General features: G+C 40.5%; 1 protein-coding gene across 1 annotated transcript; it reads left to right on the forward strand.

The window, feature by feature from the left end:
* The first annotated feature begins 81,557 nt into the window (after positions 1–81,557).
* Positions 81,558–234,132, forward strand: hs3st4 (heparan sulfate (glucosamine) 3-O-sulfotransferase 4). Its single transcript, XM_066675191.1, has 2 exons — positions 81,558–82,331; positions 227,904–234,132. The coding sequence occupies exons 1-2, from the start codon at positions 81,652–81,654 to the stop codon at positions 228,556–228,558; spliced, it is 1,335 nt and encodes a 444-aa protein (XP_066531288.1). The 5' UTR covers positions 81,558–81,651; the 3' UTR covers positions 228,559–234,132.
* The last annotated feature ends 11,499 nt before the right edge of the window (positions 234,133–245,631 follow it).

The following is a 245,631-nucleotide window of genomic DNA, read 5'->3' on the forward strand; positions in this document are numbered from 1 at the left end:
TGGCTAACAGGTCGATCCGAGCTGCCCAGGTTTAGTGAGAACAACACGAACGCAGCATGTTGCCTCGGCAGGACAGAGCTCTCTGCTGTGTCTAAAACCTGAGGGGAGACGGTGGGGAGGAGGGGGTCTGTATTGATGACAGCAGAATTCAGACAGTGGATGGAATTGGAGCTACACGGTGATCCTGTGCTTGGTCACGTAATGCATTTGTTGCAATAAGAACATCATCTACAAGAGGGTGTAACTTGTAGTTGAGTGTTTGGCTGAGCTGTGATAATGGCCCAAGCAGGTTGTTACAATTCTCCTCCAAGCATGTTGAGCTGTCCAGATTAAAAAGGCAGCTTGTGTTATTGGGGAGTTAGAATTAGCAAGGATGATATTGGGTAGAAAGTTTAAAGGTAAAACTAAGACGTATAGGCTCCAGTTTCCTCCAATGGTCCAAAAAAAAACCCAAACCACACATTAGTAGGTGGATTCGTGACTCAAAATTGTCCATAGGTGTGAGTGAATGTGTAAGTGTGTGTTTCCCTGCGAAGGACTGGCGCCTCTTCCAGGTTGTGCTCCCACCTTGCACCCAGTAATTCCGGGTAGGCTTCAGACCCACCGCAACATTGAACTGGATAAGCAGTTACAGACAATGAATGAATAAGACATATAATATGTAGAATTGTAAAGCATTATTTTAATTATCACCCTGGGATATTACACCTATGCACCTACACATGCTGTCAGCTGCATTTTCGGTGGCTTTCCCCAGTGGGAAGAGGCTGAATATTGTTTTTCTTGTTGCTGAGTGGGAACGACTGACAGGAACAGGGTCACGCTTGAGGAACTCCATCTGTATAAACCCACTTGAGTGCGTGTTCAGGTCCCCTTGCTTTTAAACACTGCATTTCAGCTCGGATTGCACTTGCACACTCCGGTGCATCCGCAGGACACTGTGGAGTCCATAAAATAGTGGTTTGTAAATTTCAGGAGAGGGGAGAAAGGGGAGGGAAAGATCTCCCCGGGCTACAATAGGCCGGGAGATTACATGAGCAGATTGATGATGAGCCCCCTCCTGTTCATTTTTTTCACAAAGTTCATCCCACATTTATTGTTACTTTGAGTCTAAGGTTGCAGCTGGAGATGTTTAGACTACCAATGGATCCTCAGAGCTGCCTGCCGCTTTTGACAAAAAGAATTATTAATGAGATATTGAAGTCTGGAGTGTGGATAAAGACATAGGGCCCTGGATTTTTTTTTTTTTCTTTCCTTTTTCCGCCTCAGACTCTTAGAGCTCTGATTGCATTTAGATTGGATTGAGTTTCGGCCACAAATCACAGTGGAATCTTCCCAGTTCCCTTCTCCGCAGGATGATCTATTAAACAAAAGCAAAAGGCGATGATAATAATAATAATAATAGAGGTTACAGCATCCTTAGCACCATTACAATCTTCAATGGAATTCGCTTTATGGGATTTACATGAGCAAACTAGAATGGCTATGGTATTTACGAGATGAAACTAGCATGCTACCATTATTTATGTCCTCGCACACTTAAACCCCAGCGGTGGGGCTGTGTAATAAGCACAATGACAGAATATGAAACAAACAGCATGCATTAATGAGCTTGGAACTGTGATCTAACACACACACACACACACACACACACACACCAAGTGAGAGCGAGAGAACTCGTGATAATATTGAAAAGGGAGACACTCTGTGGTGGAGTCTCACATTTCCACAGGTAGATTCTGTTGTAGTTCGGGGAGCTCAGGCAATCTGCTTTCTGCATGAAGTCTAATGCAAAACACACTCCTACAATCACTATTCTTTATCTATTTTTTATAAAGTGCACATTAACTAATGACACAGAATTCCTTTTCATAATTATATAATGTACTTCTGACACTCACTCGCTTATAACTTCAGAAATATCTGTAACTTTTCACAGAAATCACACTCATGACTATAGTAAGTCAACATTTACATTCCCTTTATCCTCCTCATTAAGGATGGATAGTCAGTTCTGTCTTTGCTGCAGATTCAGCCTCTTCTATGAAGGCTTTACACTAGAATTTGGAAAAATGCTGTGAGGATTTGATCATATTCTCCAACACAAACCCTAGTCAGACCAGATAATGTTGGATGATTAGTTCTTGAACAAAAAGCCCACTTTGTATCATTACAAACATATTAGATGGAGCTCAACCCCTTCTTACAATGCAGTTCCACTGCTCTATACCCCACTTCCGGGAGGATTCATACCTCTGTAGTCCACATGTGGCATTGAGTGTGGTGATCCTAGGCTCATGTGCAGCTGTTCCAACATCCCAGGTCATTTCATGCTTTTATGTGGAGATTATACAAGCTGTGTTGATCACCTCTGTCTAACTGAGAGAGTGTCTAAAATCCCTTTGACATACTGTAGTTATATTATGGATGGACTACAGTGCATAGAAATGGTCGCAATAAAGGAGATAAAAATAAATAAATAAATAAATGCATTAATCTTCCAAGCTGCTAGGTGGCAGCAGTGTACCATTGTGGCTTTGACCACATCCTTGGTCTACTGTTAAAGAAGAAATCTGTTGTTGAAGAACATCACAGAGGTACAGAGACTCAGTAACTGGTTTTAGCTGTCAGAATAGTCATAGTCATGTGTCATTAACTTTTATCTGTGTAAAGAATGACACTTAATGCATACTTAAAAATCAATGAGTCATATAGTTTCTGTTGTCCATTTTGGGTCACTAATTATACTTATGCCATAAGATCAGTGGAAAACTTTAGTTCAGAAAAAAACACAATGATTTCAATGACATGGAATATTAATAACATGTCTGCAACTATATGGTGCATAACACAGCTTTGTCAAGTTTTCCCCTTGCCTCTATATTTAATAGTTTTCTGTTGAGGTAACCTCAAAAATACATAAACTCTGTATTTTATTTGTTATAATTAGACTTTATTACTGGTGTAAACTCATTCATGTTTTATGTTAGATTAATTATGTTAGTTAATAATATATGTTCCGATGTATATATTGTGTATTTGAGAATAGAATCTTAAACAGCGCTGCATTTAAAATTCCCAAGAAATTACATTTTAATGCATAAAATAAATTTCCTCTTTTGAAGGAATGCTTTTATGGATTTTTAAGTGGAATTATTTGAGGATCTGTACCTAACATTTTGGTTCCTAAGGCTTAATTCCATTATTACTACAATAGCCATGGAGGTCTTACTGGCTGTTTGAAATCTTTTATACAACAGGGGAGAATAATTGTTAAAAAATGTGCCAATATCAGTCCTGAACAACTGTACATTTGATATCAATATCATTTCAAAAGATGACCATGTATCTCCATTTTTTGTGGATTTTTAGTTTAATACATCAGCAGAACACAGCAGCTGTCCTTCACATAGTGTGAAAATTCCATAATGAATGGACCTATAGAAATGCTTCACCATTAATTCGAAAATAAAATGTAAATAATTAAAGGAGAAACACATTATTATTGTTACATGGCAGAAGGTTTAAACATTCAAAATGTTGCTCCAGTGATTTAATGTGGATGCTGATGATGGAGAGCCGGTAGATGGCAGAGAACCTACAATTATAGATTAGAGAGGGCTGGTCTGCTTCCTTCATTACAAGAGGTTCATTGAGGTATCAAATCTGTTTCTTCTATGGCATTCTTTTTTTGGCTTCTTTATTTTTAAGAGTATGTCTTGCTGATTTTTCAGTCTTCTGACTCACCATTATTACCTGCATTAACCCACCCCCCCTGCTGAAAAGAAAGGTCCACTGGTAATGGGTTTCAAACACAGTCGGTACATTCATTCCTTCACCTTCTATAACAACTTTATCCTGATTAGGGTTGCTGTGGGTCATTGGGCACAAGGCTGGAATGCAGCCTAGACATCATTCACCCAGACACACTAACAATTTCACTGAACCAATCCATCTACCAACATGAGCTTTTGGATTCAAATGTGTATAGTGTATCCTAAGGCCACACTCCAGTAAATGCATTGTTGCTTGCATATAACAATGAGTCAAAAGTAGCAGCACAAAATGTTTACAGAGTACCCTGTAACTTACTTCAAAGGTCAGAAATGACCAGTCACAAAACAGCAGACAGTGGTAACCAATATAACCTGAAAATCAAAGGACGGAATCAGAATCCAAAATGTACTTAAGCACATGTACTTGAGTAAATGCAGCTTAACTGTTGTTGCTGCTCAACTCAACAGTCAGGCCCTGCCTCAGGTCACTGTCTGTGAGGAGTTTGGTGTGTTCTCCCTGTGTCTATTGGTGCTTTTCCACCGCATGGGTCCAGCTCTACATGACATGGCTCAGCCTGGCTCGCTTAAAGCTTGTCACTTTTCCACTGGCAGGGCTCCCCCGCGAAATGCTGGCGGTGATATCAAAAATCCCCATCTCTAACCTGAACCGCTGGCTTTGAAAACCACAACGACAGTGGTGGTAAAGTTATGTACTGTTTATTCATCGTGTATTCACATGTTGTTTTAGTTTTTGGACTGAACACGGCTCCGCGCCCCAGTTCTCACAGATCAGTTTTACTTGTTTCATGTTCGACTTTCACTGGAAATTTATGTTGGCCATCAGCTCAAGGAGCATATAAACCTCTTGAAAACACCTCAAGGTGCCGCTGTGAGTCCAAAATGTGAAAGCTGCTGTAACTTTAGAGATTTTACAAGCGGCGAGTTTGTGCTAGATTGGCTCTGGCCAATCAGTGCTCTGCAGGGTTTACATGTCACCATTTAGTACCTACTCTGCATGGTTGGAACCCAGAGTGAGCTGGGACTGAAAACTTACCAGGAATCAGGTACCAGGCCAGTGGAAAAGCAAAAGAGCTGTGCACAGTCAAATAGAGTGGTGTAGGTTCCATGCAGTGGAAAAGCACCATATGTGGGTTTCCTCTGGGTGATTCGGTTTCTTCCCGCAGTCCAAACACAGATTGTTTGGTCATTGAGGCTTAGCCAGCAGGATTAGGAAGAAAAGATTCAACGTCCTTCTTCATGTATGGGACAGAGTGAGCAAAACGTTCAGGGCGCTTTTATTGTCTACAACCCAAAATGAGGGAATGGTCTACAAAGGAAAGGGTATTTTTGTGCTGCTCAAGAATGGGGTGTTAAGCAGTAGAGCTGAAAAATGTCTAGGTGTGTCTTTATGAGAGAGAAAAGAGAAAGGAAGAAGGTGGGGGAGAGAGGGAGTGATAGAGAGGTAGAGGACAGATACAGGTGCTGAGAGGGGACATTGTTGATGGTGCTGTTAAAGGCCCTTCACTTCATAAATTACACACAGGAGCAGCACATCTCATAAAGGAGGTGATGAACAGTCACTCCCTGAGCCTTCTGCTGGAGAAATGAACTTTATCTGCCCAAGGCTCATGCCCATTGTTCCCACAGCTCACTTTTCAACCTAAAATCAGTGGCGCTCTTGTTAGCTTTACCCCGCCCCCCACACACACATCAAGCCTTTATCTTTAATTTATGTTTATTTGTAATACACAATATAGGCAAAAGTGTATGGCAAAAATGGAGGAACATTACATTTTAGTGAAATGTTATTTTTTCATATTATAATAACATGTTGGGGACAATTTTAGGACCAGTGTTCTTCAGTGTCTATAAACAAATTGAGGGAATGTATGGTTGGTAAACTTAAACCATTAATCACAAATAAATGTATTTCACCCTGAATATTTTTAACAATAATACAAATATACATATGAATTGAAATACTCGATTGTGTATATTCATTGTGCTGTGATACATTCTGCCACCATTATGCTGTAATAATAATGCAGCATGAAACATAAGAGCCAGGTGAGAAAAGAGTCTCTCTGTAGCCATGGCAACAACAGTTTCCTTTTTCTGCCTGAAAGTAAAGCTGGGTTCCCAAAGTTTGTCCCTGAATTTATAACAACCCCTTTAACTGGAAGCACTCTTCCAGGCACAGAGTGAGACTTCCTATTCAGTGTCACTCCACAATAGACTGTTTGTGAGGAGGGAATGGTTTGGGAAAGACCAATTGTGTGCCTCACACTGAGGTAATTATGTTGCAAAACTTGAGCAATTGTAGGACCTGATCTGATAACTTATAAATAAAGCTTGTACTTGTGTTTTGGATGTAAGAACATGTAAACTAAAATTTTGACTTGTATTCTGAATATAAGAACTTTTAAATTGAAATGTGCACTTGTAGTTTTCAAAAAATCAGAAGTAGCTTTTTAAATGTGGATCTGGCAACCTGTTAATCATGGCAGCACAGCTTCAAAAGCTGCTGCAAAACCGATTTAAGAGCCTGTTAACTCCCAGGCCCCCAGGAATTGCCTTCCAAAGCATGCCAGAGGAGGTGAGCTGCGGAGTTACGAGAGGACAACTCAAAAGTAGCCCTCCAAACACTCCAATTCATTTTGTGGGGTGTTTGAGCCAATAATAAAGGTATATCCGAGCTGTTTCTGATTATGACACTGCCCAGATTCTCTTCTACAGGGAATGGACCTTTTGTTATTTGATTGACAAGCTTTACAAACCCTTTTTAGTTCAAAAACTGATGTTTTTCCTAAACAGTGTTAAAGATGATTTGATAAAGCTGTTTAAAAGAGCCCTGTATAATCCAGAACACAGAGATTTGCTCAGCTCTGTATAAAACGTATAAAAAAAGTATAGTCTCTTGTTGATCATTGTGAAAAGTGTGTTTTTTACACACCTGTAAAACAGCTCTGTTGTTCACAGGGCTTCCTGAGCCTGAACCTTTTTCCATGCCCAGGAGGTGGGCAGGGGTGAGGCGCTATGAATGCGACACACTTTTAACACAACTTGTTGGCCCATGGACCCAGATATATAAACCACACTGATCAATGACAATCATCATTATTGTCGAGCTGGGGTCCAGGGTTATGCTTCCCTGGTAGAAAAGAAAAAAAAGCCCCTTAAATTATATATTCTGGTGAATTTTGTAGAAATAAATGGCGTGACTGCTGGATCTGTATCAGTCTGTTTGGCCAAGACAGCCTATTGTTGATGTGGCTGAGAGTGAAAGCTGCCCCTCTCAGATCCAGAGATCTGTTAGATCACTGGGCGAATCTGAATTTTTTCATTTTTTCCTCAGCCATGTCGGTACGCCAGAGATCTACATGGAATGCTAATAGCCCGGCGTTCATTTTATGAATTGTTCTTTTATTTCCCATAGTCTTTGATTGTAATCATGCCTTCTTGTGTGACATTCAAAAGATCAAATCTAACTCCAGTATCACAAATGATCATAACCACTATTTATGTGTAAAAGAGGAAATTCAATGTCTGGCTCAAGAGAATAATATGAGAAACTTGCTAAGTGCAATGAGAATGAAGAATACGCCGTTGCAAGAATAAGCCAGAATTATATAAGAATTATATTATATTAAACTATAGCCTACATAATCACATATAATTATAGACTTTCATAATGCATATTATATAGAGAGAAATATGCTCCACTAATGGTGATAACTAATGCCAAACAGAGTTGAACTCAAAGGAGCTCATTTTGGATCTTGAATCTTTTTAACACAAAATAACTAAAGATAAACAATCCTCCTGTCCGGATTAAGAACGATGATCTCAGACTTTTTTCCACTTTGGTAACGTAAACAATATTACCATAGACTTCTTTGTCTTCAGCGTCTTCACTTACCTTCAACTTCAGAGTTGTCTACAAATATATGGACACAGAGTGCTTAAGAATTGAATTGAATTGTTTAATTTCTGCATAAATAAAAATGAATACCCCGACTCAAAGGTAGGTGTAAAGTATGCTAAACAAATTGGGTAAGGATGTTTGTCACATTGACACAACTTTGCATTACATTTGCTTTGATATTTATTAGCAGACACTCATTCAGAATGTCTTACAAAATTGCTTTGCTGTCTACTTAGAGAAATCATCCTATCCTGTTGAAACAGTTCATTTATATGATCCACATCAGGGTTTGTATTGACCTTGTTGTGTTGTACACTTAAAAAAAAAGACTTACAGGGAGCCAGCCTCTAATTTACACATAAAAAAAACCCTTATGACATCATCATCATTCATTATCTGTAACCGCTTATCCAATTCAGGGTCACGGTGGGTCCAGAGCCTACCTGGAATCATTGGGCACAAGGCAGGAATACACCCTGGAGGGGGCGTCAGTCCTTCACAGGGCAACACAGCCACACACACATTCATGGACACTTTTGAGTCGCCAATCCACCTACCAATGTGTGTTTTTGGACTGTGGGAGGAAACCGGAGTACGTGGAGGAAATCCACGTGGACACGGGGAGAACACACCAACTCCTCACAGACAGCGGGAATCGAACCCACAACCTCCAGGCCCCTGGAGCTGTGTGACTGCGACACTACCTGCTGCACCACCGTGCCGCCCTCATCATCATGCTTTTAGATAATACTGAAAAAAAAATACATTAAATGCTTAAACTTTTCCTGCAATAAATTATAGCCTGGATATTGTATGGTCAAAATAATTAAATTATACTACATTGAATATATGAAAATGACCATTTATTATTCTACTGTAGATCAGTACAGTTGAATTGACAACTTCAGACCAGCGCATCACACTACAGTTATGTAGCGCGCATGTGAGCACCATCAGGATCTTCTAGGAAGTGTATTATTCACAGGATTTAAGTGTGTGTTGCCTTCTGTTCACTGTCGAAGAACGCATCTTTCTGCTTCGTGTTCCTGGTGTAATACGGATGGTGGAAGAGCCGATGCTGCTCAGTCAAAGCCTGTTCCCTGGAGACGCATCACGGTGTACATTAAGTGCTCTGGCAGCTCCCAGTCCCCTGATCCAGTGCCGAGTGGCATGTGTTTGATGGGAGCCGTCAAGGAGACCACACAACGGCCATGAATGATGGCAAATTGAATTTCTTCACTATTTGCAGCATGCCCTTGCTTTAAATGGACGCTTATTGATGCCTCATACTAGCCAGTCCCCCAACGACTAGACTTCAGCCTCGGTCGATAATATCCATCAGCACCTCTATGCAAGCGTTTCGTGCAAATTAGCAATACAGTAAGAATTTATGACACCGAATAAAATGCTTTTGGGCTCCTTTGTGGATAGGCTTAATTCGCATTGCGCTGCAGTTGGCAGTAATTGGATTTCGGCTCCATTGGAAGCTTCTCAACAACAGAGAACATGGATATTCTATGGGGATTTTTAGATGGTTTGACACCTGGAAGAGGAGGGGAAAAAGCTGTCCACCTGCCTCTCCTGTGTTGATTTAACTGCATTGTCTATTAATCAATATCAGTAGGCAAAGCAGTCAACATGAGTAATGCACAACATTAAGATTCCTTAATGCTATTGATCTTTGATTGCACTGTCCTTGGTCTGTTTCACAGCATCAAAAAGAAGACATGGCTCCAGCCCACTCACATTTCAATCTGAATTACAAGATTTTAAACATCTCTTTCTAAAGATTTCTTGTTGTTCTACATGAATACAACTATTTTGCAAGTATATATGTGCTTAGGTTTATAGTGTTTTTACTGAACAGGCTTATGGTTGACCGATGTGTGCATTGTGTTTTCAGATTCTGTGGTTGTTTCTTCTCACAGTTGGCTCAGTTCAGTCATGGGTATACTTTACCAGAGCCATGTGCAACATACTGTAGCCAGTCTGATCCAAAGAAGTTAATCTCAGATTCATCTGATCAGAGAAATTGCTGCCAATATTCAGGCTTCTTTTTCATGTTCTGTTCCAAACCAAAGGCCTGAAATTGGATTAATGCAAGCTTCGAATGAAGCAACCTGTTACAACTTGCCTTTGAACGTAGCATACGTAAAGATTACTGGCTGTTGCCAGCTTATGAAAAGGTCTCTAATGGATAGAAAAACCATTTCACTACACATAACATTTCAACACACCTCACAAAATCCCAGAGAGGGACTGTGTGAATCTGCACATTGGCTGGATATAAATCAGCTCCTTTGTAGCAAGTTAATATCTTGACATTTTTGTAATGCTTTTTCTTTGAGTGTCGCAACAAAAGATTAATTAATTCATTCATTATCTATAACCAGTTCTTCAGTTCAGGGTCGTGGTGGGTCCAGAGCTTAACTGGAATCATTGGGCGCAAGGTGGGAATAAACCCTGGAGGGGGCGCCACACACTCACACATTCACTCACATACTCACACCTTTGGACAGTTTAGAGTCACTAATCCACCTTCCAATGTGTGTTTTTGGAACATGGGAGGAAACAGGAGCACCTGGAGGAAAATAAGCCTTATTTGAATTACCATTATTTCTTTAAAAGAGAATGAAGTCTTATTCCTGCCAGGCCCCCTCTTCCAGTTCCTGCTGCTGTTTATTACTGGGCACCTTCTCAGATATGTTACTAAAATAAATTCAATATTTCTGTTGTGATATATTACAGAAACTAGTCAGAAAGCTTGAGCTAATTCCATGGCGGCCAGCCCAGGGGCTGGCATTGTAGGTTTTTTTTTTTTTTAATATAATGAGCTGGGCTTCAAACTCTGAACACATGTGGAAATCATCCCAGGACATTGTCCAAGAAAACAGGCCTCTCAGCAGTCAAGGCATGGCAGCAGAACAAAGTGGAGGCCAGAAGCGTGGAGTCTGAAAGAGTGGCTGCATCTCCTAGGCTAAACAAACCTGCGTACATTCATTAAAATGCTCTCAGCCAAGACTGAGATGCATATTTACCAGCCTGGAGTGAACAAGAATAGCTAATATTTTTTCCCTTCCCATCCATGAATTGAGTATTTTTCTTGATTCTGAGTCCAGGCAACTTTCAACAGTGCCTAGCAAAAAAAAAAAAAAAAAAAATTCTTTCTCAAAAAAAAAGTTCTCTCTCAATAAAATTGATTTGAGGTGAAGGAGTATAAGAGCCTTATCTCTTCCAGACAGATTAAGAGCATTTCTGAATGACCCGTGTGTCATTGGCAGTGTATGGTGTTTGTAATGTGCAGAAAAGTACATGTATATGCAGTCCAACAACATTTGCGTACATTTGATGTCTTTGGAATGAGTGGTAGGCAGGGAGTATCCTAGAAAGAGCCATCCAACCAGAGCGAGCCTGACTCAGCAGCACTACTGCGTTTAGCCATGGTGTGGGAAGCCATTACCTTGGCATGGAACAGACAGCTTTATTTAATCTGCAGCCTGCCAGCTCCATTCCTTTCCCAGACTGGCACAGCAGGTGCTCGCTCCTCCAGTCTGTGACGGCTGGCGCGTGCCACCCAATTTGATTCAATCTGCTGAGCCCGAGAAGCTCGCCAAGATGCTACTCTGAACGGCTAAGACCTCGGTCAGAGTGTAATGGGCCTAATCGCTTAGCACTGTTGCACTAATTGAAAGGCCAAGCCAGTCGAAATGGCAGACACTCTCTCTAGCGCAGAGGGGTTTGCAATTTATAATCTGCATTACGAAAAGTTCCTGTTGCAAGATATGTCCAAAAGGTATATCCGTTGCTGATGCCAGTTTTCAAATGCACAAATTGTGCACAAAATGCATTGAAAAGCATTGCTGATAGAGCTCTAGAGCAGCTGTACCTGCCCAATGCCAAGTGTTGGCTAGAGAGGTATGAACATTAGGCACCAACATTAGGCCATGGAATAGTGCACCTGCATTCTTTGGAGTGAAGAAGCACCATAAAGTTACTTCTGGACTAAGTTGGAGGCACTTTTCTGACCATAACCATATAATTCAGTACTTGCACTGATTAATATAAGCATGTAAATGCAATCAAATCATTACAGCAATGTTGCACCATCTGATGTAAAGAACTAGGACCAGAGGTCATTAAAAAACTCTACTCTGACTATTCTCACCTGCTGGGTGCACTTGGTGTCACACCTTTGAGGAGGGGTGACTGATGTGGTACCCCTGAAAAGAGAAATAGCAAAATAGAACAAAATAAATTGCTCTAAACAGCCACGGAAAAGAGAGCCAAAGGAGAAAAGAGAATTAAACAGCTCCAAACAATAAACTAAAACAAAACGGCTTAAAACAATAGAAAATAAAAGAAAGAGCTTATCTGTCACAAATTTTGCTCAGAATAAATAAACCATTCTAGGCTCCTGTTGTGTGCTGGGAATGTTCCCTTTTTATTTGTGTTTTCAACTTTGTGAACTCATTTGTGTGAGTTTCTGTTTCCTTTTATTTAGTAAACACAGTAAACCATGTGCTCGCTGACCAGTACATTTACAGTAAACCACATTCTCATTGACCATACATCCCTGATACACTCAGAAACCTCACTTCCATCTTTAAGACAACCCTCAGCCACTAAAGTTATGTGGGTCTGCCCACCCAGTGTCCAGTAATAAATATGGATAAAGAATTTAGGTTGTTTCAAGTTCAAGTGTTTTTTTATTTTTTTTTGTCGTTTCAACAATAATGAGTGGTGTACAAAGTGAAATGAAACAACATTCCTCAAGGAACGAGGTGCTACGTAGAACGACATACTACAAAACACAACACAAAGTGCACTTGTGCAAAACAATTTACAATAAGTACGTAAGACATAACAATAAATAAGGGAGGGGGACGGTGCAGTTAACAGTAAGGTGCAAATATATTCATTTGGAGGAGCAGTAAGGTACAATTTTTGTCCGTATTTGTTTGAATGTAAACATAGTTTTAGCAGCAGTTTTTCCATTTTTGGTTTAAGTGTAAATATTGTACTTTAGGTTAAGCAGCAACATACTAATGTTATCTAGTTAGATAACAAGAAGCATTAGCAGCAGATGTGTAGACAAGAGTTGAAAGAGTTAAGATTTTGCGTGTGTGTGTGTGTGTCAGAGGCGATTGCTCTAAGACTGCAAGGGAAGCTTAGCTTCCCCTAAAATGTCAAAAAATAAGTGATCAAATACATACTGTTGTGTGTACATGTCAGTGAATAAATATGCACTACAACACGCTCAACTTTTGTTCAGAATCAGCTTCTTATCACTGGTAAAGATGCGGCTTTCCTCTCAATCATTCCCGCAGCTTCACAGTGATTTAAACAGCGTCCACAGTGTTCAATAGCAAAGCAGTGAAGTGCAGCGAAACGAGACGAGTCATTGGATAAATGCTAGGCTTTGTCCCGCCCATCAGACGCTCAGTGTCTCTGGGGGTCTATGGGGCAGTGGGCTGGCCTCGGCAGGCCCGGACGCTCAGCTTCTGCATGATGATTGGATGATCTGTCTGAGGCTGAATCCCTTTTTGATTGACAGCAAAATGAGCAAATCAGCGATCCTTTGGTGTAGAGATCCGTGGGAGCATTACATTTTCATTCTGTTCTGAGTTGAACCGGAGACTTTCTTAAACCTCTTAGCGGCATTTTCTTTGTTAAAAACGACTAGCGACAAATCGAGCTTCTATTTCTGGTGGGTTTTTTGTAGCTGCTTGTGTTTGAACACTGACTTCTATCACTCTTTCTGACTTCTATCGCAGTTTCTGTCCAGCGGGTGCTGCTGAGCCCCTCCACCGTCACAAAGCACTCACAGGCGGACACACTTCACATGGGCCAAGGCCGTTTAAGCCGCCTAGCTCTGCTGGCCATTGAGAGGACACTAGTCAAGTCCCTGGAAAAGACGCCTTGTTGGTACGACAGGGTCACAGATCATTTTCTTGAAAAGGAACGGAGGGTAGAATTTACGTATAAATAAACCGACACATTTTATGATTTAGGCCGAAATTGAGCTTCCCCTCCTTGAAAGACCAGCATCCGCCACTAGTGTGTGTGGCGTGTGTTCAGCCGGACCAGTCTCTGATGTGTGGATTTGCTTATGCCAGGTTCTGATTGTTCAGGAGAAACTGCTGCACAGCCTGGATGTGAGGGCCCGGATGCTATGGTAACTTTTTCCAGATTGTAGAAGGGTGAAGAGCGTGTGTAAGGGGTGTGTGTGGTCATCCACAATGCTGGTTGCTTTTGCGCATACAGCGTGTGGTGTAAATGTCTGTGATGGTGGGGAGAGAGACACTGATGATCTTCTCAGCTGTCCTCACTACCCACTGCAGGGACTTGCGATCCGACATGGTGCAATTTTTAAACCAGGCAGCGATGCAGCTGCTCAGAGTGCTCTCGATGGTTCCTTATAGATGGTGAGGATGGGAGGTAGGAGATGTGCCTTCCTCAGACTATGCAGAAAACAGAGAAGATGCTGGGCTTTTTTGGCTATGGAGTTGGTGTTGCGGGACCAGGACAGACCGTCTGCCAGGTGAACTCCAAGGAACATGGTGCTCCTGCCGATCTCCACAGTGGAGTGCAGAGTGATCACACCTTGTCCTTCTGAAGTCAGCAACCATCTCTTTGGCCTCTCAAAGCACTTCACGATGATGGGTGTGAATGCAACAGGTCATTGAGTCATTGAGGCAAGATACAGAGGACTTCTTTGGCACAGAGGATACAGAGGACTTCTTTGGCACGGATATGATGGGGGTTGTCATGAGACATGTTGGGACGGTGGCACGGCTCAGGGATATGTTGAAGATGTTGGTGAAGACATCTGTTTACCATCTACCATACATAATATTGTGACAGCTGGTGTCCGGTAGAATTAAACACTGTCATAGCTGCCAGGAGTATGATCCAAAAACTTGGGACAAGGGCAATACTACAATAAACTGTAATGCTACAGTAATGGCCCTCAGACACCGATGGCACTGAATTGAAAACAGCTACTATCCGGTTGTGGAAATCACTGCATAGGAAATTCTTTGTACATTGTAAAGTTCAAGATTATGAACAAATCACAGATTCTTGCTTATATTGTATTTTACAACAAATACCAACTTTCTCAGAAATGGGGTTTGTAATTTGCATGCTGATGAATTAATCTACTTAATCAGGTCAGGCAACATATCCACTGCAGAAAAACCTGTCATCAGCATGAGGTATGATTTAATGAGCTTTCAGTGGAGCCTACTTGAAGTTGAACTGCAATTTAGGTCAAAGCACAAGGTACCACTGAAAGCGAACCTAATGAACTCTCAAATACAACATGGTAAGGAATGCAAAAGTTAATTGAGCTTAATCAAGGAGGGAAAATGCTGGTCTCTCAATCTATATAGGTTATTCTCATTCCAAGTATTACCTCATAATACTGTAACCATCTCTATGAAAGTTATAAAGTATTGCTCTATTATAGGGTGGCACAGCAGGTAGTGTGGCAGTCACACAGCTCCAGGGGCCTGGAGGTTGTGGGTTCGAGTCCTGCTCCAGGTGACTGTCTGTAAGGAGTTGGTGTGTTCTCCCCGTGGGTCCAGAGCCTACCTGGAATCATTGGGCGCAAGGTGGGAATACACCCTGGAGGGGGCACACTCACACATTCACTCACACCTATGGACACTTTTGAGTCGCCAATCCACCTACCAACGTGTGTTTTTGGACTGTGGGAGGAAACCGGAGCACCCGGAGGAAACCCACACGGACACGGGGAGAACTCACCAACTCCTCACAGACAGTCACCCAGAGCGGGAATTGAAACCACAACCTCCAGGTCCCTGGAGCTGTGTGACTGCGACACTACCTGCTGCACCACCGTGCCACCCCAGTTATAATACAATAATATAATTGTACACACTTTACCGAGAGAGCATCATGCCAAGCATTAATTCCATTTCCAGAGAAAAATGATAAAACATTCAATAAACAATAGTGACATTCAACTGTCAATAAGTTCCAATAAATACCCCCCAGTATTTATACAGCTCTGTTATACAGCTTTATTAGATGGACCAAATGTAACTGAATTCAAGCTGGAATCTTTTAAGTTTTTAGACACCTGCTTTACCTGTTTGTCTTTTGGAATGATTATAAACTGGTGACTGAATTCACCCTCTTATTTGCCTCTAGTCTTCTGGAAAGGCATGTTGCTAAGTCTCTGAACATATTTTATTAGCCCAGTTGTGATGGATTTCGTACTCCTTTGGCTGACACTTGGAGATGAGCATCACGTGCAGGTGTTTCAGAGAATTGCGCACTATCAGTGCTGCATTTCTGTTTAGACTGTGTGTTGCAAAAATGAATATCCGTGAAACTTTGTAAAAGTTTTAGACAAACTGTGGAAATCTGAGACAGATTTGGGGCTATTGACCTACTCCAGCTCTTTACCTTGACTGACTGTTTAGCACTGCCTTTAGACCCAGCCTTGCACAGGGAGAAGTAGTCTTCATTATCTCCTGCCCCACAGCTCCTGTTCTCTGGACCTGAGGCAGGACTCACAGAGCTGCTGAATGTTAAGACATTAGGAGTGCAACTGTTTGCTGGAGATCAAAGTGCACTCCTGCAGGCCAGATGGGTTAAAGACACAGCTGGAGAACCAAATCCAAGCACCAAGTGATTACTGTCAGACTCACACTAGAGGGAGCATAGCCTCTTGTAGCCATGGATTTTGCTCTTGCTGACATACAGTTTTTCCTACCACTGGGAAACCTGCAAGAGTTGTGTATGTGCTTTAAAAAGCCAGTGTAGTCTTCTTTTTACTGAAAACAAAAGGCTGAAAGTTCTACATCTCTGAAAAGGCTGATGAGTTTAGCTCATTATTTCCCCAGTTTTCAGAAACACATTTATCCTCGTTCCATTAAAATTCTATATCATCAAATCCATATGTACTTTCTGTACATTCTGCCCTGCTTAACTAAGAATTATGGGTGGATCAGACACAGCAGTGCTGTTGGAGTTTTTAAACAGTGTGCCCTCTATTAGACACATTTATCTAGTTGGGCCACCTTGTAGATGGAAAGTCAGAGACACCAACTCTTCTATTTCCATAACAGTAGCTTATGATGCTTCAGCATACATTAATTCAATTTGGTTAGCACCATTACTTGGGGTGAGTTTCATGTAAATAAAGTTGATGCTGGACATACACTTTGATTTAAGCCCTATTTAGATGTCACTGATTAACTATAAGTAAAGGGCAGAATTCAGCTTTACCTGCAGGTGTCATGCAGTGTGGATGGGGCTGGGTGATCATTAACAGGCCAAAGGAGCAGCCATTTTGTGGATTGTTGTCACTAAAAGCATAAACACTGTAAATGTACCTTTAGAGGTACAACAGTGGTGTTAAAGTCTCTAAAGCAGTCCCTAAAGCCTTCCCTTCTTCTCCAGAAGGAGACATGAATATTTGTAATATTTCATTAGAGAACTGTGTAAAATAAAATAAAATAACAGTCCTGGAGAGGAGATGTGGCGTAAGATATCAACACAACTTTGAAATCTAAGGTTAATATAGAATACACTACAACTGTTTCCCAACTAAAGGTACTGAATATGTATAAACATAATAGAAATTGAAATTTTATTTAGTCTTCACACTTAGAGAAATGTGTGTTTACAATGAACCCCAAGAAAAAAGGTGGAAGAAAGGCACTTGTTGGAAAGGGAAGCTTTTTAGCTTTGGCTTGGGCACTTCATGGTCCTCAGAGGGGCAGCTGCAGGTGTAGGGGATGAGAGCCAGTGTGGTGAACCAACAGTGCATTATTCCAGACCACCACAGCAGTCAAACAAGCCCTGAAGTCTCCTTTTCCAAAACCATTAGAGAACATGTCTGTGGCTAGTGTTTGTATGCAGACAAATTGGAGCTTTGGCGCCACAGCTGAGAACAGCAGAGCACATTGTGTTCTTGTCGGCTGTGCTTTAGCTCTATTGTTTGAATGCTGCTGCGACACCGAGTCAATTAAATCTGTGTAAGTGGCCGTCTTTGTTGCCATAAACTGATCCTGTAGCTGAGATTCAGGTTGCTACACTATTTAAAATACAGGAAACAATGCCATAATTACTTAAAAAGTGAAGGTGCCAAAAGGAGTTCTACATCATGAAAGAGTCTTACTTCGCAATCGCTCTTGGCTCCCTGACAAACCAATGGATTTAAGAGCCCTTGCAAAATGCAATTCTAGAAAGAAAACACATTGTGTGAGATAAACCAGAGTTAGGTTCTCTTAAGACACATTTAGCACTTTTCCACTGGCATAGTGCCAAATTCTTAAATGCTTCTGTGCTTTTTCACCGTAAGAAAAGGTTCTATGCTGCCAAAAGTGGTGCCATCCTGGCCCTGCAACCTTGCTCGTGTGGAACCAATGAACCTGTGATGCAATCAGCCAAAGGGCAGGGCACTGACATCATCACGTAATGTTGTTTACCTGCTTTTCTAAGTACAACTAAATGCATGGGAGCTGTGGCGATGAATCATAAGTGGTAGAGACATGGAAGAAACAGACACATTCCTTGCTATAGGGTCCTAATTAGAAATGTGACGTACAAAATCACTGGACTCTCAAATTAGTGGAAACATGATTCGCTCAAAGAACATTTGTTAGCACCAGCTCAAGCATGAGCACCATTATGTTGTTAATGGAAAAATGGTATTTGAGTAGATGGTGCTTTTAAAGGATTACACCACTGTTTTTCAGTCTAATCTGGTGCATGCCTCAAGCCAAGGATGTGGTTTAAGTTTCACTGATAATCAGACATAAGCTACAAATGTGAAGGACTAGATTGTAAGTATTCTTTTAAGGAAATTCTGTTGTATAGTTCTTTAGGGAACCAAAGGGTGCTCTACTATTGCATCCTTCACTGACATGTGATAGGGAATTTGTCATTGCTTTTCTGGGCTCAGCACTGCAGAAATAACAGTATGTAACTTTTGGAGGAGGGTAGGAATCTCTACCCCACCCCCTTACTTTCAGGGCAGTGTTTTAAAAGTGAATTACACTCTGCAACTGTAATCAGCTCCAGCTGTCAAGTCAGTGGGAAAATAATATATTTTATGATATCTGTAACTGACTGTAAGCTGCAGATGAGTAAGATACAGAACATGTGGCCTAAAGATTTTTTTTTTTACATTCAGTCATGAGACTTAGTGATGGGATGAGCACTATTTGTGCTCCAAATCTAATCACAAGCTTGCCCTATCACTTTTTAGAATGTAGTTCCACTGCGCCACACTTCAATTCATGGTTTTTTATGGGGAATGCACCACCTGCGCTTGCACAATTCAATGTCCACATTGGGTGCATATAATATGTATTTCGATAAAATCATTTAAAAGTTCCCTATTTACAATTTCTTTATGAAGTCAAAATTGGTTCCTCTTTAGGAACCTATTATTTTTAAAGGAGCCTACTTGAAACATTTGTTAGCACCACAGTAGGAGTTTCACATTCAGGTGTTGGTATATGTAGTGTGCAGCAGATGGCAGTGGCAGTACAGAAATGAAGTGCTCTGTTGCCCATGCTGAGGTGAAGAATGAGAGCGTCCATACTCAGCTCTTTGGTCAGATTTATGATGCAAGCGGGATGAAGGTGCCCCTTGTGTCTGGTGTGAAGACAAAATCAAATGTGTCTCTGGACATTAGATAAAAAGAGGGATGTTGTGTAAAAAAAAAAAAAAAAAACATGGCCCCTTGCATGGAATTTGTAGAAGAGTCGGCTTCAGTGACTCATCGCTCAATCTCTTAGGAGTGGAGGTGATGTGCAGAGATAACCAGACAGGAACGGAACTGAGGACAGAGTGTAAATTGCACCATCTTTAAAAGAGATGAAAGGCAGGAACAGAGAATTTTGAGACTGGAACTTGTAGCACTGAGAGGGAACGAGAGAGAATTGGACGGTAAAAAAAAGAAAAAAGATGATGAATAGCAAATATAGATTGACTGTATCTAGCACCTCGTTCGCAGTGTATCCCCTGTGGCAGGTTTCCTCATTTCCATAAAACTCCTCTGCCTTCATCTGACAAGGGAGAAAACATATACCACAGCTCAAAAATGGAGAAGCCTGATCGTCTGGAATGCTCTCCCCACCCTCCCTGCTTTGGGAGATGTTCTCCAGGAATATCACATAGCAACGACTTGTAAACGTATGTTTACATGGACTGTATTTCTGTTTTCTTACTTTGTTTGGTATAAATGTTATATTACCATCAGTGCTGTTCTTTATAATTCCAATTAAGAATTACTGTAACTGCTACTCTAATTGCAACTGAAAGTTCCATGTGTATGTTTAAAACCACTATTGTGATTTATTCCCCCAGTTTTAAAGAGCCAGGATTTAGTAATTAATATTCTTCATTCATTTTCTGTTTTATCCACTTCAGGATTGCAGTGGGCCTGGAGCCCCCCTCAAGGCATTAGGAAAAATCCTTGAATGGAACCAGAACCCACCATTCACTCGTGGACACCAAAGCAAAACAAAGAGCAGTGTTTGAACAAAAAGCAGTATTTAAACATAAACATGAGTGTACAGTGGTCTGTAAAGTCATGCTATGAGTGTGTTAACAGCTGTATTAACCCTTGTATTTTCTTCACTTTTGGGACCCTCTGGTAACCCTCGGGTCATATTGACCCGGGACATACTCGGGGACTTAAAAACAATTCTGATATAAAGCGTTACTTCATAAACCATAACATATATATTCTTTATCTCAATTTTAAACAATAGAGAAAAAATATATGTTAAATAATTGCAATTATTATCTACTAGAACACAATTAATAATGGACATTTTTTGTCATAAGGTTATTATTGATGTTAAAAAGCGACTTCACTCAAGACTTGGGTGTCATAAATCATGTATATCTTGGAAAAAATGAATTGAGGCAATGTTTTCATTAGTATTTATTATTTTGAAAATAAAAGTAAATTTAGATGCTGTTTACTCAACGTGTATTCGCGTGTTGTTTTTGTTTTTGGACTGAACAAGGTCTGCACCCGTTCTCACAGTTCAGTTTTCCTTGTCACGTGTTCTGCTTTCGCAGGAAGTTTTTGTCGGCCATCGGCCCAAGGAGCACTTAAACCTCTTCAAAACAGTTACGGGCTGCCATTGTGAGTCCGATCAAAATAAATGTGAAAGCAGCTAGAGATTTTACAAGCAAAGAGTTTGTGCTGGATTTGAATGAGCTCTGCATTTTGTGGTGATTGACATGTGTCTCTGGACAATCGCGGCTCTGCAGGGTTTACACATCACCATTTAGTACCTACTTGGCTCGGTTGGAACTGTGGAGCAGGGACTGAAAAAGTACCTGGTTCCAGGGACCAGGACAAGATTTGGCCAGTGGAGAAGCAAAAAAGCTGAGCCGAGTAGGTTCCATGCAGTGGAAAAGTGCCATATTATACAATGATATTTGACCTCTGCATTTAACGCATCTGTGGCAGTGAACACTCACACTAGTGATTAGGGGCAGTGAACACACACACAGAGAGCATTCTCTGCACCCAGGGAATATTTGGGTTTTAGGCCTTGCTCAAGGGCACATCAACCATGGATGATCTTGGGATCGAACAGGCAACCTTCCAGTACCAATCTCTGTCCTCAGACCATTACGCCATGGCTGCCCCTGCCTCTTTAGCTCTTTTGTCAGGCAGCAGGGTGGTGCAGCAGATAGTGTCACAGTCACACAGCTCCAGAGACCTGGAGGTTGTGGGTTTGAGTCCTGCTCCAGGTGACTGTCTGTGAGGAGTTGGTGTGTTCTCCCCGTGTCCGCGTGGGTTTCCTCCGGGTGCTCCGGTTTCCTCCCACAGTCCAAAAACACACGTTGGTGGGTGAACTGGAGACTCAAAAGTGTCCATAGGTGTGAATGTGAGTGTTGCCCTGTGAAGAACTAGCGCCCCCTCCAGGGTGTATTCCTGCCTTGCGCCCAGTAATTCCGGGTATGCTTTGGACCCACCGTGACCCTGAACTGGATAAGGGTTACAGATAATGAATGAATATTTCCTTTGTTGCACCCCATTAATGTGCAGGTGTGAGGCAGATAATGCAAGAAAATATTAAATAACTTTAAAGGATTGGTTTGTAGTTGGCCACATGACAGAGCTAAGCTCATCAGTCTAACCCTACCCTTTTGCCAGGGGACTGATGTGGTGTTACCCATTTGGAGGAAAATCTCATTCTCCTTGAGATTTTTTTTTCTGGGGACAGTATTCTGGCTCTTAATCAGAGAAACATCTCATACAGTGGATATAGCATACATGCAGTGGGTAGTCCCACTGGCCCTGCCCACACCAGCTAGAGCTTAAGGCTTGCAGGCAGAAGGCTCACCCAAAAAGAGAATTAGTAATACATTTAATAAGATACAGTTTCCTATCAAATGACTAGGATTCTAAATGACTGTGAAAAAGAAGAGAGATGTTTAAGAATATTCTATCACAATAGAGAAAACAAGTTTTCAAGTTGCAGACCAAGTTTCAGCAAGAGAACCCCATTGGCCCCCTGATAATTTTGATAATTTAATACTGAGAATTTTTTTTTTACTTACCATGAATAAGGAGAAAAGTTAAGCTGAGTTAAGCTTAAGGAACTGAATCAATTTGATTTTTAATCAGTGTATTGTGTTCATTCCTGAAGTGTTATGTTTGTGTTATTGTAGAATAGAATCTAAACCCCTTGAACACACACATTTTTCAAAAATAGCTAATTATTTCCACCAGGAAACAAGCGAGACACCTTCTGGTCCATAGAGAACCAGTGATGCACTCTGGCTCAAAGTAGACAGAGAATAAAGCAAATTTGGGCCAGCCAACTAGCCTTTCCTGCTACAGTAAATAGAGCATACCTGCAGTGAGTAATCCTACTGGGCAAAGCTTAAGGCATGCAGGCAGAAGGATGACCCAAAGTGAATATTCATTTGAATTTAATAAGATTCTCAATAATCGTGAGGGGAAAAACGATATTTAAGAAAATTTTACCACGATAGAGATTAGTAGTTCCACCGAATAAGTATCAGCAGAGAACGCAGACTCCTCTTTTCAAACATTTCCAAAATGCTGAGCTCATCAGTCTAACCCTACCCTTTCGCCAGGGGACTGGTGTGGTGTTCCCCACTTGGAGAAAAATCTCATTCTCCTTGAGATTTTTCTTCCAGTTGGCCTTGAGACACTTTCTGGTCCATACAGAACCAGTGAGGTACTCTGGCCCAGAGTAGGCTGAGAATGAAGCAAATTTGGACTGGCCAACTAATCTCTCCGGCTACAGTGGACGGAGCATATATACAGTGGGTAATCCCACTGGTCCTGCAGGCAGAAGGCTCACACGAAGTTGAAGTGACCTCAGCATCACATAGAGGGAGATTGGACCACATTCAAATGTAATAAGATACAGTTTCCTATTAAATGACTATGGCTCCCAATGACGGTGAAGGAAAAAAAAGACAGATATTTACCAAAGCGAGAGACTGATGAGCAGTTTTCATCAGTATGTTGGAGGCGTAAAGTTGAGACACTCTGGCACATGTAGAAGATTCAACAAGCAGAAAGAGAATATCTACAGACCATTATAATACCTACTGGGCCAAATAGAATTAGGAACATAGATTTATTAAGGAATGTGAATTTTCAAAAACCTGTCCAGTGCTTTGTGAATATGAAGTAGGGGGGGCCATGCTGCACTCGTCATTGATTGTAATATATAGTTAATATGGCTGCAAAAAATGTCCTCATAAAAATCTCAGAGTAAGCATGTAGACGTGTCTCATGGGAACATATTACATACGGTAGAAACAAACATGGTCTTTTGCAAGGGAAAACATTTCCATTAACTATTGATAGTATTTTTGATGGTATTTGATTTTGCTTGCATTATTGATTGCGCTCCAGATGTTAAAACAGACACACTGCAGTAACGTGGGTGTTTAAGAAGAGAATGTACCCGGTTAGTGGCAGATTTCACTGTGAGAATAAGGTTGGACAAGCTTTACAAAATGGTGGTAAAATTAAATTAAATCTAAAGAGTGAATGTAGTGCACAAAGTGGGAACAACAGTTAGAGTTTGCCCTGATGCTGATGTTTTTCTTTAAAGCTTGTCTAACCTGGCAACCTTGCTACAGAAAGGGAAATCCATGATATTAGATGTCACTCATGAGTCAATTGCTAATATAACATACAGCCATACCATTACTACTACTATCTTTTTCCAGTTTATACGTGCACATTTTAGTTCTACAGTTTCAGACTGTAGGCCATCTGCTGCTCTGACCACTGTTATTAAATGATCAGAACCCACCCAGTATCACCACAGATCAAGCATTATTTTAATAGTGGTTGTTTTTGGTTGGTGCACTATTCTCAGTCCAGCAGGGACCTTGAAGTTTTTAAAAATTATAGCAGCACTGCTGTGTCTGATCCACTTGTACCAACGTAAAGCACAATAACACAACAATGTGGTAGTAATCATCTTTCTGATCTGTGTATGTTTGCTGCTTCCTAGGGGCTGTGGGAACAGCCAATGAGATGTGGCACCTTCCCCTAATTTGTGGGAGACTTTGGGGATCCAGAGAGATCTACTTAAGTGTGGAGTAGAGTGTAAGCTGTGCTTATTCTATAAAAGAACTAAAAGAAGCTATGTTTCTTTGTTGAATTTGCTTAAAAAAACTGTATCCAGATCTGTCTCTGAGCTGGTTCTTTGTGGTATGACTAGTCCACTATCATAGGGAATGTGGCTAGAGGAACTATATCTGATACATGAGTCACCATAAAATGAATGACAAGTCTTTTTTAAAAGTGTAGGTTGAGTGTCTTACATTATTAACTTTTTTGGGAAATGCTACGTTTTCCTCACCTCGCTTGCTCTTGGATTGTTGAGTTACAAGTCACTTGATCCTAAAGAGCATAATAATAAAAAGGTTCCACCCACTGTACACTTCTACAATGCTGGATTAATGTACAGTTTGTCTAAGAGTGTTAAGTAATACAGGCTAGAAAGCACTTGAAGAGCCCTACTAGTCTTACTCACAGGCCTGTATTAGCATATATAGTGAGTCATCTTTCCAGAGCAGGTAGGCCTGAATCATTCTGTGGAATTCTGAGCTCACCTGAAGGAGGCAGTGTGTTCACATTCAAGAAAAATGCCACCAACTGCTCAGCTCTTGCTCTGATGAGCTGCACCTACGGCACGGTGCTCTCTGTAGGAGCCAAAAATGAACTCTAAAATAAATTTGACCTTGCCAACCTATTATGCAGTGTCAGTTCAATCCTTACAGAAGTTTGATGTTCACCTGCAGTAATTATGTTGCACTCATGTTTCATGTCAGCTGCAGAATGTTCTCTCTCTCTCTCTCTCTCTCTCTCTCTCTCTCTCTCAAGAAAAAATAAAAAGTTTCTAAATGTGTATCAGGACCTACATGGCTGTTAAAAGGCTCTGTTTATTTATACATCCTGTCCACCCCACCCCACAACACACAAACTTGTTTCTTTTACTTTTTCCCACTTCCACATGAAAGTGTATAATCATGTTTGATTTTCTCAGAATTATACACTGAAAAATGAATACTCTCTACTTTATGGAAATAAACTTTGCCATATAGTATATGAACAGTAGAGTTCTAAAGTTCATTCAGCTACTTTCATCATCATTGGATGGCACAGGGTGTTTTGCTTGTTTGGGTTCCAGGTACAAGGCATTCCCTCGCTTAAGGACAAGGCCTCCCTGCTCCTTCAGGCTAATGTATGTTCAACACTTATTTTGCCCATTTTATTTTTGAGTTTCAGAATCCCTTGCAGTCTCGGCAGCTGGATCTGTGTTAGCACAAGCAGACTAGTGCTTCCTCCCATGATGAGAACATATTTTACTTCCTTAACATGACCTATGTCTCAGTGAATTAGGTAGGAAGTAATATAGGTGGGACATTATCTTGTACATCAAGATCGTATTAGATTGTGAATGTCATGGTCAATTCAAATGAATCGGACACCTGATTCAACTCATTTAACTTTGGGATAATTTTGGGAAAAATGAGCTTCCAGTTGTAACTAATGCCTCAACTAATGCCTTATAATTTTCCCACTTAATTTCAGTCCAAATGAGGCAATAATACACTGAGACTGCTCTATCTGACCTATACAATGTCAAGTGAGTCCCATGTTCAATGAGATTCTTGGATCAATCCACTGTGAAAAGTCTTGAACATAACCCATCCATCCATCCATCCATTATCTGTAACCGCTTATCCAATTTTAGGGTCGCGGTGGGTCCAGAGCCTACCTGGAATCATTGGGCGCAAGGCGGGAATACACCCTGGAGGGGACGCCAGTCCTTCACAGGGCTGAACATAACCCTCTGTTTTCCATTGTCTGTTATCCTACCCTCTTCAAAATGTTGATATGTGAGCCCTGGGCTGATAACCATTGTATTTTAAGGAAACTTATTTACTTTAAGTAAATTATTTTTAGTAGCAAACAACCAAATACACATATCATCACTGTCCAAAGACAGGGTGCAGTGCAGTGAAAATCTGAGCAGAGCTGAACTATATGCAAATAAATCCAGCCAAAGCAATGAGTCTATCCAATCAGAAGATTGCTGGTGATTGAGTGATGTGTCCATAATGCAATATGTAAAGCAGTCTTTCCATATTCAAAATGGATGTTTTTTTTTCCATTAAATGACACAGGGAACATCTTTATTACGCCCACATGTAGCCAGCTGAAGTGGGAATATGGATTCATGTGCAATTCTATGCCAGAGCAGTGTAAATGCAGTTGTTAGTTATTTACTGTATCACAATCACAAGTTAGCTCAGTGTTCTCACTGGTTGGTCGGGATAGTGGTTGGTGTAGAATATAAGATATGATGTTAATGGTTAAGTTTTCCATGCTCGCAGGCGGGGTCAATGTAATAACTCCTCATAAGCACAATGAATTGTACTTATGAACTAAGACATGAACCAACAATATCTGACCTAAAGGTACACCCACTGTATATGGCTTCAGTTCATACACAACTTGTATAATCTCCATGGAAAAGCATGAAAATATATTGAATGCTTTGGAGCTGCTGCTGACCATGAGCTTGTGGTCATCATGCTCAATGTCATAACATAAAGATATAACATAAAGTCTTCCCAAAAGAGTAGAGTTTGTTAGAACAGCAGAGGTGAGAGAAAACCCCTGATGATAACTTGGATTTATTAAGGAATGTAGGATGAGCAGAAGTTCTTAAACTGTTGACCATGCAGTGTATATCTGGAGGTGAATTTAAAGAGTATAAAGGTGACACGCATTAGTCAGAATGACGCTTATGTTTACGGATTGCCAAGCCGGGTGATACGCCTTTGACAATGAGCTGCATCAATATGCGAGTGAGTCAGGGCCATTGTTTGGAGATAAACTGGAACCCAAGTTGTCTGGATCAGTTAGCTCCTAATTCAATTACTGTCAATTGCTATCTATGCTAATTCAGTCACAGATCGCTAGTGTTAAGGACAGCGCTGTTTACAGAAGAAAACAAGGGCCTTAATGATGTATTCACCCTGCCATAACGTCCTCCCATAACCTTCAAGTGGTGATTTGGTCTAATGGGGTCGTACCTAATGCTTTTTCGTATGCTTGTTGCACATACTGCGGGCCACAATTAAATCTTACAAAAACAACAGCCTTTACCGTAGCGTTTGTCTGTGGAAGGTACTTTATGCCACTTCCCTAATGCGCAAATTAGGTCTAAATTCATAAGGGATTCATAGTTTTTCACCTCTCATGCAGGAAAATGTTCCCTAAAGGTTTGCACAATAAAAATAATGAAAGGCTCAAAGACAAATCCCTGATTTCCTTTTTTTCCCTCCCCTGTTTTCCTCCAACCCAAAATGAGCATTTAAATGCTCCTTGTGAAGAGCGGTGAAAAGCTTTTCGGAGAATTTGCACACAGCAGGAGCCACTATGACAAACGACTGGACTCTGACAGATCATTTGTTACATATTTTAGGTGAAATATTGTATTCCTGTCTCAGCTCCAGAAGTATATTCGCTTCATTTTCGTGGGGGCAATTTTGCGAAATAAATGGAAGTTTCAGAGCAGGGGCTCCCTCGCTAAAGACATTTTTAAGTAGTAAACAATGCGTTTCTGGTCAGGTAAGCAGGTAATCAACCCACCATATTGTCAAGTACTGTCACAGCCATGGATTTCTTCATTCTATAGAATTCCCGTGTCCTATTCTCTCTACCTGCTCCTGCTGTAGTGAAGCTTTCCTGGTGTGAAGAGTGGATGGAGAGTCTCTTGGTGCTTATAATTAGCTTTGACATGTTTTGGGTTTTGGTTACAGTGAAATTTGAAGACTCGCTATAAAGTCTGCAGTATTTATATTTTGATTGTGTGGGCAGCACTTGATAGCCCTGCCTCTGTGCCGTCTCCATATGGAACCTGATGCCAGCGCTGGGACCCTGTTGGGCTGGAGGCAGCAGCCCACGGCTCGCAGCCAAAATCCATCTGCACAGAAAGCCTTCCATTTGTCTTCCTATTCCACTCGACACATTTCATCAAAAGCAATGAACTCTCACCTTTGTTGCGATGCAGGCGAGGCGCGTGTCAATATCTGTGACAGCTATTTATCTGCGGCGAAGGTTTTTATTGAGTTCGGAAACACAGCACATTAGAATATGGGCCTTCTGCGGAAATAAATATGAAGGGCTTTGGAAGCTGGGGGAACATATGTAAAATGTTATTGGCTGCTGGAGTTCATATTTTTCCTAGGGGAATAGCAGACACACTGTGAAGACACTGGAGATGGGCCTTTAGGTCATAGGTCAGTACTGCGTAAGCAGTCCTGCAACGACAAGGCCATAAAGACCCAAGCCTTGAGCCCTATGTGTGCAGGCATTCCGGTTAACATTCCTGTTGCTTGGGGCTAAATTGGCACTTAGCGGCCATGCCTGTCTGCCTCCCATTCGTTTATATACATACTCTGTTTACTATTCACTATTTAGCTGGCAGCACTGTGAGGCCTGGCTCCAAATGCTTCACCAGCCAACTGTGCTCCTCCTTTGAACATTATTAGCTTAGCTGCAGTGCAAATCATCACACGATCTTCAAGAATATAGACGCTGGCAAATGTCAGAAATAAGACACGACTTAAAAGGATGATTAAAACTTTGCTCCATCATGGCGTAGTAATACATTCCCAGTGCCAGTCAGTTTCAGCTTCGACTGTCCAAGTGCCATGGTGTTGGCTTTGGTTAATACCGTGAAACCTGGCACTGCCATAGCACTGAAGGTGACATTTTCATATTTTCCAGAACCCTTCATTCTGACGTGCTTAACGTGAGATGTTAAAAGGTCATGGCTCCACGAAGGCGTAAATTCCTTCATCCAAGGTTTTTGGGAGACTTTAATGAAAATAACCTTTTGTGTTCATCTACTTGGGGCTTTAAATGAAGAAGTGAAATGAGGCTTTAGAAGCATCCATGCATGTGACAGAGTATAAGGGAATGGCCATAGAGAGTCCTAAAGAATTCAAGCTCATATTCGAGCTAATTGAGTTTGTGTCTCCTGATAAATGCAGGTAGTGGCCTGTGGAACCCTGGCCTCCTGCCATCACTGGCCATGATTGACTTCAATTATTGGCTTTGAGGATTAAGTTGACCCAGGGTGGAAGTAAATCGTCTTGGTTTGCATACATAAATCAGTGGTTATCAATCCTTTATCGGGGATTTATCTAGCTGCATGGCATCTTTTTGGATGCTGCAAAAGAATATTGCAAAGGGGTTCACCCAGAGGAGGGAGTGCTGGAGAACTTTTCCGCATCTGTACCTTTTTTACCTTATGTATGTATTGACTATAACCTGAATTTCTTTTGCTGCTGGCTACAAGAAGAATAGATTGTTCCTTTATTGTTAACCACAACTGTTATGATGCCTTTTGTCAGTTTTTTAACAATACAGATCAATTTATTGACTGGTAACACGCTGGGTTCTTCTGTGGATGGAAGGACATGTCCCTCCACTTCAATATCCAGTTTGGCTGCCTCCTCCTTGATGCTCCAGATAAGTAGAGTTTTAACTTGAGCTGATTTTGCCCTTCAACCAAGGTCTAAGTATCTAACCTAAAGCACCTAATAAACAGGACTCGAGGTGCATGCAAACTGGGGTGTAAAAATTATGCGCTAGAATCGAAGACTTAAATGTTGCTATGGATTGTTGGTGTTGAAAAGTCCAATTGCCTTCATGAAGAGGCCTGTAGATTGTAAGCTACTGTGTATTATGGGGTTAACTCATATCCTGTCAATACATAATATGGAATATGGAATATCAGAGCCTATGATCTTTGTTGTAAAATATAGCAGAGACTTAAAGCAGAGTTTTTTATATTTGCCCTGCTATATATCTTTGTGTAAAAGATTCTCCTCCATCAACAACCAAGGCACCTAACTTTCAGCCACTTGCTGTGTGCTCTCGCTCTCTCTCTCTCTGTGTGTGTGTGTGTGTGTGTGTTTGCGTGTGTGTGTGTGTGTGTGTGTGTGTGTTCACTGTTAAAGATTTGCTTGTAATGCCGTGCAATGACATTTCATATGTCAGAAATGGAAGGCAGTGAAACAAGATAAACAATACAGAAGAATCTCGGGCATCATCATCTATATATATATCACAGTAAATATGACAGATTGAAAGCAGAGCTCCCTGGAGAACCCTAGACTTATTGATCTGTTACGATTAATAGGAACACTGTAAAACGGATATTAGAGTAATGTGTTTGTAATAATAAGGAATAAATAGTAACAAATCATAAGAGTATGAATCCTTTAAGAGTTTAAGATTTTAAAATCTTCATACAGGAGACCACGTACACTTATTTTAAGGTGCTTTATAATTATAACTTTGTAAGTGTGCAGTTTTGTGCCACATACTACATTAACAGAATTCTGGTCTACTGTGTTCATAAATGTTAAGGAACGTGAATTTGTACATTCTGAAGTATATTATGAAGTTGTACATTCTTGAAAATTATGTTCTAATGCAGCGGCACGGTGGCGCAGCAGGTAGTGTTGCAGTCATGCACCTCCAGGGACCTGGAGGTTGTGAGTTTGAGTCCCGCTCCAGGTGACTGTCTGTGATGAGTTTGGTGTGTTCTCCCTGTGTGTGCATGGGTTTCCTTTGGGTGCTCCGATTTCTTCGCACGGTCGAAAAACACACGTTGGTAGGTGGATTTGGTGACTCAAAAGTGTCTGTAGGTGAGTGTGTGTTGCCCTGTGAAGAACTGGCAACCCTCCAGATTGTATTCCTGCCTTGTGCCCAGTGATGCTAGGTAGCCTCCGGGCCCACCGCGACCCTGAACTGGATAAGTGGTTACAGATAATGTTCTAATGCATGAAAATCATAGGATACTTCCCAATTTGCTGCTTAACACAAACTTATTTCTGATAGGTAAACAATGTACAGCCTGAGAGCACTCAATTTTTATTTATTATTATTTATATAAATTATTTATTTAATATAAATAAATAATTTTTATTTATTTATATTGTATTTATGAGTTTTAGAGGGTTTTTCTGTCAACAAACAAACAAACATACAAACCCCAATGTATCTTCAAAACAGTAACTCCAAAACAGAAGGAAAAAACCTACTTAAATTTCAATGAATAATAATAAAAAAAATATTCCAAATTACTTTGTAGCATTTCTATTGGTCCATTCATCATGTTTTTTATACTCTTGCTTTGCACTAGTAGCCAGGGAAGCCATTTTGTGTGTGTGGAGTTAGGATGATTCTAAGGGCCTGGAAGGCGTCCAGAGGGACACTGAACGTGAGCCACGAGAGGCATGGTATGAACCCACTGTCTTACCCTGCCCCAAATACACACTTAGCAATACCCCCAACCCGCACAATCAGACAACGGACAGAGGGTCGTGACATCATTTAATGGGGCCCATTGTACCAAGTTGGAAGCATTTAAGCGTGTCCCTGTTATTAAAATATACTACATATCTTGGGTAAAACTATATATACACTTTCAAACTTTGCATCAGAGTGTGTCAGGCTTATTTTAACTGGCTCTCATGCTGGGAAAAATCGCACCACTTACTGCCTGCATTTTACTCAATTAGAGGTGTTGGTGGGGAAGCGTACATAAACCTGTGTACGCTGATGAGATTCGGGGACAAACAGACGAGTGCAGACCTGTTGAGGAGCAGTTTCAGGAAATGGCCTTGTCTTCAGCCCTGTGTTGGTATGAAGACCCCGCTGGTGTTTAGTGAGCGCTAATGTGGTTTTAATCAGCCGGTCGCTGGAGCTGAAGACTGGCTATTGTGTGGTGCCCTGGGGTTTTGTGGTGTTTAGCAGCACTGTGGCTGAGTCCCGATTAGGATTCACATTGCGCTGTTTCTTGTGGCCAGAGGAGCAAGGGCCGGTGGTCTGGGGGTCACACACACCGGCTGAGGCTACACCGAGCAGTGGGAGTTAATGGAGGCAGTGGTGGCTTCACTGTAACAGATTACAGCAGCTCTGTGTCACAGAGAGAGAGAGAGAGAGAGAGAGAGAAAGAGAGAGAAAGCCAGGGCCTGCAGCCCATCCATCACTAGCTTCCCGTCTATACACAGCCTTAGTCTGGCTAAGCTCTGTGATAAAGGTGCATGTCAGCTTCCCTCTGCTGCTCAACTGAGTCCAATCCCCACAGAAATCCACCCAGAGGATACTCTCTCTCTCTCTTTCTCTCGCTCTGCTTCTGCCTTGCTCTCTTGTAACTATCTCACACTCTCTCTTGGTCTCCCTTTCCCAATTTTTCCACGTCTCTCTCCCTCACACACACTCAGTCTCATTCTCTTTTTGTTTCCTTGCCTTGCTGTCTCTCATATACCCTCTGTCTCATGCTGTCTCTCTTTCTCAGACTCTCATTCTCTCTCTCTCTCTCTCTCATTCTCTTTTTGTTTCCTTGCCTTGCTGTCTCTCATATACCCTCTGTCTCATGCTGTCTCTCTTTCTCAGACTCTCATTCTCTCTCTCTCTCTCTCTCTCTCTCTCTCTCTCTCTCTATCACCTGACCTCCTGACCTCACAAGGGAACCTCTCTTTCTTACTAATTTTCTTTCTCTCCCTCTCTGTTACTTCTATTTTCCTCTTCTCTCAAGCCTCTGAGCATCAGCTGCCACAGAAATCCACCAGCTTTTTTGTCTAATGCCTCCACTCTGACATGGTCTTCTCCGGGTTACAGAAGGCAATTATATAGGCCTGAGCTTATTGTGTGGCAAATCCTCAATCAGCTTGCTCACTCAGGGTGGGGGATCTCGTATTAATCCCTCCTGAAAGAGTCCACCCCTTCCAGCCTCATGTATTCCCCATGCCATTACTGCCCTATGACTGCAGTGAGTATGTACACGTTATGCAGGATAACTATATCTCTGTTTTAGATGTTTTCTGTTTTTTTAAAGGGCCCCTATCCTACATTTTCTTGGGCTTTGTATAGGTTTACGCAAGAAAAACAAACAAACAAATACAATGTAATTCATTATTATAATGTTCATTTCATCCTTTAGAATTTGAATGAGCTCTCTTCTGATTGGCTGACCTGTATTGTGCCTCATTCACAAACCAGCCCAAGCTGAATAGCTTTGTCCTCTTCCAACATTTTTCGCAAATGAAGGGCATTGATAACAATGCCGTAGATTTGTTCTTGACATTGGTGGGGACCTATGAATCTACCACACAAACCATGTTATTCATAGCTACAGACGATTTTAGCCTGCTGTTATTATGATGGACTCATTTCATTAGCGAACTTGACTTTAAGTGACTTACACATTTCTTTGAAAAATAGCTCCTTATGTCCACCTTCTTTTTTACTGCCATCCTCACTCACTTTTGACATCCATGTGTCACCCACAATGCACCTGAGTCTTACAGAGTAATACTCGCTTATGACTACAAAGTTTTCCCTCCAGTTTTAGTGCTGCTCACAGCCAAATTGCAGAGACTCATGTGACACCAGGGAAAGGCACAGCCAATCACACTGGCCATATGTGTTATGGGGAGGTAGGACTAGAGTAGAGAATGTGGTTTAACTCTTTCTGCACCTCTAGGTTAATTAGACGTTGACAGATCTTTTTTTTTAAATAAAAAAAAATCTTAATTGAATTGGGGACAATCGCTGGATATTGGTGGGGACACATCACCTCCGTCCACCACCTATTTTGCATCCCCATTCCTGCAGAAACAACTACTACATTGCTGTGAGGAACAGATAGCATTTAGCCTTGAGAAATGTAGTGAAGTCAGGAAATGATGATGAATGTATCCTCTAGTAAAACACTACAATCTTAGAAATTAGACTTCTTCCAGTGTTCTTTAATAAAGGCAGTGGTTCTTCTTAGAACCATAATTTCTGTATAAAAACAGTTTCATGGTGAAATTGTTCTTCAGATTCAAGGAGATTGTGGTGTGTATGGTTTTGTATAGCACTTAAAAAGGCTTTCCTATTGTGAAAAGCTGGACTTTGTAAGAATAGGAGAATTCTATTGGAAGCTATAAAGAATCATTTTCTAAAAAGTGCTAAATAGAACTATATGAACACTCTTTATTTCCACAGGGAAAGACCATTTCTGAATGGAAATAATTCTGTATAGAAGATGTGCTTTTAACTAGAATCATCGCCTTAACTAAAGAACCCTAGAAGAACCCTCTTTTTAAGAGTGTAGTTAAGCCCACATGGGCTGCAAACCACTGTGAATCATGTTTAAGCAGTAGTGACGTACACAGCTGAAGGGGCACGAGGCAAAGCGTGTCTCAGTTCTACTCTCAGCTCTCTGATCCCTTGAATGCTGAACACTTGTGTGCCATTTGCGTACCCTTCGCCCAAATCATCTAAGTATACACCTCCTTAGGCCCTAGGGCAAGAACTGGGACAGGGGCTAACTTGTAAAATATTGGATAGTGACTATTAGTGTTTTGATGTCCCCGTGCCTTTATACACTTCTGGCTGATGCTTGGCATTAAGTTTGGTGATCTGAGGCTCAGTGTTGCTGTTCGGTCCTGTGCAGATTATATAAGAGATGCATCTGCAAATTATATACACAATATATATATATATATATATAATTTTTTATTGTGTATATGATGCTTTATCTTGCTTTAGTGAATGTCTGTTGTGTGCAGTGGAATTTCTCTATAGGGACTGCACGCACTGCAATGTCAGTAGTATATTTTGAAATCTTCACATACCACATCATCCTCTATTTTAACGAATGTGAATTTTCAAATACATGAGCTCATGTAAAATGTCCACTGCAGTGGAGTGAGAGGCAGAAGCATTCATGAAGGTTTGTTCATTTTGAGTACAGCAGTGTGTGGGTGGTACACCAGTTGAGTCATATCTCATTCAGAGCCATTCAGTTGTTGGAAGGACAATGCGAAAAAAGAGCCCTTGCTCTTGGCCAGAAGATTTTTTTTCAGGAATGTGCCTTTTTTTTTTTTTTTTTTTATCAGAACCCTGCATTGTCACTGTCCAAGATTCCACTCATTGTTCTTCTGTTCTTGCAGATGATCTGAAATAGATATGGATAGGCTAATTTTACCTTGGGCGTGACAGAGAATTATCTCTGAAATGCCCAACAAAAGGATGTGCTTCTAATTTTAAGTCATCCTACCCTACAGTGGTACTTAATTTATTATGTAATGACATTGAACCGGCTGTCGCTGCTTGGTGTGGAATCTGGCTCCCGGTGTTTGTCTGATTTTTCAGTCTCAAAAGCTTTTGAGTGTAGCGTCTTCATGCCCAGAATACAAATAATGCATTGGACCTAGCCATTTTCACCACTGTGAGCTCGATACTGTAGTGTTTGAAGAGATCATTATATCTCTGCCCTACCCTCCCCCCACCCCACCTCCAAATATTCAGCTTCTCCCCCCCAGCTCCGCGCCCTGCTGTATCTATGCAATTTGAATGCTCCAAACCTTTCCCATTTGAATCCATACATAATAGGAATATGTAATACATTTCACACCTTTGATCATGTGAAATTGGAGAGATAGAGTATCTATCCATTGCCATCAAACAGAGCTGCCCTCTTATCTTAAAGTCCAGTGGAGTCTGCAAGAAGCTTTTCATGTCTCTGCCTCTTTTTTTCCCCACTTCTTCTTTGCTCCTTTCTTCACAGTAGTTCAGATGTTCATTGCAGACAGAATTAAGTCGACCACTGCCCAAGATGAAGGTCACACACAGGCACAAGGACAATTGTACATTTCTGACATTGCATCTAAATTGCAGCACAGACTCTTGCTGGAAATCCTGCCAAGCCCATCTCCTATTAAAAGATGTGATCAGCACAGTGTTTATCTGAGCTTGTGTACCTGACTCTGCTGCGTGGAGATCTCTCCGCTTTCAGTGATTTTGCAGTTTTGCTGCATGACCTTGAAAAAAAGAAACACAACCGCTGTCACTTGTCACCCTCTCATGGAGATCATCTGAGGCAGGAAAACTGAGGCCATCCTATTGCCATCATATTGTGTTCCGTTTACTATATCGATGACCTAATGCATTAGATAGACTGGAATATGTTTTTATAATTATTGGAAACTCTCGTTGTCATTAAAGGACAATGTGTGTTTGTCTGTGTGTGTGTGTATGTGTGTGTGTGTGTGTGTGAGAGAGAGAGAGAGAGAGAGAGAAAGAGAGAAAGAGAGATTGTGTGTGTGTGTGACTTAATTTCAAGACATTACAGTAAATGTGAATTACATAAGTAACAGGTAGGTGGAGGATAGGAGACAAAAAAATGTACACAGTTCCTTTTAATTATTATAATATATACACAGTCTGATTGACTAGGAGTGTTCTAATAACTGCTGAGTCCTATAGTACATATAAGCAAGTGCAACAAATCTGTGATTTTATTTTCAAGTTTATGATTAAATATTAGACAAAAATATATAAGGTGTAATGGGGTGGTGACCTGTTGTACTTTTAAGGGTGAAATGGGGCAAAAGGTTTGTTATATAGCCTTTTCTAAAGAAGGTAAATTGTGCCTAAAACGTTTTAAATACACAGAACCATAAAGATTGTATTATGTGATAAAAGAAGTAGATATAAATATATCCTGAATATTGTTCGCCTGTTTTTCGTATGTCAGGTTTAAGTCCCAACAGAGGTCTCACCTTATTTGTTCAAATCAACCGCAAAATCTAAAATGGAACACCCTAAATTTTAAATTCACGTAGACTTTACATCAAAACTTGCTTTGCCTGGCACTAGGAGCTCTGCAATGTTGCGTTACCATCATGCAGGAAATAAACACGGAGTTTCACCGATGTTTTAGGAGTTTTTCCACCGGTGAAGCGCCTCTCCTAAAACTCAGAGTGATGTTTAAAGACAAATCTGAAGTGACAGACTGAATTCGAACATCTGGAAAAGTAATGGCACCTGGATGGCACAGAGAAGTTTTCGGCTTTTTTCGTGTAACTGTTTTTACTTGAGGGGGAGGGGGGGTGAGCTCTGGCCCCTCGCTGCCGTTGTATGCTTAGCTGAACCTATGTGTGCTTTTAGGTCCTTTACACCTTTATTTGCAACACAAAACATGGGAATTTCTTTTTTAATTCATCCGAGAACTTACATTTATGTTTTGGCATAGCTGCTCGAGATGAGGGTAGGTACATGAGCTTTGCCTGACGTAAAGAAGGACTACTGACTGCAGACTGACCAATTAAATGTTTACAGAGAAGGTTATTGACCAATAACGGTAGCTCTACAATCAGACCGTCCAATCAGATGATTTTAGGCTACTTCACCACGCTCCCTTCTCACTCAAGCCAACCAAACGGAGTAGGGGAGGGCGGGACTAGTTTGTGAACGAAGCGCTTCTCGAAATTCTCCAGTAGAGGTAATAACATGGAAAGGCATCGGCATCTTACGTTCTGGTGACAGTGGCATATGCCAGTGGTATCGATTTTTATTTTGGTGACAGTGGCATATGCTGATGAAATTGACAAATCTGTTTTTACATTGTAGCTAGCTAACATGCTACAAACAGCATCCCATATTCGCACACAGTCCACTATCACTTTTATGGGCAATAATCACTGTTTATTGTCCATAGGGACATATGGACAACTATCACTGTTTATGGACAATTGAACTACAAGCTTTTCCCAGTCTAATTTCACGATATATGTGTGTCAGGCACAAAAAGCCAAGAACTGAAAAGTAATTTATAGGTACCAGTATGGCAAGTCGTTTTAACATTAAATAGCTTTTATCTTTAATTAAAAACTGGATATCTCCAACAGAGTTTTGATTAGTGACAATTGTATTTTGACTTGTCAGAATCACAATTTAAGTTATCTGCATTTACAATCTGACTAAGAACATTAAAATATATTTTGCCTAGTTGAATTTTCTTTTAAGATACATCTCGCTGACCTCAGCGAATTTGTCGTCTGATGAGTCATAAATCCTAAATTAGTATTAAAGATATCTTAAATTCAAATTCGACTAATCAAAAATACATTTTCAGATATCTGAATTCATTGTGTATTCGTCCCCCCATGTGCCACAACGGTTGCCAGGTGTGTTCGCTTTAACGGAATTTAACGGAAAAGTCGCTTACATCGTAATAACACCAGCCGATGCTCCATCATTTAGAAATGTTTATAAGATTATTTACATGTCAGGGACTGAGGGAAATACAAAAAAAAACTCTACAACGCTGAAGTTGGCTTCTTATTCGCCAACTTCTTATTCAGATATTCTGTTCCACCTTAAATGATGCAGTAGTTGCATTCTGTCGCCAATAGATTGCATGACCATACTGTGGAAATATTACAGGTTTGGCTTATTTTCGTGGGCATTATCTCTATGAAGCAAGCCCAAAAAGGTAATAACATTTAAGAAGATCCAAAAAGCATCGCACGACTAAATATTTGTAAGTGACTTTACTGCAAATGTAAAACCAAAGTCCACTATAATATGACAACTTTTACATGACGCTAAAATGGGCTATGTATGTCAGCTACGCTTTGATTAGTCAGAATAATAATTTAAGATATCTACAATCACATTCTGACAATTCAGAATTATAATTTAAGATATCATATACTCCTAAACTGGCGCTACAGATGAGGTGTAAATTGTGCCACTGCGATGTATCATCTAACCAGTGCACCACTAGGTGCTGGCACCTATAAATGTCTTTCAGTTCTCTGCATTTGTGCCTGACGCAGACATATATCGAACGTAGAATGGAAAAAGCTTGTAGTTCAGTTGTCCACAAACAAAGTGACAGTGCACTATGTGCGAATATGGGATGCTATGTTTGTAGCATGTTACTTGTTTGGTTCGTTTATGCTAATAGCATACGTATGTGAGTTATACCCTAAACATCCATGTTCTAGCTAACTTAGGCTACTGGCAGATGTTCAACAATGAATTGGAGTATATGACAACGGCATATGCCACTGTCACCTGAATGTAAGGTGCTGATGTCACTGGCATGTGCCAGCGTCACCCAAATGTAAGATGCCGATGCCTTTTCATGTTATTACTGCCTTTCAAATTCTATGTAAGCTTTAGAAAAACAAAATCCCGGACGTTTGTGAAATTCCGCCCGGACATTTTTTTAAGTCTAAAAAAGAGGACATGTCCGGGTAAGAGAGGACGCCTGGTCACCCTATTTTTACTGGATAACGAAGCTGCTTCATTCTGACGGAAAATGAACCAAACGGTATGTGTATTTCGGTGTTCACTCAGCAGTGTAAAGTTTATTAAGGTAGTTCGTGTTATTTAAAATCATTGTATAACTCAAGACTGCAGTTCTAGCTAATATTGGTTAAATTCTCTATTAAGAACTGGTCTTTTACTGGGGACAGTAAAAGCTATATGCGCTTTGGAAATTGACGGTCAAACCATCCGTGCTTCATATCCGAATAGGCGCGTCATAACCGTTTTTCATTGCGGAGACCATAACATCTGCTTCAGGAGAAATGGAGAATCAGAAACCCATGTTTGAGCAGCGAAGTCTCTGTTACTACATAATTAAATACATGGAATACTTAAATGAAGAAGTCATTAATATTTTTTTATTTCAAAGCATTTTAATGAGGCAAAACATCTACCTACTTTTTAGTAACACTAAATTGGCTTTAAATGGTAAAATTGATATACACAGAGAAATACATGTTAAATTTTACTTTACCAAAAATAAATAAATTAATACCCAATTCCTCTTTTGATGAGTTTGATGCGAAAACCATTCCACCGTCATTAAACAGAGGGATCTACATAATTTTGGTATTTGGAATAATGGAGGCGTCATAAGCACGATAAGATGCAAATTCTGGGAAGTTCCTCCACCAACTTTTTCCCACCTATATCCCTGACATAAATATGCATAAGATGCAACAACATAATGAACCCTCCATGAATAGAGAGCTCTAAAATGTAATTCTGACTAGTAAGGATCAGCTTTGTAGATCTCTGTAACTATAAGATAACATAATTGGAGATATCTGTAAAAATATTATGACTAGTCAGAACTATAATTGTTGATATCACAATAAAAAATGATTACTAGTTTTATTAAAATCTTTACTAATAAAATTATAATTACAGATAGCTACAATTTCATGTTTATTAGTACAAATGACATTGCAGATATCTAGAATGTAATTCTTACTAGTAAGATTTCTAGTTTTAGATATCAATAATAGTATACTTACTGGTCAAAACGTAATTGTAAATATCTAAAATGACATTTTAGAGCTCTGAAATCGTACATATCTCCAATACATATTTTTACTAGTAAAAACTTAGAGAAACCTTGAATTAGCATATCTCTATTGGGACACGTCCAAAAGTTTCATATGTAAAATAAACTTGTGTGTGTTGTAGACAGTAAATATTGACAAACGCAGATTTATTTTAGTGGATTCCAACGAGCCTCATCCAACTCCATAGCCTGCAGTGTACTCTCCTAAAATACTGCCGCTATGAATTCATGTTTTAGCAAAAGCAGGCTGTCGTTACTGTACTTGATTGAAATCAGCATATTTAATCCTTATTGTGATGAATTATAATCAATCTAGTCTAATATTTCAAATAAGTAAATGTGCTATCAGTTGTTAACTTTAGCATGGACACTCAAACATACTGGGAGAACGGGGAGGGGGAGATATGCGGTTTTGATGGACAGGTCTAGCAGCCAATGGACATACGTGTTAAAGAAATGGAAGTTTCAGCTTTTCATTGGTCATTTTGATATTAGCTTCAATGAACAGATAGAGATTAATAAGCAATGATTATGCTAGCCACCGCTAAGATGCTAATATATCTCAAAGCTGCTAAACACAACAAAATGTATGACTGTTTATATCACCAATCATGCACCTGCACCTGTTTAATTTTAATTCCTCAAGTCCTGATTAAGTATAATTATTTTTCTCATTAGTAGCTGACTAGAGAACAGTTAAATGGATGTTTGATTTCATTAAATGAGTAAAGTATATAAACATCAAAACTGCTTTTGGGATTTAAAGCCGGGGTAGTTGGACTTATTCGAAATGGACTGTAAGATAAAAGGAATAACTTCTGTATAGCTCTTTAGATTGATTTTTAATCTGCAGAACTTTCTTGAAAAAAAAATAAGAAAGAAAGACAAGCCTTGACTTGCTTTTTGATCTGTCTGTAAGTCTGGCGTTCATATGTTGTCATGCTTTTAACACTACGCTTTTCAAAAGCTGCAGTGGCTGAAGGCGGTTGGGGTCATGGATGGCGATGCCAAATATAATTCCATTCACCTGGGAAAAGGCAGCACTAGAAGTGAAAGCTTTGGTGTTTTGCTGCTCTTGTCTCATAATGTAACTTTGCTTTCCATTCTGAACTGTATATCACCTAACCTTCATGTTTCTGGATTGCAGATTCTTGAGTAGCACCCATAGAGAACTGGAGAATGGCTTGGTGGCTCTCCCCCTCCCCGTCAGAGCGTGCCTTGAGCCCCCTGGAGAGAGAGGAAGCAGGAGAAGATACGGCGCTCCTACATATTCGGAAAAGCTTCATACGCCTGTAAGTGTTCTTTAGTGCGTGAATCCAACTGATATGGAATCCGCCTCCTTCAAGTCGATATTTCATATCAGTGTTTTTCCCCATTCTCTCACTCTAGCCGACACATAAGGAGTTAGATATGGGCCACGGCAGCGTGGAGAGCGAGACATTATTAATGTGTTAATTTACAGGACAGCAGCAGTGTTCCGGGCTCAGGAGACCATCATTTTAAGACCTAGCGTGGATGAGGCTGGAGGAAACTATTTCTATGATGATGGGGATCAAATAGAGAGTATGAATTATTAATCATAAAGCATTTTTTTTGTCACCGCTGCCCTGCGGGAAAAAAAGGGGAAAAAAAGTGGACTACTGCTAACACAATCCCCATCTCATTTATTTTTATGGAAAAGTTATTAAACTATGTGCTTGAGATCAAATGGTGGTACAAGAGGAAACACACTGAAGTAATGAATCTTGTCACCTGCGTCTGAGCACTTGTGCCACTTAACACGCATTCACACACGATGTACAGCTAAATTATGGTCCACTGTCGAGAATCTCTATTGATTTTATTAGTTAGCTTGAGGATAATTTGCTCTAAGCTCTAGGCAGGTTTGGAGTGGGTGGGTCATTCATAAGAGGCTGATACAGTCAGGATGAACCTCTAGTCGTTACGCATCTAAAACACAATAGGAAGGATACATCCTCAAGAATTCTGTCATTCAAAATCTATCTTATCTTGACAAATGCTGCCGTCATTTTGTCAATAGCCGAGGGTTAACAAATGACAGCTCACCAATACTGGAGCTGCACTTTTCAGAAATAAAAGGTTCCCAAAAAAGTGGCTTGGCTTAGTTGCAAAGTTTTAGGAAAACAAAACACAGCAAAATAAAAACCGCTATAAAATGGTCCACACTTTGAAGCAGGCATTGAATAATTCTCAGAATGAATGACTGGCAAGATTCTCAGTTTAATAGAAGTATGTCTTCAAAAATCATCTACACTTCACACTTGCACAGTGTACGACAGGTGAAGTGAATATTATTCACTGTTTTGTTACATTGGCACCTGTCAATCAGTGGGAAACAGGTCTTGAAACTGAAGTGTTAGAAGCAGGTAAACGTGAAGTGTAAGGTTCTGAGCAAATCTGAATAGAAATATTGTAAAGCACAAGCAGCCGGTCTTGTGGGGTGTACACAGAAAGCAATGGCCAACATCTGCCAAAAGTGGTCCAAATAAAAATAGCAGGTAGCAGGCCCACATCTTTTCCACTCTTTTCCACTGCAGAGCTGATTGCAATAAGAACTGTTTGACCCTGCAGTGGATAAAAAAAGGCTACTGATTCATAAGAGGAGTGAAGTTTACCCTGTGCGCTCCAGTCTTACAGAAGAGCTACTGTAGCACAAGCTACTGAAATCTTTCATGGTCCTGCATGCCCATGTTAACCCATTCATTTATTTGTGCATCAGTAAGCCTCACGTGGCTGTTTACAATGCCGGACTTTAAGGAACGTGTGTCATGAAGTGAATTTCAAATCAATTTCAAGTGTAATTAATGACTCTGCTATGAATATGGAGAATAAGGGGATTAACTGCTCTAAATTTAATAAACCATGCACCGGTGTAAGAGCATCGTATTTGGGAATCTGGACAACAGCAGCATTGTATTAAACTTTTTTCGTACTGACAGAACTATGTAGGCACATGCACTGGTTGTGCACAGACAGTGGAATGTTGCTTTTGTATGATTGGTCAGCGAGATGCAGCTGCCTTGTGTATTTTGCATAAAGTTGAAATCCGCTCAACTTTTCTCGCCATGCTGCAAATCATGTTCGCATTGGCTGTGATCACACAATCCCTCACACTTTTTTTCATTACCATCAGCTGAAAATGAATGGGGAGAAGTTTTTTATTGGATGGTGTTCACTAATGAGAGAGTTTTCACTGAAAATGATCCTGCTCTGTGGTGCTTCTGACCATTTAAAGAAAACAGGTTGAAAGTATGCAGAGCATCAAATGCACTACAGTCTGTAGTTGTAGAATTCCAATGTGCATTTTTTTTACCCCCCTGAAAAGCCACAATTTTGGGAATTACTTCCTAGCATATCGCGCATAAATACCCTCACTGCTGTGCTTTTCAGACTTCCTTTGCATCCCTCTGCTTCTATTAAGCTGCGTTACTGACCACATCCGTCATATGCAGCTCTCTGGCGCGGCCGATATGAGCATGTCCCTGCAGCATGGCGTGCTGATGAAGAAGTGGACAGCTATGGCCACTGGTCAGTAGTGTTTATGGGAGGTGTCATGACGGCTGACAGTGTTCCAGCTGCATGATTTACACACTTCCCGACAGAGCCATGCTCCCGCCTGGGGGAGTCTGCCTCTGAAAGAGAACGCCGTTATCTTTTAGGTGTCCTTGTATGTACGATCTCTTCACAGACTGGCACAAGAGACAAAGGAAACGTTTAATATGGCTGCTGTCTTAAGAACACCATTGCATTGACATTCTCCATGTTATTAGGCATGAGTGAGACAGATAACAGTCCTAAAAAAGGAGCCTCTGTCGTGAGCAGATTGCAAAGTGAAAGACCTTGATCCCTTAAAGCAGGTTTAATCAAGGTGAAATTTGGGACACACCTTTTGAATTGAGTCATTGTGACGCGCCAGGGTCATTTTTATTCATAAAGAGCCATCTTTAATTGAAATCTTCATTTATCACTTTGAGAACTTCTTTCACGCCATAAAACAGGGACCCAGACATAAGCGGAGCATTGAAATCATTATATAATTAAGGTGCGTTAAATAGGTAATGCATTCTGAGGATGGGCGCCGTCGCCTCGCTCTTTCTCTCACACATTTCTTTCTCTAAATGACACATTTTTGTTCTTGCAAAAGAGAGATAAGGCTAATTGGACAGTGGAGAGCCTTGTGAAAAGGATGATATTGCTTGTGTTGCTTTCCATCCAATACGTGGCTGGAATACATACGTGAGGGGCCTGCTTTTCTCAGGTCTGCTGAAATTCGACAACGTGACCTTGGGTGGACTTGCAGGATATTTTCTTCTGCTCCTTTGCCTCTCTCTCTCTCTCTCTCTCTCTCTCTCTCTCTCTAACTCTCTTCCCTCTCTCTCTCTCTCTTGCCTCTTGACAATGAAAAATGAGATTTCAAATGTGCAGCACCATGACACAGGAATAAGATGTAGCGGCTGTGTACATGAGAGCACATTACATTATGAATCATATTCACTTGTCAATCAAGCCATACGGAGGGGATTTAAGCTCCAGATTAGCCAGCATATAAGAGCCATATAAGACCACATAATGTCCTTGCTTGGATGGTCTTGTACAGCATATTTAGGCCATCACCATGCTCTCCATGCGGCAGATTGAGGTTCGATTCCTAAACCTGGCAGCCACACTAAATTATACCAATAAGTATCCTCCTAACATTGCATTCACCTACTTATGTATCATTATTAAAACTGCAAGTTATGAGGTGTTACCATGGGGATGAGCAAGCTGTGGGCTGATGATGAACTGTGGGCCCCACAATATGTGAGCCCCACATATATATATGTATTTTTTTTTTTCAGTTTTACTCACATAACATATTTCTGGATATGAATAGTATGCATTGCCATTTATTCATTTTCTGTAACAGTTTAATCCTAATCAGGGTTTGGGTGGGTGGGGAACCTACATATATATATGCTGCTATGGAGGTGTATTGGCTATATTTCTCCACTGTCCTCAAGGTCATGTGTATTGTATATGAGTATGGTCTGAACCTGTGTATAAACCATGGCTCTGGCCTGGCTATTCTTGTTTAATTAGATTAATTATGTATTATATTGTATGTTAAAATCTGAATAAATATTAGTGGGATAATTTAGAGGGGTCAGGGACAGATACTGGAATGTTATGGATCACGAATACCACTCTAATTCCTAAAGATATTGAACAGAGCTCAGTGTGTTAATGGTTGGACATAGTAGTAATTTGTCAGTCTTCAGCAACAGCTGCATCTTCAAGTCACCTGGGGTCCAGAGCCTACCCGTAATCAATGGGGGCAAGGTAGGAACACACTCAGGACAAGGTGCAAGTCCATCACTTGCTGTATATATTTGCCATATTGCCCAGCCTTACTTGCAACAGCACATGTTGCTCAATCTTTTTAAATCACATTGGATGCATTTGATAGACACGATTCCTGTCTTACTGGATGACTTTCTCCAATACATTCAGCTCAGGAGAGAACAAAATGAACGTGCATTGTTTTATTTATGAAGTTTATGCCCAGATCTCCAGCGTACACTAACGAACAGCCCTGTTTCTACCCGCTATTAAAGATTTATTTGTTTCCTCAAGCTTATATCACAGCAGGATGATACAAGTCTAAACCAAGCCCCTGCAATCGGAGGAGAAATCACACACTCTTGCCTACAGTGTGACCTTGCACAATACTCCCCTTTTACACACCATAGGTACAGTGGGTGGAGCCATGGACTGTGATCTAATCCTATGCACAAAATGTAGAAAAAAAACATATCTGGACTGACATTGTAAGCATTGTACTACTATTTCCCTGCTTTCTATGCTGCGCACAGCCAGGATATCATCATTCATGTTGCAGAATATCTCTGGAATTTAGAGCAGTTCACTTTGTTGGAAAAAAAACAGTAACAGCCCGGCACTTACAAGATTTCACCAATATTTTTATTAGCCTATGTGTTATTGGGTACACAATATGGCCAAAGGTTTGTATGGATACCTATTTAGAATTTCTCCCAAAATGGTGGGTGTCAATAACAAAGTTTTCTCATTTAGTTACAGCCTAAACCCTTTTAAGAAGGCTATCCTCTAGATGTTGGGACATGGCTGCAGAGATTTGATGGCAGTCAGATACAAGAACATTACTGTCTTACTTGTTACAGCACTTGCTTGTATTGTGTGGGCCAACTCTCATGAGCCATGATTAACTTGGATTATGTTGTCGGAGCCAGACATGGGACAAATGCCAATTTGGTCTAGACGTGTTCCAGAACACGCCTGGTATCTGGCCCATTTGAGGTGGAAGTTGAGGCATCCAGACTCATCCTGAGTCAACTCCATAATCTAAGGCCAAATGTGGTCCCTAAGAAAACTTCAGATGTGCCATATTAAGCCAGTCATACATAGCTAATCATTGCTATCTTTAAAGTAAATTATTCAATGATGAGTTCTGGATCACACACCATTCTACTCATTCCAAATGTATTGGGTTAATCTGTGTCACTCTAGAAAATGCCATTCTTAACCTCACATAAGAATTTTTGTCTGAATGACATTACATACAAATAGCAGTTTTCCAATATCTGGTGTAAAGCCTACCTAGTTTTACTACTGCTGCAAAGATGAAACTAGTACATGCAAGCTATAGAATCCATAGTGGGTTTTCAAATCAACGCAATGGCTACATTCACACTGCAGGTAAAAGTCCAATCTGTTTCTTTATATGTGACACAGATGTGTTGTTTGGGTGGCTGTGTGAACAGCAAACAATGCATTGAGTCTGACATTTTAAATCAGATTTGGGCCACTTTCATATGTGGTATTGAAAACCAATATATGGCTGAAGGGCCAAATTGGAGTTCATGTGACTTTTAATTCACACCGGCCATTGAGAATGATCCGTGGACACTGGTCCAAAACATTTTAATTTTAATTTGAGGTTTAGGACATGAAAACAGTCTTTTCAAAGCATTTTCATTTTGTCAAAAATATTGGGAAATGAAAAACGTGAGATACTTCTTAATCCAGGTTTCTGTCTCTCATTTGTATGAAAATAAAACCCATGGAAATTGGTATTAAATGTTTTTATAGTAGTTCTTTTTCATTATAATTTGTGAAAAATAATATAATATGAATATTCTCTTTATCCATTAATTCATACCCTGGTTTTCACATTCAGTATTAAGCAAGAAGTATTTTTTCTGAGTGCTGCAGTAAAACACCTATTTCATTCCATTCTAAAAAGAAAGGGCTTTGGATGGAAAAGAAGGACATTTCGTCTGGTGAGTGAGCCTGAAGCATGCTCCATTTGCACATGTGGGACATTTTGAGGGTGTGATCTGTTCAAACTGATGTCAGATATAGGTCACATCACACAGACGGTGTGAACAGCAAAACAAAGAAGGATTTGATCTTGAAATCTGATTTTTGCCAATTTTCCCTGCAGTGTGAATGTAGCCATTGACTGAAAGGCAATGTCTACAATATGGGGAAATGTAAAAAAAAATGCTCTGGTTTGTTTACGTTCTGAAGTTTCAGATATTTTAAGGTGGAATGGTATTTTTGAGGGGGAAAAACACAACTGAAGTTTATCTTATCTTGTCTGCACCATTTGAATTCCCACAGAATCTAATTTGTTGCTTAAGTTTAATTATGTAGCAATTTTGAGCTATGTTTACTTTTATGCAGTTAGCGGTCTTCTGAATTTACAGTCAGTCCAATCTACAGCACAAAATGAATCCGTATTACCTACATATGGAGCTGGAATAGTGCACTATTCTCATCTCTGTTTGTACGTTTTAACATTTGGAGGTCTTTAAAAACCATCAAATGCCATTTCTCTGCCATGAGTAGAGAAAGAGGAAACCTAGCATACTGGACAAAGACACTTTTGCTTTCTTTTTTACCCATTTGAGGCCATGCCTAAAACATGTTAGGCAACACACACACACCAATCCATACCAACGTGTGTTTTTGGACTCTGGGAGGAAACCCACACGGACACAGTGAGAACACACAAACTCCTCACACACAGTCACCCGGAGTGAGACTCGAACCCTCAACCTCCAGGTCCCCAGAGATGTGTGACTATGACAATACCTGCTGCACCACCATGCTGCCCCTTGATTGTCTCTTTAATTCGGCTAATCTGGATGTGTTATTTGGGCACTGGGTCTTTCTCTGTATGCCTTGTTAGACCTTTCTCACCTTGTACTTTAAAGGTCAGGACTACTATGAACAGGTATTACATGGGAAGTATATTTTCCTCAGCGCTGCAGTGACACTGACATGGTGATGGTGTGTTAGTGAGTGGTTTGTTGGTGAGTTGATCAGACAGCAGTGCTGCTGGAGTTTTTAAAGCCCTAAGTGAAAATAGTCCTGGACTGAGAACAGTCCAACCAAAAATATCCATCCAACAGCATCATGTGTCCACTGATCAAGGGTTAGAGGGCGACTAACATAAAAGATGCAGCAATAGATAACAGCTACTGTTTCTGACTTTACAACTGCATGGTTGACTTACAAGTTTGGAGTGTCTAATAGAGTGGATACCGATTGGACAGAGTGTTAAAAAACTCCAGTAGCACTACTGTGTCTGATCCACTCCTACCAGCACAATACTAACACCACCACATCAGTGTCAGTGCAGCACTGAGAACCACTGAGAACCACTCAGGTTATCCACTACAGAGTAGATTATTTAACAGCATTTGCTTTTTCATCAGACCATCCCTCTAGGATTTGGGACATGGTGCAAAATGATATAGATACTACTGTGGGTAAATGACAACTTTATTTGTAGATTGTCAAACAGAACTAATAAGAATGGCTTCAGTTGCCCTTCCGGCATGTGCTCACGTCCACAAACAACAGCTGCTCTACTCAGTTCTCCAGCCAAACTCCTCCACTCTCTCAGGGCTAGAGAGCTCTGTTTAGAAGTAGTCCAGGCTCATCCCACAACAATACGCACCTGTCTTCCACAGTGATGAAAAGGAGCACATAAACAACAGGCATCATAATGGCAGCTCAGCCGTTTCAAGATGATCAAGAGACCATTAAACGTATTAAAAATGCTGCTTTATCATTTTCAATTCAAAAAGACCACCTTTGTCTGACAAAATGCATTTGATCCCCAAATGGTGTTTCAGTCTCTTTCTCTTATTGACATAATGGGGACATATCATGGGTTGTAAACATGGTTAGAATTTCCAGCTCTATATTGAAACAAAGCTGCAAAAATCAACCTATTTTGGGTTCATATTTATATACATCGATCTTTTCAGCCTGTGGCAGGTTTGTGCCGAGGAGTATTTTTGTTGTAAGGAATGTTTCAGCTAGAATTTTTGATCTTGATTTGTGTGATAACACCTTGCAGCTAATGGGATTGGACAGTGAACCATCACTCCACTGAACCATTTCACTGCTGTTGGGTGCAGTGGGGCTCAATACTCCTGGGGCCCATACTTCGTATTAAACCTTGGACTGAATTCGAAATATAATGTATTAAAAATAAGTTAAAGAAAAAGACAAAAAAAGTGCAACCACTTTCCCTGCATATACATGCCTTTACTGTCCAAAGGCACCTTAAATATTTTGAGTAGACAAGGCTGGCGTTACAAGATAGACAAGGCAATGTTGTTTAGGAGGCAGAACTTTGCTTCGTATTAAAAATTGTAATAGTCAAACATTTCGTTCCACATAACGTGTCCATTTAAGAGTCTTTAGCAGTCATTTAAGAGGTATTGCTAAGCTCTGTTCCACCTTAAGAGCAGAAGCAACTGTTATTTTATCAGTTTTAAACATAAAAACCAATTGTATGTGATGTCAACAAAGTGAAAGGCAAAAATGGAAAGAGCTGCCGCCGTTTTCCCTGCATTTACAAGAATGTACAGTCTAATTTTTCCACATGTCATTTTAGGAGGCAGATCCTTGCTTCTTATTCATAACTTTAATATTCAAGCATTTAGTTCCACCTTAAATGGGTTTGTTTAAGAGTCTTATTTGCGTTATTCTCCAGCTTCTTACTGAATGCTCATTTCCACCTTAAACAGCTACATGAAGCTAAACTAGCACTAGGTTTCATGAACAAAACTCGTTTTGAAGCACTTCTTATTTCCCATTTTATCCATTTAAAACACACGACCAAGTTTACATCATGTTACTAAAACACTTACTTACTAGTGAAATGCTTATATTTGCTGTGTACTACCAAGCTTCATTTGTCCATTCCACCTTAAATAGGTGAATTATGCGAGGCTTTTCAAACACAAATTTACTCCTTAATTTCTTTAAAACAAACAAACAATGATATTTATAATTTCAATCATGTTGTTATTCACCTTCTTTGTATAAAACACACAAAACACAGTCATAACACTTTTTAAATGTTGCTATGTCTCACTTTCTTTATATAAAACACACAACCTATGGGCCCTGTGAAGGACTGGCGTCCCCTCCAGGGTGTATTCCCGCCTTGCGCCCAATGATTCCAGGTAGGCTCTGGACCCCCCGCGACCCTAAATTGGATAAGCGGTTACAGATAATGGATGGATGGACACAACCTATGGTGTTTACTCCTTTTAATCTATACTTAGGCATCTATACTTCTGTATTTTTTTTCAGAACTGATTTGCTGTTACCTGTTTTGGACAAAATTAGCCCTCCACCTATTAAACACAAGGCCAATATTTCCTCTCCGTCTCTGTTCATGGAGATTTTCAGAAGGGCAGTGGGGTTTTTGGGTTCAGTAAAATATAACATTAACTCTGTTCACTTGGTCATTTCATGGCTGCAAGACACTATGTATGTAGACTTAGCAGCGGTGGGTTTGGACTGTAAAATGATTGGACAGAGGGTAGGATCACAGGCAGGACCTCGGAGGATGGGATCACAGGAGCTCAGCACCGGACTGCACTTCTCAAAGAGAATATACTGCTTCAGCAATGCTATAAGAGGCTGCAGTGTTTTAGCGTTGACTGGTTTCTTAATCTATGATCACACACCTGGAACATTTTATGTCTAAGTACAGTAAATATGTTACAGATTGCTTTAATTTTCCTCATATTTTAGTGTATATATATATATATATATATATATATATATATATACACTTTTTTTTAATGACAATTGTCATTTTTAATACTATGCATCAGATACTATAAAATTATAGAAGAGTGGGAGTAAGTTTAAATTTTGAATTACAAGTAGTGTTGCCAACCATCCTGTAAAGTACGAATTGTCCCATTTTTGGACACCGGCCCCGTACTGGTTCCGTCCAATCAACAGCCAGAATTATATGTCCATCATTCAGTGCTGCAGCCAATGGAGTCATAGTCTCCTACAAGGGGTTGTCTTGTAGCAACGCTGAGAGCAGCAGGTCAGTGCTGGAAAAACCGTGAACTACAGCTCTGCTTTCAGACAGAAATAATATTAGCACTGTGTCCTGGAGAAACTACATTTAATTTTACCTCAACACATCTCTGATTAATTTTTGAATCAAAGTAATTCTTTATACATTAAAATCACATTTGATAATTTCATATAGATTAACAAACTATTTTTAGAGTGTAAGAAAAATATGAGTCCTAAATAAACAATTCATTCTATTACATTCTACTATTATTTCTACTTTTACTGATTATAATAATATAATGAGGACGAGAGTCTTTTAGACTCTTAGAATAATAAGATTATTTCACTTCAGATATTTTGCAATTAATGAACAATTTAAAATAATAAAGTTATTTTAAACTGGTAATACAATATTTGCTAAAATACATGGACAGATTCTGCTTTGCTATTGTTCAAAAAGGCTACTGACAGTCCTGATGGCAGCTGACTTAATAAATGGCTGACAACAAAAATGTTTTGTCTGACTGACTGCAGTCGATAAGGATTTACAAGTGCATACTGGTCCCTGTCCTCTGCATTCCTTATTTTGATTTCAGAATGTTGGCAACCCTAATTACAAGTATACATTATGCAAAGATGCTTCAAAATTATTTGTACACTGAATTCAAAATTTAAAATAAGTAGGCACTAACCCTTTATTACAAACTATACAAACAATGCTACACAAGTTTTATTAGCTTGTTAGCTAATGCTAGTGATATGAGTGGTTGCCCTAACTCTTGATTACTAATTCATTTCAATGATGTATTTACCTTCTCTAAACAATGGTTATAGATCATGTTATAGATTTAACCATTAGCCCTGTCAGCATGTTTCATGATCTAAAGCAAATCTAATTAGCAGGGAAATGGTGCTTGATTACTTTTGACTCTGGCTTGACTGTTGTGTACTATACACTCACCATAAAAACGGTATTGAGCCGGTCCCACTGTAATGAACAGTCACTAAAGCTAATGACACCCTCTCCTGGTGCTACAGTACCTCCATGGTCTAATGTAAACAGTGAATTATCACTACAAGGTTGTGTTACAGCTGATAATCTCAGTTGTTAATCTCAGGATAGCAGTGGTTTATAAATCTTCTCCAGTGTTCCAGCTTTACTAGGAGTAAAAACACTTCAAAGTGCTCTCATTTTAAAGCCTTGTGGCTCTGAATGGACACAATGGCCCAATGAATCACGCGAATTTCAGCCAGCCTTGTCCTGAGAGGACCTGGACCGAATCATTTAAGACTGGACATCTGTTTACAATCTGACAACACAGAAGGGACAAATAAGGTTCCCTTACAATGAACGAGGAGAAGCGCCAATGATACGTTAAAACCAAATAGTGGAGTTCAGCGAGGATAAAAGTCAAAGTAGTCACGCTTCATTGATAGACACAGGAGTGTGGGTTTTTTTTTTAATAGATGAAATACTACTGAGGGACTCATGGAACAGAACTGGCAGATATTCAGAGCTCAAGCTTAGCATTGTCATTGAAAAACATGCATTTTTTACAAGTTCCTACCGACCGAATATAGCTGCACAGGGATGGAAATTTGGGTCAGATTCTTTTTAGCCCCATAGAGACTTGTTTCACTGCTGCAGTCATGAGCACTATGTACAGATTTGAGCATTTGTCAACAGCTTAGATCATTGTTAATACATCACAACAGCACATTACCTCGTTCTACATGTAGGGTCATGTAGGGGCTGTAAATTCTGTATGTCAGTTTAGCACTATTAACACTGGTTAATATCATACTTGATTTGCTCTGAACAGCAGGGCCATTTATCAATAAAACAGACAATATCCAGTTGTTAATTTATTATGAATGAATAGTCTGTTTACAGACTGCACATTCATTGGTTTGTAAGGCATGCTGGGAAAGTTCCTTAATGCATCTTCTGTAACCACTTCATCTTTATGAGGTTTGTGGTGAGTCAGGAGTCTGCCTAGAAAGTGTGGGTGCCACTGCATCACATATTCATCACCACCTGTGGACAATCAATGTACCGGCATGTGTTTTTTAAACTGTGGGAGGAAACCAGAGTACCAGAGAAGATGGTGAAATTGGCCCAATGCTTAGATTTCCAGTGGACTAAAAAAATCTGTGAACCCAAGGGCAAAAATAAACATCTCTCTAGAATAATTTTTCAACATTACTCTAGAAAGCATGTAGAGTCTAAATGCTAGATGACCCAAGTCTGTCACATCAGCTGACAGACACTGGCACTGTGATGAGGGACGGGTGAGTGAGGCCAGGTGTGCTCTCAAAGGACTCGTGGACTTGAATGGCTGAGACATCACTGGGGATTGAACCGACGATCTCCCAGTGATATGGCCAGCGCTTAGACCGCTGAGCCTCTGGGGTAATGTAAGAGGTTGTGTCCCTCTCTTCTTCATGGTCATCTGTGGAATGTAGCACATGCTTATGCAAATGATATATAAGCACTTGCATTAAGTAATACCAGTAACATAAATACTCACAGAATCAGTAACTGTAAGGATAGGGTTATTTTTTTATTTGTTTATTTATTCAACATTACATTTATATACCTCCTTTCTAGAAACCCTAGGACACTTTACAATCGACACTCAACATTCAGTCCACACACTGTGTTACGTAATACTGTGTTATCTAACGATAACTGTGTTTACCTTTAACAAATGTGCCATTAGTATATATATTGACATGTGCTATTGCATTGGCAGCTAAGAGCTATACATATATGGCTTGATGCTAAGTGAATTAGGCATTTCCATGCTGTGTCCATACATGTATTCGTCTGAGCCTGCTATGGATTCCACAAATGAAAGATGCAATTGGAGCATGCTTCATAAAATCCATACATTCTTAGCTAATCTGTCAAGATCAGTGAACCCCAGCAGCGGAATTTTACGCATTTAACATCATCCAATTAGCATCATGACAGAACAAATCCAGTCAGTTGGGAACAGCCTGAATACTTTGGATTTTTCCACAGCAAATGTCAAAAAGTACTCTTAATACATTTGCAATATGTATTTATGCTGCCCAAAACACTGGTGTGACACACATTCCCGCATTACTAGCATCAATGGTTTATCTTGTATATCATGACCCAGGCTACCTTTGTGAATCCATAAAATTTCAAAGCATCTCTTTATATATAGGCAATATCTCTCTTTAGAACATGTTTTGGGTTCTACTTGCTGTATGTATGATCTGGAGTGTAGAAAGGATTTGGTGGCTTTCGTAAACGATGATATTTGGATGTTGGTTTATTCTTCCCTTTGTCTGTCTCTGTCTTTAGGGAAGATTGCAAATTTTTCCTTATGTATTTTTGGTCAGACTGGAGGGGGTGGAGGCAAGCACGAAATATGGCTGTATTCTTTGCTGCTGCATGCTTGTCGTGCGCTGCAGCGCTTCTCTGGTGCTCTCGCTGTATGTTCACCCCGATATGCACCCTCAGGCAGTGTGCCTTTCATTATTTCTTTTGAAACTTTCATCTGAAGTCTCAGAGGGATTAGCCCTCTTGATTCCTGACACAGTCAATGAAAAACAAGCCTTAGACACTGGGAGGCTTACAGCCAGTAGAGCTTCACACTCTCTCTTTCTCCTTCTCAATCTCTCTCTCTCTCTCTCTCTCTCTCTCTCTCTCTCTCTCTCTCTCTCTCTCTCTCTCTCTCTCTGCTCGGCTCACTCACTCCAAAACATGCAGCCCTGCCTGCATTTCCACACAAGTGGCTGCCCAGCATGATTTTCTCTCTCGATTGCCTGTTAGAGTTCTCTGAACATTGCTGTGCCTTGTTTATAAATGGTCCATCCCCCTGCTTTGGAAATGAAGGTGGCTCATTTCTCGTAGTCGAATACCTTCGAGATCTGAGGATCAGGATTGCTGCTGCTTCCCGTGTTCATGAATGATAATTAGGCCCCTTACCTGCCAAAAAAAATAGAAAAAAAAAAAAAACAGTCTACCGCCATTTTAAATAGACGTCACGTCATCTCTGGGACCTTTAGGATGATGCAAAGCTTACCAAGGCGGAGGTTAAGAACTGTAACCATAGATCTAGCCTTGTAAGCCTTCTCTGATTGGTCCAGCTGAAAGCTCTTGCCCCTGTGGGCTTAAAAAATTAATAAGCACCACCGGCTCTACTGAGATTTAAGCCCTCTGTGTTGATACGGACCCTCTGTTTTTTTTTTTTTTTTTTCTTGCACGCTCACCTTTGTCAGCACTTTCCCTACTTCACCACTGAGCAGGTGGAGCTAATCTATCTCTTTTGCCCTTCAGTTATGGTTTACTGTCCAGGGGACTGGACACAAGTGTCTCCAATAATCCCTTAATTAGGCGATGATGGACTATTCGTTTAGTATGCAAAGCTGCAAATCTCCACTTTCCGCTGTGCCGAGCCCCCCCTGCAAACCCCTCCCACTCTCCCTCTTTTGCAGTGGCGGGCAGGCCGGCACTAATGATCTCAGCAAGTGGCAGCAATCCATTGCAGTGCAGCGGCAAGGCCACATTAATCTTGCGGGTGATCCGGTTGATGAATGACCCCGGAGCAGAAGTCCTGGCAGATCCTGCCTTAATTATGCTGAGGGTGCTACACCTGGGAAGTGCGTGAGAGTGTGTCTTGCAGACTCAGGAGTGTGGCGCCGCCCTACAGGTGGCTCCAGACACTGCACCGCTCGAAAATATGCCGGACCTCCCCTGGGCAAGGTTACGTCATTGCTTCCCAGGGCTCCTGGCCAGAGGTGATGATGATGTATGGAACCCATTCCTCCTATAAGCCACCTGGGCAAAAGCCGGCTAAAGTCATCAATCTGAAGGTCGTCCCAAGAAGGGTCATTAGAGGCCCTAGATCTATTTAGGCCTGTCCTGATACTTTTTAAACACTCTGAGACATCCTCCTCGGCTGGATTGCTTTCCTAGGTGCTTTGGCCTCTTCCAGTAGCGGCCGCTCGCTTCCTTCTGTGGCGGAGAGTAGTGAGATGGAGTGCTCCGTGGGGTATTGCATCTGCTGAAGGCTCCACGGCCATAAATAATACTCTACTCCAAACAAGGTGAGGAGGAGAGATCTGCCTTGCTGGGCTTAAAAGGATTTTGTAAATTATGCGTTCCTTTCCATCGCCATTTCAAAAAGTAATTCAGAAAGTGTTGCAGAATGCCTCTTCACATTTCAGTGCTTCTACCAGCTGAAGCTGCACTGAATGTGGCTTGGCCATTGTAATTTCTTTATGGGAAAAACAAGCTGTTTTTTGAGGAAGCAAGCTCTAGAATCTTAGTTTTTGTTATGTTAAACTATAGATCTTTTCATGTTCCGTATCGGATTGAATCTCTTCACGTTCGCCCCTTTCTACCCATCTTGCCAAAATAGCAGACTTGGTATTGGTCCTTCTGTGTGTCAATCACATTTCCTTTCCTGCAGCAGTAGGTGGTTCTTTGCCACATCAAAGGGCATATCTAAGATTGTGGGGTAATGCTGTTCTTATTGGTTTGCTTACGTTCAGTTCTCCGCTTCTTTTAATGTGGAACAATATGATTGTGACTGTTTGTATGTAGCTCAAGTTTTTTTTTTAATTATACACTTTGAATAACTACAGAAATTTATTTTAGTTTTTGTAGCACTTTCTATCTGTTTTCTTCTATGCACTTAGAGCTCTGCTAAATTTAGGGTCTGTTCCATCTATAGCAAAGTAAGTCAATATTACCAACATTTGGAGCAGGAAAAGAGCAGCATCCTCAACTTGGTTCATGCTTTTCAATGTTTGAAGGTCTTTACAAGAAAAGCCTAGCATAATGGACTGAGACATATAGTTTTATTTTTTACAAATTTACAGACAGGGCTTTGTAAACACATTAGACTAGTTTTGAGCATGCAAATAGGCAGGAGTGCAGCAAATGGTGAAGAAAAAGTCAGTCAAAGAAGTGAAGATAGACTCCAGGACTCCAGGCGCCAAAACTATTTTTAAAATAGACAACAATACAATGAGAAAAGTGCCTAATAAGAAATTTCTTACTGCAGTGTCTAAGTAGAAGTAGAAGTAGAAGTAGAAGAATTGCTGGCTAGTTTATGTCGGGGTTCTTTACTGAAGGAGCAACTGTAAAACTAGAACTTATGACGTAAAATATGAGCTTATGAAGTAAAATAAATAATAATAATTCAGTGCCTTTAAAGGAAAGCTAGGTAAGATTGTGATTTTTGTTTCTGGGTCTCCCACTGGTGTAGTTAATTTTTACAGCACTGTACTGAAATCAATACCTGTCCAATCTATTATAGGTCAGTGAAGCATGACAACAAATTTGAAGCTGTAATTTTATTATATTATATTTTATTAGTTCTGTTATTACAGTTTCAAGAATATAATTGATATAGAGGGTTTTTATTTTCTATTTTATAACCAATATTTGACAAAGAACTCTAGCCACTGATCTTAAGGCATTCAAAGTGCCTCTCCGTTAAATTTAATCAACATGCTTAGAGTAAATGCGCTTTGAGCATCCTATTCTAGGATGAAACGCAGTGGCCCGACTCACTGTGTGAAATGTAATAAGAAGAGCCTTTGTCTGAGGCCCAGTTCCTCTGGGGTGATGTGTGGCCTGGAAGCTTTTTCGCGAGGGAATTCCTTCGACCTCCGGTTCCTGCTGGCGTGATACGAGCCTCCCTAAGGCCCCTGACAGTTACTCTAACCCTCTTTCTCTCTGTGTCTCTCGCCCTGTCTCTGTGTCTGTCTGTAGGAGGATTCTCCTGCCTGCTGAGGTAATACTGATCCTTGGTCTTGGATTTCAGCCTCCCCTCTGTGCCTTCTTATTTTGCAGCAAATCTCTGACTTCCAGTTTCATGGTTCACGATCAAACTCTTAAAGTCAGAATCCGACTCATTTCACCAAGCGTTACAAGGAATTTGCCTTGGTGTGTGCACATTAAACATTGAAATAACAAGATAGGTTCAGTCTATCGGTGTCCAAGAAAATGGTGATGATTCATTTTATTTAATTCTTTGGGCTGTTGTGGTATCACCTCAGCCACCACCAAAGTGCAGTCTCCTTGGTAGATGATGTGACAATAGACAGTTCACACCAGTCCAATCACCACACATCCACTATTAGGTAGAGAGGAGAGGAGAGGGAATGATGAATCCAAGTGTTTGAAGACATGAAGGAGAGGTGGCAGCAGGCCCGGTTCTAGACTGCTTTTGTTGGGTGGGCAATAAAACATGATGGGTGGGCAAGTCTGAGTTTGATTTGAGCAGGGATGCCAATTCAATTCAGGGACTGCATACTTTGAAGGACACATTTATAGGTTGACTACATCCCAGCAGTGCTATTATGCTGTCCCATTTCTAAGACTCCTTCGTATGTGGCCGACAAATGCATCCAGAATAGGTTGAATTCTGGATGGTTGAATCAGAACAAGCAAGAAAAACAATATGCAGAAACAACATGAAATAGAAACTTTTCCCAGTTTCCTATCTCGCATCTTCACAGCATAGAAAATTGCCTTCAGACGACCCCAAAGATAAAAGTCTAAGGGGGTTAGATCGAGAGACCTTGGGGGCCATTCAACTGGCCCACGACAACCAATCCACTTTCCAGGAAACTGTTTATCTAGGAATGCTCTGACCTGACACCCATAATGTGGTGGTGCACCATCTTGTTGGAAAAACTCAGGGAACGTGCCAGCTTCAGTGCATAAAGAGGAAAACATATCATGCATCATGTAGCAATTTCGCATATCCAATGGTCTTGAGGTTTCCATTGATGAAGAATGGCCCCACTATATTTGTAGTCCATATACCACACCATACCATCAAGATGGGCAGCACCTGAAACTACGGATACTGGAAATTTTCAAACAGGTGTTGCTATCAGTGTGTGAAGAGTGGGAGAAGAGGGTTGCATTGACAATCCAACACAATGGGCAGCACTTTGAACACATTTTATAAGTGGTCAGAAACTTGTAAATAACCCATAAAAGAATAAAGTTACATTAATACCAAGCACACCATTTTTCCCAATAAGTTTGATGTGTCACATGACGCTCTTCCCATTTAAAAACCAAAAGTTGGATCCAAAATGGCTGACTTCAAAATGGCCACCATGGTCACCACCCATCTTGAAAAGTTTTCCTCCTCCCATATACTAATGTGCCACAAACAGGAAGTTAATATCACCAACCATTCCCATTTTATTAAGGTGTATCCATATAAATGGCCCACCCTGTGTGTATATATATATATATATATATATATATATATATATATATGTATGTGTGTGTGTGTGTTTTGAATGTCTTTCAACATTAACATTTCCACTATCTAAATTCACCTTAGATTTTCTTTACAAAATAACCACACACAATGCCAGTTATATGATTCAGGGTAAAAATCTCAAAAGAATAGGGCAACGTTTGGGTGGGAAATGAGAAAATATCTGCCCCCTTCTAGAGCCGGTCCTGGGTGTGAGACTTTCAAGGAAAGCTTGGGTGGCTGCTGGAGGAGGTGTTGTTGGTGCCCCCTTTGGGCTGTGCCAACAACACTTCCAACAATTACACAAGCTTTGAAGGATTTGCTATTTGATTGAATGAATGGCACAATCAACATTTCTTTTCACTCATTCATTCAAGTATGTGTTTAACTGCTTATCCAGTTCAGGATTGCGGTGGGACCAGAGCCTACAAGGAAGAGGGGACACACCCTAGACGGGGCACATGTCCATCACATGACATCACACACACCTACAGACTTTTGTTTTTTGGGAAAAAAACTACAAAAACACTACAAACATGTTTTTGGACTGTGGGAGGAAACCATGAACATAACAAACTCTTATTTATAGTGTATTGAAGTGTGATATAAACAATTTTGTGTTTTCCTCATGTCTCTGTGTTACCTCCTAGGTGGTCCTCTTACCACATTTCATAAACACATGTTTGTAGGTGGATTGGTTGTGTGAATTTGTCCGTGTGTGTGTGTGTGTGTGTGTGTGAGGTGGACTGGCGCCCTGTCTAGGGGGTATAGTTGTGCAAGGTACAGTATATTATTACATTACAGTAGAGAGTATTGCAGTATGTTTAAATGCATATAAATAATGTTCAATTAAAAGTGCATGGCTACTTTAACGATCCTCATTCTTTCAGGCCATGGGAGAGAAATCCATTCTTGGCTTTATTTAGTGTGCATGGTGAAGACCATCAATTATCTGTTTGGACCGAGGGGCATGATATAATTTGTTTTGATATTTGTTATTGATGTTTATGATTTAATTTTAATTTGTACTCCCATCTTCCAGGGTCTTTCCTTCCGGGCCATTGACCCCGCGAGTCTTAACAAGGGTCCAGCACTGCCGCTGTCGCAAACATCGGACAAATTGATTTAATTGCGTTCACGTACAATAAAGCTGGGATCTAAAAGGTCAGCAGGAAATGGTTGTAAAAGCCCTAAGGAGCATTTTTAAGGGCCAGCTGAATTTAATACGCATCCATCACTTTTTATCATCTAATTAGGCTGGGGAATGGCAGGCTGGTGAACATGGTGGGAAAACAGTGCTATTGATTAGATAAAGGCCTGGTATCTATCATTTCACTTCAGCATCGACAGCCTGTCGGGCCATTTCTGACTTTTGTCTTTCTCTGTATCAGCAAAGTGTTGGGCGCTCATCTCTAATTGTCATCATTCGTCTGATGTCATGAATGAGTTTCCTGGGTGAGACATCCACGCTGCCAGGACTCTGTCTCTCCATCATTCTGTGTCCTCCAGCAGCAGAATGTGTACAGAGCCATCAGCGATGAAATGCATCAGCTTAGCGCCTGACAATCTGCAAGATATATTTTACTGAATGAGTGCTATGGTGATGCCACGTAAAACGGAATTCACTCAGTATGATGTGGCTCATGAACAGCAGTGTTGTATAATCACAATACTTTTTCTGTAGGTGTTTTCATATGTTACACTATGGCTTTTATGGTGACATCTGCATATCACATCAGTATAATGTCGGCCAATTAACCTTGTTGAAGTGGGTGACCTGATTCTAGATTGTGAATAATTTATTACATACTTGACTATAATGCCACTCCCAGGATTCGTACAGTGTGGACAGACTGTAGTTCATCCTTGATGGATTTACACATACCTTTAACCTAAACAGAAACAAGCACTGTAGGAACCTGTACACGACTTGTCATTTCACACCAGACGCCATACATACACAGGGTGCATCAGAGGGTTTTTGGGTTTAATTGTGGCTTGCCCAGGTTGCTATAAATGCTACAACTGCTACTGTCAGGAGTCCTTGAATTTGACATGGGGATAGATTTACTTTAAAGATTTACTTTAGAGACAGAGCCAAACTGTGTCCAACTCTTAATGTGAGTACAGTTCCTTTTACAGTTATCCAGGCAGAAGTAGTACAGACTGCACATTGTAGGATGAGAAATGTGTTTTGTAAATTGCTGCCTAAATGAAAAATGTATCTAGGTGTCATATTACTTTAGCGCATCACACAATGTTTGAAATGGAATCTTATGTTGGCTGTGTGAACCTACATTTTGGGCTGTAAATGACCCCCAATTTGGGCAGCCATGGCCTAATGCTTAGAGAGAGGGTTTAGGGCTGAAATGTCATTAGTTCGATTCCCACAACCGGCAGGAAAATTGGGGGGCAGTGGGAGTGAAGGAACAGCACTGTCCTTCTCCCTCAATCCACAGCTGAGGTGCCCTTGAGCAAGGCACAGAAACCGTAACTGCTCCCTGGGCACTGAGGATGGCTGCCCACTGCTCTGGGTGTGTGTTCACAGCCCCTAGTGCACTTGTGTATGTGTGTGTGTGTGTGTGTGTTCACTGCCAGAGATGGGTTAAATTTGGAAGACACATTTCAATGTATGTTGTACAATGACAAATAATTGTACATTTAATTTTCATCTTTTTATTGTAAAGATTTATTGGTGCTGTTCTTGTTCATAAAATCTATTTCTGCTTATTTATTTCTTATCAATTATTATTGTTATTTGCAAATAAAACAATGTGGATGCTAAAAACATGCTGTGAACCTTACGTGATTATACGTGCCATTCCAACTTGTAGATTGTGGCAAGAAATTTACAACAACAAAAATCAACTGCAGCAACAACATAGCCTAACCTAAAAGAGTAGCCATTACGAAACATGTTCTTGATACTGTTATATTCCCGTTCTCAGTTGGACCGGAGCGCGGAGAGGAGTGGAGGAAAGGTGAGATTATTTTGTGAGGTGAAATATGCTGGTGCTTTCAGCTGATTATCGATTTCTGACAGAGGATGTATATGTCCTCAGGCTTTACTCAGACATACTTCCGCACTCATGGATGTTTTTGCCTCTTAGGTGCTCAAAGGTTCTTGTATTCCATCTCAGTCGGACAATGGATGCATCTCCGCTGCTGCCCTGAGCTCCTGGCCTGATGAGCACATCATTTCTTTTCCCTCCTCTGTTATGTTCCTTGTTCGGTTGAAGGGAAGGACATGTTCATAGACGATCATAGCCCTGAGAACATCTTGTTCAACTCCTCCACTGGACTGTGTAGAGAGTAGGTGAGGGTTGTGTGTGTGTGTGTGTGTGTGTGTGTTGGGAGGGTGCTAGTCGAGACACAGTCTAATTTCTTAGAGTGTGTTTAGGTAATCAACTGTACACCACTCACTCAGTGAAGGACATTAACCATCGCAACCTGCAATGTTCTTGGCCTCATACTGAAAGTAGAGCTTGCTCCTTTCCTGAATATGTATTTGCTTTAATTTCTAATACTAAGCAAGTTTAGGTTAATGTTATAAAAGTTTTTATGTATTTATTTATTTATTTATTTATTTAAGGTACTCTACCATTTGGCCAGTGGCAGGCATGGCTTATTGGTTAGTGAAGCAGGCTTGGGAAGGTTACTAATTTGATTCCCTTGACTCCCCAAGAGTTTTGGGGGATAGGATAGTGAAGGAACAGCACTGTCTCCTCCCTCAATCTCCACGACTGAGGTGGATCTTAGTTTTATTATTATTTGATTAATATTTTGATGAAATATTGGGAAACAGTTATATGAAAAACTGATTCCTTTTTTGGAAACTGGTGTTTGGAAAACTATTCAATTCATGAATTGTTTTTTTGACTTTTTTTTTTTTTTTTTTTTTTTTTTTTTTTTTTTTTTTTTTTTGCATTGAGTTAGTGGAAACAAATACACAGCTCAAAAAAATAAAGGGAACACTAAAATAACACATCTTAGGTCTCAATGAAACAAATATTCCAGTTGAAAAATAATATTCATTACGTAGTGGAATGCACTGAGAACAAAATAACATAAATGAACAACGTAAATCAAAATTACTATCCCATGAAGGCCTGGATTTGGAATCATACTCAAATAAATTGGAAAATCAGATTACAGGCTGATCCACCTTCAGTGGACATTCCTCAAGAAAAGTTAAAATGAGGCTCAGTAGTGTGTGGCCTCCACGTGCCACATGACCTCCCTACAACGTCTAGGTGTCTAGGCACCTGATGAGGCGGCGGATCTTCTCCTGAGGGATCCTGAGGGATATCCTGGACAGTCTGTGGTGCAACGTGGCCTTGGTGGATGGAATGAGACATGATGTCCCAGATGTGCTTGATTGGATTCAGGTCTGGGGAATGGGCAGGCCAGTCCATAGCATCAGTGCCTTCATCATGCAGGAACTGCTGACACACTTCAGCCACATGAGGCCTAGCATTGTCAGAAGGAACCCAGGGCCTACTGCACCAGCATATGGTCTCACAATGGGCCTGAGGATCTCATCTCGGTACCTAATGGCAGTCAGGGTCCTCTGGCTAGCACATGGAGAGCTGTGCGACCCTCCAAAGAAATGCCTCCCCACACCATTACTAACCCACTGCCAAACCGATCATGCTGGAGGATGTTGCAGGCAGCAGAACATTCCCCATGGCATCTCCAGACATGTGACTCTAGATGTCGGACCCTCATACGACCCTCATGGAGTCTGTTTCTGACAGTTTGCGCAGAAACATGGATATTAGTGGCCTGCTGGAGGTCATTTTGCAGGGCTCTGGCACTTCTCCTCCTGTTCCTCTGTGCACAAAGGAGGAGGTAGCGGTTCTGCTGCTGGGTTGTTGCCCTCCTACGGCCCCCTCCATGTCTCCTGGTGTACTGGTTTGTCTCCTGGTGTCTCCTCCAAGGTCTGAACACTGTGCTGACAGACACAGCAGACCTTGCCACAGCTCACATTGATGTGCCATCCTGGATGAGCTGCAGTACATGAGCAAATTCTGTGGGCTGTAGACACCACCTCATGCTACCTCTAGGCGTGAGAGCACTGACAAAATGCAAAAGTGACCAAAACATCAGCCAGAAAGATGAGAACAGAGAAGCAGTCTGTGGTCACCACCTGCAGAATCACTCCTTTATAGGGGTTGTCTTGTTAATTGCCTCTCATTTCTACCTGTTGTCTGTTCCATTTGCACACAGCAGGTGAAATTGATTCACAATCAGTGTTGCTTTGTAACTGGACAGGTTGATTTCACAGAAGTGTGATTGACATTGTGTTGTTTAAGTGTTCCTTTTATTTTTTTGAGCAGTGTATTTTTTGTTTTGCAGTATACTTTAGTGTTTCACCTTTGAACATCCTAAAACTACAGTTTATGAAATACCTCTTCAAATGCTATATTCTCACAGTTAATTTAAATATCTGATATATATTTTCAGGGCCTGGGAAAAACCTAGTGGCCTTTATTCGGCAGTGTCACGTGAAATGTTGCATAAAACATATATCACATTTTTGAGCCAATTTTATAAAGACATTAACCACAATTTTAAATTATTTACAAAGGCTTCTAATAAAAGGAATGTATATTTTCAACACCTATGATTGATTGCAACCTCATTATTGAACGGTCTGTGACACTTGGTCTTGTTTCTTATTGGTTAGTGTCCCTTTTTAAAAGTTTGTTGGAATATTTAGATTTCCAATAGCTGTACAAATGTATATTATACATGAATTTTATATGAATATAAAAACAATAAAAACTGAATAGTTGATTACATACAAAATAGTACTTGATTTCTCAGTTTGAAAGTACAGTAACAGACTGACGATTAACAATATACTAAGGAATTCACAGATATCTGCAGAAATAAAGTTTTAAACCCTGATATATCAATCCAATACAGCAATTCATCAACAACAACAAATAGTGTTTATCCACAGGCTTGAAGACACATACTGGGCAGACACAGCTTATACAGTCTACATAGAAAATCACTGAATGGAATTCTCTGGAGCAGCTGCACATGAGCTTACATGCCTAATGTAAGTGTGGGCTATGAAGTATGCTCCCAGGTACTGTGGAACTGTGTGTAACGCCATGCGATACGTTTTGGAATGAATTGGTGTGGTGTTTGTGATCTAGAACTAAAGACTTCCCAGAAGAGAATGTTTATGTAACCATTTGAATGCACTGAGCGAGTAGGTGTCTACACACTTGAACATTTGAACTTGAATGTTGTCATGCTCTTGGATATAACTTTCTAGTTAAGTGAATAATAGTGGCTGAGTCTTTCATGCAGGCACAACTCTATAGATTAAATTTGTCTTTAAAAACTAGTGTGCACTCTAGGAAAATTGAATAGACGTTCGATTGCACATGTCTAGTGGGCTGTATGTGATTCAGGGCTTAAAGATTATTATTAATGTATAAAGGAATTTTTGAATAAGAAGCATTACATATGAAGCCTTGAAGTTAGGCTAAGGGCCTTTCTTCCACTATTAACTAAGTCTACCATGCATACTATTACTTTTAGAGTAGTACAGACACTGAAGTGCAAATTGTTCTGCCTTATTTTGTACCAAATGGAAAGTGTGTAGTTCTTTTGAGGAAGATAAGAGGATTTTTTTTTCTTCATTTACATTTGCCTGAAATTAATGCACCGTGCATTGTAGACTTTATTCATAAAGGACTAAAATAATATATGGCTTAAATTGCTATGATCTGCATTCTCCTTCATTTTTAAACTTACTCAAACTGTGACATGAGGCTGAAAAATATTTTGTGACATCCCCACCCCCCACCCCTCCCTAAATAAGTATGTTAAAGAAAGGAACTGTTAAAATCCACAAGTATAGTAGCAGTTATTGCTGGTAGTACAGGGTGAGTCAAAAATCTCTGAATGCCCCAGCAAGTAATGGCTGAGAGGTCCTATATTTTAAGCTATGTCTGGGACATGGCACCAATCCTGAAAAACGCCATATTGGCTCAAGGGTAAGTTTTTCCAATGAGAATATAAATCTATAAACACAATTTTTAAAAACTTTCTGAAATAAAAGGTTTTCCTGAGACATTTGACTCACCCTGTATATCAGTACACTAATCAGCAACTAACAGTGCTACTACTTATTATACAGGGGCTGAAATGAATAAACTTTTATTATTCACATAAAATCAACATCAATCTGTCAAAATCATTATGTAAAGGCAGAATAAAACAAAGGAAAATATGAAGTGACAGATCTAGGACATCATATACAGATGTTATGGAGAGACTCTGAGGTGCAGCAGTTTCTGCTACTTAATCTATTCATAGCATACAGCAGTTACTAAAATGCAACCAATACAGACTGATACACACAGACTCCCCAGAGGTTTGTGACCCCCAGGTTAAGAAGGTCTGTATTAGAATGATTGGAGGGACACTGGTAACGTTTTATAATGTAGGTCATAATTCATAAGAGTACATGACAACTAATATAAGCCTCATTCAACGTCACTCAGGAATTATTCCATGGAGTATCAGTTGTCATAACACTTTCTAGGATGAAACTGTCTAACACTGATCTAAAGAAAGCTGAAGCTTGTTGAAATACTGCTGTCTGGATGTAAAAGGGGTTATATGTGTGTCACTAAGGAAGGATTATGTAAGTGAATCCACATGAATAATGGCCTATACAGGAGGGTTCCCCAATAGAATAGATGGCCTGCCTGTCTCCAACACAGCTACAATCACATTGGGTTTGTGTCCTCAAATTTTTCACTGCTACTGTTAGAATACCAGTGCTCTTCATATATGAAACTGTTGAGACAAAATGCAGGAGGGTTTACAGCACTGATTGCTGGCCTCACACTCAGCCACACCTATTTCACCAGGCTAAAGCGGTCAAAATGCATTCTTGTGTGTTCTTACATTGTCATGTTCTTGGGAAACGTCATCAGTCGCAGCCCAAGTCCTGTTCTGTTTAAATGTCCACATCTAGCTAAGTAGAGTCCAACTACCTGGATGTGTTCTTGCTCCACTCCGTATTATCGAGAATGCACTGGGACGAGGCTTCTTTAAACTTGAGAGAGTCAAATATCTCAGAATGTATTTTGCACCAACCTCAGCGCGATGGTTTTTTCTCACCACGGAGATGTTGACTCATCAAATATATTGGCGTTCCAATTACAGAATGAAAATACAGCATACTCCCATCCTCAGAACTTTGTACTCGTGAATCGAACTCACCAAGTTTGCACAACCAAGTATGGCAGTTTGAGAAGCAGCCTAATGAAATGAAAAAACCCGGTGTGACTGGGACTTAAAGCTACTGGTGCCAAAAATGAAAAAAAGCAAACATACATAGACTTAATAATAATTGTAATAACATGTAATAACATGATTACCGAAATAAAAAACTCTTGTCCCGTACTGTGTGAAATAATATGAGAATGGCACACTTTGTGTGTGACCCTTGACTTTGTGATGTTGATTGGATGTGGGCCTTGAGGAAAAGTAATTGGGGACCCCTGGCCTACAGTAATGCGTTTTTTCACACATAGTATATTGGGCATTTCCTTCGTTTCTTCTTTGGTTTTAATCTACTAGACTTCCAATCATAAATGCTTCAGTGAGTGTCTTAAGTCTTAAATCAATAGATTGACAATTTGAGGTGATGAGGTTACAGCCCTGCGAACTGTACGTGGCTGGAGAGGAATCTATTTTTAAAGTTAATGAGTCTGTTCTTGTATTGGAGAGGTAGGTGTCATAAGAAATGAAATATTAATTGTGTGAGATTGGATTATTCATTGAGTACTGGCAAGAGTGGAATCAAAACTCTACTGCATTAACTACTGCATTAAAGGAGCCATCTTTAATACTGACACCAAGTGTTTAAAATGAGAACTACAATACATTTTCAAAACTATGGAAATATTTGTCTGCCTCCTTCCCAGAAGTGAAGCTTGACCAGGTTGCCAGATTGAGGAAAACCAAACATACACAAACAAGCAAAATATGAGTTTAAGTACTTGGCCAGTATTTCCTCTCATCTTCCTCTTCTTCATCTCAGGTCATGGAGATTTTTAGAAGAGCACTGAAGCTTTTTGGGCCTGGAAAACCTATCTTTAGCTGTGTTCCAAAGGCTAGGATACGACCGAGGAAGGACATATCCTTGGTAGGACTGTCCTTCTTAGTAACCCAGGTCACACAGATGGAACGGTCTAAGGAGGCTGTATTGTTACATCACTTGAAAGTTCTTATCTGCCTTGAAGGACTAACATGATAAAGTTGAAAAAGATTGTATTTGCTTATTAATTAATATTGTCCTGCAAGAGAGTACTATTTAAAAAATGTTGTTAAAACTGACACATTTGCAGTCTGCAGACAGTAGGTGTCTGTGTAAACACTCAAAGTTTTACTTTAAACATTTAAATTTCAACTGGGATGAAATACTACTAAATATATGCTGTCAATAGTACTGTAATATGCCAATAAGCTTATTGATTAAATATGATATAGGGACAAATATTTTAATTAATCACTTATTTTACACTTTACCAGGTGAATGGACTCTGCTCCTGAAACTTCTGAAGCTCTGTTTTTCACCATGTCTTATTTATTTTCTTTTTTAGGGCCATGAATGATACCTCGTCGTCCTCAAAATCTCTCCGAACATAGGCTGCATTTCTAGGCTGTACACAAAGGGTCCTTCACATTGGAACAGCCTTCTATGACGTAGTGGTCGAGAAATGCAACACAGGGGGTTGGGACTCTATTGTGATTGGACAGGGGGTGGGATCTGAAATTTCAGTAGAGTGCCACTCCAGTCTGGGCAATTCTCAAAGAAATTATATTGTTTCAGCAGGCCAGAGCTTCAGCTTAGCTTGTTTCCTTAATCTATGATCACAAAACCTGGACATTTTATGATTAAGTACAGTAAATATCTTACAGATTGCTCTTTAATTCTGGTGCCCACCCTCATACTGACAAGTGCCTTGCCAAACTTCCCCAGACCTCCACCCAGCCAACAGGATCAGAAAGTGGCGAGAAGCTTTCAAGGCAGGAGTTACCATAACTGTCTGTTTTGTTTTGTTTGTTTTTGTTGTTGTTGGGTTTTTTTTCTCTCTATTTTTTTTTTTTAAACTGAGTTACTTGACACAACCACAACTTTATTTAAACACTGTGCTCGGCTGAGCAGCCAGTCTCCCTGGGGTTACATAACAAAGTGAGCTCCTGAAAATAGTGTGCTCGGCAGTGATGCTGATGATTTAATGGCCCAATCAAGAGTTGAGGCAACTGGCGGGCCAGGTGTCAGCCCAGCCCCAGCAGAGGCCTTTCAAAATAACAACAAAGCCAACAAAAGCCAAGAACTAAAATGAATAATGTTCACCACTCTCTTTCCTAGTATAGTCAGAGTGTTTTGGATTGCAGTGGCCATGGCACTGCTTCTGCCAGCTCTGAATAGGGCGATGCATTAACGGAGGTGATAATTGTTTTCATTTGCACACCAATTAACGTCCTCTGAGCTCCTTTACAGCTATGTGCTCTTTTATCCGTTTCATACTTCCAGGGAAAGTAGAGGGGACTCTAAGAAACTGATCACAGTGGACTGGCCATATGCCACTGACAACAGGAAATGATTCTAGGTTAATTCTCTACTGAGACTTCACTTTAGAAGGCTGCTCAGGGCTTTAATAATGGTGTTGGAAATAGAAACTGTGGAGATGCATTATATGCAAATCCCAAATGTGGCACTAGCTTATCCAACATTCCTCCTAGTATTTAATGGGGGTTGTAAGTAGCTGTGCTGAGGCCATACAGCTTTTTGGGTCACTGTCTGTGATGAGTTTGTTGTGTTCTACCTGTGTCTGTATGGGTTTCCACCCACACATTGTTGGTAGATGGATTTGCTGTGTGAATCATCCACATGTGTGTGTGAGTGACTGCATGAGTGTCTGGTATAGTCTGATGGACTGGAACCCTGTCCAGAGTATGTTCCTGCCTTACACCCAATGATTCAGGTATAGGCTCTGGACCCACTGAGACCCTGAACCCTGAATGATGAATGAAGAATGAATGACTGATAAGTTGTCTGTCCCCCTAGACTTTGGTAACAGTTTCTATTGTCCTGAAGAGGCTTTCCAATGATGTTCCATCACTCCAGAGAACAGCTCCACAGTCCAATGCTCTTTTTACGCCTCTTGCTGAAGATTGCCATTAACGATGGTGACCATAACCCTCAGGAGTCGCTGATCATTTCGGTGTGATCAAACCTCATGAGATACATCAAAACAGTCTCTCTGAACATTTCTGGCAATTTCTGTCAAAAGTATAGGCTTTGTGCTCTGTTGTCGTTTTATGAGAATAGACTTTAGAGAGAGTAGAATTGGGAATATCATAATTTAAATGTGAGTAATAGCATATAAACAAAGTCAGATATATACAAAAATGGCCAAAATAAGCCAAGACTGCTAAACATATGCTTCTTTGTTTTAGAGCAGGGGTGTGCCACTCAGGTCTTGAAGGGCTCATGTACTGCAGAGTTTGGTTTTCCCTCGCTAGTGTAACCCCACTACACCTGGCAATTAACAGATGAGGTGGTTATGAGCGGTGCAATCACCACAAAATGCTGGACAGCGGTCCTCCATGAGCAGAGATGTGCACCACAGCTTTGGACCTTCATTCGCTCCACAAAGGTGGCCTTAGATATACAAGATCCTTGCCCAGAACTACTCTTCCTCAATCCTCTCAGAAGTCACCTCCAGTGTCTTAGGCAATAGAGATTTGGGTGTGGTCCAGGTGAGCAAAATGTAATATCTCCAGCCACCTCCTCAAGTGCATGTACCTGAGGAAGAGAAGCACATTACCCATTTGTCTCAGCACTGCCTCAAAAGCACAAAGTGTGCCAGTTTTATTTAACATAACCCATGGGCAAAATGCAAACTGGCAAAATAAGCCTAGTACGTGGTTATACATTATTGATCAGCCACAGCACTTGAGCTACCAAACTGTAAAATGCATAATATGGATTATTTTGTTACAATAGCAACTCTCAATTAGTTAGATATATTAGGCAGCAAGTGTACAGTCACTTCTTGAAGCAGATGTGTTGAATGCAAGAATAAAGAGCAGATGTAAGGGTCTGATCCACTTTGACATGGGCGACATTTAATGGTCATTATGTTTGTTCAGAGCACAACAGCAGGCCTTGAAGGGTGAACAGAAACAGCAGCAGGCTCGCAGGTGCTCAAGGTTCATTGATGTACATAGAGAGTGAATACTAGCCTGTCTGCTCTGATCCCACAGAAGAGCTACAGTAGCACAGCTTGCTGTAAAAGTTCATGCTGGCTCTGATAGAAAGGTGTCAGAACACACAGAGCATCGCAGATTGCTCTGTATGGGGCTGCGTAGCCAAAGACTGGTCAGAGTTCCTCTGCTGAATGCTGTGTACTGCTGGTAGCACATGGACATGTGCACATGAGAGCTGGACCATGAGGCAATTGATCACAATTGGTTTTAGTAGCATGAGGGGTAAACTTCGCAATGTACAGGGTGGGCCATTTATATAGATACACCTTAATAAAATGGGAATGGTTGGTGATATTAACTTCCTGTTTGTGGCACATTAGTATATGGGAGGGGGAAAACTTTTCAAGGTGGGTGGTGACCATGGTGGCCATTTTGAAGTCAGCCATTTTGGATCCAACTTTTGGTTTTTCAATGGGAAGAGGGTTGTGTGACACATTTTAACGTAACTTTATTCTTTCATGAGTATTTTACAAGTTTCTGACCACTAAAATGTGTTCAAAGTGCTTCCCATTGTGTTGGATTGTCAATGCAACCCTCTTCTCCCACTCATCACACACTGATAGCAACACTGCATGAGAAATGCTAGCACAGGCTTTTTTTTTCTTCTTTTCTATTCTATAGTGCTATATTCTACATGATTGTATTCTCTATGTTGTTCCTATGTTAATCTGCACTGCAGAATATTGTACCCTATTCTATATTATTCTATATTATTACGTTGCAGTCTATTTTATGTTTTATTCTACTCTGCTCTTTTATTGTAGTACGTTCTATTCAATTCAGTTCAAAGAAACTTTATTGGCAACAATAAATAAATAAATAAAATAATAATAGTAGTAATACAATAATCGTAAATGAATGAAATAATACATAATAAAGTATCAGTTAGCAAGCCCCCCCCCCACACACACAAAACATTCAATCGTACATATTAATATGGTGTGATTTTTTAAAAAAAATTAATACTTAAAAAGTATTAATTTTGATCAGATATGCATTGTGTGTGTCACTTATGGCACAGTGTTGTTGTGCTGTATGCTGTGCTAACCCACTCTCCCTCAGACTGTGGCACTCCTGTACACATCTATTCTCTTCTACTGTTTCCTTTATTCATTTGAGATTTCATTATTTACTGTTATCAGGCTTTGTGTTTTGCGTCCATGGCTGATAGCAGGACAGGTGATGTCTAAGTGCAAGTGCTGCATAGAACACATTGCAGTCTGCGTTCCTTTGTGATGTTTTCATAAAGCAGTGTTCTGAGCTCCGCTTGTGTAGGACATGAGTCTGTCTTTGTCAGACAGAGAAAGAGTGAGAGAGGGGAGGGGATGTATGGAGGGACGTCTTTCAGAGCGCCGGCTCTACAGCGTGTACACCATAACCTCACACGAAGGCTTGAAACACCATGGGTCAACCTTGATCTCTTGCCTTCCTTTAGCTTCACACTTTCCACATACTGATTCAGGCGCAGGCTTAGATTTACCTGCCTGACTAGAGCACATCACCACAGCCAGCAAGAGTCTGTTCACAGCTTAATCCCTCTATTGTGTGAAAAAGCCTTTAATACTACATCAAGTGCATGTTGACGGAGTAAACCTAGTACATCTAATACAGGTTTATTATCCCTGTCTTCCTATGAAACAGCTCATATATTACCTCCTATATTCTACACTGTCAGACGAATTGCCTCTGTGGTGGGACCCTTAAGGGTACATGTCCAGTACCTTAAATTGGGGAACATAATTGGACCATATTCTATTAAAACTATATATTTTAAAATTATATTGATTTCATACGCCCCGTTTCACCTCAAGGACTTATATTATTTTATAATACACAGTCCTATAATGAATGACTACAAATATTCACATCTCCTTCTGGAGAAGAGAATGTAATGTACCTTTAGGGAACACAACAGGACCTTAACAGCACTGTTGTACCTTTTAAGGGTACATTTACACTGTTAACTTTAGTGACCAAAAATGTATCTGCACCATATCTTATTTCTGAGAGTCTTAGTGATTTCCCTTGACTTCCACTAATAATATCTGTGTGGTTTTACATAACAAAAACAGCCCAGGTTAATTTGGATGTTTTTAATGGGGAAGCTTTATTACACCCCTAACAAGTTTAAAATGTCTTATTAAACTGACTGTGACATGCTTTGGTCCAAATACCACAAAGATAAAACAACACATCCCTGTCCAGAAGAAACAGATTTGCCGCCTGTTCCTTTAAATGAGAATGAGCCACAGCTCAGTTCAACACGAGAGCCCAGGAGTGAAGGGCAAAGAGTAGAAGCTCAGGTTTTAGGAATTTTCTCTTTGTTCTCTTCTCTCTCTTCTCTGTTCTTGTTTTCGCGGTAATTAATCAGTACGTATTTCTCTTTGCTTTTTTGTGTTAGTGCACTTACATAGACGTGGGTCCAGCACTGTGATTGGAGAGACTCAGATGCGGAGGCGGGATAATTTAAAAATGTACTCTGCATACTATGCAGCACAAAAGAGTACATTAGAGCACAAAAAAAATGTTAGGCAGCCAACAGACAGCTGACTGGATTTTTTAATTTCAGTTTGTAAGTTGGCACAGTTTTTTCCCTTCATAATACATCCCCTTGATATGTAATATGCATTTATTAGTTAATATCCTCTGTCTTGACAGGATGCCTTGTATTACACCTCATTCACAAAAGCAGTCCAGACAGAACCATTTCTCATAACTTCAGTGTGAAGGAGCAATTAAAGCTGCTGTAAAGGTGAACATCCAAGTGTTAATGACATCACATGCATCAGAACAAAGGCACACTACTGTGCACTCAACTAAGCTGCTCTGCTGTGTTCCTCTATCCCAGGTAACAGCGCTTAGTGATGTTTGAATTACACTTATTTTATATGAATTCATATTTTATTTAGTGTTTCTCTGATTCTAAGTAATAGCATTGACTCCTGTTTCTACTCAGCCCAACGCAAGCCAAAAAAATGTTCTCTAAGTAGACGATAAAGCACTTTTGTATGTTTTTCTGAAGTGTACGTTAAATGCTGTAAACCTAAATAATAAAACCAGCACCTTCAAAGCTGATTGTTTATCTCAGAAATAAGAACTGTACCTGTGTTATTTGTCACTAAATGTACAAACAATGTAAATGACCTTTTTACGGGTACAAAAGTGGTTTAAAGTCCAGTTTTGTTTCCTAAAAGTACATCACATTCTCTTCTCCAAAAGAAGAGGTGCATATCTGTAAGCTTTCATTACAGAACTGTGTACAATTATAAATAAAGCTAGTCCCCTTAGACAGCTAATGCAATTAGATTGTGGGGGTAATTGTTGACAACTAATAAGTGGGGGTAAGGATTGGCCAAAACATGGCATGGTAAAAATTAAAATACAAATAGATATACATATTTTTTTGAAAGCTTTATTAACCCTATGGACTCTATATATATAGCTATTTTGCTATTCCGTTTATTTGTCAGTGCCTCTTTCAGTTGCATTTAAACAGTAATTATGTGACATATTGAATATGGCTATGTTGTTTTATTTTCTAAAGAACCTTAGCTACTCAAATATGTAATCACTTGAGGTTTTCATGCTGACCGATAAATCAATTTTTCTATAAATTTGTCATGTTTTGACCAAAAATTTTACCTAGCGCCTGCTTTTTTTTTTCATATTTCTCAATGTACAGCCTTGAAATAATATTCCCACAGTGGATATCTTGACACAGATTGTTAGTGTGAGGTGAATTTTAGTTGAAAACATAAGCATTTTGATGCTAATTTATTACATGTCATATTACTGTGACAAAATAAATTTTTAGCATCAGACGGACATATTTTTCTTGATATTCTAAGCTCTGGGATGTATGACTGATAAAGTTCTGACAGTCACAGCAGGCCCAGACTTTCAGGAATTTAGTTCAGGGCAAATATGGACAATATCCCAACAAATAAAAAACATTTGGTACTTTGGCAGTTTTCTCAGATGCTGATAATGTTTACAGTTATTATTATTATTATAATCTTTTTAAAAAAATGCTGAAATAATACTTGTTTATTTAGAAAACACACAATAAATAATTATTTAAGCTTTTTAGTTTATATTTGTTGATCTAATGCAGTGTTATTTGATGTGAAACCTAAAAAAACCTTGAAAAACTATAAATCAATAATAGAAATATGTTTTTGCTGATGACTCATATTTTTCTGCCCAGAGACAGCGTGGGTTGACATTATGGTAGTCAAAACGAAACTGAAAGTAAACAGCGTCTTTCTTGTCCCTTTTTCAGCGTTTTTTTTTATGACTTTAGCGCCTATCATTAGTCTTTCATGACAAGGACATAACACACAGATTTTGAAGGAGCGCCTTGATTTTTAGGTGGTTTTTCACACTGGATTACTCCCAGAGGCTTCACAGCACCGCAATGAGAGCGCTATTTTTAGAAACGGTAGGATCTGCGCTTTCTAACGGTATACGGAGCTCACAGAAGCATTCAGACATTCAAGACTTACAAAGCTGATTATATAAGGTGTGTTTCTACCCCGCAAAATGCGGGGTTCGGGTTCGGGGTTAAAAACGTTAAGGGTCCGGTGGTATGTTGAAATGCAGCTAAAAAAATTATCATTAAAAGGGAACATACTGTAAAAGAAAGTCATTGTTCTGTGCTATTGTTCATTAATGTGGGTATCTCCAGCATCTACCAACCCACAGACTAAGAATCAAGACCACCGGGTGAGTTTTTGTAGGCTGTGTATATCAGAAAGAATGGGATATACTGAGTGGTTCTGATTGTGCTCCACTGGGGAATGTCCCACCTGTCACCTGAGTATCTCTAGTCACAGCGCTGTACCTGCACTTATGTGGGAGCACAAAGATGAGGTTAACTGGAGCAAAACAGACTGAACACAGAGAAATAAGGGTAGTGTTTAAAAACTGTGAAAACTAGAATGTAGCAGAAAGAGAACCAAGCGAATATGGCTACAAGCCACAGCTTCTGCTCCTCACTTCTTACTGCGCAAAAAAACAGAAAAAAAAGCTGGATAATTGTGGGTACTGCTGCTTAAAATAAAGGGCATTTGTAGAGAAGCACAGATGGTCAGAGCTACAATAGAGGCACATCGTTGCTGTCACACAGCCCCAGGGTCCTGGTTGATCAGTCTCTGCTCACTGTCTGTGAGGAGTTTGGTGTGTTCTCCCTATGTCTGTGTGGGTTTCCTCCAGGGGGTATTCCTGCTTTGTGCCCAGTGATTCTGGGTAGGCTCCGGACCCACTGCGACCCTCAGCAGGATGAAACAGATGCAGAAAGCCTACCGCAATATGACACATTATAAATGCATGGTTCTTACAGGGTTTTTACAAAATGTAACCCAACATTAACTAACTGGAATAAGTCTTTATAAATGTTGATGTGCCTTCATGTCTTTTATCATGAAAACCTTATGGATGTGTTGTTTAGCCTCATGAACAATGACCTACCATAACATTTTGCTAATAACTTTACAAAGTTAAAAGATTATCACTGTTTTAAATATAGAAGTGTATAATTACAGTATACATGACTCTTTCCAATAATATCAGGGATGCTCTTAGCTTTAATTGAGGCTCAAAGCTTAAGTCTAAAGTGCTTTTCCTTCTAACGCTGAAAGAGGTCCTAAATGGGGAGGTTCTAATTGGAATGGACACGTTACTCAGTGGCACCCGAGCACAGATCTCTGCCTTGGATTTCCCTAAAGAACATAAGTCTAACCTGGGGAATATAGTCAATCCAGTACATAATGAGCTCTGTCACACTGTGGCTATAAATGGGCCAAATGAACTTTGGCACTAAATAAGCCTTTTCACCTTGACTTGGCCTCCATCCTCCACTATATATATATAGGACAGCACACAGCTTTCCATTCACTAAATAACATGTAATGGACACTGCATGGGTCATACCGGGTCCAAGCGGTCAAAAAAAATGTATCTCATAATATCTTATCACCCATACTTTTATATCACAGCTTTTTTCCTCTCCCCTCCACGCAGGATCATTATTTCCCCCCTGCTGCTTTCATCCTGAAGCCTGGATCCTTTTCTCTATTGTCAGTTAGTGTGATATTAGTCAGGCCAGTAGAGGGTAGACATGAGCTGCACTCTGTAGGCCAAAGGTGCTGATCAGAAGTGTGGTCATCACAGCAAGATGAGATACGATAACGGCAACATGTTATCAGCAAGAACAGACCTGCTCAACACTGCAGCTACTGGGCCTTGACTCCTCTCTGTTGCAGGAGGAACGACAGCATCAGTCGTAGTGTTTATACTGGTTAATGGAGCTGTAAGGAAAATATACACGATAACAGAGCACTGCATGCGATATACACCCACATAGTACTAGCTCAGTGGTGGTCCTGTAGGCTCCTCTGACCATTAGGGTGAATGAATAGGATAAAAAGGGTCTAAAAGTAGATTCCATGGGGGTCTTGACCATTGAAGAGTGAGAGAAAGAGGGGCTAAAAGGGGTTCTGTGAGGGTCTGGACCATTGATGAATGGGATAAAGGGGGTTCTATGGGGTCTTGACCTTTGAGGGATGGGGTAAAGGGAAGCTAAAGGGGGTTCTTGGGGTAGAGATGAGCTATAGTGTGGTTCTATACCATTTGTTGAATGGGTCTGAATAAGTGGATTATTGTAAATGTGCTGCTTTTTATAACAGAATATGAGAGAGAGCAGATTTTGAAGCCCTGATTGCACACAGGCACAATATTTGCTGGGAAGTGCACAGCAAGATTCAGACAATAACAACATTCACACATTGTGTCTAACTCTTTTATAATGAACTACATCAGACTCTGGCTCCGGTGTGCTGTACGACGACTGCGCTGCAGGGGGGTGGGGGTCCTGTTAAACTCCACACTTTGTGTGTGCACCATATCATTCGCTCTAATAATCATAAGCTCTAACCAGTTCTTGCTTCTTCTGTAACACTGCCTTAGGGAATGAACACCAGGGCCTCACCACATCTGATCCCATACATGACATAGCTGACATGCACTATACACTAATCGGCCATAACGTTGTAATCACCTCTTGTCTAAACTCACTGTCCATTCTCTCAGCTCCACTGTCCACTGGAGCACTCTGTAGTTCTACAATTACAGACTGGAGTCCATTTGTTGCTCTGCATCCGTTTTTTCACCCTTGTCCTCACAGGACCCCCAGAGAGCAGCCATGATTTGACACTGACATTGTGGTCTTGTGTTAGTGTGTTGTGCTGGTACAAGTGGATCAGACACAGCAGTGCTGCTGTACCTTCAAAAACCCTGTGCCCATTCACTGTCCACACTGTTAGACATGCATACCTCATTGGTCCCCCTTGTGAAAGTCAAGTCTGAGACTCATCTGCTGCTGCACAGTTTGTGTTGGTTGTCATCTAGTCCTTCATCGGTGGACACCGGACGCTGTCAGCTGGGTTTTTTTTTTTTTTTAATTTAGTGAACTTATCCCAGTCCAGCATTGACGCTGCTGGCTTTAAAAGCCCAGTCAGCTCTGCTGTGTCTGATCCACTCTTACCAGCACAGCAATACATCAGTGTCACCACAGCTCTAAGAACGACCCACCGCCTCAAATGATAACCGCTCTGTTGTGGTCTAGTGGGGCTCCCAAATTTAAGGCTTCCACATCCTCACTGCAGTGTTCTGGCGTACTGTAAAGCCCATAGAGGCGTAGAGGATGTTATGGCTTTTACTTATATTTAAAAAGAGTGAGGGGGGCACGGTGGTCCTGTGGCACAGCTCCACTGTCTTAGGGTCCTGGGAGCAATCTCAGTTTTGAGGTTCACTGTGAGGAGTTTGGTGTGTTCTCCCTGTGTCTTTATAGGTTTCCTCCCACAGTCCAAAAACACAGGTGAGTGACCTGTGATGGACCGGTGCTGCCCTGCCCAGGGTGTGTTCCTGCTTGGTGCCCTTTTATTCCAGGTAGGCTCTGGACCCTCCATGACCCTGAACAAAATGAATTACTTACAGAAGATGAATAAATGAAAAGATGGAGCCCATCACATCTGATATAATATTTCTAACGTGTCTGCGTGTGATTATAATACCGAGTCATATTTGTATAGAATCATATTCCTGTAAAAGTCCCGTAACCGCTGGACAGTGGATGGACACCCGCTCCCGGTACTGGAGTGAGGGTCTCGCGCTGTTCCAGTGTTACTCCGCTGCTCTCGGTGAGCTCACGCCGCCTGCGCCAATCAGCGCGCGCCTCTCTCCGCCGCCGAGCGGAGCTCATGAATATTCATGAGGGAGGTTGTTCACTTTCACTCGCGCTCAAACTTAGTGGATTAGCCGCGGGAGGACGCGGCTCCGCGCTATACCACCAGCTCCATCGGCTCCAGCAGCGCTGTCGGCATCGCGACCAGCCTTCCAACGCGCGAGGATTAGCGCGCACCGCTTTGGCTACTACAACTACTCCAACGTCAGCAGCAGCAGCAGCAGGAGCAGCTGTCTCTCCGAGGCGTGTGAGGGACAGCTGCGCTCAGAGGGAGGGGGGGGGACGAGGCTGTCTCCAAGTGGGCGAGGAGGCGCCACTTCCAAAAGACTTTGGCGTCTCTCTCTTTTGGTGTGCGTGTGTGTGTGTGTGTGTGTGAGAGAGAGAGTGTGTGTATGCAATGCCAAGACTTCGTCTATCGTCACCCTTCGGCTGCGTGGAGCCGGGCTGTTCGTTGGGAAGGACGCCACACCGCAGCCGTTCTCATCTGCAAGTTCCGTCTGATCAATTGTGACAAAGGCTGTCAGCGGTTGCGAGGAAGAAATCGATGCTCGCGTGCTTTTGCGCGCGCCCGCGCGTGGGAGACCTTCTTGTGGAATTTTTAAACGTCTCTCTCCCTCGCTCTCTTTCTCTCCCTCACTCCCCTCTTCGCTCGCGCCCTCCATGCGGACCGACGCTCGCGCCGCCGCGCGCTAAACTCTACACCCCCCCCCCCGACCCCCTCCCTCTCTGTGCCACCCCCCACCCCCCCTCACGCGCACGGTGAAAACTAGGGGTGGGGGTGTCCGGATATAGTGACAGATTGTTTTCTGCTGGGTGTTTGTTTGCTTGTCGGTTTCTTGTTTGTTTGTTTGTTTGTTTGTTGCTGCTGCCGCGAGTTACTGAGAGTCTCCATATGCAAGACTTGAGGAGGTAGGGCTCGAGGAAACATGTCTGGCCACTTCTCTGAGAGGGATCACTGCTGTCCGAGATGGCATTTTGGTCCAGCACTTGGGTTTTGACTTCGAAAGTGCCCCGCAAGATCCTGTTCATGTTCACCCTCTCGCTCTCCGTCACCTACCTCTTCTACAGCCTCATGAGCTGCTACAGCTCGCAGCTGCGCGAGAACTACGTCTACCAGGCCCGGCTGCTGACGGAAGAGACAACTTTCGTCACGCTCAGGGACAAACTTTACGCCACCGCGTCCCGGGCTTACTTCGACGAGGAGCTCGTGGAGAGGAGGACGGCGACCCAGCAGACATTCGTCTTCTCGGCGGAGCAGCGCGATGCTGTGGGGCTCGAGGAGAGGACCACCGGCTGGGAGAGAGCCCCCATTACTACCACTATCACTACAAGCAGCAGCAGTAGTAGCAGTAGTAGTAGTGGAATTGGCAGTGGCAGCAGCAGCAGCGGAGGCTTCCACGCTGCCCCTATGGAGAAAGAGCACCAGGACTTCAGCACCACAGACAGCGACCCCGGCCTCCGAAGAGCGCCCAACTGCACCTCGGATTACGGCGAGAAGAAGTTGCCCCAAGCCATCATCATCGGGGTGAAGAAAGGAGGCACGCGAGCGCTGCTCGAGGCTCTCAGGGTCCACCCCGACGTCCGCGCCGTCGGGAACGAGCCCCACTTCTTCGACAGGAACTACGAGAAGGGGCTCGACTGGTACAGGTGCGCGCATTTGTTTATTTAAGATCCCATGCTCTTCACTAGTACTTCAACATGAACGTGTTCCTAGAAGCAGTTAGCCAATCACAAGCTTCCAATGGATTTAAAGAATCGATTCTGTAAATAAGATTCACCTGAACTTTAAAGAGCCACCAATTTAGGTTCCAGTCAGAGTTGCAAAGTCTTACACTGTTGGCTAAAAGGCATCAGTGTAGTTCCATAAGAAAGGGTCTTTGACAGGTGGAACCCTTGGAAAAAAAAAAAAACAATCCTTCATGTTTATTTAGAATGTATTTAGAATCCTAAGTTTTATATAGAACCAGTTGCAGTTGTATTTTTAAATGGTTCTCATATAATACATGTTTGGCTCTATATAAAACTATAAAGGTGAATAAACCTGTATATTGTAAAAATAGAAGGACCCTTTTTATGGTGCTACATAGAACCATTGTGTAAAAGGCTGCATATTTAGACCAATATAAAATACACTCTCCATGCAAAAATAATTTAAGCACACAGATGGTTCTATATACAGCCTATGTTTTTAAACAGAACTTCAATCATGAACCCTTGAAGGACTGTTAGGTGTGTAAAGTAGATCCATTCAATCAGACAAGGGTTATATATAGAACCACTGCCTTTCCTAAACAGCCCCTTATACATAGTGTTGGTCTGACCTCACACGATTCAGATGTGAACCTCAGTTCCAACTTATAAAATGATGTTTAACACAATGCCTGCCAAAAATGCGTGAACAGGTTTAAAAAAAAAAAACCAACAACAGTCAGGAACCATCTAGAAATCTTCATTTTTAACAGAAGACACTGGCTGTATTTTATTTCCAGAGAAATACATTTTGGATGATCAAATGGCTCAAAACAGCAAGGTAGATTACATCTATTGTAAAATATCTATTAGTAAACAGATATCAAACAGACCCCCAGTGCCTCAGCTTTGTCTGCTGGTCTGCCCGAGTTATTGCTTTCAGTGGTTTAATTACAGTGGCTGTAAAATGAAGGCGATCAGTGACTGAGCTCAGATGAGCACCGCTGACTGAACAGAGGTGTTGTTTATTAAACAGTAGCACGAAGGTAATTTGATTTGACTTGCTTCATTTGTTCAGTGGCTCATAGGAACAAAACATCATATAGTGACACACGTCTAGCCCAAAGACTATGAAATATACAAAATGGATGGTGTGGACGTATTATATTTCACTCATGTGGAAACAGTGTACACTTTAGAGTCCAGTTATAGCCTTTTCCTTCAGTTACTTACAGTGTGTATTGCTGTTATACTCTCTCTCCCTCCCTCACTCTCTTTCTCCGCACACTCGTATCTCTGAGTCATGTGGTTTTTGTGTCTGATATCTCACAGAGCGCTAAATTTGTTTTAGATAATAGCAGAAATATCACAGTGGGAGTGGGTCAACATTTGAATCTCTGCCCAAGAGCACCAGGTGCTTCATAGAAACAGATCTTATTCATAGCTGTCTTTATTCGTATTCAGGACATTTCTCCAGGCATTGCTAAAAAAATAGGCAGACTACTTCTCATTTTAACATGGCCCCGAATAGCAACAATGCGTAAACTAAAACTAGTAAAATGCAGAAACAGTTGCGCTGTAGATTTTTTTCTTTTGCCTGAGCCTTTGCCCTTATTCTGGGTAATACCCTGTGCGGCATTCCATGTACAGGGAACATTTCACGTTCCTATGCATTGAAAAGAAAATCCTTTATTACTGGTTAGAACAGTGTTATAATTACATCCTTAATACAGAAGTTTGGCCAGTGATTACTTTCATTTAAATTTTGATACATTATTTTAAATACTATGTAATACTGCCACATATCAATAGCGAATGGTAAATTGTAATATGAGTATTCAGTTTCACTAAATATGCTGAATATTCAATGCTGTGTCTTACAGCGGCTACATGCTCTGAGCTCTGCTTTCGGTGAGTCAGGTGCAGCGTATGCTCTATTGCTCAGCATCAGGATACTCCCAAGTGAACCTAAATCATGAAGTGCTTACTCAGGTGTGCTCTGCCTTGCACATTTCCACCCTAACTCCCTCCTGTTCACCACAGACCTTCAAAATCCAGGTCTGGATTTGGTCATCACTGAGCTGTTGATGTAACTGATCTCTTTTACTGACGGTGATGTACAGAGCTGAACACTAGAAGGCCCAGATTTAAAGACTTTGGCTGTACATTCTACAAAGAAAAACTGAAACCTGTATATATAGTTATTTCAACATCTGAGTCTCTATACACAATACCTTATAATTCCTGACATTTTTGCCTATGTATATAAACAGCATCAGGATGTACGTGATTATAATATTCTGTAAAATCTCTTGAAAAGTACACTGTAAGTGTTATAATACACTAAAACCATAATCTGGTCCTTCAGTGTTCATTATAATGCATTATTCAGGGCTGGTTCTGAACTTTTGGGGGATCTAAGCAACATCAAACAAACAAATAATTAATTAGTAATAATAACAGCTCAGTTTAAAATAGTCTATGGATTATGCCTTAATCATCTTAGGCTTTGTTATGGTCAGGACCACCACAGAGCAGGTTTGACCATTGTTTGCACTGTAGTGACACTAACATGGTGGTGGTTAGTTAGTGTGTATATTGAACTGCTGTGTCTGATCCACTCGTACCAGCACGACACACACTAACACACCACCACCTCGTCAGTGTCACTGCAGTGCTGAGAATGATCCACCACCCGAATCATATCTGCTCTGTAGGGGTCCTGTGTGGTCAGTGCAGTTGAAAGAATGGACAGTGAGTGTGGAACCAAGGTGATGGTCATAATGTTATCACTGATAATTGTGTTTTATGAAGTGCTAAGCATGTAAGAGCAATTGTGTCAGATATTATAATCCATTATTTGCTGCATATGACTCTTTATAAATGCCTTTATTAAACTTTATAAATACAGGAAACCTGGGAAGTGTTGTAAAATAAAGTCTTGAGAGAACCTTCAGTCCCTCCAAGCACAAGGTTTTTAAACAGTGGCTCACAAGGGGGCTCTAAGTGGGCTGCAGAAACATTCACAAAGTAGTATTTTTAAAACTTTTGTCAGTTCATTAAACCCGCCCCAGTCATATCTCACTACATATATCTAAATTGGTACCTGTTTTAAAAAATGAAATGAAATTTATTAAATATTACATGCCAGCCTATCAGCTTTTTACGACCATTCAGTGATCAGTTCATGGCCATCCAGCTTTCTGTATGTCACAGACTCTCAGAGAAACATTCGCTGGTGCTACCCTCAAGGGTATGTCTGTAGTGCCTTTAACTGTACCATGTTCCCATGACATTGGATTGATTTCACACTTCCCTTTACAAACCTATAGCTGTTATTTATTTATTATTAATATATTTGTTTACAACATTGTATTTTATTCTCTTTCTGGAACACCAAAGTTACAGACAGCGTAAATATCCCTTCAATAGTAGGGCAGTGTTCTTAAAGTCTAGTGTTTTAAAGCAGTAGGAGGTAGTATTTGTTTCAAAATCGTTTGTGTCTCGAGAATAAAGCTTTGACATTTGCTACATGGCAGAAATTGCACTTTGGAACTTTTGGAGGAGGGTAGGAAACCTCCCTTCCTCTTCCTCTTTCAGGGCAGTGCTGTAGACGTAGTTTACACTCTGCAACTATAGAGGGAGTCCAGGAGCACCTAGTTTTTCTTTGAACTGGGTTTGACTGAATCAATTCAACATACAAATCTATTAAAAAAATTAAACATGGAGCAATAATTCTGCCTAATTAGTTACTGAGACATATCACCGAGGGTCCCACCACAGTGAGAGTGAATGGTTTGTTGGAGATGGGTGAGTGTGAAGTTTGTAAATGAGGGAAACAGTCTTGTAGCAATGAACACAGCCTGTGATACCTTTCCATACACAGCGCTCAGTTCGTAATCATATTGGTATCATCTGATGAATCTGGACAATCATTTTTAAGACCTTTCTCCAGCACCGTCTCACATTGGCAATCAGGGTCAGTCTTGTTTTACAGAATCTGGTTTTGTTGCAGCACTGTTCTTCGGAGCACCTGCGTGCGAACAAGGCCATCCATCCAAACAGTAAACCCAGAGAGGATTGGGCGAGAGTGATTGGCTATGGAAGGAGTGAGGGAGCGTTAAGGCAGTATCTTAACTCTCTCCGGACCGTGACTCAGGGGCTGTGTTAAGGAAGAGCATCTGCTGCATTTCACTTCAGAGGAGCGCTGGACCCTGGCCTGTTCATTTGCTGGGTGTTAATGCGAGTCGTTTCATTACGCTCGTGGTGTGAGGCTCATTAGAGAGGAGGATGACAGGCTTACATGAATAACACCAAAGAGCGCCAGGGTGTTTTCAGGCCCCTGAGCCGGGCAAATCCCTTAAGCGGCCGCAAATTTGTCTCCGCATTCTGCAGCCAAGTAAGGTTAACTTCCAGATGACGCATGGCAAGCAAGGGAAAAACCAACCATAGCTTCAGCTTTGAGTTTCAGAGAACAACACAACCTTGTTTATTCCGAGTGGACACTATAGGAAGCAAAATAAGAACTGTACAAGGTTTTATTCCCTTTTAGTTCAGGACACAGACCATAACACAACCTCATCTATTCCAACTGGTAACTTATACGTGACGTTGCTGTCCAAAGAAAAATATGTATCTCCAAAAGAGTAACATTTACGGAAGGAAAAACATTTTAAACTTTAAATTAAACATTAAACTAAAGAAAAATGGCCACTCTATTCATCCATTTGTTGAATCACGTTTTCACACAATGTGAACAACAGCTTAAGGAAAAGCTATAAAAATGAAGAGAAATGGTTTTCTTTGAACAGCGACCATAATTAAACTGAAGGAGTTACAACAAAGGGTTTAGCCAAGCTTTGAATATTTTTCCGTAGGTACATTTATGTTTTGAAATGTAACGTTATTAGCTTTGGAGATTGATGTCCCTGTCACCAATTATCAACGATTTGTTTATTCATAGAAGCTCAGCTGTGGAAATTCAACTTTATAAGAAATATAAGTCCGTTTAGGTCTTTTCTTTAGGTCAGTTTTTGATTTAGGACACAGATTAGCATCTCTGTGGAGGAGACTAGTGTCTGTGCCAATCCTTGTTAATGCAAAGTAGTAACGTTACAAGAAACCAAAATTCATACCATGAGTTCTATTCCTGTAATAGATTTTAACCTATTGTTTGATCAATTTATATTTAAATGGTCACCATAAATGGTAGTCAAATTTTTGGAAGCAAAAATAAATAAATAACAGAAAAATGTTGCAAATATGATTATAGCATATATTTATTTAGATATTTATTCAGTTATTCATTCATTCATCCATTCATTCATTATTAAATTCATGATAGAAGTCTCTCTCTCTCTCTCTCTCTCTCTCTCCCTTTCTCTCTCTCTCTCTCTCTCTCTCTCTCTCTCTCGCTCTCTCTCTCTCTCTCTCTCCCTTTCTCTCTCTCTCTCTCTCTCTCTCTCTCTCTCTTTCTCTCTCTCTCTCTCTCTCTCTCGCTCTCTCTCTTTTGACTGGTACTGTGTATATATATATATATACAGTACCAGTCAAAAGTTTGGACATCTACTCGTTTGCATTTCTCGTTTGTTCATTTTTTTATAATTATTTTCTACATTGTAAATGCTAAACTGCTTCATCACTCCCAGCATATATCTATCCTCTAGAACTATATTTGAAAGAATAAATGTAAGACCAAATCACCACCAACAAACTCATAATAAATAACCCAAGGCTTCAGAGAGTGGACAGTGCACTCGTTATAAATTCATGCAGTAACTTTCAGTGATGTAGCATTTAGAGGCTTTCAACACGTTGATCTCTGATGGTGATCTCCTATCACCATGACCATAACGAATTAAAACACTCACAAGTTCTTCAAGCAGCCATGACCGCAGTCTATTTAAGTTCACCACACACTCACACACTCGTACCTGTGAATAATTTCACAAACAGTCCACCAACCCTGTGTCCTTGATTAGTGGGAGGACACCTGAGAACCCAGAGGAAACCCACATCGACAAAGCGAGAACGCGCCAAACTCCTCACAGACAGTGACCCTTCAGGTCCCTGTAGCTGTGTGGCGCTGACGCTACCTGCAGCGCCACCGTGCTGCCGGATATATTTACACAACAAAGGATGGAATGTACTCTAACTTTCTGATTCAGTTCAGCTCAGAGGCTTGCTAAATATTTAATTAGTGGCAACCACAGATTATGTACCACTGCTTACACAGGAGCGTACCTGTTAAACACAGCGCATGTTAATACACAACTGTGGATCCTTGCACTTCAGCAAGAGGCACTAATGGAGCGTCTTGAAATATCAGGAGTAAAAGGCCTTTGGCGCCTCATTCAGGAGGCATATACATCACGCAGAGTTAGTTCATCTTCTCCGTCTTGAGATATGATGCTTCACCTCCGTGACATTTATTTTACCACCTGACACCATGCTTAACAGATTTGTCAGGGAGGAACCCTGCGCCTTGTTAAAACCCCTTACCGCTTTCAAGAGAAGCCCCGCTTTTTATCGAGTGGGTAAATGCCTTCTCTCTGTCAGGCGATAATAGCCGTGCCATCATTAGGCGAGTCACACCACCACTGGGGTTCCACCACAGGTTTAAAGAGGTGCTAGAGTACAAAAGCGGGCAAATTAAAGCTTCATTTACAACAGAGCCTCGGAATTAATGGAATTCACAGGGTTCTTTTTTCAGGCTTTTTTTTTATTCCGGAAAAAAATGCTTTCCTGGTACAAAAAAAAAAAAAAAAAAAATAGCAACACTAGCAAGGTCCCTTACTTCTTGCCTTTATTTATTTACTTAGACTTATTGATGTATTATTTACTATTTGCTAACTCAGGCACTATGCTGTTTTCATCTTTCCCTGCTTTGGAAAATGTCAGTAAATGGTTTTCAATTTTTTAAGGACTCCTCTGCCTTTTTATTCAATAAATATCCAGTGATAGACGCTCCATATTTATTTATCTGAAGAGCCCCCCCCCCCCTTTCCTCCTCCTCCTCCTCCTCCTCAGGAGGGAATTTTTCAATTTTCCCTTTGGGTCACGAGCGACGAGGATGCGTCCTCTCAGGCGCTCCCGATGAAAATGAGTGCTGCCCGCACCAAGGTCTCTTCCTTTGTTGGCGATAAAATGCCTTCTGATGAATGAGAGGCTGCAGAAGTTCGGAGCCCACACAGAGCCTCTGCAAGCGCCCAAGGTTACACAATGAAGTACTCTCATTTCATTATCTATTTAACCACTGAGGCACTTTTGTTTCTTGCTAAACGCTGGATCACAGCGCTGAGGAGAAAGCGTCTCCTCTACGTTTGTCTGAACAGGGTTGTTGTTATGTAGACTGTGGTGGCGGTGTGCCACCTCTCGGTAGCTCGGGGAGGGGGCTGAATGAGCGAGTGATGGTGCCCGGCTGATCCTCTTGCTGTCAGGCTATGAAACAAGAGCCTCGGTCAGGAAGAGCGGGAGACGGACACAGATCCACTGCTGAGCGAAGCAGAGCCCTAGCCCTAAATCCCACGTTGATCCCTTGTTTACCCGAGCGTCAGCAGGTCTGCTCCTCACTTCAAGCTCCTCGCCTTCCTGACTGAGGGAGGTGGGGGTGGGGGGAGGGAGAGAAGAAGGGTACGGGCTTCTTCCCAAGCTCAGGCTGGGTGCCGAGTCTCCGCGGTCTGCCGCTCCTTCCCCGGGATGCCCCCAATCTGGCTGCCCCTGATAAGCCCTCGCCAAGGCATACGAGGACGCACCTCTGGGCCCTGGGATGCCAGCGCCTCAGTTGTGGAATTCAACTTTTTAATTAGCAGCACGCTCCGGCGGCTGTGGCGAGGGCTGGACGGCGGCGGCAGGCCTCTTTGTCTCAGCAGCCTCCTTTCCGCTTGATTAAACCACCAGTGCAAGACACGCAGGCAGCTCCACTAGCGTTTTCATCACACGCCTCCTGTGTTTATCTCACTTGTCTGTCATCTTCCGACTAGTCATTAGCGTGGAGCGCTGGCTCGTTCTGTGCCGTACCCGCCAGATATGGAGCTGCCCGAACTGTACCGGCTTCTCCCGGCCCTTTCCTTGCTTGAAGGACTGAGTCGCGCAGAAGGAAGAAATAAAGAAAGTAATTGCCCTTTTCCATGACCTCATACGGGCAGCATCCAGACATGCCCCTGGAATCTGCATCTTATTGTGTGCACATTTACTTGGACCTGAGGAAACAATCCCAGACAGTGTCTTGACAGTCCAATTACATCGGAGATTTAAAGTCGAGGTGCCTTAAGGCGCAAAGCACTCGCACAGCGCCTGCAGAGCCCAGAAAAAGGTTTTCCGTGGCCTCCAGAGTCAAGGTAAAAAAGCCAGTTCATATTGTGCCACTTACTCAGGGGTCAGCTGCTAGGGCTCGGCGAGTCCATTTCTTTTGTGACACCGGAATTACAGTGGGAGTCACGACACTGTATCCTTGATGGCTGGAAAGAAAAGTCTAGGCTGCATCAAGTGACTTGCCTTTTCTTTTTACACAATTACCACTTTGCTCGAACTCCTCACAGCACAGCACAGCTTCCCCGGTACCCCTTCTCCTCTCTTTTTCCTGCTGGGCTTCGTCCTGCTACCAAGATTCTAAAGCGATGATCATCATTCAATTCCGCCGGCTTAATTCACTTTGGCCACGAATTGAATTTGCCAATTTAATTTGCCCGCACAGAAAAAATGACATTGGTACACAGGCCGCCATTAAGGCACAGCTTCTTCCTTCAGCTTTTCGTGGCCCTCAAAGCGAAGCTGGATGCACCGCAGCTTCTCTCGTCCTCTGTTGCCGACAGGAAAGCTGTTCAAAGTCCCCGAGCAGTTATTTTAGTTCCGTGTCATGGATAGATTGCTTGAAAATGACAGCCGCAGCGTCGATCCCTTAAATGATTTATTTGGAACCAAAAATAAAGTCCAAGTTGAAGTCATTTCAAGCTTAAAAGGATTCCCATCTCCCTGGGATTATTTACTTTGAAACAGAATTGCCATGATGCAATTCCAGCCAGGAGGAACAATGACTCCGTTCGGGTGCAAGGTCTGTTTTACAGGCATCTTTAAATATATCACAGTGGAAGCCTTCCCAGGACAAATGAGCATGTCAGTCTTATTTGACGTGCTTATTGTCAAGATTCCTGTTTTGCTTTTTTTTTTTTTTTTTTTCTAAGATGGAATGATACCCTCCTTCTCCAATGCCTTTCCCGGGCCATTTAGCGACGGAGTCTCCTGACATGAGCCTCCAAAAACGAGCTCAGACAGGAAGCCTGACACTCTGAGGCCACGAAGGCAAGGGCAGACAGGCTGTTTTGCAGCTTGTAGCAGCCCTACTCCCCTGACCTGACATTTACCTCAGCAGGGCTTTAACGCTCCTCTGAGGGGACGCTGTAGAACAGACGAAAGAAATCCGAACCCCTGCCATACATCCGACACATGACATCACCTGCCGCTCTCCGTGGCGTTTGACATTGAGGACGCTCAAGAAATATACACCATGCGATTTAGACAGGCCAGGCCCCATACAATTCAGACAGAAAGAAGCTGATGCACAGAATGTTAGGGGCAATAAAAAACAAACACGTATTCCAAAAATAAAAAACTTTACAGGAGATAGAAAAAAACTTTCAATGAAAGCCAATGTTAAAATTTTATTCCAAGTAATTTTGGTGCATTTCTATTGGTCCATTGATTGTGAAATTTTCACACAATGTGAAGCTGTGTTCAAATGTAGTAAACTATAAACTGAGAGTGAGACTCCATATAACCACAACTGTATGACCCTGCCACGCATTAGCAGGTATTATATAAACCTCACAACCCATTCTAAAGGCAGCTATAAGCTTTAAAAATACAGGGGTACAATACAGAAATCTTGAGCCCCTCGATGCCGTCGCCACGCAAGCAGTGAAGGTTCCGTGACACACCTCACGCCAGCAACTAGCTCACGCAGCTCACAAGCTGGTGACAAGCTTAATTCAATTATGGCGGAAGAGATGTGCTCAGACTCCGGAGGTGTGAGCTAATTCCTCTGTTTACACTCCTGAGTCACTGCCACAAACAAAGAGGCGCACATTCATTGGCTTCCAGAAAGCTTGTTTGCTCTGATTGTCCCATTGCCTTTGAAGTTCCTCATCGCTTTTACGCTGTTTATTTATTCATGCTCTTTCTTGCCTCAAATTACCATGGGGTATTCTGCCGGAATAATTTTAGCATATTGTGAAACAATGTTGGAGCGGAGTGCTGGATGTGTAAACTGCTCTCTACACAGTCTCTACATAAAAGCCCAAAGTTCTCCACATTGGATTTTTGGAAACTGGAAACAACAAACGAGCACAAGTCTATTCTTCATCGACTTTGTCTTAATTCTCAACCTCTCTGCAAAGTCAGTGGAGGCTTCCCCGCCGTCAAATATCAGCAGGCACTGTTTCTAAAGCCTCACCACACAAGATACTTTTATTTTGAAAAGCAGCTACATGTGCCAGGTTCCTGTGAGACGTAGACTAAGCCGATGAAATTAAGAAAAAAAAAATAGCAATGCTTTTAAGGGATTATGTTAATTGCTAATTGGTATATCTGAAGGTGATTGTTTATTTTCCCGGATAATTTGGATTATTAGCGTTAGGGATTCACCAAGGACCAACGTGCTTTTCTTACTTGAAGAGCCGTTAACACTTAAAAGTGTACACGCTGTTATCTGAGAGGGAAAACACACACGGAAAGACATGTTCTTTTGTGGTGTGCCATTCTTTAGCATGGTGATATGCCACCATCATTTCAAAGACTCTCAGCATCTTTAGACTGATTAGTCAATAATCTACACATCAAGAGTGTTCTTATACACCCTTAAAAACAAAGCCGCTATAATGTGTTCTTGGCGTTCTTAAAGGACCTCTTAGTGAATGGTTCTTTAGAGAACCTTAATTTGTATATGAGAGATGCGTGCATGTGTAAACCCTTTTGGAAATGTAATAATACCTTTCAATAATAATGGTGCCAGAAATGACACATGGCACATTTCAAGAAGCACTTTTGGTTCCCGAATGCCTCTTTCAATACTCTCAAAACTAAAGGATCCCAAAAAAGGATCTTGGTACAATTCCACAGAACCACTTTTGGTTCTCTGTACACTCTCAGTGGATCTATTTGAGAGAACAATTTGTGTAAATGGGGTAATACACAGTGTCTAAATGCCCAGATATTGTGTGCGTGCGTCTGTAAGCCCAGTTTATAAACCAGGGTGATGATGGTATATTTCACTGTCTGTGTTATAGCCTACCTTATTACTGCAGGGTGTTGGTTAGCTTGCTAAACCATTTACAGATATTAATGTTAGCTCTGTAGCAGATTAGCTTACAGTAATGTCACATTGAACAGACGACCAAAACAACAACATAGACTTGCGTTCATGACAGATGAACATTACCGAGTGGTTCATATTAGTTATACAAACACATTTTAAAGTTTCTTTGTGTAACATAAACCACTCAGCCATAACATTATGTCCACCTCCTTGTTTTTAAGCTCACTGTCCATGCTCTCAGCTCCACTGACCATACAGGAGCACTTTGTAGTTCTACAATTACAGGCTGTAGTTCATCTATTGCTCTGCATGAATTGTTAGCCTCCTACCACCATGTTCTTCAATGGTCAGTACCCCCCCCCCCCTCCCACAGGAACACTACAGGGCAGGTATGATTTGGGTATCACAGCAGCTCTGAGAATGATCCACCACTGAAACCATACCTGTTCTGTAGTGGTCCTGACCATTAAAGAACAGGGAGTTGAGAGAACGGACAGTGAGTGCAGAAAGAAGGTGGTGGTCATAATGTTATGACTGATCGGTGCATAACTGTAATTCAAAATATGAATATTTTCCTGCTCTTTTGTTGATTTATGGTAAATGTTGCATATTAAGGGGGACATGGTGGTGCAGCAGGTAGTGTCACAGTCACACAACTCCAGGGACCTGGAGGTTGTGGGTTCGAGTCCCACTCCTGGTGACTGTCTGTGAGGAGTTTGGTGTGTTTTCCCTAATAATTTTACACCTAACATGACACCCCCAATCATTGAGGGAGTCCACTTTGATGCCACTTAAAGCTAACTCTCGGTATGGTATTCATTATTCATTCTATTAATTCTGCAGATTAAAAGACTGTATTTAATTCCAGTCAAATTAGTTTTCACTCCAAACGAGGTGTGGGCACAATGCAAGAGCAGAGTCCCCAAATATCCTGCTTTTATATTGTTTTAAACAAAAGCATATTTGTATATTTTTGCATTGCTTGGCATGGAACTCCTATGTATGTCTTATAATTCATTCTAGAAGCATGGGCCTGGGATCATGAATACCGCACCATGCCGGGGCGGCACGGTGGCTTGGTGGTTAGCACGTTCGCCTCCCAGCGCTGGGATCTTGGGTTCAAGTCCCATCTGGGTGGAGTTTCCATGTTCTCCCCGTGTCTGCGTGGGTTTCCTCCGGGGGCTCCGGTTTCCTCCCACAGTCCAAAAACATGGAGGGTAGGTGAATTGGCTTCTCTAATAACTGTCCTGGTGTGTGAATGAATGTCTGTATGTGTGAGCCCAGATATGGATTGGTGCTCTATCCTGGGTTAAACCCTAGTGCCCGATGCAGTCCTCCAGGTGGACGGTCGTTTCTGGTTGAGAGTACGCTGTGCGCGTTTGGCTGCCGCTTCTCGCCAGTGTGTGTGTGAATTGAGCGTTCTGAGCAGTGTAGATTGTAAAGCGTCCTTGGGTGTCTAGAAAGGCGCTATATAAGTATAATAATAATAATATATTGATGGGAACGGTTACCAAAAGTTCTTTAAACGTTCAGAAACTTTCCACTCACTTCCAAGTAGGTTTATTCATGGGACCTGAAGTGAGTCTTTTATGGCAGCTTTCAAACCAAGTCCTTGTCTTGTTACTAAAGGACTAAAGTACCTTGGAATATACTCATATAAAAGGAAAAATACATGACCACTAAATCACTGCTTGCTTATTTCACCGGCTAGAGCTGGAGGGCCTACAGAAATGCCTCCCATGTGCTCAGGCGTAGAATTCAGACAGTCCTGTAAATTCGTGGATTTCTTTGATTTTTTTTTCTCAGTTTAGTTTGAAAGAGAAAATAAGAACACACATCACATTGAAGTAGAGGGTCATGGAGAATGGCTTATAATACATTATAAAATAGCTGCTCTAAAATTCAGATGAGTCGAGACCTGTCCCATGTGATTAAAGCATCTATTGATTTGATACGATGTGCAACATTAAAGAGCCCATATCACTGAAGGCTTAAATAAAAGAGTTGGCTGGACTGTGTAAACACAGTAGAGGTTTTCAAATTGTCTCCTTTACACGGTCAGAAAAGCTATCACTGTGGTGGTACCCTCAAGGGCACATATTCATACCTTTAATTAGGGAGCATTGTAGTAACTTAATTATTATAATTGCAGATTTTGTAGTTGTGTTTATTTGCCATATTTCATCTCCAGGACTTCTGTTCTTATAATTTACACCTTTTTATAAAGAAAGATTACAAATATTAATGTAATATACTTTTAGGGACCAAAACTGGACTTAACTATTGTTACATTGATTTTTTAAATTTATTTTTATTCTGTTTGCAGTGTTTTTGTGATTTCAAAGAAGCAAACACATTTCCATGTCTCACGTAACCTGGCAGTGTTTAGCTTTGTCCTCGGATGATGAAGTCACTCCTAGGATTTGTACAATGTGTACAAAATATAGTTTTTTCTGGATATACAATTGAATTCCTTAGGCCTATCCAGCATGAAAAATCTTAAACCAGTCTTAAACCTGCCCTATAACCTTGATCAGAGGGGTGAGTCTAAAGGGGGTCGCACAGGGTGGCACTGGCCCTCCCTGAAATATGATTGGTCCCCCCTGGTGCCTTTCCAACCTCACTGGACTTGAGTACTTTCTCAACACCAATGGATCAGAGTGTTGTCAATAGCCTGAGCATCTCCCTTGCCTGACCATAACCCTAACCCTCAGCAAGTGTTCATACATGCTGTAATGTTTGAAGACTGTTGTTGTCCTGAAGGCAGAGTAAGTAAGGGATTTTAAGGATAATGAGATAACTGAGAAATGGCCATGTAAAAATTAATCAGGCCCTTAAAATGAATAAATACACAAGAAAAATGCAGGATTTGAATCTATTAATGAAAAACAATAAGGAAGAGGAAAGAACAAGAGCAAGCATTTCACACATTGCTTAATGAGCCCTTAGAATAGTATCAGTACGAGGGAATTCCTGCCGTCGGAATATGGTGAATGTGCGATTCTTCTGTAACAAACGCTCATTGAAATTCTCCCTGCATCTGAGTCATTCTTTCTCTTTTAATCTCTCCAAAGTAAACACACGTTCTTCATGATTTACAGCTGTAATAGAGGCTGTGGAATAACAGCATTGGGAGAAAACACCAGTCTCTGATCACACATGCAATTCACAATGAATGTATCACTTCCATTTACAGTCCCTTACGTACTACATATTAATCTACAGCATCAAAATCAGGCCTGATGATTTGAGAACCACAAAGCAGAATTCAAAGCCCAGAAATCAGAGGTGCTTAAAATGAAATCTCCCTCTCACATTTTATAGATGAGAGTTTTTAATATTTTGTGAAACTGGAAAAGATTAGATGTCTACGGCTCTATTAGGAGTTTCCATAATGTTTTTGGGATCCTTTGTTTTTAGCACGTGGAGAAAATGTATCCAGGTTGGAACACCCCACCCCACCCCCTAAGAGGCAAAAAAGCAGCTTCTTTCTTTTTCTTTTCTCATGTTTGTAGCCTGTGAGATATTGAACAATCTATTATTTCACACGAAGTTAATACATTTTTCAGTATATATTTATTTATGTTTTTTGTCTCTCCTTTTTTTAAAATGGATTTTATTTTATTTTATTTTATATTTGGGTAAAGTATTTTTTAGTAGTTTGTATTCATATTTACATGTTATGTCACTCAAAAAATGTAATAAATACATTATTTAAAACAACAATAACAATCTATTTGTGAATCAGAGCATTGCCAAGATTTTACAAAACATTTTCAAAAATGGAATTATTTTTCTCTTTGGCAGTTAGCATATTCTCTCTATACCACAGTGCAAAACTGTGGATTATTTAAACACATAATCATTAATACTACCTCTGTTTCAAATATAGAAGGATCTGTAGACACACATGTTCTGTTGTGCACACATATCCTGAATAAGCGCCACAGAAAAAGCTTGAGCACATGAGTCTAAAGTCAACCTGCTCAATGCCAAGTGTCAGCTAGAGAGGTATACAGCTTCCCTTCCTGGTTGATTATATTTGTAGGGAGTTGGGGTGTCTTTTTTTTTTGATCCACAACCAAACATTCAGCATCAGTAACTAGTAACATTGCAGAATGCCTTCACATCCTTTTTTTTTTTTTTAGATATTATGCCACTGTTCTCAAAATCAGACTGATTCTTAAATGCTGTCGTAATACATTCAAATGTATTGACGTGATTTCTGTGGGCTTCAGTGAGTGTGTTTAGGCCATCTACCATCAGTCAACAGAGAGAGAGAGAGAGAGAGAGAGAGAGAGAGAGAGAGAGAGAGAGAGAGAGAGAGAGGGAGGTGATTGTTTTAAACATTCATTGCTTTTAATATAATTGTATACTTACAAACTGCCAAAAGATGTGTATGTGGTTCCACACATGTCTGACCTGTTATTTTAATTGATCCGGTTGGAAAAAAACAACAGATATGGGCCTCTGTTGAGTGGAATTCAAGGTCACTTTGTCATCACCGTGGCCATGGAGAGTCCCCGCAAGTCCTCGCCGCTCCTTTATAAAGGGCCAACAAACCATGAAAGCGCATCTGGGCAGAGGTGAGGAGGTAGTAGTTCTGTGACTAATGGGTTTATTTAATTTAATTTACTGCAGCAGGCCTGGGATCACAGTAAGATTGAGGTTGCTGTGGGGAAAGAAAGAAAGGAATAGAAAGAAAGATTAACCCACTCTCTCTCGCTAGCTCTTCTTTTTTTTCCTTTTTTTTAAAGGGCAAAAATTCACTTCGGTGTCATGGCAGATTTTGCTGGGCCTGAGATATGGCGGCGGTCTGCATATGGGCAGAACTAAAATGAATGCAGGTCTGCTTCTCCAGCTTTATTTCTGACAAGCCTCCTAATCAACGTCACGCTGGGGCTCACGCTCGCCGGGGCCTGGGAATCACTCATAAATGAGAGCTTTGTAAACATGTCCTCAGATGGATGGAAGGGAACATTTGCCACAACAACTGCCTTCTTGGTTTTTTTTTTTTTCTTTTGGGGATGGGGGGGTTGTAAATAAATAAATAAATAACTAAATATATAAATAAATAAATGCCTGCGTGCCCAACTAAAGGGCGCAGCAGGCATGCAGGAATTTTCTGGCCAGTTGCAGATAGCGGGAGTGAAAAAAGGAAAGCGTTTATATATTTACAGGCTGATGGAAAATGGCGGTCATGGTCAAGCATGGTGCCGTCCTCATTAACACGTCCTAATTAGGCAACTGCTGTTTGATGCTGCTATTGTGCTTACGTGTCGGCGCATATCTGTTTCTTGCCACGCTGTCCCCAATTAACAAGAGAGAGGAGTTTGGGGAGGGGGAGACTCAGAGAGAGAGAGAGAGAGAGAGAGAGAGAGAGAGAGAGAGAGAGAGAGAGAGAAGGAAAACAATGTCTCGGAATTTCTGATGCAATCTGTGGAATGTAAATGAAGCAATCCCAGCAGCCCCTTGGCTCTCTGCATTTGCCACGGCTCTCCTCAAACTGGTCCCACTCTGTTTTGTAATAAACCCACTTTTTTTCTTTTTTTCTTTTAAAACACAGGATAAACACTCACACACACACACACACACACACACACACACACACACACACACACACACACACACACACAGAGTACCTTGGGTAAACCCAACAAACGCTCCCAGGCTCGGAAAATTAATGTGCCATGATAATTAGTTAATGAACAGAGTGATGCCAGAGGAGGGAATGTTATACCTTGTATTTAATAACAGATAGTTTAATTTGCCATGCTGGTAATGCGGGTGTGTTGCCTCGTGCCCATGTTTCTCTCTCTCCCTGAGCCTCGCTCCATCTCCTCCTTCTGTTCTACCCCTTCAGACACATCTCGGCAAACAGCTGCATAGGGTATTCTCCTGATGCTGGGTTGGGTTAGAAGTGGTGAATGACTCAAAAACATAAAAAAAAAAAAAAAAAAAAAAAAAAAAAAAACAACCACAGGTTTCCTTGTAGTAGAGCTTTCTGAACAATGGTAGTGACAAGGCTGTAACTTTGGGCTGAATAGTGGAGTTATGGAGCCACAGGATAAACATTCTATCACAGCTCTTGGGACATACGCAAAATCTAATCTCAACAAGAATTTGCTGTAATTTCAGCGGTTGGTCACTGAATGGTAAGTCAATGAAGTGTCAAAACAGAGGACCAAGTCTAATCTAGTTAAATCATTAGCATTAACGGTGACACTTTATATCCCCTTTCCAAAAGAAAACTGGTTTTAGTATCTGTTCCTTTCAATTATAATGAGCCGCTTCTCAACACAGTGCAGAGCCACCATCAGTGACAAGAATGGCTCTAATTTTAGCCATTTTGGTCTGGTTCTCTTCCTTCTCTGCTCTTGTTTAACTTGTTTCTCTAATCTCTTAACTCTCATTTTCTGTTTTATATGGTGTAGCCTGACCTTCGCTGTTTCTCATAAAAGTGAGTATGGCATTCTGATTGGATATTCTCACATGAGGGGGTGGTACAATTCTAATATCTTCTTATTACCTCGGGTTTTCTGATTTAGCAGCTCACAAAAATGGACTGGGTTGTCTTGTTTCACAGTTTTTGTGTTGGGAGGCACAAGTTTATTTGCATGTGCACAAAATTGACTTTTTTCATAACTTTTACCCTTTAAATCCCCTGGTAATTTATATTCCTATATTTACAATAACTATTATCAGAAAATACTGAAAATCACTGTATTTTGTACATGCTTTTGAAGCATTAATATTCACATCCAGTGTCTGTAATAACCTCGGTAGTAATCTGCTGGAAACCGTGGCTGCCAGACATTTTGCTGTTTATATTTGCTGGATTTGTTTTTACACTATACCCAAGCCATTGTGGGCTGTTTGTGAAAAAGGCTATGACGCGGTCCAGTTGCCATTTGGAGACAAAACAGTATTTATGTGACAACAGTAAAACCTATGCTAATCATGTAATAATGAGTGTGTTGCTGCATGCCAGCGTTCCTCTCTAAGCTAATCATGTAAATCATGGCATCACCCGGCCCAACTCCCACACCCCAACCCCTCTAGCTCTTTTCTTATTTTATTTTTATTCTGTCTGAACTCTTACACAAGGGGCCGCGCTTCTCTGCCATATGGAGCTGTCGGAGCATTTCTCACTTAGTAAGGCTGTAACCTTTTCTGGACATCTCTCTCTGTAAGTGTTGAGAAATGGCAGCATGCCTTTAAAAATACACTCTCGTCTCCTCCTCAGTACGTCTACACCTCTCCAAGCAAACAAGACCACTATTACACCGATGAAGATATGATAAAAATTGTGAATAATTCTCTTATATCTGTAAAAGATGATAATAAAATGCCATTCACCATGAGTTCTTTTTAGAATACTCTTCTAAACAGATCCATCTGCTCATAAAAAAAAGGTCAGAAGTAGAACCCACTTCAAAAAATCTTCTTTTGGAGGGTGCATGGAGTTCCACATTTCCACCACAGAGGTCTCCAAATCCCCAAAATGACATTGTGTAGCTTTAAAAATACAGATAATTTCTGTTTCCATAGCCCACACTGATGCCCTAGTGTAAACATTCCTATCAGTGAAAACACAGCTATTGAAAGGTTCCTTAGGGAAATAAAAATGGTTCTTCTCTTGAATCAGTCCATAGAATTGCAATCCTTTCTGGCACATTTATTGCTCAAAATTGAAGCAATTGAAAGCTATCTACCACATGGCTGATGGGTGCCCAGGGCCAGTGCATTGTGGAGCTGAAAGGCTCTGTCTGGTCAGTTCCTGGGGTCTGACTGTGCCGTGTGAATGCTTATCATGTGATGGTGGAGCGTGGTGGCTCTGGGACTTCACTGTCACATGGCTTTTGCACTGGCCTCAGAGCTGTTGATGGTGATGGGTGATATGATTATTTTATAGTGTGGGCCACAGGGCCTCCATTAAAAACTAAGGACAAGACCCATTTAACCTCTTATGGGAGACCGCATTCCATCAGCTCCAGCAGACAAACATGCATTACGCCTTGAATCACGATATTGTGCTTCCAGCTACATTCCAGGGTTCATGAGTTTATTTGGTGTGTATAAATAATGCCAATGTGAGTAGTGCAGGATCCAGCCTTAAAGGGAACATCTATGATTGTGGGGAAATGAAGTTCTCTGATTTGTTTACGTAAAGAATCTCTGCATCTTTTAGGGTGGAACGGTATGTAAAACATAGCAAAACGACTGTTGTTTCTATGTGGCTGAAGATCAACGGTTTTGAGCATGCAGACAGACTGCAGAGCTAGCAAATGATGAGGAAACACACTCAGAATTTTATGAAAAGTGTTTTTGATTAAATTTGTGAATGCCACTTTTAAATGAAACTTGTTAACAATCCAGGCCTTTTTTCCATTTTCCATCTGAAATTACACACCCAAATCTAGAGGCTATCTGCTCAGGCAGTGAATAAACTAGAGGCATTATCATGATTTATTTTTACAGACAACCCTTCCAATTTTTAAAAGAAACCATTTCGAAGTCCTGAAATATATTTGAAGTGGTCAAAAGCATATGAAAACCACAAGAAATGTAGGTGCTTGTATTATTTTAGAAAAAAAAAACAAAAAAAGGAAGAGTTCATGAGTCCCATTACTTTTTTCTTTTTAAACTTGTGTCTCCAGGGGTCTATTTTCACCATGTAAAATTTGGAGTTGATACATCCTACTGATTTGAAGTGGACAAATGGCCTCTCCAAATGTCTCTTTAGGCCCCAAGCTCTCCATAAGTAAAATGATTACTTTTACTGCAAAAATACAGTGTATATATCTTGTCTAGACCTAGTGTCAACAACTTAGTGTTTTTCTTTACTTTCTATGAGAAACTAGTCTCCTGTCCCTCATCAAGTGGCCATTTACCCCTCACCAAACAGTAAAAACCCTTAGTTATGGTGTGCTTTATTCTGATGTACTAAATTTATTTCTGACAAGCTCCTTTAAATGTCTGATGTGTTAGAAGGTGAGTGCTGCACTCTGATTGGCTGTAGAGCAAGGCAACCTCCCCCATACCCCTGCTGCATTTAAATGTCCTCAGTGAGGGAAAGGCAGTTAACAAAAGCAATATAAGCTTTTAAAACATGTTTATTCACTTGATTATCGTTTGTTGAGCTTGTGGCTGCCAAATGGAACCGTTTGAGTCTCTCGCATGGTGTCTGGGTCTGTTAGGCGCTGAAAACATGCGCCCTGCTGCATGTTTGCCCCTCCTCCTTGGGTGCGCAACGCCATAACTCCGCCCCTGATTGGTCTACAGACTAAATTGACATGTCGTTGGAAAGCTGAGCGCCTAAGCTCCGTGTGGATCATTTTAATTATTTTTTGAAAATGTGTACTATTTTCTCTGGCCAGTACTCTTGACACAAACATGAGGATTACTCACGAACGGTTTGATGGAGAAACTTAAATGTAGTCTTGTTTTGAAGGGGACAGCCTAAGGTAAGCGCTGCTTTGCTAACTTTGTGTGTGAGCCGCTTGTGGCTTCGAGATACAGCGGTTTTGTCATTGGTGAGGAAGAAATCTGAAGTTTGGAATATCTCATTCTTTCGGCTTTGATTCCTTAGTCCTACATTTAAGCGTATAATGATCCCGAGAGTCTGCCCGTTCGCCTGGTGTATGATATGTACACATTGACTCAAATATGGCACCGTGAAAAATCTGAAAATCTGGACTGTCACTAATATTTTTTGATAACAATTTCCTGGCAAGGTTTGTTTCGACCAAAAATACTTGTTTATCGAGTGGGATTATATATAAAATGATTAAATCAATGAAACGCAACGTTAAGCTGTAATTCGGGACACTGACTGTCGACGGTGGACCTGTAGTACTTGAGAAACACTGACGGATACAACAATGGGCCATTTTTGGCGCCAGCGACCAATCAGCTGAATATGAGGATAAACACTTACTGTATGCTGTAATACTTTATAACACCAAAAATATTATGACACCTACTTATCAAACAGTTCGTCTCTTATCAAGAGAATTAATAGGCGGTTTTGTCCCTATTTAAAGAAGACTTTACAATGTTTTTTGGAACATTTCTGTGAAATTTGATGACACCCGACTACTAAGACTCACGATGCCAGTGTGTTCATGTTGGGGGGATTATTAGCTGTGGATTACAAACACCACTTCGACTCATCCCAAAGATATTGACTGGTGCTCTATCACACTAGGGCTCACGGTTCCAATTTGCAGCAGCCCAGCAGTTTCCCTATTGATTACTAAGGAGATTATACACAATGTGTGCACAAGTGCCTATTTGGATATGTTTGTAATGAGGAGTGAATTTAGATGGTCAGTTAGTGCAGCAGCGCACTCCTTTAAATGATAAAGGGTATACAATGGCTATTAACAAGCACAAACATTGGTATAGATGTAGCTAGTTTGAGAGTTATTACTGATAAATAGATTCAAAGTATGTGACCTATAATTCTAAGACAGTATAAATTTTGACTTCAGCTTGTTAACCCTTTAGTGCTTTTTTTTTTTTTTTAATAACACTGTGAGTGGTGGATTGGCGACTCAAAAGTGTCCGTAAATGTGAGTGAATGTGTGTGTGTCACCCTGCAAAGGACTGGCGCCCACTCCAGGGTGTGTTCCTGCCTTGTGCTGGGTGATTCTGGGAAGGCTCTGACCCTGAACAGGAAAAGCGGTTTCAGATAATGAATGAATGAATGAATGGCGTGAGTTGAGCAAATAACATGGGGCAATTAACTTGATGCCATATTGTTCTCTGAGTGACTGATGGGCTCCATCATTTTCATCATCTTCATTATTATTTCATAGTTTGAAAACATACAAAATATTTGATGCAATTAAACATTAAACATGAATTAATATATGTACATTTTTGTTAAATTTTATTACACTTTATTAAAAATTATTTTATTAAAGCTTCCAGTCAAACAATTCAGTAGTGACTTTTTCTTTTCTCCTCCATGTTTTGTAAACACCTCTGTTGTGGTCTTCTATTTAGGCTGACAGTTTTGGTGGACTTCACACAATGGAAAGACAGTCCTGTGGTCCACCAGGTCCTGCATACTAACTTTTCTAGATTTTTTATTTCCGTTTTTGTAAAGTCTTGTTTTCTCCTTGAACTTTCCTCTTTCTTTCTGTCTCATGTGGTTAATGAAGTGTGGTCAGCGGGTACCTGCTCATGTGAATTCCAGTGCATTGTTAGGTGTATAGAATATCGATGTACAGTGTAGAGGGTAACACTGTTCCTCTTCCCACAGCAGACTTGGGTTCAGCTCCCAGCTTGAGCTATACCAAGCACACTATACCAAGTGAAGTCCTTGGGCAACTTCATAATTGCCTTCCTCTGTAACATGATTAAACCTGTAGGGAGAGCGTGTAGCTGATTGTGTAGATGTAATGTTTATTTGAAGGGCAATAACATTGCAAAAAAGTATAGAATAGTCGAGCTTTGATATTATTTCTAGTTTTGGAGGTATTTGTGTAGATATTTAATTAAATGCAGGTTTTAAAATTCATTTTTTGAATTTGAAACTGATCAGATTAGTGTTTAATGGATGTTTGGACAAAAGAAAAATCATGATTTATGAAAGTGATCTCTGATATTTTTTTAGAGTGGCGTTTTTAAAGCTTTACTGCACTAATTCTGCTATTGGTGCTGAATGGTAGTGTGGTAGTTCACAGGCAGTGATGTTTTGTGCCGAGTTCACAGCTCTCTGTAGTGTCTTTCTGTCTTTCAGTTGGAGGTGTTGCTTCAGCAGACTATTACACTTGCACATTAAAGCCCTCTTAGTCGTGCGGTGGTAGAAGTTCAGCACCATATGTTCCAACATCTCCGCATCCCTCAAGGCACGCCAAAAGATAAAGGTGTTGATGCGTTTCCTTGAAGATCTTACTGCTGTTCTCGATTCATGTCAAATTGTCTGATATGTGCATTCCTAACAACCCAAGGCAGCTGACTATTTCCACCCTTCACCACACATATACCAGGTGGCAGTCTTTTCTTTTAGCCAAGTTTTTAAAACCGATTTGTCGTTCCGACTCTTGGGATCATCACAAGTTCCTAACTTTGTCTTTGTATCTCCGGTCTAGAACAGATGTATGGGTTAGAATGAATGAATTCAACTATGTTATGATGCAAGACAAACACGTAGCTGGTTTAATCATACATTCGTTCATTCATTGTCTGTAATCGATTATCCAGTTCAGGGTCGTAGTGGGTCCAGAGCCTACCCGGAATCATTGGGCGCAAGGCGGGAATACACCCTGGAGGGGGCGCCAGTCCTTCACAGGGCAACACAGACACACACACACATTCACTCACACACTCACACCTTCGGACACTTTTGAGTCAGCAATCCACCTACCAACATGTGTTTTTGGACTGTGGGAGGAAACCGGAGGAAACCCACATGGACACGGGGAGAACACACCAAACTCCTCACAGACAGTCACCCGGAGCAGGACTCGAATCCACAACCTCCAGGTCTTTGGAGCTGTGTGACTGTGACACTACCTGCTGCGCCACTGTACCGCCCTGGTTTAATCTTAAACTTTAATTTAATCTTTAATTCAATGTTGAATAGACAGACATGAGCTTAAGTTCACCATAGCCAGTGCCAGGTGTCAGCTAGATTGATATAAAGCTTTCCACCACATCACAGAACATCTCATCTAAAGCCTTTCCATAAATTAAAACTTACTACTTGTTACTACAGTAAAGAGGGGCATATTACTGATGAATACCCTTAATTTGTTGAGAAGCTGTCTGCAAACATTTGGTCATACAGTGTAGGGTAAAGTCTGGAGTTCAGCAGCTTCACACGGCACCTGACTTCTTCAGAAACTACTTGAGAAATGCTGACGCTAATCTGCAGCTGTGAAATTAGCAGGTTGGAAATGTGCAGAGGGAGGGGTTACTTAGTGCCAGAGTTTTATGCCACATCATCTTGGTAGGAACTGAACAGTGGGCTATAATTGTCAAGCCAAGCCATAGTTCCCTGTCATTGTATGCCATTATAGACCAATATTGTCTGGAAGAAGGCACTGCTATTACCTTTTTAGAGCTAAAGTCAAATTGCAAAGAAATAACTTGTTCTTGACAAGTATAGCAAGTCAAAAGGACACTGTAAACAAATTCACAATAATGTGACAGCAGCTTAACTACCAGTAAATAACTGTCAATTTACTGTATTTTACTGTACTATATTTTGATGCAATAGCATTATAATCACAGTAAAACAGCATTGCACTTACATTCTATTTTATCTTTATCCTGTTCAATGCCTCAGTGGATCATAAAGCACATGGCAGTAACACACCCTAGATGGGGCATCAAACCCTCAAAGTACATAACACAGTCACCCGATCACAGACTCACACACAACTACGGATACAGTCAATGCACCTAACAGTGAGTTTTCGACTGTGGGAGGAACACCAGGACACCTGGAACTGTGCTGGAGCAACACTACCTGTCGCCCTACGCTGCTGCTGATGTTAGAGGGGTAGGCAAATGCAACATTAGGAGTCTTGCCCATGGATATGCAATATTAGTATAGTATGCACTCTTAAAATGAAAGGTGCTACAAAGGGTGCATTGAGCGATGAACCCAGCCTGTTGTTTGGAGGGTACAGTGAATGAGTGCTTGAACCTCTGGAGAGCCTGCCCAACTTTTTTCCAGCTTTGCTCTGAAGCTTTTGGAATGTCAGTGTGTTGGAGTTAATGTCGAAACGTGGCGACAGCTGACACAATTGTGAAAGGGCAAGAAAAGCCAGCCACCTGAAGGACAAGAAGCCCTATGGTGCTTTACATGCCTCCACTTCTCTTAGCTCTCATTCCTTCGTATTTCTTTGGTGACAGTCTTCTTTTCTTCTTTGGCCCGGGCGCATTATTCACATCTGAAAGACGCAGCCTAGTCCGCCCCATGTTCCGTCAATTACTAAAACGCAGTGGCGCAATCCTGTTGTGATAATGAATGTAATCGCTGACGCTCCCATGGCACGGGAGCTGTAATAGGAGCTGCAGTCAGCCTGCACACCGCAGCGCATTGTAAATTACACCCAATGCCACTTCCTTTCTCTATCAGAGACCTGGCTGTTTCCAGGCTAAAGCCTCTTCTTTTTTTATGGAGATGACTTATAGACTTCCAAAGAGGCAGCATTTTCTTGAGAAAGTTCGCTTAGGTTCTGTTTTGTAAAGATAATTCAACACTCAGGCTCTAATGCTGTTGTACAAAACTATCCATATCGTTGACACCAAAGGTTTTTCTTCCCACTTCTGAAACCTCAGTTATGAGGCCGATGAGGCTATGGGTTATGGAGATGACTTACAGTTCCAAATACTGTAAATTACACCCAATGCTGTTTTCTCACCCTTTACACTCTAAAGCCTCTTCTGTTATTGAGATGATAAATAGATTTCCAAATTTCTTGTAAATTTTACAATAAATAACTGGCAGCAGAGTTCCCAGCCATTTAACGTATTTTTACAAGAACACTACTGTAATAATACTTTACTGTAAATATTGGGTTTTACAGTAAATATTTGGCAGCAGATTTCCAGGAACAGTACAGTACAGTTCATTTTACAGATGAACACTGTAATTAGAAATAGTATCTGTATTACATACAATTCTTCATGTATGCTGAACAATAACTGCATGACACATAAGCATCCACAACTGTGGATAATATTGACATGAAGTTTAACACAGGACTTAAAGCTTCACAAAGTCATCAACATTCAGTAAGATCTCCAACAATCGGTACACACATGAAGAAAACGGGGCAGCCCCGCTATTTGTAACGTTTCATTGTTATGATAGGATTGTTAGGATTTAGTGTTATGGTTATGTACGGTCAAACTTAGGTTAAAGGCAGGCTGTGGGTAATGGTTCAGCTAGACAAACTCTATTTAGTACACATTGTACAGATTCTGGGATTGATGTTTTAGGGAAATGTACAAATTCACATTGAGACATTGACATGGAGCTGGCAATCTACATCAGTTTCATTTATTCATTTATTCATTCATTGACTGTAAACGCTTATACAGTCCAGTGTCGCAGTGCACCCTACCAACCCAGAGTCACTGCGGACGAGGCAGGGACACACCTGATGGAGTACACCAGTTTCCACTTTTTAATCATTTATTTTTTCTTTTAGAAACCAAATATGGTTCAACGTAGAACTTAATACTTTGATATATTTCTCAAATTCATTTCTATACAGTATTCTCTTCAGAAACCTTAGTTTTGAAGCTGAATTTATTATTTATTTTATTTTATTTTATTTTTTTATTTTATTTATTGTTTTATTACTGAGGTCCATAGTATGATTCACTGTTTCACTGACACTACAATGAATTTGATCGCTTTCAGAGATCTGTATAAAAACCTGTTTATTACATGGTTAGTAATTTATATTGTAAACACCTTAAAAGTAATAATGATCATTTGTAACACAGAGATAGGGCAAACCTGCCCTCTTTTCTGTCTAATATTAAAGATGTCAGAAAAAAATGTCAAGGCAAAGAATAACCTAAGACCTAAGAATGTGAATTTAGTCATCTCACATGTTAAGGTAAACCACATTATCATTAATGTATATATAAAAGACACTATTTTTGTGGTTAATTGATTAAACTTGGTTGTTAAATGGTTAAACGTATTAACCAAGCTGACACGTGTCGACTGATGGGGAAGACAAAGTTAGGTCAGTACCTGGCAAGATCTGAGGTTTAACAGTGTAGATGATTGTGTGTTTACTATTTGACAAACAATAGGTCACTGTTGTTTTATAACTGGTTATTAATGAGTTTTATTGCATTAACAAGCTACTTAATGACCATTTAATAAACAGCTTTTAAATGCTTTATAAACCTTTATAAGTTTAGTCTTATTCTAAAGTGGTACCTAGAGATCCATACTGTCTCCAACACATTGAGAACGTTGATGAATTATGAAAGCTATATTCTACCGCAGACAATGTCTGATACCTTTCAAATGTCTCAGAGTTTGGAGCCTACAGTATTTGTTATTGAGATCTGTTATATAGATGAATTCCAAAGAGCACTTGATATCTTTAGGAAGTTGTTGAATTTATGAGACTTAAATGGTACACCCACTCATAGCCTGTAATGCTGCTGTAATTATACATAACCCTCCATACGACTCTGCATTATAATTTACACCATATGGGACTTTATTTTTCAAAACTCTTACCTTTTTGTGGCTAAAGCAACTTTTTTTTTTTTTCTGATGAATGTGACTCACATAAATACAGTCCAAAGGGTTATGGAACAAATCTAATCACAGGTCTGCAATGCTTTGGTTAATTATACGTGAGCATTCATACCACCACACCCCACACTATATTTTTTCCCTTTAGGAATCCTCTTTGTTTTATAGTGATAACTTATGGAGATTCAGATAGGTGCTGCTACCAACAACACATTAGCATCTAAAATCCACAAGACGTGGTGAGGTTCTGTGATGTGTGTATCCTGGACTAATGAGAAATGCTGAATTTGTGAAATTGAAATTTTACTCCAAATCGCAGACTCTACTGACTTTGTGATTACAGAGGAACATCCACAATGTGGTGCTTTGTAAATTACAATAAAAGTGACTTATGTTCTTTTCCAGTAAGCCTATAATTCGTAGGCTAAAACCTTTTTTTATGGAGATGACTTATGGTGGTTCAAATGCTCCCTGATACCTCGCAGCACTTATCTTAGAATGCATTAGCAACTTGTGTTAACAACAGCAATCTATTGGACTGGAGTGCAGCATGAGTGGACATGGTTTTGTGCTGTGTTTGTGGGCTATGCTTGTATCCAGTGCTAATGAGTAAGGCACACTGTGGTTGAATTATGAATTTATGAGAGCCATACAGCACACCCAAGCACAGTGTCTAATAGAGGTCGCATGACTATTCATTTTTATGAGCTGCCTCCTCATCATTTATAATAATAATACTGCTAATAAAAGGCAAATCAGTAGCGTTTTGCAGCTAATCAATACTAGGTGGCTACAGAAGTCCAACATTTTGTAAGCACCTGCTCATTAATATCACTTTTGTATTCCAGTGTATCAGTACAGAATCTGTTGTCTTTGGCTGCAGTAATAGCCTCTAATCTTCTCAGAAGGCCTTATACCTCATGGTGGAACATGGCTTTGAGGATTCAGTTGCATATAACCACGAGAGCATTAGTGAGATCTGGCACAGTTGCTGAACAATTAGTTCTGGATCACAAACAACACTCATCCCAGAGGTAACAGAATAGAGCTCTGTCTCATTATAGGATGCAGTTCCACTCTTCCACAACCCAATGCTGGGGGATTTATACCCCTTTTGTCAATGCTTGGCATTGAGCATGTTGACCTCAGGCTACTCTAGACTGCCTCTTTCTGTTGGCTGTTCTTTTCTATGGAGATTTTCCAAGCTGTAGGTGGGCAACCGGATACCTCTGCCAGTTTAGGTAGCTTAAATCAGCTGAATTCCACTAATTAGGACTGTTTAGATACTTTTGGGGGAAGCTAAGTCTAAAACGACTTTTAGAATTATTCTTTTCATGACTATCCATGCTTCTGTGCATTGTTTTATATCCATTTGAAGGTAAACAAACTTTAGTTTATCACACTAACTTGTCTAATCACGATTTGCAAAGTTTCCGACTTATTACTGTGCTTTGCTTCCTGTGGGTATGTTTTGTTGTAGGAGTATGTAGAACTATTTTCTGAAATGCAAACCACAACATCAAATTTAACATAAAACATAAGCTTACGTAATTCTGTGCTGATTGCCATAACGTGACATTGTATACTTCATTATAGTTGTACACAATATGCATGAGCTGAACAAACTTTCTTTGACAGATTGAATGCTGCCCATGGAACTGGCAAATGAATATGTTAGTCAAGAAGTGCAATGATCAAGCCCTGCTTTATAAAGTCCTCATAAATATGTAACTTTCTGTGTAATAATGCATTAACAAAATTATCAAAAGCATGAGGAATTCTAACTGAAAAAATATATTAATTATATTAAAAAATATATTCCTTGATTTTGCTGAAATGGCCAAGCCATTGACCAGATCTTGAGACTGCTAAAATAGTCACACCAAGTTTATAAAGTCTTTGTAAATAAGTAATGTCTGTGTAATAATGTTACACAGGGGTTTCAAGAGCACTGATTAAAAAAACAACTACATCATAGCATACATTCACAGCATATTGCATGACATCTACTTTTCTTGAAGGCTAGTCTTAAAACCCTTGCAGCACTTTTTGAAATGACCAAGCCATTGACCTGTTCTTGAGCCTCTGCCTCTATAAATCCAGTAGGAAAAGCTCTCAACTGCAGCCTCTTTAACGATCCACTGAGTATAGCCCACCACCCTCCTCGCCCCAACCCTCCTACCTCTCTCTTGGGGATAAACTCACCTCCATCTCAAGATGCTATAGCTTGCCCTGAGCTCATCCACACACACAAACACACACACTATAGGGCCCTGCACCAGGTCATTGCCCCAAAATGACAGCTTAAGACCAGATATTAATTCTCCCTCTGGTGTTGGTGGCAGCCAGGGCCCGTGGCTTTGCCATGTCTGGGGCCATGTTTGTTTTGGCCACGGCACTCTGCCTCTTCTCTCCTCTTTATTACTCCCGGCCCTAATGCTGTGATTTAATGCGCTTTCAGAGGTCAGATATTGCACTGGCAGCCACAGAACACTTCCTTCTTCTCCTGCCCCATTAATAACAGCAAACAAATCAGGCACGCAGTGTCAATTTATTTATTTATTTTCCCGTCCATGGCATATTAGAGCTGTTTGAACAGCAAAACCTGACATCTTTATTATGAGAAAGAAGCATCACTCCAGTGGAGTCCTAGCCAGAATGTATGTGTTTTTTTTTTTTTTTTTTTTCATATGTGCATGGGGTCCCTGTCGGCACTAATTGCCAGTGGTATTCCCATTTGGCTGGAATGTGTCCCAGTGCAAATGTTCTCCTCTATGTTCAGTGCCATTTTTCTCACTGTGCAACATGCTCCAACTGATGTCAATACCTTTAAATCTGGGTGTTGTATATAAAATGGATGATGCTAAATGCATTTGCCATGAAAAAACAAATCAAATCAAAACAAAACAAAAAGACATACCTACATAGGAACAGCTTTAATTCACCATGAAAAAGAAAAGCACAAAAAACAGGTATTTAAAAAAAAATCCATGTAAAAGAATTTGCTTTAATCAGATGTAGGTAGTATCTCATCTCAAAGACATCTAAAGTAATATATTAACTTGCTTTTATATTTCTGAATAATAATTAAACTGCTAAGATTAATTAGTGTGCAAATATGCTCTATATTATGTTATATGTTTGCCATTCATTTGTAGTTACTAATAAACCTTTTGAAGGTGTATTGGTTACATTCCATATGTTTTGTTGTCATAAGCATCTGTGCTGCACTATGATGAAATCCATGATTATTGGTCCATGTTATGATTGATTGTTGCACATATGTTAGTGACTGCAAATCAGATTTAAGAAAGTAAACAATAAATTAATTAATTAAAACACCATAACTCAGTCACCATAACACATAATAATGTCTAAAATGCAGCCAATACAGAGTGATACACCAATGTTTCTGTGTTGAGTACAGACCACAACCGGTAGTTTGCATTAATATATTATTTTTTGCCAAACCACTGTCATAACCTTCTTGGGACCATATTGAGACAGCAAGCAGCATGTAAACCCTAGGCTAAGAACCCCTAAATATTTCAAATAATGTGAGGTACATTACACAAAACTGATGCTGTTTTTATGAAGGGACTGTTTCTTGCACTTGAGTCTGGCATCTCTGCCTTTCGTCCAACAGTGATAATATGGTGAAATGTTACTTTTAAAAAATGGGATGTTAGTGAGCAATTATGAAACATATTGTGTTATTACACAAATAATTAAATAAATAAAATAAATCACAAAATGAAACACCTGTACACATTGTTCCCAGTTAACATCAGGGCCACATATACATTCTGCTGCTGGTAATAGTAGATTTACCAGCTTACCGAATCTTCAATACAAATGAACACAGGCCCTTTGAACTTTGGAATTGAAATGAACAATGTGAACTCCGACAGCTTGTGTGCTTTTTGAACAAAAGTCTGTTCCCACCAGCTAAAAAAAGGTTATTTAAGGTACAATTTATGAAACATGAAATCAAAACACCTCTTTTCCTCAGACTTAGTAGTTCAAAATAGAAACTAGATTGAAAATATTTGGTTTTGCTTGTTGGAAAATGTACAATAAGTTTGATTTGGATATTAGAAATCTGTCTGGACAAAGCTTTGAGAAGAAAATAACCTATATGTTGCATTACAAAGGAATTAAATTTCATGTAATTTAGTAATCCTAAATGTGGTTCATTTTGATACATCAAATCAAAAGATAAATAAATGTAAAACTGTATATTCTTGAGTGCAATTCTGTAAGGAATATTTAGGCATACTTAAATATTTAGGGCTACTGCAATCAAACCAACTAATACCTCTACCCCATATATCACATTACTGCTCATACTATGTTACAACTATGACTCAGAGATGGCAGTGATAACTTAATAATATACTTCAAGACATAAGCCTACACAAGCACCAATTTGTATGCCATAACAATGTAAAGTGAACATTTTAATTATTTAAATTCTTTAAAATAGTAATTTACTTACGGGCAGGCACTGGTGTGTTTACACTGAGGTCTATAAGACTGGAAATACAGTCTAGGCGGTATGCACCATTTAATGAAAAGGTGAATCATGATTAAAAAATGAGTGTAATTCTGCTTTGTCAAAAATTGATTCTGCTGAGTTTGCCATTGATTACATTTCTTATATTATTTTATAATTTTTTTAAATGCTTAATTTTGCTGTAATTAATTAAAACATAAGTATGAATTCATCTGAAATTCCTTGTATTCACTCTCTTTTGTGTGTGCTTTTAACATAGAAATATTACTATAATTCAGTAGTAAGGTGTTGTAATTTTAACTTGATGTTTTCTATGTTTTTGAAATGTTGATATTGCGCAGAACTGTTGCTTTTCTAACCACATTTCTGCAACAGTTCGGTCTGACCAATCCAGACTATGCAGTGAAAAGGAATGCAGTCTGTATTGACTGTGCTAATCAGTGTATGTGCAGTGAGGGAGCAGCAATGGAGGATGGCAGCTTAGCATCTGCGCTAGTGCAGAAACACTGATGCTACTTAATGCTCTGTCTCTGAGCGTTTTCAAACTTAGAAGGTAGCAGTGTGACATATCTGAGAAGTCCAGCTGCAGAGATGACTGCTCTCATCCATTATCTCCACCTCAGACTGACGGGATGGGAGCAGACAGCTTTATTCCCCACCTCCTTCAGATCGTCTTCACTTGTTGGGCACAGTGTGGGCAAAATGGTAATCAAGGGCACAGTGTCTTTGATGCAAAGCACTGAAGAGCGTTACACTGTGTAGCAATTCTGGAAAATGAGTGAGTTTGTATGTGAATGAGTGACTGAAGTTAGTTACAAGCCAATTCTATGAGGTGGTTAGTATTTAATAATTGTACCCTGACCATGGTCCAAGAATGAAAGAATGAATGAAATATTTGTATAATGTTAGAGTTTTCACTCCCTTTGTTAGCACTCCACCCTTCACCCATAAAAGCCCTTGGGCAAGATTAAATTTACTTACCGTCATGTCGAGGGACAAGGAACAGATGGCGGTAGGTGAGAGAGAATTATTTAATGAAAGAAAGACACAAACACAAGATACAAGACAAAGATGTAAAAAGTAACAAAACTAACAAGGGAGCTAAACACAAAGTCTAAACAGAGGCTAAACACATAGGCTAAACAAAATACACAGCGCTATGGGCTAACAACTAGGCAAAAGACTAAACACTGAACAAGAAAACTAAACAAGGAAAACAAAACAATAAAAAGAACCAATGCAGAAACTAAACATGATCCACAACTAAGAAATACAGGCTATAAAAAGACACCACAGGCAAAAAAACACATGGGAACTTACCAAGACACGTAACCTTACAAACACTAGGAAATAGTAATCACATGACAGGGGAAACAATTACATGACGAAGGGAGCACAAACAAGAAACAATACAAAACAGAACACAGATCCAGGCACATTCCACCTACATCTGTAACAGGGACAGAATTAAAAGACACTCTGGATACAATCAAATGCCAAATAACATAAACGTAGATTGCACCATTTATAAACTGCTATTCTGAAACTAAATCTAGTGATTTCAGTGAAACATTCCTATTATCCTCAGATTTCTGTTGTTGAAGGGTGTATCTTGGAATACATTAGTGACTTGTGTTAACGAGAGCAATCTATTCGGCTGAAGTGCAGCATGAGTGGCCAGATCTGTTTTTTTTTTCTTTTTTTTTCATTTGTTTGTTTTTTTGCTCAGTGTTTTTGTGGGCCGCGCTCATATTCAGCAGCTAATGAGAAACTGTGCTTCGTGGTTGAATTAATTTATTGTACCAGTACACAATGACTAATGGGAAGTACTCACATTTCGGCAGCACACACAGATTGGAAGGTTGCGCGTTCTTTTATAGGGCCTTAATGGTAATTCAGCGCGAGAAAGTTTACCAAATTTGCGAGACGAGTTCATTAGTCCATAATTTTGAGCACTAGCAAACTAGCTTCTTTATGCTGTTGCCATGACGACTGAACTACTTAACGGAATAGTGTGATTCACCATCTCATTGTACTTAATGAGCCTATGGTCTCTGGGTTATTTGGCACTCACCGCTGCAGTCAGTCTGCCCAAGAGGAAATGAAGCCTTTTATTGTAAGACATCGCATTGACACCTGTGTGTGTGGTGGTTGAAAAACATTAGTTCTAAATGCTTAGAGTCTGCTGCGATCATTGCAATCATCTCAGGTTGCCTTTAGGCATTAGTAATGCAACTGTAATGTCTTTGCCACAGATTGTAGCTGTTGTAGTTGTCTGTCAGTGGAAGCAGGGGCTTGAATTTGCGCTTGTTCTTGCCCGCAGGACCTGACTTCCTTTAGGGTTTACATTGTGAGGCTTTGCCCTGATCTCTCGCAGTTGATTCACAAGTACCTGAGTGTGGCTTCCATCGTAAATGAATCATGTTCTACCTGTATATTACTTCAGTGAAGAGTGGTTTATGAGGCAAGAAAGGATAATGCTGAATCACTCAGGCAGACATGTGAAGATGGGCAAGGCAGGTAGCATATTCTAGTGCGTCCCACTCGAGGGACGGGCGGAAAAAGAGCACTTCCGACAGACTCTTTAACGGCTGGTGAGATTTACAGCGTGGCCGGTGACAAGAATTGCTCTGGAAGTGCACATGACTCGGCTCCTTTGCTTATCCTTCCCCTCCATATTGTTTATACACCATTAATCTCCCACTCCTTGCTTCCACTTCCCCACTTCCCTCATGAAAGCGAAGAGTGCCCTGGGCTACTCTCATGCAACGATGCATCAGCGCTGTCCACCGTGCGAGAAAGAGCATTCGCTTTGCTCACAGCAGGCCTTCAGTGGTTCAGCTTTCTTTTTCCGGTGGAAAAAAGTGCCCCATGATCGCTGTCACAGAGTCATAAAAGAAATGGATTTCTTCAAATTTCTGAGTGGTGAAGGGAAATGGTGGGGGGGTTACAAAAAATCTGATTAGGGTATGAATACAAACTTGAGCGAGTGCGGAATTATGAATGTTCTTCCTCTCCAACACTGAAGGGAGAACAAAGAGTGAACATTAATTACACACATCAAGTAAGAAATCTTTTTAATAGCTATCAACATCAAAGCTAATGGAGGACTCAAATGGGATCCACAGAGAATTCTGTTTTTTTTTATTTATTTATTTATTTTTTCTGATGCACATTTGTGTGTGTGTGTGTGTGTGTGTGTGTGTATGAGGGGTTTTGTGCTGCCATCGGAAGAATATTTCCAGTGCAGTCTGCTATCCTCCAAAGGATTCACACTTTGCTCTAGGAAGAGAAACGCAAAATGTTGGTCTACACTGCTGAATAATCAACATCATTAGACATTCTATTTTTCTCCCGCACTATGATAAAATGAACAGCCCTGCCGAAGCACAGCGCCTTGGCAAGCAGGGACTTGGTCTTGATTTGCAGGGGACCAATGAAACGGCTTTGCGGGGGCGGGTGCTCTCTCAGATGTTAAGACGTATAAATTATGCAAAAAGCAGCTGTTCCAATATTTACCACCATGTATGAATATGCTTTAATAGATATGAAGAGGCTATAGTCAATACACCTCTCTGTTTGGTAAAGCCACTATCAGGAGTATTACTGATGTAGATGTTGCGTGACATCTTCTATCATTTTGTCTTTTGTCTTTTTCAACGTGGCCAGAAGTGTTTTTACCTTGTGCCACAGCTGAAGGGATTATTAATCACTGTGTGGTTTCAGAGGATTGCACAAGGCCTTCGTACAATAGAACCTTAACTCCTCACTCATTGCTCAGTGGAGAGATTCTGTCAAATGTGTAGACTCTGAACTCAGAATCACCACCACATTGGTGTTCATTAAGAAGAAATTTAACTATTTTCTTATTTGTAATTTATTAAATGTTTTGAGAAAATGAAAACTGTTGTTTGCAAGTCCTTGGTCAATTTTTGCAGCAGATTCTTGTTGCTCTAAGATCTAAAGAGAATCCACAATGTATATTATTACCATGTAACTACATGTGTATTTACATATTAATACACCAAATTAACTAGGCTATAATAACTCTATTGAAACATCTACAAAGGTGTCTTTTCTATGCTCCTCACAACACAACATTGACTAACTTATGCACCAGCAAGTTGTTGGTATCACAAAATAGGTCACTGTCTCCAAGACTCTAATTTAATTGGCATGCACCAAGCGGAGAGTTAGAAAACAAACATGAGGTCTGGAAACAATGGAATGAGCCATTCTTTTAAGTTTTCATCTCCCCTTTACTAATCCTTCTCACTTCTAATGCCAGATTCAGTTGAGCTGGGCAGTGTTTAACCTCGCCACCCCCAGCTCCCCAAGGCCGTGGCTGGATGTGGGCGGCACTGGGGCCGAGCTGAATGAGCAATGCTGAATGACGGTGAGATAATTGGGGTGCCGCTAGAGCCTCGCTCTGCTCTTCGGATCAAGGGGACAGGAAGGGGATAGAGGGGGCGAGTCAGGGAAGAAAAAGCTTACTCAGCACAGAGACACATTTAAGAGCATACACACTTCCCTTTCTTGCAAATACACACAGGCTGCTCTTGCCTTCTTTCAGTGGAACTTCAGCACATAGCCTGTGGTTTGGTTATACTTCTAAGGCTTAAAGAAGCCTTCTCCAGTGATTTATTTTCACATAATAAAACAGTTATTACACTGACACCTACTGGACTGGATGAATTACACATCATGGTATAATATTTATTGTATTTTAATTTGTTTTATTTATTTATTTATTTGTTAAACTTTTTAGGGGCCTACTACCAAACAACTACATTAATTTAAAATGTATTTAATATTGTGAATGAGGGAGGAAAACCTGAGAAGTACCATTAACAAACAGGCAAACTGGTAAATAAAAAACAAAACTAAAACCAAGATGAACATATAAAGACATATGATAATGATAATGATAATAATAACAACAATAATAATTAAGAGAACAGAGATCAAATACATATATCAATATTAATACTTCATATGCAATTCCTGATTGATATTGTTGTCTCTCTCTCTCTGTGTATGTTTGGTCAGGTGAAATTGTGGAGGTATTTGTGGAGAGGGTATAGGTATGTGATTAATGTTAGGTGATTTTGTGCACATCTAGTGGAAGTTATTGATGTTTTCCCAGGTCAAATTGCATTTGGAATATTTCTATAATTACTGTTGTATGTAATTAATAACTGTTGACCAGGTCAAATTAAAATGATTGGATTTGAGTTTAATAGATGCTGAGAGATACTCTGTAGGTATATAATCAATGAGTAAGCTGTGGGTTATGTGGTCTTTCTTGATTTCCTATTGATCAGTATTTGTTTTCTTTGCTAAAGTTAGTGTTACAAGAAGTATACTCTATTCCTTTGTAAATTTTAGTGTGGCTATGTATCAGAATAGACAGAGAGATGTGGATAGTGGGATGGGCTGTTTTGCTAATTTGGTTACTAGGACATAGTTTGTTTTCAAAACTGTGTGATGGACCTGCAACACCATGTAGTTATTGGCAGTGTTTATTGAACAGTAAGGGCGGATTTAGGACTCTGGGAAGCCCATTTTAAATGTTTATTGTTTGTTGTAGTGCCTGACCTAAAAAAAAAATAAACTTAACTCAATTTTAAGACAAACTTCAAGCTCCATGTTTACCATGAATGTAAACCTAAGCTCCAAAAGTTTAGAAATTGCAGATGTTTTGCTTGTTTAAATCTATCACCTACTTGTAAAACGTCCCTATCCCTCCATTTATAGTTACATATATAGTACTGAGCCCCCTGAGTATTAACAATGGAGGCTCTATACTCCCTGGTAAGGTCAGTGAAACATCGCAAAGGTTTTGAAGCTGTAATTTTAGCATTAAGTTCTAAAACTCTAGTGTTGATTTAACACTAATAGTGTTACTTTAACACTGCCAGAGTTGCTGTAAAGGAATTTATTTAATGAACATCCAATACATACAACAACTACAAATTATAACAAATGAAAATGTACAAATATCATGAATATCTGGAGTTTTTAATAAAAAGTGCTGAATGATGAAGCATAAACAGATTCTTTTAACGATAAGAATCTCATGTGATTTGAATTTTATAGAAAACAAATAACTAAACCCTTTGTGTTGTTGATAATGACTCCTTTAAGTCATTGGCTAAAAAAGTTGCCTGCGCACTTTGCCTTACTGCCGTCTGGAGCACCGTCCTTGGCTTGCAGCATGTTTACCCAGGAGACATTAGCTAGCATGCAAACAGTGACGTGTGCCTCTCCCCCTTCGGCTAATAAATCATTGACGGCCTGATGTGCGTCGATAGCGGCGTCTTGTCAGTTTTGATACTTGATTAGCATTTCTGTCATTTTGCCTTACACTTAACATAACTCCAGCTGCGTGCTTCAATTCGGCCTCTTCGTCGGCATGACAATGACGAGCCATTGCTCAAAGTGACAGCCTGCCATGACAACACGTCTACCAGGGAGCAGGGAGGCACTGGAAGCCCCGGCACTTGCCCAAAAGGGAAAAAAAAACCCACTCTGCAGCGGGATCCAGATCACGGAGAGGGTGTAGTGTCGGATGTATTGATTAGTAAAACAGCAGGCTCCCCTGCTGTGCTCAGGCCCTCAGTTTACATCCTGCTTTTAAAGATGAGTTCATAGTGCTTTCATTACACCTCAGAAGTTGAGACTTGTTATGCATTGACTGTAAAAATGCTATGTAATTAATGGTACAGTTGCATAACTGCATGCATAATTAGCAAACTGGGAAAACATTTATTCATATTCTGTAACCACTTAATCCTTAGCAGGGTTTGGGTGTGCCCAAACATGGAATCAAGAACAAGCAGGGAATAAAGTAGATGTGTAAACCTTGCAGAGCACTGATTGGCCAGACTTGTCAATCAAAACGAAATGCAGACCTCAGCACAAATTTGCCATTTGTGAAATGTCCATGCTACAGTAGAGTTCACGTTTGTTTTGATCAGACTCACAATGGCAGCTCATAAAACTACACCGGTGTCTTTTGAAGAGTTTCAGATGCTTCGATGAAAGTGTGCATCAAGAGCTGGAGAGTGCAACAAGGAAAAAGAAAACGTCACCAATGTGTGAGAACTCAACAGAACAATGGACGAATACACAGTGATTAAGCAGTGCTTAACATTACCACTGCTGTTGTTGGGGTTTCCAAAGCCTATGCCTCCCATTAGAGACGTTTTGTGATGTCACAGGTTGCTTTTGGGGGTTTCTTTGAAAACAACCAGGGACCATGGACCAAAAATGAGTAGAACCGTGTAGGGTTGAGTAGAGTGCCATGATGTGGAAAAGCACCCCCTGACACACTACCAACATGTGGCGTTGGGCATTAGCTTAGGTTCACGTATCGATGCTGCCTATTGGCTAATGCAGTGCTTTGTGAATTTTAGAAGCTCTGTACAGTCACACATTCGCAATCATAGTGTATAGTCCTCCAGGAGTAAGGCCTAAGGCTTCCTCAGTAGAACAGTTCTGCAAATGAGCATCAGAGCTGTATCAGTAGTGGTGCATCGCTTTGTGATGACTAGCGAACGCTCTCGGTGGTCCGTCAACTGGGAAAACGCCTTTCTTGGCTAGAACATGCAGGTAATTTCCTGTTCCAATGTTGTGATAAGCCAGACGGCCACGTGAGGCGCGGAGAGCCAATCGCAGGAGACAGCGGATGAATATTTCTCATTGCTCCAGTGCGCGTATTACCGCAGAGCTGCTCCTGTTATATTTGCTGGTCATGTCTGAGTGAATATTTGGCTGCATTTCCGTGCTATCAAACAAGTTCAGGTGGTTGGGTAGGCAGCAGGCAAACAAACACACAAACAAGCCAAACAAGGTGAGGTGATTATTATTATTTCCCTCCCCCCTCCCGTGGAAGCAGATACTCTTATATCCTGAGTGTACAGCGCGGAAAATATCTGAATCATACCAGGCTCCCTCTCCTCTTCACTGTTCGTCGAAGATTTGCATGAAGCGTTCAGCGGCCTGATCTAATTACGAAGGGTATAGCCTACATGCTTTAATATATTAGCTGTATACTCTTTTTTTTTTTTCCCTCTCCTCTCCTCTCTCTCCTCTCCCTCCTCCTTCTCCTCCCTGTGGTGTATTTCTTCACAGTACATTAAACACACAAAGCTAGTCCTCTGGGCTCAAAGGAGCTCTCTGATTCTCTTCCAGCGCTGGTCAGAAACCACGCCGCCGTGCCCTGACCCTTGCTCAGAGGCAGGTGACCTACATAGCGCGCAATACAGTAGACGCTTCTTTTGTGTCTCCTCCTCTGAGACGAGCCGGCGCTAGACAAGAGCGCATAAAGCAAGCGAACAAATGCAAGCTTTAGAGAGGAAAACACTCCGGGCCATGCTCCGATCGCACGCTCCTCTTCGATCAGTTCGTGGCAGTTTGAAAGCGGCTTCGGCATTGACTCATTGGGCTCTGAGTGGTTTGACAGAGTCGAAGTCTGGGACGGTGTCTGTCCTCCGCGGGAGGATTTATTACCCGTTAAATGTCGTCTCCCTGAAATGTTTTCCAATTAGAAACCCTCAGCCAGCGGAGGAGAGCGTATTCCGCTCAGGCGCGGGGTCCTGTCGCCATGCACTTTTAATTCAAAGGCTGATTTGCTGATTTTCACCTTAATTGGTGCGACTCTGATTTTCTCTTCTTGTTCACCTTCTTGCTTCTCAGAAAACAAGTTGGGGAAAAAAGAGAATGTGAGGTGGTGTGTGTGTGTGTGTGTGTGTGTGTGTTTGGTAGTGAGAAGGAGGAAAAGGGTGGAGGAGATCATAGTGGCATGACAATGCGGAGTGAGGCTTTTGAACACTTCCGTGACCCGGCTAACCTGCGCGCTGACTTTGACTAATTAGATGTCGGCGAGTGCGCCGAGCTGCCACTGAATGCAAAGGCAGCAATTAATAGTCATCCATGTTCGGCTTTAACAAGAAAATGGACTTAATGTGGGCTAAGTGCTTTCCCGCCAGCGGAGGCTTCTCTGGGAGCCGTGTGTCTTCTGCTGAGGAAGTTATGTGCAGAACTCATCCCGTGGGTAATATAATAGACTGCTGTTTTACACTTTGTAAAAGCAGCTTTAAAGATTCTGTAACCTGGAGAAAGGTCTGACAGTCCGTAATACAACTGTCTGAGATCTAGTTTGCGCAGGTCTACAGGATAGCTTACTCTCCTATGATAGAGTGGGCTCGGTTTCTCAAAGGGTCTTACCTGTTTATAATTCCATTTGCAGCATTCTGTAGAGTCAAGGACTTCAGAGTTAAATGCAATGCGTTGGAATTTGTGTGGTGCTTCGGACTCTTTTGGAACAAACAGAGGAAGGGCATGTGTATTATCTAATATATAATGGAATACATGTGACACAAACAGATGTATGCATTTAATTTTATTTATTTTATTTTTTGTTTATTGATGCCACCCCACAGTGGTCATGGCAGCCTGGTCCCTGAGTGGGTGATCTTGTATTTGACTTGTCCAATTGTCCTAAACATAAATCTAACCCAGACCTTAACTCTGAACCTAAGCCTAACCATAAATTTAAACCTAACTTTAGCCTAAGTGTCAGCTCCAAAATGTTAGAAGTGGCCAGATTTTCTTTAGATCTCAATTCACTGTTTCTGTAATGGGTGGCACGATGGTGCTACAGGTGATGTCACTGTCACACAGCTTCAGGGAGTGTCGAGCCCCACTCTGGGTCACTGTCTGTGAGGAGTTTGGTGTTTTTTTCTCTGTATCTGAGTGGGTTTCCCCCAAGTGCTAACACACAGTGGGCGATGGATTGGCTGCTCTAATGTGTCCATAGGTGTGAGTGAATGATGCCTTGTGATTGACTGGTGCCCTGTCCAGAGTGTGTCCAGGCCTTGCGACCAGTGATTCAGGATAGACACCGGGCCCACCGCGACCCTGAACTGGATCAACCATTACAGACAATGAATGAATGAATGAATGAATGAATTAGTTAATTAATTAAGGTTTTTCTCATTCTTTTTCGGTTGCATAACAATTTGCATAAATGTAATGAAAATGCACCATCACTGGACAGGAGCTTGCTTCTGTGATCATAAAATAACTACCCGTCATCAATCATAACAAATAATAGCACAAAAAAAGACAAATACATCATTTGTGTACTATTATTTAGACATCTTGTTATTCATAGAATTTCAGAGTATCAATTCATACCACAAACATGTTTTTAAGATCAGTAAATATGTGTAATATTGTGATTCTGTGGTGAGCTGCTAGTGAGCAATGATTGTTAACATTATTTGAAACAACAGCCTCCAAATTACTCACCCTCCACAAACATGGCTGAAAAACATGCTGAAATAAAAGGATCTTTATGTTCAACTTTAATGATCCAGAACTACAGTATCAGTACCTCACTAATGACTTTGCAGATGAATGCAATCAAACCGCATAGCAATGTTACGAATAAAGGCTTTGTAGAAGATTAGAGAGGGTTACTGTTATAAAAGAGGGACAAACTACTTATTAATACCCCTCCAAATTAAATGTTGAAAGAGTAAGTGGCCATAAATATTTTGATGTATCATTTTAGATACTGAACTTAATAACTAATCTTTAATATCTAATCAGACCCACATTACAAGCCAGCTTCCAGCAGTTTCCACTCTCTGCAAATCCTATTGCACCCTCTTAGTGTATTGGCCATATTTTGGTTTTCGGTAATGGCCTCTTAGTGTTGGCAGCCGTGCCACCGTCGCACTGTTATGAGCTCTGACAGCTTCAGTGGCGCAGCTGCATTAGCCCGGAGTGGAGAGGGAGGAGAGGGGGGCCGCCAAGGCCCACCCCAGTCCTCCTACTCCCCCGCACTGCTCTCACCCAGCTTTTTTATCCCCCATCACACATCTGACTCACACCTGCCGTGACGCCACATATCCAGTCTCTGCACACTCAAGCATGCAGCACACATATCAACCAACAGTAAACTTAACCCTTGTCACGTAACACTGCTGCACACAGCCCCAGTGGCCGAGCTTGACACTTAAAAAGAAAAAAAAAAACATAAATTTTTTTCTACTTTTCTGTGTCTGTTTATACAAAACCTCTGCTTCTAAACATACTCTAAAATGTGGGAACTGCAACTGAAATCAAAGCTGTAATTTTGTAAATCCACTTCACAACACAAACAATACTGAGAGAAAATATTATAGATTTAAGTATATACATTTTTATTGTTATTAATTAATTTTTTTGGGGTGAGTGCCATATTGGGGACAGATAGCTTTGTTTCAGAGCGCAAAACTAACAGTGTTTTTTAAATTTATTTATTTATTTATTTTTTAATATTATTATTTTTTTGTTGTTGTTGTTGTTAACTGTTAGCATGTTCCAATGTATTTATCTGCTCTACTGACTGTAACTGAGTGAGTTATTCATACACAGGTCATATTCAAGCTTCAGCCATTATGATATTTCACTATTTCACTTTCTTTAGCATGTAAGAGTCAGCAGGCACAAGCCACATTCCCTTTTGTCTCATTCTTTTGCCTCATTCTGTCCCTGAACTCTGAGAGCAGAAAAGGCTCTTAGAGGATAATGTTTCATCACGACTGTCTGCCTAAATTAGTTCTCTGACATGGCTTAAAGTTTAATAAATAAGTTCTCCTTGTCTAAAAATGTGATTGATTAATGAGAGAGGCTTCCATGCTGCAGTGAAGCTGAGAACAATTCTCAAATTCCTACACCCTCCATAGGGTACAGTGTAGGTCAGAAAATATGGATTTGTGCACTCACATACATCGCTGTACATCCAAATAAATAAATACGTTTTTTAGAAACGTGCACTGTGTTATATGAATTGCACTATTTTGGACACGACACATGCTCCTCTCTAATGATTGACACAGAAAACTAAGTTTGTTAAAGTGAGGACTTAAAGTGTTGAATGAAGCTATAAAAGAATTTGAGTAATGAATATGTACATGATATGGCATCTACTCTACACAGTGATGTCACCTGCAACCCATGGATAAAGCAATGCTATGAGTGTGTTAAGAGCAGGGGTGGGTAGAGTAGCCAAAAATTGTACGCAAATAAATGTATTGTTCATTTAGAGTAATATGACTCAAGTATAAGTAAAAAGTAGTCGTCCAATTAATTACTTGAGTTAGAGTAAAAAGCACTGAGTGAAAAACCTACTTAAGTACTGAGTAACTGCTGAGTAACCTCTTTGTTTAACAATCAGGACGTAGTCAAATAATACACCTGCAGTGAACAAATGACCAAATTCAACATTCATTCATTTTTGAGTCACCAATCCACCTACCAACGTGTGTTTTTGGACTGTGGGAGGAAACCGGAGCACCCGGAGGAAACCCATGCGGACACGGGGAAAACACACCAAGTCCTCACAGACAGTCACCCGGAGCGGGAATCGAACCCACAACCTCCAGGAGCTGTGTGACTGCGATACTACTTGCTGAGCCACCATGCCACCCAGCAAATTCTACAGCAAGGAACAAATTCAGAACCAGAGAGTATCTCTTAAACAATTAAAAAAAGATATCTTTACAAAATAACAGATTAAATTTAACCACAATAATTTGATAACAAAGTAATGGGCTCAATTTGTAGAGGTTACAAAGAATAAGAAAAACAAGAAAAAGGCAGTCTGTACAAAAACTGTGTGTGTGTGTGTGTGTGTAGGTCTGTGTATTTACATGTTCACTAACAAAACAATAGGCTCAATAGGCAGAGATTACGTTGCCATTTTTCTGTGCTTCTGTGCTCTTTTCCGCGGGGATTTTGTGTGTGGTCATGTGACGGCTTGGCTCTGTTTGATTGGTGAAACGGAGTCAAACATCGCTAGTGGCTACGTTTGATTGTTGACACACAGTCATGTGACAGAGCCTCTGTTGAAAGTCTTGACAAAACAAATCAAAGAGATTGTGCATTGGACGGATCTAAAAAAATAATAGCAATTAGCGAGCAGAATGTAGCTCAATGTAATGGAGTAAAAGTACCACTTCTTCATAAAAATATACTCAAGGAAAGGTAAAAAGCATGCTGCATTAAAACTACTCTTATAATTACTATTTATCCAAAAAGTAAATGTAACGGAGTAAATGTAGTGCGTTGCTACATGATTAAGAGCTTTGATAATAAATTACGAGAAACAGTGAGTGAACAGTGAGCAGTTCTAGTAAAAGTCCGGTGTCATCCGTCAGTCAGTGGCGTGATGGTGAGATACTCCAGTGCATGCAGGAAATGCCACAAGAGATGAGCTGGAACCCTGAAATGTTCAAGCGTGTTCTGGCAGACGTGTAGGAGCTGTCTCGTGGTCAAAGCTGGTTGGATGTCAGGCAGGTGAGGACACCCCACTCAGACAATCTTTCCCCAGCTTCAGGTCAGATTGGATGGGCAGTTGTTCCGCTTGGCAGAGAAAGACAGTTTATATACAGGTAGTTAATTCTGATATGTGATTCCGGGTGAGTGAACAGAATAATTAGAGTGTGAGTTGTAGCTCCTGCAGGCCTAATTACAACAGCGTAGCTAAAAAGAGAGAGACAGAGAGGTAGCACAGACAGGAAGGCTCCTGAGATATCAGCACCCCTCTGCTTCACTGTCAATGAACCTGAGTGAATGCGTGAGAACAGCAGGACGACAGCACAGACATCTCAGATTACCACAGTTCTCCTTGTCTATGAACCCCTGCATCTACCAGGAACACGATCACCAAACGCTTGACTAAATAAATGCTTTTTAGAGACCCTAATATTGACAGTCGTTCTGAATGTTACATGTTACAAACTTTGGAAGAGTAGTATAAAAAATGAGTATAATTGTATAAGGAATCATTGGGTGGTGGATCATTATAAGCACTGCACTGACACTGATGTGGTGGTAATGTGTTAGTGTGTGTTGTGCTGGTACAAGTGGATCAGACACAACAGTGCTGCTTGCTTTTTTTATTTTTCATTTTTAAAGACTGTGTCCACTCATTGTCCACTCTGTTAGACACACATCTGTTGCTGCACAGTTTGCCGTCCTCTAGTCCCCCATCATTGGACACAGGACACGGTAGGCTAGATATTTTTGGTTGGTGGACTATTCTCAGTTCAGCTGTGACAGTGAGGGTTTTTAAAACTCAAGCAGCCTTTGCTGTGTCTGATCCACTCATATCAGTGCAACACAAACTAACATATCACCACCACGTCATTGTCAAAAGAAGGTTTTTGTTGCTATATAGACGTATTTTACAAACTGTGCTAAAACCATATATATGCATTCTTTATCAATCTGATGAACAGTTTCACTACGCAAATGTTTCTATGTAGATCATATGATTTTAAATCCAACCACCATCTCAAAAGAACCCTGGAATTACCCTTTGGGGGAAAAATGCAGGTGGAATACTGCAACCTTGGCCAAAAAATATATAAAGGAATGAATAGCCCACAGTTCAAGAGCAATGAGTAGTTGTACAGGTTTAGGCCTTTCACCATCAGTAGCTTATAATACCATTAAAAGATTTGGAGAATATGAAGAATCACTGTGTATAAAGGTCAGGGACCAGAACATGATGAAAGCCCAGTACAACTGCACAGCTGAAGACTTGTGTAACAGAATAATGGCAAAACATCAGCTACCAAACCTGGATCCATTAGTGTCCTCAGTCTCCAAAAGATTATGAAGTGCTGATTAAAGGAACAGTGATGGAACCTGATGGCCAACTTTTTTTGGACCATGTTTGCGAGGTTGTTCCAAACATCAGATGTTGTGATATTTAATTAAAGAAAACGTACTAATCATTGCTTTCTATTTTTCACACAATGTCCCAGTGTTTTTTGGAATTGCGTTTTTTCCAATAAGGCACATCATTTAGCGCATCTCCTCATACCTCCACAGCATGTAGAACAAGAAGGTAAAATTGCTTTTAGGAATCCTAATATGTCACTAATGCAGGACTGCAATATTCTCCAGCATTTCCTTCTCTGATCTGATAGAGGAGCGAATATGTGTATATATTACTAGCCTGGGACTATTTAACTGTCATCATGCATTATACATTTGTGCAGCATTGTACTCGGAGATGGCCCAGGTGTAGAAACATTCATTCTTTCATTCACTGTCTGTAAGCACTTATCCAGTTCAGTGTCGTGGTGGGTTCTGAGCCTACCCGGAATCACTGGGGACAAGGCAGGAACACAACCTGGAGGGTGCACCAGTCCTTCGTTGTAGAAACACAGGCAACAAATTTTAGCAGTCAACTCAATGGCAAGGAAGTGAATGGTTTCAAATATTCTATAGTGCTTTATTTAAAAACTTTCCACACCAGGTCTTTATTACACATACGTAAACACAACCAGGGCGGCACGGTGGCGCAGCAGGTAGTGTCGCAGTCACACAGCTCCAGGGGCCTGAAGGTTGTGGGTTCACAGATGGTGACTGTCACACCCTAGTTCACAGGGTGACTGTCTGTGAGGATTGGTGTGTTCTCCCCGTGTCCGCGTGGGTTTCCTCCGGGTGCTCCGGTTTCCTCCCACAGTCCAAAAACACACGTTGCAGGTGGATTGGCGACTCGAAAGTGTCTGTGAGTGAGTGAATGTGTGTGTGTCTGTGTTACCCTGTGAAGGACTGGCGCCCCCTCCAGGGTGTATTCCTGCCTTGCGCCCAATGATTCCAGGTAGGCTCTGGACCCACCACGACCCTGAATTGGATAAGTAGTTACAGATAATGAATGAATGAATGAATAAACACAACCAAGAAATAATTGTATATTTATAAACATTCTGCCAAGACATTTGGAAGCATTTCATGATGTAAATGACAATGTGTTGACAGAATTCCTAGTAGTGAGGGACTTTTGTCCTTGTTACAACACTGTTATGAAATGGTGAGATCAGGTAATGGCATTGGGGGATTATTTATGGACCACAAACACCACTCCCACTAATCTGATAGGTCCTGGAAGGTGCTCCATCACGCCAGAGAATGCAGTTCCACTGTTCCAAAGCCCAATCCTGAGGCACTCCATCACCCAGGGAATGCTGTTCCATGGCTCAATAGCCCAAACCTGGGGTACTTTATACCCCTTTAGGTGACACTTGGCATTAATAATCTTATTCTGTCATCTTTGCTTCTCTGTGGTGATTATACACACTTAGTGTTGAACTACTTTTGGACATGGGTGGACATAAATGTGTCACCTTGCTTCTGAAAAAAATGTGTGGAACACACAACAAACTTCAATAAAAAAAATACATTTGTGTTTTAGGATCAAGTGAAAATAAATATATAGACCTTTGCCTCTGTTTGATTTCCGATGCTTCATAACATTGTTATAAATGGCACTTGTCTTCCTAGATATCAGCACTATATCACTTGCCTCATGGAAAATGCTATGTCACTCTCTGATTTATGGCATATCCTGTTAGTAACTACACAGTTAAAGCTTTATTGATTGACTATTCTCTGCTTATTAGTGTGTTATAGCATCTCTAACTAAGTAGCCTTCAAATAAAGTGTTAAAATGTGCAAATATTAATCCTGATTTACACAATAACCCGAGGATGTGATGTTGTTGATCTGTTTTGAAGTTGCACAGGACTGTTTTGAATCCCAAATTAGATGCTGTTCAAAGCCCTGCGGAAGAGCACAGGAAGAAGAAAATAGGAAAACTGGGAAAATAGGAGGATCTCATTAATTTAACTGGGCCTCAAATGACACCCTAGCGCTTAGACATGCTAACATCCGAGACTGTACTTTCTACCAGACATGATCTGAAGCCTGTATTTGAGAAAGCGCATATAATCTAATGCATGATAGATGTGGGATGTGTTAAATGTAGCATGAAGTTCAATGATCACGCCTCAGAGTGGCGAGCAGGGGAGTGCTTCGTCGCGATCTGTTCTTAGTTGTTGCGAGGAGATGAGCATTAAACGTGGATGCTGTGGACGGAAAAAATGGTCGTTTAAGTTCTGCAAATGAACTTTTTTTCACCCATGCACTGTTTCTATAGTGACTCCTGACTCCGGGCTCAGTGGTAGGTGTCGTTCCTCAGTCGTTCGGGTATAACAGGATTGGTTTCCGATAATGGATTTCATACCTGTCATTATAATGGAAGGTCAAATATTAGCAATAAGGGCTATTCAAATCCGCCATAATTGAATAGTTGAATGGCCAATTAAAATCCCTGTTGGAGGTTTAGATAAGGGGAATTAGCTTTCCTTTATTCACCTGCTCTCAAAGAGTCACTCTTTTCACTCGCTATTTTTTTTTTTCTTTCCCCCAACACTAGTTTAATGATAGAGGCGAAGACAAAACTTAGTATTGGCCCTTCTCCCCTGCTGGGGAAATGGCCTGGGGAGACTTGAATAGAGTCTCATTCGAAGCTCTGCTCAGTCCGTCTGCTACAGTAAAGCGAGTGGGTGACACACACACACTCTCTCGCATGCACACTTCTCCCGTGTTCACACCCGCCCCTGGAAGAGAATGAAATTAGCCACACTTCCCACATATTCCAGGAAAGATTCCCCACACTGCCATCTACTCCCAAAGCCTCTCCAGAAGCCCTGTCTTTCTTGCTTCATGCCTGTGTTTTTGTAACTGTGTGCTGTAATCAGATCCATTGCATCGGGCCTTGGTGTTAACATTACACGTCGGGTTATTTTTAGAAGTAGAGTTAATGGAGGCACACTGATGGGTGGGTTTATTCAGAAAGGGAGGATGATGATGATGATGATGATGATGAAGAAGTGGAGGAGGAGGAGGAGGAGGACAGAAAGGCAGAAAGAAAATGGGAGGTGGGGGGCAGTTGGATCCTCTGAATGCGTCTGTACTGGCACCAAGTACCAGCCCTGTGATTCTAGTCCCAATGCGCTTTACTGCTGAGAGAGAGCGAGGCGGATTTGCAAAACTGAAAATAATTGGCTCACTGTGGGACTAAGCAGGTTTTCAACACCTCGTCTGGTGAGGTCTCAGTCAAAAAAAAAAAAAAAAAGAAGGAAAAAAAAACAACAACGTTGGCTGTGCAGGCAACACTAATTGGTTTTGTCAGGTGAGATTTTATACTCACCTATACGTGCGATTTAATTCATTCAAACACAGTCAGAATTTGTTTTGATTTTTGTTTTTTTTTACAACTGAGAAACATCCCTTTCTAGGACACAGAGAAAACAGTGTCTTTTCTTCCTAAATTCAGATTCCTCATTGACACAGAACACTGACTCTGCCCCTATTCTGCTTCCGACTCTGTTGAACAGTTGGGTGGATGTCATTTATCATCAGCGCACTGCATGGTTTATATGGACTAATTTTCCACACCCAAAAATGCTAATGATGCTAATAATGCATTGAATAGACTGTGAGTGGGAAGCTGTAGGCACTTTAAGCCCTGAATTCTCTTCTGATCTGATATCAGGAATTCTTGATGTGATTGAGTTTTGTAATCTACATTAAGATTGCACCATTGTACTCTTTAATTTGTTGTGTTTTAACACTCTCTTTCTCTCTCTCACTCACACACACACACACACAAAGTGACTGATATCTTAATGATCTCCCTGCTGGAGAGACGTCAGGCTGCCACAAATACTCTACTCAAGAAGATGATTTCCAAAGCCATATTCACATCATTACAGTGAAGGGATTCAGCTGTAAATGCCATGGTGTAGATTCCTGCTGTATTATATTTCTCATCACTACCACCAGGATACATAAGCCTGATGAGCTTCGGTGAGAATTTTCCTCGGATGGTATTTTACACACTAGGACACCTCCAGCATTTATTGAGCTTGGTTTATTGCAGCTTTACTGTGAATCTCCTTAGCAATCTACTGAGGGCTTTGTTAAACAAAGCTGCGTTCAAGATATATTTACTATAGTTTTGGGCTATAACTTCATAAATGACAACTTTTTCACTACTAACCTTTATATAGTAGTCAGGCATTAGTATGGCAAATTGTTCTTTATTGTTATGTACAAATGCACATTTTATAATAGGACAAGCATATAATTACAACAGTAAATATACATGTTTGATGTGGTCTTGGGGTAAGAATATTTGAAGTGAATAATGATGCGCTTAAAATATATATTTATTTTTAACTCTTTAATATTGTTATACATTAGTATCAAGTTAATTACATTGTTACGAACATATTTCCTGGTATTTCATTCATTCATTCATTATCTGTAACCGCTTATCCAGTTCAGGGCCGCGGTGGGTCCAGAGCCCACCTGGAATCTTTGGGCGCAAGGCAGGAATACACCCTGGAGGGGGCACCAGTCCTTCACAGAGCAACACAGCCACACACACACATTCACTCACACACTCGGACACTTTTGTGTTGGCAATCCACCTACCAATGTGTGTTTTTGGACTGTGGGAGGAAACCGGAGCACCCGGAGGAAACCCACGCAGACACGGGGAGAACACACCAATTCCTCACAGACAGTCACCCGGTGCGGGAATCGAACCCACAACCTTCAGGCCCCTGGAGCTGTGTGACTGCGACACTACCTGCTGCGCCACCGTGCCGCCCCCTGGTATTTCAATATGACAAAATATGTTTAAAAAAAGAAAAAAAAAACCACCAACAAACCACAATAATTTTATCTACCTACCCTGTACCTTTGTTTTGAGTCTGAAAATGTCAAATTGTATTTATTATATTATTTACTTTTAAGCTTTTATTGTTAGTATACCTAGCACTTTAATTTAATGGGTCCACAAAAGTTTACCGCGTGCACAACATTTTTTCCTAAAATTCCAATGATCAAATCTCTTCTGATTCTCACAAACACAAATATCGGATCAATTAATAGATTGGAATCTGCACTTTGGACTGAATGACTTTGTCTGTTTCAGTAAGCTATGAAGATAGCAACCCACCTGACTATAAACTGCCACCTACTAAAGGTTAATTCCACATAGTGCTTGCTTGGCTGAACCCTTAAATTCATGAGTGGCGAGCTGCTGAATTGTCTTGTTCAGCCACACTACTTCCTGTGACCCCCACTATTTCAGAAAGCGCCGGAAAGCCGCGGTTGATCCCCTCTCATTCTGGAGCACTCAGCACACTGTACCCATAAAGCCTTGAGTGCTTGGAGAAGCAGTGCACTAGCCTAACCCTCACTCTCTTTTTCACCTCCGTTACCCTGCCTTCTTACTGCGCTAGGAGTGGGAGGATTTTAGCTTCCCAACACACACACACACATACACACACACACATTTCTTCTCTAATCGGGGACAGAAATAGTACATTTCTTATGTAGTATGTGGAACATTCAACCACAGGAACGTTAATGATGTCAGGTATTGATGCTGGATGATCAGTTCTAGACCATACCCCTCCAGCTCACTATAAAGATACTAAGTGGAGCTCCATCACTTTAGAGAACACATTTCCACTGCCCCAGAATTACATGCTAGAAGCTTTACACCCCTCTAACCTTCACTTGGCATTGACTCTGATGATGTTGCTGAGAGAAGTTGCACACGAGTCCAACCCTTGATCACTTTCTCATCTCTGTGACCCTACAGCTGCACAGGTAGGAGGGCAGCTTCCCACTAAACATACAAACAGCCCTCCTCTAGGTCCCACCCCAGTTCTTGTGCGGGAAGCGAGAGAGTAGGCCTAATTTCCTCACCTACTACTTATGACCTACACACACACACACACTCAGCTCGAGCTACAGGAGGAAACCCACCACTCCATCACTGTCAGCGTAGGGCCTAATGAGCAGCAGAGGGTACAGGGGTCAACGACTAAGCTGATTTGCCTGCTGATAGGCACCAGCCGCCGGACACTGTACCGAGAAGAGAGGGCTTCTTTAGGCTAAGCTTGGGTTGTCTCTGGGCTCTTCTACAGCTTAGCATGCGGACCACAGTAGAGCAGGCCTCTGCCCAGTGACAGTTAACTGAGTTGCCACGGTAACAGCCCCCTGATGGTGAAAACTCATTTAGGCAAGTCAAATCAAGTGGTCTCTCTTGTAATTCTGTGATAAAATGTTGTACAGTGTGGAACAAGCACAGGCTAGTAACGATAAGCCTAGAAGTTTGAAGAATCACCCGTTAAAGTTAATAAGCTGAGCTGTTTGACGTGAACCCACACTGTTAATAACAAAGGTTCTACAAAATACCGTAGAACAGGGGTCACAAATAGGTGGCCCACGGTCCAAGTCTGGACCCAGATGCTGTCCTATCCGAACATGGCCCTGTAACTGATAAACTATTAAGTGCTGTTTAATTTTTAACAGAGTGTAAGTTTTAAGTGGTGTGACTCTTCGAGTCATTACGGTTCAGGTTTAGTGCTCCAGGAAATAATCAGAATAATCACATGTTTTTCTACGTATCACACGTGAGGCTGCTCAGCCAATCAGGTCTGTGTATTATGATGAGCTTTGTGACTCCGCTGTTCTGGGGCTGTTCTCCTTGTTTAATTAAAAATAGCCCAAGGGATGTGATAAAAGTTCTTTTGCACTCTTTCAGGACGAGTGTTGTGAAAGTTAAAACCAGAAACTTTAAAAATAAGGGAGCGATTACAGGTTAAAATTTTCATAACGCTGAACATGGATTCCTTCAGCATAAAGGGCCAATCAGTTTGCTGTTAACGGATTAAGTCCAGCCCTTCAGCAATAAGAACCAATCAGATTGCTGGTTATGTAAAGCACTCAGTCAACTGCAACTATAAGTCAACAGGGACTTTATTTACATCTGCATTTATTTTTCCAAATCTTGTTTTATTCATAAGATTTACTTGAAAGGAGAAAAGGACATTTTTTTTAGCGTATTTGTTATTTATAATATTTACAAATCTTGTTGTATATCAAAATGTAATTGAAAAGGTAATTTGATTTGAAATTCCATTAATTAAATAATCAAATGTTGCTATAACTACAAGAAACTTTTAAAAACCTTCACTCAGCCTTAAGGTTCTTTACCCATTTAAATGTTATTAGCAAACATGGAACCAAAAGTGGTTCTTCTATGACATTGCTCAACAAACCTCTATTTTTAAGAGGGCTCTGTGGGCTCAAATGGGACCCAAGCCTGAGGTCAACATGCCGGTAGGTTATTAATCTCAGTAGCACCATCCAATACCTCTAAGACAATTATATCAAATCCTCACAAGTGTTCACACATCATTGAATATAAGGGGCATCAGAAAGAATACTTAACTCCTTGTTTAAGGCTTGACTGTGCTAATTTTCCACACTGTTAGCCCAGGCCTGCAGCAGAGCGTATTCTGGAGACACAGTCTGGCTTATTTCTAACCTTCAGATGGACACCTAAAGCACATGTACACTGTCAGAAAAACTGTCCCTAATGGTACCTTTTGCTGTCACTATAGTGGTGCCCTCAGGAGTACATATTCTATATCTTTAGTTAGGGAACATAATTTTACCTTTAATATATTCTAATTATAATTTTTAAAAATTGTTAATTTAATACACCCCCTTTCATGTCCGGGGCTTATTACGTTAATATGTTGTTGTATTTCACATGGTCCTATAATGGGAGATTATAAAAAAATCACCTCTCCTTTTGCTTATGGAGAATAAAAGTTAATGTACCTTTAGGGAACACAACTGGACTTAAAAAAAAACACTTCTGTACAATCAGTGACAATAATGTACCCCCACCGTACCTTTTTTTCCTTTAGCAGGAAATGAACAAGAGGTGGTTATCTCCCATCGTACTATTTCCAAAGAACAACGTGACACCAAAATTCTTTGCCACCCCAGTGCTTCTAAACAAAACACTACTTTGTTTTTCAAGTGTGAGGTACATTATAGAAATCATTTTTGTCTTTTTTGTATTCTTGTTGTATCTGTTCTTTCAAATCTGACCTTTTTGTCATTCTTAACGTGGGGATAACTGACGTGAGGCGCAAACTGCGCGGCTGCCATTTTGAAACAGGTAACCGATTACAGGCTTGGAGCTTATTTGCATACATTTATGCAGCTGTGTTGGTGCAAGGAGAGTGCATGGCTGTAATTGTCTAACTTTCAGAGTATAATTACACAGCTATTCGCATGCTGTGGTTTTAGATTGTAAGGTAAGGCTTCTTTCGTTTTTGCAGAATTAATTACAGCTACATCTGAGCACTGTGCCTTGATATGTGCATGTGTGTGTGTGCTTTTTCTTTTCTTTTTTAAATAATATACCTGAGCTAACATTGTCACATTTGCATATTTGGGACAAACCATTGATTGTGTGAAAGCTACAGTTTTGCAACATCCAATTGTTCCTCCTCGCCTGATAGCAGGTATCCTGCTGACCGCTACGCTGGGATTGGACTTCAGAAGAGGCCAGGGACAAAACAGTCATGAGTAATTATCCTGTACCTTTAGAGAGTGGAACCTGGAGGAGAAAATAAAGAGAAGAGGTTTCGTCTTCCCCCAGCTCAGCGACTAGCGCCTTATCGCCTGGTCACTTTAGCGGCTTATCTCCCCTCTCTTTTTAAAAGCGCCTAAAAGCCCCATCGAGCCACTGATGACTTTAATCTCCAGGAGAGAGCTGCATATTTAAGTGAAAAGGTAGTAGCTGCGTGTGCCGGAGGTTTGGCTTCAGATGAGAGACATGTGGGTTTACTCAGGGGGTCTGATGGTGGAGGATCTGGCAAAAGTTTGAGGACACCCGCTAATAAGGACTTCATTTTGCACTATTTAGCACTATTTGCACAATTTTGCACTATTTATAATTTTGGTATGCGTTTTCTTCGTGCTGTTATTTCTTCGTGGGTTATTTGTTTTTTCTTCTTCTTCTTCTTTATTTTCTGTGCAAGCTTCATCCTAATCATGGTCTCATTGTGTCCACACCCTACATTAAATCTTTGGGCACAAGGCAGGAACACACCCTGAACTGGGCACCTGTCCATCACAGGGTTTCAGACACTCATTCAGTCTCTTACTCACACACATGTGGCCAGTTTCACTGTGGCATTATGGAGGAATTCCATCACCATCTCTTTGCACTGACACAAGGCCAGTATTGAGACCACACTTCCAGGAACATGGAGCAGTGTGGCAGCGACACAACCGTGCCACCCTTATTTTCTTTCATTCATTCATTCATTCATTCATTCATTCATTCATTCATCAATCAATGAAGGCACAGGCCCATTGTCTTGATCCAGTTGAATGCTGACTTTTCCTGCTAGTTAGCCATAGCTCTGATGTCACCCCACATGAGTCTGGTGTCTTCTGATTGGTCCAACTTATCTAAAGGCAGTTTACCAACTGTGATGTTAGTTGTGTAGTTAGGAGATTGAAGAGCATACAGACACTTAGAGTTTAGAGGATATACTGGAGATCTTAACTTGTTTAGCTTGCTGCGTTTATGTCTCTATTCTGGCGCAGGGCCCTTGCTTGTTGAAGGCCTGATAGGGCTATTGGCAGCTGCGGGGAAGACTGGCAGCAGGTGTAATCGATACGGCCGTCCGGCGTCAATGGGAGACAGCTGAGCCTGAGGGCTGGCCATCCATCAGAGCACCAACGGGTCACGTCCTGTCCACCTGGACGAGCCCGAAGAGCTGCGGAAGACGTGCATAAATAAAAAGGCTTGTTTTAATTAGGTGCTCTTGCTTCTGAAGTTTATTCGATGTCTCCCTCTCCTAAGTGCCATTAAGAGATGCTTAAATAATGCATTAGCCGCACAAAGAAACGTAGACTCTCCACCTTTTCTGCAAAATGTACTGTAGCCAGTTTCTCAGCGACATTACCCAAGCTGCCCTTCCTCTGTGAGGCCAGCTCCCGCGACCCTAAAGAGTTGTTTCTGTGCGTAGGAGTTTGCCCGGAGGACACTCTGTTCACTTTAGTGACTTGCAGAAGGTAACATTCGCTAAGCATCTGGCCTAAAAACTAGCAGGGAACAGTAGAATATCTCACAGTGGAAAGCGGGACACCTGGATGGAGGAGCCAGAGTCAGAGGTGAAATCCAAACTAAATATTGGGCATAGATTCCAGTTTGGCACTGCTGCTGTATGAAACAAGTTTGGGTTTTGTTTTTTACATATTTTATAAATACCAGCTGCTGTTTATATTTCATGATACATCAACAACAATGGTACAAAATTACCTGTGTAGGATATTGTCACACATGCATTAGTTTAATTTTCCTGCAGTATATATTCATTCACTTATTCATTATCTGTAACCGCTTGTCCAGTTCAGGGTCGCCTGAATACGGTGGGTCTACCCGGAATCACTGGGTGCAAGGCAGGAACACACCCTGGAGGGGGCACCAATCCTTCACAGGGTGACACACACTCACACTTTTGAGTCGCCAATCCACCTACCAATGTTTTATTTATTTTTTTTATTTTTTGGGGTGGACTATGGGATGATACCGGTCACGGGGAGAACACACCAGATGTCTCACAGACAGTCACCTGGAGCAGGACATGAACCCACAACCCCAGCCCCAGGACCCTGGAGCTGTGTGACAGTGACACTACTTGCTGCGGTGTCTATGTCAGTTTTATATATGGACAAATATCAGTCCCTCACATATTACACTGGGGAACCACATAATATAATTTGTACTTTGTAAAGTATACTTTGTCCAACAACAACAAAATTATTCAGTCCTTTCTACTGCTCCTACCTCCAGTCTTAAAAAAAACATTAACTTCTATCATCCTTCGTTAGCTCAGGGATTGGTTTCCCAAAAGTGTCTTAAGAAAATGAATTCTCCTTAGATGTGATTTTAAAAGATAAATTGTTGTTCTTCAGAAATATTTTTCTCAATATTTTCTAAACCTTTCTCATAGGAATAGCTCTAAAGAAGATATCTGAAGATGAACCACTCCAAAGCAGATTCACACTAAGCTTTCATAATCAATCAGCTTTCATAACAGATTAAACACCGTATTTTTAATATTAGTTCAGTATAATATTTCAATAATATATCATGCCAACACGCTAACATTAGCTCATTCACTAAATGGCTAATATAAATATAAATATAATGCTAGACAGCTAACATGAATAAAGTAAGCTAAAACACAACTGCAGGAATCATATCAGGTTTCTGTGTGATAATTAATTCACCTCACTCTATTTACCACAGATGTTTGCCAACCACCTCACCATCCACCACAGCTGTGGGTGGAGGAATATTTTGCCGGTGAGTTTGTCCTGAATGTTGCATACTAACGGTGTGGTCAGTCACAGTCTTGGCTCTTAGGGATGGCACAACAAAATATGAGGAGGGCCAGTGTTTCCATAAAGTGGGACTAATATGAATGTGAGGCCAGACTGGCTAAAAATTAGGGGCAGTGTACAACACACACAGAGGTTTCAGGATGTCTTTATTCCACTTTACATAGAAATCAGCTGATTGGGACTCTTTTAACATTTAAAATATTGTATATAGCACTTGTATTCAAATGTTTGAGTGGCTGATGATTTGGTCAACCTCTGGAAATCTAGCCATTTTCCGTTCTTTTGTAGAGTTATGAGTCTGCTATACCACAGTGATTTGATGTTGGCTTTGCATGGAGCAGGTTGGCTGCACAGAGGTGTTACTGTCCAGCAGCAGTAGAGATATCTGAGTCATTCCCCTTTGGAATGATAGAGGCTGGCCATGGTGTGGGTGACTGTGTGACGAGTCTGTGAAGCATGGCGTGGCGTGTCTCTGTCAGGGTTTGCTGGGAAAGCAGCAAAGTGCCAGGCAGCTCCACGAGGTGACATTTGTAGCAAGCGGTCCAGAACAGCAGCATGCCGCCCTTACTAACAGCAGATCAGCTTTAACGCTTACTCAGAAATGAAAGCTCACCTTGCCAATACTTTGTTACCTTCATCCATTTCACCCCCTCCCATTTTTACACACCTGAGTTAACAGCCTCACACTGACACCGGGAGCACAGCACATTCCTACAAATGTACAAAGAGATCAGGTCACTCACCAGCATGACTCGGAAGTGCCTCATTACCCTGTGGGAAATATTTGAATCTTCTTAGCTCAGTGGTTCCCAGCCTTAGTCCTGGAATTATACCCTGCACTTGCATGGACTGCTTCAGGTTATCTTTATAGGAAAGGTCAGGCTAATATTACATATCTCCCCTCTGTCTGATCTGATATCAATAGATTCACCTCAATTGTCACTCATTCATTCATTCATTCATTCATTCGTCTGTAGCCACTTCATTCTCATCCTGGTCACAGTGAATCTGGAGCCTACCAGGAATTATAGGGCACAAGGCAGGAACACTCACTGGACAGGGTTCCATTCCACTGCAGAGTATCACTGGATCACCCGGTCACGCACGTCTCTGGACAATATCATACCCCCAGCCTGTCCACCTACCGACATCTGGGAGGAAACCCATGCAGACACAGGGAGTTTTGTGTTGGTTTCTCTGAAGGTCTCTCAATAATGCTGATTCTCTGTTGGACCCTGCATTGTTTTAATAGCTGTTCACTATTTAGCAACCCCGACGGTGCCCTTTCAATGTATGTGTTAAAGCTGAGTATTTAAGGCAATGTTGAGGAAGATTTCTTAACATTCGATTGTCTGTGGCACAGTGGAAAAAGCTCCAATACTTTTACACAGCCCTAACTTGGTAAATGGAGTGAAAATGTTCTCCACCCAAATTGGCAAATGGCAAATGGCATCTGGAGGCATTTAAACAGTGGAAAGACCTATGCTTGTTGAAAAGAACGAAAAGAGATGAGGATGGTGCTCTATTTCTACTCCATAGGCAGGTAATATTGACTTATTTTTGCTGTTACAGTTACATTACTTTACTTTGACATCAAATTTGGTAGAGCACTGAAAACATGAAAGTAAACACATACCAAAAGTATTGCCAAATGTACAAGTTACAAATGAGTTTCTGTTGTAATTAAAATTTACAAACAAATGACAGTCCACCTTATTGTCCACCTTAAAAGATGGCAAGCACATCCAAATGGCCTGTGTGTGTGTGTGTGTGTGTGGGGTATGCTGCCTTTAATATTATTTAAGTTCTTTGTAACATAATAGAAAAAACATATATTAAGCTATTTATAAATCTTTGAGGGTGTCTACTTCTATACTACTTTTCTTTTTCCTTTGCCTTGTATGACAGGCCCTGTGTCCAGGGTTGGGAGCCACTGCCATTGCTGAAGCTCAGAAGGGACTTTTTTTTTGGTCTCTTGATCCCAAATGAGGGACGGGAGATGTCGTAATGGGAAACAACAGAAACTCAGTACCTTCTGGCGAGCCAATTACCATTAGCTGTCTCTGGAAGCGCCTTGGAGTGACATTACTAATGTGCCAATGCCGTCTCGAGTTTCATAATAGTGAATTAATGTGGTGAAGGCAGGATGTGCACGCTCTGCAGGCTTCCCACTGTGGCTGCGGTAATCAGTGTTTGTGGGAATGAAGAAGGCGGTTATTAGCGTGAGTAAACAGACTAGCGCACTGCCCTGGACCCCACTGTGCTCATCCTTCTGCCACGGCTACGAGCCCAGAGCACATCCTAATCCCACACAATGCAGGGCAACACCCCTCGACTCGACACGTCACTCACTTTTTTTTTTTTTTTTTTTGGCTAGCTAATGGACACTCAGCTGAGGACACTCTGTCCACTTTCTTTCACCCCAAGCCACCAAAAAAGGTCAACGTCATCCAATCTCCGCTCGTGCCTGCCTCCATTTGCCGTAATCATTTCTGAATGCGAGGGAACATGAAAGCAGTCTGGCCCGAGACGTGCGTCTGTTCCTTATTCAGCTCAGCGTGTGAAGACACCCACCCTACACACACACACGCGCGCGCACACACACACACACCACTGCCCCCCCCCCCCCCCCCCCCTCCTCCCGCCCCTCTCACTGCTCTGACTAATAAAAGCAGTATTGAGAGTAATCCAGCAGAAGTGTCTGCGAATACTAATTACCTGCTGTTTACCCCCACCTTTCTACGGACAATCGATAATCACACACAAAGAGATGGTGGAATCAAATCGGCCTCAAATGAAATGAAATTGGACGGAGTTCATTAGAAATTCCTGGGGCGTAATGCGTAATATTCAATATCGGAGACAACTGATGCTCGCTCTCCCTGTTTCTCTCTCTTCCTCCCACTCTCTCACGCTCTCCCACTCTTCATCTCATCCCTTTGTCTTTTGTTCTCGTTCATGGAAGCCAGACGACTCCGAGCTCTAAGACAATTAATTAAGTCCCGGACGATGGGCCATCTCATATATTGCTTTGCAGCACCGCTGCTAGATTAGCCGTATTTGATTCCACCCCTTCCTCTACCTGGAGTTATTTGCAGAGTCTGTCCACTGAGAGTCTTCTGGAGGTTGCCAGTATTCAGGCTCAAATCCCTCGCCTGCAGTGCCACAAACAGCCTATAATTTCTCGGGTAGGAGCTGCCAGAATTTGGCAGCAGGAACACAGATTTGGGTTTGAGCGCACGGTTTCACGATGGCTTCTTTTGTTTTTGTTGTTTTTGCTGTTGTTATTTATTATTGTTTCTGCATAATCTGTTAAGTACAGGATTGACTCCGTTCTTTAACGTCACTTGAAAAAAAGCAACCAGTTAATCAATACACTTCTGGCTTAGTGGCAACAAAATATTATGTGCTGAGGATTATAAAAGATGCCATCTGGACTATAGGTCAGACTTGTATTTTTAGATTAGGCTTCAGAGAAGAAGGCTTTAGAGATAGCATCGAGGGTGGGTTTTGGTGGGTGTGTGTGTCGGGGGATGAGGGGGGAATAAACTTTCAGCGGCTTCAACTTCTTCTTGGAAGAATTTCCCCTCCCCGGAGCATGAGCTTTTCTCTCCAGTTTGCCTCCTCCGACATTTCATTTCCGTCAATAATGCAACCTATAGGAAGCCCAGAAAACGGCATAGCAGAATCATGTGCAGTGTTTAGGAGAGATAATTATATGTTGGAGATAAAAGATGAAGGCTGTGTTTGTGCCAACTTTCAGCACGTTACATTGCCCTAAATAAAAAATGAAAAGCAATTTGGCGTGGTATCTAGTTTGCATACACTGAATATGTATAACGAATGTTAATACATTTAAATCCTGCTGGAAGATGTTACCAATTAGAGTAATTATATGCACATGGCACTCATTAAATCATATGAACCATAAAGCATGACTGAAGCACAAATTAGCGCCACTCTGTTTACCTTTAGATTCGCCCCATGAAAATGTTTATTATAGCGAGTTTCAGTAATCCTTGTAATTATATTGGTAAGGTTTTTTCATCAGGAATCTGTGTGGAGTGTGAGGGCTTGTGTGACACACACACACACACACACACACACACACACACACACACAGAGAGAGAGAGAGAGAGAGAGACTTATTCTTCTCCTATCCTGTGTTTTTATCTTTCTAGTACTTTCACAAGCACTGGGCCCAGATGTTTGTGATTGATAAAATAGCTGTGTGATCTTTTGAAGGCAGTCCCTACTCCACAGAATTAAAGCCCATGTCTTTAATCACTATCCTACTCTATATTTCCTAATGTTGCTAATGTTTAGTGAACTCAGCTACAGTGTGCACAACGACATATATTAGGGGGGCATAAAAAAGCATGAAATGAAATGTGACACTCTAAAGCAGCTGTGCATGAGCCTAAGGTCATCGTTCCAATGCTAAGTTCCAATGCTAGCTTGATATACAGCCTTAGAACTACAGAGTGATGGAACACCATCCAGTGCCATTGGGATGAGACGGAGTGATGTATGTAAATATTCAGACCAGCGTGTACATATGACATTGATTTAGCTCCAAACTAGTCTCAGTGCAGCCAGGAAGTGTGACCATTAAAATCTGCCAAAGCAATGTTATTCCGGAACCAAACCAGGTCTTTTTTTAAATAATGCTGTTATAATGTTGTATTTTCTTCAAAAATGATTAAAAAAAAAGTAGGAATGTTAGGAAAGACTCTGCTGTTCTACTGTGAATATTAAATGAGAGAATCTGATTGGATAAGCCTAACCACACCTACGGATCAAGTATTTAGTGCGATAGACTTCTATGTTAGTGCCCAGTTACAAAATGAGTCTACTTTCCTGCCACACCCTCACGAGCCTGCACTGTGGTCTGGTCTTGTGCCTTATATCTGCACCTGCACCGTGTCCATGAAAATAGAGCCCATAGTAAGTACACTACTACTACAATGCATTCGTTCAGGACACGCTTTGATTGGTTACAGTTCATAGCACATATATCACCCAGCTGCCATTATCTGAGGTGATCACAGTTATTTCAGATCATTTCCAGATTTATTCATCCTTCAGCTTCAGGAAATGAAGCAGGAAATATATACTTAACAGAAAAGTACACAAAAGCCTCAACAGCAATAATCTACAGCATCAATATTGTAGCCTTTACAGCGTCTGCACATTGCTTACACTTTCTTTTCAGCAGAATATTCAGTGGTAGTGTGTGTGTGTGTGTGTGTGTGTGTATATATAATATAGTTTGTTGCTCTGCATACTTTATGAAGCCCTTTTCACCCTTCACCCTGTTCTTCAATGGTGAGGCCTCAGATGCCACAGATGGGTTAAATGCAGAAGACGCATTATAGTTGTAAAGTAGTAGGTAAAATGGACAATGGATGTAGAAACAAGGAGGTGGTTTGACTGTAATGGCTGATGGGTGTATGTATATGAATGCTGCATGAGAACAGATGAGTTGCAGTACTTATACAGACAAAAAAAATAGTGCAATCAGATCTTGACATGATTTATTCCTGAACGTTTGGAGCAAAACCGACTTTTTATTTTATTTTATAAACATCTGTCAGTTTGAGTTTATGTTTAAGAGCTCCCCGTTGCATTGTGTCTGGAGCTTGTGCGAGTGGAGAGCAAACACCTGTAGTATTTGTATTTCTCAGCCGTAAAAAAAAAAAAAGGCCCTGGTGCCTCAAATATTCAGAAGGAGTCTGGAGGTGGTTCGGAGCTTGGCCACATCAGCTGTCAGACTGCATCGATCTCTTCTGTGACTCAGCCCAACTCAGAGAGAGATTGAGAGCTCAGCCACTTCTCTAGAGCGCCCCTCTTCTTCTCCACTGGCTTCGGCTGCTTCTGAAACGCTCGGCTGACCCCTGGTCTTTTCCGCGTTTGCTTTACAGCAGAGTGTATTGAATGTGCGGCACGTATAAACTGTTAAATGCAGGAACTCTGGTTGTGTCGGATCGTATCAGCAACTAGGAGGGCAGCGTTAATTCCAGCTCTGCCTCATGGTCGGTGGTACATTCCCAGCCCACTGCAAGGGCGTCTTCATTTGTAGCTGTCAAAGATTTATGGTATGTTATCATTAGATGACACTTTTCATTTTTCTATGCACATTTGCAGCCTAGGCCTGTAACTGATAGATCTATCTTTTTGGTTATACTTTATATTGTCTCTAATACTGTGTAGTTACACATTAATAATAATGCTGTAACTACTTGCAATTTATTTATGGGTGCAGATCTGTTACTAGTGTAGTATTACTCATGGATCACTGTCAGTACTTTACTCATGTAATTACATTGGTACACCTGTAATTAGATGTGTATTGTAGAAGTTGATACTACTATTCTTTAAAAAGCTGTACTATTATAAGAGTAAACACAACTCAAATTACAGTGTTTTTGCAAATGTACGTCTATAAATGTATGATTTTAATAAGCCGTAAACCTGAATTTATAATCATACATTTTTAATATGGATTTTTCACATTCAATTTTTGTACATATATATAATTACTGAGGCCGTGTATTATAAGAATTTTTATGTTTTATAATACCTTATGAATGCATTAATGAATCATTAATTATGCAGGGCCCATTGAAAGGTATATAGTAGGTCTTAAACATAGCTGTTTGGATGATACTTACCCTGTATATTCTGTATATCATTGAAGACAAAGCAACCTAATCATATATTAGCATTAGTCATTAGTGTTGATATGATTCTACATTTAATTCAAGGACTTTATGGTCATGAGGTGAGCATTAAGTGTACAATGGACAGCGCTTTCAGACACAACCTTCACTTTAAGCTGAAGTTCTTGTAGACTTAGCATAAAAAATAAATATTAAAAGCGATGCAGGATGTAATATTATGAATGATGTTGAGACGCTCAATTTCAATTTTAAGATAATCAGTATGTGTTAGCGTCTGCATCATTAGTTCATTACCCCATTAATTACAGACGGAGGAAGTGGCATTCTGACAGACGCACTTTCAAATGAGTGCTTTCTCATTTGGAAAAAAAAACTTGGCTGTGTGTTATTGCTGTTGTTAGATTTCTGCTCAATTTATTAACATTAAAACTTGAGCTTCCATCGAACAACACTACAGAATAATCTTTTTCCTTCCCCAAGGGCACTTTAGAGGATGGTTTCATATATATATATGAAACAAGACACAAGACAAAAAGTTGGTTACTTCCAGCACTGTTGAATAGGACTGAAGAATGAAACTGTTATTTGGAATATAAATATATGTTTACATTCACACACTCCCTTTACTATATACATATATATATATAGTAAAGGGAGTGTGTATGTGTATATATATATATATATATATATATATATATATTCATTCATCCATTTATTTATTATCTGTAACTGCTTATCCAATTCAGGGTTGCGGTGGGTCCAGAGCCTACCTGGAATCATTGGGCGCCAGTCCTTCACAGGGCAACACAGACACACACATTCACTCACACACCTACGGACACTTTTATATACCGTATTTTCCGCACTATAAGGCGCACCGGATTATAAGGCGCATACAATAGACGCTACAGTAGAGGCCGGGGGTTACGTTATGCATCAATTAGATGGAGCTGCGCTAAAGGGAATGTCAACAAAACAGTCAGATAGGTCAGTTCAACTTTATTAATAGATTACAACCCAGCGTAGTTTAAGGTAAAACATGTAGTGCAATGTTAATATACCCCACATCGGGGGGGGGGACTTTTCCTCGATTCAATAATAATAATAATCACAATATAGTAACACTCGAAATAGTGCAAAGCGATAACAATATATCAATAACTCAACGTTGCTCAAACGTTAAAATCACACAACACACAAAATAAACACGTAAAGCTCACTTTACTAAGTTATTCCTCTATTCCCGTGTTCTTCTGCGTGACTGATCGCCTTGAGTTTAAACTCTGCGTCATATGCGTGTCTCTTAATAGGAGCCATTTTGGGGTCTTTACATAAAAAACAATGGAAATGAAATATATATACCGGTATATATCCAGCATGCACCGCGCGCGGAAGAAAATGAAGTAGGCGGCTGCTTACCGTAGTTGCGAGACCTGGCTCAATATTGGTCCATATATAAGGCGCACTGGATTATAAGGCGCACTGTCGGCTTTTGAGATAATTTGAGTTTTTAGGTGCGCCTTATAGTGCGGAAAATACGGTATATATATATATATATATATATATATATATATATATATATATATATATATATATATATATATATATATGGTAAAGGGAGTGTGTGAATGTAAACATATATTTATATTCCAAATAACAGTTTCATTCTTCTGTGTGTGATCTATTCAACAGTGCTGGAAGTAACCAAATTTTTGTCTTGTGTCAAAACATTAATGGACAAATGTTGACTGTCGCTGACATACACACACTGCCTATTAACGGAGAAAACACAGCATACTATATAATATATAGCATATAATATATGAACACATGACAAATATGAAAAAGGCACTTCAAATATGAAATCATGCTCCAAAAAATATGTCAAAAGAGAAGTGTTGTTTCAGAAGGGAACAACAGAACAGTAACTACAACAAAACACAAGAATGCAATTTGCTCATTCCATATCTCACACATTATAAAACCCTGGTCATACAATCTGCACTTTGAACAAGCTTGTTTGGCTATCTAGACTTTGTCTGAAATAGTAATTGTTTTTTTAGTGCAGATGTTGAAAATCTAAAAGAAAAATATGTCCTACGTCTATATTCTAACAATAAATAAAAATTAAAAATACAAAATGTACTCTACATCTTTATTGAACATAACTTGCAAGGATCTAATTTACCAAAAGACAACATATGATATAAATATTGTATAAAATCTGTGTGTGATCTATAAATGTCTAAAAAATGGTGGAAATTCAGAACTTCTCTGTAATTGAAAATAAAAGAAAGAAATGTTGAAATCCACTATATTTATGAAGACCACTACCCTATCTACACATGGCGTGACATTCTTGTCTTTTTACTGTAAGAATGTGGAGAAATTAGATGTAAAAATTCTGCAAATTTGAGATCAGTATGCAGTGGATATGACACTGTTACTTCATTTCACACTACAGTATCTACAACAGTAGCAGAACAGACCTGGGTTCTAGTGCTTGATTTGAAGGCCTGCTGAGAGTACAATACATAGGCCTATCAAAACATGTCTGCTGTGTATTAAATTTGATTTTATTTTTTTGACCCTGCTACTTTTATCCTAGTGATAATGGGTACCATTAAACATACAAATGATCAGCTGCCTTGTCCCACACTGTGTCACAGCAACAATAAAATAATATAAAAATACAGTAATGAGATGATTGTAGTATGCACTTAAAAGGAATGCAAATGTAGCTTCCTTAGTAACTAAGTATTTTTATATGTGCTTATTGGAAACACAATTCAATTATATTTGATAAAAAATAAAAAGCCACTGTAGCTTATTACTAATTATCAGTAAATGGCCAGCTGTGTTCTGGATACCGTTTATATTTTATGTAACGATTCACTAAAGAGTTGAATGTACAACTTTCCCCATAACTCCAAAGTAATTAAAAAAAAAAAAAACAGTATGTTTGATCCAACACTTTACAATGTTTGCCATCCTAATTTTGCTTCATTAGTTTAGCCCTAGGGTCATGAGGTTAATCTCACAAGTAAAAATTAGAAATCCTAATCCTTTCTCTAATTACATCCTTAAAACTCGTCTCAGCCCACTCAAACCACACCTCGGACTGCATTCAGTTCCTCATTATGGTCAGAAAGAGTTAGTGTGGTAAGACGAAGTACAACATAGAGTGAACTAATTAACAAACCCTTACTGTTGTGTTGAATGCTTCCTTCACGTAGAAACAAAGAGTCTCAGATTTCTGTTTTTTCTTCTTTGTTTATATAATAATATATATTTCTAATGATAAAACAGTCATTAGTTATTTATTAGTAGATGTGACAGAAATCACAATTGCAGTCTTTTGTATCCCGTTCTCTGCAGTACTTGCTGCCACACACATGGGAATCTAATTCAGGACTTGACTGAGCACTTTTTGTTCATTTGATTAAGTCGGTGTTTTATAATACATCCTGTAGTTGCTGTAGGGAGTGGTTGACAAGTCGAAAGGCCAAGAAAAGGACTTATGGATGCAGGCAGACGTTAAAGAAGGCAAATCTGGGAACAACTTGCTGATCAAAATTGGTATTGTAGAAGTACTCCAGAAGAGATTAATTCAACTTTATAGTCAGCTGTAAGGCTATGTTTAATGCTAACAACAGTAGCAGAACAGAGCACACTGTAAACAGACAAATAAACCTCATGGGCTTGTGACAAATTGGACATGACTAGTGTGAATTTTTTGTTGACTGCACAGCTAGAAGGCTTTCATTTAGCTTTAGCAAAACATTATCCCCTTCATATCTAGTTTGTGCCATGTTCAACTCTCCATTGAGGGACTATAAGTATAATATACCGCATATTTATTTTGCATTTTATATTGTATGTTGTGTAGGCTGCTGAAAATTAAATCTGAATTTAAAGCCTGTCATATGTTTTCATTTAAATACTAATAGGAAACCAAAAAAAAATTCTGTTTACTTTATCCAATGAAATGTCGTCAGGTAGAGTATGTTTAGACAACTAGTTGACTAGCGAAAGTCATTAGATATGGGTTAGTTATACAACCCATGTTTTCTAACGTATTCTTACAGCAACTCATTCTCTTTTATAATTTCAGTTCCTGAATTTTGCCTGTGTCCTTGTATTTACCTGCATTCCATTATTTCCCTGAAAGAGGTTTTCAGCTCTCCTTCTTTGAGCTTTCTTCAGTGGGAGGTTGTTTACAGTGTGTTGGGGGGGGGAAGCCCCCGTTCACTCGAGTAAATGTGTCTTTCAAAGCCTCAGCTGCGGTTTAAATCAAATGCTCACCATTTTCTTTTCTTCAAGGTGGAGGAAATCATGCAGTCTCGCTGGGGCGTTTTTGGAAGGGGGCATTGTTTACCGCCTTAGTAACAAGCCCTGGCAGCATTTCGAAAGCCCCTAGAAACTGAGTATCTTCAGCAATTCCCTTCTTCAGCTTTTGACACTCTTTTGTCAGAGTGATTTCACGTCAGGGCTTTCTCTGTGGTGGCGCATTGGAGGTGTTGCCTTTGATAGTGATCTTTGAAGGCCACTGATAACCTTTTAACATGCGTTCCCCATGTCCACTCTGATGCTCGATGAAAAGTGGCCAGAGCGGTTTTGAGGGAGTTGAGAGACTAAAATACTCCTCATGCCCTTCCAGTGACATTATCTCAAGTTAGACGTATATGTGCGGGGGGGAATATATAAAAAAAAAAAAAAAGTAGCGGGGGCAGCAAGCATCCCTGTCCTGGGAGGAAAAAGAAACTGCAGATAACACTGATCAGCGAGACAAATAAGACCCGGGCAGTGAGCTATTCATCATTTCCTCTTAGCCACAGTAAGCCACCGCAGCCCTACAAACGCAGATGTTACTCATGCAATGTGTGCAATAAAAAGATCTGTTTTTGCCCGAGTGTCGGGAAAGATCGAGTTAGCACCTGCTTACCAATGTGGCAGCCATTCAAAATGAAAGCCGGCTTGAGTGATAGATGAAGATATGATAAACATTATTTATAGATTCTTGATGTGTATTTGCTTTTTTGCTGGTATTAACAGAACTCTCCCTTTTAAAGTACCAGCATAACCAAATCCCAGACACTTACACATACTCACTTACACACACAAACATCACATCACACTACCATGTTTCTATTCCATTAGGTTCATTCTAGAGCAAAGCACTAGCTTTGGGCAGGCCTTCGCTTTTAGCGCCTTTTCACCCGGGGCCTATTGCTTACATGCTGGAACACAATATAGCCATAAAGTAACCATGCTCATTCATGGGTGCACTTCAGCTGTTATGGAGTGCCTTCTGCAAGGATGCCCCACATCTTTTAACAACTAAAACAGCATCATGAATTAGTAAAAAAAAAAAAAAAAAGCTCCATGCATGGTTTACCTTTTGCTGCCAGGGATTTACTGGGATGTGTAAGACCAAAAATGGGCTCTTAGTGCTAGCATATTCAATCTTGTTGATATATATAATTCTTAGTCCAGATGTGACATTGAGGTCTTTAAAAATGGGTTTGTGCTTTTTAAACTTTGTGATGTAAATGCGCAGTGAACTGTGGGTAAGAGCAGGATGTGACTGATACCCTGTCCTCCAAATCTTATAGCATCCCCAAGCTTAATGTAACACAGTCTGCTGAAGAACCTGGTTTACATCCATATGATTAAGAATCTGTAAATGATACCAAACAATCCCCAAATGGGCTTTCTATTTGTAAGCTGTAATATATCCATGTTATCTCATTTGTTACGTTGATTACTGCTGAGTATTGACCAGTCCTGTTGTTTTGAAGTTTGAGCTCTGTATGTGTCCTTTGAAGCAGTCTGGATGTGAAAAGTTACAGTTGATCCAGTGCTTTTCATCTCGATATATATGTATTCATTCTGGCTCACATTTGGCTCACAAGATTACTAGGCTGATGTTGTCCACAAAGGAGGAGCTAACATTGCTCTCTTGTGTTACGGTGTAAAAGTTGAAGATGACTGATTATAGGCAAACAAGGGAATGCAAAGGACTTCAGAGTAATTAGTGCAGTATTAAGAGCTTTACCTAAGGCCTGCTGTTGGTGCATATTGTTTACCCAAGGATGAATCAAATCAGCGGCAACTGGTAAGTGAGTAGAACTACACTATGCCAGTGTTAACGCTTAAAACAGACCTTGTATTTCCATTTTTAAGAACATACCACTTGCCATTACAACTGTATCAAAGTTTCATAACAAACAAAGAAATAGAAATGATTCAAAAAGGTTTCAAATCCTGTTACATTAAGTTAATGATGTATTTTTTTCCTTATCCTGTAAATATTACATTCTCTGAGACAGATTTTGGTCTGACAGCAACAATATAAATGTTGAAGTATTTAATGATTTAAATATAAAAATGAATTGAAAAAAAAAAAGATATTTTTTCAGATGCAGGTTCACTTTATGCTCTAGGACACCATTTTGTCTCCTGCCTCTTGAGGTTCATTATGTGTTATTTGTTATAAAGTGACAATGGGATTATTTCCACTTCAACCAAATCTCAGGTTGAGTTCACTGCGTCTGGTCGATCTGCATCCGCAACATTCTCTCATGGCTCCATGAGAACTAACACGGAGGCAGAGCCTTGCTGAGTGTGAGGTATTAGCTGAGAGATACTCAAGTACTCTCTGTGCTGGTTTATTCAGACAGTTGGTTTTAGAGAGGGGTTAGAACGTTCAATAGTTTCCTTTATCTTTAAAGCCCCACTATGAAAGTCCGAGAGTCAGAGAGAGAAGGACGGAAATATAAAAGGAGAAATGGGACCATGAGACCATGAGAAGAGTGTGGGGCTTGCAGTTTTTGGAAGTAATTATGATGGGAGGTAGCAGAACCCCCTGACGTGTGTAAGATTTTCATTATCAGCTTTGCTGAGATGAAAATGGAATCACTCCGTAGCCTTAAAACTGTTCACCTGTGTCCGTAATGGACTGTTTTTTTTTTTTTTTCTTCCCCACATTATCACGCTGAGGCCCATGTCGTTTACGGGTGAGTTTGTGCTCTGTCAAAACGTAATCAATGCAAGGTGAGCAGGGTGATGCAGAGGGACAGATTGCGAAGCCACCTCTCACCGGGCCTCGTCACATCTCGTTTACGGCCCAGCGGTAGCTTTTCGATTGGGGGAAGGGAGGGGGCTTGGCTTCGAAAAGGTGGCAAAGAACACCTACAGGAAGGGCACGAGGGAGAGGAGGAGAGGTGTTCGGGAGATGAAGATTTGTTGTTGGCATCAGAGCATTTTCTGAAGTGATTCCACTTCACGTTGTTAAACAGCATTTATACTGTCACCTAGTGGCCTGAAATATCAGGGACTCTGTAACAAACTCATTTAAACATGGCCGCCTCTGTGTTAGGGACCTGGTGTATGCAGCATATAATGGTTCTTTCAAGGACTAGATAGAAAATTCATTATTCACGTTAAGTGACTCACATATTATCAAGAATAAAAATGAATGCATTATCATATTGAAATATTGAATATGAAAATATTGAAACATGAAATATTGTCTACTACCATCTGATGGAACCAAAGGGGTAAGTATGGAGTAGTGATGCTCGGCTGGACACAGGACTGTCTACTGCTGTGTTGTTGTCCAGCTACACTTACAACAAAGAACTTTATTCCAGTGTGATATACTGCAAATGATATACTAAACACAATTATACTTAAGTATACTTGCCTTATATTGACAAGTATACACAAAAGTGAAAATATATTTGGAGTATACTTGTACTTAATGTTTTTATCAAGATACGCTTAAGAAAAGTAGGATTACGTATTTCTGCCTTATACGTAACTATATCTGGGGTAGTTTTGAGACGAATAGCTGAGTATGTACTTATGTACACAGTGTAATTACCCAACACCGAAACAGACTTGGCTGATTTTATTGACAATATTCTTCTAAGTTTTGGGCATGATTTTACTTCTAAAACACCAATAAACTACTAACAGACAACACTTACTAAAACATTGTCATTTGGATGTTGAAGACACTTTGCATAACCTTGAAGGCAGATCTGTGCTTCTGCATTGACTCAATGTGAAGCCTTCGCAATAGACTATGTTAGAGCCCTACAATGTTGTGCGTGTTTATACCTTTGCATTGATAACTGCATAACTCCGCAATTACACCACCACTACACTAGGGCTGAATCTCAAACATTTCCCTCTACACTAGGTAGTACACAGTGTAGTGGTGTAGTAGTTTTTGTTTTATAAATCTTTAAAGTGCACTACTTAGAGAGTAGGGCACTTTCTGGGACAGAGTAGTTTACATTTAGGTGCCAGGGAATGAACAAATACAAAGCCTGTTGGGTCCAGATTTTTGTACTTTTTGTTTCTTCTACAGGTCCAGAGCATGGGCAAAATGTGACTATGTTAGCCATAGTGAGCTGAGCGGAAGTGAACTTAGGTTCTACCCTTTATACAGTGTCTCATAGGATTGCTCATCTGCTCCATCTTAGCCTTTAATGGTGCTGATGGAAATTGTGTTTTAAAACTGATAAATGTAAATAACACTGGGAGAAATAAATAAAGTGCCCTGCATGTAAGTAAATGGTCTGAATGGAAATAAGCACGATGGTAACTTTAGAAATTTAATTTATAGGAGTTTTTAATGTGGAATTTTCCTGACAAAGAGATTTACAAAAGAGAAAACAGTACTTCCCTGTGCGCCATCATCCCACATTAGCGGGGAAATGATTAACTGACCCGGGAGAGCGCTTCTAGGACAACACCCGTGAGTTCAAAGTCCTGTTGGAGCCTTTCAGCAGAACTTAGCCTTCTCCATATCGGAAATGACAGTCCAGTGTTGATTCTTGTCTTCTTTCTGTCTATTACTGGATGTTTTTGTGGAAGAACATTTTTTTTCACCGCAGAGGAATATGTGAATTGTTGTGTTTTCCTGAACCTTTGGTATTGCAATCCGCCATCATGCTCAGAGAAAGCTTTGTGGGCAATGTGGCTCTCATTGGGGAGGTCAAAACAAACACAGGGAGGGTCCTAGTTTCAAAGGGGCGGAGCTGTCTGTCATCCCAGGGGTGAAATAATATCTTGAGAACAGCAAAATCAAAGAGTGGCTTCTTTCTCTGCTCAGGATGCCTTAAATCCACTACACCTTTACACTGAGATGAGTCATTTAATGATATATAAATGTTTAAAAGCTCAGCTAGTGCACGTTTAAAATACAACTTTATAAACTTAAAGGTGAGCTAATTTAGTCCTAAATTAAGTATATTATATATAACTACTAATACACTAGTAGTACCACACATGCTACAGAAAATGTACTTGGGAAATATACTTCAACTTTACGTAAGTTTACTTAATAAAACTGACTGTAATTATATTTTTAATATAGGTAATAAAGCCAATGCTAATCACATGAGTGCATCAGGCTTTACTGCTTCACTGGTAACATTAAGAAAACTGTCACACACACAAACAAAAACCCATGAAAGGCTTGCAACATTCACTATTTAAATTCACAGACGGTGACAGTTTGGAGCTTCAAAAGAAAACAACGAAGCTAGCGAGCTCTATGTTCTGGTTTTAAAACACACACACACACACACACACACACACCACATGGCAAGTCTACTGTGAGCCCACAACACCAGAGCCATGACAACGTGCCATGAAGATAATAAAGCCAATGCAAGAGAAGATAGCACCATAACCAAGTGAATACGAGCATATCATCTAAACTTCTCACTCAATCAGCAGAGTCAGTCGATTAACTACAATATTCTAAAAATAAACTCCACGCTCTCTGCCGCCAATAATGTAACACCTGCTCATACAATATTTCCCCTGCAATGCAGGGTTAAAGTGTCTAGTGGGGCCTTAGCCTAAATACTGGAGCTTTTCTGTGAGGATTTGATGATATTCAGCCATCAGGATTTTAAAGAGGTCAGGTACTGCAGCTTGATGATTGCATCTGAATCACAAACGGCACTGCCCCTCATTTCAGGTGCCGGATGGAGCTGTAATACTCCATGGAACACTGTTCCAGCCAGGATTTGGCACTGGGCATGGGTTTCACTTCATTTCCAGTTAAAATTTCCATTCAGTGCAGATACAACCAGAACAACATAATAAAGAACATATATGAAAAAAATATAAATAAATAAAATAAACGAACCCACAAATTACAAATCTCAAGTTCAGTCTCAGAAGTTGGTTGCATTTTCTGATCCACATATTTTTTACTGCTGAGACCTGGGTTCTTCTGCTACACACATTCATCATGGTTGAGGCCTGGGCTGTGTTTTTTTTTCCAAATCTGAAGCAACAGTAGAGCAAGACTTTCTTTCAAAGATGAAAGCATTAACTACGGTTTATCTGATGGAGACAGTTCTGGTGGTCTACTGAGTCCTTTATTGTCTGTATCTTTTAATCATTTTAGTACTTCAGTTTCGGAAGCTTCTGTTAGTAAGTTCACTTGTATTCCTTCCTATTCAAATGAAATTACTTCCTGTAGGAAAGCAGAACAATCCTATTCCTGCTGCTCTGTCTGGTGTTGCCCTGATCCAGCCCCTACCCCTCTGCATCATGGCTGAGATCATGGCCTTGTCCCTTCAACAGCACCTTGCATTTTCATGCAAGGTTCTCATTCATTCTTTGTCTGTAATCGTTTATCCAGTTCAGGGTCACAGTGGTTCCTACCCGGAATCACTGGGCGCAAGGCTGCAAGGAACTCTTGTAGCCCAAAAGACTTTGCACCAGTTTTTACTCTCATTTCACATTCGCATTACCAATTACTCATCATCTCTCAGTTCCTCTTAACTGCTCTTTTGTTATTTGTTGTTCTTTCTGGTGTCAACTACAGGAAGGAGGATATTTTCTCTTCTCAAGGTTTCTTCCTCATTTGCTGATGAAGGTTTTCATTGCTCACAGGAGGCTTGGACCTGGATCTCTGTAAAGCTGCTTTGTGATGACTTTCTGCTTTGAAAGGAACTGTATAAATACAGTTTAATTGATTGATTGACTGATTTATTGATTGATTGATGGAATTTGTTCTTAATGGCTGTTTCATGGCTATTTTGGACTGAAGTTAATTGTAATTGATAATAGTAATAATAATAATAGGGTGGCATGATGGTGCAGCAGGTAGTGTCGCAGTCACACAGCTCCAGGGACCTGGAGGTTGTGGGTTTGAGCCTCGCTTCAGGTGACTGTCTGTGAGGAGTTTGGTGTGTTCTCCTCGTGTCCGCGTGAGTTTCCTCCAGGTGCTCCAGTTTCCTCCCACGGTCCAAAAAAATGGTGGTAGGTGGATTGGTGACTCAAAAGGGTCCATAGGTGTGTGTGTGTGTGTGTGTCGCCCTGTGAATGACTGGTGCCCTCTTCAGGGTGTGTTCCTGCCTTGTGCCCAGTGATTTCAGGTAGGCTCTGGACCCTACACATATATATTATTGTTATTATTATTCATTCATTCATTCATTCATTCATTCATAAATTCATTATCTGTAACCGCTTATCCAGTTCAGGGTCACGGTGGATCCAGAGCCTACCTGGAATCATTGGGAGCAAGGTGGGAATACACCCTAGAGGGGGCGCCAGTCCTTCACAGGGCAACACAGACACACACACACTCACACCTACGGACACTTTTGAGTCGCCAATCCACCTACCAACGTGTGTTTTTGGACTGTGGGAGGAAACCGGAGCACCCGGAGGAAACCCACGCAGAACACACCAACTCCTCACAGACAGTCACCCGGAGCGGGAATCGAACCCACAACCTCCAGGCCCCTGGAGCTGTGTGACTGCAACACTACCTCCTGTGTATATATATATACATATATGTGTGTGTGTGTGTGTGTGTGTGTGAGAAGATTCAAGGGTGTAACTGCAGTGTAATGTAGAGGTAGATATAGTAACAGTGCAGAATAATACGCAATGTTTCCAAAGAAACAGGATGCATTTGACAGTTTCCTGCATCAGTTGTGCAAGCAAACTGCTTTGGAGTCTGTAGAACCTCAGCTTCTGATCTCTCTCTCTCTCTCCCTCTCTCTCTCTCTCTCTCTTTCATACATACAAACATATGTACATACACACACACACACACACGCACACACTGCCATGTCTACCTTGAGGTTTTTTTCTCTTTTTCTTTTTCAAGGTACACAACATAAAGGCACTCAATTAAAGCATGTTCCAAACCCAACACTAAGGGAACGTCTGTGACAATTCCCAAAGCTCTAATTTCCATTTTTCCTATGTTCAGGTCCCAAACCTCTGTGAGGCAATGTGCCATGTCTGTGTGTGTGCGTGTGTGTGTCTGAGTTGAGCTGAGCTGTGTGATTTGCGAGTGTCCGAGGTAATGGGTGTCCCTCCCAGCCAGCTTCCAGCAGATGGCTGTGATTGGCATGGCAGACGCATCAGAGCTCCAGATCTCAATTACTGCTCCGGCCTCTACGTCTCTCCGTCAAACGCCACACGTCAGTGAACTCCCGCCTCGCACACTCCGGGTCAGTATGCCCATCAAAGCCTGAGAAGAAGCATGGCGGCTCCTTTCGCTCAAACGGATGCGGAAACGAGCGCCACACAGACCAGTTTTTACGGAATATTTGATCAAGCTGCTCATATTCTGTGACAGACAGTTGTTAGAACACAGTGTAGCACAGCATGCTGCATACAGGGCTGTGTGCACATGCTGATCCCGTCACTCCCTTGTTCATCCGGGAGCCTTAGGCACCCCCTGAACCTGTCACTGGATCACCACTCGTCCTTCCATGGATCACATTTGGCAGGTGCTAACAACCGCATGCAGAGAAAATCCCAGAAAACCTGCAGTTTTGAAGCTGCACTAACCAAAACAATGTGACCATCCCAACGAGGCCCTGTCAAAGCCGTTCACATCTTTACCCTCACTTGGTTTTTCCTTCTTCCAACCTCACCTTCAAGAACAGACTGTTCACTTATCGCTGCATGTATCTCCATCCTTGAGAAGTTCCGTTGTAATTAGACAATATTAGCAATATTATTCACGTCACCTGTCAGTGGTCTTAACCTTGTGGCTGATTAGTGTATTTATGCTAAATTAATATACAATATTTTCTCTCCACATTCTATCCGACATATACATACACTTGGATAATGATGGCCGCTTGTCTGTTAAAATTAAATTAATCTGCTAAGTGCGGGGTGGGTGGGGGTTTGGTGTTGGTGGTGGGAGGGAGGGGTTTAATTATAAATCTCTAATTTGCACATGTCTCCTTCGTTGTTTGTGTTTTGTGTGTTTTGGGAGGGCTGTGAGGACAGGCCCCTGGAGGTTTAATTGGCATTCAGGGAACACTGTATTGTCCATTAATTTTTAATACCTGCATCATACTCTGCTTTTAGAGGGGGAAAGCTTTGCATGCTGATTTTGTTAGATTTCCCAAGCACCAAATATGGAAAGTGTTTGACCTAGTTTGGGGCACGGCGCAGAGAAGAAGGGTGAAGGGCCGGTGGAGAGCTGACCAGTGCCACTTGCTTCTAGTGTTTTACTCGCCGTGTCTTAAATGAGCCTCTGCTGTTTTTGTATGTGCTTTTGATGCTTTTAGTTTTTGTTTCTGGTGTGCACTACTATATTGTGGTGGTATAAGTACAGCATGTCTCATAGAACACCCATTTACCCCCATGGTTGGTTTGTTCATTCAGCATTTCTGTAGCCTCTTCATCCCGATCTGGGTCCTGCAAGAGCTTTTTTGATATAGGGCGGGAAACCACCCTGGATAGGGACTGATGTATTGTCACTATCTAAAATACTACTACTACTACTACTACTACTACTACTACTAATAATAATAATAATAGTAAATTGATTCCATTAGGTGCAGCAGGTGTGTTCAGAGCAGTGGAATCTCTCATATATGCAGGCCCTCCAGGACCAGGTTTGTGGACCTGCCTTTTACCGTTCCCCATTCTAAGGTCGGCATGAGCTGAAACACTCCTTATAACTTCAGCTTTAATGTACATGGTACACTGCTGTATTCTGGAAAGAAGGATATGGAAATCGCATGGTTATGGGGTATGGGCTGATTCTTGGAGAAGTGTTTTGTATTTGAATATGAATTAAATATAAACGTATATCAAACTCATAGAATACATATTTAAAACATCAGCTATACAGATTCAGATCATGCACTCTCAGAAAAGCGATCACTATGGTGGCACCTTTTGCTGTCACTGGTTGTTCCCTTTAAGGATACATCTTCAATGCTTTTAGTTAGGGAACATAATTGTATCATATTCTGTGGTAGATTATGCAGCATTTCATCAGCATCTCTTTTCAATACACAGTTTTATAATGAAAGATTGCAAATATTCACCTCTCCTTCTGGAGAAAAGAATGTAATGTACCTTTAGGGAACACAACTGGACTTTAACACCACTGTTGTAGCTTTATTGAACAATACAGCGCCTGTAAAGCATCTTTTTTTTTTCTTTTCTTTTCTGAATGTGTATTGGCACAAGAATCATTCCATAAAAATCGAATCACAAAAAGAATGAATATAATAACTCTGACTGTGTTCTGAGTCTATGGTGTGGAGAGTGAATATGATGTTTTGAAACATGGAAACATGGACCAAAATGTCTTCCAATAAAAACTATTTCCTGTGGTTTTCTATGAGATGAGCTCCATTTTTAACAGTTCTCTTCTTTGACATATGTCAAAACTAGCTGCTGTTTACACAGTGTCCAAATTACAGACCAAACAGACCAACAGACACGGTACATGGTGGAATCTTGTTGAATTGACTTACACTACAATGTAAAAATACTATTTATTTCCACTTCTTGAGATACAAGGTTTGTATAGAATACAGTAACCAACCACCTGCCTCCATATTACTCTCACATCTCTCTCTCTCTCTCTCTCTCTCTCTCTCTCTCTCTCTGCTCAGTTCTTAACAGTGCTAAAACCTGCAGATAACACAAGTTTAGGTTTTAGGGTCTGTGTAAGAACCTCAGTAATATGGAGCATCTACATGATACATGAAGCCCCTCTTTGTAACGCATGCTCTTGCTTTTGTGAGGAACCAAACAGCTCCGTCAATTCTGTTCCCCGTTTGTTTGGTTTTGTTTTTTTCTTCAGCTGGCCTGATGTTTGGCTCCTTTCTTCTCTTTGCCAGCTCCAGATGTGCCTTTGATCGTCGTCTGTCATGGCCAAGAAGAACAAATGCCTTCTGTATCAGAATTCCGCGTCCCTTTCTAGGCAGAGTAGCTGGGAATTAACAGCGAATTCATTTCCATTATGTGCGCTTGCACTGGGATTGATTCGCGCGGCTGTTTCTGAAGTCCAAACCGAGGCCTTAATATGCTGTGATGAGGTGGATGTGCGCATGCAACACACACCTCATTTAGGATTCCCATTTTTGTCACAGCACGTTAGAGCTTCATGGATTTTCTCCATGCCATCGCACCCCCCCCCCAACCCCCAACACGTTCCCCGTTCCCCTGCCCCCCACCTTTTCGACTGATTGGTGTGTTTATGTAACTGGCACGAAGCGACATGCCGCTGTATTCTTCAGTGCGCACCACACAATGTCATGCCTCTGTGTGTCTGTTTTTATCCCCTGCTGTGAGCTGTGGTAAATACAGCACTGCTATTTTCCAAGGAGACATTTAGTCATACCTCATTTGGTTTGAGGATACTCATCACGCTCAATTAGTTAGTCTGTGTTTTTCCTGTCATCCCTTTTAATAATAATTATTGTCCTCTTTTTATGCTCAAATCGAGTAATTACAGCATGGAGGCCAAGCCCCCTTTGCTCTGTTGAGAACATGTTTGCTGCCTATAAGCTGTCTCCTGTGGTTCCACTGAGCTGCAGGTGAGTGTTTGTACCCTCTCATTGCCTGCTGCTCATGCACTGAACTGAGCAGCAGACGCTGGGCAAAGACTCACTGCCACGGCCGTCAAGAGTGGGCATCAGTCGGCGGAGCTAAACTGCAGTGATCTGAACAGATGTATAAATATTTGTAGTTAGGTATACTTTTATTTGACAGGCTGCCCTACATTGCACCACTGATATCCACATAGGATAAACACTCCTTGTAACTTCAGCGTGAATGGGTGGTGCTAAACTGCTATAATCTGAATAAGAAGTGATATGGAAAATAAGGTTGTTGTGAGTGTTTAATGCCCTGTAGTGGAATGGCAGCCTATCCAGGGTGGGATTTAGACCCACCATGACACTGAAAGTGTTATCAAAAATGAATAAATGAATGATTGAATGAATGAATATATGGTTGTTGTGTCACAGTCACACAGCTCCAGGGACCTGGATGTTGTGGGTTTGAGTCCCGCTCCGGGTGACTGTCTGTGAGGAGTTTGGTGTGTTCTCCCCGTGTCTGTGTGGGTTTCCTCCGGGTGCTCCGGTTTCCTCCCTCGGTCCAGAAGCACATGTTGGTAGGTGGATTGGTGATTCAAAAGTGTCAGTGTGTGTGAGTGAATGTGTGAGTGTGTGTCGCCCTGTGAAGGACTGTTGCCCCCACCAGGGTGTGTTCCCATCTTGCGCCCAGTGATTCCGGCTAGGTCTTCAAACATGGCCTCCATGGAGGAGATTTTGTAAGCACTGTTGTCAGTGTTCTCTTGTGGACTTTTTGGGAAAATCTGATGACACACAACGTGCCTATCTCTGACTGAAATTCAAGCTCCTTATAGAGTGAAATACATATTTCATAAAACTGCAGTGTAGGCATTCAGATAACTCTAGATACAGGATTCCCACATATGAATAAATATGTTCTATTCGAAATATTTGATGTCAGTAATTTCATGACTTGCATAGTGCACTATATAGAGAGTATGGCATGGTTTAGGATTAAACCTCTGTGTTTCTCTCATGCTTCGTGGTGTTTTGATGTCTCTCATAAAGAGGTACTATGGCCCACTTCTGGACTGACATGATAATGCAGCTGTCTGGACAGGGATATTTTCAAAAACAGAGGGAAGAATATATATGTTTTTAAAAATATCCAGCTCTGTGTGGATGGGGTCTATGTTCAGCCACATACAGGCTTCAGCAATAAGCAGCCTTTCAGTTCTCACTCAATGTCTTTTCCCCCTCCAGAACACAATCTAAGTGTTGTTCTGGGGACCTTGTGAATGACCTCTGTGATCCGAAGCATCTCCGTGATACATGAGGCTGTTTTGTGACTTTCGCACACTGCCAAACAGCTCCCTTCATTCCATTCCCTGTTTTATTTAGCCGGACTAACAATCCCCACCCTTTCCCAAATGCCCAGAATTGGGCTGAATTTGAGGGGATTAACGGGGACACGTTCGGGCGCTTGGGAGCCCTGCCAACTCCAGATGTTTCCCTGGCCAGTGATGGATGTTTACTGCCTACTTGCCTGTGGGTGGCTTTTATTTTTAATTCAGGTTTATCTATGGATATTATCCATCACAAACATGCCCGGCAGGACTTTGCGAGGTGCTGCCGACCTCTCTGTAGATCTCTAGCAAAATCACCGCCACAAACATTTTCGCAGGGACTTTTCTCTCCGAACGAGACATGTTTTAAAGCTAACACCTGCTTCACAAGCACTTCTCCAACTATCTGAGCCCAGTATAGCCCAGGCTTTGAAAGAAGAAGTAGTAGTGGAAGGCTAGGTCTGAGGCGGGTGAATCGGACGTTTCCAGGTTCCTCTGCGAATAACTCCTCAATGAGGCCAAGACTTTCAGGAGGGTGCCGTTATTTAAGGTGGCAGCCAAATAAACAGATCCATGATTTAAAGCCGCCAAAGAGGATTACTGCCTCGTCAGTGGGATTGCACAGCAATATATAAATAAAAAATAGAGTGACGGCACGTCTGGCTGTACGTTTAACTTAGCTGTAATCCTTGACCACACAGTTGATAAAAGATTACTCTGCTTTTGTAATCCTCCACATTCAATTTGCCATAATGGAAGTAGTAAATAAAAACAGAGGTCCCCTGGGGTGCAGAGGAAAGGGAAGGATGGGGAGGAGGTGAAGAAATGGAAATATCTAGTGGAGATTAGCTCTCCATAGCAGATTAGTTTGCCATTTCTGGCAAATGACTTTATTATGTCTTTTTCTTTTCTTGATGCTTCATTCTTTCTGTTATTACTGGCTGGTGTTTACCCAGAAAAGAGGTTTTCTAGGAAAAGCAACTCATGCTAGGGTTTCTTGGTAAAGCTGCATACTTTAAGCTTAAAATAAGCACTCCCAGAGTCCTCTTTGGGCTTGGATCATCTGTGGGCCTTGCGAAAAACCCTCGAAGATGAGACATTGGTTTTGTGTACTGTACATAAGTGTGTTAAAAATACATAACGGCAGGACTATTCTGGAGTCTGTAGCAGTTGTCATGCCCTCTCCTGTCCTTTTCAGAAAGGTCTTGTACCTCGTAATGAGGCCCGGTTATCTTCAGCACCATCTCTCCGCCAGTGCTGTCCAGAAACACGCAGAGGCAACATGCTGTGCTTAATTAGGCTCTGACTTGCTTTATTTATTTACAAACCTCACCCAGGCAGACTCTCCCGCTGACTGGCCTTTCTGTGACCAATAAAAGCCAAACTGACTCAACCCCACCCCCCACCTGCCCCACCCCCCATCAGCCATGTGTGAAAACAGAGTGCTGTGTTGTTGGGTTTTTTTGGACACACAGGGCCTGACCGATATGTAATCTCACTTCCATTTGGTGTTCAGCATAAGCAGCCAGATGCTGTATGTAGAAGGCTGTTACAATTAGCAAGCAAACATTCACACATTATATGCCATTAATATTCAAGGGAAAACATGTTAGCTAGAAAATAATAATAATAATAATAATAATGATGATTATTACTGCATCGTATACGCATGGCTGCTACTGGCCAGTTAATGCTGATATGATTTAGATGTCCTTGACCCCAGGTCTACAGTTCAGTTATATTATTTGGGTGGTGCACCGTTCTCAACACAGCACTGACACTGGAAATGTATTGTATTAGACACTCCACTTAGCAGCCACATATGAGACTATAACTGTAGCTGTGAACTGTCAACTATAGCTGTGAAAGTGAACTACGTGTCAACATCTGTAACTCTCAAACTGAACTCCAGTAAAGTGGACCCACAAGGCTGCTGATTCTAATAAACAGACTGGAGAGTGAGGGTTTTTTTGTTTTTATCTGTGCACCGGTGCCTTTTTCATGCTACAGCTGAAAATTAATTAGCTGTCATTAGCTGTCATTAACAGTCCTCATCGTAAAAGGTAAACACTGGAGGTAAACAGCACATAGTGTTAGTGTATTCTTAAGCCGTTTGCAGCGGATGTGTCTGGATTAACAAGCCTAGCTGAGATTTTCCCTCTGTGTTTGTTATTTTGGTGCGAGCTTGCTTTGGCTTCTGTTGTGTTTGATTTAGCTGTTTCGTGGCTTTGCCTGTTTTTCCTTCAAATTTGGCTGCGAGCAGCAACGAGAGCCTTGGCCCCAATTCCCAGTGGATCAAGGGATTTTAACAAGGAGCTTCGCTGTAACCTATAAATTGCCGGGGTGGGATTGAAGAACAATAAGTGTAATCACTTGTATTGAGCATAAGCCTTGTGGAGATTGTCACTTGGTGTGTTTGACAACACTTGGCCACTTCTGCGACACGGTAGCATTGATTTTTGAATGCCTCGATGTGTTTTCCCATAGATCCATTGATTACACGCGAGTCCCCTTTATTAGGGGGCTACAATATACTAGCAGCATTTTCTGTGCTTCTTTTCTTTTTCTTTTTCTTTTTTTTTCTACAAATACAGAGAGTTCTCTGATGTCAGCTTCACTCTCGGTTACTGTGGCAACGGTTTGGAGCAGATAAAAGTTTGCTGCAAACATGTCTCCCACATAGGGCTGTCTGTACGCCTCCAAATGAGACATGAAATAAAGAAATAAGCACACTCCCGCATTGTTCTTTTTCAAACATCCGCGGCGTCCAGGGTCAACCCTGTCAAAGGCAGTGTGATTGTGCTCCGCTCATCTTTGATCCCTGTTGCTGCCGCTGTCATTATCAAATTCATTTCTCCCTCTTGTGTTTTTTTTTCTTTTTTTTTTTTAACAGTGCCGGTCCATTCCTCTGGCCACCGATTAAGAGATAAGAGTTTAAAAGTGGATCTGACATGTAGATGATGGACGAGAGTAGTAAATAAGCTTCTGCGGCTCAGCTGTGTTCAGGCGGCTCCTGAAAGTGGGATTGCGGAGGGGTTATAGCGCCGCCGGAGATGAAAGGAACAGGACTATGTATTTCATCTGAGGTCTGCTTTATGGAAACTTAGAAACTCTCAAACTTCTCTGGTTGATCAGGAAATTGTAAGGCAGCACATGTCGGTACAGTGGGAGTGTTCGGTTTTTAAATCGCTCTTTGTGCCTTGAGGGAACATTCTAGGTTTTTTTTTTTTTTTTACCCAAGAATTGCTCCTCAGCACTTTCCAGGTTACCACCCATATTGCCAATGACAATCAGGCAAAGACATCTGTAGGTTTCTAAGAGTAGTCATCATACACTGTGGACAATTAAGGTAGAAATGTAGATACACTTGTAATAACACTGGGTCTTCTCAGGCTGATCAGGAGTCTGATAAATCAATGCCATTGACAAGTCCCAAATATCACCACAAACGGCAGATATCTGACATTAGCTTTATGCAGCATTTAATGCACTGTGCACGTGTACTTTACAGACAAGTCTACATTATAGAAACTCTCCCAACTCCACGACTTGTCCAGATGATTAGGAAATTGTAAGGCAGCACATGTACCGCACAGGGGTGACGTTTGGTTTTTAAATTGTTCTTCTTGCCTGGAAGGTACTTTGCAGTTTCTCTACCCAAGACTTGCTTCTCAGCATTTTATAGGTTATATCTCCTATTGCATTTACAAGTAGGTCTATACATCAACTAACCCATCCAAGCAGGAGCAGCTACTCACTCAGGCTAGAACGTAATGGAACAGTTTAAACTGATATCTTTTGGATGTTATGGTTAAGGAATTCTAAAATGTGCCTTCTGTTTACCATTTACCTTAACTTTCTAAATGTACATTTAGTTGCTGCAGTCCACCGCATAAGCTTTCTTCTCACTTTTGAGCATCCACACTTGGAGTCACAAGTGACCGAGTCTGATTTGTATGGTAAGACTGTAATCATATGTGCTGGTATAGCCAAACTGGTTGTCATGGTAACAGTACAAGTGAGTATGGGTGAGGGTGGTAAGGCAAAATGCCTCCAGCCCTGAAAGAGGAAAAAGAACAACATGGAGTCTAATCTGATTAGTCAAACCAAGTCACGTGTTTGGAGATCTGATATGAAACTACACGTGTGTGGAATACGACTGGAATAGTTCATGGATTTTTCATGTCCAAACTGTCGGAGTCAGACATGCTGAAAACTAACCTCAGGTTGAGCAGGACATCTTTGAAGTTTTTAAATAATTCTTTATGATTAAATGCGATGCATTGTTTATTATTCTTTGTTTTTCTCTTGTGCACATACATTCGAGTATCTATGGTGCCTACCAACCCACAAACTGTGAAACAAGGCAAACCAGTTTTTGTGCTCTGCATAATCAAGGGATTTGAAATGAGCCATGCAGAGCTGGCTCCCTTGTCTAAGTGCCTCCAATCATAGTGCTAGACCACCTTTACTGTGAGAGCACAGGTGGGATTAAACTCTGCGAAACAGATAGGTTGAGAGCCGAGAAATCAGAGGACTAAGGAAGCAAATAAATAAAATAACAAACAAACAAGAGCTTGTGCTCACTCGATTCTCACTGCTGCTCGCTCAGGGGTGAGCTCGGTATGGCTCATTCACATTTAGACTGGTCGTTCTGAATAGAGCTGTTTATACAGGGGAAAACAATGCTGTTGTGTTTGGTCTTTGTGGCATTTTGACCAAAAAAGGTCACAGATGTTTTATTAAAAAAAAAAACTCAGAGTCTAGTCCACTTTAGGGTACATTGTAACCTACTTGTTCACACTTCATAGGATATACCTCTCATTCTGTTTTAGAGTTAGGCCTGTGTGCTGTCCACTCAATAATAATAAATATATAGTGGTACTCTGTGGTCCACCTTATACAGGCTGCTCAGACTGATCTGGAGATGACCGAGTTCATGTTTGGGTTGAAGTATGGAGCACAGATCCAGGGTCTTATGGCCCTGGGTTCAGGTGACTGTGAGCAGTTTGGCATGTTTTCCCTGTGTCTACATTGGTTTCCTCCAGGTGCTCAAGTGCAGCGTCTACACTGTGATCTTTTTCTTGCACTTTTTTGTTGTTAAAGGTAAATGGTTCAATATCCATCCATCCATGATCCTCCAAAATCTTGCTTCACCCAAACTTGCAGGTTAAAAAAAATCCCCATTGTATTTAACAGTCAGACACGTCAACTAATGCCTCTGGTCAAAGCGAGTGCTTACTAAGTGGACTGATCTTGTTTGTCGTAAATGACTGAGTCAGGGGCCGGCATAATTGCTTCACTTCAATCTTGGTCCAGGTGAACTTGCAGGCGGGCGAAATAAAGATGCTGCTGGTGCATAAACATGAGCAGCGCCTGGCTGCTGAAAGTGACAGATGCATGCAGCCGCTCCCGTTAGCGCAGGCATTACGCTGAGCCGATTAAATTGTGAAGCGACTGTAATTGATTAACCGTTCATGCGTTTCCTCGCTCAAAGCGGGAAAATTGAATCCTGACCCCCGTAATGCAGCATTTCAAATAACAAGGCTAACGCAAGTGATTTGAACAAGCGCTGGGCGAACTGCAGAGGATCGGGGCGGTTCGTGTGATCTGAATGTTTGATTTAAGGCTGAGATATGTGGAAATATTAATGCCTTGCGATGCTCAAAACCACGCTCAGCATTTATTATATCCTCACGTTGTAAAACTGTAATGTGTTTACACGTCTGAGAGAATGATCCCCCCCCCCCCCACGGTGGAAAGGGAAAAGGAGCATGAGCGTGAGGTAATATTTGATTTATTTCTGTGATAGCTCATCGTGAATTGCAGTCGATTGTCTCAGTGCACTTTGTTGTTTTTTAGTATTTCTTATGCTCTAGTCTCACAGGATTACAAGGAAAGAGAAAGCATTTACTTGGTCAAACACCGCGTTTTGGGAGACAAGGCAATCATCCATATTTGATGACAGTGTTTGTTTGTCAGAGCTTTTGTTCTCCTGAGTGCCATCCTCTGCTCAGCCAGCGCCAATCTGGCTTCACTTCCAGTGTTGAGTGCATTTTTCATGGGGCAATTTGTGGGATTCTTTTCATGTTAGCGAGGTCTCGCTCCTCTCTGAGACGCCGCCCCTGCTCCTGTAAGAGAAGCCGTGAGCACTTTACCACCGAGAGCAAGCGGCCCGCTGCCTGTTGAATGGGTATCAGGCTGGAGAAAAAAAGTAAGCGGAAGCCTGGGCGTTCAAGGGTCAGTTTTTTCCTCGCTGGCACTGTGGGTTTTGGAGAAAGGTCAGCCGTGGCCATGCTTTTGTTTTCTCCCAGCTTTGAAAGGGCACGTGTCACGGTCCAGCTAGGCCTCTTCTCTGAGCATTTCAGGTCATGACTGGCACCTCGCCTGGAAGGTCAGTGGTTCACTGCCCCGTCCAAGACTGCAGCTGAGTGTAATTCTATCAAGTAGTCTGCCCCAAGAAGAAAAATAAAAACCCAGCAATCTTCCAAGCATCAAAGGTCAGGAACATCGATTCCGTCCAAATGATGTCATGTTCCAGGTCTTCTCTACACTGTCTCTCTCTGTTTCCCTCACACGTCTAACAAGAAAAGCAATACAGAAGGGGGATGGAATATAGGCACCAAGTGTAAAGTCTGTCCTTGCCGTGCTGACGTGAACATCTGAGTGACGAAATAGAGATGGTCACAATGTTGGGGTCTCCAGACCTTGTAGTGCTTAGTACCTACCAAACACAACCAATGGAAGGTCAACCAGTAAACCTGCAACAGGGCAATGGTCACCAAAGGCCTCCAAATATCTAAAGTATATATAGTTGTGGTTAATATTTTACCCCAAAATCAAAGCCCTGTGTGAGTTTTTTTTTAAATTATTATTTCATTTTTTTTAAAATACTGTACATAGGTTACAATGTTCTTACACTATGAAAATATCATATAAAAGACTTATTACAAGGATATTACTAAGGCTTATCCCTCTAATTGCATTACATGCAAACAATATTTGAATATGAGTCCATCAAGTAATTCTGCCTGAAGACAGACAATAAAAACTCAGCAGTCTTCCAGGCACCAAAGGTCAGGGACATTGATTCTAAATGAATGATGTCATGTTCCGGGTCTTTGCTCTGTCCTCTCACTCTCACACTTTCTCTCACTGCTTTACTCTGCAGTCAGAGCGACTCCTCGTTCGCCCGCTGTCTAATTGCTGTAAAATGAAAGTGCTGTGATAACCCGATGCCTCGCCTATCAATCCTCGCAGTATTTATCATTAATTGGTCAGGGGAGGCTTTTTATGTCTCTGATTTATCCCATTTTTTTCAGATGACATTTTCCATTCTTGACTGGCATTTTGTTCACACATTTTTTTTTTCCTCTTTTTTTTTCTTCCTGGAAGAAAAAAAACTCTCCCATAGTCTAGCGTATCAAGACACCCATCAAAACACTTCTACCTATGTGGGTAATAGCCTTTTTCCCCCACCATCTCTTTTTTGCTGTGCAACCTTTGAAATGCCTGCGCTCTGGAGTAAATGACTGTCATTTGTTGCAGACATTGCACAAAGATAGCCTCGCTAGTGAGCATAAGATGATAAAAGCAGGCCAAGTTTTCTTCCACAAGTTCATCTATGGCTAGTACATTTCTCTTTTATTCGTGACTCACACTATCTTGCTGTAATGCAATATGTGATTGCCTCAACCCATAAACTGTATATTTATGCATCTCAAAAGTAATGTTTTAGAGCATTCCTATTCATCCATTGATCATGAAATTGTGAAGGACAGCTGTGTTTTCAAATAATGTATTGAATATTTTTCTTTAGACAGTGGCGATATATATGAGGTGATAGATCTCATTCAATATATTATTTATGTTTTATCATGTTCACAATATGTTTGAGAAATAAGAGGACAGAGAAGAATAAAAAAGAGATGTTTTTCATTATTCATAATTGGTTACGCCCTATGCTTGATTACTTTTATCCCATTATTTCAATTAATTTTCGAAAAATAATACAGCCATAACAAATTATTCAGCGACAAAAGGGCTGTAGTTGTCTGCCGCTGTAATTTCCCCTGGTGATGGGCTGTGAAAGGACAGCTGCTTTTGGGATGGCTAATGATAAAAGAAGCTCTTAAAAGGATCATCCATCTACAAAAATGATGAAATAAATAAATTAATTAAAGAGTGTTGTTTTTACCAATTTCCACAAGGCTCACACTCAGATTTTTGCTTAATCTGTCAAATTCCCAGGCTTATTACAATGTAACTATCTATAACAATGCAATTACATGAAACCCAGTGAAAACTGGCAGAGTTATTCATGAGCTATAAGTGTGAGGAACAGAAGCCTAGACTAGTATCTCCTGGTCATTTACCACACAAAAATATTAATGGAAGATTTTAAAATTTTATTTTTAATTATTATTTTTTTAATTTAGGGCGGCATGGTGGCGCAGCAGGTAGTGTCGCAGTCACACAGCTCCAGGGACCTGGAGGTTGTGGGTTCGATTCCCGCTCCGGGTGACTGTCTGTGAGGAGTTGGTGTGTTTTCCCTGTGTCTGTGTGGGTTTCCTCCGGGTGCTTCGGTTTCCTCCCACAGTCCAAAAACACACGTTGGTAGGTGGATTGGTGACTCAAAAGTGTCCGTAGGTGTGAGTGTGTCTGTGTTGCCCTGTGAAGGACTGGCGCCCCCTCCAGGGTGTATTCCCACCTTGCGCCCAATGATTCCAGGTAGGCTCTGGACCCACGGCGACCTTGAACAGGATAAGCGGCTACAGATAATGAATGAATGAATGAATGAATTTTTTTATTTTATTTTAAACAGATCAGGCTTATTGTTGCCATTTTTGCCATAGTTCAGCCTTGGGGCTTATTATGCTTATGTCATTCTTATTACATGTAATTACATGAGAAACTACAGACTGGCTGAATTATTTATAAATTATAAAAATGAGAACTAGGAGCCTGGAATCACTGATTTATTATTTGAGGAGTTATTATGACCTGACATCTGACACACTGTCAACCAGTAATTCATAAGTTATGAGAGTAAGAAATACATGCATGGATGTGTTGTTGGCTCCTGATCCAGTTTCTTCACAATGTGAAATCATACATTGTTGAGCAAAATCTATTCCCATGATTCATAAACATGAATCCAAATGGTTAGAAGTGGCAGGATTGTCTCTTCTATAAGTTCTTTCATAACACATACATTCTCATATTCTTCATCAGGTGCAAGAGAGTTTGCATGGATTGATCAAAGCACTGTCACCAGTGATTGTAAAATAAACATGAAAGATATGGAATTAAACATATAAATACATGGTGGTGGCACACTCAAAGGTACATATAGGGTCTGTCCCAAAACTTAGCGAGCTGTCTACATAGAGAGTAATTTACGATGTATTGTGCACGCTCATGACTCGTAGGCTGTCCCAATTCTTAGATTCTTTAAAATACTGCCTACTGAGGTATCTTAATCTGGCCGAATTGTTAGGCAGCAACAAACCCTTCCTCAGCCGCGGAGGCAATCCCATGATGCAACGCAAGCACAACTCCAGTCTATTTTGCTCTTCTTCCTCTAACAACAGGGTTTCAATAATCTGCCTCATGAGGACAGGCGACCTTTAGAATGCTGTCTACTTCAACAGCTGCCTATGTAGTCAGTGCCTACATTTGGCAGCTCACTAGGTTTTGGGATCTACCTAGAAAGTACCTTTAGTTAGGGAACTTTGTGTCGTACTCTGTAATAATTGTAGATGTGAACTTTGTGTTGATTTCATGCAACCCATTCCATTTAAAAATGTATATTATGTTCTTAAAGAGTTTTATTAAATAAATAACATTTTGTATTAATTATTTTAAATATTCACTTTTGGGAGCAAAACTGGACTTTAAAACCGCTGCTGTGTCTTTATAGGCAGCTTTAAACTGTGTGACTTTTTAATGTTTCTTTTTCTTCTGAGAGTGCATGAGATAATATAAAATATTACATGAAATATAAAGAATCATAACCCAAATGTAACACACATCAGGCCTGGCCATCATTATATGTACAGATTTTTGGGAGATTCATGTTGCTGGACTATTTAAGGAATCAATAAATCAATCAATCAATAAATATTTTCTTTCTTAGTGTTTGTTTAATCTGTCAACTCCCTGATTATTACATTCTAAGATTTATTACTCAGTTATTACATGCTAACCACACATAGCGAATGATTTATTCGCATGTTACAAAGAACGAGGAATGGAAGTCTAGGCTCTTCAGTATTTTCTGACGCTTTAAATCGTTTAAAAGCCTAGTGTCCAGTTAGATGGATGTTAACACAGCAAGGGATCCACACTGACATTGTCTAAGTCCATCCAGACATAGCTTCTCAGCGCGGCAGCCCCGCCGCCTCGACAAGTTGGACAGCGCATAATCGTCTGCTTTGGGAACCACTGAGCCTTTTGCCGAGACGTGTCACAGCATTTATCCAGATGTGCTAGGATTCTCCAGGTGTCAGGCTGTGGGAGCAGAGTTTGGCGCACATATCCATGTATTCCTACAGCGTCCTGCTGGCGTTGATCTCAGCAAATGGCAGGTTTACATTATATAGGGTCACGTATTAGTATAGACGGGGTTGAATACGCATGGAGATTGGTCGGATAATGATTGCACCAATGAATGCCTTGGCAATAGGTATCAGTATTCTCAGTATTTGCTGGATTTGTCATTTCGTCTTGGATCTTCGTCTTATCTAAGGTGCAGGGATGTGTGTGTGTGTGTGTGTATGTGTATATATGAATTTGTGTCAAAGTCCATTGAGTTTCATTTATCGCTACTGTTAAATTGTCAGCTCGCTTGCTGGGGTCTGCTCTGACAGTTATGCAGAAGCCTGCCCCATTTGAGACAGCCATGAGGAAGTCTCAGGGCTTTCACACACAGCTAATCCCCATGCGAGCTTGTCACTGTTTGACTGCTGAAATGGATGCCTGGCTGAGGTGTTTTTTTTTTCCCTCCCCCACCCCACCACCTTTTCTTTTTCTCCCCCCTTCTTTAAACACACGGAGGCAGGTCGGGTGCTGGGAGCTAGTGTGTGTGTGTGTGTGTGTGTGTGTGTGTGACAGGCCTGAAGCCATGCCTCTCTGTCATCATCAGTAAGTGTGACAGCCTGACAGCCGCTCACTTCCTCTGACTCAGCCAGCAGTAATGGATAACTCACATACAGCTACAGAAAGCTGGATACCTGAGGTACCTACAGACCTCTACAAAGAAAGCTTAGCTCACATGACCAGTGACATGGCCACACTTTAACCATCTCATGACAGAGGTCATTAGATATCATACAATTTATGATTTAATTATATTTCCATGTAATACACTGATCAGGCAAAACATGAAAACCACCTCCTTGTATCTACAATCATTGTTCATTTTATCAACTCCACTTCCTGTATTGGAGCGCTTTGTAGTTCTACAACTGTAGACTGTAGTTCATTTTGTTGCTCTGCATATTTTGATACTTTTCTTTGACATTGTTTGTCAGTGCTTAGGACCAACACTGAGCAGGTATGATTTGGGTGGTGGGTCATCCTTAATGCTTTAGTGACACTGACGTGGTGGTTGTCTGTTAGTGTGTGTGGTGCTGGTATGAGTGGATCAGTCACAGCAGTGGAGTGCTTGAGTTTTCAAACCCCTCAGCATCACTGCTGGGTTGAGAACCAACAATATGCAGCATGCTGCGGGTAGCATCCACTGGACTAGATCAGTGGTCCCCACCACCCTCCACCTCCAGCATGTGGCATCTGTAATGACAACTTATGAAAGCGCATGGCATCTCCAGTGCTGATGTCACTGTGATGTAGCACGGTTCATGGAAAGTGTTCTCAGTATATATGTGCACTCCTCCTCTATTCTAAATGTAGAAAGTTTGTATAAGAGACTATAAGAAATCGGAAACAAATACATTTCCAAGAGAAAGAGCAGTATGGAAGTCCCACAATGGCTTTTCAAGCATCGCGTGTGTGAAACTGGAGGAGAAGGGGGCGATATTCAAATTTCAAGATGTTTAAAGCCCAATGTTCATTTCAGCAGGTTTCAGAGTTCTGAGTGTGTAGAGGAGTTCCTTTAGCTTTACTCTTTCCAAGTTCACCGCTGCCATAGCAACAAGTAGCACTGCTAACAGTCACTGTATTTAATGTTATGCCCATTGCTGTTGAAGTGTCTAGCCACTGGAAACAATGACACTCAGAACTGAAAACAAACAGAACAAACAAAATGACAACAACAACAACAAACAAACAATACATTTTTTTTTTTAGATTTTTGATTGGCTGTTGATTTTTTGGATGACCTTCACAGCATCATTATCGACTTTCACCATCAGGCCTTCGACAGTTCAGCATAATACGTATATTAGAAGTGCAATGATTAGTGAATGTCACTGCTATTATTTGCACATCAGCAGTCGGTGCCAGTTTCCACAATGTGTGTCCTTCATTGATGAGTGAGTGGGTGGGCGGATAGAGGGGTTTTTGGGAGTGATTCATCAATTTGAACAGATGGAGAAATGGATGGATAGATGGGTGAATGAATGGAAAGGTGTATGAATGGATGGAAGATGGGTACGCTGGTGGGTAGGTGGATTCATGAGTTGGTCAGTGGATGGATGGGAAAATGAATGGATGAGGGGGAGTGGGTTTAGTGCATCAATGTGAGGTGGATGGATTAACGGGTGGGTGGATGGGCTGATTAATACAAAAAAAAAAAAAAAACCCAAAAAACAGAAAAACACTGTAAATTAACAAGAATCTATTTTTGTGGACTTTGCTAGCACCATATAACAAGTGTGCCCTTGACTTCTTGTTGCACTTTAACCCTTGAATTTGTTGAGACGTGTACATTTTCTAGATATCATTCCGTGCAAGCATGGTTCACATAACCTTTACAAATGATACTAGAGGTCAGATTTGGACTGGGAGAGCAGTAATGCACTCAAAAATCATGCTTACCCATTTCCTACCCAGTCTAAACAGCACTGTTCAGAACAACTAGATTCAGCAACTGCACCATTAAAAAAACAATGAGCCACTCTTTGGCTTTGCACTCGTTTCATGTCTGTTTTCCATAGTTTAACCACACCTTCCCTTTCTGTGCACTGTAAAAAATATAAGCAGCTTCAACTCACAAACATAAGTTGAAAGGCTCCCTTAAAACGTTACGTTAAACCCAAATAAAATGGCTCATGACTTTAAATCAAGTTTGGCTTTGAATCCTTTTCTGCAAATTGATTTGACTTTAAACTGCTTAGTGTTTCAATGGAACCTATGTTGAAAGTCATGCAGTTATTTCATTTAAGTTTTAAAAAAGCATTAAAGTTTCTTTTTGAAATTTAAGTATTGTAATGACCAGGGTGAAGAACTACCTGGCTTCATACCTGCCTTTAATGCATCAGAGAATAAAAAAATGCAACAGGCATCATTTGGGCGTAGTGTATAAAGAGGATCAGTCAGAACATTACCAAAGCTGCAGTGTTTCACTCTGAGGGTGAGGCCTCGGACAAACCACAATTCTCGCTACTAAGAAAGACCTAATTGGCTCAAACACCAGTAAACGACCTAAAAACATCCTATATATTTCTCCCACCCTCACAGCACACAACAATGAAGATAAATCCCCAAAATAAACCCCAAAAAGCTGGGCCGGCGGTGCATGCTGGGAGCTCTTCCTGAGCGTACCAAAGCCCCGCCCACAGCCATTACTCACAGTTTCATGTTCATTTCACTCCTTCAAATTTCTTGTTCATTGGAGTACTGAAAAAACTTGAGTTGAAAGGCTGAAAACTCAAAATCCAGTTGAAATCACAGACCTTAACTTGATAAGTTAAATTACAGTGTGCGGTATAATTCTAAAGCCACTGTATTATATGTGAGGAGTTCATTTTCTGAATATAGGCAAGCCAATAAAAGCTGTCTGGGTGGTGTTGTTTCACAGTTTGTATGTTGGCAGACTCCTGATCCCAGTATTAATGTAAGCATCCACTGAAAGGGCGATTTTGTTCATAATACGTTCCCTTTAAATAACAATGAAATGACTCAGTGTTATGAGTCCACAGCGGGGTACATGTACATCTCTCTCACGGTGCCTCTGCTGTATGTGTTCTCTGCTTAGTGTCTGTGTCCAGAGTGTGTTTTTTGTTTGGTCCCTTGCTGTTGTCTGCTCTTGTCCTGCCCCTCACCTGTGACTCTTTAGTTGTAAAGAGACTGATGGCCCACAAGTCATTGTCCCTGTCCTTGTGCGCTTAAAGGCCCTGTGTCTGTGTTTCTTTAGTGTCCATCATTATGTCCGTTTTGTGCAAAGCTGTGTTTGGTGCTCACTGTGGTATCTCTGTCTTCCTTGCATCAATGTCCTCCTTTGATGCTTTTGGTTTGTTTTGGGGTTTTTTTTCAGTATTTTTTTGTAGCCTACGTTTAGTGCTCTGTTTCTGTTGGAGTTATTTTAATTCATTCATTTTACCCATGTTTTATTTCGCCGTATAACAACAAAGCTGGCCTAAAAATAACTCCTATTTTAGCAGAGTGAATGTGAATATTTCCAGAAGAAATACAGGCGCTCTTTAATGACATGTCAGTGATTATGTGACGCAGCTCCTGAACTCTGCAGAAGGCTCTGTGCCTTGTGTAAGTACAGGCTGTTCAGGGGGTTGTGGAGGGGATGCAGCTGCAGATGGAGAGGGGTGCTCAGCTTGAACCACACAATACCATAGGAAATAGTTTGTAGTAGGAACCGTTGACTACAGTTCTTTAAAAAATAATAATAAAAATCAGATATCTGCCTGTCTGTCTCTGTCTGTCTGTCTCTGTCTGTCTGTCTCTGTCTGTCTGTATAAACAGAGAACACAGGCACACATTGAAACAGAGACAGATACACAGAGAGACAGACAGACTGACACCCACAAAAATATAAAAACATATAGACAGACTGACAGACAGACACACGGACCCATGCATGAATGATGGGTTGGTGATAAAATATGAACCCATGGACCCATGAACTCGATAGATAGACAGACAGAGATACAGAAAGAGAGAGGCAGAGAGACATACAGAGACAGTTAAGCAAACCCTTTGTTGTCTCTGGTCTGAAATGTTAGTGTTGGACTGTGGCAGCTGTAGAGCTGGTAATTGAAAGTGTGTAAATAGGGGTTTTGGACTGGATGAACGTGCGAGCTGCATTTGTTTTCATCCCTGAGCCCGAGAGCATGCGATGGTGAATAAGAACAAACTGAGCAACACACACACACACACATACAAAAACCAAGGGGCTTTTGCAGCCAGAGCCAGAGCTGCTGCCACTCTCCCGGCTGAGTGGCATGTTTAAGAAAACATCAGGGCCTTGAAATTACCAGAGATGAGATGTTTAAAATTAGCGTTTCGGTCCATCTGCCTCTTTGGTTGGCGTCTCAAGTAGTAATTTTAAATCAATCAAGGCTTTGGGCTGAGGGGAGGGGGGGCGGGGGGGTGTGGGTGGGCACTCACACTCCACTACTCTCAGCTTTCACCCTTTTTCATCTCTTTCTGCCTCTCTCTCTCTCTTTCTATCTGTTGCTATATCTCTGTCTCTCCTCTCCTCTCTCTCTCTCTGTACCTTTTTTCTCTTTTTTATACTCTCTCTCTCTCTCCCTTTCACTGTAGCTAGAATCACCTAACAAACGCAAACCCGATATCAGGCAGGAAGCACTTAAAGCAGCGTGAATAATTATGGGGTATGGTAGGATGGTTTGTGAGTGTGTGTGTATATGTGTGTGAGACAGCAGCAGGGCTCTGTGTGTGTGTGTGTGTGTGTGTGTGTGTGTGTGTGTGTGTGTGGGTGCTGGCGCTATAGGCCCGTCACCAGCTGCACATTACGGCTGTGTGTGGGGCTCCAGGGATGTCGGGCTGGAGCTGTTGTCACATCTTTATTAATAATGAAAGACAGAGTCGGAACCCCCTCCCCTTCTGTTTCTCTCTGGCCTTAGATCGTCTCTGAGAAGCTCATCCAGAGCAGCAGTACTCCTGCAGCTATAAACCCTCACTGTATTAACACTGCTCTCTTCAAAATAAAGCCACAAGCAGGGCCAGGGCTTTCGATTCTTTTGTTTTCCTGAGAGTTCGTTCATTTTACCACCAAAGCAAACAATTACTGGAAGTGATTATTTATATATATTTACATTTCTGTTCTTTAAACGGCAACACACACTGGTTCTTGAATGTTTTTTACCTTTTTTAATTTCTAGTTCATTTCCCTCTGTCTCTATGTGTTCTGGAGGGGTTTTTGCTCTCTGGTTTTGAAATGGGTGGGTTTTGACAGTTTTTTTTTATTATGTTGGTGGGTGGTGGCATGGCTGGTTCTGCCAGTGAATTCTATTGGCTGGTATCTTCTGATTTTGTAACAGCCATCCTCATGGCACCACCTACAAAAAAAAGCCTTCTCCACAAAAACAAACATAGAGACTGTATACTTTTATTATTTAATAAATGTATTGTTTAATAAATTAATTAATAATAATAAAAGAAAAACTAAATCTGATGGTGAAAAATAAGAAAATCATAAAGAGTAAAATATACAGTTTTTGCAAACTCACCTCTCACCAGGACAGTTTGAATACCTCTGAATTAATAGCATGTTTGCACTGACGTTTGCCTTCATCTAACAATAGCTGAAGGTCTGAACCCATCCTAAGTGTGTCTAATGTGATTGTTTGTTGTGTGCTCATTACAGAGAATATTCGTCTATATACTGAACTGACCGATCCCAGATATTGAGTTGCATTAACAGCAATGGAGTAGTCCTTTAAATAACTTTGATGTCTGTGTTAGTTCTGCAACTTTGCTATAAATAGCCCTTTTTGGCAGCTCTGTTTTTAAGAGTATGGCTAATCAAATCAGTACCAGGCGTTTGATGCGTTTGTGTGAAAGCCTTCATTCAGACATTTCCTTACCATCTATTCAATTGATGTTTTTTTTTTTTTTAATGTCTGGTATATGGGAGCTCAGAAAAGCATTTAAATACGACGTCTGCTTTGGCCGCAGTTGGTCAGTCTATTTTGAGCTTCATTGTAGGCAGTTGGGGCTTGGTTGAGTCATAGGCGGAACTGTGCGAGGCGTCGTCATTATTCACATAAAAATAATAAAGCTTTTAGGGGGCCATAATCACAGCATATGGTCTATGGAAGAAAAGAGGAGCACAGACAAAGCTTTGCGATGTGTACATTGTTGGCAAGCCCTGCTTTCCCTTTCAGGCATCATGCTTCCTCAGGAAAATTGACCATCGTCCAGCACTCTGCCTCATATTTCACCTATTTCTATATGTAAACAGACAAACAAAGGCAGTGGATTACTGTATTTTTTTATTTTATTTATTTATTTATTTTTGCCTGGAAGATTAGAGGTATGCTAATTTAAATCAAAAATAGACCTGGATTTTCCATGCACACAGATGAGTGGTGGCCATTTACACTCAGATCAGTTTTGTCTATAATGTGTTTATGTGTCGGTATAACTGCTGACATTAGAAAAACAGGATAAGAGCTTCTAATAGAACCTTTACACATCTACTTTCGACTCAGTTCATGTCGTCATAGTACTTAAAACACTAGAGCAGAAACAACGTTCACTGTATTAAAGTAAACTTTAGGCAGCTACATTTTAGCTAACCCCATTAGGTAAATTTAATTATCTTCATAATTAGCAGATAGGCTTGTAGACATGGTCAGCCTTGCTCTTCCCTGAAATGGAAAGCTGCTTCACCAAATGAATGATGTCTTTCATGGAAATCATTATGTAAATACCTTTCAGTGACGGCTGCTGGTCTTTCAAATACGGGAAGCTCATTGTCGGCTTACATCATAAAATGTGTCAATTTATTTATCCATAAATTCTGCCCTCCTTTCCTTTTCAAGAAAATGATGATCCTACTGTGATCCTAGCCAACAGTATGAATGCTTGAACAAACTAACAAAAAGTTATTAAACTCGAACAAAGAAATGTTGAAATTATGTTACACTGAAACAAGGAAATACAATGAGTTTTATTTACACAATGAGCAATGGAAATGGTCAAGTAATTTCACTAAACAAATACTAAGAAATAGGTTGTATTTAGTATTTCGACTTCACTCGCAAAATCCACAATGGGACTGACGCTCCCAGTGATTAAGTGATGGTGTAGATTTTAAAATAGTTGTCAATCAAAATGGGATTCAGCCTTTCGACTGATCCTCCAATTATCTTTCATAAGCTCCACGTCCAGAACCGACTACAGCTCCATTCACCCCAGAGATGCTCAGCGCCCGGGGGTGGAACGAAATCACGGCATTTATCCAGTGACTTGCGAGTTTTGAAGCAATGAAAAAAATAAAACATTCCATTCAGTCCTGTTGAAGTGAATAGACACTCGACTATCTTCAGGCAAATGCATTGACGCTATGGGAATGTATGAGAAGTTAACAAAATCGAGTCAGTCTATTTGTGATAAGTAGCTGATTCTGAATGAATTCATCTTTGAGATTAATGTGTTCTAATGTATTTGTAGTCAATAAACACCGCTGTACATATTTGACCATTTAATGTTTGACATTTTAGGGGAAGCTAAGCTTCCCTTGCAGTCTTAGAGAAAAAGCCACTTATACCTTTATAAGGTTGGGAGTAAAATTGTCACAGTCAGTTCAATCCAATAACTGTAATCTTGGCAAGGGGAAAATATACAAACTTAATGTTGTACTGTATAGAGCCCAGCAATGTAAAGGGAGAAATGTGGTAAACCATAATAAAAATCTAAACAGAGAAATAAAACAACACAAGATAATCACAGATGCTGAATAAACAAAGACATAGGACTTAAGCACAAGGACAGGGAAAATGTCCAGAGATCACCTGTGGACCATCAGCCAATAACCAATTGACGAGGGGCAGTTGAGGGGGGGAGGGGGGACCATACACAAGGAGAGGCAGACACAGGAACCAAAACATAATCTCAGAGGTTTGTGGAAAAGCAAAATACCTGTGAACATGAATTCTAAGTTAGGTTTGTGCTGATCAGGTGCTAAATCTGTTACACGGTCATAATGAATGACATACCAATATCCAATGTACAAAATATACCACTACTGGTGGTGTTTTGGCAGTCTTTAAAGCTGTCTAGCTCATAAATTCCATGCCTAAGAATGTCACTGCTGCTGTAATTACATTTAAGGCAAATGACATACAACTGAACGAATGCAAATGCAGCGCTGAGTCTTGCCCAAGGGCTTTTACTAATATTGCAGTGTGTCTGGCCAAGCTCTTTGCCGTGTGGAGAACAATGGTGTGCTTTAAAGGCAATGTTCACAATTTTAATACCGTACATTTTTGATAAATTTCATAGAAAGTTTTCTCAGCGTTTGCTAACTGTCTGGTTTGGTTGCGCATTGGAAAAAAGTGGCAGTGTTTCAACGTATCAGTGGCTCAATAAATGGGAATTGGCTCAGGCATCGTTAGAGTAGCGCAGCTGAGAAACTGTATCTAGAGGCATTTGGGTGGTGGAGAATGCTCTGAATGTTCAAAAGCAGGAAAGGGGTTGAGGATATTGCTCTATTCCTGCTCCAAACTTCCATTAAAGTAAACACAGACAGAAAATGCTACAAAGCTAAACAGCTCAAGTTACAATTGAAACTGTGAGTAAAAAAACTTACAGAGAAGTTCATCTTCAGCTACAAACAAGGTACAGTCAGATTCATATTGAAACATAATGTTCCACATTAAAAAATAACTAGATTGTAAGTGAAAACATACCTGAGCGGGAGTTGTGAGAACAGTAGTTGTCCAGAATTGTCTACATTGCCTTTAACACCCATAACATTTCCCCTACTATGACACTGCATCTAACACAGCACTGTGTTAACGGTGTATTTAATGCTACCTGTAAATGTGGCATAAGTGTAGCGTGGCGTGTCTATGCTTCTAAATTACTATTAATCACCTTGACTATTCAACAGTACATTACAGACAGACGTATAATTCTGAATCAGTCTCGGACTCATTCCCTCCACAGTCAGTTCTTGTAAATGGAACCACACATCAGACTCTGTTATGGTTGTAGAACAAATGCACTCATATATAAATTGTACCTTTGATAATCCATTATCTCCAACTGACCGAAACACAGCAGAAATCAAAGTGCTTCTTTAAATCCATTATAGATCATGCTGTCTTTAATTGCTTCCTCTGTGATTACTGTCATGAAAGCAGAACAGGCTTAATTGTTTGACTATAGACCACTCACATAAAGGTTTGCTTTACATAATCACATTAACACAAAGACATAAACATTAATGACTTCTATGAAGGATTTATAGTCGTTTTTACAAGTGCAGCTCACCAAATAAATAGTGGAAGCGGTAAACTATGGATTGTAGCAGGGCGTGGAGACATGAATCCATTCCTTTAACTCATTTTCTAGCTTTGTATGAACCATGCAGCATCAAACAAAATGGTGTCAAAGTAAGGTAATAAAGATTTAATGACAATAGCACAATTTAGTTTTAATTTCCTTCTTAGCCGTCTATATTTCTAGATTTTTGTTTTGCTTTAAATATAACACAGATCTGATTTGCTGAGGGCTGCGTGGATATGTCCAATCCAAGCTTTTGAAATCAATTTTAATTTGCACTACGTAAGGTGTTGCCCTGTGAAGGACTGGCGCCCCCTCCAGGGTGTATTCCTGCCTTGCGCCCAATGATTCCAGGTAGGCTCTGGACCCCCGCGACCCTGAATTGGATAAGCGGTTACAGATAATGAATGAATGAATGAATGAATGAATGAATGAATGAATAATGTGTAGGGAGACAGAAAATCTACAAGACATGAATTAATTCAAGTAAAAGAAATAAAGAGCTACACATTTAACAATTTAACAAAAGAACACTAGAGCAAGTTTTACAGTACAAAATAAAAATTGTTTAACAGTATTTTTTTTATCTGAGTAATTTTGTTGATTTTTTATTTAAAGCTTGTACTTTCTTAAAGAATATTCTCAAAGTAAAATAACTGAAATTTCATCACAAGTTAACTCAAAATAATGTTGAAATCAAATAATTTAGCTCACAAACACACACAGTGCGTGTCCTGTGTTTGGGAGACTGCAAAATCACTTAGACATTAGAGTGGAATGTGAGCATGTCGTTTTGACAAAGTGCTCCAGGATGCTTGCACTTCAAGTGCTTGTGCATAGCAGTTGTACTGTTGTGATATGCCATCTCCACTTTGCACAGCTGACAGAGCACCACATTGTTGCGTTTCTGTGTGAAATACTCCCACATTTTAGATGCACGTGGGTGATTTTTTTGTAGCTGCAGCTTGTGCTCCAGATAAATCCACGCTTTCAGTAGGTGCGGCCATCTTTGGGACGTATTGACGTACATTATGCAAATGGACGTAATTTTGTAATCGATTAGGTCAAAGCGTTCGTGATGCCCCAGCCCTACTCCCAGATATAATGTGATGCACACAGGCAATTAACACAACCTTTTTTCCAGATTTAATACAAAGAATTGTTTCACAAATATAATGTTTTTGTTGGTGGTGATGGAGGCAGTGTGCATGAACACATTAATGTGCACATAGCTGCCATTTCAGGGACAGATTAATTCACGTTATAGACAGATATGAGTCAATTACCATTAACAGTGTGAACAATCAAAACAGCCAAATACAATCTGAGCAAAACATCAGAATAGGTAAATGAAGATAGTAATGTGAATGTACACTATTTCTTGTCATATTGCGCCACATGGAATGTCTCTGCACACAGTTTTTTGGAAGTAAACAATCTGATGCATATGTACCATATGTGCTCTCTATTGAAGACCGTACTTCAACTGATTCTAATTCGTGAACACCAGAATATTTACTTCCTGTTATTCAGCCAGCATTGGTGTAACTTTATAAACTTTAAGTTTTGCTCAAGAAGAAAGTTTTTTATCCTTGATCCCTGAGAACAGACCCACACACACACACACACACACACACACACACGCACACAAAATAGAGTAAATCTGAAGGAAAACAAAGGAAGGAAGGTGGTATGTGTACAGGGTTTGCACTGCATCATGAACTGTGCTTTACCAACTGAGCAAACCCTGTTCATATACTTCTTCTGGCAGCTTGAAAAAACTGTCACTCTAGAATGTGTTTTCAGGTCCCACAGAGCACGAGGCTGCCCTTTTCCTCCAGGTTGGGGTTTCGCCTTGTCATAGTGATTCCAGTCTTTAGTTTTCAAATTTCCTCAGATTCCATCTGGACCCGTGGTAGCTCAAGCAGAACAGTAGACACCCTGTGGCACACTGGACTCATTCACATTTCCTAAATGGGGCTGGAGATGTAGTTGGACCTACTGATTGTTTATGGAATGCTGTGGATAATGAACAAGATGCATCAAGTTTCGGTAGAAGTTTTCAAAATTCCAAATAGTGAGTGAGTAAGCCCTAAATATAAATAAGTAAAGATTAAAAAGGTGAGTAAGCACTATTGCATGTGTATTCATCCTCCACTTTAATCACTGCTTACCCCTACAACCTTTTTACAGTCAACCCCTCATAGTCTTCCATTATAATGAAGAAAAGTTAGGAGCACAGAATTTACTCATAGATCAAATGACAACAAAAGATCTCCTGCTTGAAAGCAAACATCAGCATCCATCATGAGCTGCAATTAAGCTCCCGATTACAACGTTCACATTGTGCTTCGTAATGAAGTTGGCAAAACTGCCTGCTTTTGATCTTGGAGTGGAAATAGCTGCATTCAGGATAAGTTTTGTAATAAAGAGTCTTCCTTAGATTGCCTTTCTTTCCTTCCATATTCTTTGCTGTTTATTTGCACAGCTCAATGACTTCTTACAAATGTCACTAGGAAGATTTGTGCTTATCCACTCCACACCGCTGAATGCAGTCATACTGAGCATATGACACTGATTCTGAATTAGATTTCATAGCTATTTGTGTAGGCAGTGCTGCAACATTATACAGCAGGATCTTTAGAGATTTAGGCTGAACCGCCCACGTAGAAGGTGGAACATTTCCGCTTACAGACCTGAAGTAGCTGTCCAAGCCTCCTGTAAATTTCCACCCATGGTGTCAAGTCTTTTTCTTGGAATCGACATCTATAAGCCAAGCAATTTTATTTCCCTTAAAACCCTCTTCTTTAACAGCTGACTAGCTCAGTGTAGACACATTCATTTATGGCATTTGCAACATATGGCATTTGGCACTTTCAGTTTTGGCATATGGCATTTGGCATTTTAAAGACGATTGCTCAGAACTGTGTCTGCAAGGTGAGAGCTGTATCTGCTTAAGAGTGACATGGTCTAATTATATCAGTGTCATCATCAGTGGGACATGCTCAGTTATGTGATCACTGTAGAATATTGATGCAACTGGAGCAAGACTCTGAATCACCAGTTCTGTCATTTTTCATATTCTGACAGTTACAAAACACTGCAATGAGTGGCAATGGGAATGGTACTAAATCACTTGGCATTAAATACATTTACACTTCATTCATTCATTAACCATTTCATTCTGATCAGGGTTTCAGTGGCAGTAACACACCATGGACAGGACAACAGTCAATTGCAGAGACTTCAATTTATATAGAACCTTAATTATAATTGTTTTTGGAGATACTAGATTTTGTTCACCCAGTGAGAACATGCAGACCTTCAGTGGTTTACTTTCAGTAACTCTTTCTGGGGTCTTACAGCTTTTTTAAAATGGATGTGATTATTATGCAAAACAAAATGCTCAAAATGCTATGCAAATAGTTAGGAATCTTCATTGCCTTTAACGTGCATTTCCCTAACCAATGACTGAGAGCCAGATAAAGGCTTTTGTGCCAGGGTTTAGGCATTAAATCAGATGTGTTCTGCCTGTAAAAGCATGCATTATAAATATATATGGCATAAGAGCCTGAATATGCAGTTTGTGTGGAATGTGCATAGAACATAGAAAAGTATAAAATGAGCAACATATATAATATATTCCATAATAAAATATGTCTAATCTCTACTAGACCCCTATGGGATTTCAGTTTTATGCTAGTACTCACTCACTCTTTCATTGTCTGTAACCGCTTATCCAGTTCAGTGCCACGGTGGGTCCGGAGCCTACCCGGAATCATTGCAGGCGCAAGGCAGGAACACACCCTGGAGTGGGTGCCAGTCCATCTCAGGGTGACACACACATTCACACATTCGCTCACACACTCAAACCTACGGACACTTTTGAGTCACCAATCCACCTACCAACATGTGTTTCTGGACTGTGGGAGGAAACTGGAGCACCCGGAAGAAACCCACGCGGACACGGAGAGAACACACAGTGACCCGGAGCGGGAATCGAACCCACAACCACCAGGTCCCTGGAGCTGTATGACCGCGACACTAATCACATATCAGTCAATCCAAAGTATCATGAGCCAGTATCTGTGTCTGCAGGCGAGGCTTGAGGTTACAGACCGAACTTTATAGTGTTAATATTAAAAGAGTTGGATAATGTGAAATAAACAAAACTTCTTAGAATAAATAAAAACACTAGAATAAAATTATTCATAAAATTTGGATTATTTATGGATTACTTAGTGTGATATCAGTCATAAAACCTAAAAGCACGGTGTAATATGTCTTTAAACACATCATGGAATATGTGCAGCATGTGTTTATATCATTGAATGTAAAAAGTTTGTACTATATAGTTATGTTCATAGACTATTAGTATTAGTGTTATTTTAAACCTTTGGATGGTATTATAAATTAGGTTAATGCGTTTGATTACTTAACTATAAATGAAACACTTGTTCATTATTAAATTACTACACACACAAATTTGCATATACTCATATGGGATGTGAGTATGGTTATAGAGGTACACCAAAGATTAAATGATGGTTTGTGTTATTTGCCTGTGCTCATTTCACAGTTCAGGATTTGACAGTTCACAGCTTTGATGAATAAGAGTGCACTGATTAATCACTCTTATGGAACATATGACCATGACAGTTACACACTGCACATTTTTGTAGTGCATCTTTTGATGTGCACACACCTGAAACTTGAGTTCTTGTCCAAGGATTTGGTCCATTGCATCTTCTAGTAGACTTTATACTGCTGGAATAATATAACTGCACTTTTGGCCATTCATATACGTCCCCATTATGACCCAGAAGGACATGTATGTATAGCAGAGCCCTTTCATCTTGGCAGTGCTTAATTCCTGTCTTTCCTTATGAAGAGTTATCTGCGACAGCAGAAAGGGACATTGTGGAACTTAGCTAGCAGTGCGAGGACGTTCGAGGCAAAGAACTCGTCTCCATGGTGAATAACTTGCTCTGAAAGGGACAGGGTTCAAGGGCAGGTTACGCGCATCTCTTCTGCTCAGGATTGTCCTCTGTGCAGAAGACAGAGCAGCGGCGATGGAGCTTGCTCGGCTATGGCAGGGGTTTGTGTGCTCGAGTTCTGAGTGGGATTGATTCATCTCCCAGCAGTCGGGCTGTGGATCACTCCACTCATAGACACACATGAGTTACTCTAGGTCTAATCAATGTCAGATCAATCAGTCAAGACTCCAACCACACACTCTGTTCAACCTTTACTCGCAGAACACACAGTCATTCGTGTATTTTATTCCAGAGTACGTTCTCCCAGCAGCATTCTCAAAAATCAGGCTGGTTTCAGAGAGAACCCCTAGAAATTTCACTAAAAATAACATTGCCGTTTTTTATTATATAGCTTTTGCTAACAGCCAAACCTGACCTTAACACGAACTCTAAACTCAAATTTAACTCTAAAAGCATTGTGTGCTTGTGTAATGCTCTCTGTCAGGATGTGGTGCAAAGTGGCAAGGAGTCAGATGTAACCACAGGGATAACCACCATTATTTATTAATATACTGTATATTTGGGGATGGGGTTGATTAGGCAACTAGTATTGACCACAATGACACATTTAAAGATGTAATTTGAATGGAGACAATCAGGTACTTTGTTCAGGACAGTTTCCCTGTCACTGAATAAGGATAGTGCACCCTGTGGACCCCACTCACTCCACAGTGCTGGAGGCCTCCCATCTAAGTACTGGCCAACCCCAGACTAAACCTGCTGTGGATTTGCATGTTCTAATGTTCAGGTGTTAAGGCTGGGACAGTTATGCAGTATAGGGTTCTACAGAATCAATACAGTCATTAAACTCCTATTCTACATCAGTTAAAGCCATTTTCTGGATCTACATCTTCAAGACAGGAACACGTTAGGACCCAGAGTAGGAAAAATGGAACAAGTCTTCATGTTAAATGCACTCCTCCCCATCATTAAAAAAAAGTTCTTGCTTTGAAACAGCAGCAGGGTTCTTCACAGTGGGGGGTGACCCCCAAAAATGTAGCACACTTTGGCATGTCAGAACAGTTTGATCACAGTGTTTACCTGAGCTTTGATGAAAGTGGCAGTGAAGGGAACACAGTGGGCTGAATGGATTTTTTTTAAGCCACAAATGATCTATGTTCACGCTGGCTGGACTCCTAATTACACAGCTCATTTCTAAAGTCAGGATGTGGAGCCTGAAGGAAGGGGATATGGGAAAAATAAGTCTGAGTTCATTAAGGAATAGGGAGGAACTTTATGAATCAACAGAAAATTAATGGATCAGATTTCACTGGCTGGGGAACTGTAGTGGGTCTTAAGCCAGAACGGTGGTGTGCAGGGATTGTAATATGGCCTGTGACACACACTTTCTGGTGTCTCATGCCAAACAGTGGTTGGTCGGTATGGTGGATAATTCTTCTGGCAATGATGGCCCACTATGTTATAACAACCACAATAAATGTCCTTGGGCAAGACTCCTAATACTGTGTTAAGGCCAATTTATGCAACACATAGGTCCCATGTAGACCTGAACTATACATTGTAATAGATTTCTTCACACATCAGTTTGGACATCAGGGGAGAAAGATCAAATATGGTCAGCTCTGGAAAAAACAAATAAAAAAACCTTGCTACTAGTAGCGGGACCATGTGGGGTAAAAGTGCCGGCTTTGCATTTGTTGCTTTCCTGGTACCACATGTGAAGAATGTTCTGTTCCCAACATCGCCCTACTCCCTAAAAAGTGCAATTCACAGACTATAAACTAATACAACTACACCACTAAATAGGGTTAAGGAAGATATCTGTGATTCAGTTGGTTAGTGGAGTAATTGCAGGATGCTGCAGACACACCAAGTATAAACACTCACAATGGCTTAGGGCAGTTGCGCAGGTTGTGGCATGGGCATAAATTGCCCTTTAGTCTACCTGATAGTGCAGTTGTAAGTCCCACTGGGTGAAACTGTCTGCCAAATGCTATTAACACAAACATAACAGGGTCAAACAAATTGTTTCTCCAAAATGATACGTTAAGTTTGGAGTGTTCCTATTGGTCATTTTTTCATGAACTTGTCACACAAGTTGTATAGAGCAACTGATGTGTTACATACTGTGATTTTGTTAAGCCTGCGATGGAATGTTCTCCTCAACCTGCTGCTCCCCATTTTATTCTGAAGCTACGCTGTGTGGGGGGCTGCAGTATGGAGGAAGTTTGATCCATTTGTTCCCCTCATTTCTCAACTTTATAGCTGTGATTAAAGCTGACGATGAAGAGCCCTCCTCCCTGGGTCTGATGACATAGACTATTTGCACCTCTCAGGTGCTGCGCAAAGGAGATATGCCCCTGACACCACACCCCCACCCTCCTTAATCTCATCATTTCAAAGTGCTGGAAAAAATGGTTTATCTGTATCCAGCAGCTCACAGAATAGCACCTGTCAGGATGTTAGATTCACACACTTACCTGGGGCAGGAAATGAACTGAATTCCTGCTGAAGAGGTGAGGAGGGATGTGGGGTGTGAAAGTAGGGGGATAGGAGTTTGGAACTGGGGAGTGTGGGGTGGAAAGTGAAGTGTCTGTTGTTGCAGGTAGGGAGTCAGAAATCATGTTTGTCAAAAGAAAAACATGACAAAATGGTTCATTTTCGGGAGAAGGTAAAATGCTGGGGTGGGGTTGCGGGTGGAGATGCTGAAGGGGCAGGGGTATAAGGTGGAAGGTGAACGTTGGGGGTGGAAAGTACAGATATTGGGATGGAATATGGAATGAGTGAGGGGAGTTTAGTGGAACGTTGAGAGGTTTAGATGGGGAATTTGAGAAAGAAAATTGGAGGGTTGAAAGTAGTGGGTCATAAAATGTTACTGACCAAACATTTGCAGGAAAGGGCAAAGTGGCTGTGGTGGGGTGGGGGTTGAATTCATTAATATTGATCAAATGGGTGGGATTTGGGTGAAAAATGGGGCCTGGGGCTAGAACATTATGGGAGTGCGTGATTGTGACCAAAATTGGGGAAGATTACAGCAGAAAGTGTGTTGGGGTTGACGTGACAGAAATTGTGAGGTGAGTCAAGATGGTGGGGGGTTGAGGGGCTGAAGGGTAGGGGGTCCTGAATGATGACTGTCCAAACAACACATGTAACTCCAAAGTTGTACCTTGTCCACAGAAGGCAACGATGTTGCGAATAGGGGGGTTGAAGGAAGGGTTTTTTGAAAATTGTGGAGGGGTGACCAGGGGAAATGAAGAAATTCTTGTTTCACAAATACAAATCAAACATTATATTAGAGTTGTAACAGCTCATGCAATTTTCCAAATGTGTGACTTGGGGAAAAAAAAGTCCTAGACTATGAAATAAATTGCATTCTCTGATTCTGCCATTCAGGTTAATTTCATGGTGGCATTTTAGAAAGCTCTCAGATAAAGAAGGAAAAAAAAAACCGGTGGCACTAAAGTTGTCCCAAAGTGGGTCATGATGAAGTTGTGGGCGGGTCGAGTGCTAAAACGAGGCTGATAGAAGTGCGACGGCGCATAAGGAGAAAGCTGCGCTATGACATTGAATATATCTGCATTTATTAAAGCAAAGAAAAGGCGCAGCACCTAAAATAATGCCAGGGGCCATAATTTGCTTATAATAAGTGCACACATTTTCCCCAGTGGTAAATGTGACTCATTTAGTGTTTCTCCCCTGAACTTTAAATCACACAGCTGCTTAGCACCACCTTTGTGAAATCCCCACTACTGCTCCTCAGACATTTTCATATCATTTTAAAAACGTACAAAATATAGATTTTCACAGTGTGTGTATGTGTTAATTATATCAGGGTTTACTGTTTGGTTCTTTAATTCTCTTTCAAAACAGCTATTCAGTTTTTTACCTTCAAATCAGATTACTCAGGTGTCTCAAAAATTAAATGTATTTAAAACATTAAAATTTTTTATATGTCCGTATTCCATTTTCTCCCCAATTTTAGATATTGGTTGCATTTCTATCCCAAATACATTCAGTGACACTGGACAGTAATAGGACAATAACAGCTTCTTAAGGGCAGCCGTGGCCTAAAATTTACAGAGGAGAGCCTGGCACCATAAGGCCATTGGTTCAGAAAGAGAAAATGGGAATGTGAGTGGAGTGAAGAAGCCATGACTTCTCCCTCAACATCCATGGCTGATGTGCCTTTTAATCAAGGCCCCTACCTTGAATGGTGGTTGCCTGTCATTCTTGGTTGTGTTTGTGTTCACTTCTCTTATTGAATAGGGTGTGTGTGTGTGTGTGTGCATGTGTGTTCACCGTCACAAATGGGTTAACGTGGAATCCAGATTTGGCCCTACTGCTGTGCAATGACAATATAAACACATATTGTCTGACAGCTACACGTCCTTCCAGGCCCATAGTGCTGAGTCATCTGCTTACTGTAAAAGGATACACAGATACACCAGTGCATTACATTATTTAGATCTGGAGCATACATGAGACTGAGTTTCTCTGATTTACCTGAAAGTGATAGTTTTGTTGGTCTGCTTGGTTTTTCATGGTCATTAGGACTCCCATTTCCTTAATGTTTTTTTTTTTTTAAGTTATTTTGGAAATGATAACTGCGCATTCAGGTTCATATTCAAATTTGAAATGATGTGTTGAAAGCTTTAAAAGTCCCAGTGACAGAGAAAGCTACATTGTGGGGAGACCGGCTGCAGTCTGGGAGTAGTTTAGAAGCACTGTTTGGTGACTTCCCTGCTTGAACACATCCATTAAACCTGGATAGCGGGGGAAATCAGGTATGTTGGAGCAGAAGCTATTTTAGACTCAGGCCCTCCCAGGCTGGTGAAAGGCACATTTGCAGCAGTGATATTATATACACAGTAATATACATAATATTTGATATTTGGTGGTAATTAATCCAAGGGTATATCTGTCTGAGAATGATTTTTTTCCTTTTTCCCCCAGAAAATGCTTAAAATTTGAAACAACAAATCACTTTAGATCATAGTTCTAGAGGCTGCATGACACCTGCATAAGCCATTCATTATAACGGACACTAAAATATTGCTTATTCCTATATTAATACCTCATTCCAACAAGTCCTAGTTGTCATTAACACAGCTTTAGAAAGTTGGAATTTGCACTTGTTGGAATAAGCATTTGTGTACCGTCAATGTCCAATTAAAAACGTGTATCTTTATTTCTGAGGATGCTTTAGTTTACTACATCATTTGAACAGCAGATTCCATGACGAATAGAAATGCTCCAGAATTACTTTTTACATTGACTTCCATTGAAAGTTAAAAAGGTTTTGTCCTTGTCTTGTAAAGTTACCATTTTGGGAAAAGTTTATATAAAGTTTAAAGTTTATGTAAGTGTTGTGTAGCCTTATGAACCAGCCTGCCCTGATTTTTACTAATAGACCATTCCCCAAATGAGGATTTGTGCAATGTGTAGAAAATATAACTCTCCCTTCATGGATGAAATATGAATTTCTGATGTCTACTCAGGATGTGAAATTACTGTTAAGCTGCTACTAACACTAATCATAGCCAAAAATCTGACCCTAACCATAACCCTAATCCTAATAGGTATTCTAATCCAAACACTGTTACCATAATATAAATGTAACACTAAAACTAATCCTACTTTAAATGCAAACAGAATCTAATCTAATCTAGATCTTGTTGTATGAAAAGTGGTCTATAGTAACGCTTTGCCCATTGATTTAAAATGCACTGTGTACACCAATAGTACATAAATACAGTACATTTAAATTGGCTATAAATTATACATTTGCTATTATGTTGTTGTTGTTATTATTGCTATTATTAGTATACATTAAGAACCTGCTCAGCAAATTACATCAACAAATATTAGCAATGAAAGCCAGATTGAGTTCCCATCTGTGCTGACAATGTATTCTAGTCTATGACTGGGCTAAAACAGTGTCCTGGAAACCAGCTCGAACTGTCACAGCTAAGTAACTGTGATAATAACAACCTTTCAGATTAGACCTGATTTCTAAAGTGCCCAGTCTACACTGATGTGGTGCAAATAATAGTTAGGTTAATTGGAAATATCTTTTATGCACATGTCAATGACCTGTTTAAGGAGGGTTATCTTAGTGGATGTGCCATGACTCTGCAATGTAGAGTCTCAGTTATAACACATTCATGGTGTAATTGAATATTCATTATATGTAACTCATAAAGCATTGAAAAAGTAATTCAGACAGCAGACAGATTCTGAACTTTAAGTTTGGACAACGGCGGATGGAAGAGAAGATATTTTTTTTGTGAAAATTATACAATTTGAAATGAAAGCTATGTAACTAGACGTGTAAAATATATTTGAATATGAAAGCTGTATTTGGAACACAACATTATAATTCCAGTACTTGTATGGCTTTAGAGAAAGCCCACCTTCTCAGAGTAATATATACTTTCAGTGCATTGGTATTAATGAATTCATATTCATGTAGCACTCATCCTAGTCTTTAAGTGTTTCAGTAAGCACAGCCTTATCTTGGTGTGCAAACATATCATATTGGACTGCTTTGAAATTCTTTTTAGATTTAAAGAAGGACAGCCAACCGGGACAGCTCCCCTGTATTCTCTGACTTGGCAAAGTTATGTTGCAGAAAAAAATGAAAAAAAAAATCTTTCTTTATCTTAAAAATGATGCACAACTTTGTGGAAGCAGCAGAAGGAAGAATTTCTGAAATGGCTGTAAACTAATTGACATTTAAGTGTTCCCTCCATGGCTTAATCAAGATGTGAGTATCTGCAAGAAAATACCAGAGGATAAATATTTGTTGGTGAATAGAAGGGCCCTTGTTTGTACACTGAAGAGACCATTGTTCTTCGCATCCCTTCATATGATACTTCCAAGCAGTAGAAGCCATGGTAACTTAGGCCAACTCAGACAGAAGTGAGACTGGCTGATTGTCACAGTCATTTAAAAAGCAAGAAAGTGTGTTTTTATTCAATATATAATCATGTATAGTGTCACTATATGAAAACTATGATCTCCATACGATCCAGCAGAAATTCCAATAGAAATTCCAATAGAAAAACCAATAGAAATTCTCCAAGATTTATAGAATTATAATCTCTTTTTTAAAAACACTTACATTAGTGCCACTGAAGGTGTGTACCATGCTTGATTCTTCAGTGTTGCTGTTGCTTTCATTAGGTATGTTCTACAGCTAGGGTTCCTACTTCCACCAAGCATACAGCACCCATTACATCTGTTCTCCAGCCACTGCACTGGCTTCCTGTTGGGTTTAGGATTAAATACAAAATCCTTCTTGTCACCTTCAAGGTCCTACATGGTTTGGCTCTTTCATATCTGTCTGAACTAATTTCTTCGCTCCTCTAACTCTGGTCTCCTTAGTGTCCCCTCAGCTAAACTTTCTACCTTGGGTGGCAGGTCTTTCATTGCTGCTGCCCCTAAACTTTGGTCTTCCTACACTTTTTCGCAACTGCTCAACTTCACCTTCTTTTAAATCACAACAATTATTGTTGTTGTTGTTGTTGTTATTATTATTATATCATTGTATGCAATTATTAAATTCCATAGATGTCTTTCACAAACTTCATTTCTAACAAGTAACCATGAATATAAAAGCACAGGTTAATGGTACTTTATCATTAATATGATTATTTTAGACAACGATATTAAGTGTTTACCAGCCAAATAAGCTACAGTCTTAATCTATTCACTTTGTCAGTCACAGTGCATTCAATAGTCTTGGTATATTTTACACACTGATAGGCAACAAAGTAGCACACACAAAGCCCAAACTTCACATGGGCTCATTTGTGTGCACACTATATTCCTAAAAATTAAACTAAGTCTCGGACTAGCAATGACATGCTGTGTTTAGAGGAAGGATTAATCCAGCAATTAAATACTCTGGGCATACAGACTTTGGATAAAAAATATTTCAGTAATATCGTTACCTATTGCAATTACATTACATCTTCCAATATACTGAAAACTCATCAGGAGCCTTGATACATTGTAGATTTAAATTCGGCCTACATTATTATTATTTTTTATCATGTTTTGCTTGTTTGTTGGATCATGTGAATGCATCAATCCAAATAAAACATCAAGAACTTTGTGATTGATCGGGATGTTCACCGCACAGAAGGTTATGGCTGATGTTAGGGTTAAGGCTAAATTTTCACACAGGGTATGTGACAAAAATTCAAAAATACGTTATCCATGAATGTTGAGCTCTATTTCATACATATGTTAATTATGCTAAGAATGTATGAACTGACCCTGAGACCAGGCTGAATAATAAAGGATTAAGGAATTATATTTACAAATATAATACTGTTCAGACTTTGCAGCATAATCTCCAAAATACAATTGAAACTAAACATTCTCAGGTAGGCCAATCATGGCTAAAGGAAAGTTTAAGTTCCTGAGATACAGGTCTACAGCTGACAGAACAGAAAGATTCTAGTAGCATTGAGTGAGAAGAAATGCTGAATAATAGAGCAAGTCTGCACTGCCCTGGAGCTTTCTCCTTCCCCGCCTTGCACACTGCACCGGCCCCTGTTTACATGCACAGGGTGATAATGGCAAAGTTGCTTGAAAGTCTAATTTTTCATCCCCCTCTGCTGGGCTGCCTAAATTAAGCTTATTCAAGGTTGGATGTGCAGCTGGGGATCGAAGGACAGCATCTTCCATCAGCGCCTGGAGATGTATCTTATTTCCAGTTAGGCAGCGCTGTATGATTCTGCCTCATTTTATATATACCGTGCCTCCAGCTGCAGCTGACTGCATGGAGCCCAGTGAACTGCCAGAGATGCTCTCCAGACTGCCTCTGAATCACTCAGTAAAGCCTTATATTATATTTGGACGTGAAGAAGGAGAGACTGTCACTATCGCAAGCTGGCCTTGAGGTAAATTTTTGCATTTGTTTTTGCTTTAAAAAAAAATAAATAAAAAAATCCAGGACTATTAACCTGCAAACTAAATATAATTGACACTCATACAATATGTACTATTTATATTTATGGATATTCAGATGAATTTCTGGTTGCCCAGCATGACAAATCAGAGTTAAAACTTTCCCTAATACTAACCTTAACCTCAACCTTAACCCTAGGCTTAACTCTAACTGTAGTTCTAACCATTAACATGGCTCTAAACTGGAAAAAATATGTTGACAAATGACAATGACAATATTTGCCAGACTGCCTACTGGGCCAGCCTAGAAGAGGCATTTCTGCTTACTGACTAATGTTGAAATGCACATGCGAGAGTAGGAACTGTTAGTTCAGCCATATTTCACAATCCTGTTTGTGAACTAAATTTGAAACTGTTCAGCACGTTTCCACCGACATAAGCTGGTTCGCGAACCAGAAAAACTGGTTCCTAGCTGGAACTAAAGAACAGTAGATTCTTCAGCTTGGACCATGACTGAATAATAGGGAATACGGCAGGAACAGACTCCGTTTGTATGTTTCTTGGGCTGCGTTTGACACAATACCATGTGCATTGCCCAGAGCCTAGACTCGGCCTTGGATAGTTCACAAGCTCAGCAGGACGGCGCGGAACTCAGCAACATTTACACACGTATTATATCTCAGAGAGAGAGGAAGACTGCTGAATTTGTCTAAGGTCACGCGAGAGTGTTTCTTTGTGGTGGGGAGACATTTTGTGGCATTTTAGTGTGTTTGTAAAACTCCATATCGCTGTGCAAACTTAACCAGTTACACTGGATAAAGAAGTAATTGTAATTAATAATTCAACAAAATGTTCTTGGTCTTCTTTGTTCTTTGGTGGTAGATCACCTAGTATTTTTCTTTAAATAAAATGAACAAAAGAAAAACACTGATGTCAGTGTTATTTATTATGAACAAAACTTTGTGCTCCTTTGTTCATTTCTGCATTTATAAGTTATCACCCTCCACATTTTCTGTACAACGTAATCCCATAATAAAAACCACATGTAAACAAAGACATTGATACGAAGCACCAAAGCTTCTCCAGACCTTCCAAGTGCATGTATTTTGAGATTTCCTGTTTTTGAAATGTCAGAAACAACTCTGTAACAATTGCTATATGGCTAGAGCGGGCCAGCTGAACTAGGCTACCTAGTTTCTCTTTGCTTGTGCTTTTATTACGTTATTGCTTAAGGTGAACCATAAGCGCAAAACTAATCTTAAACTTAACATCCCTGACCCTGAAACTAAATCTCCAAAAGATTAGAAACTACAGTGATTTTTAATTCATTCATTCATTATCTGTAAGCACTTATCCAGTTCAGGGTCGCGGTGGGTCCAGAGCCTACCTGGAATCATTGGGCGCAAGGCGAGAATACACCCTGGAGGGGGCGTATCAACTGGCCATTGTAAAGCCATTGGAACCTGGATTAAACCTTACAACAAATATAACGTGGTCTTAGATTAGATGAGACAGCATGTAGTATGACTCTGTTTTTACATCTGATCTCTGGAGAATGAGGTCAGGACACTGACCTGAGTTACCCTCTCACAGCAAGAGACTTTCTTTGTCAGACATGTTCTCACCTACTGGATATTATCCGACTGATTTAAGCAGGATGTGCATGGACAGACAAGGGACATTCATTATTGGGCTGCCTGGCCTGACTTAAATTAGTCCATATAAAGACGTGGTCCTTGTTCCAGATTCAGTATAGCCAATGACCATAAAAGGGAGACTTCCACTCTGAAAGTTGTCACGAAAACCTTAAAAACCTAAACTCTGGCAGAAGTTTATACATCTAATGGACCTCCATATAGTTGTCCATGTCAGGTTTTATAAACAACTGCTTACGGATCAGTATAGAAGCACATCCATGTCCATTTCTGAAATCTCTGGACAATGACCTTGCTCTGTTCTAGTGAATGTACAATGGACCTTTTAGGATGTCCCTTTGATGTCCAATAGAAATGATTCTGACATTTGCACTCTCACGTACAGCTCCTCTGGTTAAGGTCTAGAAAAGTTCAGGGTTGCCATGTATGTCTCAAAGGGGCTTACAAGACATAGAATAAGTGCTTAATTATTTCATTGTGTTTCATTAGAAAGAAGTGTAGCACGGTGGCACTGCAGGTAGCATTACTGCCATATGGTCTCAGGGTCAAGGCCCAGCTCAAGGCTTTCCTACAGATTCTCAAGTGTCCACCCACAATCCAAAAACATGTTTGTATGTGGATGGTCTGTGTGAAAATGAGTGAGTATGGGATTCCCTGTGGACTGGTGCCCTATCCAGGGTGTGTTCCTGCCATCTGTTCAATATTTCAGAGTTAGAGTCTGGACCCACGGTGACCTTAATTAATCAGAATGAAGCAGTTACAGATTATGAATGGATTGATTCAAGTGTTATTTAGTAAAGAAAATGGTTCTACATAGAAACATGAACATTCAGAGAGCCCTTTGCATGATTATTGGGTTCTTCGCATTGTGAAAGCCTTTATAATCCTGAGAAATGTGCTAAAATTTACATTGCACCAAAAATGGTTCTATTGTAACAAGCTTGAAATTGGTGCAATGTAGTTTTATCATATTTTTCAGGGTTGTAAAAAAAGCTTTCACAATGCGAAGAACCCAATAATCATGCAAAGGGCTCTCTGAATGTTCATGTTTCTATGTAGAACCATTTTCTTTACTAAAACCCCCTTGAAAAATAATTGTTACGAGTGTAGGAGTTTAATAAATTATCACAATATACCTGCACCTACCCCTTGTAACTGTTCTGTATACACATAAAAGGTTTTCCAAACATGCTTATTCTCTTATTTGTATAGATGTATATGTATTTTGCATAAATGTATATATAGTTATATATAATATTTATAACATTAAACATATAGCTGTACTACTTTTTGTGATTAGAATATGCTTTGCCAACTCTATCACTTAATACAGTAATTTTCAATGGATATAGAAATAGATTTCCAAAGTATCATATTCTGCAGTTCTCTACACCTTTTAGGCTCCGCCCCGTGTCATTTCCACTGGCCGACCTCACTCAGAAATAGGTTACTCGAGCGCTCATCTGAAAAAAAGTCCTTTTTTATACTTAGTACTGGCTTAACCCCCAAGTTCACAGTCATTTTTCACCGTAGTCACAGAGAGCCTGCTGCGTAAGTAAAGTTCCTCAACAGCAGTTTTCCTCCCCTCTTCTATATTTTTCTTTTTCTCGTCCTTTCTTCTTCCTCTTCTACTTCTTCTTCCTTCTGGAGGATGTCGTATGATTTGAGCACAAACTCTGGGAAGTCAAGGATGTGTTTCTGATTAAAGAGACACTCTACAAAGAGCAGTCTCTTAAGATTATTCCTAAAACCGAGACGGATTGGGGGATGGTTGAAGAGGGGGGTAAAAAAAACAAAAAACTCAACACTGATCAGATGAGGATTTATTATTTGGGTTTTATTTCCTCCATAAATGCTGACACGTCTCTGCTTTAAGCTCTCCCCTTTGGCGGCACGGATTACATGTGATAATCTGTAGATCTGTAAACCATTATCCTGTGTGTGTGTGTGTGTGTGTGTGTGTGTGTGTGTGTGTGTGTGAGATTCAGATATATATCCAGAGTGGGGACCAAAATATGTTAATACATTCACATTGTAGGGACTTTCTTATTGGGACAAATGTGTCTCCATACAGTTGTATTTTAATGTGAAGGTTTAGGGTTAGGGTTATTACAGTTATAGTAAGAGTTAGGATAATGGTATGTGTTAGGTTCAGGATATAGTAGCTATGGTTAAGGTGAAGTGTAATGTTCGAGTTAACATGAAGGTTCTACAAGGATACTTCATCAAAGAAAACAGTTCTGTATAGAATCCTGAACACTTAAATGACCTTTCGCATGAGTAAAGATTTCTTTGCATTGTGAAGAGTTCTTCAGATTGATGGAGAATGTGCTGTAGATGATTATGTATAGCACCTTTCAGAAAAAGGCTTCTATATGGCACCAAAAAGCCCTGCAAAGGATTCCAGGTAGGTTCCGACAATGAATGAATGAATGAATGCTTGTTATGATGTCAAACTTGTTACAATGGAAGGACCTTTCTAAAGGATGCTACAGAGAACCATCTATAGCACATATTCTGTTAAGCTGAAGAGAAACCCTTCACAATGCAAAGAAACATTTAATCATGCAAAATGTTCTTCACGTGCCCAGGGTTCTATATAAAACCACTTTCTTCACTAAAGAACCTTTGTAGAACCATAATTTCTAAGTGCGTAGGATAAGAGTTTGTTTAAATCCACCATATCAGAGAAGAGTTGTGAAGAGTCTACTTTTACTGTTACTCTCACTTGTGTTGTATTTTGTAATCCACATTATAGAGATTAAAAGATATATAGCTCCAGTTTGGAAACCACAATAGTCAGTAGAGAGTGTATCAGAGGTCATACAGACCGAGCAGCGGCGCTATTGGTTAGGAATTCAGATTTTACCAAAATTGAAGTTGACACAAAACTTTTCATGTAAAAATGATTCACCTATGAGTTGTGTATCTTACTGATCTGAAATGAGCAAAGCAAAAAAATGAGTACTTTAGCCTGAAGAATTTACTGGATAAAAGCTCAGTGTGACTGTAACTTTAGGCTGTTAATAGTTAAAGGCTTGAGTATAGGTTTAAGCTTAGTGTATGAGGTTTAGGGTTAGTCTGGTTAAGATTAGTTTCTGAAAATGACTGGAAGTATGTAAAATGTTTGCTAAAAACAAGGAGACAAGACTGTGTGTGTGTGTGTGTGTGTGTGTGTGTGTGTGTGTGCTTGCTACCTTAGCTTTGGAGATTAAAAAGATGTGTACAGTTGATTTATTGGGAGTGCTTAAACAAGCTGCTCATTGGCCCAAGGCCGTGCGAGAGGCCCGCATTGAGATCCTTCCTCGGATTACACCATATATCTACATCCATCTCCAGCACTGGAGCCACTCAACTGTTCAATGACTTGGGACAGCCATTTCACACTCCGCATCTTCTGTGTCGCTCTCTCTCCAAAGATAAAGAATGATTTTTTTTTCATACTCTTTCTCTCTCTCTCTCTCTCTCTCTCTCTCTCTCTCTCTCTCTCTCTCTCTCTCTCTCTCTCTCCTCCTGTTCTGTGTCACTCCCTCTCCATAGATGAATACAAAGATAAAGTATTCTCTTTCTTCCCACTCTCTCTCTCTCTCTCTCTCTCTGCTCTTGTGGAGTGTGGATATACTGCTGTATGCTGCTGAGAGAGAGAGAGAGAGAGAGAGAGAGAGAGAGAATGCAGAAGTCTGACAAGAAAGTACACAGCAGGTAGCAGCGCCGCAACATTCCTTGAATGAATATCCCTCTCAAATCAGGCATTTCTTCACTAATGCCAGATCCTCCTCAACACCCCCCTGTCCCCACCCAATGCACCACTCCCCCCCCCCCCACAAAAAAAAAAAAGACTCCAAAAAACATTGATATTCAGCTGAGAACCCAGGAGATGTAGCAATCATTCAGGCCTTTTTCAAGGTTTTAAACCTTCATGCTTTGGCAAATTTACCATTTCAAACCTAGCTGACGTGTACCACACTGCTGACTGTGCCACTGCATCTGTTCCTTCTAATTCAGACAGCTCTCTCTCTCTCTCTGTTTTTTCTTCTCTCCCAGTTTTACCACTCTTTTCCTTGTTCTCTCTCTCTCTCTCTCTCTCTCTCTCTCTCTCTCTCTCTTTCCCTTTTTCAGGGAAAACATTGAGACACAAAATTATTTAGCAAGACATGAGAGAAGAGTCATGGCACCTGTTCACTACACTCATTGCACTGATAGAGTTTAGAAGGCTTCCATTAGTCCTACATTATAACACCTCTAGTAGTGTCTAATAGCTGTGTGGTTACACATTAACAACTGTTTCCGAATGTGTTTCAGCTTCAGTTTTTAAATTGGGCAATTACATATAATGGCACAATACAACTTAGATTTGTCTAATTACAAAAGCAAAATATAAGCAGGTGCATATTTGCATTATGAGTAGTAGTTGTATAGCTGTTACATCTACAATTGATGTTTAATTACACATTAATACAAAATACACTATAAAAAGGGATCCTTTTATCTTGGGTAATGGCAGGAAGTTTCTGACCATTTGTAGCAGTTAAAAAGAAAGTATATTGCTAATAGGGTTTGTGATCAAAAAAGCTAATTGTGTTTCAAGAACAGCAAGAACCCACCTGGCTTGTGGGTAACCTTGAGAACAACTTGACCAGTCAGCAGACATACCATCTCATGTCATTAATTTCGGCTGAGTAGTAAAATTGTAGGTTTATGGTAGTAATGCGTATTGACTGAGATTGATTAAGTGTGATTACTTGAGCAGAATTAGTTATCTAGTGCAGACACACCAACCAATCATCTGTCCTCACTAAACACAAGTGCCCATGCACTTCGGACTCCTAGAGTGTTAATGCTCATGTATTTGATTTATATAGAAGGGTTTAGGTGTAATTGTTTGCTGTAATGTCATAATAACTGTAACTGAATCATGCTTGTTAGGTGATGGTTGTGGTTGCAGTCTTTTTGTATTAAACAGAGACATACATACAGCAAATTTCTACAGGTCCACCTTTTATCCTTATTCATCATTTCAAGTGAGTTGTAGGGTCTAAAACTATGGCAACCCAAAAATGAGCTACACTGTGAAAACATGTTGAGTCCCTCTTCAATCAATTATGTAACAAAATTGAATTGATGAGTGTTTTTCTGTCCTGTTTAGTAAATGGCAGTAAGATCACTTCCTGTCACATGATGCTACATACATATATAGGTTCAATTAACGTTTATAATATGGAAAGGGGAGTTGATAAAATGTAATATGAGTGTAGAAACGAGTAGGGGATATTTTGGCTGATTGGTGTATATCTAAAACCGGACTGCACTCCCTCATGCTTTAATATTTGTAATTATGAACTAGAGGAAAAATGAAAGAGAGTCCCATAAACAGGATGTAAAACAGTATTACTGAGGCACGTACATATGTACACAGATGGATAGAGAGGTCGTCTGGTTATTCCAGAGGGCTGTTTAAGTCCATTTCTCTTCAGGTCTCTTGTTTTGACAGCACTGTTAACCCAGCTGCTCTGCTGCTGTGGTGAAAGGTCTGTGTCCCGAGCGATAGCCCCATCATCGATGTTCGTCTAGAGCTTTTGCCTGACTTGTTGACCTGAGCCATTGGTCAGAGAGACAGGGAGAGGTGGTTTTAGTGTTAAGTTTAAATGGCACTAATATTATAATTTACACTTACTGGCTCGGTTGGAAAGTAGACGTGATACTTTGGTAATCCCCTTTGGGAAATTATGTGGCAGTGACCTCACACACACAGAGACACACACTCTAGTGACCAATTTAAGAACACACACACAACTGGCAGTCTGGTCTCAAATTGAATTTATGATTAGACTGCTAAAAACACCATACCCAGGGTTCATTCATTCACTCATTCATTATCTGTAACCCCTTATCCAGTTCAGGGTCTCGGCGGGTCCGGAGTCTACCTACCTACCTGGAATCACTGGGTGCAAGGCAGGACCCCTCAGAGGGGGCACGAGTTCTTCGCAGGGCGACACACACACTCACACATTCACCCACACACTCATACCTATGGATAGGCTTGAGTCGCCAAATCCACCTACCAACGTGTGTTTTTGCACACGGAGGAAACCCATGTGGACACAGGGCGAACACACCGATCTCTGGATGGATGGATCATAATCTAATATCTTTTAGGATGAGTGGGAGTGGTGTCTGCAATCCAGAATCATCCAACATCAGTAGCTGACTTTAGTACCACTCTTATGGCCCAAAGCCATCAAATCCGCACCAAAATGTTCCAATATCTACAGCTTTCCTAGAAGAATAGAAGCTGCTTTTGCTGAAATGGGTGTGTGTATGTGGGGGGACTATCTATTAATATTCATTTTGTTGTTGAAAATCCTTATTTCATATCTTTGTCAGCACTTAGAGGACTGCATCTTCAGAGCTTGTGTCCATATGCTCTTGTGAATTACACAAAGCCTGAATCTCTCAGAGATTAATGATGCACATTCACAAAATGGCCACAGGAAGTAAACAGAGGTATTTCTCCATATGTTCCCGGAGACTCTGTGACAAATGAGTGATCATGAGCATGTCCTAACACTTGTGAATCTGCTGGAGTTTTTAATTAAAAGCTTCGCCTCCAAAACATATCCACACCCTCCTCTGGGAGGAGGAGGCAGTTCACTTCAAAGTTAGACGACTTCCTCTGAAGCGACTGAGTGCAAAATGACAGAGCTCAGGAATGACACGACTCAAAATGCATCGTCGCCGCTCAGAACTTTTATCACAATGTAGCCGACATTGCCTTTTTTAGCCCGTCGTTTTTGATCATTCCTCCGCCGAGGCGAATCAGAGGAACAAACATCCAACAGTATTAAACACATGGCGGCCTTTCAGAACTGTCAGTCTAGTGCTTTTGAACACCATTACACCCTTCCTGTGTAGCCAGGAACCAATCAGAACCCACATCACAAAGTCTGAGCAAATTTTCTGTTTACACAGATATTTTTGCTGAATTCAAAAACTGGAATCTCCTGAATGGTACACATTCTGGACGTGTGTCTCCATTTCATACATGGGGGCAGTGTTGGGGAGAAAAAGGACACAACTATGTTACATATTTAGAATACAAACCATATGTAAATGTATTCTGATACTGTTTCATTGGTTAAATGAATGGATCACATGAAGGGTTTATATATTTATGATTATTCAGTCTCAAATTAAGTTAAAGTGATCATAGAAAGAGTGCTGGGTGATATGAGCAAAAATCAATATCATGATTAATTGTACATTTTACCATGATTATGATTATGACAATTATTTTGTTTTTGTATTTTTGACCCTCATACTTCAGTGACTCTAATATGCTCCAGTATTAAAGTTGGGATATTTTTTCTAACGTTGCCGGGAGCTTGTCCCTCTCTTGTTTTTTTAGCACTGTTTATATTTTGGTGTGTGATTGTGCTTTGGTCACTTAAACAGTTTTATCTCAGTGTTCACACCGTTTGTACTTTTAGTGACCAATAATGTACTTCTACTGTACCTTTTTTTCTGAGAGTGTAGATACATTAGAAAAACATAACTGGATAGTCTACTTAGGGCGGCACGGTGGTGCAGAAGGTAGTGTCACAGTCACACAGCTCCAGGGGCCTGGAGGTTGTGGGTTCGATTCCCACTCCAGGTGACTGTCTGTGAGGAGTTGGTGTGTTCTCCCCATGTCTGCGTGGGTTTCCTCCGGGTGTTCCGGTTTCCTCCCACAGTCCAAAAACACACGTTAGTAGGTGGATTGGCGACTCAAAAGTGTCAGTAGGTGTGTGTGTTGCCCTTTGAATGACTAGCGCTCCCTCCAGGGTGTATTCCTGCCTTAAGTGGTTAGAGATAATGAATGAATAGTCTTCTTGAATCAGCAGGGTGTGATTGCTGCATTCACACTTTTAAATGTAGGAAAATTTTGAAATATTCAAAGTATTCAGAATATGTTACAAATTACATTGTAGGGCATGCATTTTGTATTCTGTAGTGGAATGCATTTGAAATCACATGGGTTTCCTCCGGGTGCTCCGGTTTCCTCTCACAGTCTAAAAACACACGTTGGTAGGTGGATTGGCGTCTCAAGTGTCCGTAGGTGTGAGTGTGTGAATGAATGTGTGAGTGTCACCCTGTGAAGGACTGATGCTGCCTCCAGGATGTATTCCCTCCTTGCGCCCACTGATTCCAGGTAGGTTCCGCAAACACCGCGACCCTGAACTGGATCAGCGGTTACAGACACACAGTGAGTGAGAAAAAGTCTCTTTTGTTGCACAACTTTCCCAGAAATATAGTTTTGGCACAAATCAGTTTCCCAAATTCTATCAGTTAGGCTTCTGTCCTCTAAAATAACAATAGAACTACCTATAGTAGTTTTAGATTTATTAACATATTTTCTATCCAAACTATATAACTTGCCTTTGGTTAAATAGGGGTAAAATAAAACCTGTCAACTGAATTAGATTTTACTATTTCTTATTGAAAATTACTTTTGTAGTTGGCACTGTATTTGATAAAGATAGAAAAATTGAACAAACAATACTGCAGATATGTATTTCATTATTGTCTGATAAAGCTTCATACCTCAAAAAGGTCATTTTACAGTAGAATATTAACATTAACTTTTAATGGAAGATTAATTGAACATTTTTCCACCAATTCCAATTAAATAAAATGCCCCCACTGTGTGAAATGTAGACAGCGAAGTGTAAAATAATAATACAAATCTAAACTAAAGAAAACTGTTTGTTTTGGCAGTGACAAAACAGTGATGACAATCATGTCACAAACTTTTCATTAAGACCCCTGAGAACAGTGTTCACTTGTGTGCAAGAGGTAGAAGGAGGTATCCTCCCAACAACAGCTCTCTAAGACACTCAGAGTCAATTATTAGGGATGCACCCTCTTGCACTCATGCCCTAGAGGTGGGAGAATATTTGCCTGTGCACATGCTCCACAGCCATGTTAATACTTTTCATGTGTGGTTTTTAAGCGCTATCTGCGGCAGCAAAAGCACAATTTGGATTACCAGAGGTTCCAGTAATAGGTCGGCTTAGCTCTTAATGGAGAGGCTTAGGCCCTTCAGTACGTGATTAGAACATTCTGAGCTGTCTATTTCCATCAGGCCAGATGTTTGTAAAGAAATAAATAATAAATATGAGCACCGGGTCATGTTGTTGCCTGTACATGACGCTGCCCTGCTCCAGCTCTTAGCGACCTGCGTAATGGTTGTTGTAAATCAAGCATTACGCAGTGAAGGGTGGCTGTGCGATCACTATCAGAAAACATTTCACACCATGGAGGAACAGAAAATCACAGCTTACTGATTCATTTGTTTAGTTGCAGGCTAGAACACTGACAGTGGCCTTCTGAAAATGCCTGCACCTGTTTACATAGGCTTCACTTTAGCACTGTACACAGGCATAGGGGTTATATTACCACACTCATTTTCCACTAGTCAACTAGTGATTCAAAAAATAGTCCACTAGTCCTCTTCTCCAAAGCTAAAGCAAACAGGAACTCTGGACATCGCTATATTTGAGTTTTTCTTTCTAATAGTGCAGCTAAAATTCTATTAATATTCTAATAAAAGAAAATAAAAAAAATCCATGCTGCTCAGTCATCAGAAGCACCTTCTACTCACTCTTATACTTGTTATTTGTCATCTCCTCTGGATTGGGTAGGCTTTCAGAAAACTCTGAGAGGCCTGACTGCCTGTTTACAGTGTGCTTCCTTGTGCTAGTGTTTCTGTTGAGCACTTGATACTTCATTTTGAGATGGTTATCACTGCAGAAATGTTTTATTGCATTTCAAAATTATCGCATTATTGCACTTGCAAGCTTAGCTGGCCTCATCTCTCCTGAAGTATTTCCAAACTACCAATGTTTGATTAGTTTGGTGTTTGCCAGTCAAGCTGGTTTCTGCCTACACTCTCAGGAAGAAAAAAAAAAGGTACAGTACAGATACTGTAAAGCATTATGTAAAGGAACTTTAAAAGTACATCAGTGGTCCAGTTTTGTTCCCTAAAGGTTCATTACATTCTCCAGAAGACATGTAATCTTTAATTATATAACTGTGTAAAATAATTAATATGGAATATGATACAATTAGGCTCCCTAACTATAGTTATGCTGAATCAATACATACAAGTATTATGAATATGGAGTGCTCTTTTTAGTAATATATAAACTAATTTATGGAGAATTTGTATACTGGTCCCCTACTGGGGGCATTGTACAAAGTGTTGTAGGTTTGTGTCTCAGGTGGTGGAGTGATGCGATTGAATTGTGTTTATTTTCATTAAGCACTGGCTGCTGGAGCTTAATTACTGCAGAAGTGGCTTTTAGTGTATTTTGTGAGAAGTGGTTGTTTACTGAATCAGTATAAAATTAAAGTCTTCATAAAGAAATGCTAATAGTCACAGTGTTTGAACGTGGACTGAAGTAAAGATTTTCTTCTGAAACAATGAGTGTGTCCCTCTGTTGCTGCAGCAACAGCCATAATCTTGTGGGAAGGCTTTGTGCTATTGGAACATTGCTGTGAGGATTCGATCATATTCATCCACAAGAGCTCAGTAAGGTCTGGCACTGATGTTAAATGTTGAGCTGGAGTACAAATCCTAGTCCAAATCATTTCAAAGGTGCTGGATTGTGCTGTATTACTCCAGAAAACATCTCTATCCCACATTTGGCATTGAGCATGGTGGCCTCAGGCGTGTGTGTGAATGCATACATTCATTTTACAATGAGAAATGACCATAGACGTAGATGAAAAAGGGTCATTGTATGCTAAACGGGTGACTTCTTACCCAGCCTCTGATCCTGACATTGACTTCTATTTGAAATGGATGTGATATGCATAGGTTTACATTTTAAAGAAATTCTGATAACGGTGCAGAGAGCACAAACCAGTGGAATGGAATACAGAACAGTGTGTGTGTGTGTGTGTGTGTGTGTGTGTGTGTGTGTGTCAGAGAGAGAAGCACCTGGGTCACTCACATGCCGCTGATGTTCTCTTAAAGTTGTAGCAGGAGTAAGATTAAGAGAGAGGCTCTGACATTTAAAAGCCGAATGACAACAGTGTACGCACATTAGCCTCAAGCGCTGATGCCTCACTCCATTTCCCCTGCTTTAATATTCTTTGCCCTTAAAACATATCAGAGGTCAGCACACTGGGGAAGGAGAGAGTGTGAAAGAAGAAGAAGAAAAAAAACACTGACGCTTTGTTTGATGGATTAGTTGGTAAGCATTTTTTCGTCTTCAGTGCCGTTCTTCTTATTAATGTTACTTTCTCAAGTTCATCCGAGGATTAAGTCCGTTCTCTGCTCTCTGACTATAGTCCGGGAGAGAATTCCATCTCCTGCAGCATTCACATTAACGTCCTGCTCATCCGAGAAGCTTAGCTCAGTGTATTTGGGCAGCATTGAATCATGTAGCTGTTAAAATACAGCTGTCAGAAGGCTGATTGTTCGCATATGTCGTTAATGAATCATTAATCAATCATATAGGCATACACATTCACCATCACACAACAGTCTAATAAGGTCCCGGATCATTTGGAATACAAAATAGATTGTATTTGCTTGTTTCCTGTGAACTAGAGCATTGTGAGATTTTAAGCTTGTGCATTCTGATTTTTACTAGGACTTATATAATGGGTAGGAAATACACTTCATATATTGTTGAGGTATAAGTGAATTTCTAATGCCTACCCAGACTCAAACCCCCTACACCTACAGATAACTGTAAAAATAAACCTGCTTCTAACCGTAATGTTAACGTGAACCCTAGCTATAACACTTATTAAGCTTTAGTAAGCCTGTAGTTGGTAGTCAATACATTTATCATTGGTATCTTATTAACCCCAGCAACCTCACCAAGCAGAATATATTAAGCATCCACTAATATATCCTTGTAAATCCTTATTAGGTGAACAGCTGATAATTAACACAACAATCCAATAACTACTAATGAACTGTCTGCTTATTACTACATTATTAGGCAGTAACTAGGGTGAATTAAGCACTTTTCCAGATCACTTGTAATGCTCTTATTAAGTCATGTCAAGCAAGAAGCTGAAAATGAACTGATTAACACAGGAGTGCGCAGCATGTGACTCGCTTGCTGTTTTGAAATACACTTTGTTCCACACAGCTTTGCTCTCATGAGGAAAAGTAAATAACACAAACGGGAACAAAATATTACATTCTCTGCATTCAAATGGGGATAATGTAATATGGGAACAAACAGCCAGTTCACTAAATAAGACGCATTTTAAAGGCTTAGTAAGCACTTTATTAGGACATTATGATGCCCCCCTATATTGGAAAATGTATATTATTATTATTATAATTATATATCATGGAAAAGTATTGACATTTCTATATTTAAAACAAAATGCAAAATACTAATTTATGAATGCTCACATGATAATTGCACAGTTTTTACAGATTACATGCAAAATATGTTCCCTTTATTTTATGAAGACAATATACTTGAAACAGGGCGGCACGGTGGCGCAGCAGGTAGTGTTGCAGTCACACAGATCCAGGGGCCTGGAGGTTGTGGGTTCAATTCCCGCTCCGGGTGACTGTCTGTGAGGAGTTGGTGTGTTCTCCCTGTGTCTGCGTCGGTTTCCTCCGGGTGCTCCGGTTTCCTCCCATGGTCCACAAACACACGTTGGTAGGTAGTGGATTGGCAGCTAAAAAGTGTCCGTGTGTGTGAGTGAATGTGTGTGTGTCTGTCTGTCTTGCCCTGTAAAGGACTGGCGCCCCCTCCAGGGTGTTTTCCCGCCTTGCGCCCAATGATTCCAGGTAGGCTCTGGACCCACAGTGACCCTGAACTGGATAAGCGGTTACAGATAATGAATGAATGAATATACTTGAAACAAAAACCTGCTTAATGTTAACATGGTATTTCCTAATATTGCGTCCTAATTATTTCTACTTATTTATTTGTACTTTAAATGTAAAATAATTTCAAATATTCAGTAAAGGAAACTCATTAAAAATGGTCTGTATTTGTCCAAATAAACACACCTTCTGATACTTGTTCTGTAAGGAAGCTCAAGTTAAAATTGGCTAATTATAATTATACTATCTTATGTGATAAGAAAGGCAAATCATATAGAATTATTTTAATACTAATATTTATTCTGATTTTGTTGCATTCATTTATAATATTGTACTGTTTTTAAGTTCATAGGTTCATATTTACATAAGCTGCTGTAATCCACCTATAACGGTATATCATATGGTATCATCATTACATAATGACGTGGGATAATATATTTTATATAATTGACTTTGTCTTGAAATAGTAGTTTGAGTTTGTTTTGTTTTGTGTAATTATATAATTATTACATTATTGTAAGTTACACAAAGTGGGCCCAAAGTCTTTTCCCAGACTGATTTACAAGCTACAGAATAGCTGGGAGGAATGTAGAAAAGCTTCCCCTATTTTAGATACTGCAGGTATGTGGTTCCCTAGTTTAGTGTTGGTGATAGAGCTGAGCTGTTGACACTGCTGGGTTTAAGGTGGGAGAGCACTGAGGGTGATTCACTGTGAGGGAGTAATCAATGAACAGAAAAAAAGGAGGGGAGAGACGCAGGCCAACAGCCATTTCTACCTCATAGTGCTGGAGTCATTTCAGAAGTGAAGTCTGCTCCAGTGGCCTGACTCTAAAAACACCTGAATAAAAACTCATTGCTTTGATGTCCCTCACTAAACTTGAACTTAAATAAAACTGTTCCAGCTCCTCCAAAAACTCAGAAGTGCATCTGTGGGATTCATGGGAGGGATAAAGCACCACGACCTGTGACCACACTGATTCACTATGAACTAGAGAAACAACCTGAATGTTATATTTGACAGGAAACTAAAAAAGCTGTAGTGAGTTGTAGTGTGCCTACAAGTTGAAAGGCACCGCCAAGGGCTCCATAGTGTGTTGAAACCATTTTGGATTTATTGTTTTTGTGATGTCACAAACACAGCATAATTAATTTAAAACGGTCTATTTAACGGTTCGGTGCAGCTGTTTTAGAATATGGTTTATATTGTCACTCTCAGATCAGAAAGTCATATTGATGTTTTTGTTTGGTTGGCTGGTTTGTTGATTTTGATTTGATTGATTAACTTTTATATTGTGACTAAACTTGGACTAAATTGAAATGAATAGTAAAATAAACCCTGGGGGTTAAATCTGGTCCATTAGCTACATCCATAAAATGCAATTCCTGAAAACATAAACAATACAGAGCAGCCAATCAGAACAGAGGGTATGTACATTTACCGGTTTATAACAAACATGATAAAGGATGCTGAAATTGTCGTTCAAAGGATGTTCATTTCTGAAAATGAAAATTGTCATTAAAATTATTTGGGACTATTATTTCCATACATTTATACAAGTATTATGAATAGATTTCAAACGAAACATAAAATCCAAGAAAGAAACCACATATAGAAAGCTAGCTCATGATTTCTTTCTGAAGTTCATTAACGGGAATATGAGACACACAGGAAGGTGCTAACAGCATGATTGTTGCTCCACAGACGACCACAGCAGAGAACATGGAGACGGTTGACATGCAGCATTTTTATTAATAGCAATGTTCAGGTTTCCTGTAAGAGGTGATGTAGCAGAGAGCTGCGAGATGAAGTCAGAGAGTGAGCGAAGCCTTGGCTGGCCCTGAATGCTAGTTTGCCGAGGCTATTATAAGTAAGTGCTGTGGACAAATGGGGTCCTGTGATGCTGACTCAAGCAAGTCTTCGAGCCCGATGGAGTGGCTGTGGTCGGAGAGTGTTCTAAAAGCACCGCTGCACTCCAGAGGATCTCTGCTCATCATCCAGCAGCAGCCTGAGGAAAGATGCTGGTCCAGTGTTAGATTTTCTTGGTAACAGAACACGTTTGGAAAAAAAACTGAGCAAGATTTAGAGCTAGAGGAATTATTTTAGTAAGCGTAATCCTCCTGTTGTACTGTATCGCTGAAAATAGGCTTCTGTTTTCAGCAAAATACCATGATGTTTTTTCATGAGGCACATACTCCATGATGTTTAATACTATAGATATGAAAAAATGCTTGATGCTAAGGATTTATGAAAACAAGGCTATAGAATGTATAGACAATCACTAAATCTTCACTCAGACTCGGGTCACTGTCTGTGAGGACTTTTGTGTGTTCTCTCAGTGTCGGCGTGGGTTTCTTCTGGGTACCCCAGTCTCTTCCCACAGTCTAAGAACATGCACTCATAGAAAGATAGGCTGTTCAAAAGTGTCCACTAAGAATTTGTGAGTGTACTGGGCTTTCCATTCATGTTTTGTGTGTGTGTGTGATTTTTGAAAACATGTATAAAAACAAGCTAAATGGAAAAGGCCCAAAATTAGTAAATAAAAATAAATAAATAAAACACCCAAACATGATGAAAAAAGGCATTTACGCTTGGCGAGGTTGAAATCACCTGCACGTCTGCTGGACCTTGCATGAGGTCAGAAATATGCAGCGCTCATTAATAGTGTGCCGAGTGTGTGTGTGTGTGAGCAGATCCAGGCCTAGCCGGCTGGCGGGCGAGGTTGGCTGATACATGTCGTGTTTGATGTCAGTCTCTGGAAGCTTGTTGATGGGGACGCACACCATATGCTCTCTGATTTAGCAGGCTTTAGCGGCTGTGCCTACACACTTTCCCACGCGCTAATGGATGCCCTTCATTGCTGTCACTCACACTGGGGGCCTGCGCAGTGGTGGCTGTAGCTGAAGCCTTATCGTCCGTGGCCACCAGTCAAATCTTCCCGACTAGCCGAATGAACGCTCATCCCTATTTTTTCTGCCCCCCCTCCCCCCGCTATAAAACCTATCAGATTCAATCTGTCATATTAATCGGTTCTGCTTAAGTGAACCAGATGTGCTCGATTTTCTGGATATAAATTATAGCCTTAGTTTCGAATGTAGCCAGGTGGAACTGCCAATTATGCTACTGGTTGAGCTTTGCTTTTTTTTTTAAAACTCCCCTCCTCTCTTTTTTAATGCCAATAAATTCTCCCCAGCGACAGTGAAAAGATAAAGAGGCGGACTGATCACTTTGCTGGTGTACTCAGTGCTGCTCCTCAGCATAGCACCCCACCACGCATGCACTTGTTTTTGTAATCACAGGCTATCGAGGGCTGTTGTGAGCAAATTGTATGTGTGTAGCCTGAAGCGCTCTCAGAGGCTTGTCCAGGGGGACATAAACAACACAAGGGTGGAACGTTTGGAAAGGAAATGTATAAATATTCAAATGACTGGCAGGCTGCTATAGCCCAGTCTGAGTGAGCGATAAAACTGAAAGTACAGCCCAACCCCCCCGACACCCACTTTTGCCCCTTAGGACGGCTGTATTCATAAACAGAGTTGCAGCCTGAATGGGGTCGTGGGGGGGGGGGGTATCTTGGCGCCACTGTCTTCTGTAATTCTTCATTTTAAAAGACATTGAGAGGAAAAACAAGCTAATTTACAAGGTGATATACAGGGTGGTTTCACAGAGCAATTATCAGGTTTATGGTGATCTTGCGAAGATCCATAAAGTTTTTTTTTCTCTGTCAGTTTTGTTTCAACACGTTCCGGGTCCAAAAAAGCAAATAAACATCGCTTTAGATCTGAGTGCTGCAGTCTGGTGATGGTGTTAGAGAAAGCGTCAGGCGGCCTCCCGGTTGGAAGTAGAACGGTCTTCTGGGGATCAGGGGAGGGGTGGAGAGAAAAGAGGTCCAGCTGTCAGTTCCTCGCCTTAACGCTCCTATTGAAGTCAAGCGCTCTGCAGTGACATAATAGGCTTACATTCTGCAGGGAGGACGTGTTGGTGTGCAGCTGTATTCACCTGCCATAAAACTTACTATCCGACCATAGCCACCAACCATACTACCAATCCTATGAACATGTTCACCAACCAAACAACCGTTTTCATCATATAATCATACTCAGCAACCATGCAATCTGTGTTCACAGACTTTACAAACAAACATCTATTCACAACTCATATGAACATATTTTCCTACCCAGCAGGCATGTACACTAGCCATATCACACCCTCGAACCATACAACCAATGGGACCTCCAAGCATGTGACCATATTCACTAACAAGCCATATTTTTGAGGTATGCAACCATACTCTCTGAAATGGCTCCCTATATCACTCACTATATAGTGCACAACAATACAGAACTGGATTCAGGACAGTAGTGAGTGATTTTGGATACTACTTCATGCAGGTTTTTACCAAACAGAGCAGTGCGTATGGGTATCCACTATCAATTAGTGTCAGCTATTTTACACGGGTTGCACACTAACTTTTGTGGTGCACTGTGGGAAAGCACTGAAAATTGTCTAGTATGCTTTCAGACATTACTACAAATATAGTGCATTTTATAGTGAATAGGGAACTATTTTTGACAGAGCACATACATCAACATATTGGTCCATTATCACCAACTATACAACCAATCATATTACCGTAAATGCCAAGCAAACAGCCATATTCAGTAACTATAACTCCTATACAACCAACCCTACAGTGCCACTTACCAAACATACAACCAGTCATATGACCATATTCATCCTGTTAAACAGACCTATTCATTCATTCAACCATACAGCTGCAGTCCAGCAGCACGAGTAACCCTAGTCACCAACCATACAATCATACCAAAGTTGACTTTGTTAACAATATGAATTTGGCAGTATATCATCAGTAATTTCCTGGATTATATATTTTGGTTGTATCAGTCCGGCTAGTAAAGCTCCACAAGAGACACTGATGGAGAGTCCCAGGCTACAGAAGGTGTTACACCATGCCAAATCTCCTCTCATTGTTCTTATCTGGTGAGCAGCAGAGAAGAAGTGCACTTTTCTCCTTGCTATCACAGAGTGTGCGACTGTGGAGACCTGCTGCATTTAACAGCAGATAGTCATCTAAGAGGTATTTTACCTTGAGCCAGTCAACTGAGTCAGGGCATAAAAAAAAAAAAAACACAGTGGAAGACTTATATAACGCCTATTGAAAACTATCTGTTGTAGGCCTGCATGATAGGACCTTGATTCCATATTAGGATGTTTCTGATTGACATTACTATTATAATGCTATAAAATAATATTCACAAATATTGCTAATATTACTGATATTGCAGACTCAGTGGTGAGTTTTGTAGCCTATGAATAGTTCATTTGCCTCAAATATACTATATGGCCAAATATTTGTGGACATTGGTTCATTCACAGCCTATGTCTTGTTTACTTGTCTCAAATCCACTATATGGTCTAAAGTTTCTGGACAGCTGCTCAGTCACAATGCACACATTGCATCCCACACACAGGATAAAACTGGCCATGCTAGTTGTGCTTTGAATAAGCTCTGTTACACTAAACTAATCTAAATGTTTGTGTATGTCTATACCTTTTATTACATTAGGTGTGAATCTGTGGTGGGGTGGAGGGGTGATTAGTAGACTGCTAGTGAGTGAAGAGGCTGAACATTTAAAAGAAATGGGTTGGACAGCTTTAGTGGACTAAAAGGGTATATCTGAAATAAAGTGCGTGTTCAAACGTGTGTCAAATACAAGTCTTTAAAAAAAGATTTAATTTATAAATTAAATAATTAATACATTTATTTAATTAAATTTAAATAAAATGATCAGTGGTGAGTTTTGCTTAGAAATGACAATAGCCACATTTTGTTTATAAATAAACCTTCTTTTAAAGCTCCTGCCCACTTGTTTTTTAAGTATCTAAAAATGTATGTCTGTCCTAAAGTATAGGTATAAGTCTTTACCACATATTTATATAATAATGCTGTTTAATAGCAGTTAATTACTTCAATACTTCCAAGCTGCTGCCCACTCAGAACTCTAAGGCAAGTCAGATCCCAGGACAACCGACAGTGGCATTACCATGGCAACGTAAGCAACCCCGTTAGTAGCAGGGTGGAGTGACATTGCCAACGAGCTACAAAAATATGGCACATGCAACTAGCAGGATCAGCGTGGTTCAGCCAGACGTGTTTGAGCCATCTGATTCATTCTGATGAGGAACTTCCCAACAGGAAAATCATTTACGTATTCAGAATTTTGCTAGTGATTAGGGCGAGCTTCTGCAGACTTGTAAATAAGAATTGAGAGGATGGTGCCTTTATTGGGAATGAGATGTTTTGCAAATCCATGTTGCATTAGAGAAAGATTTTAAAACAGATCTTCAGCAAAATAAAGATTATAAATCTTAGTTATGGGTTTAATGAGTCCCAATCCACCACATTTCCCTGAAATTGCGCCCAGTTGTCCTTATTATTATCAGGAGCATGATTCCAAAAAGAAAATTGGACACAAATGAGGAATGTGATTTTGTGACTAAAATTTTACATTGTGTAATTGTAGAGTAAAATAAACAAACAAAAACCTACAGCAACCTTATTTCAAACAGTCTTAAAGCGGCTGAACCTATTACTTACTGACTTGACCTCAATTTAGACCCTTCCAACTCAAATCCAACAGGAGAAAACAAGTGATAAACATTTAAAATATATCTGAAATTTAAAAAAAGCCTGCTTTATTCTTTCAGCACCACTTCAGAGCATATTTATTGATAAAAAAACAGCAGCATGTGAGCCACTCAGATTCAGGGTGGAACTATGGGTGGTTCAAAGGGTCAAACTACAAATATGTGTAACAGGCATAGCATTTTTTGTGGCAATATATAGCTATTACATTGTGATCAGGTGCTTCTGAAAAGATGGAGAACAGGTCTGGATTTACATGGAATATGTTTCTGTATGCGAACACAGTGAAAAACAGATCCTTAAAAATGAACTGCCTAGCCAACAAATGCCCCTGGAGTAAGAGTAGGGAGAAATTGCCCCCTCTCCCTTCCCATGGGTATTAGTTTTGGGGGCTTGCAGTGTGAGACGATGAGGACTGTGATAAAGCAGTAACAACAATGCTTTATTTTGTGATATGTGCATGTGTCATCCTGATGAAGCTCTTAAAACGGCTGTATGGCTCACTTGATAAAAGTCTCTTCAGCTTTTTCTTTTGCAGGAGCTTCAATCCAGCAATTTAATTAATGACTGTCTGCACTTTGTGCTGGGCTTCATGTTCATTGGATCTAAAGATGCTCTGCTTTTTTTCCTGATTTCTGAAAGATATAGCTCTCTCTCTCTCTCTCTTTCTGCACAGTAACCAGGGAAAAGGTTTACTTAGAGAAATGAATAAAGGAGAGTAAAGTGATTCTGCAGATCATACCTTGTCTTTCTCCATCTTGCTCGTAGCTCTTTGTGAGTGGCAATTAAATTGCTTTTAACATCAAAGCACTAAGAGCAGAGACTTTTTTTGTATGCTTAAAGTTGTAAAGTCCTGGAGCTGCTGCTTATTATTATGTACTGTCACTCATCTGTATGAGTGGTTATACTGCTGTATATTTTAGAATCTCTAGAAACGTCTCAGAAAGTTTTTGTTTTATTATGTACAAAATAGGATTTGTTGGTTAAAGGATGTACAATATCTCTTTACTCTAGGGTAGTGTGCATGAAGCTGCATTACGCCTGTGTATGACTTTGGTGACAACTGATATAGTGCTATTTAAATGTATGTAAACATTAATTCCAAGAGGGGGGTGTCAACTTGCCAAGTTGATATGACATCTATGTGTGGTGTCAGAGATTTTTTTTTTCTGACATGTGTATTAAATTAACATATTAATAACATGCTGAATGATTGTTTTTTTTTTTTTTTTGGGTGTTGGGGGGGGGGGGGGTGTTGTCCCTGTAACAGCTAGAAAAGGTGTACTGTTCTTTAAGAGGTGCACGGGGAGTGTATGCATGTGTGCATGTGTGTGGCTCTATTTTTGCCAAAGACAGATTGTGTGGTGACACTAATTAAGAAGCTAGCTGGAATGATGACGGTATGTCCATAATCACTATTCTCAGTGAAGCATTAAAGGAAACGTCTATGAAGGTGGAGAAATGCAGTTCTCTCTGGTGGTTACATTCAGAAGCTTCATGTCTTTTAAGTTGGGACGGTGTGTTTGAGGGGGAAAAAATGACTGTTAAAGTTTAACTTGTCTGCAAGATTTTATTTCTGTAATGCATTTAGACATTTCCAGTTAGTAATCAGAAACAGCAAAAATAAGTTAACATTACCCACCTATGGAGCAGTACTAGAGCAAACCTCATTCCCTTTTTAACATTTGGTGTTCAATCTGTCGTCTAAAAAATGCCATGAGCAGAGAGAGAGAGAGAGAGAGAGAGAGAGAAATCCTAGCATACCGAACTGAGACAGTTTTTTTTTTTTTTTACTAATTTATATTGGGGCTTTGTAAACTGGGGCTTTGTAAACACATTAGACCAGTTTCCAGCACACAAACAGTTTTGAGAGCTAGGAAATAGTGAGGAAATATCTTATATTTATTATTAAATATATGAATTTTATAAAAAGTGTTTTTGTTTGCAGTCATAAATGTTGCTTTTAACTATGGCTGGGCAATTAATCAGAAATTAATTGCAATCAACATTCAGAATTTTTAATCAACATAATCTTGTGCATTTTGATTATATAGATTATTATTATTATTGTTATGTGTTTTCTATTGTTCATGTACTGTTCTTTTAAAACCACACTACCAAACTATAGTCATGTGATTCTGCCCCTATCTGCCACATGGAAGCATCCTAAATGCAGAAGCAGACCAAGCGACTCGAGCATGTAGTACCAAAGACAAACACATCATCTGTGAATTGGACATGCTGTATTTTGACTGTAACAACACTGAACAAGAAGTTAATGTAAATGCTGGGAAAATAAAAACACTTTCAGTGACCAAAGCACAATCAACCACCAAATATAAGCAGTGCTCAAAAAAAAAAAAAAAAAAAAGAGAGGAAGAAGCTCCCAGCAACATTAAAAAAAGTATCCCAGCTTTAATACTGGAGCATATTTACAGTACAATCCTCATCAATGCATTATGAGGGTCAAAAATACAAAAACAAATGAATCATTCATTAATCATAGGGTGGAATGGGGATAAGAAAGTATGCAGAGACACAGAGAGTCTGTAATTGTCGAACTACAAAGTGCTGCTGTATGGTCAGCGGAGCCGATGAAATGGACGGTCAGTGTAGATAGAAGGTAGGTGTTCCTAATCCAGTTATCATTCAGTGTAGTAATGTGGCTCTCGGGCCCACAGAGTGTCCACAATTTACACCTTAAAAAAATAGAACAGCACCATTTCTCTTGTCTGTGCAGGTCAGGGATAGCTGTTGAAAGAGGACAGTCTTTTAGAAAGCCGGTAAGTCTGATGGCATGGTGTGGTGACACTTACTATCCACTAAGGGGGCCTTAGACTTGAGAACTGTTCACTAAGCTACTAAGTCAGTGGCTATTTGTGTCAACCCACCCCTTGAATGTCAAGATAACCCAATAGCAGAAAGAAAAGAAGTCACTGATATTATATAGCAAACAGCAGTTTTTAGCAGACAGTTATTTAGCTGAGCTTGTGCTTTCTAGCCTTACGACCGTTGCCCTTGTTTTTGTGCTTGTTAATGTAATTTAAAAATATAAACCTATCCCACACATCAGCCCATACCAAACAGCAGCGGATCATTAAGTGTAAGTGTTGTACCCAGGTGTTATGCAAGCGTGGCGAGGGTCTATAGAACAAAAGGCCACAGGATGTTATGTGATTTGTATGAGTACGTAAACAGCAGATGGCGAGGAGAGACTTTTCCGACCCCGTGTGCTTTATTTACCTGCCTACCTGAACGACCCATGCCTGGATGCTCTGGCGGCGCAGGGTTAACCGTGTTCTTTCTGTTTTCCCGCTGTTCCAGATGAGTGCGAGGCCAGCGGAGGCTTCAGAATATCAGCTTGTTTATCAGGCGTCGTGCTTTCCGTTCCGCCTCCATCGTCCCTCTGACATTTTAAAATGTACACCATCCATGACTGATTCCCTCTCTCCTGATCGAAATGAGTTCGACCTCAATCGTAAATGAAGGTATCTGCGCCTCTGTAATCTCCATATTTTGGTAATTACACATATAATGAGTGGCGGCATGGCCTGATGAGGACAAAAGGCTGCTCAGGGTACCCGTCTTCTTCAATGAAGAGGCTTTACCTTGAGGGGTTACCTCGGTGACTCGGGCCAGAGAGGCATGACGCCGTTATTAAAAAAGTCCCGCTCTTATGGCGGCTGTCTGGATTTTTGATGCCATTTGCATAGGTTGCTCCAAGGTGATTTGTCTTGTGTTTGTTTAGGAGGGGTAGGGATAGTTTTCACTGTGTTTCCATCCTCATACCGAGGTAGAACATACAGTCCTGGCCATCTCGGGTGCTTTACCGCCGACCTTAAATAGCCGCCTCCCAAAGACCTTGAAAGGAGAGAACAAAATCTTTAACCATTCATTACAACTGTGAGGAAGTGTGAGGGCCCTGATGGAGCATAATGAAAACTAATACCGCTGCTAGTCACTGTGCTAGCTGCAGATATGTTTTATATCCCATTACGGCCCAAGTGGCCACAGCTCTATACCGTGTAGAGCCAAGAATAATCCATTGGGAAATTACCCATCAGGAGTGCAACGTTGGTGCAGAAATGAAATTACAAAGCCACTTGTGAGCGAGTGTCCGTGGGGAGGGATAGGTGTGTGTGTGTGTATATAAATGTAATATATGTAACACACACACCCAGATGTACAGCATCTGATGTGTCCCACACTTCAAAGTGGACTGCAGGCAGAAGTGGAGGCTATTTGGAATACTAAAGATTGATTTACTTGTGTTACTGCTGTTTGGACGTGATACTGACAGCTGTCAAACCAAAATAAACCTCCGACACACATCATACAGATACTGATTTCCCAGCCCTGCTATTTCATTATTTCCTTCCAACATCCAATTATTACAAATGCTTCCGTCTATGAAGGACAATGATTTTTCTCTCCGAGGTCAAACTCAGCACTCAGAGATGGTCTCTATTTGAACAGAACATTTGATTAGTACATACATCTGTGAAATCCCATCTGGAGCACATTTCAAGCAAACACAGCCATATAGAGTGTAACGACTGCTGGAGTAATAGCCTAGCTAATCTCATGCTGTTCTGTGACATGGTGAAATTTGAATTAATTTCAAGAGGCCCAAATCATGTTGCATTAGAGTGACCAGGGCACTCTACGTTATAATTACTAGTAAAGCCTGAGTGAATATGAATGCTGTAGCCATTACTGATTTTAAGGGGCTGAAAATGCAAAACGTAATCATGGGGTTTAGTCTAAGAGAGCACATCTGTCTGGGTGGTTTGAATGGTCCTCCCTGTCCATTCACCTCTCAGAGGGGGGCTAGTGGCTGGAGGTGGTGACTGGCTTCATAAGCAGATGCTAGCCTTCTCACTTCAAAAGGAGGTCTGTCCTGATCTGAAATCGAAGGCCACATGACACAAGCACAACCTGGGCTGGGTATCACACACTCATTCACTTACCCACTCAAAACTGTGGAAAATTTCACATAAACACGTGTCCTTGTTCTCGACTTCTTATAGTCAAGTAAACAGCAGAAATACTATTTCCTTAATAATGTAAATAATAATGTTGTGGGCAGAGGTAGCAGCAATTCTGTGCAGTGTTGTTTTGTAAAATTTATATGTATTGTTCATTCATTTGTTCATTGCCTGTAACTGTTTATACAGTTCAGGGTTGCGGAGGGTCCAGAGCCAACCTGGAATCACTGGGCACAAGGCGGGAACATAGCCACCTCGTCATTTTTTTGGGATAACTTTGCTGTAAAATATATATATATATATATATATATATATATATTTGAGCACAGCAGCTGTCCTTTACACTATGTGTCCTTAAGCGTCCTTGGGTGTCTAGAAAGGCGCTATATAAGTGTAACGATAATAATAATAATAATATGAAACTTTCAAGATGGATGAACCAAGAGAAATGCTCCAAACTTATTTGGAAAATGTCTGTTTTACATTTGCCTCCATGGAAAGTTCTGCATTTAACTGAACTATTCACATAGCTGACTGTTAAATTGGGATTTGATCTGGCCTAAGATCTGTTCTGTACTATGGTGAGGGGAGGGTGTCTCTGAATCCTGGCAATGATTTGATGCTGCAACACCACTTTGTGTTAGAAAACATTACAGTGTACACATTGCTGCGTTTGCATTGACACACAATAGCCTTAAAATAGCTTCACAGCATTGATTTATAGCCCTCACATGAGCCACACAATATTCCAGAGTAGTGCAACTGTCTAAGCACTGGCCCTACTATCGGAAGACAGTAAGTTCAGTCCCCAGCGGTGCCTCAGCCAGAGGCAGAAATCCAAGAGAGCGTAATTGCCCTCCCTCTCCCAATTACTCAAGGTGATGCAAGCTAATGTTAGATGTTTACAGGATTACATAACAGAACTGGGCAGTTAGTGTTCTCCTCTAAGCGTGTTTACCTTCTCAATGACGTGTTGGCAGTGGTTTAAACAGAAGCAGTGGTTGTCTTAACGCTAGCCTGGCAGCCTTGTGTGATTGGGGAGATCCAGCGAGTGGGCGGAATTGGCAGTGACTAAAAATTGTGAAGAAAACCAGGTAAAAAAAAGGAAAAGACAAGCCAGACTGTGCCACTTTCAGAGCATTCCATAGTTTGTTTGAATGAATTATGGACAGGAAAACAATCATAACTTTGCTAATTATTCATTACTTTCTCCTCATGCAGATTAGACCTCGCTATTTATGGAAAAAAAGACAGAACAAGGTGTTTTCCATCGTTTTCCTTTGGCTTTAACTTTCTAAATCTATGAATGACTTGTGCTCTGGTGTTGATTCATCTCTCGGCTCAGTCCCGAGGACAAAGTTGAGCATAATATTTGCAGCAGTGGCAAATTGCACGCCGTTCTGCCCTCCGATAAATCTTTGAAAGCGTGGACATTTCTCCTCAGCTAAGAATGATCAGAGGGAATGTCATAATTAATCACCGTTCCCCAGTGACTGAGCCCTCTTAACCTTAAAAGGAGGACAGTGGGGAGGAGAGGAAGAGGCCGAAGACTAGGGAATGACGGAAAGGAGACGAGCGACAGAGAGCTGGCAGAAAAGATGTACGACAAAACAATCCCCCAGGCGCGGCAGTATTAATGATATGCGCTGAACTCATTATTAAAGTTCCAAAACAGCTCCTGGAGTAACACAGATGGAGTCAATTAAGCAATGAGCATGCTCGCCCGCGCCGTTTCATCTTCTGTCTTTTATCTTTTCATATATTACTCTGTGGGTGTAATTAGCTGTATGTTCCACCTCGCAACCATAATGTCCAGCGATGATAACAGTTATTTTCTCCTTGTAATTTCAAATAATCCACTGCTTAATAATTGTACCAATTTCGCACCTACCTCTATCATTCACTTTCAATCGTTTTATTGTGTGCTGTTTTTCATTGTCTATGTTAATCGTCACTTTAATGACAGTAGGGTTTTACATGGGGCTGTGGAGTAATGAAGGTTTGCCATAAGTTTTTTGTAATATTTATGATCATTTTTCATACACAGTAAATAAATTATCTGTTTATAGTCAGTGCTAATTTAATTATAATTTTGTTGACCGTAACCGTCCATCTTGCCGTTTTCAGTAAATTCAGTGTGTTTTAGCAGATGAACAGATATCAGGCATGTACCTCAATGTAAAATAATTTTTTATACTTATAAATCAGCAAACTTAATTTCGCAGTGGGTATGTAATTCACTAAGATTAAAAATAAAAATGTCTTCTGGCTTTTTGTATATTTCAACACTGCACTGTCAAAAAAAACAGTGCATTATTATTATTGTACACTAAAATACAAGCAGTGTAAAGGTATATTCAAATGTACTACAGTGGTTTTAAAGTCCAGCTGTGTTCCCTAAATGTACAATATTTTCGCATTTTTAAAAGTGAAATGTGAATTTATTTATTTATTTGTTTTTTCATAACAAAACATTAAAATATATAAAATAAAATCACACGTTGGTAGGTGGATTGGAGACTCAAAAGTGACCATAAATGTGAATGTGTTAGTGTGTGTCATCCCTCGAAAGACTGGCGCCCCCTCGAGGGTGTGTTCCGGGTTTAGCCCAGTAATTCCAGTTAGGCTCTGGACCCACCACGACCCTGAACTGGATAAGCAGTTACAGATAATGAATGAATGAATAACAAGCCTGCAGGGAGTGTAATATATATGCAACTTCAAAACATACAATTAAATTACAATATAGTAATATGGTAATATAGTACAGTCTCAGCTTTGTGGAATGAGAGACCTAGAGCCCTGTGGACAGACATAATCTGGCCCTAAAGATGAAAAAGGGATGTGGCCCACTGGTTCTCTTCTGCAGTTTAAATAAATTTGGTGATATATGGGGTTCAGTCATGAACCAAATGTATTCACTCAGCCTGATTTGTACATAATTTTCATCTGGTTTATTCACAGGGACTTGATGCCTTCGACACTGGAGGGGCAGATCACGATGGAAAAGACCCCCAGCTACTTTGTGACAAACAGCGCCCCCAAGCGTATCCACTCCATGGCAAAGGACATCAAGTTAATCATAGTGGTCCGCAATCCTGTGACTCGAGCCATCTCAGACTATACACAGACTCTGTCCAAAAAGCCAGAGATCCCAACCTTCGAGGTCCTGGCCTTCAAGAACCGGACGCTGGGACTCATCGACGCCTCATGGAGCGCTCTGAGGATCGGGATCTACGCTCTGCACCTGGAGAACTGGATGCAGTACTTCCCTCTATCTCAGATGCACTTTGTAAGTGGCGAGAGGCTGATCGTGGACCCGGCCGGAGAGATGGCCAAGGTCCAAGACTTTCTGGGCCTCAAGCGCATCGTCACAGACAAGCACTTCTACTTTAACAAGACCAAGGGCTTCCCATGCCTGAAGAAGCCTGAGGACAGCAGCACCCCGCGGTGCCTTGGCAAGTCCAAGGGCAGAACTCACCCCAAAATAGACCCGGACGTCATCCGCAGACTGCACAAGTTTTACAAGCCCTTTAACAACATGTTCTACCAAATGACCGGGCAGAATTTCCAGTGGGAGCTGGAAAACGCTGGAGAGTTCCCCAGCTCCAGAGACTGATACACTTTTAACACTTCCCCCAGGAAGCCCCCAACTCAGCTCCCCACTCCACCAGCTGATCATCCACCAATCAATCATTAAACACTCATCTGTATCTGCAGCAAAAACACTTGACTGATCCCGCTCCCCTGAAAGTGTTCCTGTTGATAAACTGTTGTATATATTATACAGTACATAAATATATTTATATTTGTGACAAAAACATACAAACAAACAAACAAAAAAAAACAAAAACAGACAGTCGAATTTGTTCATTTTGTTTGGGAACAAGAGTTGATCTATAAATCATGTCTATAATGATGATGATGATGATGATGATGATGGCGATATTGATGGTGATGCATGCAATGAGTTAAGTGTCCTTACCCCCCGTTTTCTCAGCCATACAGACTAATTTCTTTGCTATTTATTTTTATTTATTTATGTATTTATGACTTATTTATCGTCTCTTTCTGTTGTCCCTGTTGCATTACCTTCCATTTGCCAGCGGTGTCGCACTGTCATGGATAAACAAGGCATCAAGATCAATAGTTTAGGGCCAAAACAAAGTTCATTCCAGCCATTTCAGGTTTAGTCCCACATAATTGCAGAGACATTTTTTCAATTCCATCCAAGCAGTTTCTGCTCTATTCCACACTTATTGCACAGGCGTTCCCATTATGTGGGATATTGAACATCACACCGGGGACAAGCAAGTGCACTTTCAGCGAGCCGCATATTATAGTTTGTTTGTTTTCTTTAATTGAAGTAATATATTTTTTGTTCCTCAAGTACCATCTGAAACCTTACCCTAATGACTTGGCACCAAATATGATCTCCTCTAACTTCAAGAGGTGTGGAGCACTGTGGGATACCTTCCTGAAGAAGCTGGTGTCCTTGTCAAACCATCGCTCAATTTACCTTATTATGCCCTGTCCACTAATTGGCTAATTCCTCTTTTCAACAGCGTAGGCAGAGCAGCTCGGAGCTGAGCATCTCCACTCAAAGCATCATTATCATGCAAGGGATTCATTAGCGAAAAACTCCAAAGTGCGGCACATATGCTTCATAACCGCCTTTAAACCGCCCCGCTCCTTAGAATTTGGCGGATGCTATACTCCTAGAACAAAGTGGTAATGAGCGCAGCAACAATACAGACGGACCGAGCGGTAGGGTGTTACCCAACATCTGCTGTTCCACACTCTTCTGACACCCAAGATAAATTGGTTATTAAAGGAGAAGGCCTCTGGAACATTGTCAATGTCAAAAAGAAGATTTCCACTTGTTTATCACTTGCCGGCCAAAGTTGCCACGGGGTAAAACAGAGCTTCTCATGCTGATGTATCCCCTTAATGTCCAAATGTATCCAGGCATTCCTTGGCTAGATGGCTACTATTTAAGGTGTGCCTATTGCTGACACCCAATAGAATGGAATGATTTGGAGCTGCACATGAGCGTATGGTCAAAATCCACATTAATGCCCATGATTTCGTGGTTTCAGAAACGTAAAGGCGGGATGTGCAAGTGTCCGCATACTTTTGGACACAGGGAATCACAGGGCTTGATTTAAATGAGTGTAACACCAGATGCTAATGTACTTGCTCAGGTGCTGACATTCCTTCTGATGCTCATGCTGTTCACATAAAATATGCATTGTACTGTCTCGGTGCTTTCGAAAAGGTTTGGATAAGAGGTCAGGGATTGGTGGTATTACATAGAGGTAAAGTCAAAGTCCAGATAACCTAAATTCCCCATTCAGGCACTTAGCATAGCCATGCTGATGAGCTTGATCAAGCACACATTACTGTGCATCAAATAGTCGATTGTGTTTTGAATATCATCTGTATGTCATGAGTTAATTGCCCATTCAAAATTATAATATACAGGAAATATGTTATATTGAATTTATTTTCTGTAATATAGTACTGTGCAAATGTCAAAGACTATACGTCATTTATTGAATTTCCTAACATAGCGATCATTAAATACATGTTTCTCATTGTTCAGGGTCAGGGGAAAGCAAAGCAGAAAACGTGAAACATAGAAGTCTCAAAAATATCAATACAATATCAATTTACTGAGCTATGAAAGGCAACGTAGATGATTATGGAGAACTACTGTTCTCAGAGCAAAACAAACTCCTGTTCCACATTTTTAAGGTGGAAGGGTATGCTTGAGTAAGAAGCCAATTTTACCTTGTTGGTGGCTGAAGTTTAACTTTTCTGTAAGTTTTTATTCACTTTTTAAATTACCACAGAAACTTATTTGTATCTTACTCATTTGTAGCACGTTCTGTCAATGTTTACTTTCATGGAACAGTAGCAGTCAGAGTCAGTTCCATCTTAATTGAAGTAATACATATGAAACAGCAAAATAAATCAATGTTACTATAGAGCAGGATTAGAATAACATCTTCAACCTTTATCCTGCCTTTCGGAAGGTCTCTCCACTGTCCAAGCACCTCCAGATACTGTTTCTTGGCCATGGCTCAGCAAAGACACACAGGGAGAATACCTGAGCCATTTTGGACCAATACAATAATGACCAAAAATTGACCTCTGGCTATGGCCCCACTCTGATGTTTATGTGGCCCCTCGTGTGGTTTTCTCAAGTGCCATCATTCCACGTGGCAAGTGGGCCAAACAATAAAGAATGTGGCCCAGACCAGGGCAAGGATGATTTTGTCATGTCACAATGGAAGCATGAACAGGACAGAAGCCTCAGATCTGAAGCAGAAACTGAGCTGGATTTTCTTCCATATTTCCAAGATTAATGCTTAAAGCAATTGTTGCCTATATATTAGTATATTTCAAATAAGTATATTTTTGAGCCACCACAACACCACAGTCTACCTACAGGTTTTAGTTTTCAATTTCCACTGCAGTGTTAGTTTAAACATTGCAAGCCAATAAAAATGGCAACTTCTTATTGAACAAAACAATATAAACTGACAAATCATTTTTGAATTATTACAGGTGACAGGATTCATATATGTATTCATTACCCCCCAACTCCACCCCCAAGCAACAGTTTGATGCCTCCTACTTGGGAAGCCCTGACTTAAAGTATTGTGACAGATTTGATTGTCTACCATTTACTCTATATCAAGTTTAGGCAATTTCTATTTCTGCTTCAATGCAAATGGGTTACCCTATATTTAATTTCCTCAGGGATATCTTCTGAACAGTGAATAACTTGTCTTTAACTGCAGTTTTAGCTGGAAATGAATGAAATGAAGAGTCACCTTTTTGCACAGTGCTGTATATTGATGACATTTTCCAATATATTATTATTTCCTCTGGGTACTTTTTGGTTAGTCAAAGAGATTCTAACAGTGGCCAAGCCGACATATGCAAGTCGACATATTTCCTTTAACAACGTAGAAAATTATTTCAATAAATAGCAAACAAATAATGAGCTTGATGTTGTTTCTAGCACAGGTGCAGATATAGCGACAGTATGTAGGCAAGATTTATTGATCTATCACAGGAGAATATGGAACAACATATGCTCAGTTAATCACATTTCGCCATCATTTAAATGTTTTTGCGTTGCAGAACTTGGCCCTGGACGACTGTAGAAATATGATAATTACATTTGTGTTATGACATTTAAATCGAGCCCTCAGGGTTAAGAAAATGAGATAAGCATTTAGAGTTCTTATTGGCTTGCTGTTCATAATTTATTTGCTTCAATAATTTATAACAGACAGTCAACCCATCAGGAGCATTGAGGGCGACTGCTGCAGCAACAAAACCTAAGAAGAGAACCAGTTGTATAATGCCTGGATTTCCTTAGATGGTGGAGGGCTTTTTCTTCTTTAATTCTTTTAATCAGAGCCAAGAGTGATTCTCGTTTGCCAACACGGTCGTGATTATGATAACAGGGTTTCATTACCACCTCCTGCTTTTCACAAACCCCTGACATTGTCCTAACCTTCTCATCAACTGCCCCTGACTGTTCATTCTTTCTTTGCTACTCTTCATTGTTATTTTTCAGGCCATTGTTTAGAGTTCGAGTCTATTTTTCCCCCTTGCGCTCTTCAACAACTTAGACAATCAATAAGGTCAATGAATCAATAAACACAGACTTTCCTGCACCAGCTTTGGTGGCTATCGGCTGATCGTACTGCATCATCCCTGAAGTCCTCCGGGCAGATTCGGCTGGAGCATGTGTTTATGGCCTGAGGGAACACTAAGGCCAAGAGATAGTTACACATAGCAGTTGGTTCAATCAGAGTAACCACCGCGCTGCCCTTTCCATTCCCGTGCCCCAATGCTGATGACCAGCACGAGGCTCCGATGTCCACTGATTCCCCTGCTGCTGCCCAAGCCTCTCAGATTTCACATCTGTCTACTCCCTGCAGAACACTCAATTCTTTACCTTCTCTCTGATACAGGCAGTGGCTACGGCTATTGCTAGGGTCTGCTCAAAGCCCTGCTTTTTCAGCTTTCTTTTTCAGACAATGTTCTTTTGTTTCTTACCGAGATTGTTGTGAGACTACAATCAAAACACTGTGAGGAAGAAAATGTGAATGAAAGGAGATACACTCTTACAAATACAGGTTGCTAAATGTACAGTTCTTGGATAAACTGTCTGGCTGAAACTTTACATAATGTGGAAGGTCTTTTAAACATTAAATGTTTCTTTCCTGTGTCATAAATCCACAGGCAAAATAATGTTTGATGTATACATGATGTAGCCTTCATCCCAAACAGAATTCACCAGCCATGTGAAGTTTTTATTTATTATTTCTTTATTTCTAATTGGAGCTACAAGGCTGGCATGCTGCACAGTTAAAAAGCCATTTAGGATTATATGAAATGAGGCCCTGGAGAAGCTGCACATGAGCCTAGGGTTAAAAGTGCATATGCCTCAATGCCAAGTGTAGGCTAGACTGATGGAAGAAGCCACAGTAATTGAATTGAATGGCATTCTCTGTTATGATAGAGCACACTCCAATATCTATGGGATGAGTTGTGATCCAGAGCTAATCATCCACACAGTCATATACAGCAGAACCTAACTTCACTGAAGTTTTCATGGTTGAATGCCATCAAATCTTCATCAAAAATGTTTCAGTGTCTACTATAAATCCTTGCCGGAAAGGCAAAAACCGTAAAAGAGGGAACAGCCTCTGCATTATTATTCTTATTCCAGGAGAAATGTTGGTTGAGGAGGGGTCCACAAAGACAAACACCTGCCCGAACCGTGATGCATTCCTTTAAAACTGAAAAGTTATTTAGGGAACCAAAAGTGGTTCTTCAATATCATTCATAGAAGCCTCTGTGGCACTTCTATTTCTAAGAGTGTATGACAGGGTTATATTAAGTTTGTGGCAGAGGAGAGTTCCTGCGAATCAGTATTTTTGAAACATACAGCTTTATGAATATGGTATGTATTTGCACTTTGACCTCCATGTCTACTGCTCTAGTGTACATAATAAAAGTGTATAATGTATATATGAAGCTAGTCTTTTTAAACAGAGCCAATAAAGGAGATATAAAGACAAGGCACAGGGGCTGGAGAGCCGTCCGTTAAGAGCTGATGGTCTGCCGTTGTGCATCACTGGCAACACTGCTGCTGACTCAGTGAACCAGAGACACATACAGTGGGAATCGGGATGAGAAAGAGAAATAGGAGTGGGCCTATGGGGGGAGGGGGAGGGGGAGGGAAGGCCTTAAAAAAGGAATTCAAAAAGGAAATGACAGTGCTTTTGGAACAAAATAATAATGATAATAAAATATTAGATTTCTTGAATAAAGTCTAACCCTCAGATTAATTTGTCCAAAAATTAAAACAGTAAAATTTGAGGAAAAATAAAGCGTTGTTATTCCTAGAAAAGAGCAAACAAAAGGCATCACCTTTTTTAAAGCAATGAAATGGTCTTTGAAAAGTTGTGTATATTTGCAATTTTGTCCCCAAAATGTTGGCACAAGCCATTTTTTTATTATTTTTATTTTATTTTAATGGTGAAATTGTTTTGGAAATGCTATATATTTTTATTTTGTCTGCACATTTATTTGCCAAAACTGCCCCCCAATTATTTTTTATCACCAAATTCACCTTTTCTGTACGTGTCCCACAATCACACACACTGTCAAAAGCCTTGGAAGGGTGGCCATGAACATGAAGTCACCTCACCATTCCTTTTCCAGTGCCACTGGTGAGCTTATTGGTGGGAGAGAATGCAAACTGCCCAGATCTGTCTCATCGCCTGACAAAATTAAGTGAGTTTGTTCTTTCAATGCCCTGTGTGCATCCCAGTGGTGTAAGACACCCTCATTCTGCAGAGTGTGTACTATAAACTAATCCTAGTAGTATGGGTTTAACAGGTTCATAAACAAAATATTAACATATTGTTAAGTTTCATACTAACAGAACGTGAAGTGTTGCTACGACAACATACATCATTGCAAGCCGTGACTCTGCAATAAGTGTTCTGCCATTGCCACTGTCCACATTGTATCAGATATTTCAAAACGTGACAATAACCCTTCCTTATCTTTTCACATAGTATTGTGGGTACAGTAGCGTTAATCCACACCATACTCTAAAACACACCGGTGCTAAGTATGCACTGTGGAAACTTGAGTACACTCACCTCAAATTGCACTGCAAATGACCTACTCCAAAAGTTAATTTTAGGTACACAATTGGGATGCACCCTATGACTTTATTCTCCAATGACAATGGTTTACATGTGGAACAATTCTGACTTTATTCTTGAAATAATCTTTCATAACATTTTTTTTTAAAAAGTCTCTCTAATGAAGTGTCCCTGATCACTGTTGTATATGTCTGATTGGTCCTTGGGGAAGCATTTCTTTGGGGGTCCCTGGATTTCTTTCACTGTAATAAATGGGACATAATACAAACTGAGGGGCTTTGCACTGAGACTCATCCCTGATTCCTTCGGTGTTGTGGAGGTTGGGAGAATTCAATGTGTGAGTAAAGAATATAATTCTGTAAAAAATATATAGAAGCACATCATTCTGCTTTGAATAAGTGCTATGTACCATCTGAGAAATGCATCTGACTAAGATTCACCTCCACATGATGTTGCTTTTGTTCCCTGTTTAATGACCTTTATTTATTTATTTATTTATTATTTTTATATTTTTCTTTTAATTATTATTATTATTATTTGCAGTAAAGAAATGTTTGTGATTTCACTGCTGGGGGTGGGGTGGTTGGGGGTGATGGTATTTTAAGGAGTGCCCCATTTGTGATTTTGTCCATCACCGTGGTCACTAAAGCAAAGGGAAGAACATTTATGATGTTCTGTAAATTAAAACATAACCTAGAGTATGTAATAAAAGGCTTAAAAGAAGATTAAATAAAAACACATTAAAAAATAATTAATTTTAAATAAAAATGTAAACAACAACAGATTTAAACTGCTTGATTTTATCTTGCTTAAATAATGGCAGAACCTGCTTAGAACCATTCTCCGAACTCCCGAAGAGCTCCCGTCACGCTCAGGCTTTCATTAGGGAAGGTTTAAGAGTCTTTCCCCTGCTTTATTTAGTTGTGTAATCCCTCTTCAGGTATGCTAGGCCTGCTTTCAGAGGGAGAATGGTTTGATCCACACTACAAGAGATCTATTGCATGAAAGACATGCAAAGCTGTCCTCCACTTGCCTGTCCCTGTGGGCGGTCTTGTAGCAAGTGCTTCCGAGACATATACATCTCTCTGAGACTCACGCTTTCTCTCGCTCACTCACTCGACCCCCCCCCCCACACACACACACACACACAAACACACACACACACTTTCCCAGTTCAAATTCACATAGCTTTATTGACATGAATTGTAAATAATATCTGTTTACAAAGCAGATAACAAAATGATCAATGTTATTAAAGATGTAATTCCTAAATAAAAATAGTAATAAATGAAAACCACATTAAAATAAGAATAAGACATACATTTATATATAGTAAATAAAGGGATGTGATTCATATATTTAAAGCGCTTATCCAGTTCCGGGTCGCAGTGAGTCCGGACCCTACCTGGAATCACTAGGCGCAAGGTAGGAACACACCCTGGAGGGGGCACAAGTCCTTCACAGGGTGGCACACACTCTCATATTCATTCACACACTTACACCTGCGGACACTTTTGAGTCACCAATGCACCTACCTACGTGTGTTTTTGGACTGTGGGAGGAAACCGGAGCACCCGGAGGAAACCCACGCGGACACGGGGAGAACACACCAACTCCTCACAGACAGTCAGATTCATATAGTTGCATTGGTTTAATATACTGAAGTGTGTGACGCTCTTCACTCAGGGTGGGACAGCTGGGAACATTCTGGAATTTGTCCTAAACGCACACACAGCAGACTTCATCTTTCATCATTTTATCTTCAGGTAATCTGAGATCTGTGTATTTGAAACATGAAAAGAAACAGTGCTTCTCTGTGACTCTCTTTCTATCTCTAGCTCTCTCTCCCTCTCTCTCTCTCCCATTCCCTTCCACTTTCTCCCTATCTTTCTTGTGCTCTCTCCCTCAGAGTCTGTATTTCTCTGTCTCTCTGGCCCCTCTCTCTGTCATTCCCACCTTCATTTGTGTCTCTCTCTTACTGTCTCTTGTTGTCTTTGTTCTGTACCTCTTTCTTTCACTCTGACACTGACTCTCTCTCTCTCTTTCTCTCTCTCTCTCTCTCTCTCTCTCTCTCTCTCTCACTCACACACACACTCTCACCACTCCTTCTGTCATCTCTTTCTCCCTTCTTCAGTGTCTTTCTCCCTACCTCCCTCATGTCTCTCTCTTACTTTCTCCTTGTGTGTGTGTGTGCTTTAGGGACATGGGGATCTTCTTGAGAGCTGTTGATCTCTCTCTCTCTCTCTCTCTCTCTCTCTCTCTCTCTCTCTCACACACACACACACACAAACACACACACACACACACACACACACACAGAACACACACTTATTGTCATACTTTTTCTGTCTCTTACCTTCAGTCTGTAGTTCTCTCTCATCTCTCTCTCTCTCTTTCTCTCTCTCTCCCTTTATTCTCTATCTCTTGCTTTGACTTGCCTTTCTCTCTCTCTCTCTCTCTCATTATCTCTCTCTCTCTCTTGCTTTTGCCTCGTCCTCCCGAGCTGCAGAAATCAATGTTTGTCACTTGGTACTTAGGCGAAGGGGAAAGAATAGGCAATCAAACCTGGAGCTGTTTCCTCTAAGTGGCGTTTATGACGCTGTTCAATAACGCATTGTCAGAATGATACTATCCCTGGACAGATTATATGCAATGAAGTGACACAGTGAACACAAACAACTGCTCAGCAGCAGCTTCCAGTTCATCTTATTCAGGGTAATCATAGGGTGTCCTTCCTTCTGGTTAACCTTGACTACTCCACTCAGTAAAACCTCTATAATATTTATATTGGCTGATATTTGAGGGCTGATGGAGTAGGAAATGTTTCTCATTATATCTATGATCATAAATTATAAATAAGGCATTTGCTTACAGATTTAGGAAGAACTTTAAAAGTGTATGCTATGTAAACCCTTGAAATGGACATTGGAAATATACATGGTACGGGTGGAGCACAAGCATGTGCAGGAACAGGGCAGTAACCGTTTTGCTGAACAGATGCAGCAAAATGGAAGAGTCACTTTCAGAATTAGCCATCACACTTAGCCTTATGCTAAAGCCCTGCAGTGTCTGATCCACTTGTACCAGCGCAACACACACTAACACACCACCATGATGTCAGTTTCACTGCAGCACTGAGAATGATTCACCAAACCAAATCATACCTGCTCCCTAGGGGTCCTGACCATTTAAGACTGAGGTCCCGTCCACACGGGGACGTGCGTGTTAGGATATTGAAATTGGAGGTTTTTAGAAAACACCCTCCAAGGTGTTTTCAGTGTTCTCACACAGCATGCCTAGTCTCCAGCTTAAATTTAAACAGCTCCTCAATCCCTAAATTCTGAATTATGTAAGTCATAAAAATGTATACATTCAGATTTCATCATCTAGATTTCATATTCCCACATGTGATGTGGGAATAAATAATAATAAATGATGTAGTATTAATAATATATAACGGGCTGTCACAGGGGAGGGCAATCTTATCTGCAAGAGGCCAGTGTCGCTGCTGGTTTTTGTTCCAACCAACCAGGAGGTCACATGATCTGTTGTTTTACTGAGATCAACTAATTAAAGGAGTGAAATCAAGTGTGCTCTGGCCTGAATGGACTAAAATCCAGCAGCCACACCGGCCCTTTGTGGATAAGACCACCCATGGGCAATGAAGATTTCGATTCATTTAATGACTTGAATAGTGCACTACATAGGGAGCATAGAGTGAACTGGGATTAAACTTCTGTGTTTGTCTCATACATTGTGGTGTTCTGATGTCTCTCTTAAAGAGGTGCCATGGCCCCCAACTGGACTGGTGTGATAATGCAACCATTTTCATAATCGCATGGATGGGGATATTTTCAAAAATGTAGGGAGAAAAAATCTCAGTTTTTAAAAATAAATGGACCTTTGTTGATGGAGCCTGAGGTGAAAGGGTGCAAACAAAATATGCAGAGCAACAGGTGGACTACAGTGGAGCTGAGAGAATGGAGAGTGAGTGTAGATTCAAGAAATGGCCGTAATATTATGGCTGATCACATTAAATCTAGAGTCAATAGAATGAAACATCAAGATTGTGTCTGAATAATTATAACTCATATTAACTTGATTAGGGCCTACTTTAAGGCCCTATTTAACACAGAATCTTAATATTATGGACGTCCTTTTACGTTCAGCGTTCTTCACACATGTCCACTCACTTATTATAAGGTACACACACCTCGAGTGTGATCTCCGTAAAGAGGCATGAAGACAGTGGGGATTCCCCAGAGCAGCTGCACACAAGGTTAAAATCGCCAGGAAGGTATAAAGTCCCACAGCAGTGAACTTTGAAGCAACAGAAAATGCAATTGCAATGTGGGACTCCATCCGAAATCTTTGGGATGAATTAGAGTGGCATTTGTGAACCAAAACTAAATATACCACAATATATGACCACAATGGCCATAATGTTCTAATGGCTAAATGCTGTCAAATCCTGACAGCAATGTTCTAATATGCAGAAAATGTGATGTTTAAATCTGTACTTTGTCTGTAAATAATATCATTTCAATGGAGTGAATAGAGTAGCTCCTTAACACCTAGCCAGCTAGTTTAACTATCGTTAGCATTGTTAATGAATGAATGAACACCATTAAACTCACCTCAATGTGTCATTTACAGTCATTTAACCAATAGAGCAATAGAGAAGTCAAAAATCGAGGGATATTAACATTGATCGCAAATGGCTCTCTGGGCTTCAGCTGATGTTGAGCCGGGGGAATGTGTGTAATCGAATAAAATAATGCTGACAACATGATAAAACCCATATATCGCTCATAATGTACAACAGACTGTGTTATTACAACCATAAAGTGTAATTTTGATGGTACTTTAGCTGGTGTAACCACAAAGCAACTGAGAGAAAAGCACTAGAATTGATGTCCAATGCTAAAAAGTGAGCTAATCCGGCTACAGTTAGCAAGCACTACCACTGGCCCTCGTTCATCAGTAACTCTCAAAAACCTGATTATAACACTGTCCTCAACAAAGCTTGAATTCCACTGACACAAAATGTAACTCTAGCTATTTCATCCACACAGCAACTGACAGAAAAGCAGATATTATTATCAGAACCAATGTCTAATGCAAAAAAAGTGAGATAATCCAGCTAAAGTTACCAGCCGGAAATCCTGGCTCACTGCTCAGTAACTCTCAAAAGCTGATTATAGTACTTTTGTAAACAAAACTTATCACTAATTAACACTGCGACACATGAAGGAAGTTACAGAGCAAGTTACTCACTACTCCAACTTGTGTCCTCAGGTCTGTTTCAGCCCACCCTGCTGTGTAAATTCAGTTCAGCATTAACTCTTGTACGCTCTTTCTCTCTTCTTTCTCCGATTTGCTCTCTCTGCAATAATGTCCGTACGGGAAAAACTGAGCTAGATTCTTCTTGGAGCTAAGTAACCACTTGTGAGATTTGTGCCGCAAAGCGTTAAGCATTTCTTGTGAAAGCCCACTGTCCTGTCATTTAGAAGGTGCTCATTCCAGTAAACCAGCAGTGCACCCAGCATAGCAGCCACAGAGGGCCTATTCTCCTTATTACAGCTCCATGGAACATCACAATAATTTAGAAGCTGTAATTTATTTTAAGGTACATATATAGTGTTCCTTTAAGTATAAGATGAGCTGCTCTTGAAGCAGTATACAACCTGTTTTCTTCTTCATATGACCTTTAACTCAATAACACTAATGAAAGCACTGCAGCATTTCTGTGTTAATGATACAGTTGTTTACTTAAGGTCCATCACCAGTGGACACTCACAGCACCTGCAAAACTGAGCAAAATAAAAAAAACACTCACTACTCATAGGCCAAATATTTCATTCCACCTTAAACTGTGTGGCAGGTACATGGCATGTGCTACAACTTTTAAGGTGGAAGGGGACACTGGTGAATTAAAAGCCCGCTTCAGCCTCATGAAGCTCTGAAAAGTGTTGAGAGAGTGTTGTGTTTTACACAGTTGTGTTGGTGCTGTGTCTGTGCTCTTGTGATAGATTTAAAACAACATCATCTACAAGTACCAACTAAATTAGAACAAGAAGCTTCTTAATAGGAAGCTACAACAGTCGCATCCTGACCACAGGTGGCGGCACGTAAGCTGTTTTGTTGACCTTTTTCATTCAAATCCTTGCATTTTTCTCCTTCACGAACAACATATTTTAATACTTAATATATGTTCTTTGTGATTTATCAGTTGAAAAGCATAGGCTTTATTAGAGCGTCTCATAGAGCTTCCTGTGTGGAAAATGACTTCCTGCCATCCATCTGCAAACAACCTATAAGCAAGAGAGACTTATCAAGATGCTCCCTTTATCAGTGCATGTGTGAGGTGGTGTGTGTGTGTGTGTTTGTGCAGACCTGAGTTTATGTGTGTCTCTCTCTCTCTCAGTTGCATGCTCTCAATTAACAGTTGATTTGCGGGAGATTGTGTATAATTTACGGGCATCAGGGAGCCCCTATTAAAATATGGCGGACGTCTGGAACTTCCAGGATAGGTGGATGTCTGCTATAGCTGCAACTGCTAATGCACAAGATTATGCTGCCTTGAAGTGCAAGTCTATAGTTTTTGTGGGAAACATGAATCCTGTCAAGAACTTTTTCATGTCGTGTTGATTTTAGCCTTTCTACAGGTTCAGAACAACATATATTGTTGTTTAAAAATGACATTACTCTTACATACTAAATATACTGTTCATGTAACAACCTGGCCAGTTCATGCTGCATTGAAAATTGTAATGTATCCAACTGCATCTTCCAACTTTAGAGGGTGTTCATGTGTTGTCTCCTGGTGGGAAACTCATTTTGATAAAATCGACACCACTTGAATGCAGTATTAGCTAAGTATAGTGTCATACCAGCCAATCATTGTTAAATCCCGGCCTGGAGCCTGGATCAAAGGTCTGGATTTGAAGACGTGTAAGCCTTTTCAGAAAAGATGAAGATGCTATTACAGCAAATGGGGACAGACAAACAATTACTACCCCTGATTCCACAAAAAAATATTGGATCAGCAGGTGTGCAGAAACGTTATCATGTTCATATAATTATCATGTACATATCAGCATCATTTATGCAGCTCATAAAGCAGCCACAGAGGCCATGGTGAAGATGGGATGATAAGACATAGTGAAGATCTAGTAGAAATATTAATATCCTTGTCCAAAGGTTTGAAAGTTTTTATGACGTTTTGGTTAAAAAGTCATATAAAGAAGTGGAAGTGCTATTAGTAAGAGTAATGTCTCTCTAGTAGAAGGACCAAAGTGGAACATGTTGGAGGAAAAAAATGTTGTCGAGAGTTTGATAGAGATTCCCAAAGCTGAGCAGCTTAAAATGTGCCCCCAGCTAATTTGGGGATGTGCTGTCTGCACTTAATCTTTTACCTGTCAGATGTTTTAGCAGAACATTCACTCTCCAACTCGCTAAATATTAAATGATTTGAATGGGAAGTTTTAAGCTGGAGGGAAAGAACCTAAGGATTTCCTTATAAGCTGCAGGGGAGTGGCCTAGTTTTTGGTTGAATTTATTGATTCATTGGTAGCCTTGGATCTCCATAGGCTTTGCCAAACAGCTGCTCTTCTTGGTGTCCAAAAGAAGGTAAAGAAATCAAAAACAATACACATTCAGGCTATGGAAACTAATGCAACATAATTGTACAGCTCAACATGCTTGGAGGAGAAGACTAAATAACTGGGTATTGTTTAGCGACACATCGAGGGTTTTTTAAAATGGCATGCAGTGTTAGGAGTATTGCCCAATTTCCTTTTTGATATGCATGGTAAACAGACCTTTTCTGGATATTACCTTGAGGAGCTGTATGTGTGAATGCAAATTTCCAAATAATTTCTACCATACATTATACTCCCTGCCTCCTAGTACATATCTGAAATGGAAAATCTCTGGCTGTACACTAAATGCCTAAATGCCTGTGTGAAAGGCAAGAATCTCTGGTCATCTTTCCAAGTATAGAAAATGGTTCTAGTCTGCCACTTGGAGGACAATGGTGATATGCCAGAGGTCATCAAATCCAGAACTTTGATCCAGATTCCAGGCCAGGATTTTACAATGGCCAACTGGTATGACACTATACCTGGCAAGTCTGGTGCATTAGCAGTTGCAGCTATAGTGACATACCAGCTGGTCATTTGAAAATCCTGGCATGGTATCCGTATCCACTGAGTAATTTGATGACCTCTGCATTATGTTATACCATTCACTACAAAAAAACTAACATATGAGGACCCCAAAGGCCAAGAGTTCCAAAAAAGTGGCTCTCACTCTTTCTCCAACACAATAAGCAAGTGTAATTCATTTTTACAGCACTGTACTGAAATCAACAGGCAAGGGAATGGAGGGAAAGTTATCTAACACTCCTCCAAAAGATACATAGTACAATTTCTGCATCGCTGAAGCCATAATAGCAATGACAGAGGCCAATGATTTTGAAACTGTAATTTTATGATAAAAATATTATGTAGTGTTCCGTTAAACAAGATGCACAGGGACTTTGTCTTTACCCTTACAGCTTGGTAGCACTGTGTGATAAAGTTGGGTAGGAATTGCCAGAGGGGCAAAAAGCCCTAAGGCATTGGCGTGTGGAGCAGTGGAACTGCATTTTCAGGAGAGAGGGTATATCATCCAGTACTTTTTGTTTTGAATAGAATGACATTTTTTTTAACCAGAACAAATTGGTAAATATCAGTAACAGACCTCATTGATGAGCTTGGGACTGAATAGCATAGAAGCCTCACTGAAGTGTTCCAACTTCTAGTCTAAAATATTTTCAGAAGAGTAGAGGCATATTGGAATGGAAGACAAACTCTTATAATATTACGAAACATTGGATGAGATGTTCACATACATTTATCCTGATACTGCATTTTACATATTGTCCCTTTTCTGTTCTGTGATAGACTAGGACAGTATTTCCATTTGTGTCCAGTGATTCCGGATAGGCTTTATATCCACCATGACCCTGATCAGGATGAATCTGCCACAGGAGATGAATGAATGAATATAGCCACTGTCAAATTTATTCATATTTTGTGGCCAACATTTATGAATGACCAAATGTTGTTTACACTGAGTCAAATCTTAATGATGTATGGACCATTAAATATGTTCTCAATCTCCCTCCATTGTTGGCTGAGGCACAGCTGAGAAACGACATCTGGGGGTGTTTGGGCAGTGGATAGACATTATAACATTGAAAGGCAAGAAAAGATATGAGGATCTCGCTCACCCTGACCTAATCATATTTATGAGGGACAGAAAACATCATACTGACCCGTGAGATCCTTAACAATGCATTTTTAGAGCTTATTTTTGGCCAATTACATGTGACCACATGTTAGAGACATCCTTAAACTATACAAGGACCTGAAGCAGGACCTTGTAATTTCTTGAATGTTATCATTGTTAAGAATTGTCCATGTGAGGTAAGGGTAGAGCATAGCATACCTCACTGCTAAGCATGGTTGGAACATAATAGCACACACACACAGACTATCCTTTGCATTCTAAAAATATGTAAAGTATATGCAAATTTGGGTCATAGATATCCATTCATTTATTTTCTATACATTTGCACTATGCCATTCAAAACCTCTGGAAAATGTATTAAAAGTAAGCCCTTACTCAGTGGCATACTGGCAGTAAAAAATGTGTTGGAGAGTTTGCAGGAAGTGCACTATAATCGCTATATCAGTGTGTCTTGGAATGACTTTGTCACACGAAATGTAAGACCTCCAGGGAGCATCACTGGGCCGGGAAGTGCACAAGGACGAGCGTGATGTAGGAGAGCTCTGTCCCCAAGGGCTCAGACATGGGCCACTAACCTGCCACAGGTGCAGCTCACAACTCCTCACTTATCCACACACGTCTCCTTGCTTACATTTCTCACCTCCTGGAAGGTATGGCTTTTGTGGCAAAGGACCTACATTTCTTTAAAATAATGTATATATTGCTAAGAAAAGCACATCCTCAACAGGACCCAGGCCTGCAGAGGATCTATGTCTTTATTAGTCATAATCTCTATATACACCAATCAGTCATATCATTAAAGCCCATTGCCCATTTTATCAGCTCCACCTACCCTATAGGCTCACTTTGTAGTTCTACAGTTACATAATGTGGTCCAGCTGTTGCTCTGCATACTTTGTTTGATCTTATTCTTCAGTAGTTAGGACCTCCACAGAGCAGGTACGGTTTGGGTGTCAGATTGTTGCCAGTTACTGCAGTGACACTCATCAAGTTGTGGTGGTATTTTAGTGGGCATTGTGATGGTATGTGTGGATCAGACACAGCACTGCTTGGCAGAGGCATCACCTGAATTCATACTTGCAATCTCCTGGCTAATTTTCTACATATTTTTCATAATGCTGAAAATTAATAACTTGTATTAAATTACTATTTTGATTAGAAATTAAATAAGGGAAAGTTGAGCTCAG

The sequence above is a fragment of the Hoplias malabaricus genome, chromosome 6 (genome assembly GCF_029633855.1).
Source record: "Hoplias malabaricus isolate fHopMal1 chromosome 6, fHopMal1.hap1, whole genome shotgun sequence".
NCBI classification, from domain to species: Eukaryota; Metazoa; Chordata; class Actinopteri; order Characiformes; family Erythrinidae; genus Hoplias; species Hoplias malabaricus.

What these genes read in the sequence shown, in the direction of transcription:
- hs3st4 (XM_066675191.1), top strand. Translation starts at nt 81,652, where the DNA reads ATGGCATTTTGGTCCAGCACTTGGGTTTTGACTTCGAAAGTGCCCCGC. An exon ending in AAGGGGCTCGACTGGTACAG is followed by an intron (nt 82,332 to 227,903) that starts GTGCGCGCATTT and finishes GTTTATTCACAG; the next exon opens with GGACTTGATGCCTTCGACAC.